Raw genomic sequence first — 271,403 nt, 5'->3', positions numbered from 1 at the left:
GAAGAGAAAGGGAGAAGGAGGAAGGGAGAGGAAAGGGAAGGAAGGAAGGAAGGAAGGAAGGAAGGAACGAAGGAACGAAGGAACGAAGGAAGGAAAGAGAGAGAGAAGGAAAGAAGGAAGGAAGGAAAATTATTACTTGATTATCTTAAACTTAAAATAAAATAACAAAGGTATTTCTGGTGGTGATCTCACCCTTCTGCTGTTGGGTCAGAGGTCAACCAGGCTCCACTGGTGTCAGGGGCTGGCCCTGGTGTCTTCAGGTGAAGGATGTTTCTCCACCTGCATGCTTTCTCCCACGTGGCTTTTGGCGTTCTCCTGGAACCTCTCCCCACCCCAATTCTGCTGTTTGAATCTCCCCTCCTTTAAACCTCTTAGACTTTGATAGCCTCTCCTCTGGTTCTCGCTCACAACACTCTCATTCACACCTACACCCATCAGCCGTCAACCAGAACTCAGGTTCACTGAAGACTCTTAATGCCCTCTTTTCCTCTTGTATTAAGCTTCCCTGGCTCCTACTAGCTTTTGTAAGTGAGCACAAAGGACAATGTGTTCAGTTAAATTAAATGTGCAGGTGTGCCCTGCTTTAAGCATCATATGGACCAGAGATGGGATACATGGGATGACTCCCTCTCCCCAGTTTCTCTGATTTTGCCTCTTAGTCTGTCTCAGACCACATCTCTCCATGGGGTGGAAAAGCCTGCTCCCACACCCCAGTCCATATTGCTTTCATAATTCATTCATGTCAAAGAAAATGTCATCCTTCCTCCTAGCATACATTTATCAGATTTACCAAGGGATTCTTACTGGCCCAGTTGGGTCATGTGGCTAGCTGTAAACCAATCACAGTTGGTCAGAGGATAGAATATTTTGATTGGCCGTGTCTCTGTCACATTCCCATTCTTGTTCCGGGTGAGTTTCACCCAAGTCACGTGGATCCCCATAGAATAGTGGCTGAGCAAAGAAGCACAAGCTCTTATCTTGAGCAAACCTTACTTGAACTCGGTATGACCCACTCAGTTGGGAGACCTCCCAAGTCTCTGCGTTCCTCACCTCCTCTGACTTTTACCCTCATTCCTCCCAAGGCTTTCCTGGAATGTGCAACACTTCCCAGCCCTTCTCCTTCCCCTCTTTTTGCTCCCCTCCTCCCTTGTGCTTGACCCACTCTGAGCCTCTCTGCCTTTTAGCCTCCCCTGGACATCGGCCCTCCTCCTTGGCTTCTTACTACTCTAGGCCCAATGTCTAAACACTTCAGCTATTCTCTCAATCCCTCCTACCCTTCAGCCCTCACAACTCCGGATCACACAAATGGGAGACTCTGTCTCCCTGCTAGTGTCCTCACCAGCCGCTCTGGGGACAGTCATAACGGTACCAGTTACTTATTCTGGCAAGGGCAACGACAGCATATGGCTTTTCAAACTTTGATATGGCTCAAACCTGAAATGCAGGTTCTCATCTGGTAGATGAGGAGAGAGATGTGCGGTTCTAACCAGCCAGTGAGGTCAAAGCTGCAGTCCTCAGAGATTCTTAGAGCAACTAGGGTGTGTCATTTCTTCTGCTTGGTGCTCTTTGGGCAATTCTAAAGGTACTGCCTGTTAGCAGTACAATTTGATGCAAAGACTGTCCGTGTTCTTCCATGAGGTTTCTGATCAGTAGGGATATTGGAGCCTAATTGACTACGTGGTTTTTTTAGAGCTCTTTTTTTATTGATTTTATTGAGCTAGACATTTTTCTCTGCTCCCCTCCCTTCCTCTCCCCTCCCCTTCAACCCTCTCCCATGGTCCCCATGCTCCCAATTTACTCAGGAGATCTTGTCTTTTTCTACTTCCCATGTAGATTAGATCCATGTATGTCTCTCTTAGGGTCTTCATGTTGTCTAGGTTTTCTGGGATTGTGATTTGTAGGCTGGTTTTCTTTGCTTTATGTTTAAAAAACACTTATGAGTGAGTACATATGATATTTGTCTTTCTGGGTCTGGTTACCTCACTCAATATGATGTTTTCTAGCTCCACCCATTTGCCTGCAAATTTCAAGATGTCCTTATTTTTTTCTGCTGGGTAGTACTCCATTGTGTAAATGTACCGCATTTTCCTTATCCATTTGTTGGTCGAGAGGCATTTAGGTTGTGTCCAGGTTCTGGCTATGACTTGACTATGTGATTTTAACAAGTTCAAAGTGATTCTTATTTTGGGGATGGTTGGGAAACAGTACTTCCTCATGCCATTTGGTTCAAGTGACTCGCCAGCACCCAGACTTCTCTGTTTCCCATAGACCCACCGCTTCCCAGTCTCCTTAACTTCTAGGAGGTGAGTTGACCTCCCTCCCCCACCTCGTAGAGCCAACTCAGAGTGGTTGACATGAAAGTGCTAAGCCTGCCTGTAACCTTACTTGTAAGCCCTCTTGCCTTTGTTCATGGCTTTCCAATACTGGAGAGAGGGACTTCTGGTCGACCTGGCCTCGTCCTTCACATCTCTCAGTGCCCTTGCTCTATGGCAGCTCTACTTCTATGGGGTCTTCAGCTCTTCCATAGCTGGCCTATCTTCTGCCTGTGAGGATTCTCCTAAAACTTCTCCCATCTTGTGCCTCTTCTTCCCTCTTCCTTCACCACCAAACTTACACTTTCTCCTCATATCTCTCCATACCCTATAATACCAGCACTGAAAGGGGATACCACACTATCAGTAAAAGCACTTTTTAGACATTTTTAAAGTCTTTCAGGGAACTGGGGTGACAACCCAGTGAGCAAGAAAGCTTGCTCCATAAGCATGATGACCTAACTTACAAATTCCTAGACCCACGTAAAAAGTCAGACATGGCTGCACTGTGACCGTGCACAGTCACACACTTGTAATGCCAGTACCGGGAGAGGGAGGGGAGTGGTAGAAACAGAACGCTGGGAATCTCTAGCTAGCCAGCCACCCAAAACAGCAGTCATGGACTCCAAGTTCAGTGAGAGACCCTGTCTCAAGGAAATACAGTGGAGTGTACTAGAGCAAGACACCCCGTGTGCTCCTCTGGCCTCTGCTCATGTTCCAGACACACACCCGCAAAACACACATCCCCCACACACAGTTTTGTTCTCAAATCATTTGAGGTTTTGGATGAGTGGCAAAAACAGTATAGAGGGGGCTGGCGAGATGGCTCAGGGGTTAAGAGCATTGCCTGCTCTTCCAAAGGTCCTGAGTTCAATTCCCAGCAACCACATGGTGGCTCACAACCATCTGTAATGAGATCTGGCCCTCTTCTGGCCTGCAGGCATATATGCAGACAGAATATTGTATACATAATAAATAAATATTTAAAAAAAAAAAAACAGTATAGAGGATTCCCGTTCACATTGCAGCCAGTTCCTGCTACTATTACTATCTCCTGAAACGATGAATTGTGTGTTAGAATTAAGAAATGCGTGCTGATAAAATTCTATGTACTGAACTACAGAAATGAACATTGATACAGTGCTATATGCTGAACATTTTACTGTTTTCCCCGCTAATGTCTTAAAAGTGTATGTTTTTAATTCTACAATGATTGCATTCACTAATTTAATAATTAGAAAATATAAATATAAAAAGAAAAAATCATGGGCATCAAAACACATCTAAGGCTGCAAGATGGATTAGCTGATGAAGTTGCTGGCTGCCAAGGCTGAGTTCCAGCCCTAGGACCTATATGATAGAAGGAGAGAATTGACTGTCCCGAGTTATCTTCTGACTTTCATATATACATAGTGGCATGGGTGTGTGTGTGTGTGTGTGTGTGTGTGCATACACATAAATAAACAGATAAATCTAATAAAAATTTAATAAATCTGATAAAAATTTAAAAGATCAGCATACAACTGTTTGCTTCTCTTATAACACTGGGTAAACTACATGCACACACATAGAGCGAAAATACATTCACTGTGCCCTGCAATTCATTTTTCCCACTAAATGTTATACTCTATTGCTGTTCATAATAGCAATTATACTTCTAGATCAATTTCATTTGATTATTTTTATTTTATTAAAAACTAAATATTTTTAATTATTAAATTTTTTCATTTTATTAAAAGTTAAACCTTGTGGCTAAATGGTGGTTGAGAGGTTAGGAGTGCCTACTGAGACCCTGAATTTGGTTCCTGGCACCCCTAGGACATGAACAACCACCTTTAACTCCAAATCTAGAAGACCCGAAGCTTTCCTGTAGACTGAGGGCGAACATGCACACGGGTGCACACACACTCATACACACAAACTCACAAACATATACACACAAAAACACACAAACAGAGACACACAGACACAAACACACAGACACATACAAACATGTACACAGACACACTCACACACAAACACTCATCCTCACACACGCAAACACAGATGTATACAAACACACAGATACACATACACACACAAATAAACCAGTCTCTAAAAAATTTAACCTTTGAACAGATAATAGAGTCCGTTTTAGGGTTCAGTATTCAAAAGGCAGAGAAGGGAATTTAGCAAAATTTTCTTCCTATCCCTATTTTCCACTCAACTAATCCTTTTCTACATGATTACAAAGACCAGAAATTGTTGATGGTGGCTCCTCTCTATGTTCCCCAGTACTCAGGAGGTAGAAATAGGAGTTTCCTTGAGTTCAAAACCAGTAAGATACTATCTTTAAAAAAATTTTAAAAAATTGGCAAATGTGGGAATAAACGGCTATTCTACGCAGCCAGCCCTTGATTTCTGAATCCTCGGGCTGTTTAAACAGGACTGGACTAGCACACAGTGTGCATCCGCCCGTGCCCTGCACTGGTTGGAGTCCGTCAGAGAGTCCACTTCCTCTGCCGAGGGCGTTCGCATTCAAACTTCTCTCCACAAAGACTGCACATTCCTTCCGTGCACCCAGACCCACTCGGGTTATCAGATCATAGCAAGCACATGAACCATGGCATTAGCAATCTCATCTGCATTTCTTGAGAGGCTGGAGCATGTTTGTTCCATGGGCATCACAGACAGGTTTCTTGGGAAATGACCACATAGCCTTTCCCCCTCTTTCTCACTCTCCACTGACTTTTTGGCTCTTTATGGGCAGTCTTTTCCCAGTCACACACCGAGACTCTGCAGCAAGAGCTACTTACTTCATAAGCACACATGAGCCCTTTCCAGCCACACCCTGTTGAATATCCCCTCTCTGAGCATCACTAACCAGGACGTGCCCCTCTCCTTAGCATTTCAGACCAGGTCAACCTGTTTAAAAGCTTTTTATGGCTGTTTTATTGAATATGGTTTTTGTTAAATCCAGCTCTGCTTACAGAATTAATCTTGTTTAAAAACAGCACCAAGAAAAAGAACAAAACAAACAAACAAAAAAACAGATTTCTGCTGTGTAGCCCTGGCTGACCTGGAACTCACTATATAGATAAACTAGCTTTGAACACACACTGACAGAAATCCATCCCCCTGCCTCTGCCTTCCAAATGCTAAAAATAATGGCATGTGCCACCATGCTCTGCCCAAAATGTAAAATGCATTATAAAATGGAATTATCTTTATTAGTCCTCTCCTTCCCTACCCACCCAATAGTATGTCATTTAAAAAATATCCTTCAAGGCAGACTGTTCAAGTATTCTTGGATATATGGTCGTCTTCTGGAAGATGTTCAACTGACAAAGACAGTCATGGCAAAGAGCGGAGGGGACAGAAGAGAGAGTTATGGGGAAAAGTAAGAAAACTAGAGTATATCTTCTCTCATATGTGAGATCTAGATTTAAATTTTAGGGACAAGAATGATGAAGAACTAAGTTTGACTCCTCAGCATTCACAGAAAAGCAGAGTAGGGTGACCCATGTCAGTAACTTCAGTGCTGAAGGCGGAGACAAGTAGACCCTCGGGGCTTGCTGTCCAGCCGGTCTTAGCTGGATGGCTAAATCAAGATTTGGCAGAAGACCCTGTCTCAAAAAATAAGGGTGGAGGGAGATAGAGGAAGACTCTCAAAGTTGACATTTGACCTTTACACACATGCATGGGCACAAACACATGCATAGGCACCTACACCTCCACAGATACATGTGTACACACTATACACACACAAAAGTTATAAACTTAAGTTATATGATTAAATTATACACACATAATGTCTTAGTCAGTGTTCTATTGCTGCGAAGAGACACCATGACATGGCAACTCTTATAAAGGAAAACATTTAGTTGAGGCTGGCTTACAGTTTCAGAGGTTTCGTGCATTATATCATCATGATGAGAAATCACAGTGACACGCAGGCAGATGTGGTGCTGGAGAAGCAGTTTGAGAGTTCTGCATCTGTATCCTCAGGCAGCCGCACGAGAGAAACAACTGGGCTTGGCTTGAGCTTCTGAAACCGCAAAGCCCACTGCTAGTGAAATGCTTCTTCCAACAAGGCCACACCTATTCCAAAAAGGCCACCCCTCCCAATCCCTGTCAAGTAGCACCACTCTCTCTAACGGCCAGCATTCAAATATGAGCCTTTGGGATCCATTCCTATTCAAACCACCACATATATTTTATATATCACTTGAAAACTAAAGATTATTTGGAGGAGGAAGAGGAACAGAAGAAGAGAAAGGGACACAAGAGGAAGAAATTGAGGTAAACATTCATGATCTGCATCTATGAAGATGTTATGAAACCCATTATTCTGAATGCTAACTAAAATGCAATCAAAGGAAACAGGTGTCAGTCGCTTCCTCTGTCATGGAGGAAGCCTCTTCTCCCTGGAGCTCCCTGAGTCTCTGATATTTCTTCCCACCCCTCATCCTGGGAAAGCACTCATTTTATTCTATTCCTGTAATTCTGCCCTGTCTAACCTGTTTATAAATGAAATTATGTGGTAATTCTAAATCTCTGAGTTCTTTCACTCAGTATATTTGGAAGGGCCTCGTTGAGTTGCACAGACCAGGCTTAAACTAACGGCAGCCCAGGCAGGCCTTCAGCTTGAAATCCTCCTGCTGCTACCTTCCGGGTAGCTGAAATGAGAGACCTTTAACCATGCAAGTCCCTCTTGGAGGACATTTGTGTCCAGTCTTTGTCCATGACAATATCCTTGAACAAACTCTTAATATACATGTGTAAAAATCTCTGGTCAATAGATTCCTAGAAGGGAAGTGCCAGGACCAAGGGGCATGTGCCTTTACCCTTGTAGAAGGCCCATTTCCTCACCCACATCCTCTCTACACAATGTTAAACCTTCCCACTCTTGTCAGCCTGGAGGTCTTTCCAAAATAAGTGGCCTGAATGGGCCGAGAGCTTACATCTGCACAAAAATCTACACAAGGGTATTTATGATAACTTTTTTCATAATTGCCAAACTGGAAGAAAAACTGAAAGCAATTGAGATACCTTTCCCTAGTTGAGAGGCTAAAGAAGCTACACAATGGAGCAGTGTTCAGTGCTGAGCAGGAACAAGATATCAAGCCAGGAAAGGAGCTGGAGGAGACTCAGACACATCCAGCTGAGTGGAAGAGGCAGCCTTCCAACACCGAGACTGTGTGGCTTGCGAGAGAAGGCGAAGCTATGTCGACAGGAAAAGATAAATGTTGCCAGGGAATTTGGGGAGGGATGGGAAGGATGCCAGAGCACGGATGGTCTCAACAGTAGTGAGAGACTCTGAATGCTGCCCTGTCTGTGGTTAAAGCCACTGCATACTTGTCCCAGTCCCCAAGTGTCTAATGAGGCTTTAGGTGATAATGATGGCACCCCAGCAGGATTCACCGGCTGCAGCAACTGCACTGTTGGAGGAGGCACTGGAGTGAAGGAGTTTGTGCATGTTTGGGGGACAGAATACGTGTGGCAAACCCATGTCTCTTCCTCTTACTTCTCTGTGAACCCAAAGCTACTCTATAAAAGTTATATTTAAAAAAAAAAAAAACCTGACACTTCTTATGCTGTGCATGGTAGCACACGCCTTTAATCCCAGCACGCAGGAGGCAGAGGCAGGTGGATCTCTGAGTTTGAGGTTAGCCTGGTATATAGACTGAGTTACAGGATAGCCAGGGCTACACAGAGAAACACCCCCCCTCTCTGAGAGAGAGAGAGAGAGAGAGAGAGAGAGAGAGAGAGAGAGAGAGAGAGAGAGAGAGAGAGAGAGCAAAAAAACCTGGAACCTCTTATTTTTGTTTGTTTGCTTCTGTTCTCTGGTATTTTATTTTTATTCTTTTATTTTTCTGCACTAAAATTATTAGAAGGAAAATACTGAAAATATTCTTATTTTCCCCTTTTATTTAAGGCATATTTTATGTATTTTAAAGTGCATTTGCTGGGTTACATTGGGACATTTTCATACAAGTATATAGTGTATTTTGGACCCATTTCCCCTGAAGTCACAGCACCTCTTTATTTATTCTAATAATTTCTCCATTATGAATGAGGCTGTGTGCACTTTTGGTATTTAAAATCCAATAACATTTCAAGAAATTAAATTTCCCCTTGGCATGACCGAAGGAAGCACACACCTCCCTTGATCTTACCATCTTTTCCTGATTGTTTTTCCTTCTCCACCATCTTTCCTGGTGCCCCGGCCCCTGCCCCGTTCATTTCTCCTCTCCAAAGGGCAGTTAGTTCTCTCTGGTTTGATCTTTAGTGCCCCCCACTCTAGTTTGCATTCCTGACTCACTTCTTATTTGGCATCTTTAAGTAACTCTTGGGGTGCCTCAGATCCTCATCTCCCCTCAACGCACTACAGATGTCTTAAACTAGTCTCTATTCTTGGCTTGATAAATCCTGTCGAACTTGCCCAGCCTCCCTAAGTATCAACTGGAACCTACCCCTCATTTATGCAATTAGTAGAACAGACAACCTGGGAATCATTCTAGCTTCCCGCAACCCAGTGACTGTGGTAATTTAGATCTCATTGCTTCCCCAAAGGTCAATGTGTTTAAAGCTTGATCCCCATGAGGATGTTCCTGGTTGGTGACTGAGCCTTTGGGAGAGGCTTTGGGGAGATCCTTGAGGCCAAATCATTGAAAGGCATTGTGGAACCCCACTCCATTCTGTTTTCTCCTGGTCATGTAGTGAGTGGCTTTGCTTGGACTGTCTTACTGCAAACCAAAAGCACGGGGGCCATGAGAGCATGGAGCGGTGTGTCGAAAACCATGAGCCAAAATAATCCTTTCCTCTTTATAAGCTGATGCTTCACGTATTGTGATCTAGTGACAGAAAGCTGAGCCACGTAATCACCAACCCCTAAAAGCTGAGCAGCTTCGAAAAGAGTTGGCCCAACGGATAGAACAATGGCCCTATCTAGACACCTAGGTTTGGGGAAAGACATCTCAAAGTGCCTGTAAGTGGTTCTTTCAAACTCCTTTTGGGCTATATTCTGCTCAACTTGGTCACCCAAGATAGCCACTTACTAGCTATGCCTAGAGTTACGCTTAAAAGGACATCCAAAAGATGTCTTCTCCCACTTAAATGAAAGGAAATTGGATTTTTGTTAGTAAACTAAGCCTTGGGAAATATGTCTTTCTTACTGTCAGACGGAGAATTCCCTGTCTATGTTTCCCACAGCATTCAGTTCTGGAGATTGAGATTGATTGCCTTGAGAAAACAACAGAAGTGAACAAAAAAGAACTCAAAACCAATTTGGAAGTGGTTGTTGTTTTGGAGGGTAAACAGCCCTGAAATTCTTCAGCATATGTTGCGGTTACAGCACTCAAGAATCAGATGCAGGCAGCTCTCCATCCTTTCTAGAAAGCCTGGTCTACACAGAGAGAGAGGTCCAGGCCAGCCAAAGTTACATGGTGTGATCATATCTCAGAAACAAAAACAAGTACCAGACAGTCTGGCCATTACTTAGCCCTGACTCACCCCCTTGCCCTTGCATTCTAGGGTGACTTCCCAGAGGCTCCTGTTGACCAACTGCAGGACACCAGCTCTGATTAGGAAAGCACAGTTCCATGTGACCTCTTATCATGCTCCCTGGGCCTGTGGCAATGTCCCACCCCCTGGGGTTCCGACATTCTTTTCTCTTCATCAACCACCTCTGCAGGCGTGGTTTCCGGAAGTTGACTGTAAAATTCATTCACTAAATAATCCATGACGGGACTGGAGTTGGAGCTTCGCTGCAGAGTGCTTGCCTAGCACGTGTAAAGCCCTGGGTTCAATTGCCAGCACATCATTAACCAGGGGGAGGGGTGCATACCTGTAATCCTGGCCCTGGGGAGGTGGAAGCAAGAGAATCAGAAGTCAGGTGGTCCTTGGCTACATAGTGAGTTCAAGTCCAGCCTGGGCTACATTTGACCTCATCTCAAAATAGTAACAGCAAACTGTGACAGACACCAGAAAGGAGATAAAAACACTCAGCACTGTGCTTCACATATGCTTGACTCTCTATACCTATACTGTGATAGAATGGGTGAATGGACGGATGGATGGTTGGATGGACGGATATTGGCCTTGTTCTTTGTCTGATTGTCTAGAAGGCAAGTGGATAGAATTTCAAATGATGAGTTCCAACAACAGCAGAGAACATTTTCTAAGAGGACACCGTTGGACTTTATGAGAGGAATCTTCCTGGAACTCTTTCTGGAGGAAGCAGTGTTTGAGCTGAAGCCTGAGGCCAAGAAAGGGAAAATGAGGACAAAGAGACAGCAGGTTTCTAAAGAGAGGAAGGCCTCCACCTTGCCACAGAGAAGGAACAAACAGGGCTTACAACAGTCTAGAAACATGGAGTCCCTGCCAAGTTCATGGAACTTAGGTCAGACTGTGAAGAGTGAGTGCCAAGTCATGGCTTACTTTAGGTGAGAGATAAGGTGGTCAAAAAGAGGAGGCTGGACATAGGACTTCACACTTGGAATCCCAGCACTGGGTCAATGGAGGCAGGAGATGGGAGTCCAAGGTGAGCCTGGGTTACATAGTGAGACTGTAACAAGAAAAAAAAAAGGAAAAAGTTAAAAGAGAAAGGGAAAGAGAAATGAGAGTCTGGGGACATGGTTCAGTCAGGAAGTGGTGTGCAAGATAAAGACCTAAGTTCAAATCCTCAGCACCCACATAAAAAGCTGGGTGTGGTGTGAGCAACCCCAACTCAGGAAGAAGATAAGAGGATCCCTGGGGCTTGCTGGTCTGCTGACTTAGCAGAATCAGTGAGTTTCAGGATTAGCAAGTGTTCCTGTCTCACAAACAGCAAGACAGAGAGTGAGGGAGCAAGATATTTGATGTCCTCCTCCAGTATCTATACACATGGGCTCATGCACCTACACCTGACTGTGAGCATACACTGTATACACAGACACACACACACACACACACACACACACACACACACAGACACACAGAGAGAGAGAGAGAGAGAGAGAGAGAGAGAGAGAGAGAGGTGGAAAGCCACAGAGGAAGACACCAAGGTTAATATTGTGAGAGTACACACACACACACTAAGAAGCAATGACCAAAATATCTCTGTGATCTCTCCCAGGGATACAGACTGCTGGTGCAGTTTATGGAGAAGTAAGGCTTAAGTGTTTTCAAGTCAGGATCCATGATAGACAAAATAGGGCCCCTGAAGCCTGGCCCCCAATAGGCCAAGTGGCTGTGTTAAGGAAGGTACCGTTGCTCCAACTAAATCTGAGTCTTTCAACAATCACGAAGGTAAAATAGAGCATTTGGCACAAAGGTAAAGGCCTTGCCGTATCTGCCTGGTTGTGAAGCTCCCTCCCTTCATAGCCTGCCGAGTCTTTAATAGGGCAAAGTGAAAGTACAGTAAATATAAACCTTTCCCTCATTCCTTCACAGGGCAAAAATTATTTAAACAGAGTTTAACCCATCTTAACAGCCAGCATTGAACAAACACGGGCCTCCTTCTGTAAAGACGAGCAAACAGAGAAGGAGGACCAGGTAATTTATAAAGCAGGGCAAAGGACAGACAGTGAATGGAAGAATCAGATCAGATCTACCTGATACATCGTGCTCCTGCCCGGGTGACAGCATTTAAGTGAGATGATCTAAATTGTAGTCTTCGTGGATTTGAGACTACTGAATCCCTAAAACAATTCTTAACAAGAAAATTTCCCACTAGATGTGGTGGTACACACCTTTAACCCCAGCAATGAGTAGACAGTAGTTGATGGATCTCTGTGAATTTGAGGCCAACATGGTCTCCAGATGAAGTTTTAGGCCAGCCAGGGCCATGCAGAGAGACTCTGTCTCAAAAACAACCCTTAGAACATTAAAGCATTCTGGAGATGGGGCTCTTGGAGCTCCAGAAGCAGGAGCTTTAGTTAGTAGATGAGTCAATGCGGTCAAGATGGTGAAACTAATGAATGGGTTTAAATATTCCCTAAAATCCCAAGGAAAAATGTAAGGGGGAGAAGAAGAGAAACATTAGAGGGATAAATGTTCTATGCTTGGTCCCCAAAAGAGCAGAACAGGAGCCTAGCAATGGCTCCCACGATTCCACATGACTGTGCCGCTGTCAGCTTGGACTGAAGCGATAGCCTTAGTTTTCCCACAGTGCCAGGTCCATTAGCCCTGTGAGTCCCGTCTGAGAAAAAGAGAAGAGCATCTCATCTCTAATAAAGAAAGAAACTAAAGTCTCCCTTTCCCTCCTCTTACCTTTCTGTATCAAGGTCTTCAGCAGAGTAGATTGCAGCTACTCAGGTAATGGAGACCACTCTACTCTATAGGCCCACCATTTCCAGTGTTAACCTCATCTGGAACATAGACATATCCAGAAATAATGTTTCAGCTATATCTGAGCACCCCACAGCCCAGCCAAGTTGACGCATGAAGGAAACATGGTGCATGTGCCAGCATTTTCAGTCTCTGATTGGCTGTCTAGATTGGACCTAGCCATATGGAAGGACACAGCAGAATTACACAAGAGCATCAACGCCAGGCAACAATACTCTTTGGGGACCATCTTTGAGTCTAATTGTCACAGACCCAAACCTACCCTTAACCATAGCCCAGGCCTGCGTGTGAACCTTTTAACTATAGAAATGGTATTAATCCATGCATATGCACATTCTAAAACAGGTCCACCAGTTCTTCAATCTTCCTTCCTTTGAAAGCAGGGTGCCTGTTCCTCGTACCTAAATGTGGACCAAACTGACAAACTCACTCGTCATCAATTGGATGTGGATGAAAACAGAGGTGCAGCTTCTAAGCCTACGCCATAAAAGACATTGCCACTTCTGCTCTGCACTCTTGGGGCATGCTCACTCTGGGAGTGATGGGCCACCACGTCCTGACGACCTTCAAGCAGATCTGAGAAGGTTGATCCAGGGATGAATTCAGAGCTCCAATGTGGCAGCACATGAACAAGACTCCTTGGAAATGACTCCCCAGCCTCAGGCCAGTCTTCAATGGCTACAGCCAACATCTATCTCCATTGTTACTTCATGAGCCTGAACCTCCCAACTGGGCTGCTCCTGATCTCCCAGCTCACACAGACAATGACAACGATAAATACTTACTGATGCCGCTAAGTTTGAGGTTGCTTTGTTATGTGACCTAAAAGCATGTATTCTATATCTTGCTTTTCCCCTTCAGTGTTATGGCTCTTACTTCTCTCATATTGATATAATAAGTGAAGTCATTTGTCCTAACTTCCACAATAAGTCTATCTATTTATTCTTATTGCTAGGTAACTAGGTGGTTTCTATACGATGATGTCTGCCATAAACAAAAGGCGATGTACTTTTCAGAAGCGTGTCCTCAGTCACCTGCTTCCTATAGCGAGACCCCACTACCAGCTTCCACCACATCCTAGTAACACCAGTGAATTAATAAGCCATCCATTGATTAGGTCAGAGGCCTCATGATTTGAAGTCTCTGAGTAATATCACCAGTCTAGAGACCAAGCCTTCCAAACATGAGTCTTCTCAGGTGACACTTCATATCCAAACCATAGCTCTCCAGTTCTGCTTTGGTTCTAAGCCATGAGCAAGGATGTAAATGTCCTTATGTGCACATGCATACAAGATTTTTAGGCAGCACACAATAATGTTTTTCTAGATGATGCCACGTTATCTTTTAGTGTAAACACTGGAAGACAGCCCATTGGCTGTGCTTGGCAGGGTCTCCCACATCTCTGAGAGCACCCACGCTGTAAGATTTCCATTCTGGATTTCTAAAGCATGAAGAATGTCTCACGTGCATCTTGTGACAAGTCATAAGTATCCTCCTGTCACCAGACATCCAGGGCCCTCAGCAATGCTGGGCACAGACACTCTTGGCTCACTACCAGGTCTTTTATCTCCTAAGGGGTTTCCCATGATCCTCCACCTCTAAGCAAATTCAGTTTTTCATCACCGGCCACACGGAATACCTAGAAATGCCTCTGTCCACCAGGTGGTTCCTGGAAGAATGTGGGCTCTGGAGAGCAAGCTGCCTTCTCCCTCTCTCCCTCCTCTTGCCCTCGGGAAGTGTGCTCGTCAGCAAATAGAAAGCTTAACCAGGGTACAGAATCTTCTACAAGGGCATCTAAGAACTCAACGCTCTGGAGAAAGGCCCAGTGGGACAAAGGGGAGCAAGGAGGAAGGGATGTACCCAGCCTCAGGCCCTGGGCAAGACCTATAAACCCTATTCATGCATTGAGGATACAGTGGAGACAGGAACAGGGACTAGCCATGGGTTGCCCTCAGCCAGGCTTCCCTCAAAGGCCCTGGCACCATCTGAGGCCTAAGCAGGGACCATCTGCTGTCAGCCTAAACTACACAGAACTCTGCCATCATGCAGCATTGTGGCCTAGAAATGAAAGGTCCCCAAAGAATCAAGTGTTGAAGACTTTTTCCTTCAACAGTGTCTATAGGTGACTGGGTCACAGAAACACTAAACAATGGGTTACTCCATAGCTGAATGGGCTCCTAGCATGTGAGGCCTGATTAGAAGAAGTAGGTGGCCTGGGGGAGGAAGGACACGTCCCAAAGAGGCCTATCCTGACCCTGATCCTTCCTCTTTCTCTGCTTCTTGGCTCCCACCATAGAGTTCTTCCTCACCACAGATCTAAAAGCACCAGAGCCAGCTGACTACCACGTGAAACCTCTGAAACCATGAGCCGAAAAGAATTTTTCCTCTTCTAAGCTAATGTTCTCAGTGTTTTGTCACAGTTAAAAGAAGCGACAAGAACGCCTGGGGATGGGGCCTAATACCTTGTAGTGTGGTGCCGTGTCTATCACCAGCCTTTCAAGTGCAAGGAACATTCCCACATGATTGTCATATCCACAGGACACTCCTTCAGTGCCGGAGACAGCTACTGATGAATATGTTTCCTTTCAATGCATTTATAAAGTTATAAAAGCAAAACATGCTCATCGCCACCCAGCATCAGTTGTGGACGTAGACTAGGATAAGAAGGGACCATGTTGGTAAGCAGTGCTCAGTGCTGCCATCTTTATATGGAAGTGGGGGTGGTGGGGGGAAGAAGGAGGGTAGGAGGAGGGAAAGAGTAGGGGAAGAAGGGAGGAGGAGGGGAGGAGGAGGTACAGCAGTCAGAGTAAAGAAGAGTTAAAGGCCCCTTCAGCACCAAATCTAGACTTATTCCGTGGGTCAACATTGTACAGTGTTGATAACGTTGTCTACGAACAAAGTCAGTAGCTTTTCTCCAAAATACATTCTCAGTTTCCATGGTTATAACAATGGCTGTTCCCAAGCAGGACCCCATTCTCAGCCCCCGTGGTGGTCTAGTGTGGCTTAGGTGAGTGGTTGGCACTGCATGCTAAGACTTCCAAACCGCAGGTTCCTCTTTCCCTTCGAGCTCACTGGGCAGTGTTCTCTTGAGATTCACACGCTGAAGAGGCAGAATGTCCCATGTTCTGATGGGCAAGCACGGGAGAGAGCTGCCCCCATCCCCAAACAACCACGGAGAACTAATGTACAAGACATGCACTCCCACTTCCCCTGCGCCGCTTCATGTCTGGGTCTGTTTGTTACAGCTGCTCAGCCTGCTGTGACACTTTCCTCCCAGTGACATTCGCTTCTGCTCAGAGATTACAACAGCAGGGATCAGGTCAGCAGGTCTGGCTGTGAGCCCTGGCAGTGCCACCTGCTATGAGGATAAGCTTGGGGTATAGTGGGCCTTTCTGAGCCTTGCTGCAGTGGGCCTCACTCCCGTAGCCTCACAGAAAGGCTCTGAAAGTTAAACGAGAAAACGTGCTGTTTAACTCATTTCTCAGGCAAGTATTTGTGCGGTTTTGGTTTAGCTTGTGATTCTGTGAGTGTTGTATGTGAATGTTAGTGTGTATACATGTGTGTGGGCATGTTAGTGTGTGCAGGCATGTGTGTATATACATGTATGTATGAAGGTGCATGTATGTTTGCGCGTGTGTTTTTAGGTGCCTATGTGTATGTCCCATATGACAATCAAATGATAACCTCAGGTGTACTTCCTCAAATACCATCCTGGTTTTTGTTGTTGTTTATTTGAGATAAAGTCTCTCATTGGCTTGGAGCTTGCCAATTCATCTAAGCTGACTGGCCAGGGCACAAAAGGAATTCACTGTCTCCACCTCCCTAGCATTGGGCTTATAGGCACAGCACTATGCCTGGCCTATGTATACGGCTTCTGGGATCAAATTCAGGTTTCCTGTTTACATGACATGCATTTTACAGACTGAGCCACCTCCCAGCCTTAGCTTTACATTTTAACATTCCTGAAATCCTTCTGTTTAACTGATGGATGCATCAAGTGTGATGATCTCTTTACTTTTTTCTCCTCTTTCTGGAAGCTCTTGTACACAAGTGGATGGCATCTTGTAGCTGAGAAATGTCCATTAGATAATAGTCATAGTCAGGACGCAGGAATGAGCAGCTACAACCAACTAAGCTAGAATTTGCAAAGAAGAGGCTTGTCGACCAACTGCGGCCTCCACACATGCTTCTGTTAGCTGGATCATTGTTTATGTGGGGATTTTTTTTTTTAGATGTTTTTAAAATCTTGTGCGCCTGTGTGCGGAAATGTGCACATGAGTGCAGGCGCTTCCAAGGCCAGGAGAGGGCGCTATGGAGATCCCCTGGAGCTGAATTAGCTGGTTGTCAGTCACTGGATATGGATACTGAAATCTGTCCTCAGCCAAAGCCATGCATACTCTGAACCACTGTGCCTTCTCTTCAGGCCTCACCCAGCTCATCTGAGCAAACTGCCGAAACAGAAAGCCAAACCTATCACCTTTAAAAAAGAAAAAAGTTAACCTTCATCCCCCTGTGGCAGTTACCAGCCAAAACAGCACATGGTTGCCTTCAGTGGAAGCCACTATCCCACCGCTTCCTACCCACCCACCCTCACAGCCTCTGCGGGCGTTCCACTATGAGATCGCCCGACGAATAATAAGGATGGAGCGACTGTCGTGTGTGTCTGCTCTTTTCACCAAATCGTGAAGCAGTCTGGAGCGGAGCTCTTCGGATGGCGCTCTGACTGCCTGCACGGAAGAGTGCACCCGAAGGGAACAAGTGGGCGTGCCTACAGCGCGGGAAGCCATGACAAAGACCCCTCTTTCTAAGCGCAGACCCGGCGTGGCTGTCACCCTCTTTGTGATGTTGCTTAGTGGATAAACAGCAGTCTTTAGTTTTAAGATATCCCAATGTGTCACATGCTTGTGTTTTATGCCGCTGGGTATGTCTGTTTGCTGGTGTTGCTTCCGGTTACCTCTAAAAATCCATTTTCCCTTTGAAATGTGCCGTCTAAATAACTTGCCTTCCCCACCCACTCTTCTTGGGGGTAATGCAGCCCTGTGCCAGAGCTCAGTCTTTTGAGATGTCTAGTGGGAAGAAAGGGACATTGGGGACATTGTTAACTTCCTGCTAAAATGTTTGGCTTATTGGTCCTTCTCTTCCTTCTTTTGGTGCCTTGACACCACTTGGATACATAGAGCTGCAAGCATCTGCAATCACTCCTCAACACTAGTACCCAGCATGTTACTGTGTGACAGAATGACTTCCTATGTAAAGCTTTCTATGACTTGGAGTCATTCCCCTCTGCCCTTCTGTGACTCTCCCCACTCTATTTGCTGGGCTAATCTTCCTGTGACTTAGCTAAGCACATGTTCCCCTCATCAGAGGCTTACAACGCCTTCATCCTGGCTTTTGAACAAAGCATTTCTTTCTTAGCTTTACAGATTTTATTTTATGCGTATGGGTGTTTTGCTTGCATTCATGTCTATGCAGCACATGTGTGCCTGGTGGCTAAAGATGACAGAAAAGAGCATCAGAGACCCTAGAATTGGAGTTGCAGCTGCTTGGGAGCCTCTATGTGGGTGCTGGTAACTGAACCTGACTTTTCCGTAAGAGCAACAAGTGCCCAGCCAGTGAGCTGTCTCCTTAGGCCCTCTATCCTAGCTTGTAGAGCCTCCAAAACCCTAAGATAGCTTCTGTCTCCACTCATTTTTTCTAAAAAGCTTGCATTAATACATAACCCCACACTTACTGTATGTAATATGATGTTTCAAGTATATGTGAAATATACTGTGTGTGTGTGTATATGTATATATATATATAGCGTAATGGTTGTACATAAGCTTCTTTTCCTTTTTCCACTTGTATGCATGTGTGCATGTTCATACACGTGTGCATGTGTGTGGGCATACGTGTATGGATGTGTGCATGTGGAGCGCCAAGGTTGGTATCCGGAATCATTGTACACCTTACTCAATGAGCCACTCATGCAACCCAACCCAGAGCTCACCAATAAGGCCGGTTTAGAGAGTCAGCTTGCTCTGAGGATGAGACTGGACATCCGGGTGAACCTCCACACCCGGCCAGCATTTACTGGGTTCGGGGGATCTGAATTCTGGTCCTCATGTTCATACTGGCGAGTGCTCTATGCACGGATCCGTCTCTCCAACCCCATGAGCTGTTTACTCATAGCAACTGATCTATTTTGTTTGGCACGTGCCGGCAGTGGCACTGCCAGGAGTCAGGGTAATTAGCACATCCATTACCTCAAACATCTAACCGTTTCTGTCAGAAGAACATTCAGAATCTGCTCTCACATTCTGGACATTGAAAATTCCATTCACAGAGGCAGAGACAGCCCCTGCTCATACTGTTAGAAGCCCCATAAGAAGGCCAATCTACACATGTGTAACATTTGTGCAGAGGGCCTAGGTCAGTCCCATGCAAGCTCTCTGGTTGTCAGTTCAGTCTCTGTGAGCCCTGTGAGCCCAGGTTAGTTGATTCGGTGGGTTTTCTTGTGGTGGCCTTGACTGCTCTGGGTCCAATAATCCTTCCTCCTCCTATTCCACAGGATTTCCTCAGATCCACCTAATGTTTGGCTGTGGATCTCTGCATCTGTTTCCATCAGTTGCTGGGTAAAGCCTCCCTGGTGACAATCGGGCTAGGCAATGACCTATGAGTTCAGCAGAATATCATCTGGCTCTGTGACCAGCTTTTGGGACCCTTTCCTCCAACCAGATTGGCTCGTCTAGCCCTAATAGAAGAGGAGGTGCCTAGTCATGACATGCCATGCAACTTGACATGCCATGGCAGGCTAATATATGGGAGGCCTGCCATTTTCTGAAGAAAAAGGAGGAGGGATGGATGAAGGGAGGCCAGGGGGAGGGACTGGGAGGATAAGAGGGAGGGAGGAGAAAATGTGACTGGGCTGGGGAAATTTAAATAATTTAAAATAAAATAAAATTCCATTCACCTCCAAGACACACAATTCACCCTTCTGGTCCTCGCTACCCTGCTTAGCTCCCTGCCTGGCATGCCAGGAGATGTGCCCATCTGTTGCTGAATTCTACATGCACTGGAATATCTCAGATGCGGAAAGGACTCAAGTTACTACAGCCCTGCCGCTCATTCTGGGAAAACACACTTCTGGACGTAATGCGGCCATCTTCAAGAGAACCCACGTGAAGAGCCAGTATATGGAGAACAGCTAAGATGGCAGAACAACTGGACCCCAGCAAACAGAACCAAGTCTAAAGAAAGGAGGCAAGAACTTGATAACTCCAGAGGCCAAAAGAAGGATAAGGGAACAAATTATAACAAAAGCTGAAAGAAGCATTCTCAAAGCACTTTCTCCTGGGAATACCACTTAAGGGCGGGACCAAACACAACTGGCAAATCACCTCCACCCAGACAGCAAGTGGTCACTGTGATGGGAAGTCACAGGGGAGAAAGGCTGCAGAGGTATGGTCAGCCCAGAAGAAGCAAAGATGACCAAGGAATGGCCAGAACACAGATGTTCAACCTTACTAACAATTAAATGGATTTAACTAACACATGCACATATATTTACCAAACACATTTAATTAACATATTATTTAACAATAATGTCAAATATCAATTTAATAAAATAAATCATTTATTTTATAATTATATATTCATGTATATATTTTATAATTATATATTCATATATAATTATAAAATAATTAATAAATGATGTTATTATTTAATAACAATATATTTTATATACAATATGTTTGATATATGGCACATGTATAATTTAGCTGACATGGCCTACACTGGAATAAAGAAGATGATCTAATAATATCTGGGCTTTGAGAGGATGGAAGGGGTCACAACTCTCTGATGAGTTGTTGATGGCTCTATAAACAGGTAGGACCTGTGTGGTGTGGTCCTCACAGTCTCTATTTTAGAATATGACACAGACAAAAAGGAGCTCCCCAGACATTCCCAGGGACTGTCTACTTTCTGACAGGTCTCCACAGGATGGTGAAAGCCCAGCCCACTTAAGACGTGACTGACCTGAGCGGAAGAAACATCTTACCAGGGTGCACAGTCCAATGTTTGCATCTTTGTGATGACGTTGCTTTGTCTCATGATAAGAAAAATGACTTACACACATGATAAAATTATTTGTGGGGGGAATCTATCCAATAATATTAGGTGGATCCAACAAGCAGCCTGGGTCTGGTGGCCATAACAAGCAGGCCAGTGAAGGAACACCCTTCCTGGAGTACATCTTGTTCCTGTCTGGGTGTGCCACATCTTATAGGCACACATTAAATGTTTGTTGAATGAATAAATTAATGTTGATCCCCCATTGCCTTGAGAGATAAAGTCCAAGAGCATTTGAATGGACTCCAGGTGTCCCTGTCTAGTGTTAGAGTCGTCAATCCCGGTAGTCAAGTTGACATACTCACTGGGTCTTCATCTTCACCATCTCTTCCTGCCCTTGTCCTTTAGCCCAGGTCCATTTTCACCTGGGAGAGGAGGAACCAGCCTCTAACATTCCCAGGACCATACTGGCCCCTTCTCTGGGTCTTCTCCATGCTCACTCTTTATCCCATCTCATTCTGTACCATAGTTCTTTTATTTAAAAAAAAAAAAATTAGAGGTGGTGGTTCTGGTGGTGGTGTGTGGTGTGTGTGAGGGTCCAGGGTCAATACTGGATGTCTTTCCTCAATTGCTCTCCACCTTACATTTTGAGTCAGGTCCTCGTACTGAGTTTCAAACCCACTTATTTGGACAGCCTGGCTCGTGAGCTTCAGGGGCTGCCTGTCTTCACCTCCTAACGCTATAGTTACAGGTACATACTGCTATCGTGCCAGGCTTTTTACATGGGTCCTAGGATTCTGAACCCAGCAGGCACTTTGCTGGCTGAGCCATCTTCCCAGACCTAGTTACTTTTCTGTCCATGCAAATCTTGTGTCCTTAAGAAGATCCATCTGGTCATGGTAGAACATTCTTATACCCCAGTGTTCTAGAGGCTAAGGCAAGAGGACAGAAAGCTTAAGGTTGGCATGGGCTACATAGCAAGACTCTGTCCCTAAAAAATTAAAATAGAAATTACATACAAAACATAGACACACATATGTGTTTATATATGCATAAAAATATATGTGCATATACACATATATGTATATATTTAAGTACATGTGTATATATATCTATATATCAGAAAGGGCTCATCTCCAGCTCTTATCTCTTCCATGTAGCTCGCAATCTATAAACATTTATTGGTTTCTAATTTCACTCTTTCCCTTCTGTTCAGGAATCATTGACTTGACTCTGTTTTAAACTTGGTTCTCCAGATACATATCTAGGGAGACAGACTTGTGTGAAAGTGATAAGAAGATGTTCCCCTAGGAAAACTGTCAAGAGAGTTGGCCAGTGGGGTGTGGAAGGGACGAAGACAAAGCCAGATGTGCCATCAAGCGATGGTGTAAATTACACAAAGCAATTGATTTCTTGTTGTATCCACTAGAGTCAGACATTGACTGGGGGCTGCCCTTAGGGCACAGGAACCTCTAGGTATTGTTGTATTTCTGGGACAAGCAGAAAAAGCAGGTCCTAGCAGCCTGAGGACAGCCCTTCAAGGGAAAGAAAGGCATACTGGCTTCAGGCTAAGGAACACACAGGAGCCCACACTAAATAAAAGGGCAAAATAATCAAGGGGCTAAGTGGGGTGGAACTGAAGAATCCAGACCTAACATCTCACTAACATTCACTCAGCGTCAGCAGACACTCCGTGAAACTTGCTGAGATGCAGGCTTAGCCTTCAGGGGTCTAGTCCCTACGCCCTGAGAGAGACACGAGTGCATGTGATTATGTCGTATCCAAGGTGAGAGATCTGGCAGCAGAGGTGGTGGGTGGGAGCCCAGAGGACACACGTGCTTCCTGAGTGTGACTTGGGATTTTAGAGGATGAGTAAGGGGGAGTGGGAATTCCCAGCCAAAGGAACAGGATGTACATGGGCAGAGAAACAGAAGTACACGTTTGTTTGGAATTGGGGAGTAGCTTGCTCTAACGAGAACACAGGGTGTGGGAGAGAGGAGCTGAGCTGGAAGCTGAGGTCATAAAGGCAGGCTGAGATGGGGAAGAGCCTTTGACACCTGCTAAGAGGTAGCAACACTTTAAAATGAATCTAGCTATGATTAAAGAGCTATTTTAGGAACAGGGTGACATATAAACCAGGTGCTGGGTACCAGATGTTCTGAAAGCCCAGCATCCATGACCCAGCCAGAGAGTTCTGTTTCTCTAGCAACAGTGATCAGTTCAGGGGTAAGCAGGTAGCCATGGCAGATGGAGAAAAGTTGGGTCTGGGGCTGTTGGAGTTTCTGGAGGTTTGCTAAATTTGCACAAATAAGTTGGAGGAAGGCCTGAAACAATATGAAAAATAGTGAGTGGGGGCTAGGGACATGGCTCAATTAATAGAGTACTTGCCTAGCATGTAAGAAGCCCTGGGTTCTATCCCCAGCACTGCCCAAAATCAGATAAGGTGGCATATTACTGTAACCCCAGCACTTAGGAGGTAGAGGATCAGAAATTCAAAGTCATCCTCAACTATATAACACCCTGTCTGGGTTACATGAGGCTTTAAGAAAGAAAGAGAGAAAGTGAGACAGACAAACTGACAAACAGACAGACACGGAGAGAGACACAGATTGAGAATATAAAGACATAAAGTGTGGCCTCCTGGGATATTGGTTGAGACTCAGTCAGCTGGACACAGCAGGATCAGGGCTCTCTGTGTGGCTATGACTAGGAATTAATTCCACTAGAGTATTTTGCTCTAAGACACCACTTTAACTCACATTTTATCATCTTAAAGAGAACAAGTCCCATGTTAATGCTGAGTGTAAGTCTTGCTCAGTGTGGTGGCTTATGATTATAATCTTAGCACTCAGTGGGCGGTGGTGGAGTAGTGCCAGCCCGGGCTACGTGAGGAGATGCTATCTCAAAAAACAAAGCAACAACAAAAAGCTGAAAATATGTTTCTAAACCAAAAATTCAAAGGACCCTTCCAGATATGCAACTAAAGCACTTCAAAGTACAGGATAAATTGCATCTGTGTGGAAAGACCTCAACAGTGCCGTCCACATGAGATTTTGAAGACTAATGGGCAATTCGGAGCAATATGAAAAGGAATGCCCATCGCCACAATTATCTCGTTTCTCAGCTCCACGTAAATCACCCTGTGAAGAGCAGATCATTTCTCTCTCCGGGAAGCACAACTAGGCTTTGGGAGAAAGAAAAAGGTTTTGATGATCGTTCCCATTGAAGCCCATCATAAATGTTTGGAGAAGAGAAGTTCCCAGCAAAGCTGTCCTGAAACCCCCCATACCTCTGTCAATGGGTGTCTGGAACCCTGAAGACTTCAGGGACATGAGTCAGCAAAGCCTAAAGAGTATGAGCTGCCCTTCGAGTTAGCATGACACAGCTAACTCTCTGGGTAAGAACATGTGCCAAGAAAGCCAAAAGTCAGGGAGGGGTGCATAAAAAAATGCTTACCCTTGAACAACATTGTTAAACAAACAAGCAGTTCGGAAAGAAATGGACTATCCGTTCAACTCAAGGGAAAGACAACGCAAAGACAAATCTCACTGCACAAGCTTGAGAGCCCGAATTCAGATCCCCAGCTCGGATGGGAGATGGGAGGTAGGAAGATGGCTGGGACTTGATGGCCAGTCATCCTAGCCTAAAATCCACATTCCAGGTCTCCAGATTCAGTGAGAAGCCATCTTAAGAGGACACGGTGGAGAGTGATAGAGCAGGACACTGGAAGTTTCTCCTCCTCTGGGGTCTAGGCCTGTACTGGCATTCATACCCATACATGCATGTGCATATAAGTTTATATAGCACACACAATACCAGTAAGCAGAAGGAGAAAAACCTAAAAGTACAAACACATTGAGGGAAAAAAAAAGTGAGAAATGAAAGAATCTTAAATAAGAGATGGTTATTAAAAGGACTAGTTAATACAGTCCATGCATGCAAATGTGTGCATATGTGCATGCATGCATGTGTGTGTGTGTGTAATATATGTGTGCATGTAGTATGTGGATGCGTTGTGTATTTATGTGTGTGCGATTATGAAAATAAAATCCTATCTTCTTCCTAATCTACTTCTAAAATCCCCTATTTGTATATTTTCCATCCAGATCCTTCTCCTCCCCCCGTAACTATTACAGAAATCTGAAAGTCACTGTGTTATTCTAGTCGATCTAATAATGGAATACTGAAGGGGGAGTGGTAAGGCTGGGTGTCTTGGTTTCATTTCCTGTTGTTTTAATAAAAAGCCCCAACACAGGTAACTTAGAAGAGAAAGGGTTTTATTTGACTCATAGGTCAAGGTACAGCAGGGACATCGCTGAGGCAGGAACTTGAAAATCTGGTCTCATCAGATCCACAATCAGGAAGCAAGGACAAAGGTACACGGGCACTCAGCTCACTTTCACCCAGAGATGTCCTGTTTCTGGAACTGTCCCTATGGTTAAGGTCTGCCCATGAACTAACATCGTCAAGACAATGCCCACAGAGGCTGACCTCAACCTAGACAACCCCTCATAGTTGTGCCTGGAAGCTTGCCCACACCAACCATCACACTGAGGATGACAATTCATGTGGAGCAAGGGGATGACTTGGTCCGGGGATGGAGGGAGGAATGGGGCCACTCCATGTGGAGATGATCCAGATTTAAAAAAAAAAAAAAAAAAAAAAAAAGGCAACATGATTAAAATCCCCTCTGGGGCCCAGCAAGAGAGCTCAGCGAGTCAAAGCTTGCTGACAAATAAGAACCTAAGTTCCACCCCCGGAACCCAGGTAACTGTAGAGGAAGAGACCTCTCTCCTCAAAGCCGCCCTCGGGTCTGTGTGCAGTGGTAGAATAGAATACACCTTTCATCCCAATACTCAGGACGTTGAGGCAGGAAGATCAAGAGTTCAAGGCCTGCTTGGGTAACATAGTAGACCCTGTATCAGAGGCTGGAGAGATGGCTCCGCCGTCAAGAATACTTACTGCTCCTGTGGAAAACCAGAGTCAGTTTCCAGCACCCACGCTAGGCAGCTCACAAACACCCGCAACTCCAGTTCCAGGGGATCCAGCACCCTCTTCTGGCCGCCACAAGCACCTTCACACACAGAGTGCACACCTACGTAAAGTCAGGCACACTGACCTACACACAAAAGAAAGAGGTGACTTCACTAATTAATTAAAAGTTATACATTAAAAAGACTAAAAATCAATTAAATCCATGAAATATCTCAATTAATTTGGAAGGTATAGCCTCTTTGTTTTATTGGATCTTCTCATCTAAACTCTATCTCGTGCCTGAATGACCTTCCTCAGACCCTTCTGTGTTGCTTTATATTGTTTCAGGCGTATCTCACATAGATTTTTTTTTATTAAGTTGTCCTGGAACATCTTTACATTTGCTGACATAGAAAATTGAACTGGTGAAAAGAATCACTCATAGCAATCAGAGCTGATAAAAGCATGGAGATATTTTACTTTGGGGCTGGGAAAAAAAAAGTAAAATTCTGCTCTCAAAAATTCTCAAAAGACCGCCTCAATTTAAATAAGAAAAATAAGAACACAGGAGCTTGTGAGATAGCTCAGTGGTTAGGTGCTTGCCATGCAAGGGTGAAGACCAAGGTTTGGAACCCCAGAACCCATATAAATGCCAGGTGGGCATAATGGCCTGCCTATAATTCCAGACTCAGAAGGCAGAAACAGGATACCCAGGGCACGTGTGAATCAAGACTAGCCATCTTGACAAACTCGGTGTTTGATTGAGAGACCCTTATTGAATAAGGAGCAAGAGATATGGTGGATGTTTCCCAACATCAACCTTGGACCTCCATGAGCATGGGCACCTGCAAACACATGTGCCCATATACATGCAAACATGTATACACACATGCACCCACCACACACGCTGGAAAAGAAAACAAATAGAAGTAGGAAGGCGACTTCTGGTCTTTTTATAGCACTCAGTAACGACACGTAACAGGCTCCACTGTGCCATTTTCATAGAATGTACTTGATTTTCCCACCATTCTCGAGTTTCACACTACCACTATGTTCTTGTTCTTTCCAACTAGTTCCCTTCTGCCTTCATGTCTTCCCTTTTCTTCCTGAATACCTGAGATTAAGTGATCTTCCTGCCTCAGTTTCCCAACTAGCCATGATGGTAAGTGTGCACCACCGTGCCCAGCTCAGGAGGATGGATCTCACAAGCCTTGAGTGTGCACCGCTGTGCCCAGCTTCAGGAAGTTGGATCTCACAAGCCTCGAGTGTGCACCACCGTGCCCAGCTCAGGAGGATGGATCTCACAAGCCTTGAGTGTGCACTGCTGTGCCCAGCTTCAGGAAGTTGGATCTCACAAGCCTGTCAAAGGCCTACAAGAAACCCAGATTTAATAAATGGAAATGAGTAGAGATTTGAAGGCGTAAAAATTCAGACTTTAGAATAATAAAAGCAGCAAAGTGATTAAAAACTAAGTTATTATCTGGGGGAAACAACACTCTGCTCCAGGAACCCTTCGTCTTCAAGGAGCCTATCTGGCCCCTGGAGGTCTCAGTCAGCAGTTGGTTATATAATCTTCCTTTCAAGTCTTTCTCTTTTAAAAGTTTACTTTTATTCTTTTAAGTCGTGTAAATGTGTGTAGGGTGCATGTGGCATGTGCAAGAGTGCAACAGTGTGTGTGTGTATACATGGAGACCTGCGCATGAGTGCAGAGGGGTGTGTGTGTGCAAGCACACGTGCACATGGGAATAAGCACTTGACGAGTGCAGCAATATATGTGCATGCACACAGGGACATGCATGAGTGCAGAGGCACGTGTGTGTGTATGTGTGTGCACACAGGGACATGCATGAGTGCAGAGGTGTGTGTGCGTGTGTGTGCACACAGGGACATGCATGAGTGCAGAGGTGTGTGTGTGTTCACACAGGGACAAGCACATGAGTGCAGAAGTGTATATGTGTGCGTATGCACACAGGGACATGCACATGAGTGCAGAGATGATGTGTGTGTGTTCACACAGGGACATGTACATGAGTGCAGAGGGGTGTGTGTGCACACAGGGGCAAGCACATGAGTGCAGAGGGTGTGTGTGTATACACGCACAGAGACATGCCCACGAGTGCAGAGGTGTGGGGGAGAAGTGCTCATGAGAGCAGGTGCTGGCAGAGCCATGAGATCCTCTGAAGCTGGAGTTACAGGTGGCTGTGAGTCTCTTGACATAGGCGCTGGGTATAGAACTCAAGTCCTCTGAAGAGCAGCATGTGCTCTTAAGTGCTCAGTCATCTCTCCAGTCACAGGTCTGACTTTCTTGGTTTTTAGCTCCAAGCTTCTGATTGGAGAAGAACTGGTAATAATCAAGGACAGGCAAGTTCAGATGTGGCTCAGGAATAAGAAGCATCTCAGATACCAAGGTGACACCTGTGTCACATCCTCCTTGCTCCTGTGGATGGCTTACTGTGGATTTTGAAAGCCACTAATTGTGAGGTCACAGAGCTGTGGGACAGTTGTTGGCTTCCCACTGACTTTTCTACAAAAGACACCTCTGAGTGAAATCGCTTGACTGGTTAAAGATGCTCTTGATCAGACATTTCCCTCATCCTCTGGAGGAGGCAGCCGTTCCCTCTCTGCCTTCCCTTATTCTCCGGGGAAAACACAAGTGACTGTTACATCCAACAACTAACTGTTCTGTGGAAAACAACAACAAACTATAATTCTCAAGTCGACTTTCTAACCAGTGACTTGCAAAGCATTTTGAAGACAGAATCTCATCATGTACGTGTGTGTGCATGCAGAGAACTCCTGATCCTCCTGTCTCAGCCTTCAGAATCCTGAGACTGCAGGTGTGTCCAGCATGCCCAGCTTTAATCAACTAACTTTTCTTTAGAATTATAGAACCCAGTCCACTCAGTGACCCACAGATAACAGCTGCCCCCATCAGAGAAACAGGCCAGTCCAACTCCTAACTACCCCGGTGTCTGCTCATGTGTGCATTGCCTCACAGCGCCCTTCATAATCCTTGCACCTGCTCCCCTAGGTGAGGCAGTGTTTGTTCACAGTGGCTGCTGTCTTCTTTGGCCTGCTAGCTTTTTAAGTAAATCTTTTTCTTGACTAAACAGTTTGTCCTTGAGTCACTGGCTTCTTCAAGAACAGGTTCACAGTTAGATCCTCAAGGCCTGTTAATGACTTTAGATTTAGTCCCCAGAGAATTCAAGTATATAGACTAGGGCTCTCCTGTCTAGACTGAACCTCATCCTTCATTTGTTCATGGGGTTTCTGATGGATCACCCCAACACAGAGTGTAGCCAGTGCTTGGCACACAGTCACAACTAAAGAAAGGCTAGCTAGCTCAGTGAGTGACAGTTGACAGATGATCTCTTCTGGATAGGTTTCTCTGCCCCCACATGCGGCACAATGGTGGTGCATTACTGTCATCATCAAGAAAAAAAATGTTTATATTTTTGTCCTTTTTTAAAAAAAAGAAATGACTCAGAAGTTTAATGTCTCGAGAGAGATACCAGCAGGGAGAATGAAAGGAAAACACCTGGGTTGTCGGTTGTTGGGCTGGTGCGTGCGTGCATGTGTGTGTGTGTGTGTGTTTGCACATGTGTGGAAGTATATTGCACATGTGTGTGCATGCATATTAAATCCAGAGGTCAACTAGGTGTCTTTCTTCAGGAACTAGTCATTTTGTTTTTGAACTAAGGCCTCTCCCTGGATGCTGGATCTCACCGATTAGGGCTGGACTCTCAGGCCAATGAGCCCAGGGATCCCCCTGTCGTTACTCCCCAGCACGGGGGTGGGGGGTTCACAAGCATGCACCGCCACACACAGCTTTTTCGCATAGGTTCTAAGGACCGAACTTGGGTCTTTACACTATCCAAGAAGCATTTTACCCACAGAATCACCTCCACAGCTCTAGTTCACCATTTCTGAGAGTAGTGTTTACTCCCCAAGGTTCTTCATCTCAAGCAGTTACAGGAGAACTAAGACTGAACGAATGTGAGAGGCTTCTGTCTCAGCATGGCGCTGGAGGCAGACAAGCAGGAAACTGCGTACAGCATAGGCTTATCAATGTCAGAATTTAGGTGACCACAAACAGCGGGTGCTCCTTCTGACCTGAGACCTCAGGAAAGTGTTCCACATGGGACATTTGAACTGAATCTTGAATGGTAAAGGCACAATTCACCATTGCTAGGGAGCAAAAGGGTTCAGTAAGAGAAAACAGCATAGGAACACCCACCCACAGAAGGGCACAGTCATCAGAAGTGAAGGAAGGTGTCCACTCTGACTCTTCTCTGAGTGGGCACACAGAACGCGGGAAGGCAGATCTGAGAACTGTGAGCATTTTGAAACAGTGCTGACTCATCTAGCCCATGGGAACTGATTAAAGGTCCAGGGTCTGGGAGAAGGTGACATGTGTCTGCATGTGGGTATGTGTAGGCGGAGACTGTGTGTTCATTTCCCAGCTGCTCAGACCCAAATAATCACATACAAACTATATTAATTACAGCATTGTTTGGCCTATTAGCTCAGGCTTCTTATTAACTAACTCTTACACCTTAAATTAACCCATTTCTATTAATCTGTGTATTGGCATGAAGCTGTGGCTTACTGGTAAGGATCTGGCGTCTGTCTCCTTCTATAGCTACATGGCATCTCTCTTGACTCTGCCCTCTCTCTCTCTCTTTCTCTCTATCTCTGTTCTGATTTCCTGCCTGGCTTTTCTCTGCTAAGCCATTGGCTGAAACAGCTTTATTCATCAACCAATAAAAACAACACATATACAGAAGGACATCCCACATCAGATATGTGCCCATGACTCCAGATGTCCACAGAGCCTAAAGGCATTGGATCCCCTGGAGCTGGAGTTACAGATAATTGTGAGATGGCTTACATGGGTGCTGGGAATTGAACTCTGGTCCTCTGAAAGAAAAGCAAGTGCCCTTCACCCCTGGGCCACCTCTCCAATCCCTGGTTGTTCTTTTTAATGGTGCCATTCCTTAGGTTCTAGCTCCTCTCCCTCTCTCTTCCTCACCAAGGATACTTGTGAAGCATTGAACCCACCTAGATAACTCGGGATAATTCTCCATCTCAAGGTCAATTGATTGATTCCCCTCTGTAGCCTTCATTCCTTTTACTTGTAATGTGACATATTCCTAAACCCCAGGGATTAAGACCTGGATATATTTGGGTGCTGTTTCTCTGCCTACCACACAAACCAGTTGCTGTATAGAGAACCACATGAATACCACTCAGTGGGTCACGAACAACTCCTCCTTCATTTCTACCCTGAGCTCTTTGGTTGAGAATAACTGTATATCCTGAGAGGCACACAACACCACAGCCTGGGCTCCAGCCTAGGTAGGATTTCCTGCCATTTGCATAGTCTGGTCATAATGATCTAGTACCATCTTCTGGTTCTGTATCTGGGCCAGAGGGAGAGTCTCACAGAGTGGGGGTGGTGTTGGGGGAGGAGTAAACCACCTGGTGCCCTCTCCCCACACCTGCCTTCTTAAAAGCAAGGACAACGAACAAAATCCTAATGTGACCTTCCTCTTCCCATCATCCCTTGTCCCCTCCCCCACCAGTAAATCCATCCTTTGTCTGACACAGTGGACAAAACACAACACAACACAACACAAAAAGCAGGTGTGAACTTAAGAAACATCCTGTGTTTGGGACAACGAAGTCCCGGGGGTTGAAAGCATCAGTTTCACGGTGATGGATTTCAGGAGCGTGACTTCTCAATCCCCTGCTCTCCGGGTCTCACCGTGATGCTGGGAGGTTGGAGTGTTTTCCACCGTTACCCTCCACTGACTCTATCTCCCAGCTGTATTTTCAACAGGAGGCTTCTGATTATGCAATAAGCATCCCAGAATGTGGAAACAGATCAGGCACCAGTCAAGGTCATGCTGAGGTCATCTTCATGGTCAGACTGGCTGTGGGCAACTTTCCGGGCCCTCTGGTCCACACCGGAGCTCCTGAAATTTAAAAATGGGGATTTTTTTTGTTTATTTGTTTGTCCATTTTCTTTTTCAAGAGTTATTCATTTCTAACCATGTGTGTATGTGAATGTATGCCCACGTGGGGATGAGGTGCCCGTGGAGCCCAGAGGTGTCAACTCTCCTGGAACTGGAGTAGCAGGCAGCTGTGAGCCACCCGAGGTGGGTGCTGGAACTCAACCTTGGGTGCTCTGGAAGAGCAGTGCATCTTCTTAACAGTTGTTTTGTCTCTCCAGACCCTTTAAGAATTTTTTATTTTATTGTCTTATTTTATTTGTATGCGTGTGTTATGTATAGTGTGCAAGTTTACAGAAAAAAGTGCATGTGTGTATGTACAGATACTTGAAACCAATGCCCATTATCCTTCTCCATCACTCTCCTTATTTTTTGAGACCGGGTTTCTCCCTGAACCTATAGCTCTACATTTCTGCCTGACTGTCTGGCCAGGAAATCCCCAGGATCCATTGCCTCCACACCCCAACACTGGGGTTACACACATACCCCACCACACCCGGCTGGGTGCCCTACAGCCAGTAAGTCAGATCAACAACCAAGATCTGTTGCTCTGGTGTCCTAAACATCCCAAGCATCTGCTTTGCCCCTGTTCTCCCCAGCAGGGCCATCTGCAACTTGAACCTGCCATAAACAGTCCCATATCCTTTCTAGCTTGACCCAACACACTCTTTAAGCACATGGAGCTGACCACCATGGCCTCTGGACCCTCAGGTTTTGAATCTGGGAACCAACACAACTTTAAATGGAAAGCTAAGATGGTGTCTGGATACATGACAACTTCGTTTTCTTATCTGTGGTCCCTAAACAACTATTTATACTGTAGGAAGTATTGCAAGCATGATGGAATGGTCTAAGTACATAGAAGAATGTCTGTAGGTTAGATGCAAATACCACACCATTTTGTAATGGAGCTCAAGCAACCCCAGGAATTTGGTACCTGTGCTGGGGTACCGGAATCTATCCCTCTTCAGATACTGCAAAACGACTATAGTACCATTTCACTATTCTCAGTGCAGAGACTCAAACCCTCACACAACCTACAAGGTCCTTTATCTCTCGGCCTCTTTCCAGCCCTCTCTCTGCCCTTCATTCACAGAGGCCTCCTGCAGCAAAACTTTGCCCTTCCTTCATCCCAACTGCTCTAGGCCCTCGCCTGCCTTCTTCTAACTACCAGAACTTGCTTTATTTAGTTGAATTGATTCTGCTAGCCTTTTAACTTGCTTATATAGCCCACCTCCTGTCCCTAGCCCTGAAACAGGGACTAAGAAAGATGGATGTCTTATACCCCAGCTCCATCACCTCACATGGGTGAATCATTCCAATGTACGTTCCAGGCTCCCACGGCATTGAAACCCAGTGGCCCACAGTGGTCATTACTTTGGCAACTGTGACAGTTAATCTTATGTGTCTGCTGGGCTAGGTTGTGTCACCCACTTGTCCAATCAGACACAATCCTGGGTGTGACCTTGATGAGGGGATATGATGGATGTCACCACATCTCTAGTCCACTGACTTTGATGAGAAGAGATTGTTCCTCTCAGCTCAGGTGAGCTTCGGTCCACTAGAAATGAAAACTGAGGTGCCTCTAAGGAGAAATACAGCCTGGGGATTGCCTGTCCTCCTGCCTCGGCTTCCAGTCTTTCTAGGTTGCTCTACAGAAGTGGACTTGCCCATCTCCAGAATCAAACCATATGAGCTAACTCCTTAATATAAGTAAACATGTCTATATCCATCAAGCCTTTCTTCTACAGGCAGATAACCATAGGTGATGGATTCTTCCATGCATGCAAAGATACAGATGGAATATAAACAACTAACTAAACCATAGAATGTTGTCAGTCTCATCATTTTGAGCTTTGTAGAATGCACCTACCCAATCAATATGCTACAATATTGCTAGGCAATATGATCTTAAAAGACCGCTGTCCATAAGCATTGACAGAGCATTGTAAGATCCTGTATGACTGCATACAATGTATCCTTCTGCTTCTGTTTCCCACATACAAGATGGTGTTCTTTATCAACTCCCTTCTCTTCTCTGTATCACTTTTCACCCCCTACTCTTTAACTCCCAGATAAATAACCCACACAGAAGTCCTCTTCTTAGGATCTTCCGCTGAAGAACTCGTGCTAGGCACCTTTAGGGTCTCTAGTGTGCCACAAACAGTGCCAGCTTGTAATAGGGTAGGCAGGGATTGGGTAATTTCAGTGGACTGGAAATGATGGTCCCTACATGCCAGGTGCCTGACCTGGGATGCTTAAGGCCAAGGAGTTTCACATCCTGAGGTCAAGGCCAGAGGGAAGTGTATGGCTCTGAATTGGATGGCTTACAAGTCAAAGATGCTTTCGCAGCTGTGCTCTTTCCATCTTTAAGAACCCACCCAGGACCCACCCATCTCCTGCAGCCTCACAGGAACTCTGAATCACAGGCTGCAGCTGCACAGAGCGGACCAAGAGGTGAGTGATCAGCCAGCCAGCTGGACACACCACTCTCTAGGCCCTCCAAACTGGGGTCAAAAATCCCGGGCCCCTCCCCCACCTGCCTCAGCTTCACTAGGCAGTCAGCAGGCAAGCTTCCTACAGGTAGGCTGTTCCAACACCCCCCATTGATTGGACCATGGAACCTATAAGCTACAAAGCCCACTCTGACTCCAAACCCACCCATCCCCTGCCACCTCAGAGGAACTCTAAAGCACAAGCTATAACGGCACAGAGCAAACCAAGAGAGCAGGGCAAGAGAGACCTCAATGGCTCCCTGAGACACAGACATCAACTGCAAGGATTGGACCAAGAGGTAAAGACACTGCAGGCACCAATTGGAGGAAGGGAAAAGATGGGTAGGCGCCAATGCAAAAATTCACTCAACAACCTAAAATGCAACATGGTAATGCCAAAACCCAGTGGTCATACAGCAGGAGACCTAATCATCTTAACCCAGAAGAAGCAGAAGAAAATGATCTTAAATATAACTTTATGAATATGATAGAGATCCTTAAAGAGGAAATGAAAAAATCCCTTAAAGAATTGGAAGAAAAGACAAACAAAAATTGGAAGAAATCAATAAATCTCTTAAAGAAACTCAAGAAAAAGCAATCAAACAGGTGAAGGAAACAGTTCAAGACTTGAAAACTGAAATAGAGGCAATAAAGAAAACACAAACCAAGAAAATTCTGGAAATGGAAAATCTGGGGAAATGAACAGGAACAAGTGGTGCAAGCATAACCAACAGAATACAAGGGATAGAAAGAATCTCAATTGTTGAAGATACTATAGAGGAAATAGATTCGTTTGTCAAAGAAAATGATAAATCTAACAAATTCTTAACACAAAATATCTAGGAAATCTGGGACACCATGAAAAGACCAAACCTAAGAACAGTAGGGGTAGAAGAAGAACTCCAACTCAAAGGGACAGAAAATATATTCAACAAAATCATATAAGAAAACTTTCCCAACCTAAAGAAGGACATGCCTATGAAGATACAATAAGCTTACAAAACACCAAATAGATTGGACCAAAAATAAAGTCCCCTTACTATATAGGAATCAAAATGCAAAACTAGCAGAATAAAGAAAGAATATTAAGCTCTGCAAAGGAAAAAGGCCAAGTAACATAAAGGCAGACCTGTCAGAATTACTTCTCAGTGGAAACCATGAAAGCCAGAAGAGCCTAGACAGATGTGCTGCAGACACAGATGCAAGCCCAGACTACTACACCCAGCAAAACCTTCAATTGCCTCGATGGAGAAAACAAGATATTCCATGACAAAACCAAATTTAAACAATACCTATTCACAGACCCAGCCTTACAGAAAGTACTAGAAGAAAAACTCCAACCCAAGGAAGCTAACTGCACCCCCCCCCCCAAAAAAAAAACAGGAATTAACAATCACTGGTCATTAATATCTCTTAGTATTAAGGGACTCAATTAACCTATAAAAAAACACAGACTAATTGAATGTGAAAGCAGGGTCCATCCTTCTGTTGTATGCAAGAAACACACCTCAACATCAAAGACAGACATCAATCACCTCAGAGTAAAGGGATGAAAAAATAATTTCCAATCAAATAGACCCAAGAAACAAGTGGGTGTAGCTATCCTAATATCTAACAAAATAGACTTCAAACTAAAATCAATCAGAAGAGATGGAGAACACTTCACACTTATCACAGGAAAAATCCATCAAGATGAAGTCTCAGTCCTGAACATCTATGCCCCAAATACAAGAGTACCCACATATGTAAAAGAAACATTGCTAAAGCTTAAATCACACTAATAGTAGGAGACTTCAACACCCAACTTTCCCCAATGGACAGGTCAACCAGACAGAAAGTTAACAGAGAAATAAAAGAACTAACAGATGTCATGACTCGAATGGACTTAACAGATATCTATAGAACATTTCATCCAAACACAAAATAATTATACCTTCTTCTCAGCACCTCATGGAACCTTCTCTAAGACTGACCACATTCTTGGTAACAAAGCAAACCTCAATATATTTTTAAAAAATGGAATAACTGCCTATATCTTATCAGATCACCATGGTTTAAAGTTAGAATTCAACAGCAACACTAATTGCAGAAAACCTACAAACTCATGGAAATTGAACAGTGGTCAATTATATCACCCCTGGGTCAAGGAAGAAATAAAGAAAGAACTTAAAGACTTCCTAGAATTCAATGAAAATAAAGGCATAACATACCCAAACCTATGGGACACTATGAAAGCAGTGTTAAGAGGAAACTTCATAGCACTAAATGCATACATAGAGAAAGTGAAGAAATCTCACACTAGCAACTTAACAGCACACTTAAAAGCTCTAGAATAAAAAGAAGCAGACTCACCCAGGAAGAGTAGATGACAGGAAATAATCAAATTGAGGGCTGAAATCAATAAGATAGAAACAAAGAAAACAAGACAAAGAATCAATGAAACAAAGAGCTGGTTCTTTGAGAAAATCAATAAGACACACAAATCCTTATCCAAACTAATCAAAAGGCAGAGAGAGAACATTCAAATTAACAAAATCAGAAATGAAAAGGGGGGCATAACAACAGACACTGAGGAAATCCAGAGAATCTTTAGGTCATACTATGAAAACCTGTTGTCCACAAAATTGGAAAATGTAAAAGAAATGAACAATTTTCTGGGTAAGTATCACATACCAAAACTAAATCAAGACTGGTTAACAATTTAAGTAGACCTTTAACCTACAAAGAAATAGACGTTGTCATCAAAATCCTCCCAACCAAAAAAAAAAAAAAAAAAGAAAGGAAAGAAAGAAAGAAAGAAAGAAAGAAAGAAAGAAAGAAAGAAAGAAAAAACACCCAGGGCCCAATGGTTTTAGTGCAGAATTTTATTAGAACTTCAAAGAAGAACTAATATCTATACTCCTCAAATTGTTCCACATAATAGAAACAGAAGGAACATTGTCAAACTCTTTCTGTGAGGCTACAGTTACCCTGATACCATTACCACACAAAGACTCAAACAAGAAAGAGAATTACAGACCAATCTCCCTCAAGAACATTGATTCAAAAATACTCAATAAAATCCTGGCAAATCAAATCCAAGAACACATAAAAAAAATCATTCACCATGATCAAGTCGGCTTCATTCCAGAGATACAGGGATGGTTCAGCATATGAAAATTTATCAATGTAATCCACTATATAAATAAACTGAAATAAAAAACCATATGATCATCTCATTAGATGCTGAAAAAACATTTGACAAAATCCAACACCCCTTCATGATAAAGGTCTTGGAGAGATCAGGGGTACAAGGAACATATCTAAACATAATAAAAGCAATATCAAGCAAGTTGACAGCCAACATCAAATTAAATGGAGAGAAACTCAAAGCAATGCCACTAAAATCAGGAACAAAGCAAGGCTGTACACTCTCTCCATATCTATTCAACATAGCTCTTGAAGTTGTAGCTACAGCAATAAGAAAACAAAAGGAGATCACGGGGATATAAATTGGAAAAGAAGAAGTCAAACTTTCACTATTCACAGATGATATGATAGTACACAAAAGTGTGACCCCCCCAGAATTCTACCAGGGAGCTCCTACAGCTGATAAATACATTCAGTAATGTGGCAAGATACAAGATCAACTCAAAAAAATCAGTATCTCTCCTATATACAAATGAGAAAGAAAATGAGAAAGAAATCAGAAAAACATTACCATTCACAATAGCCACAAATAACATAAAATATCTTAGGGTAACACTAACTAAAAAAGTAAAAGACATGTTCAACAAAAACTTCAAGTCTTTGAAGAAAGAAATTGAAGAAGATATCAGAAAATGGAAAGATCTCCCGTGCTCTTGGACTGGTAGGATCAACATAATAAAAATGGCAATGCTACCAAAAGCAATCTATAAATTCAATGCAATCTCCATCAAAATTCCAAAACAATTCTTCACAGACCTTGAAAAAACAATAATCAATTTCATATAGAAAAAACCCAGGATAGCCAAAACAATCCTGTATAAAAAAGGAACTTCCAGATGAATCACCATTCCTGACATCAAGCTCTTATTACAGAGCTATAGTAATGAAAACAGCTTGGTATTGGCATGAAAACAGACAGGTTGACCAATTGAATCAAACCAAAGACCCTGATATTAATCTACACACCTATGAACACCTGATTTTTGACAAAGAAGCTAAAATTATACAATGGAAAAAAGAAAGCATCTTCAACAAATGGTGCTGGCATAACTGGATGTGAGCATGTAGAAGAATGAAAATAGATTCATACCTATCCCCATGCACAACACTCAAGTCCAAATGGATTAAAGATCTTAATATAAATCTGACCACACTGAACCTGATAGAGGAGAAAGTGGGAAGTAGCCTTCAATACATGGGCACAGGAGACCACTTCCTAAATATAACCCAGTAACACAAACACTGAGAGCAACAATAAATAAATGGGACCTCCTGAAACTGAAAAGCTTCTGTAAAGCAAAGGACACAGTCAACAAGACAAAAAGGTCACCTACTGAGTGGGAAAATATCTTTGCCAACCCCACATCTGACAGAGGACTGATCTTCAAAACATATAAAGAACTCAAGAAATTAGACGTCAAACCGGGTGGTAGTGGCCTTTAATCCCAGCACTCAGGAAGGCAGAGGCAGGCGGATCTCTGTGAGTTCAAGGCCAGCCTGGTCTACAAGAGCTAGTACCAGGACAGGTTCCAAAGCTACAGAGAAACCCTGTCTCGAAAAACAAAAAACAACAACAAAAAAAGAAATTAGACATCAAAATATCAACTAATCCAATAAAAATGGGATACAGATCTAAACTGAGAATTCTCAATAGAAGAATTTCAAATGGCTGAAAGACACTTAAGGAAATGTTCAACATCCTTAGCCATCAGGAAAATGAAATCAAAATGACTCTGAGATATCATCTTATACCTGCCAGAATGGCTAAGATCAAAAATACCAATAATAGCTTATGCTGGAGAGGATGTAGAGTAAGGGGAACACTCCTCTATTGCTGGTGGGAATACAAACTTGTACAATCACTCAGGAAATCAGTATGGTGGTTTCTTGGAAAATTGGGAATCAACCTATTGCAAGACCCAGCAATACCACTCTTGTGCATATACCCAAAGGATGCTCAGCCATACTACAAGGACATTTGTTCAACTATGTTTATAGCAGCATTATTTGTAATAGCCAGGACCTGGAAACAACCTAGATGTCCCTTAACTGAAGAATGGATAAAAAAAAACGTGGTAAATTTACACAATGGAGTACTACTCAGTGGTAAAAAAGAGTGACATCTTGAAATTTGCATGCAAATGGATGGAACTAGAAAAAAACATCCTGAGTGAGGTAACCCAGACCCAGAAAGATGAGCATGGTATGTACCCATTCATAGGTGACTACTAGCTGTAAAGCAAAGGATAAGGAGCCTATAGTCCACAACCCCAGAGACGTTAAGTAACAAGAACTCTAAGAAAGCCATATATAGATCCCCCTGGGAAAGAGAAATGGACAAGATCTCCTGAGAAAATTGGGAGTATGGGGGTTGGGGGGGAGAAGGGAAGGTGGAAGGGAAGGAGGAGGAAAGAAGGGGAGGAGAAGGAGAACTAGAGGGAAGGGGGTGTTCGAGGTGGGGAAAGGACGAAGATGGAGAACAAGGAAAGAGATATCTTGATTGAGGGAGCTGTTATGGGACTAACAAGAAACCTGGCACTAGAGAAATTCCCAGGAATCCACAAGGATGACCCCAGCTAAGACCGTAAGCAATAGTGGAGATGGGGGCCTGACCTGACTTTGCCCTGTAGTGAGATTGATGACTATATTAAATGTCATTATAGAACCTACATCCAGCAACTGATGGAAGCAGATGTAGGGAACCACAGTGGGAGCATTGGGCTGAGCTCCCAAAGTCCAGTCAAAGAGAGGGAGGAGTGAGAATATGAACAAAGAGGTCAAGACTATGATGGGGATACCCACTGAAACAGCTTACCTGAGCTAGTGGAAGCCTAGCATCCTGACAGTAAGGGAACCAGCATAGGTCCAAGTTAGACCCTCTAAATGTGGATGACAGTTGTATGGCTAGGGAAGACTGTGGGGCCACTGGCAGTGAGACCAGGATTTATCCCTACTACATGTTCTGGCTTTTTGAAACCCATTCTCTCTGGGAGGATACCTTACTCAGCCTAGATATAGTGGGAAGGGCCTTGCTCCTGCCTCAAAACAGTGTGCTAGACTTTGTTGACTCCCCATGGGAAGCCTTACTCTCTCTGAGTAGTGGATGAGGGTGGGATGGGAGGTGGGAGGGGGAAGCTAGAGGGATCAGAGGGAGGAGAGAGAGGAGAGGGAGTGGGAACTGGATTTGGCATGTAAAATGTGAAAAGATAGTTTTTTAAAAATATAAATTAAAAATAAAAAAGAACCTACCCAGGAGAGGGATTCTTGAGTCAATGTCTAAGAGGTCAAAACAACAGAACATGCAGAAAGTGAAATACACACCCTGTGCCATGTTGCACAAGGATTTGGCCTCCATTGGGGTGTGCAAAAACTGTGCTGCACTAATGAATTTTGAGGACAATTAAAGACTGTTCAGTGTTCCTGCCTTTCAGTGACTTCCCTATGGAGGTGCTCATAATGTGGGTGGGGCTGTAAAGCCAAAAATAAGAAATGAGGAGAGAATTCATGGGCACTAATAAAGAAGGAGCCAAACAGTAAAAATATTTTGTTGTTACCAGAGGAAAAAATGGCTTGTAACATAAAAACTGATGTGACCTGAGTGTCAGCATTTGAATGAACAATGCTGTGTGAGATGTCATGGGGCATGCTGGGGAGGGTGCTTGGGGAGTTTTCCCCTACTTTCCAACTTCTCCTGAGCCCTATTCTGTTGTAATAAGGCTGCTTGGTTGTTCTGGCTGCACTGCAACTCAGACCCGAAATAACCACAAAGAAACTGTATTAATTAAATCACTGCCTGGACTATTAGCTCTAGCTTCTTTTTTTAAAAAAAATATTTATTATTATGCATGCAATATTCTGTTTGTGTGTATTTCTGCAGCCCAGAAGAGGGCACCAGACCTCATTACAGATGATTGTGAGCCACCATGTAGTTGCTGGGAATTGAACTCAGGACCTTTGGAAGAGCAGGCAATGCTCTTAACCACTGAGCCATCTCTCCAGCCCCCTAGCTCTAGCTTCTTATTGACTATCTCTTATATATAAATTTAGCCCATCTCCATTAATTTGTATATCACCACATGTCTGTGGCTTACCAGGTAAAATTTTGTCCATTGTCTGTCTCTGGTGGGGCTATATGGCTTCTCCTGACTCCATCTCCTTTCTCCCAGCATTCAGTTTAGTTTTCCCAAGCTAGCTCTACTCTACCCTAAAACAGGCCTAAGACACTTTCTTTATTAACCAACAGTATTCACAGCATACAGAGGGGAATCCCACATCACTATTTCACAGTAGTAATTTATAATAAAAATGTTATGCACTCTAGTAGTTACTTGTCTCATTGCTTTGATAAAACAACTGAAGCTTCAAAGGGAAGCTTTACTTTGGCTCACAGTTTGAAGTGACACAGTCCATCACTGTGGGAAATGCACCACAGCAGGATCTGAGGGCAGCTTGTCCCAGTGTATCCACTCATGAAACAGAGAGAAGTGAATGCTTAGCTCTGCTTCTTTCCCCCTTTTTATTCAGTCTAGGACCCCAGTCCATAAAATGGTACCATCCATATTTAAGGTGATGGTCCATCTTGGTTAACCTAACCTAGCCTTACAGACTCCTCCAGAGATTTGTTTCTATGGTGATTATAAATCCCATCAAGTTGGCAATCAAGGTTAACAAACACATAAGCTGTCACCCCAGGAATTCTTAATTCATACACACACACACACACACACACACACACACACACATTAGATCCATATATGGTGGTAACTTTTACTTCCCAAAAAAATGGAGGGCAAATCTCCTCTACTTCTTCCAAATTTGAGACATTGTGTATAAAACAGCTCTGGTTTGCTGCCTGTGTTGCTGTGGTAAACACCATGACTAAAAGCAACCTGGGGAGGAATGGGTTTGTTTGGCTCACAGTCCATCATCAAGGGAAGCCAAGGCAAGAACTCCAGGCAGGAACAGAAGCAAACATCACAGAGAATGCTATGAAATAAATAACAACAGATTTATCCCAACAAAATGTTATGAACTAACCTATCTCACTCCATAAAAGCCCAAGAAATAAAGTAAGACCACCTCTGTCACACAAGGAGTTCTATTGGAAAAGTGGGTTTTACCTTTACTGGGTGGAAACAAAATTATTTGTTTCTGATATCAGTAGAGACCATGTGGAGAGCCAGAGCTCGCCCTTCACATCCATCAGAGCAACCAAGCAGCAGTGAAGCCTCCTCGGCCTCCCTTAAGCATCACGGGAGTTCACATCAGGTCTTCTACCAGAATTTATACCCTCACCTGGCAAAAGCAAGATAGGGCATGTAGCCTCTACCTACTGGATCACTGCCAAGGACCCAGAAGTTTAAATAAGATCCAGCTGGGCGTGGTGGTGTCCACCTATAATCCCAGCATCCAGAGACTAAGACAGGAGGATTATAAATTTGAAGCAAGGCTGGGCAGCATAATGAGGCCCTATCTCAAAATTAAATAGCTAGGATTCAGTCTTATAATGTAATATGTGCAAATATGAATATAGTGGAGCTCACCCTCCATCCATAACCAAGAATGTCTCAAAGGAGTAATCAGCAGATTGATGAGACATTGTCTGAGTTAGAGTTCTCTATTGCTGTGAAGAGACTCTTATAAGCAACTTTATAAGCGACTCTTATAAAGAAAACATTTAATTGAGTGTGGCTCGCTTACAGTTTCAGAGGGCTATCTAGTTTTAGGTCAACTTGACACAGTTAAAGTCATTTAAGAGGAAGAAACCTCAATTGAGAAAACACTGTCATAAGATCTGGCTATAGGCAAGCCTGTGAGGTATTTTCTTAATTAGTGATTGAATGCCTAGCCTGTGGTAGGTGGGGCCACCCTGGGCTGGTGGTCCTGGGCTCTATAAGAAAGCAGGCTGAGCAAGCCAGAGGAGTAAGCCAGCAAACAGCACTCCTCCCATGGCCTCTGAGGCACCAGCTTCTGTCCCCTCATTCCCACAAAGTTTGAGTTCCTCCTGCCTTGGCTTCCCTTAAGGGATTGTGATCAGGGCACTTAAACCAAACAAACCCTTTTATCGTCCCCAGGCTGCTTTTGGTCATGGCGTTTTATCACAGCAATAGTAAGCCAAACTAAGACAGTAGTGTGTGTGTGTGTGTGTGTGTGTGTGTGTGTGTGTGTGTTTGTGTGTGAAATGATGAGCCCAGCAGCAGCGGGAAGGGACAGAGGAGAGTGTCACTGAAATGGAAGACAGGACAAACATCCTCTCTGAGAGATGAGAATGGAGCTCAGAAGTCGAGAACCTGTCCCGTATGCGTGAGAACCTGTGTCCCGTCTTCAGCGCCACAAAACAGAGCAAAAACCCTACAGAGGGCAGAAGATCATAGTTCAGTACATTTCAAGAACATTTGAGTGATAAATGAGAATAAGTTAGTGGTCCCCTGGGGTAAATAACAGGAGTTGTGGCATTGGCTTGTGATGGAACAGGTGCTGGAAGGGTAACAGGAGGGACCTTCTGCATGGTGCTCGAGTTTTTCATCATGACTGACAATACCCTGCTTGAGTTACTGTGTTACAGTTTTGCAAGATGTTACTATTGGGGAAAATGAGTTTGTCTGTGTAATGGTTAGCTTTGGCTGTCGATTTGACAGGACCCTGAATCACCTAGGAAACCAGGCACAGCTGTGAGAGAATCTTATTAGTTAACTCAGGTGGGAAGACCCACCCTAAATGCGGGCAGCATCGTTCTCTGGGCAGGAGTTTTGAACTGCGTCTTTAATTCAGGCAGGAAGCAGGGTGAACACAAGCATCCATCTCTCTCTGCTTCCCGACTGTGGACGCAATGTGACTAGCCACCTCAAGCTCATGCTGGGGTACAGGGCACCCTGGAACTCTGAGCTGATGTAGAGCCTTTTGTCGTGGGAATGAGAAGATTTCTTGCAACTGCGTGTGGATCTATAATAGTCTCCAAGCCAAAGCTTCAAGCACCTGGGTCCCACATTACACTAATAAAATTAGAACCTTTGGCCTTGGATCCTAGACTTCGGTATTGCAAAAGTTTCCCCAGCAGATTCTCATATACTGAGAATCACTGCCTTAACACATGATCAATATTTTCCCAGGTCAAATAATTCTGCACCACGGCTTTCAGTGGCGGTGTCGCATTTCAACATTTGAGTGTGCCAGGATCCGTTAAACAATGCCCTACTATTTGACAAGTTGTTTTCGGTGTTCTGTAGTCATAAATAAATATACTTCAAGATTAATGTTTGGACACATCTATCATTATATCCTTTATTAGAGCATGAATATGTTTGAGGTTCTCAATCCATCGTGCCAAACTGGCACCGGGGAAGGTTGGGCAACCCCAGCAGTTCCTGTGTATTGTTTCCCCAACACAGGATACTGGATGCCAGCATCATCCCTAACGTCCATGCCAGTTTCATGGTGGAAAGTTTCTCTTTCATACTTTAGCTTACATTTTTGAGAAAGGGTTATTCCCATGTGTTCATTACCTACTTGTATTTACTTCTCTGTGAATTCACATAGCATTCCCGTCTTCCGAACAGTGTGGGGTTTTCCTCTGTCTAAGAGCTCTTATAAAGGCTCAGTAAAGGAGGACCACACTTTTCTGTCATGGATGCGGCAAGGATTTCCCACGGGTTTTCTTTTTCCATTCTTTTCTTTTTGAGATAGAATCTCAAGGCTAGCCTCCTACTCAATATATAGCCAAGGATGGCCTTGAACTCCTGACCCTCCTGCTTGCTGGAATTATGTGTCTCTGCCACCATGCCTGGAGCCCTTGCAGTGCTGGAGATTTAACCTAGAGTTTTGTGCATGAGCCAGGAAATCTCACATAGCTTTGGTGGTAGTATTTTCTAGCACGTATTTGGAAAAATTAATCAAGTTTTAATGTTTTTTTTATATTTTTTCACCCAGATATTCTATTACAGTAATGAGAAAATTTCTACAACTTAGAAATCATATTGATACAATTATCATAGAAGGGGATTTAAGGCTGTATATTAGTAAATGCATTGTAACAATGATGGGAATGTATTCTGAGGAAACGATGTGAACAATAAAATCTAGATACTTTAGCATGTAGTCTTTAGACATCATAAGGCAGGAGGATCATGGATTTGAGGCAAGTCTGGGCTACAGAGCAAGGCCCTGTCTCAAAAAGACAAACTAACTTTTGGAACAGCCACCAACTCAGGAAACATTTACTAAACACTGTTGTTAAATTTTGGGCACTTTACATACACATTTGTAAAGAAAAAGGTAGATACAGAAAAAGAAAAGCTTGGAATGCATGCCAACCTGTTTACAGTTCTCGAAGTGGAGAAGGCAGATGGAAAACTTCCATGCAGTTTTCTATATCTGTAGCTGTCTACGATAAACATCAGTTTATCATAAAAACGCTTCTTATTTAAGGGCTCAATAGTCGCAGACGAAGACTAGGAATATCCTCGACGTGACTGGTATGGTTTTCTATAATTACCAACTTTCAAGTGCTTCTACATACTGTAATTATGCAACAACATGTATCTGTCACAGCAGAAAATGCAAATGTCATTTAAACAAATACAGAATTTCTGGGCTGGTACCAGGATGTGGCATCTTGTATGTGGGTTTTGGCTGATCTAGACTCCTCCCAGTTTAGAACACTGGAGAGTCTAAGGGAACCTGTGTGATCGTGGCTATCTGAGCTTGGGATACAGTGAGCATCTTAGCTCCTGAATCTGTAGCTGGGGGTTGATCCACCAATACAGAGGAATGCAAAGGAGAAACTGAGGCACAGCTGAAGTGTCTATGATGACCAGAGGACAATAGGCAGAACTCCTGGAGTGAACTCTTTCCATCAGAATAGATCCTGACAAAAGAGCAAGTCTGACCCTGGATCCATGTGGTACCTGCTCTAATAAAATAGTAGTAATAAAATAAAGTAGTTGTTAGTAGTTAGTAATTATCAGGCATTGTGCTAAGCGCTATATGCTTTTGACGCTCGTATGAGGTCATGGGTCTGATTATTTGCTTTTATAATTGAAGAACCTGGGACTCAGAGAGGTCTAGGACCCATCTCACGTTCCCACAGCTAGTGTCGGGTGGTATAGCCTTGTGCGCTGAGCATTCCTGCGTACCTGGTAGAGCTGATCTCTGTGCATTTGGTCAGATTTCCTACAGCAAGAACCCTTGTATAAGGTTTTCCTGGGCGCAGGGAGGGGGGGCAGTCTGGGCCACAAAGAACTAAAGAACCGGTAGAGAGTAAGACTGAAGTCAAGCTAGAGTGGAGATGAGAGCTGGCTTCAGGCGAGAGGTGGTGTGGATTCATGTGCAGAGATCTGAAAATCCCATAATACTATCGTGGAGTCTTGGCGTCAGTATAGAACTGCAGAGGGCACAACCGGGTGGCTCCATGAGGGTCAGTCTTCATCAACAACTTGAATGGATTGAGAGCCCCCGTGGCAACACCTGCGGGCGCTTCTGTGAGAGTCTGAAGACCATCCCAAGGGCAAGTGGCACATTCCTTGGACTGGGGCCCTTGAGATCAAAGGGGAGAAAGTGAGCCGAGCACCAGTGTTCATCTCTCTGCTCCCTGACTACGGATGTAGTGGACCAGCCCCACACTCTGCCATGCCTTCCCTGCCATGACAGCCTGCATCCCCTAGACCTTGGACCAGAACAATCCCCTGCTCCCAGAGTTGCTTCTTGTCAGGGTTACGGGACATCGAGGGTAAAAGTAACTAAACACAGCTATGTTTGTGGGCCATGGAACCAAACTACCTGGATTCAGAGTCTGGCTCTACATACATTCTGTGACATCCTTCCATGCCACTAACTCTTCCAAGCCTCAGTGGGGCAACAATAGCACCTACTTCTTTGGTTCACTGTAGAAAATAAGTGCATGATGGAAGGTAATGTAAAGTGACTGGTACATAATAATTTCTTAGTTAATTTGAGCTCAAACAGTTAAAGGCTGATGGTAACATTCAATGATAGATTACCTGCCTAACTTGTGTAAAGACTGTGTTTGCTCCTTAGCATTGAAAAAAAAATCTTAACAATTTCAATTACATTGTAGTGGGGGCTGGGTACATACATTTTGTGGCGGCCCAAAGACAACTTTGGAAAGTCAGTTCTCTCCTTCCATGGTATGAATCTTGGGGGTTGAGCTCAGGTCATCAGTTCTGGTCGCAAGTACCTTTACCCACTGAGTCAGGTTACCATCCCCAAGATTCATTGCAGTTTTAAGGTCAGCTAGGCCTGGTGGCATGAACTTGCAATCCTGTTTGGGAAGCTGAGGCAGGAAGGTCATTCCATGCACTCAAAGCTTGCCTTGGCTTCATAGTAAGCTTAGGATCAACCTGTCAGCCTAGTGAGAACCTATCCCAAAATAGAAACTAAAGAGGATTAGAGATGTGGCCTAACGATGGGGCATTTGCATAGTACAGGTCCCACGCCTGCAAAATGGATGGATGGATGGATGGATGGATGGATGGATGGATGGATGGACAGATGGATAGATGGATGGGTGGGTAGATGGATAAAATAATACCATTACTATTATGATTCATGGCTATTACTAGTAAAGTTTAAATGTAGATTGGAACTTTCAGATCAGTAGAGATGGGGAAGTCAGGAGGTAGGCAAGACCATCTAGTTCATGAGGAACACAAGACTAGTGCAAGCCGAGACCCTCTCTTGCTCACTAAGGACTCCTGACTCCAGGTACAGAGCTAAACTCTTCGCAGTCTGGGCCTCGTTCCTCTTCCCTCCTCACAGCGAGCTCTGAGGAAGACAACACTATCCACCTTGCACAGAAGAGGAAGAGTGGGTGCAGGGGGTTACCCCACAGTAGAGCGATAACCATCTGGGTCAGCCTTCTGGAGCCTGACTTTCCAAATTGCTGTGGTCGCTTGTGTTTTTCCTCATCCTCCACCCAAGGTAAACACTTTCATGAAGGCTGTGGCCCAGCCTTGTTTGGTAGGCTCTCTGGCATGTGAACTCTGGCTGATATGTAGACATCCGTGGGTGATTAGACTTAGACTTAGAAGTGGAATCGCCTGTGTGCTCTTTAGAGCCAGTCTCTCATTGGCTTGGTGTACCTCCCTCTACCATTCCTGTCTTCCAGGAACCCACACAAATCCAATGAGCGACCTTTGACTATTTTTCTTCATTTTACATAATCTTATTATTACCCACTCCTCAAAACATATCTCTTTCTCTGTGTCTCTCTCTGTGTGTCTCTATCTATCTCTTCCATCACTTATACATATACAGCTTATTTGTAATTTTGTCTTTTTATTTTAAAATATTTTTCATTTTAAATTATGTGTGTGGGTGGATGTGAGTCTATGCATGTGGATGTGAGTATAGCCCTTGCAAAGGCCAGAAGAGGACCTCGGATGCCCTGGAACTGGGTTTACAGGCGTTCGTGAGCTATCTGATGTCAGTGCAAGTGACCGAATTTAAATCCTCTGGGAGAGCAGGAAGCCCTCTTAACCACTGAACCATCTCTGCAGCCCCAACTTGTCTTTTTCAACCACAACAAAATATGGTCACCATCTTTGCTTTCCATGCTGGGCTTGGTGCTAATGCCACACACAGCTAGGTAAATGTTCTATCAATACTGTATCTATCAATAATATGTCTATCAATACTATATCCCCAACCCAGAGTTTTTCCTTTCCTTGGTCAATGAAACCTTTGAAAAGCATTTGGATCATCTTCTGTGGCATTAGCTTACTACTGTGCACCAAAGTCCCGGTCCCCTCTGTAGATGCTGCCATCCTGCCCATGACTTCCCTGGACACACGCCCCTGCACCCCGCTGCTTTTCTATCCAAGGGATGGAGTCTAAGGGGTGGAGTGTCTCTGCTACTTACAGGCTTTAGTTAGCATTTTCTAATGTGGACATGAAAAAGAGATCCAGGCGTGACATCTGTAATCTCAGTTCCAACTTTTAGCTTCTTACCTCTACTGGGACAAATCTCCAGGAGCCCTCTAGGCCTGTGTGGCCTGAACCAGCACAGACTTCTCCCCTCGGGGATATTGAAGATCAGAAGTCCTGCAAGGGAGCTCTGCGAAGGGCTGTGTGCTTTCCAGAGTCTCTAGAGGAAACTCTGTTTCCTTCCTTTTGTAGTTTCTATGGCTGCCTGAGGTCCTTAGCCTACAGCCCGCATCTCCTTCCATATTCAGTGGAGCAGCAATCCTGTCCTGCTTCCAACGCAGCATCCCTCCTTCTGGTCCTCTGCCTCTTTGCTACTCAGACCCTTGCGATCCCCTCAACTGACCTAGATAATCCAGACTAATCTCATTCCTGGGTCCTTAGTTTACTCATATCTTCAAAGTCCCTTCAGCCAGGTATGGTGACACACTCACAGGATTTTGAAATTAAAAGTAGGTGTCTTGAGGAGAGGAACATTATTCAGTGGCTATGGCATTCAAACGTGCTAGAAAGACGCCGCTCACCTCAGCTGCCCCAGAAATCTATGCCCGAACTCCTACCTCCGGTTTCTGACATGTCTGACATGTTCTGCTAAAGATGGATTCGGCCTGGAAAGAGGTTCAGTCAATAGCACTTGCTGTGCAAGCGTGGAGGCTTAAGTTTGGAACCCCAGAATGCACATAAAAGTTAGGCACATGCATCTGTTGCCACAGTAGTTGGGGTCAAGGTGGACAGTGGGCAAATCCCTGGAGCCCAGGCAGCCAGTCTAGCCAAAGCCATGAATGTCCGGGTTCAGTGGGAGACCCTATAGGAAAAACAAAGTAGAGGGCAAGCGAGGAAGACACCCAACATCGACCTCTGGCCTCCACTGCACACACTTGCATGAACACCCATACACATGTGTGCGTGCGCACAAACACACACACACATATATCACTCACACAAACACACAGGTAAATAAATAAATGGTCAAGCTCCAATGTCTGTTTGTTAATTTTTTTCTCACATGAATATATAACATACTCAATCTTCTGATCTGACTTCTTTTTATTTAACAGCATGTCTTGGTGACTGTCTCAGGGTCAGAGGTGAGCCTCTGAACCTGTTGGGGCTCCTCAGGCAGAAATGCAACTTACAAACAGCAGACAGCACAGCCAGATGTTGGAGAGCATCTGGGATTCTGACAGGTGGGTGGAGGCCCAGTCTGGGAATTCCAGCAGGTGGATCAGCAGCCAGAGCTGTGTTGTCAGCTCCCAGGCTTCACAGGCAGAACCGGGTATTCAGAGAGAAAGGGATCATTGCTGAGAGGTAGGAGGAATTCAGTCCTGGGCAGGTTACCAAAACAGGCACTCATAACCAGAGAGTACGGCAACCACAAAAACAATTCCACAAATATTTGTTCAGCGGCTGCTCCAGGCCAGGTGTGAGCTGAGTGCTGCTGGGACGAAGCGGCCCCGAGGCTTGTCCTCCCACAGCTCAGCCAGGCGAGTTGACAACTAGAGAGGCTGTCGATGCAGTCTCCGCGCGGTGATGAGGGGAAAGGACTTCCTTCCGAGAACAAGGGTGATGATGCCAGTAATGGCGGCACATGCCTTTAATCTCAGTACTCAAGAGGCAGAGGCAGGGGGACCTCTGTGAGTTCAAAGTCAGCCTGATCTTCATAGAAAGTTCCAGGTCAGCCAAGGCTATGTAGAAAAAACTCTGTCTTAAAAAAAAAAAACAAAAACAAAAACAAAGCAACAACAACAAAATACACACAACTAAATACAAGCAGGAAAAGAATGGAGGTAAGAAGGAGAGGGAATGAGTCCAGGTGTATTTTTTTTCAAGGACCAAGGTAAGCCAATTGTGGTAACAACCTTCAGATCTCCAAATATTTAATACGAAAAAGTGTATTTTTTTACATTAAAATCTCATGCTGTACTGGGCATTGTGGTACACACATGTAATCTCATCACTCTAGAGGCTGAGGCAGGAGAACTGTAGCAAGTTTGAAGGGTTATGCAGCAAGCTTCAGTCTTTAAAAAATAAAAGAAAGAGTTGGAGGAGGAAGAGTCGGGGGAATCACCATAGTCTTCTGGGCTTGTGAGAAGGCTCAGCAGGGGAAGGCACATGCTGACAAGCCTGCAGGTCACCTTCTGACCCCCACCCATGTGCTATGGCATGCCCTCTAGCTGGGAAAAGAATAATCTCATACTGCTTATTGAAAACAGGTAGATGAGCCGTGGCTTCATAACATCATACAAGGGATCCTGAAATATTCTATTTGTCACTTGGCTGCACCGCCCTTCCCAAGAATAACAGTTCCCCCATGGGATCCTCTGCACCATTTTGGCAAAAAGAGAGAATGTGAAGGACAGAGGAGAGGATCCCATGAAACAGGGTTTGACCTTGAGTTAGAGTCTTTTGGCTTCCTATCAGCCAGAACTCGGCTGTATGTACTGACTGCGCTGGAACCCAAGAAATGTATTCCAGCTATGCACCCAAAACATCAGAGAAGCCAGAACTGGTAAATTCATAGCAGCCTGGGCTGCCTGAGACCTGGGAAGAAAGAAAAGTCTCTACACTCACACCAGAGGTGACACAGGAGTTTCTTTGCAGGATGGGAGGGGGTCAGGAAGAGCTGAGTTACAGACAGGCCCACAGGAGGAGGGTCGAGAAACATCCACAGTCTAGGTAAGCTGAAAGGAAGAGGTCCCACCTTTCTCTAGAGAGCAGAGGCAAACCAGGACAGCAGCGTGACCACAGGGCTGCACCAGGAGGTCGATTGTCAACTGGGCTAAGAATTTATCTTAGCAGGATGTAATACCAGCCATTAGGAGGCTGAGGCAGGAGAATTACCACGATTTCACAGTCAGTATGAGCTACACAGTGAGTTCTAGGTTGACCTGAGCCACACAGTGGGACTCTGTCTCAAAAAATATATATATATAAATAGTTTCCAATGTGTTAGAAACTTTAAAAGTAGGGCTGATTTAGTCTTTTAAAGTTCTGAGGCAAGTGTCGTATGGTAGCTGACACGGGCCTTTAGTCCTTTAGTCCCAGCACTAGGAAGGCAGAGGCAGGCGGAACTCTGTGAGTTCAAGGACAACTAGGGCTCTGTAGAGGACCCATATCTGAGAGGGAGAGAGAGGGAGAGAGAGGGAAGGAGAGAGAGACAGAGAGAGAGAGAGAGAGAGAGAGAGAGAGAGAGAGAGAGAGAGATTCTGTCTGCTGCATAGTGAACAGATGAAGGGATCTGGAGAAGATGTTAGAAGACTAGCTATTAAGTTAAAAAAAAAAATATGGTCTGAGCTATAGGAGTGGCAGACACCAGGAAAGAGGATGTACAGGAATCCAGCTCACTGGATACCCAGCAAATGGAGATAACCTGCAGGAGCCACCTGAGTCCTTGGTAGTTTGTACAGGACAAGCTGAGGCTTAGGGACAGCTTAAGGTTCCCTTTGCACGGGCTCAGTTTGCACGACCACCTGAACAGTTAGAGAGAGTCACAGACTGCAGTCAGTTACCAGCGAGTCTAGAGTCTAATGGAGGTTTAGGCTGCTCACATTCATGAGAGTCTATGAACTAAGTGTAAGAAGAGGAGGAAAGATGGAAGAGGGTCCAGAAGAGACCTCCATGGAAAGCCCACGTGGTGAGCATTGAGGTGGGCAATCAGGGTAGATGACAGGTGCAGAACACACACAGTCCCCGCACTGAAAGAAAAAGCAAATAAGACTGTGATGTCATGGGATCATGAGCCCCGATCCACTTTCTGTTGTTATAACAAAATGCCAGACACTGGTTAATGTGTAAAGAACAGAAGTTTATCCGCTTCTTGGTTCTGGAGACTTGGAAGTTCCAAAGTCATGGCCCTGGCATCTGCGGACAGCTGGTGGGGGGCTCATGCTGAATTAGCACCTGGCAGAAGCATTGCATAGTAAAAGAACTCCAACTCAGGCCTCTCTTCCTCTTCATCCGTACCACCACTGCCCCACCCCCATGGCCTCATCTAATCCTAATTGCCTCCCCAAGCCCCACCTCTAAATACCACTGACATACGATCTGGGGGTTCCGTTTCCAATACATGATCTCTGAGGGTTGAACATTCCAACCACACAGCATCACGGAAGTTCAACAGTGTAAACCAGAGAGGTAAAGAAAATGAAAGACTATAAATCACCTACCACTTTTGGCATCAAGGAAGTCCAGAGCTGACCTCAAAGACAAGACGGGGAGATGGAGGCAGAAGTGTGGGCAGCCCAATTGAGGCAAGTGGAGCCATTCTGGACGTTGTCATGGAAGACTGGGTACACCAAATGAAGACTGTGATTTTGAGGAGCTCTTCCAGGTTTTGCTTTGTTTGATGTGTGTGGGAGGAAACATCTATGCGTGTGTATCCATGTAGGTGTGCATCTGAGTGTACAAGTGTGTGCACACAAGTGTGGAGACCAGATGTCAGAAGTCTTCCTCAACCCGCTTCTTTTTTGAGACAGGGTCCTCACTGACCCTTGAGCTCACTGTTTTGGCAAGATTGGCTGCCAACAAGCCATATGGATCCTCCCGTCTCTTCCTCCCCAGCACGACCAGGATTGCAGGTGCCTGTCACCACACCCAGCTTCTCATGTGGGTGCCAGGGATTCAGACTCAGGTCCTCGTGATTACACAACAGCCACTTCACCCACTGAGCCAGCTCCCAAGTTTCTGATTAGGGGGTTCGGAGACAGGCTCTTTCTATGCAGCCCAAACTCATGATCCCCTCATCTTAGCCTCTCAAATGGTTAAGTGATTTCCAAACCCCCACCACCACACACACTAGTGAACCTTTCCTCTATATCTTGGCCTGCTATAACCCGCCTGGATACCTAGAGAAAAGACTTTATCAAATGTTTATCAAGCGCTTCCTACGCAGCGGGCAAATTCCTGCCCTGGTTTCAGCAAGTGAGGACACAGCACTGCCTCCAAACATGATGGAGTTCTCACTCCTGGTGACTTGGATTCCAAGAGCAGAGGCAGCAGAGAAATGCACAGTAACTGTGTGGAATGGAGGTAACAGTGTTGGGAAGAAAATCTATTGTAGAGTAGACGAATGTGCTGGGGGATGCAACTTAAGACGTTCACCTGGCTGGGGGCATTTGGACAAAGACCTGATGCAAATTAAGCAAACAGCTTAGCTATCTCTGTGGAAGAATGTTTCAGAAAGAACACAAGAACAAAAAGTTAAAGGAAGTGTGGGCTGGAGAGATGGCTCAGCAGTTGAGAGTAGTCGCTGCTCTTCCAAAGGGCCAGGATTTGGCTTCCAGCACACACATAATGTTCATGACTCCCAATCCCAGGGGATCCAGTGAGCGCTTCTGACCTGCACTTACAGTATCTGGCCTGCACATGTTGTACATACACACATGCAGTCAAAACATTAACACTCATAAAGTAGAAATATCTTTAAAAATTGAAATAAAAAGACATATTCACATGTATTGATATTAAGGATACTGGTCCAAATGGCCATATGACACAGGGAGGGAACCATGAAAGGTTCCCAGAGCACTGAGGAATCACGGGACATGTTTGATGATAAATGAGATGGGGGTGGACACTGGAGAGGTTCCTGAAGAGATGGACAGGGTGTGTCTTAGGTTCTTCTAGAATCTGTCTGGATTCTGAATGGAGACAGAATTAATGTAGAAGGTCTCGAAGGCAGAGAAAGAGAAGAAGGTGCTGATGCATGAATTCTAATTGGTCTTAATAATAAAAACCCAGAGTCAGATACTGGGGTAAATGCTGAAAGATCAGAGAAGTAGAGCAGCCAGCCACTAGTTCTTACCTCTACGGAGTCCTCAGACCAAAGAGGTGATCCTGTCCCTATGAATCCTCAGACTGAATGTGCTCAACTCCTGTCTCCTCCCACCTTATATTCCTCTCTCTGCCCAGCATATCACCCTGTCTCCACCTCCCTAGTCTGGGATTAAAGGCCTGTGATCCCAAGTGCTGGGATCAAAGGTGTGAGCTCTGTTTCTCTTTTAGACTGATTCAATCTCTCATAGCCCAGAGTAGCCTTGAACTCACAGAGATTCATCTGCCTCTGTTTCCTGACTGCTGGGGTTAAAGGTGTGTGCCACCACTGTCCAGACTTTATGGCTAACTAGTGTGGCTAACTCTTCACTCTGTTCTTCAGGCAAGCTTTATTTGTTACAGCACAAACAAAATATCACCACAAGGAGCAGAGTGTGCTAATCCAAGGCTGAGGGAGAACTCTGCAGGCAGATTGTTGTCGTGCAAGCATGGGGACCTGGATTCCATCAGCAGGACCCATGTCACAAGCTGTGTGTGACAGCACACACCTGTTGTCCCAGCCCTGGGAGATGGAGACAGGGGGACTCCCAGGAGCATGATGGCCAGTCAGTCTAGCTAACTAGTGAGCTCCAGGTTCAATGAGAGACCTTGTCTTTAAAAATAGACAAAAGGGCCAACAAGATGGCTCATCAGGCAAAGGTGTCTGCTGCCAAGACAGACTGAGTTCAGGCCCCCAAGATCCCATATCATAGAAGGAGAAACAAATTGACCTCCACATGCACATCATGGTACATGCACATCACAAGTGGATGTACACACATAACTCACATATACACATATACACACATGCACACACAGATACACACACACACAAATGTAATAATCCAGATGAGCGTCGATGAGTAGGGACAAGGCACTAGCAGCAGAGGGGGTGGGAAGTGACTCCGTTCTAAAAATATCTTGAAGACAGAGCCAGCTGGACTAGCTGGCTATTGGCTGCAAGAAATAAAAGACTAACATCCAGCTTGCCCCCAGAATGATTCAACTATAAAAGAGAACAAAGTGCCAGACGTGCCACAGCATGCTCAAACCTCAAGATACCTCGCCAAGTAGAAGTCAGATACAGTAGGCCACATAGCAAGAGCTTCTATTTAAGGAAATCCACAGCCTGGGTAAGTCACACAGAGAATGCAGAGCTGTGGGTCACCAGAAGCCTATGGGTTAGACAGAGCAGTGTTTCACGTGACATGAAAATGTAAAGGTCACGGTTATGCAACACAGTGGCTGCATGAAGTGCCACTGGACTGTCACCTGTTAGTGGCTGAGGGCTGGGGAGATGGCTCACCAGGTACAGCGCTTGTCATGTAAACATGGGGCTCGAGTGTGATCCCAAGTGCCCATGTAGAAGCCAGGCATCTGTAATCCAGGGCTGGAGGAAGAGGGAGGCAGACACTGGAGGATCCCTAGAGCTGGGTGGCCAGCCTTAGCAAACCAGCAAACTTCGGGTTCAAAGAGAAACCCTGCCATAAAAAAAGAAAAGACAGGAAGGAAGGAAGGAAGGAAGGAAGGAAGGAAGGAAGGAAGGAAGGAAGGAAGGAAGGAAGGAAGGAAGGAAGAAGGCAGGCAGGCAGACAGGCTAAAGTATTGGCTCTGTTATTAAAGCATTTGTTGTTCTTGCAGAGGACCTGTGTTCCATTCCCAGCAACCACATGGCAGCTCAAAACCATTTATAACTTCAGTCCCAGGGGATCTGAAGCCCTCTTCTGACCTCCTCAGGAACCAGGCATGCACATGTTACACAGACATACAAGCTTGGAAAATACTCATGGGCATAAAATAATAAATTAAAATAATCTAAATTTTTAAAAATATAAGGTGGAGAGTGATTGAGGAAGACATCTGAAGTCAGTGTCTTACCTATACACATACATGCATACACATACATGTGCACACACAAACACATACACATCACACACACAAACACATGCACACACCAAAAAATGATTGGTTTTATATTCTTTCACTTGTTTTATTTTTATTTTTTTGAAGCAGGGTCTCACTATTTGCCTAGTCTGGTCTCAAGCTGAGCGAGATCCTCTTGCCTCAGGCTCTCTAGTGCTGGGACCACAACTTTCCAGTACCACACTAACTTTTTACACTAAAAATATAAAGACTGCACTATTTGAACAGTAAGAGTGAAATCGATTATTTCATGTGATGCGAAGGGAAAGACGATAGGTGTAGCTAGCTTGGGAGATAATTCTGGAGATATGTTGGGTCATCAACACTTATTGCTATGAGCATCCCAGCAAACCATCCACCCACAGATGGGCTGGGATTTCAAGGAAAACATTGGGGCTCCCCAGGAGCTCATCTTTACACTGGGGGGGGCAGGAGGGGAACGAGCAGAAACAGGATGACATCATCAGAGAAGAGCAAACAGTTTTACGTGTGGATTGACAGATCACACCTTCTATGTTAGAAAGTGCTGCGGTTCTTTAAAACTATCCAGGCGTGACAGACCTGGAGCCAGGCAGGGCTGGGCATGTCAGGAGGGCAGAGGGTTGGCAGGAGCCAGGGAACCAGGGCTCCTTCACAGCCCCCGGGGCACGAGGGCTGTCTTTGGTCTTCTGACAGATCTGTTTTCTGGGCCCCTTCTGCACTGATTGGATCTGCTGAGACTTGTTGGTTTGAAAAGCCACATCTGGTTTGGTGAGCAGAGCAAGACTTTGCCAGAGGAGGAGCACTGTTTAGAACAACAGTCCTGTGCTGCTGGTGTTCATGGACAATTAGTACAGACCACCAACAAACAACCGTAAAGCTGGTTATTCAGCTCTTGCCTTCTGCCAGGGCGTTTACATTGCTCATCCGGTTCTGCTCTCGTATGAAGACCCTAGGTAGGCATCATAGTTCCAAACCCCAGTTTGAACAAGCACTGAGGGGTTCAGTGATCTGCCAAAGGACACACAGCAAGAAAATAACAAAGCAAATAGCGAACGTGAATGTGTCCTACTCTAAAGCCTTCTGCTTTAAACACAGAAAGTTCTGGAAATTTCCTTTGACACCACTCTATAGCTTGGGGGGGAGGGGTCTAGGACCCTGCAAACAACCATGAGTCTCCTGATCAGCCCTTCCTGCTGGGATTGGTATAAAACTGTTGCGTAATTGTTTCCTTGAGTTTGTTGAATGAATGAGCTGAATGAACGAAAAAGCACACAAAGAAATGATTAGCATATGCCACATGGGACTGTGCTTAGTGATTAGTGTCAGCCCTCTCCCTGCTAAGCCATGAGCTAATGGAAGATAAAGGCATTTATAGACATACTCTTTGACAATGAAGTTCACCATGAAAACATTCAGAATTCTGTTTAAAATACATGGAACCCAGGGATTCAAATCACACCTCCTCTTCTCTACCAGACTTAGAGCAAATGACTCAACCTCTCTGTGCTTTGATATTTTATCTGAAAACTGAAAGAATAAACACATACACATAAACTCATTAAGAATATTTATCAAGATTAGACTATGTAAAATAAGACCCAACCACACTGTAGGTGATCGATAACATTAGCTTTGTTTCTATGGAGGAACAGAGTCTCAAAGTCTCTGCTGTCCCTGGTGGAATCAGGGACAGTTTACCCTAGCAACTAGAATAATAAACAGCCTATCTGAACTAAGATCCTAACATACACACTGCATTTGATCCTAACATCGCTAATAAGACGATGTCATTATTACCCAATTTTCCTCATGGGGAAACTGAAGCAAAAAGGTCAGAGTTCAAGGTTATCTTCAGTCACAAAGCAAGTTCAAACACCAATCTGGGCTACACGAAACCTTGCTTCAAAACACCAAGATAAATTTAAAAGGGGAGGTTACCAAATTAAGAAAAGCAACCCGGGCATGGTCTATGCGGTCAGGGTCACGACTGTTATGTCAGAAAGTGCTCTAGGCATTTCAAACAGGAGACATTTAATAAAAAATAAAATAAATAAGTGAATTGAGTATACAAAGTATATGACAACTTGGAAGCCAACAAGAGACAGAGAAGCAGCCCAGGGCTAGCCTCAGCCAGAAGCTGCTCCTGCTGGTGGAGCTCAGGGGCCCAGGGCAGGATACCTGTGCCTTCCAGCCAGCCTCTTGTGGGTGCCTCTTTGGAGCTCAGTTTGACTAAAAGCCTGCTGGCCAGGTTGCAGGAGCACATGGGACTTGCAGTCTGCTGAGGAAGAGCAGAGAATGGAGCTAAGACCGGCAGGCGAGGCAGGGAAGTTCCTGCATTGTTGGGAAGGAAAGATGGAAGGAGAGGACAGGGCAGACACACACTGAGGTTCTTAGCCCAGAGATAAGGGGACCGGGAGCCTTCAAAATCCAGGCAGTTCCTACCAAGGCCTAGAGCAAACTGGTTATAAGGAGGAACAAGGAACTGCATCTGTCTAACTGGGGTAGCCCTGCTAAGAGTAGCAATGAGAGTCAGTCAGAAGGCACAGGGTTCAAAGCTATCTGGTTGCCCTCACGAAAGTTGTTTGAAGTCCCAGCACTGGGGTGGCACAGGTAGGAGGGTTATAAGTTCAAGGCCAGCCTGGTCTATACAGAGAGACCTTGCCTCAAAAATAAAATAAAGTTTCTATCAAGAATGCTTCTCAGGAGAGATGAAAAACCTTGTCAGGGGCTGGGGAGTTGGTTCAGTCAGTGAAATGCTTGCCTGAGGACCTGAGTTCGGATCCCCAGCACCCACAAAAGAGTCTGAGTACAGTGCACAAGCCTATAGTCCTGGAGCTGTGGAGGAAGCAACAGGAGGATCCCCGGGGATCCAGTTTCAGTTAGGGATTCTGTTACCTCAAAAACTAAGGTGGTGGACTTGTGGGGTGGCTCAGAGGGTAAAGGTGCTCGCTGCCAACCCTGATAATCTGAGTTCAATCCCAATATGGTGGGAGGAAGGAATTGAATTCCAAAAGTTCTCCTCCAACTTCCACACTCTGGCATGCATGCATATACAGAGAGCGAGAGCGAGAGAGAGAGAGAGAGAGAGAGAGAGAGAGAGAGAGAGAGAGAAACTGAGGAACTCTGTCCTCCACATCATGTACATACATGTGTATACACCCCCACAAACATGTACATAAACACACACATGAGAAAGAAAATCCTGATTGTCAAATTATTCCACCACTTTTCAAAAATAGGTAAAGTGGTAGATCTACCTGGGAACATTTGGGAGTAAAATCTAGATGGGTATAAGACATCTCATTGGGTCCTAAAGTGGAGACACTTGCCAGAGATGACTTGGGGTCACAGCTATGTCAACAGCACACAGCTAGCCTGACGGTCCCACTTGCTGAAGCTGGACCACATTTGAGTATCAAAAGTAAAGAGATGGGTATAGCTGTGGGTATAGCGCTGTTGGTAGAGCTGATTTCCAAGCATGCAACAGGCTCTGGGTATGATCCTCAGCACCCCAGAAAAGATCAGTGAGGGCTGATAGTAATGGGCCCATACTGGTCTCTCAGTCTTGTCTTGGTACCGGAAGACATGAACATGAGATCAATTAGATAAAGACAGGAAAACTCTTCTTTTGCCTGTCTGTCTGTTGGAATATCTTAAGATTTGCATTTTGCTTTAAGATTGTTTTTACTTTGAACTGTATATGTGTGTGCGCGTGCATGTGTGTGTGCATGTATCTATGTGTGTGTGTGTATTTGTGAGTGCAAGGGTCCATGGAGTTCAGAAGAAGGCAATGGATCCCCAGGAGCTGGAGTTACAGACAGTTGTGAGCAGCCTGATGTGGGTGCTGGGAACCAAACTCTGGTCTTCCGCAAAAGCATTTAAGACTCAAGCACTGAGCAACCTCTCTGGCCTTCAAATCTGTTTTTAAAGATTAGTAGATAGTCATAATGATACCTAAGAGATAAAAAAAAATAAACTTGTCACTGGTATTGTCAGCCATTGCAGCAAATCCTCACTCTGAAAACAGTAGGAGCTAAGCGGAAAGAATCTTCTCTACCCCAGTCAGTGAAGGGAAAAGCTCTCTCCTGAACCGTTCATTGCTCATCATGGCCCACACTCAGATTTTGCAACCAGGAACGAAACAATTGAATCAGGCAAGGGTCACAGACGGCTGTCGAGCCACAGGCGATAGGTTCAGGAAAGTCTGGCTACACCGTCACCACTGCCAAATTGTCATCTCACAGAGGACTGACTGGTTATAAGAGAAGCAATAGCTTGACCATGAAGGGATCAGGTTGTCACCGCGTGAACCCACGGATTAATCTCCGCTGTGCTGATGCAACAACCCGTCACTCGGCACTGTGCAGGACGCGAGTCACAGCACTCCCTGGGGAGAATTATGACCAGCAGCGCTTAGTTAGGTGTGATCAAGCTGTGGAATGAGTCTCATTTACAAGAAGCATGGGTCAGAGGGGGACTGGTGAGGGAGGCCCTGAGGAGGCAGTAAGAGAAGTGGGGAAAATGTCAAGACAATGACTCCGGTAGTTTCAACAAGTCAACGACCTAGGAAAAGGGGAGAAAATAGAGAAAGCTGAGACTCGACGAGAATCAGTTTATGAACTCTGGATCCTGGTTTGACTCAACTGTGAACAAGATGCTTTGGCAGGTTGAGGAGCTTGCCACTAAGTCTGACATCCTAAATTTAATCCCCAGGACCCATAGGGTGGAAGGGGAGGACCTGTCCCTGAGAGCCACTTTCAGACCCGTACGATTATGACCATACACAACCCACCAAGCAGTCAATCAACCAATAAGTCCTTAAGACATTCTAGAGGCTGTTGGAGAAATGTGACTATGGAGGGGTTAGAAATCAATAAAGACTTGGGTTCTGCATAGCTAGGGGTCACAGTGATAGAGTGAGTTAAGGACGTGTCTTTAGGGATGGCACGTACTGTTAACTACAGACACAAGAGAAATAACTGAACCAGGACAAAGGTAGATGAAGCTAAAATAGCAAAATGTACCAGTGGTTACAGAGGAGAAAGGGGCACTGTAATGGTTAACCCCCACTGACTACCTGGAATCACCCAGGAGATGCCCCTCTGGCTGTGAGCCTGAGGTTGTTTTCAGAGAGATTGAACTGAGGCAGAAGACCCACCGTGAATGTGGGCGGCTCCATCCCATGGGCAGGGGTCTCACACTGAATGAAAAGGGAAAAGGAGAAAGCAAGTTGAGCACCAGTGCTCATCCCCCTCTCCTGATTTTGGATGCGATGCAATGTGACCAGCCACCTCATGTTCCTGCCACAATGCCTCCCTCACCATGAGATACAAACAATATCCTCAAGCCAAGAGGTGAAATTAATGCTTTCTTCTCTTTAAGTTGCTTTTGCCAGATCATAGAAACAAGAAAGATAGGGGTGCTAAGAACATCCATACCAGTAACACGACTCACTCTGCTTTGCTGTATCTTTGAAATTATCCACAAGAAAGTATAAAGTAGTATAGACAAACAAGCATTTGCCTATTGTAAGAATATTTAACTGATACCTGCCATGTTCCTGACACTGAGCTGAGTCTCGGGCTGTAACAACTGAAGGTGGAGCTGGACAAATGGCTTAGTCAGTAAAGTGATTAGCATGCAAGAATGAGGAGTTTGATCCCCAGTACCCGTGTTTAAAGGCCAGGCATGAGAGAGTGAGGGATATCGGAACATTCAGTCCTAAATGGGATGTCTTCATCAAACCTCTCCCCTCAAGGCTCAGGTATCTATGTGGACGAGGCGGCAGAAAGATTGTGAAACTCACACTGTGGGGTGGGAATGAACACGGGCTCCCACCCCTAACCAAGAAGCTGTCTGCAATTGATACCCACTAGGGAAGGGAAAATCAGTTTCTCCAATGGAGCATCACAGGGTTTATCAACTATGCTCCACAGCAGGCGTTCCTAGGAGGAACTGACCAACACAAAATGAACTCCATGGTCTTTTGATTTGTTTTTGTTTTATTTGACCCTTTTTCTTTTCATCTTATTGGTCTTTTGCTCATTTTGATTGTCGTTTTTGTGGAGATTTCGTGTGTGTGTGTTTCTTGGGGGTTTTGTTTGTTTTTGAAAAACAGAGAGAGAGAGAGAAAGCAGGGCAGTGAGGAGGATCTTGGAGGAATTGAAGAGAACAGGCTGAAAATATATTATTTTAGCCGGGGATGGTGATGCTCTCCCTTTAATCCTAGCACTTGGAGCCAGAGGCAGAAAGATCTTCATGGGTTTGAGGCCAGCCTCATCTACATGGTGAGTTTCAGGCCAGCCAGGGCTGCATAATGAGAACCTGACTAAAACCTCTCTCTCTCTCTCTCTCTCTCTCTCTCTCTCTCTCTCTCTCTCTCTCTCTCTCTGTGTGTGTGTGTGTGTGTGTGTGTGTGTGTGTGTGTGTGCATGCAAGCGCGTGTTATGAAAATGTTTTACACAAACATAAAAAAAAATGCTAGGGGAAACAAGCCAGACGTAGGTTTGGAGAGATAGCTCAGCAGTTGCTCCCAGCTCAGTTCCCGGTACCCACATTAGTCAGCTCACAATCACCTACTACTCAAGCTCCAAGGAATCCAATGCCCACTTCTGCTTCCTCAGGCACTCAGGACCACACCCATATATAGAAAATAAGTCTTTTTTTTTTTTAAAAAAAAAAAACCAGCCTGTGTCTGTAACCCTAGCACTTAGGGGAAGGAGACGGGAGGATCCCCAGAGCTTCCTGGCCAGTCAGTTTAGTCAACCAGTGAGGGCTGGCTTCAGTGAGAGAGCCTGTCTCATGAAACAAGATGGAGGCTGATAAAAGAGGAAACGAGATGTCAACCTCTGGCTCCAGACACATGTTCACATGCCTGCACCACATGGGTACACACATGTCACACACTTGCCCCACATGTGTATACATACATCCACACACACATACACACGTATCCCCCCCAGAAAAGGAAAGGAAATGGGGAGAGAGGAAGTGGGGAGGAAGGAAGGGAGGGAGAATAGGAGAGATTTCGTTTTGCTATTTACATTCCCATGATGTCATTTAGCATGTCCCTCTGTCCCTGCACTTACAGTTACATCTAGACACCTCATCAGATTCAGGTAGATATTGTGCTTGGGGGGGGGGGTTGTTTGGGTTGTGGTTTTTCTTCTGCCAAGGACACTCAGATGATGCGAGACAGTCTCCAGGAGATCGCCATTTCTGCTCCATCTTCAGAGCACAATGTTAAAGACGCAGGATTGTCACCTAGGTCCATCAAGCTACTGGAAGCTGCACAGGACTGAGATTTGAGATTGTCTTCTTGTATTAGCTGGGCTGTGTCTATGAAAGAAAGCTTCCCCAAAGCAGTGGTACCTTTTCCCTGATTGCTATAATACTTCCCCAACTCAGGCTTCCCAAGGTCCTGACCAGGGGTTGATGGTGGTGGTCAATCTTCAATTAAAGAGTGATTAAACTTAGGGTCTCAGTTTCTCTGCTTGATGCCTGGAAACCACTGTCTGTTCCTGGCCATACGAGCCTCCCAACTTGGCAACTTGATCCATCAAAGCTAGAGAAGGACCAGAGCAAACCACAAAAACAGCCTGCCTCGGGGGAGGGGACACACAGGGCTGTTAACAGTGGGGGGCAGAATCCCTGGCAGGCTCATGAGGGTCTGCCCTACACTCAGGTGCCTCCAAAGATGATTAATAAGACTTGTTTGGGGAGAGTTTTGACATTATTTCTTAGGACAATAAAAATTGTCCTTGAGCTCATCATGATGGTTCAGCCTGTAACCATGGTTACAGATGGTTCAGTCTTGATGGCCTGAGTTCAACTCCCCTGGAGCCACATGGTGGGAAGAGAAAACAAAACTCTCAAAAGTTCTCCTCTGATGGCCATAGACAAGCCATGACACACACACATATGAACACACACACATGTGCACAGAGAATAAATAAACAAGCATTTAAAAATATTTTTAAGTTGTTCCTGCTGTTCCATGGTGACTACAGGCCAAAGAGCAAGGTTAAAACCAAGCCAAGCTGTACAGTCATCATTCCACCTTGATCATTTCAGCATGACCCGGTCCTCACTAATGAAGCACTAAGCCTGCCTGGAAGACAAGAAACAACTCACTGACCCCCGTCTCCGTTTTCTCCCCTGTGGAATTAGAAGGCTCATATCTAGCGCACTAGGCTATGGAGCCATTACACAGAGCACACTCAGAATGCCTAGATTAGTGGCTGGTGCAGCAAGTGCTCTGTCCTCTGTTGCTATGAGCAGTCAAAGCAACTCTTACGCTGTTGAAATTGTGGCAACGGCGCTTTTGTGACTCTGGTCTAAAGGCACATGACTGTGGATTTTACTGGGACTGCCTGGCTCAACACGGAGCTCAGTCCTCACCCTGCTAGAAATTTTCTCTCTTGCAGCAGCCCAAGCAAAACTGGTGATTTAGACATAGACATGAAGCAGCTTCCAAAGGGAATCGAACTCTTTAGGGAACATGGTCCTAAATCAAATCAAGTCTTCTTAGTCTTTTAAAAACCATGAGTACTGAGCCAGCAAGATGGTCTCCACAGGTAAAGGGCGCTTGCTGCCAAACCTAAGGACCTGAGTCCAATCCTCTGGACCCACACCATAGGAAAGAGCCGCTTCCTGCAAATTATCCCATCTTCCCCGGGAGCACAATGGCACAAGTGTGCTCACACATAAACACATGGGATTGTAACCGAAAAGTTAAACCATAAGTACTGTTCACTAGGAGCTTTAGATTTTTAATTACACAAGAGGTTTCTAAAATACACTTTACACGAAGCTTCACAGCTAACAATGAAATCCTCCATCAAGCCACAGGTCCATGGCAGCAGTCTCTCTTTCTCAAAGTAACTCCTGTTTGAGTCAAAATGTGTCTTGATAGAGTTCTGTCTCTGCTTTTATATAAATGTGTACATATAATACATCAAAATACAATCTAGTGGTTTAAAAGGAGTTTTGTTGTCTTTTTCTTTTCTTTTTGTTTTTCTTTTTAATTTTTTGTTGATGGGTTTTCTCTCTGTGTGTCTCTGTGTATGTGTTATGTACATGTGTGTGAGGGCATGTATTCATGGCTCATGTGTTTATGAATGTGCCTGTGAAGGTCCGAGGAGGATACTGTGTGTCTTTCTTTATTGCTCTCTACCTTGTGTTTTGATATGGGGTGGTTCACTGAAACTGAGTCTCATCATTTCAGCCTGGCTGCCCGGTGAGCCCCCAGATCTGCCTGTCTCCACTTTCAGCTAGCCTGGCTGCCCAGTGAGCCCCCGGATCTGCCTGTCTCCACCTTCACCCAGCCTAGCTGTCCAGTGAGCCCCCAAATCTGCCTGTCTCCACCTTCATCCAGCCTGGCTGCCCAATGAGCCCCCAGATCTGCCTGTCTCCACCTTTACCCCGAGGCTGAGGTTGTAGGCACACACAGACATCCCCAACTTTCATGTAGATGTTGGGGAAGGATGGACAAATCACAGCCTAGAATAGGAACAACCCAACCCCGCTGACAGAGGAGTGGGAAAACGAGTGTGGTGTGTCCGCATAGCGGAAGGCTGCCCAGCTTTCAGAAAGAGGGAAGTTCTAAGGTGCACACCTGTAACCTCAGCACCAGGGAGGCTGAAGCAGGAACGTTGTGGGTTCAAGGCCAGTCTGGTGACAAGTAAGACTTGGAAGAGGCAAAAGAAGAAGGAGAAGAGGAGGAGGGGGAGAGGAGGAGGAGGAGGAAGAGGAGGAGGAGAAGGAGAAGAAGAGGAGGAGGAGGAGGAGGAGGAGGAGGAGGAGAAGAAGAAGAAGAAGAAGAAGAAGAAGAAGAAGAAGAAGAAGAAGAAGAAGAAGAAGAAGAAGAAGAAGAAGAAGAAGAAGAAGAAGAAAAGGGGGAGTCTGGTGTGAGGCTTTGTGCTGAATGGAAGCAGTCAGACTGAAAGCTAGAGCTCACTTCCGTGAGGTGGCTGAATACCCATTCCTCAGAAAGCCAGATGGTAGGGTGGTGGCTGCCGGGGCTTGTTGGGAGAGGACCATGGGGAGCTGCTGATCAGCTGACGTCTCGGTTTGGGAAGATGAAAAGGTCCTGGGGATACCTGGTGGTGACAACTGACTACATAAATGTCTCTAATGACACTGAACTATCCCAGCAAAGCAGTTAAAATGGTACAGTCATTTCCAGTCAGTTTACACGGCCTCAAATCCTCTACGTGCCCCACCTCACTCCAGTCACCAAATACTGGGCCTTGTCCCCAGGCTCTATCGGCTCCTGTTATCTCATGAGAACTTCCCTCTTTGCCCTTTCTTACATTCCTCTGGCTCTCTCCAAACTCTAGTCCGCTTGCTGCTGCTCAAGCTCACCAAGCATAGCCCCACCTCAGGGGCCTTTCTGCTTGCTGGTCTCAGCCTGAGCCATTCCCCTCCCAGAGGTCTGCAGGGTCTCCCTCCATCAGCACCTTTCCCCCAGAGTCTCCTCTGAATTAAAATTTTGATGTGGGATTTCCCTCTGTGTTCTGTGAATATCGTTGGTTAATAAAAGAACTGCTTTGGGCCTATAGTAGAGCTGTAGGGGAACAGAGCTGGGCAGGGAAAACTAAACAGAATGCTGGGAGAAAGGAGGCAGAGTCAGAGAGAAACCATGTAGCCCAGCCAGAGATGGACACCGGAACTTTATTCAGTAAGCCACAGCCTCGTGGTGATACACAGATTACTAGAAATGGGTTAAATTAGGATATAAAAACTAGCCAATAAGAAGCTAGAGCTAATGGGTCAAATCATGATTTAATTAACACAATTTCTGTATGATTGTTTCGGGGCTAAGTGGCTGGGAACCAACAAGCGGCCTCCTGCAACAATTCCCGCTCTCTCCATCTCTTTTGGCCTGTACTCGTTTTTCTCCTTATCAGTTTCTACTTTCTGGAAGATTCTTTATTTTACATACTTGTGTACACCTAATGAACCCTCAACAACATTCTCCGTATCAATCAGCACAGAGTCACTTGGCTTTTCCAACACAACTAAACTGTGACTCCGTCTCCTTTTATTTCCCACACAGGGTTCATCAGCTGGAAAAAGCACAGAACGGGGCAAGCAAGATGGCTCAGCTACAAAAGGCGCCTGCTACCAACTCTTGACAGTTTCACAGTCCAGATTGCCCGAGGCAGAAAGAGAGAGAAAGTTCCTACTTCTGACCTCCAAACAAGTGCTGTGGCTCATGTGGGCCTCAAATAAATAAATAAATAAATAAATAGTAGAAAGAAAACCATATCATTCTTTTTGCTTCAGCCCCCCCCCACCCCCCCCCCCCGCTTCCTCCATGCCACGCCCCCTCACGTAAGTGAGGCACAACCTTTTCAAGGTCTCCAAGGCGCAGCCTGGTCTTTGTCAAGGTTCCCAGATGCAACCGAAAACTTCCAGAGTGATAGTGCTGTCTGTTCTCAGAGAGCCCTCTTTCCCAGGCTAAGAAGGCCTGGGAGTCCCGCCAGGGAGAGGAGAGAAAGGGGAAGCTATGTGCTCAGTGGCCAGGTAAACGCCAGCGCCAGTCTGGCTATGCCCTGTGTGATCTTGGGGCTTCTGGTTGCATTTCTGGGAACCAGGGGTGGGGGAGGACTGTCACACTTGGCAGGGACTGGAGGCCTTCGAGGCCATTGCTAGGAAAGAGGAAAGAAATCAGCTGGAGAAGGCTGAGCACTCAAACGCCCCCAGGGTACTGACAAGAGATTATCCTGGGTTAAGAGGGCACTGCCTGCACTCAGGCCAGGCCGAGGCTTTGAATCGCATTTCCTGATTTAACAGCGGTTCTAAAACAACATCGACGACAGGTGACCTGACAAAATGTCTGAAACCTGGGCCTCTTCCAACCCCACAGTCTTCGCTTCAGGCCTGCAGACAGTGTCCCCACGCAGCACCAAACTCTCGGACTTCAGTTCTGTTCCGAAGACTTTGCCATTGTGTGGGGGAAGTCCTTGACACTTCCGGGTTCATTTCTTCAACTACAACCAGAACCAAAATATAACGCGATCTCGGAAGATTCTTTGGATAAAGGAGATTTAGCACACAGCACTGCACTTCAACGATTTTGGGAAGAGGACATGAGCAGAGGGCCTAGGAAATGTTGGGGGATAAGTGAGAGATAATAAAGGAATATGGGTATAGCATCTGTTGCTGTGGTACGGTCAGAGGAGGGGAATTGAAGATTGCCATGGCATTGCCTACGGGCCAGGCCTTAATCTTTGGTCTGAGATTGCAGAGCCAGAGAGCCTATGCTGGGGCCTCCAGCCCTGCAGGTGGCGCTGCATCTCTGGGAGTCCCTTCTCCAAAATCAGGGCTTGCAATTCCATACTCTTACCTTCACCAGGACCACTGTAGTTGTAGATTATCTTAGAGTGGAGCCAAACATTCAGGTCTGTCACGATGCTATAAATAAGTGTCTCAGAAAAAAAAAATCTTAGCTGTCCCTCTGACTTCCTTCTTATGTAGCTGGGGGAAGAGGGGAATCATAATTGGGAATTTTTTAGTTGCAAGCCAATAGAAACTCCAAGGTAGCCCAGCCCAAAGGAAATGTATAGCCCCGTGGGTTTGGAATGTCCAGAGGGCAGGCTAATTTGTGGTATGGCTGTGGATGGGTCCCACGATAACACTCTTTGTGCATATCTCCAGGCAGGATCCCTGTGTTTTCTGGGGTTTTGTTTTGAGATGCTGGGCTTGAACCCCTGGCCTTATGCTTGCTAGACAAATGTTCTAGTCACACCCAGACCCCAGCAATTATTCTTAAATAATGTCTATTTATTTATTTGGGGTGGGGCACACATGTCACAGCATGTGTGAGGAGGTCCCTTCAGTTCTCTCTTCCATCACGTAGGTTTCAGGGATTGAGATTAGGTCATCCGGCTCAGCAGCTAGTGCCTTTACCTGCTAAATCATCCTGTGGGCCCCGCATCTATTCTTACACAGTATCTTCAACACCCTAGCCAAGGAGACTCCCTGAGAGCTCAAGGGGGGAAAAAATCTTGGTATAGAATGTCACTAACCTGAGTTCTACCCCATCTATTAGGGGAAACAAGGAGCTTATTGTAAGACCTCCACAGATTGCCCCTGCAGGGGCATGACAAATGGAAGCAGTATTTTCAAATTCAAAACACAGATCAGAACAGAGAGATGCAGAGTGCCCAGAGCTAAATTGGGTGCTGTTACCTGAAGCTGAACGAGTGGACGCTTAGTGACACCTCCTCCCACAGAAAGAATATTTATCTCGTCTCCTATGCAAAACACTCTTCACATTGTCGAGGGACCAGGGCTTCAGCATCGAGCACTGCATTGCTTACCAGGGCTGGCTTAGTTAGCCTTGGATCCCCTTTCCCATTGCCACCATCTCCTTGTATTACGCTATTTTTTAAAAAGCACGACAGTTAACCCTTCTACAATAGCATTAAATGTTCCATTGAACTTCTGTTGGCAGAAATCCATGCCCCAGGACCTGTCATGGATCCATCCAAAAATGAAGTCACTCCGTAATTCAGCCCACATACATTCCTCTAGAGGGAAAAAAGATATTCTAAACAAACAAAAACTGGCCAATAGAAATATAGACATACAGACGTGGCCACAATCTATGTGGGTGTTCTCTGTCCTTGGAGCAACATCTCTATCAAATAAAGAAAAAATGGAGGGAAGCAGGTTTGCCTAAGCTGCCTTTGAGAACACAGCGCTCTTTGTTCACAGTGGTTAAATCACAGCCTTAAAATTGATCAGGCTTGCTGGGCACTGGAGAAGTGGAGGTAAGAGGATCAGTAGTTCAAAGGCAGCCTCGATGCTAATAGTGTTGAGGTCAGCCTGGGCTGCAAGAGACCCTGTCTCAAAAAAAAAAAAAAAAAAGCAATACCAACAATAACAAATGTCAGTCTAGGTGACTAGGGAGAGGGCCAAGTTAGCAAAGTGGCCATCATGGGAGCGTGAAGACTTGAGTTTGGGTCCCCAGCATCTACGTAAGATGCACGCGTGACAGTCTGCATCTGTAGCTCCAGCACTGAGGATGTGGACACAGGTAGGTATCCTCGCCTGCTTTCTGGTGGTTAACACCATAATAAGAACTGACTTGGAGAACCAAAGGGTTTATTACACCTTACAAGTTAGGGTCCATCATGGCAGGAAGCCAGACAGGAGCTCCAGTACAACCTGGATGCAGGAATGGAAACAGAGAACAATGTTTATTGTCTTGCTCTCCAGGGTCACATTCAGCCTGTTTCCTTATCCTACCCAAACCCCTTGCTTAGGGATGCACTGCCTACAGTGGATGGGCCCTCTCAGATCGATGACAAAACAAGAAAATGTCTTTTGTGGTTAAAAGAAAATGGTTCCCATAAGCTTAGAGGGAATGGCACTATTAGGAGGTGTGGCCTTGTTGGAGGAAGTGTATCACTTAGGGCCAGCTTTGAGGTCTCATGAAGCTCAAGACAGGCTTAGTGGCTCAGTCTCTTCCTAATGCCTGTGGATCAAGATGTTGAACTCTCAGATCCTTCTAGAAAACCATGTCTGCCTGCATGCCACCATGCTTCCCACCATAAAGGACTAAACCTCTAAACTGTAGCCACCCTCAAATGTTTTCTTATATAAGAGTTAACAAGGCCAAGATGTCTCTTCACATCAATAAAACCCAAACTAAGACACCTCCATAGGCTTGCCTACAGGCCAATTGGATGAAGTCATTTTCTCAATCGAGGTTCCCACTTCTTCAAATGACCCTAGCTTGCATCAGATCAACAATAAATCTATCTTAGCATAGATAGATAGATAGATAGATAGATAGATAGATAGATAGATAGATAGATAGATAGATAGCAGCACAGTGGGGAATCCACAGAGGTTTCTGTAGCCAGCAAGTCCAATCAGTAGACTCCCAGGTTCAGTGAGAGACCTGTTTCAAAAACTAGGGTGAAGACTGACAGAAGACACCTCATGTCAATCTCTGGCTTCCATCCATATGTGTACACGTGTGCACCTGCATGATCATACACAGACAAACACACATGCAACCGTCAACCTGCCATCAGCAATCTGGAGTTGTTTGACACCTCCAAACTCCATCTCCCCTCATTAGAAACCATGTCACAAAAGGAAATGCCAGTTGTACAAAGATGATCCCAGCAGCCCAGGCCCACAGGGAGCTGGTTCTGTTAACATCTACAGCCCGGCCAGGGGGAAAGTCCTCTCCATTAACACACATTGGGTTGACCCATATGAATTAGCCATATCTGCAGGTAGATAATTGCTAACTATCGACCATTTTCACCTGAAGGGGCTAGAGCAGCAGTTTTTGAAGATCCTTTCAAAAGGAATAAAAAGTCCAAATTCACTTTCATAGCAATACCAGGACATTATCTTTTCCACCAAGCCAATGGTTATATTCAACGTGCAAAAGCAGAGCTGGCAAATGGTTCAGTCAGTGAAAGTGCCTGACACCCAGGCTAATGACAAGAGTTTGATACCAAGGACCCTCGTGGTGAAAGGAGAGAACAGGTCCTGCAAGTTGTCCCCTGACCTCTACGTGTGCATGCTTGCATATACACTCAATACATACACACACAAAATAAATCAATGAAAGAATACATAAATGTATAAATGCATAAATAAATACAATTTTAATTCCAAGTGCGAAAGCAATGGTAAGGGTCTTAATCTGTTTTCTGTCACTATTACACAATTCTAGACCAGGCTCAAGGAGCTGCAACTGGCCTGCTTGCTTGGCAGAGTCCCAAGGTGATCCAAGATGTCACAGCAAAGAAATGGGCAGTCTCTGTGTGTCTAGATATTCAGGTTTGTTTTCTTGCTTTTAAGACAGGATCTCACTTTTGCCCAGGCAGACCTCAAACTCATGCTCTTGTTTCCTCAACTCTGGGATGTCAGGATTACAGGTCTGCACCACCAAGACCAGCCCTTTCTCCCTATAAAGCCACCGGCACTCAATCATGGGCCTCCACCCTGATGACTTAGAGCTAATCACCTCCCAAAGGCCCCACCTCTAAATGCCATGGTTGGGTTAAGATGTTGGAGCAGCATCCTGTCCACACCTCACAATGAGGCTTCATATCCAGTGTCAGTTTCAGATAGGGACAGGCCATCTTTTGGGGGAGGACATGTGAGTTGAGACAGGTTTCACTCTGTCTTGGCTGTCCTGAAACTAATTCTGTAGACCAAGCCGGCCTGGAACTCACAGAGTTTGGCCTCCAGAGTGCTAGGATTAAAGGCATGTGCCACCATGTCCGTGAGGACAGGGCATCTTTACAGCATGCCAAGGGGTGATATTATTTGAAACTAGGATTCCTTCATTGCCTTCCACTGGAAGAGCATGGGGCAACAGACAGGATGCAGAAGCACACAGGACGGTCCAGGGGCCTATTAGGAAGCCAGGCATCAAGGAGATACAAAGAAGTGTTAACAATACCCTCCTAAAAGTTTTCATCCCAGAGAGATAGGTTTTGTCAAAGCATTTTACTTACGTTGGGGCTTAAGGGATTTGTGTCTGTGTGGTGAATTTGGAAATATTTTATTTTATTCTGTTGGGGAGAAAGGTTTCGTGTGTGTGTGTGTGTGTGTGTGTGTGTACAGAAACGAGCATGCTAGTGTGCTTGACTGGGCATGCAAGTCTGAAAAACAGAGGTAGACTTCAGGTGTCCATTTCATGTAACTCCCCCATCATTCACCACCTTTTTTGAGACAGAGTCTCTCGCTGAATCAGGAACTTGCTGTTTCGGTTGGCCTGGCTAGCCACGGAGCCCCCAGGATCCACCTGTGCTGAGATTACAGGCACATACCACCATACCGCTTACAGGGGTGCTGGGGATCTGAACTCAGCTCCTCCTGATTGCACAGCAAGCGCTTCACCCCCAGAGCCACGCCACCGTTGTTGCTTGCTTGCTTGTTTTCACAAGGTCTCACTGCAGCCCAAGCAGGCCTCATCCTCACCATGTAGCCCAGACTAACCTCAGACTCAGGGTCTCCCTGCCTCTCTTTCCAAGTGCTAAGATTGAAGGAGTGTGCCATCAGCCCCGCTGTGTGTTCCTTTCTCATCTAGAAAGCAGCAGTAGCTTAGTTCTGCTTGGACACAAGCTCGGGTCTTCTAGGAAGAGGGAACCTCAACAGAGAAAATGTCTCCATCAGATTGGCCTGTAGGCAGTCTGTGGGCACCCTTGAGTAGTAATTGAGTGGGAGGGCCCAGCCCACTGTGGGAGCTACTAGCCCACGGGCAGGTGGTTCTGGGTTGTATAAGAAAGCAGGCTGAGCAAGCCTTGGAACACAAGTCAGTAAACATTGCTCCGCCATGGTCTCTGCTTCAGTTCTTGCTTCCAGATTCCTGCCCTGAAACCCTACTTTGGCTTCCTTTGCAATGAACTGGAATGTGTAAAATGAAATAAACGTTTCATTGCCCAAGTTGGATTTAGTCATGGTTTTATCATAGCAATAGAAAGCAAACTCAGGCCAGGCAGTGGTGGCGCACGCCTTTAATCCCAGCACTCAGGAGGCAGAGGCAGGCAGAGCTCTGTGAATTCGAGGCCAGCCTGGTCTACAAGAGCTAGTTCCAGGACAGGCTCCAAAGCTATAGAGAAACCCTGTCTCAAAAAAAAAAAAAAAAATGGCCGGGCGGTGGTGGCGCACGCCTTTAATCCCAGCACTTGGGAGGCAGAGGCAGGCGGATCTCTGTGAGTTCGAGACCAGCCTGGTCTACAAGAGCTAGTTCCAGGAGAGGCTCCAAAGCCACAGAGAAACCCTATCTCGAAAAAACAAAAAACAAAAACAAAAACAAAAAAAAATGGAAAAAGAGAAAGAAAGAAAGAAAGAAAGAAAGAAAGAAAGAAAGAAAGAAAGAAAGAAAGAAAGAAAGAAAGCAAACTAAGACCCCCAAGTAAATAAAAAGCCTGGGGTCTTAATTGTTTTTAGAAGTATAATAATAAATGCTTGTAATGCAAGAGCTCCTATATCAGGAGCATCCATGGAAAGATACCTCAGAAATGAAACAGTATGGTTACTGAAGCGAAAGGAGTTGAACAGACACAAGGGTGACTTTGACCTGGGGGGAGGAGGCCTAGTGAAGGGAAGGCACTGAGGAGTCCCTGAGGCAGGTGTCCTTACTCCGCTCTCTGTTGTAAATGCCACAGTGCTGGGGAAGTCTAAAAGAAGTTTGTTTTGGCTTCCAGCTCTAGACCAAGGTCACTAGGCCCTGCCCCTGGTGATGCCCTCCTTGTTGGCAGAGTCCCAGAACAGTGCTGTAAGTTGGGTGCTCCTGGGAGACCTAGTCAAACTGGCTACAAAGGCACACCCAGTCCAGAGATGACCATTAATCCGCTGACCAAATGGATGAGTTCATCTGTTAACCGAGTAGATGGGCTATCCCACTCCTCATAGGGGACTCCTAATCTCGTCCTGAAATGCCACCTCTTTTCCTCTCCAAATGAAAGTTCAACTTCAACTTAGAAGGAGCAAACCATGTTTCAGCCACTAGTACAGGAGCAACAGGGATTCCTTGAAGCTACACCACAAGTGTGGTGGCTGGGCTCCCTGGGACCAAGCCAGCAGCCATCCAGACCTCTAGAGGGCCAGACCTTATCTACTGCAGAGATAGAAGTTATATCCCAAGACCAGCCAGGTGCAAGAGTGCTCTGGGAAGACCAAGAGCAGGAGCTTTCCTGAAGCCCCCAATTTGTGCCAGAAAATCTCAGCACCATTAGAATAAGGCTACAGCAAGTGACTTGTCATGGTGCTCCAGCGAGGTGAGGAGTAGGGCAGGATGGAGAGTTTGTGTATGTGGTGTGTGATGGTTACAGAATGGGGGCACACGGAGGAAGGGATTTCTGCACCTCGGTAGGGTATGGAGTCCCCGCGGTGTGTAGAGAACGGGACGAAAAGGTGAGAAGTGTCCTGTGGGGAATACAGAGGATGCGAGCCTGCAGCCCGTGAAATGGGACCAGGCGGCTAGGGAGCTTGGCGATGCAACTGGCCAGGCTAACTCACCTAGGCAGGCAGGCTCCACCCGCGGGCGCTCCCCGTCGGTCCCCGCCCTCTGCACTCGCTCCCTCCGCCTACAGAGCCCAGGCTCTACAGGTGACCCAGCGCCACAGCCACTCCGACGCCACCACCTTAGCTGCCATCATCGCAGACTCGAGTCCCAGCCTAAGCAGGTATGACAGCGACCCTCGCGCGCGCTCGCACCCGGGCAGTGACCTCAGTCCGGCCCCTGACAACTGCCGAGAGTCTCGGCCACCCAGCCTCAGTTTCCCACGGGAGGGCGTTGGGGTGTCCGGCCGCCACCAAACTCGACACTGAGGAGAGAGTGGGACTGGACCCGCTGGGGACGCGGGGAGAACAGGGGGAAGATTCTCTCAGCGAATCGGGAAGAGACCCAGAGAGGGTCACACTCGTGTCGCAGCTGGAGAGAAGGGCTGTGGTCAAGTCCTCACGCGGAATGGGCGGGGCGAGCTGTAGTTCAAGAGGTGACAACAGCGCATCCCAGGTCGCCAAGCAAACCCTCCAGGAGGGCTCTCCTAAGGATGGGGGGAGGGGCGCGCACTCCTGCAAGGATCCCAGAGACAAGGTGCTGCGTGCACATCTGAGTCCAGGCATCTGACCCTAGAGCCTGATTGTGGTCTCCTCTGCCAGGCCAGCCAACTCTGGGGTACACAGATGTAAGAGGCAGTACTGGGAAGGAACCCAGATCCAGGTCCCAACCTACACTGTCACCATTCCGGGATTTTGAGCAAAAGTTAGTGTCTAGAGAATGTCACATGGCATAGATGTGCTGAACACAGGACATGAGGGACAGAGAACAGACCATAGAGAGGGAAACTGAGGCACAGAGTTTAGCGAGGAAGCTGCCGGTTTTCCCACTCACAAGAAATCTCCATCAGCGAGGGTCTTGGAGCACCTCAGTCTGGTGTGATCCCTGGGTGAGAATCTGGAGAGTTCCGTGATGAAACATCTTGCAGCAAGCCAGTACAAAGGGTTGTCCTCCTTCCTCTCAAACTTATTCCAAGTCCTGCTCTCCCTGCTCCCTAAAGATAATCACCATCTACAAACGGAGTATTTCTTCTCGACCTTTCTCCACATCTATGCTGTAGTCATATATACAAGCCCATAGGAAATATGTAAAATAGGAAGGTGGTGGGCAGATATGTAAAGTTAATTGTATAATCCATCCCCACCATTGGGCAATGGTGACTTACATTCAACATTCTAGAATCATCCATGTTACTGCGTAGACATGGAGCTAACATAAATTACTATTTTGGGGTCAAGTTCGAAGTCTTGTTCTTTTTCTCAGTTTCACAGGATATAAATTTGGGGGACAAGGTCTCTTTTCTTCTTGCATACACAGAAGCCTTGTATGCATACATGTACAGACAGCCATGTGACTACAATTACACACCAACATAAGACAGACTCCAAAGCACACAGACATACGGACAGGCGAGCCCATCTCTACGCTCGCTATCCATGGTCAAGGACAAATCCGTTTCCCTCTGCCTGCAGCTTCCACTGAGCCCAAGGGCCAGCAAGAGACAGTCCTCAAGCTCTGCCTGTCTGTGCCCAGTGGACAGAGATGACACCAAAGACCCCATTGAGGGGCTCTCTACACTGCCACCACTGTCGTTCTCACTCTCCAATAGGAGAGAGTGATTAAGAACTGGGAGCCAGGGACTCAGCAGTTGGCAGTGCTTGCTGCTCTTCCAGAAGAGCTAAGTTTAGTTCCCAGCCCCCAGGTCGAGCAGCTCACAACCACCTGGAACTAGCTTCAGGGGATCTGCCACCCTCTTCCTGCCCCTGAGAATACTCACACGCGGGGTGCAAACACAAGGAGACACATAAATGTAAGAACCACAGGTTCTTAAGCCAAGTGCCCAGTCACCTGGTCATGTGCCCCATACTTTCTGGGTGTAAGATCATGTCCTTCCTCAAAGATATGATAGGACCATCAAAAGTTTGCTGGAGTTGGCATGGTGGTACATGCAGATAATCCTAGTACTTAAGAGGCAGAGATGAAGCCGGATGGTGGTGCATGCCTTTAATCCCAGCATTCGGGAGGCAGAGGCAGGCAGATCTCTGTGAGTTTGAGGCCAGCCTGGTCTACAAGAGCTAGTTCCAGAACAGACTCCAAAGTTACAGAGAAACCCTGTCTTGAAAAACAAACAAAAATAGCAAACAAGCAAAAAAAGAGACACAGATGAACTACAGGTTCGAGGCCAGCGTTGGCTGCATAGCATGCTAATGCTAAGGCAGCTAGAGTTCATAGCAAGATATGGTCTTCAAAAGACCTAAATAAATAAACAGCAAACAGTTTGTTGGAATGTTTGATAACTGTCAGGTTATCAAAATTCTAAAAGCAGAGATACTTCAGTCTCAATTACAGTTTTGCTTTTCTCAGGTTGGGCAAACGCACCACTATTTTCACATCTGTCAAATGGGCTTAATGATAATAGTTTCTCCAAACTGTTGAGTGTTCAGTAGGATGATGCAAGTAAAATTCAGAATGTCTTCTTCTGGCCAGGGGAGACCCTAAGATGGCCCTGTGGTATAGGTAATGTTGAGCTATCACTTGGGACCTCTCTTCCACACCTCAAGGGCAACCAGAGGCCTGAACACTAGATAGGAGCCAAGGGAACCATCTGTAACTCCAGTTCCGGGGGCTTCCATGCCCTCTTCTGGTCTCTGTGAACACCAAGCACGCATCTGCTGCACACATGCAGGCAGACATTCACACACATAAAATTAAAAGAATAAGACTTTTATTTTAAAAAAAAACTTTTAAAAAGAAAGCCTTTGGGCAGCCTTTATGAGGGTGTGTGTGTGTGTGCGCGTGCGCACCTGTTCACATTCTCCTGTGAGATAATGCGTGCCTATATGTTTGTACATAGAGGCAGAGAGTCATATCTGGTGTCTTCATCCAGCCTGTCCACTTTTCTTACTGAGGCGGGGTCTCTCACTGAACCTGGAGCTCTCTGGCTAGCCTACATAGTGAGCTTCCCCCAGGATTCTGCCCCTTACCCTGACCACACACCCTCAAGTACTTTATCCACTTTATCCACCGAGCCATCTCCCCAGCCCCATGCGCTCCTTTTAAAGGTGTAGGTTAGCTGTTCTGGAGTCATAGCTGGGCTCTATTAAGAGAATGTATTGCTCTGGCAGAGGGTCTGATTTTGGTTGCCAGCACCATGTCAGATGGCTCACACCACTGTTAGCTCCATCCCCAGGGGACCTGACACCTCTGGTCTCCCTGGGCACCAGTGTCCACATGCCCTTACCCACACACAGACACATACACACATAATTTTAAAAAGCAAATCTTCAAAGGTATAGGTTAGCCCTGAGATTTTAAGCAGTGAGAGCTCGTCAGTTTCCCTTTAGTCCGGGTGGGAACCTCCAAGATCCCACAGTCCCCTGGAGGCCACCCCTTCGTCTCTAAGAATAGCACACTGCCGGGCGGTGGTGGCGCACGCCTTTAATCCCAGCACTTGGGAGGCAGAGGCAGGTGAATCTCTGTGAGTTCGAGACCAGCCTGGTCTACAAGAGCTAGTTCCAGGACAGGCTCCAAAGCCACAGAGAAACCCTGTCTCGAAAAACCAAAAAAAAAAAAAAAAAAAAGAATAGCACACTGCAGAGCGAGAACAGGACTCCAAAGCCACTTCTGTCTCCCGGGTGATTTAGATAAACTGTGTCGTTTCAGCTCTCTAATTTGGCTCTTTCCTGACCATTTCCTTGTGGGGAAAGCAGAACTGATGCACAGTGGCTGCCTTGAAAGGTTGTTTTGGGTATTAAGTAAGTCAATACGCTTAAACCACTCCGTTACTGCCTGGATTACAGTAAATACGGCCTCAGCATTCTGATAACAGCAGTGTTAACTGGCCAGACCTGGTGATAGCGTTTCAAGGAAGGGCACAAAGAAGGAAATCTCTGGGGTAGGTTTTGAAGGAAGTTCTTCTGGGATCAGAGAGAGAAAGGAAATACATACAGAGGAAGCAGCCTTAGGCAGCGGTGGCGCGCACCTTTAATCCCAGCACTCAGGAAGCAGAGGCAGGAGGATCTCTGTGAGTCTGAGGCCAGCCTGGTCTAGTTAGCCAGCTCCAGGCCAAATTTTCTTCATGGATGCTGGGGATGTGAACTCGGATTCCCCATGCTTGTGCAGGAAGCATTTAGTCCACTGAGCCGCCTCTCCAGGCCCATGTGTTGGTGTTGAAATGAGAATTTGATTTTTTAAAGCAGAGCCTGTGATAGCAAAAGAGCAGACACTGTGCGAGCCCACATACAGGAGGAGGCCCTCAAGGAGAGGGCTGGGGAGGGAGGGGCTGTGCTTCATGGTGCAGACTCCCTTGTGTTAGTGGGGGCGAAAGACTCTGGAAATGGACAGCAGTGTAAGCGGCACAGTGACAGAAGTGTGCTTGGGCACACTAAACTGTGCCTTTGAAAACAGCTTGTGGTTTATAATTTGAAAGAAGAGAGAGAGAGAGAAAGAGCTAGAAATTCACTTAGGGAACTCGGTATATGTAGCTCCATGGTAAAACACTTGCCTAGCATGTGCAAGACCCTAGGTTTGATCCTCAGCGCGCACGCGCGCACACACACACATACACACACACGCACGGCAACAACAAAATAGGAGCTTCAACTTCAGCTGTCCTGAGTCCCAGCCTTGCTTGGTCCTGATGCTTCTCGACGCTGTGGACCCAGCTGAGTGACTCTTTCTCCACACTTCATTTTCCCACCTGCAGAACGGGGCGGGCAAAGTGCTGGCCGCATAGGCCCTGTACAAACATTAAGTCATTTTGTGCGTACACATAGTTCTGCTGCCTGAAGCCATCACAGGTCAGGCTCAGGGAAGTGGGGTAACTGAAACCAGCAACTGGAATCAGATCCTAAGACCTCAGGTTTAAGTTCTGCACAAGGATGAGAGCCCATTGGATCCCTAGAGCCCGTGTGAAAAAGATGAGCGTAGCAGCACACACTTGTAATCCAGTCCTGGGGAGGTGGAGACAGAACAATCCCTGGAGCTCGCTGGCCAGTGTGTCAGCCTAGTTAGCAAGTCCCAGCCGCGGCTAGAAACCCCATCTCAAAACAACAAAGTGGTCCACTCCTAAGGAATGCCACCCAAAGTTGACTCAGGCATAAACACACACACACACGTGCGCACACAAATACACACACACATACATACACACAGTGGGTGGAGGGGTCAAGTCTGTATTTTCTATTATCATTGACTTTGAACAAATTAAAAATTATGATTTTATAATGCAAAGTACAAAGTGTTGAGCCAGATAAACTCTTGTCAGCTGGGAAGAAACACAAGATGCTGGGATCCTCGGCCTTGGCTTGTTATCTGACAGATCACAGAGATTCAAATCCGGTCCTGCCAATTTAAGGATGGTGAGACCCAGGCTAATCCCATAACCCCTCTCTGCCTCGGGTTTCTCATCACAAACTGGAAATAAAGATTCTGACCACAAGATGGACACTTTGAGGGTTAAAGGGCAAAGCACTTACCGCAGTGCTTGGCCCCCAGTAAGTCCTGAGTAATGTGGATGTTAGGTAACTTGTTTTGAAATGAACCGAAAGCCTTAGAAGTTGTGTTTTGAGAGACGTTATTGTTTGTTTTCATCTGTTACAGTTATATATTTATTTTATCAGTGCGTGGGGGGTGTGAACATGCCACCGTAAGTGTTTGGAGGTCAGAGGACAACTTGTGAATCCCTGTGTGAATCCTAGGGATAGAACTCAGGGCTTGGCAGCAAGCCCCTTACCCACTGAGCCATCTTGCAGGCCCCTGTTTGTTTCAGTTGTGAAGTAGGCTCTGTGTTATTCAAGTTAGCCTGAGCACTGGGTTTAGAGGTGAAAGCTACCTCCGAGAGGTTATTTATTTATTTATTTTGACACTAAAGATTCTTATCCTAGCCATGACGAAGGTCATTTGTGACCAGACAGTGTGACGGATTCTGGAGGCTCTGAAAGGTTCCTAACTTCCCAAGGCCACACAGTAAAAACAACCCGGGGCTCAACTTTCTTCCTTCCTTGCCCCAGCACCCCAGGACTGAGGGAGTCTTAGGAGAGTGGCAGTGGATTTGGAAACACCTGGGAAAGCCTGGCTCTTCCCTTCCCTGCTGTCCTTGGGGTGCAGACCTCAGGGACAAAGTCGGGAAAACATACTGGTTTCTCTGTGTGTGGGGAAGGCGCTCATTCACAGGTGAAGGCTGTGGTCTCTCTGGAACTGCTGATCAGGCTCCTCTTAGCATTTCCGGCAGAGATGGATGCTCTGCCAACAAGATCCCATTGCTTGAAATTGCTGGCATTCCTAGACTAGTGAGTGTGTTTACACATATTTGTGTGTGTGTGTGTGTGTGTGTGTGTGTGTAGGTTGTTTCTTCCCCCCTTTGAAGCCTGGTGACAACACACAGGGCGGAATCACCTCTGCCCTCTGCTCATACCACAGTGAGAAGCGGTTGGTCTTGGCCTTGGTGGATTGTTAGAGAAAAAAACTGGGGTCTGAGGCTGTGAATTTAAGGGCAGCCTTTGAAGGACTGCCTACAGATTAGGGGGTGGCAAGTGTCAGATATGAAGAACAAGCCTGGCACCTGACGAGTAGTAAAGGCTCGTTAAATGGAGGCAAGAGAGGAAAGGACAGAAAAGGCAACGCGATGAGAGGAGGGGGAGGAGGCAGAGAGGAGGCCAGATGTGCTAGACACAGCCATCGGCCTGCTGGAACAGAGAACCCTGATGGCACCACCCATCCCTCTGCATTGGAGGGAGAAGAGCAGGGGCTGGCACTGAGGGCAGTTGACTCTAGGGAGAGCTTCAGTAAGGAGTTCACTCTCTTGGAGGAGGGCCTCCATCTGCTGGGGAGGAAGGTTTGGGGGGCATCCCTGAACCTGTTCCTACCTCCCCGCCACCCCCCAACCTCCCCACCCCGACCCAGACATCAGGGCTTGCCCAGCTCCTTACTTCAGCCTCCTCCAGACAATTTGTGTAACTTACCGTCCCAAAGGCACCACTAGGGTTTCCCACCCTGGAAACCAGAGTGCCTGTGTGAGCAGGCTTGTGCAGAGTGTGCTCCAAGGGCTGCCCCAGGGCTGACATTTGGCTCCTCAGGGAGAGCATGAGGGCGGGGCAAAGTCAGAAACACTGTCACTTATGCCTGGCACGCTAAAAGATCGCATTAGGACTAGGTATGCTGGGGGTGGTGCCAATCCCCCATCCCACCCTAACTTGGCTCTGGCCCATTGACTGGCTAGGGGTTACTGGGTTGTTTAGCGCGTGGCAGAACCTGGGACTCCCCGGGAAGAGGCACTCAGAAGTTGGAGGCATCCCAGGCAGGAATGGGGGTGCCTCACAAGCTGGCTACTATAACCTGCTTTGTAGGGATTTAAACAAGGGACAAAGTGAGGGTGTTTGGTTGCCGTGGGAGTTGAGGCTCCAAGCTGATGCTCATCGAACATCTGCAAAGTAAGAGTGATGGGAGGGTGGGAAGGAAGCATAGCAGAAGATGGGTGCATGCCAGCATTAAAATGGACTCTGAAAACATCTCTGGAATGCCAAGCCATGGCTCAGTTCCCCCGAGCCTCCTCGGCCTCTCGCCTGGAGAGCCCCTTCCCACCCTCATCTCAATCCTGCAACTCCCAAGAGGACCTTCCCAGTAGGGCTGGCCTTAGGTGGGCAGGGTTGCTCCTGGTGGAGCTGACTATTTAATAGGCCAAAGCTCTTCCCTGGAGACCCTCCGAAAGGTATCTCAGCTCCTCCCCCAAAGGTTCCCACACTGCCCTGGAAACAGCTGTTCTGCCTACTTTCTCTTTCTAGAATGGTATGAATACAGATGAGGCCACAGGGCTGTCTCCCCATCAATATAATAGCAAGGGGATCAGATCCTGGGTTTTGCACCAAAACTGTGGTGATGGTGGTGGTGGTGGCTTCTTGTTGTTGTTGTTGTTGTTTCGAGACAGGGTTTCTCTGTAGCCTTTGAGCCTGTCCTGGAACTAGCTCTGTAGACCATGCTGGCCTCGAACTCACAGAGATCCACCTGCCTCTGCCTCCCAAATGCTGGGATTTAAAGGCGTGCGCCACCACTGCCCAGCCCCAAAACTGTGTTTTGCTAAGCATGTGCCGTACCCCCAGCCCAGGGCAGTGCTGTATACCAATGCAAGCACTTGCATTATGTCACTGAATTCTTTCAGCAGCCACAAAAGTGGGCAGTGTAACTATCTCCACTTTACACATGGGGAAACTGAGTTTTCTCTCTGTGCGAATGTGTTACTGGCTCATGGAAGTCCTGTAAAACAGGTGACAATTTTGAATGGAACCCGAGAGGCTAAGTCACTTGCTTTAGGTCACTAAGAGCTGGTGAATGGTGAAGCTGGGATTGTAACCTGGGCACTTTGACTGCAGAGTGCACTATTTGCCTGGCCGTGTGTCCTCTCAGATGCTGGGTGTCACCTGAGCAACCCGGGGTAGATGGGAAGTGGAATTTTTCCCTCTGAGACGTGGCTCTCGATATCTTTGGGCCACCTGCAGTCAAATATAAGGTTTCAGCTTTCGGATCAACTGGGACTCACTCTGTGTCATTGTGTGGGTTGAGCTCTTGGTCGCCCCTAACCAAGAGGCTGGCAAGTGTTAGCATGTGACTACCACTCTAGGGCCCCTCTAATCCGGGGCACCAGCTCAACCTCCAAACTGCTCAACAATCACAACTTCCTCTGACCCGATTGATGGTTCCAAAGGAGAGGCAGGCAAAAAGACTAGCAACTGACTTCAGTCCCTGGGCCAGCCTGCCCCTGGAACAAGGTGGAGAATGTATTACCTGGACTCCATGCAGGGAAAAGAGAAGCTAGACTTCAGTAGGAAGCTCCGAAGGCCCCTGAGGGGGCAACAGTACTGTCCTTTCTGCTTTTTCTGCAATGCTAGGGCAGAACCCATGACTGTGTACCTGCTAGGCAAGCTCACTGACCCTGAGTCGCGCCCCCAGCCCTTCGTTCTTCCTCCTTGTCTCTGATCTCAGGTTGGAGTTGGGATGGTATCTAGTTAGCCCGGGTGCCGTGAGACCTGCTCTGGAGGTCTTTACGGAGGAGCCTTTACACTTACAAAGCAATGACTGCGAAACTGTCGGAGCTGGCAGACAGTATAGGCTATCTGTATTTCCTTAGTCAGTCTGCTCCCAGTAACACTACCAGGGAGATGTGAGCCCTCAGCACCCCAGCCCCCACCATCATGATCATTACCCCTTAGCACCGTTCCCACAGCCATTATCATCTTTATCGTGTCCTTCATCACCACCATCACCCCCATCCACAACAGCCACAGGACCCACATGGTTTTTGAGACCCAAGGTCAAGGCCCAGTCTGAAGACAGACATACTCAGAGGACATGATGCATCTCATTCCCTAGAAAGATAAGGAAGAATGTGGACCTCAACAGTTCAAAAAACACCAATTCAGTTCCTAGTTCTTCCACTTTCTAGCTGCGTGGCTTCGGGGAATTGACCCAATCTCTCTGAAAAGAGATCTGATCTATAAAATGGAATGATTGCAATTCCTCCCTCTTAGACTCATGGGAAGGGACACATACGCTCATTCAGGTACAGCCTGGCACAGGGCCTGGCTTGGATTGTAAAAGCAAAACAAATACAGGAAAACACACAGGCCAGGGGAACAGTAGTTAAGGGCATAGCTCGAGGCTCTGGCTCTGAGTCAGTTCCCATCAGCTCTGGATTTCAGAGGCAGGTGGAGCCCAGTGTGAGAACGGGCCTGGAATAGCGTGGCTTGCAGGCTGCCCAGCAGAGTCCACCTAAGCACTGAGCATGGAGGAAAGTGAGAGTTCCTGCCCAGATGGAGGCTGAGATGCCCACTGAAGTTGTGAACTGCGCAGTTTGAGACAAGTCAGGAAGGACGCTTGTCCAGCTGAAGGCAGAAGTCCAGGAAGAACCAACTCCTTCCTCTCTCATTCCAAGCCGTTCCCCCAGCACCAGCACAGACGGCTCCCTCTTCATACATGGAGACATTCCGTTCTAAGACTGTTCTCTTCTTGATGATTGTTTATGAACAGCTATAAAGACAGCCCAGGGCAGCTCCTGCAGTGGTGTATTCTGAAATTCTTACCTCCAGCCTCCAGGGCTGCTGTGAACAGCTATGGAGTGTGTGCTACATGTCATCCAACCAACTACGTTATGAATGGTAGCCCATGGAGTTGTGAGGTACACAAATGCATGAACAAACAGGGCGGGTCTGCCAGGCTCCTTCTCCTGAGCAGGATAGAATGATTTTATCAGTTCCCAATGCCAGCTCAAAGCAGAGAGTGGTTGGATGGCGTCTAGATGTCAATCAAGACCCAAATAGCCCAGGCTTTCTGCCTAAGCAGACCAAGCAGGTTTGTAGCTGACCTTGAGAAGCTTGTGTGTGGGCCTTGTGGTGACTGGGGATGACAGCGGGTTATAGACGGTCATTAAGAGAGATGATGAGGACGCAGGGAGGCAGAGTGATCACACAAGCAGGCTCTGCAGTTAGCTGTGGGCTCAAGTCCCTGGGTTCAGTCCCCAGCACTGCCTAGCAAAACACAGATTCCTAGGTTCAATCCCAAGCATCATATACATACATAATAATAATATAATAACAAAATCTTACTGTCTAGACCTTCACCAAAAGTGTATCATCCTTATTTTAGCTTATTTTCCCAAACCCTGGTCCAGGCACTTGCTTTCTGAGGAATTTTGTGAGCTCCAGGCTCACACCACACCCCAGACCAAGCAAATCAGCACTCTGAGGGCAGAGTCAGATGTCAGTGTCTTTTCAGAACCTGTAAGTGACCCTTCCAGGAAGACTTATTAAGAGCTCTTTCCCTGGTTCTTCTCCAGTTCTTTCTGTGACCTTCTGCCCAGAAGTAATTCCTGTTTCCACGGTCAGAAAGTCATCCCAGCGGCTAGGAAGACAGCGTAACCAGTGAAACCCTTGCTGTCTAAGTGTGGGACCTGAGTTCAATCCCCAGAACCCCTGTAAGAATGCCAAAAAAAAAAAAGGAAAGCGCCTGTTTATAGTCCCAACATGGGGGAAGCAAAGATAGGAGGATTCCTGGAGCAGACTGGTCACCAAGCCTAGCTTCCTGAGTAAAGTCTGCGCCAATGAGAGACCCCGTCTCAAAGCACGTGGACTGCATCCCTGAGGATGACAGGCCAGGTTGACCCCCTCACACACACACTTGCCTGTGCACCCCCCCACACACCTGTACACCCCACACACACACACGTACAAAGCACACTGACACACCCACGGAGGGAGGAGAGAGAGAGAGAACAGACCACAGTGTTCTTGTCTCTTAAGGCCTACGCCACTGTATCCAGATTTGGCACCATCCTTGTGGACAGGATCTCAAGCTGGTGTTCCAGATGCCTGACTGTGTGACTCACTTAGCATTCTTCTCTGGGATGGAGGATGTTGGGGAAGGAACTCAAGACCTTGCAGCATGCTGTGCGAGCGCTCTGCCACTGAGCTGTGCCCCCAGCGACAGTCATTTTGGTTTTCGTCAAATTTCACTTGCATCTGGTTTTCAGGTTTTCTCTAAACATCTCATCCCAATTTCCCATGGTCTCCTGAGTCTGACTCATCTTTCTTTGGTGACATCACCTTCCATGAGAGCTTGAAGCCCAGGAGAGAAGAAAAAGCTTATGCTACAGTGACCCCAATTCCGATGAGCACACAGATTCCTTGGAATCTGGCTACAGTACAGCTTCTGGCTGGGGTGTCTCTTACTGGAAGAACACATGCTTTGCATGCTTGAAGTCATGGATGTCCCCAGCATGGCAGAGTTAAAGGAGAAAGATTCTATACCGATGGGTCACACCAGGTTTGAATTTTGTCTCTGGGTGGAGCTGTCATTCATTGGCCAGGCACCATCTCTGCTGTCCCTCTCATTTCTTGGGGGTTTTTTTGGTTTGGTTTGGTTGTGGTTTACGACATGGAGTCTCACTAGAATGACTTCCAACTTACTTGAGGCCCAGGCTGGTCTTGAATTCTCCATCTTCCTGCCTCACACTCTGGAGAAGCTGGGGTTCATAGGCTCATACTACTACACCCTACTCTGGTGCCATCCTTTAAGTGGAGAGACAATAAGGCAGTGGTTCTTAAACTAGAGCGTGACCCGGAACTCCAGAAGGTGGTTGAACTGGAGTTTCTGACTTAGGAGAACTGGGTAGGGCCTTGCCAACAGCGCTCCCAGGGGCTGCAGCTATGGTCAGGACGACAACCAAACTTTTCAAACCACCTCTCTCAGTCATGCTCTGGGCATTTAGCCCAGGGACTCTCGCCGAGCTGGGTTCTCCAGAGGCCCCCCACAAGACAGTTTTATTTGGTCTAAGGCACACAGGTCACATAGGAAAATCAGATTTTGGTTTGCTTCTATGGCCAAACTATGTCTTTGACCAGACCTGAGCGGTTTCCTCAAGCTCAAACCCACAATTTAAAGATATAATTGCTACCCAGAAGACAGAGTTTCTGTGGTCATGCAGAGCTCTTCCCCATTCCACGGCTTCTGCTGTGTGTAGCTCACCACAGAGGGGTCTTGGGGGTGACACAGGGGAGCCCGTCAAGTGTACTTTAGCCTCACTTATGGGGGCTTCAGCCTCAGGCCTGGAGCCATGGGAGGGAGGGGACAGATGCCACCCCCTCAGAAAGCTGGAGCCACCACAGCTTTGGAGACAGACTGGGCTGAGTGCCACCTTCCACAACTGCCCTGATCAAGAATGACCACCCAGCCCCCAAATGCTTCCCTAAGGCCTTGAACTTGAGAGGGCTGGCAGGTAGGTCTGAATGGGGCGGGGGAGGGGAGGGGAGCTAATGGAGGTCAGGGAGTAAAACTGCTCTCAGGACTTTTCTTCCTGGACTGGCGCGCTGACGACTTTGGCGTGGGGGTTGGAGAACTTCTTCACCTTTCACTGGAGAAGGCAGGTGCGTTGGTACCTTTCACTCGGTTTCTTTTGTCACAGCCGGGTGACCCTGAGCGGCCTTCTGTGCTGGAGAGGTGACAATTCTTTGCAGGCTCAGCTCGAGGATTAAGTGAGGCATGTGATAGTTCCTGGTGCGTACTAGGCGCTCAGCAAGCGTTGTTGCCGCCACCATGGAAGTACAGATAGGAACTATAATTTCATTCTGCAAACAGCCTGAACACCACTTCCCTACTCTGCCTCCCTGCACCCAGACCTCACACCCCCACTCCAAACCCCCACCCCGGCCCTCTTCAGGCCTCTGTGGCCTTCTGCTCATGAGAGTTGGCTTATAATCAAAAAGCACCTATTTGGCCCCAAAAATATTCATTGCAATAGTCAACTTAACTCATTGTTCACGCTCTATGCTGTCTTATATTAACGTAATGCTATGCACAAGCATGAACCACAGAAGCAATTAAACATTCTGTGATACTGAGGATGGAGCTCAAGACCTGGCACGAGCTAACCAAGTGCACTTGCAATGTCAGGCCTGGATTTTTAAGACATGGTCTAGCTGTGGAATCCTGGCTGGCTATGAACTCATGGTCCTCCTGCCTCAGCCTCCCCAGTGCTGGAGTTAAAGGTATATATCACCACACCCAGAAATGTATTTTATTTTCAGTCATGATTTTTTAAAAAAAATGAAACAAAAAATAAATTAAAAAAAAAAACCTTGCAACATACAAATGGTCACATCTTTGTTTTTATTGCTGGGGACGGAACCCAGGGACTCTGGCATGCAGAACAAGATTCCATATAACTCTAACCTGTCACCTTAAATCACCATATCTTTAAAAAAATGTTTTTGAGACAGGGTCTCACTATGTAGCCCTGGCTGGCCTCAAACTCACAGAAATCTAACTGCCTCTGTCTCCCAAGTACTAGAATTAAAGGCATTTTGACCACACCCAGAAAACCACTTCTAAAAATTAATTTCCAAATTACTTTATTTATTTTGAGGTGGGCACACATATGCCATAGTGTGTATCAGAGGACAGCTCTAGGGGAGTCAGCTCTTTCCTTCTACCAACAGGCTCCAAAAGGTTGCAGGGCTAGACAGCAAGTGTGCTTACCTGCCGAGCCATCTTGCCTGCCCACTTGAGTTTTGAGCATACAGTTCCGTAGCGTGAAGGATGCTCACACCGCTGTGCAGAACTCTCAGAGTCTGGTCTTTCATCCTCGCGTCGTATCTATGGAGACCAGATTGTGTCCTATACCTGTGGCATATCTCAGTTTCACAAGGGACATCTCCCACGCCCAGTAGCTGCTGTGCGATTGGGGCTACCCAAATGGCTTGAAGGCCTTGTTCATGGAGTGGACCTGGGAAGGAGCTGGATGCTGTCTGCTGACCACCTTGGGGAGGTAGGCTCCAGTGGATTGATACAGGCAGTAAGGGAGCAGATCAGAGTCAGGGAGACTTGCCTGAGAGGAAGCCTTGGCACAGAGCCCTGGAGTACTGTAGGGAGATAGGCCCTTCCTCTGTCCAGTACTGCTGGTGACTTTGGTAAAATCCCATTACCTCTTTGAGCCTCGGTAGACCCTTCTGCAAACGGGGCAGTGATAGGCTCTCTCTGTTTTCCTGCCTTGGTTTTCACGAGGTCATGCTGGCAGAGAGCCCATGGCACTGTGCTGAGCAAATGCTGGCTTTTGTAATTACTGGAGGGAAAGGAGGACGGAAACATGCAGTGACCACTGGGTTTACAGTGTTATCTGCACGGTTGAATTAGAAAGGACGGCTGCTGGAGACAACTTCTCCCAAGTCTAGAAAAGAACCGTTAGACGCTGGGTCCACTTCCCTGAGGCTGGACTGGTAATGAATGTGCCCCTTGCTCCGCATACACCCTAGAGAGCTTCCTACAGCTCCCATTGGCTGTGGAGCAAAGGCCAAACCCTCACTGGTTTTCTGGCAAACACACATCTTCTGTTCCCTTCACTGCTCTTCAGAACCCGGGTTCAAATTCCAGCTCACCACTTGCTGGTCACCACCTTGTGTGGTTTTTTATCCTCTCTGTGCCCTGGTTCTCCTACCCATAAAATGAGGTAAAAATAGCACCTATGCCATTGAGTTGGCAGGAAAATTGGCTTCTACGTATGATGGATCACAGCACGGTGTGTTGCGGAGAGAGAGGGAGAGAGGGCCAGAGTACATTCGAGGGGGCTCTCAACCTCCTTTCTAGAAGCTTCTTTCCTGGAGTCCCTCCCCTGACGAATTCTTGATATCTGCCCAGATCCATCTGTTCGTGCCAGCTCTTCCAAGAAGTCCCTTACAAATGGCAGTCACCATTCCCTCTTTGGTGCCCATGACCTTTCTGAGGACTAGCCTCTCCTCTTGTCACATTAGCAAGCTGTCTCACAGCATGGCTTTCTGGCTGCCCCATACTCTCCTGCCAGGAGAGAAGAACTGGGTTGTGTACAGTAGGTATTCAGTACGTGGGGGGTCAGGGCTGGGGGAGAGGTTGGCACAGCGGTTTGAAGACTGTTTAGAGGTAGAGAGGTGTGTGTGTGTATGTGTGCGCATGCGCGTGCTCGTGTACATGCCGTGCATGTGCGTGCATGTGTGCGTGCATGCGTGCGTGCGTGTGTGTACATGTGTGTGCATGTGTGTGCGCTGTGTGTACTTGTGCTTATGTCATATGTGAAGGTCAGAAGACAACTCGTGGGAGTTGGTTCTCTCCTGTCATTGTGTGAGTCCCAGAGACCATACTAGATCATCAGGTTTGGTGACAAATGCTTTTAACTGCTGAGCCATCTTGTTGCTCTTGCTCTCTCGCTCTCCCTCTCTCTTTTCCTTCCCCCCTCCCATCCCTCCTATCTTTTCTGGATCTCATGTAGCACAGGTTAGTTTCAAACTCACTATGTACCTGAGGTTGACTTTGAACTTCTGATCTTCATGCTTCTTCCTCCGGAGGGCTGGGGTTACAGGTGTGCAACACAGCTTGGAAGATGCCTTTCCTCTCCACGTTCTGTAAACTCCCCATCCTATGGGTGTAGGACAACAAAGGGCAGGTGACACTGACCTATTCTCCCTCCAACCCCCTGCCTCTTGCAGTTGTACTAGGGGTGAATTGTGTCCCTCCAAAAGCCCAGGTTGACCCTCTAGCCCCTAGGATGTCTATATCCGCAATGGGGGCCTTTAGAATGGCAATTCGGTTTTAAAACAAAGCCGTTAGAGAGCTTGCGTCTGCGTGAATGGTGTCAGTGTAAGAGGAGGAAGCCCGGATACAGAGCAGGGCCATCCTGCACACAGGCAAGGGACAGGTGGGCCGAGCACAACAGTCACATGCTGGCCAAGGAGTACCCTCCGCAGAACCAACCCAATACCGCCACCTTGACCTGACACTTCAAGCCTCCAGATGATGAGAAAATGCATTCTGCTGTCTGAGCCATGCAGCTTGATGTCTTATTAGGGCAGCCCTGGCTGACTGGAGGAGATGAGGGAGAGAGGAGCAGGCAGAGGGGTGAAGGAGAGGGGGGCGGAGAGAGCTGAAGAGCCCTCCTGACTCGATTGGGAAGAGGAGAGTGGAGACTCACCCTTCACACCCAGTGGGAATGCCTTCTGTATTATTCCAAACAAAGACTTCCAGAACTTTTTATGGATGCAACTCTCATATTAAACTATCCACTTTAGAAGTCCTTTCCCATTTCTTATTTAAAGGCAAAATGGGAGTGGCCAGTTAGCTCAGTAGTGCTTGTGACCAAGACTGACGACCTGAGGTTCATCACTGAAACCTACGCGGTGGAAGGAGAGAACCACTTCCTGCAAGCTGTCCTATTGTGGCATGTGTGCACTCCATACAGTAGTTAATCAATTAATCGTAAGGAAAAAATAGAGGCAAAAGTGTATCTGGGAGTGGCAGTGCACACCTTTGAAACCAGCACTTGGGAGAAAGCAGAAGGAGAAAAATTGCCAAGAGTTTGAAATCCAGTCTGTGCTACCTAGTGAGCCCGGGGCCAGGTAGGGCTAAATAGTGAATCCTGATCTCGAGAAACCCATCGGGGCTGCTAGGATGCCTCAGTGAGAAAGGCACTAGCTGCTAAGCCTGCGGACCTGAGCTCAATCCCCTGGGCCCACAGGAAAGAACCGACTCCTGCAAGCCATCCTCTGGCCTCCACAGGCAGGTTGTAGCACATTCACACATGCACACACACACACACCACACCCCCCCACACACACACCACACACGCCTTTTCTAAAGACAGATGAACACAGATTCCACCTAAGAACATCTGACTCTAGTTGAGACAGGATCTCACTATGGAGATCAGATTGGCTTTGAACTTACCATCCCCTTGCCTCAGTCTCTCCATGTCAGGATCACAGGAATGAGTCTCCATTTTAATAATAACACAATATTCATGAGTGTCAACGGGGACAAATAAAGGCTGCAAAGCTGGGCCTACCACCATGGAGCCTCGAGCTATTAACAAATCAGCTTGACTTTTCCAACTCTATTTCATGGATTAGTCAACCCCCTCCCTCTGCTTCACACATGCGTGCGCGTGCGTGCGCACACACACATACACACACACACACACACACACCTTTTCCGGGCTTAGCTGATCTTATCCTCTGCACTTGCCTCCAGCCTGGACAGGGAGGGGAGGAAGCAAGCAGATAAAAGCAGCCACATTCTTCTTTCCAGCCTGCCCCGAGCACATGACACTCCACCCACCGTGGGCAGGTGGCCACTTGAATGAGTGAGGGTAGGGCCAAGGGCTTGGGCGCTTGCCATTGGTGTCCCCAAGTCATCCGTTCCCTGGGACCAGATGACAGGGCTCCTGACTCTGGGCCTGGTGGAGGAGGTGCTCTCCCACTGACTGGGGATCACACAGGATAAGAAGGGCAAAGAGCACAGAGATGGAGGACATCAGCATGGAGGGGTACGCCACAGTCATGTCGCCTCCTCTGCAATCTTTAGTTCAACCTGTCCTCAAGAGATAAGGCTAGGGTCACCTCCAGAGATTGAGGAACAAGGCTGGAGGTCCTGATGTTTGTTAGTTGACCAAACATCACTTCCGGTTGGTTTCTTTTTGAACTGAAAATAAATTATAAAGTCACAAAAACTGGAGTAAACCGGGACAAATATTAGATTATAAATTGAAGTGTAGGCCCAGTCTTATGTTCTTTTGTAAACCCGTTTGGCCAAGTAATAGAAACTTGATCCCAAGCAACCCAGGTGCTCACTAGACCACTCCCCGAGCCTCACAATTCTAGGAAGCCCATAGAGTTTTCTGGGCTTGGTGACGCATTCCCGGAATTCCAGCGGCATTCAGAAAGCTCTGAAGGATCACCATGAGGTTGAGGCAAGCCTGGGCTACATAGTGAGTCCCAGATCAGCCTAGACTATATAACTAGATTTTTTTTAATTTAAAACACCATCAGCAACTATCAAACTGTATTTCCTGCTGTCCTCCACCATTTTCCCCCAACAGCCAAGTTTTTCAGGAACAGTTTTCCTTTCAGATCCACAGGGGACTCCATCCAGGACCTAAACCCTCACTCTTCAGTCCCTCAGCGTTCACTACTACCCATGGACTTGACTTGAGACTTTGCATCTCTAGATTACCTATCATGCCTACTACAATGTAGGTGTTGACTATATTGTTTGGGGCATAATGGTGAGAAAGGTATCTATACATGTTCAGGACAGATATACTACTTAAAAAAATCTGATCTGAGATTGCTTGAGTCCACAGATGAATACAAGAAACCAATTGTATTTTGATTTATATTGGAGAGAGGAGGGGAAGGAGAACGGGAGAGAATGAGGGTTATAACAAGCCCATGACGGTCAGAGGGCAGTCTCTGGAAGCCTCCTCTCTCCTCTGTTTTCTCTGAGAAAGACCTAGCTGTGCTGTATATTTTAGGCTAGCTAGACCAAGAGTCCAGGGAATTTTTTTTTGTCTCTCTGCCTTCCACCTTGCAGTAGGGGTGCTGGGCTTTTGGGCCCATGACACTACATCTGACTATTTTTACATAGGTTTTGATCACCAGGATTTTGTGACAAGGGTTTGAACTCCTGAGCCATCTCGCTGGCCCTAACTTTCATAATCCCCAATTTTCCAGGTAGTAAAGCTGCCTGGAATCTTTTCCCAGACACTGCTGCAAAGCTAAGAACATGCTTGCTTATTATGTTTTTGTGGTATAAACAATATATGTTCATCATGGGAAAGTGGTAACACAGAGATAAACTAAAATATTATCCTTAGTAACCCAAGCTCTTGCTTCTAGAAGGTAATCACAATAAACACCCTGATTAATACCATCCCAGATGATTTTTTTCCTATGTACATAGATATACATAATCCTACATGTTGTGTTAATCTGGCGATGGATGGGACTAGCTAGCCTAGAACTCTCCATCAGACTCCTGAGAACTGGGATTACAAGTTGTCTGTCACATGGTCAACCCTACAGGTATGAGTGAGTGTCTGTATGTACATCTCGGTGTGCTTGCATGCGTAGCACATACATGTTTCGATAAGAGGACCACCTGGACTATCATTCCTCAGGTTCCTCTACCTTTCGGGTTGAGATGGAGTCTCTCATTGGCCTGGAACTTTGCCAAGTAGACTTGACTAACTGGCCATAGAGCTTCTAGAGAACCACCTCCCATTGCAACATCTCAACTGGGGTGACCAGCTTCCACCTCCCTGCCTGGCTTTTTATGTGAGTCTGGGGAGCAAGTCTGAGTCCTTAAACTTACAAGGAAAGTGCTTCACCAACTAAGCCATCTTCCCAGACCCCACAGATTATTTTCAACAGTAGCACTTAATCACTTTCCCTAATGGCCTCCCGCACTCCTCTGTGGGTCTGGACTGCATATAGCATGCCCGGCTCCCCCATCCCAGCCCACATTTAAGTTTTCTCTCCATGAGCATTTGCACTGTTGTAGAAAGTCTTGACAGAAAGGATGGTACTGTCCTGGGTGTGTTACCTTTCTAGATCCAATTGCAGAACTTAATCACCAGGTGCCCTAGGAAATGACAGATATTTCCTTCAAAGGTCATTCAAGGAAGGGCTGGGATGTCACTCAGGGATGGAGGACTTCCACAGCATGCTGAAGTCCTTGGGTTGCATCGCAGCACCTCCGGAAAACTAAATGTTTTCTAAGCTTGATGTGATGGCATATGACCATAATCCTAGACTTCAGAATCTTGACGCATACATAGAAAGATGGCATACGCTAGGCCAGTGTGGGGGCAGGGAGGGAATTCAAGGGCTAGGAATATGGCTCAGTGGTATATTGTGTCTTGCCTGACACAGGACCCTGGGTTCAAGCTCCAGCCCTGGTGGGGGCAGGGCAGCCAGTTAAGTCCTTCTGGCAGCTGTGGCCATCTGAGGTCTTAGAGACTGGGAACCTCGGACTGGGTTGACTGAGCACATGTCAAGCTGTTCCTGGAATTGAGGCCTATGTAATATAGATGTACACTTGGTGGTAGAGAAACCTACAAAACAGGTCAGGCTAAAATCCACCAGGCATGACCACTGGGGGCAGGGTCAGCATGTCAGGCAGCAAGGCATCTTATCAAGTCTAGTGAGTTGGAGAATGCTGCCTGCTGAATGCGTCTGCCTGAGAGAGGGTACCAGAGGCTTTCAGATAGCACTCGTGGCACTGTTTCTCATCTCGTTCATAATTATTTATGTTGAGGTGGATTAGAACACATATATAATTAGTGACATCCAACCTGTGATTTAGTGGATATTGTTGCTCGGGATGAAGCTGAAGTGGGTATTTAAGCAAAACCAGGAGTGAGTCAACTGAAAGAAAGATATTAAGTAAATGACAGCATAATTGGTTCCCAAAGGCAGCCCATGTTGTATCATGATGACCGGGCCCAAAGACGTCCTTGTACAGGAAGCAGTCGGTCTCCAGGAACAGAAAGACAGGAAGCTGTCTTTGTTAGTGACACTCTGAACCACGTCGGTCTACAGAGATAACCTTACAGGATTCTTCAACCATCTGTGCACTGAACTACAGAAGTCAGAAGATTCTAGAAGTGAGCAGACAGCACAAATGTGCTGCCCACGCTAGTCTAGTTTTGTGAAAGCAGAACTCCTGCCTCACAACTTGGGGCAAAGGCCTCTGAGCTGTGAGCCGAGCTTCCCCATCCCACACTCTGGTCTTTATTTGGTTGGGCTCAGGGGGTTGGTTTGTTTTGTTAGATAAAGTCTTGCTATGTAGCCCAGGCTGGCTTCGGAGTCAATCTCCTGCCTCAGCCTCCTGAGTGATAGACTTGTAGCTGTCTGCTGGCCCCATATCCGTGTTTGAAGTTAGGATTTTTGTTTGGTTCGCTTGAACTCACTAAATAGCCAAGGCCATTCCTTTCTGCACCTCCACAAGGGCTGGAATCACAAGTCTTCACCTCCATGTCTGTCCTTGAGGTGAGATCTCCAAGTGGACCTGTAGATTTAAAATTTTCTTTAGAATTGGACTGTCACATTGGCCTGTGAAGGGGTCCAAGTCACACCCAACTGTTGCTGGTGACATTGATCTCCAACTATTCTAATGCTCCTGGGCTTTTTGTTCTAAGCTTTTGGCTAGAGCTGGTAAAGGTGATGCAGAAAACAGATGGTACATGGTCACCATGAATGTGGGCCCCCAGGATGTCCTTCCATCTACAGAAAGGGCAGCCTGTTGTAGTAGGAGCTGTGGGCTGCGTTCCCACCCGGCTCCCACACGCTCGCTTAACACCCGAAATAACAACACACAAATTGTATTCTTTTAAACGCTGCTTGGCCCATTCGTTCTAGCCTCTTATTGGCTAATTCTCACATCTTAATTAACCCATTTCTAATAATCTGTGTAGCACCACGAGGTGGTGGCTTACCGGGAAGGATCTTAACCTATGTCCATCTTGGAGAGGAGAGCTATAGCGTCTGCCTCATTGCCTTCTTCCCAGCATTCAGTTCTGTCTACTCCACCTACCTAATTTTCTGTCCTATCAAAGGGCCAAGGCAGTTTCTTTATTAACCACTGAAAGTAACACATAGACAGATGACCCTCCTCCATCAGCTTGTCACTCCTGGCCACTTCTCTTACCATAACTTTCACTGGCAAGCAAAGTGAGCTCCCATTATAATTAATGTTACTCTCCAATGACACTGCAATTAGAAAGACAGCTGTCTGGCACTTTTAGCGATGACCAGGGAAGGACATGGTGAAATGACACCATGGGAGGAGGGAAGGAGGACGAGGGCAGAGAAAGAGGAAAAAGGATAAACAGAAAGGTGGAGAATGAAAGCGAGAGAAAGGGCCGGATTTGGGGTCCAGACATAGGTGTGCAGTTGCCTATGAGTTGGGAATGCTTTCCCAAGAAAAGCTTAAGAGATTTTAAATTTTAAGAGTCAAAACTTTAGTTTCAATCTGGTCGTTGGATGGAAATATTTATAAGAGACTGCACCAAACTTTGAAATCAGAAGAAAGCCATGAGTACCCCTGCAGTGACTGGGACCCTGGCACAGAGGGCCGCTCCACGGCTCTCTTGGACCTGGGCTGTGTCCCTCTGCCTCTTCATTCACGGCCATTTACCTGTCACCACTACAGAGCTGCAGTCCATCGTCTCGCTGGCATGACGCCAGCACCCCGCCTTTGCCCATCTTTAGAATAGGTCTCTCTAGTTTGGTCTGTTTTTATTGTGTTTGTTGAGCTATACTTTTCTCTGCACCCTCCATTTCTTCCCCCTCGCCTTCTACCCTCTCCCATGGTCCCCATGCTTCCAATTTACTCAGGAGATCTTGTCTTTTTCTACTTCCCATGTAGATTACATCCATGTATGTCTCTCTTAGGGTCTTCTTTGTTGTCTAGGTTCTCTGGGATTGTGATTTGTAGGCTGGTTTTCTTTGCTTTATGTTTAAAAACCACTTATGAGTGAGTACATGTGATATTTGTCTTTCCGGGTCTAGGTTATCTCACTCAAAATTATATTTTCTAGATCCATCCATTTGCCTGAAAATTGCAAGATGTCATTTTTTTTTTTGCTGTGTAGTACTCCATTGTGTAAATGTACCACATTTTCCTTATCCATTCTTGGTTTGAGGGTCATTTAGGTTGTTACCACATTCTAACTATGACAAGCAATGCTGCTATGAACATAGTTGAGCACATGACCTTGTGGCACGATTAAGCATCCTTTGGATATATACCCAAAAGTGGTATTGCTGGGTCTTGAGGTAGGTTGTTTCCTAATTTTCTAAGAAATCACCATACTATTTCCAAAGCAGTTATACCAGTTTGTACTCCCACCAGCAATGCAGAAGTGTTTCATTTACCCCACAACCTCTTCAGCATAAGTTATCATCAGTGTTTTTGATCTTGGCCATTCTTACAGGTGTAAGATAGAATCTCAGAGTTGTTTTGATTTGCATTTCTCTAATGACTAAGGATGTTGAGCATTTCCTTAAGTGTCTTTCAGCCATTTTAGAGTCCTCTGTTGAGAGTTCTCTGTTTAGGTCTGTACTTCATTTTTTTATTGGATTATGTGATCTTTTGGTGTCTAATTTCTTGAGTTCTTTGTATATTTTGGAGACCATTTTTATTAAATTATTTGTTTTTTTGATGGCCAGGTTTTGTATATTTTAGAGATCAGACCTCTGTCTGATGTGTGGTTGGTGAAGATCTTTTCCCATTCTGTAGGCTGTCATTTTGTATTGTTGACCATGTCCTTTGCTTTACAGAAGCTTTTCAGTTTTAGGAGGCCCCATTTATTAATTGTTTCTCTCAGTGTCTGTGCTACTGGGGTTTATATTTAGACAGTAGTCTACTGTGCCAATGCATTTATGTGTACGTACCACTTTCTCTTCTATGAAGTTCAGTGTGGTTGGTTTTATGTTGAGGTCTTTGATCCATTTGGACTTGAGTTTTGTGCATGTCAATAAATAGGAATCTATTTTCATTTTTTTACATGTTGATATCCAGTTATGCCAGCACCATTTGTTGAATATGCTTCCTTTTTTCCATTTTATAATTTTTGCTTCTTTGCCAAAAATCAGGTATTTGTAGATATATGGATTGGTGCCCAGGTCTTTGGGCTTTGCTTTTGATTTTGTTTTTGTTTTTAGGCAAAACCTGAGTAGATCAGGCTTGTCTTTACATTGTCATCTAGATGAGGATGATCTTGGACTCCTGATCCTCTGGCTTCCACCCAAGTGGTGGGATTACAGGCACAAGCCATTACACCTAGCTCCTGTGTCCACTTTAAACACTGCCCTGGTCTTTTTGTGTTTGGAAGGCAGCATGGCCTTTCACTTGCCTGGGTCCTTGAGAGGATAAAAGCCAGTAGGAGCCAGGGAAAGTGTGAAGCCCTGAATCATCTGCAGGAACTCGTGGGGCTTTGAGGGGTTGCAGGGGGAGAGTGAGCAGGGTGCCGTTCACGGACCCTCTACACATTGCAACCAGCCTTTTACCAGAAACTGCTGCTTTGCCTGCTGTCCTATTCTGCACAGGTTGCTGAAATAAAGGCCACCATATTGGTGGCATATGAACAACAAGTCTAAGATAAACGTGCTGGCACGTCCTATCTGGTAAGGGTCTGCTCCATGGTTTCCAAGAGCCTTCTTTCCCACCTACCATCCTCCCATGAATGCCTCCCTCAACACCCCAGGGTGAACAGCAGCCATCATTCTGAATAATTCTGTCCCTAGTGTGACATGATGAGGACAATATCAATTACCACCCTTGATATCTACCTGTTGAAGACACCTTGTACATGAGTTTCCAAATAGCAGTTCACTGAAAACTGACAACCCAGAAGGCAAAGACCATCATCCTCACTTGGAAAGAAAATGAAGATCCGAAGAGTCTGTGTTAGTGCCCAGCCACTGATGAAATCCCTGAGACAATTAACTGGACAAAGGAAGGGTCTTGTTGGGCTCACTGTTTCAGAGTGTTGGGTCACGGTGGCTAGACCCTGCTGCTTTCTGCCCGGTATAGTCCAGTGTGTCAGTAAGGCATGATGTGGTCAGGAACAAAGAGAGGAAAAAGGAGGGCCTGGAGTCCTGGTATCTCTTTAATGTGACCCCAATGGCCTAACACTGAGCCCCATGTCCTCCAGGTGCTACCATTTCTCAATAGCACCACGAACTAGAAAGCAAACCTTCAATGTGTGACTTTGCAGGGGGGCACTCAATATCTAAACCCATCTTTATCATGGACTGAGTCCTTCTCTAAGGATACTGCAGAATCACCCACAAATGTACCACCTGCCTCTGGATAGGAACAGCGGTCACAACGTGGGATATGTATACGCTGTGGATGGAAGTCTGTGATGGTGAGGGTGTCCCCTGTCATGAAGAATGCGAGGGTGACTCCACCATCATCCCATTGCTGCATGAGAACATAGAGTACCAATGACATGTTCCTCAGGCTCAATGCCACCCAGAGGCCACCCCAAAATGTGGACTGCAAGCCCAAAGGACATTCCCGTACCATTCCTGAGTGGGACCATTGCTTCAGTATTTCCAGAGAGGAGAGTAACCTGTCCATGACCTGCCACAGAGGACAGAGACATGACATCAGTGTGGCATTGCCACATGTTAGCATTCCATAGCCAGGATAAATGTCACTTACAATGTCCTTGTGCCAAGCCTTGCAGAGTTTCTCCTCCATCAGAGCACAGAGAATATGAGGTAGCAACATGGTGAGCCACAGTAACTGCACAGGGCAGGCTAGGAGCAGGGCTCAGAGCTATCTAGCTTGCCTAGCATGCCCAAGGCTCAGGGTTCCATGCCCTGTACCACAGAGAGACAGAGGGGGAGAAAAAGTGAGAGTGGGAACCAAAAGGGGCAATGTATGTTGTCGGATTCAGTCCTGGGCAAAAATATAAACAATGAGAAACATAAAACAAAAATAAATAAATCAGCACAAGCCAACTGATGCCAGTAGAGGCAGGGGTCATCCTTGACTTACCTGAAGCCCAGAGGCACATTCAGAGCCCAGATAGGTGCTTCCTTTCTCTTGCTTTGCTTCAAGGACCCCTTATTCTCCCCTCTGCCCCTTCAGGGATCATCTCGGGTGGCATGCTAGTTAATTTTAACTGTCACCTAGTATCACCAGGGAAGAGAATCTTAATGAAGCACTATCTAGGTCAGGTTGGTCTGTGGGCATGTCTTTGGGGGTTGTCTTGACTGTGAAGGTAAGAAGACCCAGTCCATTGTGGGCAGCACCATCCCCTAGGCAGGGTGTCCTGAGCAGTGTCAGAGAAGAGAAAGCTAGCTAAGGGCAATCAAGCAAGTACCCATGCCTTTATCCTCTCTCTGCTTTTGACTGAAGTAGCGGGTGATAACTTGGAGCTGTGAACCAGATAAGCCCCTTTCTCCCCTAAGCTGCTTTCCATCAGGGTATTTTACCACAGCAGCAGAAATGACAATAAGACAGGTGGATCCAGTCAGAGGGCATCCCGTGTCACAGCCAGCAATCACACTCTATGAGCGCCTGCACCTATTCATGCACAGATCCGCCTGTGCACACAAGAAGTGCAAATACCTTGGTATGTGTCGCCAGAAATGTTAGGAGACTCCAGATTGTGTCAGTGTAAATCCCATGGGTATATAAAGACATTCTTTTCCCTAGGGCTCACCCAATTGTTGGTGTTATGAAACATTCTCATGACTGAGGCATAGTTTCTCTGACCTAACTCTAATGAGTGTAAGTTTTAAACTTTAATTACTCTTTTTCATACTCTTTGTCTCCTGTGGGCATGCATGTGACTCAAAGACAGAGATCTGTTACTTGGTTTGAGCCCTAAGGAGTGCCAGGGCCTAGAATAATACTTAAGAAATAGTTGACGAACAAAGAAGTACAAGGATTGGGCTGATATGTCTGAACTACAAGGAAAGCAAAAAGAGTGGCTTGGCCCAGCTGTGGTGGCGCACGCCTTTAATTCCAGCACTCGGGAGGCAGAGGCAGGCGGATCTCTGTGAGTTCGAGGCCAGCCTGGTCTACATGAGCTAGTTCCAGGACAGGCTCCAAAGCTACAGTGAAACCCTGTCTCGAAAAACCAAAAAAAAAAAAAAAAAAGTGACTTGTTTTTTAAGTCTTTTTTCCAAGCAGTTCCCTTCCTGGAAGGTGAGTCATATTACCACTTTCTTAAGGAACCCCTTAGAGGTCACTTTAACATGCCCCCTGCCTCCTCTCCCTTCTGTCTGTCGTCTGTCTGTCTGTCTTCCTATCTCTGTCTCTCTCCATCTATGTCACTGTCTCTCTGCACCCCCACTTCCCTCTCTCCTGCTAATAATCAAATCCAAGGCTTCATCCATGCTAGGCAAGTACTCTGCAGCCAGCCTCAAACTGGCAATCCTCCTGCCTCTGCTTAGGGAACACTGGGATAACAGGAGTGGCTCTGCTGGCCGACTGTGTCACTCTGTCCCTTCTTCCTCTCACTTGAGTGCACACTATACATCAGCTCAACTGCGTCCAGTGAGTCTCCCCCTTCCAGAAGGCAGTTCAGGAAGCCACCGTGGCTACCATTTCCATCTGTCAGTGCTGAGCTTGGCACTCTGGGAGAACACCTAGACATTGGCACGCCACAGCCTTGGGTGAAAGAGGCACGGAGGTGCATGCGGAGGCAGCTGCCCCATTGCTACATTTGTGACTTTCCCAACGCCCACAGAAACAGGTGCAGAATGTCAGGTGTCCTTTGAGTGTATCAGTGAGCGATGGCTATAGTTTCTATTTCCAGATCTGCTCTGACTCACTGGGACTGCCCACACACCCCTCTGCCTTCTCATTACCTTCTCCGAGAAATGGGCATAATTATGTCTGTGCCAGCATTCTTAAAAGGATGGCATGCGAACACACACAGAGAGACACGTGAGAATGATGCCTTGGATCAGCAGGTTCTTCAACCAATGGCAAACACCAAGGGCTGCTGGGAAGATGAGATTCTCCTAGGGTCCTGGGAATTAAACCCAGAGCCCCACACATACTGGGCAAGTATTCCACCACCAATCTACATGCCTGGGCCCTGTCTTTTTACTTTTTTTATTTTGAGACATGTTCTCACTAAGTTGCACCACCTGCCCCGAACATTGCTAGGTAGACCTGGAACTCACAGAGACTCACCTGCCTCTGCCCCCCTAGTGCAGAGATTAAAAACGTACGTAGCCATGCCTAGCCAAAAGGATCTGGAGGGGCTCACAGAATGACCTATTTTTGAATGGTTTGTAAAGATACTTTTGGGAGAGGGGTCTCGGTGCTTCCGGATTGTTATTTCACACACATACTATCCACTTAGTGCTCACCGCGCCTCTCAGGCTGAGGCTGCATTGATCTCAGTGGCAAAAGCCAGTGGATATACTGTTAACTGTTCCACAAATAATGTCACAAATGCTTCAGACATTCAGCAGGTGTCATGGTGACCTATGGGTGACAAGTGACTCAGATGCCATTGAACTGTTTGGGGGAACACAGGGAACCCTCCTTTTAATGTGAGCACATACATGTGACACAGTGTTGTGGTGGACTCTGAAAGGTCCCAGAGGCTCGTGCTCTGAACTCTTGCCTCCCTGCTGGTGACACTATTCTGGCAGGGTGTGGAACCTTGATGAGGTGGGACCTAGTAGCACAGGCAGCTCTCTGAGGTGTGTTCCAGTCAGCTACCCCTGGTCCCAGCCTCTGTGTGTGTGTGTGTGTGTGTGTGTGTGTGTGTGTGTGTGTGTCTTGGTCCACCATGATGTGAAGAGCCTGTGCTACACACTCCAGCTGCCCTGTCTTCACCACCATGTTGGACTGGAACCCTCTGAAACCGTGAGCTCTAATAAATCTTTCTCTCCAAAGGTTTAACTGTTGAGTAACTAAAACACACAGTAAGGCAATAGCAAACTTTTTCACGTAAAGTATGAAATAGTTAAATTTTTAGTTTTCTGGACTACATATACCTCTATCACATGTTCTTCTCCTTGTAAGACCAGAAAATTAAGATCATGCTGGGCACTGTGGAGCACATACCTTTAAATCCCAGCATTGGGGGCGGGGCAGAGGCAGGTGCATCTCTGTGTGTTCCAGGCCAGCCAGGGTTACACAGGGAGCTCTTGCCTCAAAACAAACAAGCAAACAAACAAATAAATAAATAAATAATAGAATTTGGTAAGCAAAGTGCTGGCCAAGAAAGCATGAGAACCTGAATTTGGATTCCCAGTTACCCATGGAAAAGCTGACCAGGGTGGTCCATAGCTATAAACCCAACTCTTAGGGGTGCATAGACAAGTCAGGAGGCTCTGGGGGACCTGTTGGCCAGCCAGTCTAGCCCCAAACAGCGAGCTCTGAGTTCAGTAAAAGACCCTGTCTTCAAAAGCATGACGGAGAAGAGTAATGGAAGATGTAGGATGTCGACTTCCGGCCTCCACTGGCACACCCACGGGTGGGTGCTTGGACTCAGACACATACACCACACACACATACAGGAGTGTAGAGTTTGCTCTTGGCTTAAGGACATCACAAATACAGGCCACAGACATAGGTTCCGAGCTGAAATTTACAGACTCTTGCTATAAGTGGGGAGTTTGTGGGGTGCACTGTTTCCAGGGGCCCACTTATCGATGGCATTTATTTACTACTGACTTTCCTGGTTTACCCACCCTCCCATTTTTGGTGTCCCCTAAAGTCCCTAGCATTTTAATACACAATGTGTCTTGCTTGATATAGTTCTAGTCTTGTTTTACATTGCAAAGGTGTCTAAAGTGCCCTGCTGCTGCCGGTGAGAACCTTTCCCAGGTGTCTTCCTGACGAACCCCAACACTTTGATATTTCCCTTTCTCTCTAGTGTGATGGTAGCTCGAGTCCGCCTTCTTACAACAAAGCCAGTATCAGTAGTTTGTCCAGGAAGCCCTGGTTGCTTCTGTCAACTGTGACACAGAAACATGAAGATGCAGAGGATGGGGCGCACACAATCCTAGGAATGAAAAGTCCAAGTGGCATGTCCACAGAGCCCTCGGCACACCTGTAACCAGAGCGCTTAGATGACTGAGGTGGGAAGGTCCCTTGAGCCCTGGGGTTCCAGACCCACCCGAGGAGCATAGTGAGACTTCCCCTATTAAGAACAAAGGCTCGCCTTCAGCTTAGCTTGCCTAGCACAGCCAGCCCCACCTCTGGCCCTGACACTGGCTGGTGCTTGAGAACAAAGCCTCAGTCATGGGCTGTGGCTCCCCAGCACAGACAAGACAGTGGAAACTTTCTCAACAACCAGAGCCTCGTCTGCGCTCAGATTAACCTGCAATTAAGTATCAAACTCCGGCTGCTCATACCTAGCTCCTCGGATCTTCCGAGGTTTTGCTACAAAAGTAAATACAGGGAATTTAGATGAAAGAATCTCTGCACTTTGCAGTGATCACAAAGTCAGACATCAACAAAATAAAACAGCTAGTAGGGAAGCTGGTACAATGGGCTGGGTATAAAACATCCGTGTGAATGGCCGAGTTAAAAAGGATGGGAGACACTTCCCACAGCTATTGCCATGCTGGGACAATTGCTGATTTTTTTTTCAAAGTTGAAAAACAATCTAGATATTTATTTAATGCAGAATCTCATACATGCAAAATGACAATGAGTACATTTTATCCACAGTTTACGTAAAATAAAAATACTCTTTAGGGGCTGGAGAGATGGCTCAGGGATTAAGAGCACTTGTTGCTCTTCCAGAGAACCTGGGTCCATTCCCAGTACCCACATGGTGGCTCACAACTGTCAGTAGTTCCAGTTCCAGGGAATCCAATACCTATACTCACACAGACATTCACACACACACACACAAATTAAGTATTTTAAATTAAAAAAAATAATCCTTATAAATATGTAGATTAATTCATCCAAATTAACCACCATCCCAGGACCATCTAAAATGAGTCCATCATCTCCAGAATGTTCTGTGAATCTTTTTAGCCAGCGCTCTCATTGAGACACAGCAGTCTCTAATCTGCTATCTCAATGAGTTAGTTCAGCATGACTGGGACTTCCTAAGAGGGAATCTTACAGGGTGTTCTTTTTTGTGCCTGGCTCGTTTTCCTCAGCATAACCGTCCATGTTGATCTGTGTATTAATTATTGACTCCTGTTTATTGCTGGATAGTATTCCATGGATGTGCATGGATAGGAATTTGAGCAGTCTCTCCTTTGAAACTATTGTGACTAAGGCTGCCATGAGGAAGCATGGGTACCTTTACTAATGCACACACTTTAGGTTCTCTCGGATAAATAAAAGTGGACTTAATGAATCGTGTGAGATGTCATTCAACTTAATTTTTAAGAGAGAACTGCTTAATTTAATTTTATTGCACTTTTAATTTTTGTTTTGGGAGTACCATGGTGTATATGTGGGGGTCACAGGACAACTTGAAAGAGTCAGATCTCTCCTTTCACCATGTGGGTTCTGGGGAGCAAACTCAGGTTTTCTGGTTTCACGAAGGGCACTGTTACCCACAGAGCCACCTTGCCAGCTCATTCACATTTATAGGACTCTGTGCTGGATAATTTTATGTCAACTTGACACAAGCTAGAGACCTCTGAGATGAAGAAAACCCGAATATGATAATGCCTCTATAAGATCTGCTATAGGCAAGCCTATAGGACATTTTCTTAGTGACTGATGTGGAAAGATGTAGTCCATTGTGGGTGGTGTCATCCCTGGGCTGGGGGTCCTGTAAGAAATCAGGCTGAGCAAGCCATGAAAGTAAGCCGGTAAGCAGCACCCCTCCATGGCCTCTGCATCGGCTCCTGCCTCCAGGTTCCTGGTTGAATTCCTGTCCTGACTTCCTTCAGTGATGAGCAAACAGTGATGTGGAAGTGCAAGCCAAATAAACCCTTTCCTGCCCAACTTACTTTGGTCACGGTGTTTCATCAGAGCAATAGAAACCCTGACTAAGACAGTCTCCCAACTGTTTTCCAAAGTCACTCCACCACAGCTCCCAGCATGTGTGTTGCTTCACATCCTTACCAGCCCAGAGCGATTGGCCCTCCCATGGGTGGGACGTGGTACTCTACGGCAGTTTGATTTGGTTTTCCCAGTGAATAAAGACCCTGAGATATTTTTATTGTGTTCATAATCTTCTTTTATGATGTGTTTTTCAAGTCTTTTGACATTTATGCTATCTTATTATTGTGTGTGTGTGTGTGTATGTTTCTAGTATGCATATGTGTGCAGTATGTCCCTTTGTGGTCACCCATGAGGAGGCCAAGGGAATATGTCAGTTGTCCCCCTCTATGACCACTTGCCTTACCTTATTCCCCTAAGCAAGGATCTCTCGCTAGCTCTGGAGCTGAGGCTGGCAGCCAGCGAGTCCATAGGACCTCCTGGTTACAAGCATATATGTGGTCACATCCAGTTTTTCACGTGGGTTCAGGGAATTCCAACAGAGGTCCTCAAGCACAGCAAGTGCGCTTACACACTGAACCATGGCCAGCCTCCTTTGCCCATTTTGAAGAGCAACATTTATGTGTGAGGACACAGGTTCAACCACCAGGCAAAGTGAGGTGAGCTGCCTCTGAGGATGGTTTTTACTCTCTTCAAATAATAAAGTGGAGTTGGCAATGTTAGTTGTGATAACTTAGGGGTACCGACCTCAGACAGGTGAATTTGGTGTTTTGGTGTTTCTGGATGTTAACTGGTACAGTCACAGGCATTCTGGCAGTGTGTGTATGGGATCTTCATCCATGAACACAACAGGCAACGATCAGGGCGACTGATGCGTTTGTCACCTCAAATGTTTTATCATTTCTTTCTGCTGTAGCAGTCACAATCCTCTCTACCCCTTTCTGAATATTCGATTGTTAACAACTAGTAGCTACTGTACTAGAAAAGGAAAGTCATTCCTCCTGCCCCCTGCTAGCAGTCCTTCCTCCTTCCTCCCTCCCTCATCGCTGCCCTTCCCAGTCCTGGCTACGGGTCTGGGTGCTTTGTCTGCTTGTCTGCATGAACATGTGTGCCTTGTGCATGCAGTGCCCATGGAGGCCAGGAGAGGGCATCAAATCCCTTGAAACTGGAGTTGCAGGTGCTTGTGAGCCACCATGTGGGTGCTGGGAACCAAACCTAGGTCCCCTGAGAAGGAGCAAGTGCCCTTAACCCCTGAGCCAGCTCTCTAGCCCGGTTTACTTTCTTTTTTATGGATGAATAATGTTCCATTGCTTTTTCTTTTTCTGTTTTGGTTCGAGTTTTGTTAACTTGTTTATATTTTGCTCCATCTTGTTTTGAGGTACTCTCTTACTGTGTTAGCCTTGAATTTGCAACCCTTCTGCCTTGGCCTCTCTCACCACCATGGCTGGCTATCACATTTTCTTTTTCCATTCACCTGCGGTTGGTTACCTAAACTGACTCCGTGTTCTTGCTTACCTTCTGATTTGTAAGAGTCCCTATATATCTAGCGTTCGAGTTCTGTGTCACACTTGTATGTCACAAGTGTCTTCCCTGCTTGCTTGTTCCTTCATTTTCTTAAAGGTGCCATTTTTCTAAGGTGGCAAATACTAGGCAAGCAATATAGTAGTGAGTGACATCTCCAACCATTGGTTGACTGTTTGTTCATTGATGGAGATGGGGGTCTTACTAAGTTTCCCCAGAGAGCTGTGAGCTAAGCACATAGCCAAGACTGGCCCCAAGCTTCAGAGCCTCCTCCTTCAGCCTCCAGAGAAGCTGGGGTTACAGATGTGAGCCCAACACACAAAAGCAAAGGTGGTGCTCAGTTGGTAAAGTGCTTACCGCACAGGAATCAGAGTTCAGTCCCAAGAAACCACATGAAAAACTAGGTACGGTGACTCACAATTGTAATCCCAGCACCAGGGAGGCGGAGACTGCCCTGCTTGGGGACAGAGAGAACAGCCTTCTTAGCCTGCTCCGAGAGTGCTAGGTCAGAGGAAGCGCCTGTCTCAAAAACCAGGGTGGATGGTGCTGGAGGAACAATAGCCAAGGTTGCCACACACACACACATACATACACACATAAAATAATAAATAATGTGATTTAAAAACTAACAGCAAGTCCAGTGAGCAGTGTGTTGTCTGCATGCCTGTTAATAATAAATAATAATAACAACAATAATAATAAAGAGATGAGGATTCAGCTCAGTGACAAAACACTTGCCTAGCATGCCCTAGGTTTGATTCCCCAGCTCCATAAAAAAATTATAATAAATTAAACATAAATTATAAGACAGGTATGGTAGCATACACTTGAAATCCCAGCACTCCAAGAGGTTGAATACTTAGGAGTTTAAGGCCCTTCTCAGGTAACTAGGGAGCTCGAGGTCGACAAGGTGGTCTCGGAACATAAATAAACAAATCAGCTCAGTGAAAACGCAAATGTTGCATATTCTAACCGGATGCTGTATCTGACTGTATTCTGAGCCCGAGGCCCCACGGCTGAGCTGGGAGATTATCAAGGATCAGAGCTTCGACTTTCTCCTTGACTGAACCAGAAGGATTAAATGAGAATGGAAAAGATTAGGACCCAAGAGGTGCCCTTTGTTTCTTTCTTCCTGCCACGGACAATTCAGTGGAACCTAACGCCCTGGTTCCTAGGAGGCCTTGGAGTGCTGGAGTGTTCCAGACAGGCCAGCCTCATTCTCTTTGCACTTACCAGCCATGAGAATAATGGGTTAGGGGAAAGTGACATCCGAAGCAGCTGCAAATGGCCGGAAACAGTCAGTGTGTTGACACTAGTACGAGCTGCTGTACCCGCGAGCTGCTGTATGCACGCACGAGCTGCTGTACGCACGCACGAGCTGCTGTACGGTTTAGGAGAACAGAGGACAGACCCGCTGAGGGACGCTGGAGTTGGAGAAGTCTGTAAATGCTCACCTTAGAGCCACAACGGCTTGGGAGGCTGTGAAATTTGATTCGCACAGAGAATGAAGGTCATAGAAATGGCAAGGTCCCTGGTACTCTGGTTGCGGGAGGAAAGATAAGGGTGCCACTGTATCCAGATTAGGGATGGACACACTTGGACAGTGCAGAAAGGGGTGCCTGGCATGTTCTATGTGGCTGTTCCGTGGAGAGCCGGGTGTAAGGCTGAAGGAAAGCTGCCTCCTTTCCCCCTCCCACAGCAAGCTTGAGAGTTTAAGGAAGGAGCCATCTCAGTGAGTAACTGCAACACAGGGTAAAGAGATGAGCTCCTCTTAACCTTCTAACAGTAGCAAAGGACAGACCCGATTTGAATCAGCATGCATAAGAAAAAAACATCTTGGGCCCCACAGCCCTCAAAGGAATGGCTTCGGGCACAGCTAGGTCCAGCTGCTGATCTGGCATCTTAGTGGCTTGAGGCTCTGCCGTGCCCATATTGATTTTGTTCTATTGTGTGGTGACAGCAACTACTATGTCAAAAATCTCACCTAAAGGGGAGGTCTCTTCCTCTGTTGTTCTAGCTTGAAGTGGCCGGATTGAGTTTCTGAGGTCTACATGACAATGACTAAGGAAGACATACATTCCCTAGGGTTAACGGTAGAGGCCGGCCTGGTCACTCATGGAGAGGCCAGGGTTCCCCTGAACTGTTGGGGAAGGAGGATGGGATCAGCAAGCACCAAATGGCCCACCACAGTGTCCCAGCAGGAAGAGACTCTCACGAGAGAGAGAGCGTGAGTGTCCTGCCAGCACAGAGTCAGGATAGCTTCCAAGAGGAATAGCCTCTGCTGCCCTTAGAGGTGGACTAAGCTGGGACAGCAGGAACCCAGGGCTAGGGTGACTGCTGGGGGGGAGGACGGACTCCCTGAGGCTCACTCGTGCGATGCGGTGGTATCTATTAGCAATCTCTGCATGAGCTCTGCCTCCTGTATCCCTGGAAGACAGCGCTAGAAAAGTCTAAGACTCTTCCCTGACCACGGCTATCACCCAATGGTCCAAGACCACCACCCCATTCCAACCTGACCTACGGAGCTGCTGGAGCATTCTTTTCAAGTTCAAGACTTAATACCCACCTCCCTATGATTAACAAAATGAACCGTCTTTCTTGCCCCCCTCAGAATCTCCAACTTACGGGCAAGTTACATACATATAGAATCGGTATGACGGTCAAGTCTCGCTACTTTCGGTTTTTTAGACAGGGTTTCATATAGTCAAGCTGACTTGAACTCACTATGTAGCTGGAAAGGACCTTGATCCTTGTGTATCTCACACCCACTTTGTGTGGTGCTGGGTCTCAAACCCAGGGCTTTGTGGTACATGTTAGGCAAGGACTCTACCAACTGAGCTACATTCCCAGTCCTAATGCTTTTCTTTTTTTATTTTCATGTTTTGTAGTTTTGGGATGGGAACTCAAGATCTCTCTCTCTCTCTCTCTCTCTCTCTCTCTCTCTCTCTCTCTCCCCCTCTCTCCCTCCTTCCTTTCCTTCCTCCTTCCTTCCGTCTCTCTTTCCCTGCAGTCCTCTCTCGCCCTCTGTCTTCTCCCCCTCCCCAGGCCCTTGCTTTTCATGAAGCAGGGTCTTACTCTGTAGCTCAAGTTGGCCTGTAACTTATGGCAATCCTTCTGCCTCAGCTTCCCAAATGATGAGATTACAAAAAGGCACCACCGTGCCTACTCAGAGACCTCATGTTTAACCATCACCCTCTCAGGGTGCAGAGCCCCAGCCCTTGTGCTGGTCCCACTCGGAAGCTCAGCATTTCTGCTGGGTTATTTTAGCGGCACCAGGTTCCACTTGGTTGAGTCCGAAGGCTGTCAGTTCATGCCTCAAGAGCTCTGGACTTTGCATGCTTTTTTTTTTCCCCACCGTCTCAGCAATTCCATAAATTAGCTGTGGCCAGACTTGGGGTGGAGGTCGGTGACAGAGCATTTGCCTAGCATGCATAGGGCTCCAGCCTCAGCTCCTCTAAAGAAAGGGATAGGGGGTGAGGTTCAGGCACTTGCTACTGAGCCTGATGGCCTGGCTTCAGTCTCCAAGACTCACGTGGTAGGAGAGAGCAGACTCCTGGAGGTTGTCCACAAGCATGCACTGGCACACTTGCACACACTAAATTCAATAAATAAAACGAAAATTTTAAGATAGGGTAATTTTTTAATGAAATGAAAGAAACAGATATGTCAACATGTTATACGTGGGAAACCTGAGCTGAGAAATTTAGCAACTGGTCCATCATGATGGGCATTCCCTGGGGGCAAAAAAAAAATCTCAGTCACTAGGATGGGCATGGGGAGTGCTTGCCTGTAATCCCACAGTGAGCAGGAGGCAGAGACAGGGGGGTAGAGGTAAATCCAAGGCCAGCATGGGCTGGGGGGAAGGAGCAGAGGGTCAGGCGGGGCATAGACACCTTGTCTGATTTGTTCATCACTGAGTCCAGAGACCCTAGTTCATTTATGCTGTGGTCACTCGATAAGGGCTTTTCTGTTGGGTGGACAGAGAGGTGGAAGGGTAGATGGCAGGTGGCAAAAGGAGGGAGGGAGAAAGGCCTGAACCATGTAACCAGTCTCCTGGCCTGTGATTTCCTCAACAGTGTCCTGTCTGATGGCATCCCATGTCCCAGCAGGTGCCACCATGCCAGTGAAGAAGTACTTGCTGAAGTGCCTGCACCGGCTGCAGAAGGGCCCGGGCTACACCTACAAGGAGCTTCTCGTGTGGTACTGTAACAACACCAACACACACGGCCCCAAACGCATCATCTGCGAGGGCCCCAAGAAGAAGGCCATGTGGTTCCTGCTCACGCTGCTCTTCGCCTGCCTGGTGTGCTGGCAGTGGGGCCTCTTCATCCAGACCTATCTGAGCTGGGAGGTCAGCGTCTCCCTCTCCATGGGCTTTAAGACCATGAACTTCCCGGCGGTCACAGTCTGCAATTCCAGCCCCTTCCAGTAGGTGGTCCCCGGAGCAGAGCCGGCTCGACTCTTCCCTTTTTTTCTTTCCTCCTTTCTTTCCCATTTCTCCTTTCTCTCCATGGTCTGCTTTGTTGCTTCTCTTTTCTTTCCCTTCTTTCTTCCACTTTTTGCAACATATAAGATTTTTTTTTAATATTTATTTATTTATTATGCATACAATATTCTGTCTGTGTGTATGCCTGCAGGCCAGAAGAGGGCACCAGACCTCATTACAGATGGTTGTGAGCCACCATGTGGTTGCTGGGGATTGAACTCAGGACCTTTGGAAGAACAGGCAATGCTCTTAACCTCTGAGCCATCTCTCCAGCCCCCAACATATAAGATTTTTTAAAAATCCTAAGCGTTCTCCACTTAAAGAGAGTCACAGTGTATCTAGATCTAAGTAACTTTGGAGTGGGATAAAGGTCAACCTCTGGTGTGTGCCTAAGACACTGTCCATCTCCTATTTAAAATAGTTTATTTAGCCACCCCCCAATACTTCCTCTCCAATCTCTCTGGTTCCTCCCTTATCTCCCACCTCTTTTTCATGTGTGCGCTCTCTCTCCTCTCTCTCCTCTCCCTCTCCCTCTCTCTCTCTGTTTTACTTAGTGCTGCCTGGGTGTACATGGGTGTAGAACCATCTACTGGAGCACAGGCCACCTCTTAGGGTCCAAACCTCTGAAGGAAACTGACCTACCCTCCCCAGCGGCCATCAGTTTCTGATAGTTACTCAGCTAGCCGTGGGATCTCACGACCCCCTCTCCCTTTCATGCTGGGATCTTGGCTTGATCTCGTGCAGCTCTTGCTGTGAGTTCACAGGCACAATTGTGCGGTCACATCCAGCAAATGTTTCCTTACAGACATTGACTCCCCCGCCCCCTCTCCGTGCTGATACCTGAGCCCCGGGTGAGAGGAGGTTCAGGGTTTATCTTTATGACCAAGGCTAATTAGCATAGCCTGGCTGACTTCCAAGCCCCAGGGATCCACGTCTCTCCAGAACACGGGTCCTGGGATTTCAAATTTGTTCTGCCACACCTTTCCACATAGGTGCTGGGGACCAAACGCGGGTCCTCATACTCGTAGATCAGACAGTTTACCAACTAAGCCAACTCCCCAGCCCTTCATGTCTGCAGCTACATACATGTCTATAAGCCAGGTATGGTGGCACACACCTATAACCTCAGCATTCAGAGGCTGAAGCAGGATGATGAATTCCAGGCCAGCCTGGGCTGTACAGCCAGAACCAGTCTCAAAAACAAGACCACATACAGTGTAAATGGCGCTTCCTGTTTTCTGCAATGCTGCAGCTAGATCCTGCATTTGTGTTTATTGAGCATCTACTGTGTGCCACTGTTCGCATGCTGCAAACGTTAGCACCAAACAGAACCAAGCCCCGCCCTCCCCAGAGGAAACCTGTCAGAGGAAACAACCATTAGATTTTTTCCATACTGGAGTTGGAGAGATGGCTCAGCAGTTAAGAGCACCAGCTACTCTTCCAGAGGACCCAGGTTCAAATCCCAGCACCCACATGACAACTCACAACGGCCTGCAACTCCAGCCCCAGGGGATACAATGCCCTCTTCTGGACTCTTTGGACAGGCATGCACATGGTGCACAGACATATATACAGGCAAAACGCCCATAAATATAAAACAATTTAAAAAAAGAAAAGATATGTTGGAGGCTGGAGAGACAGTGCAGGGGCTAAAACACTTGCTGTTTTTCCAGAGGACTGGGTTCAGTTCCCAGTACCCACATGCAGCTCACATCCATCTATATCTCCAGGTTCAGAGAACCTGAAACCTTCTTCTGACTTCCATGGGCACTTGAAAGTGTGTAGTGTACATACACACATGCTGGAAAAATACTCATGAACATAAACTAAAGTAACATTTTTTTAAATTTTTAAGCCCTAAACTTTAAAAGACTTTTCCAAAAATACTGAGTTATTACTTTGATGATCAAGAAACTCATCCCCACTTCCCCCAGTGCTTGGCCTGATCATACCTAGGGGAACTGGTACAATTCTTTCATGTACAGCTCTCCTGGAGGCGGGCATTCCTGTAGAAACCCCAGTTTACAGGTAAGGGAATCCAGCTGCAGAGGGATGAGCACATCTGTTCAACCACTCAGGGTGAGAAACCTGGTCTAACTCCAGAAGGGCCACTTTGTAACCATTCCGCTATGCTGTCTCTTACACAATGAGAAGGCTTCGGGGTGTGACGACAAATAGACATCTAACCAAGACTGGGGGCACAGGTAGGCAGCCAGTCAGTAAAAAACTGTCTAAGGCTAGCCAGGAGGGATAGAAGCACTGTTCAGGTTGTGGTGTGTGCAAAGGCCCGGGGGTAAAACAGTCTGGAAAATTCAAGAATGGAATGACAGAGGATATTCTTGTTCAAAGGAAAGTTCTAAAAGGGAGTTCACACTTTGTGGTTACCTTCCCGGTCCTCCAAAGTTTCTTAGACTTTTGTATTTGTGTGTGGAGATCAGGGGTCAGCCTTGGGGTCATTTCTCGGGGAGCAGCACATGTTGCGTTTGGAGACAGCCTTTCTCTGTGGGACTGGGCTCTCCGTGGGAAGCTGCCTGTCTCCTTGTTCCCAGCACTGGGTCTAAAGTGCAGTCCACCATGCGTATCTGTTTACATGGATGCTGGGGACCTAACTCAGTCCTCCCGCTAAGCACTTTAACCACGAAGCCACTGCCCCAGGCCTTAGAAGGTCCATCTTTTTCAGAAGGTTTCCTCTGCTTGAGTAGCCCTTGGGAACCTAAGAGAGCCCATGGCATTAACCACCTGGACTGAGCAGCACAGCCTGCAATCCCAACACCTAGGAGGCTGAGGCAGGAAGATCTTGAGGTCGGGCAAGCTCGGACTACAAGTGAGACCTAGTCTAAGAAACAGCAGACTGTGCTCGCTTCGGCAGAACATATGGAACAACACAGAGAAGATTAGCGTGGCCCTGTGCAAGAATGACACGCCATTCGTGAAGGCTCCATGTTTCTGCTATCAGGAAGTGTGTCAGGGTGTAGCTCATCAAGAATGGCAGATCACAGTTTTCGTGCCCAATGACGGCTGCTTGAACATCCTTGCGGAAAACGATGAAGTTCTGGTTGCTGGGTTTGGTTGAAAGGGTCATGCTGTAGGTGAGATTCCTAGAGTCCGCTTTAAAGTTGTTGAAGTAGCCGATGGCTTCCTTTTGGCTCTGTACAAAGGCAAGAAGGAAAAACCAAGATCATAAAATTTGACAATGCAAACAGTTATCAATTTTCATATTCTGAAAAAAAAAATACAGCCGAGGCTGGCGAGATGGCCCAATGGTTAAGAAAGTTTGCAGTGGACCCAAGTTTGTTCCCAGCAACCACAGTGGGTGCTCACAACTGAGGATAATTCCAGCCCCAGGGGTCAAATACCCTCTTCTGACCTCCATGGGGGCACCATGCATGTAGTACACACACACTCAGAGAGAGAGAGAGAGAGAGAGAGAGAGAGAGAGAGAGAGAGAGAGAGAGAGAGATTATTAATATTAGTAACCACAGCAATTCTCTCCGAGGGACACTTTTTTAAATTGTTTTTAATTGAGCTATATATTTTTCTCTATTCCCCTCCCTTCCTATCCCCTCCCCTTCTTCCCTCTCTCAAGGTCCCCATGCTCCCAATTTACTCAGGAGATTTTGTCTTTTTCTACTTCCCATGTAGATCAGATCCATGTATGTCTCTCTTAGGGTCCTCGTTGTTGTCTAGGTTCTCTGGGGTTGTAAACTGTAGACTGGTTTTCTTCGCTTTATGTCTAAAAGCCACTTATGTGTGAGTACATATTATATTTGTCTTTCTGGGTCTGGGTTACCTCACTCAATATGATGTTTTCTAGTTACATCCATTTGTCTGTCGTTATTTTTTCTGTTATGTGTAAATGTACCACATTTTCCTTATCCATTCTTTGGTTGAGGGGCATTTAGGTTGTTTCCAGATTCTGGTTATGGCAAATCATGCTGCTATGAACATAGTTGAGCACATGTGTTTGTGGTATGATTTTTAACATCCTTTGGGTATATACCCAAAAGAGGTATTGCTGGGTCTTGAAATAGGTTGTTTTCTAATTTTCTGAGAAATCACCATACTGATTTCTAAAGTGGCTGTACCAGCTTACATTCCCACCAGCAATGCAGGAGTGTTCCCTTTACCCCACATCCTCTCCAGCATAAGCTGTCATCATTGTTTTTGATCTTGGCCATTCTTACAGGTATAAGATGGAATCTCAGAGTTGTTTTGATTTGCATTTCTCTGATGACTAAGGATGTTGGGCATTTCCTTAAGTGTCTTTCAACCATTTTAGATTCCTCTGTTGAGACTTCTCTGTTTAGACCTGTACCCCTTCTTATTAAATTATTTGTTTTTTGATGGCCAGTTTTTTGTATATTTTAGAGATCAGACCTCTGTCTGTGTGGTTGGTGAAGATCTTTTCCCATTCTGTAGGCTGCCATTTTGTCTTGTTGACCATGTTCTTTGCTTTACAGAAGCTTCTCAGTTTCCGGAGGTCCCATTTATTAACTGTTTCTCTCAATGTCTGTGCTACTGGGGTTATATCTAGGAAGTGGTCTCCTGTGTCAATGCACTCAAGGAGGGACACTTTCTTACCCTTTCCACAGGGCCTGGTCACACTTCCAACGCCTTGGGGGGAGGAGGAAAAACAGAAGCCACCCTCACAGTCTCACCACCTCTCCATCCTGTGATTGATCCTGGTCCTCAGGTCACAGACCTGCCCCCTCTCCACCCTCTACCTCTACTGAGAGGAGGCTTTGAGGGGGACCCCTGAGCATAACTGCTGCTGGAGCCCGGGGTCATCCAAGAAATCAAAGTGGCTTCCAAGAGCCAGTCTCCCTGTCTGTGAGTGGGGATGGTGACAAATTGTGACAAAGAGCGAAGGAAAGAAAGGGCCCCGCACATCTGACCCATGACACGCCATCAACAGGGGCATTCCGCGGCCATGTCACCTCGCACGTAGACGATGTTGAATATGTATTTGGTGAATGAGAGAACTGAGTGGACAAAAGAGAGACACGTGGGTGCCATGGGAGAGAGGTGGTGTCTGAGCTGAACCCAGGGTATCACACATGCTGGCAAGGACGCTATCCCTAGGACATATCTCTAGCCCTTTAAGAAATACAGAGCGAGGCAGGATCTCACTACACTGCCCAGATAGGGCTTGAATTTATGCTCCTCCTTCCTCCGCCTCCAGCATAACTGGGATTACAGGTGTGCATCACCAGGTCCTGCTGTGGCAGCAAGTTCTTACACACTGGTGTGCAAGAAGACCCCAAGCTCTGCGTGCTCTTTCTATGGTGGTCCCTTGCCCACTTGATGCAACCTCTCCCCACTTAGGTACTCCAAAGTCAAACACCTGCTGAAGGACCTGGATGAGCTGATGGAGGCGGTCTTGGACAAGATTCTGGCTCCGGGCACTGGTCACACCAACACCACCAGTGCCCTGAACTTCACCATCTGGGACCACACACCCCTGGTCTTCATTGATGAACGGAACCCTGACCACCCACTGGTCCTCGACTTGTTTGGGGACAGCCACAACAGCAGCAGTCCAGCCCCAGGAAGCGCTTGCAATGCCCAGGGGTGCAAGGTGGCCATGAAGCTGGTAAGTTCCCCAAGCACAGGCCACAGCCCTCCAGAGAGGTTGGTGACAATCTATTTTCATTAATAATCTAAGATTTGCTGAGAGGATCCAAACCTGTTTTGTACATATGCAAAGGATTAAAGGGGTGTGTGTACCTATTGTGGGGGGGGCAGGGGCCAGAGGACAACCTCAGGTGTCATTTCTCCTTAGGCGAGGCTAACTGACCAGCAACCCTGAGGAATCTGCCTGTCTCTACCTCCCCAGCTCTGAGTTTACAAACAAACCCCATTTCACCGTATTTTTAATTATTTTTCAATTTATTTTATTTTATGTATATGAGTGTTTTTGCTTGCGTGAATGTCTATGCATCATGTATGTGCCTGGTGCTTATGGAGGTCTGAAGAGGGTGCTGGATCCCCTGGAACTGGGGGTATAGATGGTTGTGAGCCACCGTAGGGTACCTGGAATCAATCCTGGGTCTTCTGGAGGAACAAGTGCTCTTAGCCTCTGAGCCAGCTCTTCAGCCCCTGTCTGGGTTTCTCACGTGACTTCTGAGGATCCAACTCAGGTTCTCCTGCTAGTGCTACCAGCACTTTACCAACCGGAAGACTCCCTGAGCCTTGCAAGCACTTATTAAAAAGTAAAAATGGCTGGTGTGTTGACTGAGACCCTGGGACAAAAGTGATGCAGCTCAAACGAGTTTCTGCATGAGTTTGTGCAAAGCAGGGAGCCATTGGCACACATCACAAAGATGTCCAGAACGCATCTGGGTCCAGGCATGCATGGATCCAGGCACTCAGGTGCTTTCATAAGAACTCATTGCCCTCCATCTCAGCTCAGGCCTGTGTCCTCCCTGCTGACATCACAGTGGGCTACAGGACCGCCTCCCGTGATTGGCCAGTCCTGGATCACATGCTCTGGAGTTGGAAGTGATATCAATTTCACAAGGATTGAGTAGGGAGGACGCAGTCAGAGACCAAGAAACCACTGCCTACATTGAGGCTGAGGTGCCACCGGCTTGTACAGCCCCAGGGAGAGAAAGCCTCATCTGGCATCTCCCAGAGCTCTGTCACAAGCCAGACCATGATCCAGATGTCACCCCTGGAGAGCCCATGGATGCAGTTCGGGGCCCCGAGGCCTGCATTGTCGGCAGCGTCCCTGGTTACCCTGAGGGTCAGCCTTGGCATTAACAAGGGTCAGGTGTGCAGCCTCCAGAGGGGCAACTGTTTGCCTTGCACTAGCACCTGCTCACAGCCTCCAAAGCCCCCACTCAAACCAGCAAATGGCCCAGAGCCCAGGAGTGGATGCCACACTTTAGAGTGTGGTCACAGGTTACCTGTCTGAGAATTCAGTCTAAGCCTATATGTTCACTACCTCTTAGGGCGAGCGCAATGTCCATGTTTGTCCCTGTGTGTGTATGTACATGTGTGTGTGAGTGTATGTGTATGTGTGTGAGTGTGTATGTGTGCCTGTGTGTGAGAGTATATCTGTGTGTGACCATGTGTGTTTGTGTGTCTGTGTAGTCATATGTGTTTGAGTATGTCTGTGTGTGTACCCATATATGTTTGTGTGTCTGTGTACCCAAGTGTGTTTGTGCATCTGAATGTGTGTGCATGTGTGTGTTTGTGCACCTGAGTGTGTGTGCTTGTGTGTCCATATGTGTTTGTACCCATGTGTGTTTGAGTGTGTATGTGTGTTTACCCCTGTGTGTGAGTGTGTGTCTTTGTATGCCTCTGTATGTGTAATGTGTCGGAGAGGAGCCATATTTCTGTACATGTGTCCTGTGTTCATGCCTAAGAGTACCAGTGGTGGCTGTGTATGTCCAGCCTGGAGTTGCCCCTGAGTATGGATGAGTTAGGATTCTAGCACATTTCCCGCCACCAGGGTGAAGCCACGGGGCAGCTGACATGGTGCCGCCCTTCCCTGCTGGGTTCTTCAGAGCAGTGGCCTTGCTGTCTTCAGGAACCCCTCTTCCTTCCACAGTGCAGCGCCAATGGGACTGTGTGCACCTTCCGGAACTTCGCCAGTGCCACCCAGGCCGTGACCGAGTGGTACATCCTGCAGGCCACCGACATCTTCTCACAAGTGCCTCGAAAGGACCTGGTGGGGATGGGCTATGCCCCTGATCGCATAATCCTAGCCTGCCTCTTTGGGACAGAGCCCTGCAGCTATCGGTGAGAGCAACTCCTGTCCCCTGCTCTAACAGAATGAGTTAGGAGCCTGGCCTGCTAGGGGTCAGACCCACCCAGCTCTAGAGTAGCTGTTTACGGCACACAGGCTGATCTGTGCCTCGGTGTCTTGCTGCAGCTTGTTGGAGGCGGGTCTGAGACAGGCTCAAATCAGTAAGGAAGGGCAGATGAGGAAGGCAGATAAGAACAGGCAAGGATGTGATGACTTTGGGGGAAGCCTGGGCTTGGCCTGATTCAGGAGAGGAGCTGCTGTGTGCAGGAATAAAAACACAGAGCTGTTCCATTGGCAGCGGGTCTAGGCCGTTTATAATGTCCCCAGCAGTCAGACTTGGCTGTTGGCCACCCCAGGAACAGGGGCAGCCTTGGGTCATTAGCCTGCAATTCCCAACAGCTGGGGGATGGTACAACCACCTGATGGCATATCTGGGTGGGCACCTGGCTTTTGTTTTCGTTTCTCTAAAACAGGACAATCCTTTTACCCGCCGCTACCAGTCCCTGTGAAGGGGGTATAGCTAGGTCCACACTGGCACACAGAGTAGAGCCTGTGAGGGCTGGAGAGACTCTTTTCCCTATAATGAGCCTTCATGGCGAGAGAGTGGCAGAGTGGCCGGGGGTGACGGCTACCCAGGAAGTCTGGGCTATCTTCCAGCTTGTCCACAGAAGCCTGTCTCCCTCACCTGGACATGGGGACTGTGTCCTCCTGGTCTGAGCTCTCCCTTCAGTTCCCAATTCTGCGACCACACTGGGCCACCTTCCTAAATCTCACGCTTGGGCATATGGCTTGCATCCAGGTTCGTTCTACAGGAACCATAGGCTCGGCCCTGAACCTTCCACAGGCTCAGCCAAGCATCGGCCGAGAGCTGCAGATCCTCTGCCCTCCTCTCTATTCAGGTGTCTGGACAGGCATCTTGCACACAATATCAAGGAGTTGCCAATCAAACCAAAAGTGATGGTACAAGCCTGTGGTCTTGGCCCCCAGGAGGCAGAGACAGGAGGACCAAGAATTCCTTGGCTACACACACACACACACACACACACACCATGCAATATAGAACCAGTGTCCCAAAATGCAAATCAGAAAGATAGTGGCCCCCATGGTTGTAATAATGGCATAGTGATACTCCATTGAAAGGACAGGCCTGTCTTAAGGCAGGTTGGATTTCACCTAGTTATTCTTATTACTAAACCCACATTTGATAATGAATTCAAATTCAGTCATGATGCAATGTTTACTGGACCTCCTATGGGCCAAACTCTATTCTGAACACTTCTCACATACGAAATTATAATTCATCCCGGCAACAAGCCATGAAGGGTACTATTTTCCCCACTTGCCTCAAAGAGGTTAAGTCTCACCACTGGTAAGTGGTAGAATCAGAGGCCTCTACAATTCATACAAGATGGAGCTCAGACACCCAGGCATGGCGGCAGATGCCTGTAGTCCCAGCAGGTGAGACAAGGGAGCAGGAGTTCAAGGCTGTGCTGTGTGAGACCCTGGGAAGAAAGAGAGATGGGGTGGGGATGGGAGGATAGGGGAGGGGAAAGGGAAAGAATGAAAAGAAAGAAAACAAAGCTATCTGAAGTCACCCTCCCCACCCACTTCTTTCAAATCTCCCAAGCCAAGCCTCTGAACAAAAGGGGCCACCCAGTCACCTTGTCACGAAACCATAGCCAACCTGCATCTGGGCTGTCCCTTACTCCCAAGCTTCCTGAGTGGGAACTGAGTGGAACTGTGCCCTTGCCTTCTACTGTCCTGGGCTCCTGATGCTCCTATCCCTGGCCTCTTTGCTCTCTGGTTCTGTGCCCCCTCTTGGCCATATAAATGTTCCTCCGAGGAAAGATTCAGAGTTAGGAGCATGCATCAGAGCTACGCCGAGACATCATGCAGTCTAGATTTGAACATTAGCCAGCACTTGCGTGTTCAGACACTCCCACCCCAATCACTTAGCTTCTCTCTCTCTCTCTCTCTCTCTCTCTCTCTCTCTCTCTCTCTCTCTCTGTCTCTCTCTGTGTATGTCTTTGTCTCTCTCTCTCCCCTATCACTTCCTATTCTTTTATTAATTAATATGCAATTGTCAGTCAGACAACACTTGCCTTAGTAATGTCTGTCCAAGTGACTACCAGGGAAAGCACCAGCCATCTCCACCAAGGTGACAAATTGTGCCACTGTCACTGTACAATGTTTCAGAACAGCCAGCTTAACCTTGTGTCTCTTAAGCTTGTCCTTAGGATCAATAAGACACCTTCCTTTTCTTAACCCCTCCTCAACAGAAGCTAAGTCGGGGGGGGGCTCCTTCTGAATGCTGTAGTCAGACAAAATCCAGCCGCCATTCATTCCTTATCTTGAATTCTGGCCTTAGCATTCTCGTTAGTGTCCGAGGGCTTAGCCTCCAGTGTCATGGTGTTTCCTGTAAAGATCTGCCATGATCTTGCATGGCTTCAAGGACTGACCTCACTGGGGAAGTGAGGGAATGAAGAAAGAGCAGACACAGACTAGAAAAGTTGTCATCGTGTGGTGTGGGCTCTCAAATGGAGAAGCCGCAGCAGCCTGGAGGCTCAGAGTCTTCAGGATGTACAGCTGATCAGGGAGGTGGGATTATGACATCCGACTGAACAAGGAGACGGCTTATTACATACAGCAGAACGAGGCAAGTTATTACATACAGCAGAACATGGAGGTGAGGTTATTACATACAGGTGAACAAGGAGGGAGATTATTACATACAACTGAACAAGGAGGTAGGGTTATTACATACAGATAGACAAGTAGGCCTGGCTTATGACAGCTAGATCAAGGAGATATGTTTAGCTGATCGTGGTAGGAGCAGTCTCTGTCAGGAAGAAGTCTTCAGGCCTGCTCTTCAGGGGGAGAAAGCTATGGTGGGATTTTCTGCACACTGCCAACATTTGCACTCATCCCTGAGGAAGGCTGTCTGTCCTTCTGGGCCTCCCCCAGGGAAGGCTTGGCCACCCCTATGGTTCTGCATCACTGGGGTGCTTGACAAGGCTGTGCCCATGTCAACAACATGCATTCCCTCAAGACTTCACCCACTTCCTACAAGGGCCTTTGCAAAAAAATGTCTGCATCTGAGCAGTGACTGCACCACAAACGACGGATCGGAAAGTCACTTAGCTTCTCTATGTGTCCGTTTCCTTATCTAAACCTGAGCAGCTCCCATGAGGACTGAACGAGTGGACCGGCGGTGAAGGCTTAGAGCTGTGCCTGGGACCCAGGACGCGCTCCCAGCTCATTGTAAAAAGCAAGCTGATTATGGAATTCCTTCGTATTTGTTGAAAAGAGGCAGACAGGGCACTGAGGAGATGGCTCAGAGGATAATATCACGTCTCTGCAAGCAAGAGGACCTGAATTTGAATCCCTGGAACCCGTGTGAAAAGTAGGGCATGACTGCACATTCCTGCAGCCTCAGCACTAGGGACGGAGGCAGGAAGATCCCTGGGGCTTGCGAGCTGACGGTCTGACTCCAGACACACAACACACACATGCACATGTGCACACATGCACCATACACATATACACACACAACACACATACAAACCCCATGCACACACATATAAACCACACACACCCTGCCAAAACCAGCACATAGGACTCTGACCCCTTGGCCAGTGATCTCTTTCCTTAGCATTCTGCCTCTCAATTGTAATCTGTCAAAACTAAGAAGATGAATGTGATATAGGTCAGCAGTAGAGGTTCAAAGTCCGTAGCACATAAGGGTCCTGGGTCAGATCCCCAGCACGGCAAAAGCAAACAGCTAAGAATGCAAACTTGCATCTCTAGGGAGGAAGCAACCTGCTTTGTTCTGATTTCATCCATTTTCCTATGTGACATTTTCCTGCTAAGGACTCCATCCAGGAGAACAGGTGGCATTGAACACAGAACCTCTTTGGTAGGACCATTTCTCCAACTTCTTTGAGGGGGTGACCTTGAGTGCTTTAGAGCACTGGTTGGATGTCTCAGGGGAAGCCCTTGATGTGGGTGGACCTGTTTGATCTTAGCAGGAGTGACAGGCTGGGAGAAGCCTGCCCGAGGACACCTGATGCCTGTAAGAAATCACAACCGGTGGAGCATGGTAGCCGGGTTATAGTACACACGGCACCATCTTCCTCACTTGGGTATTGCCTTCCCTTATTCTGGAAGTGAGTCATATGATTTGACAGAGTAAGCGAATGGTCACATGATGTGGGGAGTGGGCAAGTAGACTCATGGATGCTAGGAGTCCAGTCTCGGGTCCTCACACTTTGGCAGTTAATATTTTACCAGTGGAGCTATTTTTCCTACCTCTTCCTCCCTTCCCTTCCCTCTCCTCTTCTAGATATGATGTCCAGTCTGGCGTGGAACTCCTAAGTTCAAGTCTCCAGAGCACCTGACACCACAGTGGCCATGAGTGTCCCTAGCTGTCTCCCAGTCATTTCCGAAGGCTTGCTTGCAGGCCTCTGCATTCATGACCCCTATCCCAGAAAATGTTTATAGAGGGGATGCTTGCTCTGGAACTAGAGGTTACTAAAGTTGTCCACAGTCTTTCTAGGTGACAGGCATCACCAACAAATGAAGTGGACAGAGATGACAGCCCAGAGTTCAATTTGCAGTGGGGAACTGGCCACACCCTAGCAGTCTCCTGATCCCTTCTGGGCTGCATCTGCCCGAGACAGTCACTTGGAAACACAATGTCCTCACAGTCTGGGGTGAGGCCTCTCCCTTCAGAACAGGGCCTGGCTGCAGTCTGTTTGTTCAGCTCTGACCCACACCATATGAGACCCTATGGTGTCTGCTCAGAGCCCCTGTTCCCCTCCAAGTCTTTGCTGGTGCTATGCTCCCGACAGGATATACCCTTCCCTTTCCCACTAGACTCTGCCACCTCTTCCTCAGCCTTTGAGTCTCCTCAGGCCCTGTCTTGGCTGAGACACCTTCCCTGACTCACCTCTACCCCAGTTTTATCTCTTCCCGATGTCCTCATCACATACCACAGTTTATTCAACAAATATTTACCAAATGTCTGTGTGCTGCTGCATTATGGGCTGGACCCTGGAAGCAGAGGTGTGAACAGAACCAGCCATGGTGCTTTGCATGTCACAGTTTGTGAGGTATCTCTCCCTCAGCTCGGTCCTGGAAGGCAGTAGCTGTTGCTATTATTCCTGGGATATACACATAGAAGGTGTCCATGAAGCTCAGAGACATTAAATACATCATCAAGTTCACTGGACTAGGAAAGAGTGAAGTCAGAAGTCAGTTCAAGGCAGCTGAGCCAGTCAGTACCTCTGAGCTAGCATCCTGCAGCTCCAAAGTCATGGCTCTCCTTAGGCTCAGGGTCCATAGCTGGAGCAGCAGATAGGTAAGCAAATAAATGGGTGTGTTTCCCAGTCCTGTGTTAAATTGAAGGCAGTAAAGAGGTGGAAATGTGTGTTGGGGGGAGGGGGTATCAATTCCTAACTCCTAGTCATAGTCTGCCAAGTTCTATTACTTTGCGGGGGAGGGGGGGCAGGCAGGAATACTCAGGAGTCTCGGAGGAGCTGAAACAGAAGGAAATGAAGAAACCAACTATTTGATGGGCTGGTCAGATAATGTTCTAGCTGCCAGGAATAGCAGGTGTGCAGAGGGCTGTGTTTACAAACATCTGGAGTGTGGCTGAAGTGCGGTGAATGACAGGGACGAAGCCAAGGGGTCTGAGGGGTGTGCCTTGCCTCAGTCACTACCAGGGACAATAGCCCTGATGTTCCACGGCAGGATGAAGCAAAGGTGGGACAGGGTTTCTGCAGGGAGTCTAGCATGAGAGCTGTTGGGGAACAAGGGGAACAGGAGTTCTGGGGAGCTTGGACCAGAGACTGAGCCTTAGATAGAATTGGACAAGCTAGGGCCAGTGAGTGTGTGTGTGTGTGTGTGCACGCACGCATATGTGCATGACTGCCACGGTGTATCCGTGGAGGTCAGAGGATGACTCTTTGTTTGTTTGTTTGTTTGTTTGTTTTGTTTTTTTGGTTTTTCGAGACAGGGTTTCTTTGTAGCTTTGAAGCCTGTCCTGGAACTAGCTCGTGTAGACCAGGCTGACCTCTTAATGCTCGGTTTCCTCCTCTCCCCTCTGGGTCTTGGGAATCAGTCTCAGGCTGTCAGGCTTGTGTGGTTTGGGCTTTTCCTCTCAGCCCAAGAGACACAGTCAAAAGAGATTAACAGGGCTTATTAACCAATTACAATTAAACCACCCATTAAAATTATTTAGGTCTTGATTTAAATAAACAAATTTAATCTTTGCAAGACAAACGGAAATTGGAGCTGTATATCTAATCAATAGCATCGAGAGACTTTGCTGATTGCTTTGAAGATGGCAACAGCATCGTTTTAGAGAGCCCTAGCCTGGAGAGAGATGCAAGAAGCTGCCACAAAGCCAGGCAGAGTGGCACACATCTCGAATCCCAACCCTGGAGAGACAGGGCTGAGGTTCCCCATGCCCAGGCTAGCGTGGCCTGTACAGTGAGATGGATCTCGAAGGTAAAAGCAGAAGGGGACAGGACAAGGCCGCGTCCTTTGGAAGGTGCAGTAACTGAGACAAGGCTCTGAGAGCATTTCTCCTTCACAAGCCACAAAGGCAAAACCAGCCCCAGCCAGGAGAGACTTGCTCCCTTCCCCCTTGCAGCCTTCCAGGAGTCTCCCTGCTGTGATCCACAAGGAGCAGACTACTCTAGCTCTCCCTCCTGCCCCTCTCTGGAGTGTTTGCAAGGCAGGCAGCAGCGCCCCACTTCCTTCTTCAGCAGATGGAGCAGTGCCCTTGGGGGAGCCCTCTGCCCAGGCAAAGCTCCCTGCCCTCCAACCTCTGCTATTCATTTCAGGAACTTCACATCTATCTTCTACCCAGATTACGGCAACTGCTACATCTTCAACTGGGGCATGACAGAGATGGCGCTTCCTTCTGCCAACCCTGGGACTGAATTTGGTGAGTTTTGGTTTGCAAGGAGACACTATGAGATGTGGCTTCTCTGAAGGGTTTGAAAGGTGGGCAGCAGTGGCCTACCCCTTCTTCAGCAGACCAGGGCAGCACCCCCTTGGGGGAGCCCTCTGCCCAGGGTAAGGGTTAGGGTAAGGGTTAGAGTTAGGTTAGGTTAGGCGTTAGGGTTAGGGTTGGGTTAGGGGTTAGGGATATAGTTATGGTTAGGGTAAGGTTAAGGTTATGGTTAGGTTAGGTTAGGGTTAGTTTAGGGGTTAGGATAAATATTAGGGTTATGGTTAGGTTAGTGCTATGATTAGGTTAAGGTTAGAATTAAGTTAGGATTAGTGTTAGGGGTTAGATTAGGGTTAGGGTAAATGTTAGGGTTAGGGTTAGATTAGGTTTATGGTTACGTTAATGTTAGAATTAGGTTAGGGTTAGTGTTAGGGGTTAGGTAAAACATTAGGGTAAGTGTTAGGGTTAGCTTACGGTTAAGGTTATGGTTAGGTTAATGTTAAGATTAGGGTAAGGGTTAGGTGAAGGTTAGGGTTAGGTTAGGGTTAAGGTTAGGTTATGGCGAGGCTGGGGTCCAGGCTGGTATTCCTGGGGTCCAGGCTGGGGTCCAGGCTAGTATTCCTAATTTGTTGTCACAGCTCATGGCTGTGATAGGTTCTCAAAGCATCAATGTCTTCCTTGAGAACACAGTACATGGTAGCTAAGAAGGGCCCGCAACAATTTCAACTTCTGAGTCACACACCTTGTGTTAAGAAGAGGCCACCTCATCTGGTTGGGAAATCATGCGTGTCCAGCCTGTTTTGGGCACTCTGTAAAGGTTTTACACAATGGGTCCAAGGTCACTGACTGTTGACAGAGCAAAGAGCAGCCTAACAGCAGGAAAGAGCAAGGAGTGGAGAGGCAGTGGAACATGGCTGGTGACAGGTCCCCATTCCACTGTCCTGTGTTCTAGAGGAAGGCTGGGGGATGCTGACTGTTGTGGGGTACACCTGTAATCCCAACCCTTGAGTGGCTGAAGTGAGATAGAAGGCCACAAGTCTCAGCCCACACCCCAACACCCACTTTGGGGGCATAGCACAGTTTCAGGCTGTGACACTCCTAACCATCAAAAGGCAAGATGGCCTTCCTTGAACATCAGAGTTACTGGCCAAGAGGAGGCCACGGAGCTGACCGCCTTAACCCAGCCCTTGTCAGCAAAAGCAGTCAACAGATGGCTGGACTATTCTCTTGAGAGAGACGTAATTACAATAAGGAGCCAGTGGGCCCCCTTAGAACCTAGAAAATTCTTTTCCTCCCAGTGTGGCCTTGGAGAAGTCCCTTTACCTCTTTGTGTATCGGTTTGCTTACCTGTAAAACCAGGATAATTATAGTAGCTCATGGGTTTTTTGGTGAGCATTCAATAATAGGGATATTTTGTAATAAAGCACCTTATAGCCAGGCATAATAACAATCAGGCATATAGCAATCAAGAGGCTGAGATAAGAAGATCACCAGTTTGAGGCCAGCCTGAGCTACCTAGCCAGATCTGTCCTAAATGAGCACCTCACTAGCACATACTGTGTAGCAAGTGCTAAGCCAGTGGCAGCTCTGGTTGTCTCAGGCAGAGATGGCTACCCTAGCGGCCCAAGCTCAGGGCTGGGAACAAGTCTGCCTCAAAACCAGGCAGCCCAGCTGGGAAGAAGACAGACAAAGAGAAGGCGAGGAAGGCGGGTCCTGGGAAGGAACGTTCCAGAGCTAGGAGGGGGCACACTCTGAACAAGCAGGAAGGCTGTTGGAGGAAGTGATACTGACTGCAGCCCAGAGAAAGAATGGGACGTTCCAGAAGAAAGGAGAGGGCGGGAACGGCATTCCAGAGCCAGGGAAAAGCATCTTCAGGGGTGTAGCAGGAAGGAGCAAACGCCACTGGGAAGGACTGAACGGGGGAGAATGAGGTCACATGTCGTCGTGGAGGGAATGAGCTGGGCACCACGGGTGGGCAGGGCGTGCTGTGGAGACGGGAGACTACAGGTGGAGCACATGAGCCCAGGAGAAGCCCCTTGGCTGAACACTTGGGTGGCGGGTCTCCCTTCCGTCTGGGGGATGTCCAAGTTCAACTGCCCTCCCTATCCTTCCCTCACAGGTCTCAAGTTGATCCTGGACATCGGCCCAGAGGACTACGTCCCCTTCCTTGCGTCCACAGCAGGGGCCAGACTGATGCTCCATGAACAGCGGACATACCCCTTCATCAAAGAAGAGGGCATCTACGCTTTGACGGGAACTGAGACGTCCATCGGGGTGCTGGTGGTACAACAGGGGTCCCCAGGGCAGCCTGAGTGGAGAGGGCTGAGGGGAGAAGCTCCCCTGTCCTACCATGGCCTGGAAGTAGCATTCTTCTGCCTCAGTGCAGACCTCAGTATCTGGCAATGCTCTAGACACGCTGAGTCCTTCGGCCCTTTGGGACCTACAACTCCCCACCCCTTTGAAGCATCCCATCGGTTCCGCGGGAAACACATATGGCCAGGGGTCTCCATGAGCCACCTCTCTCCACAGGACAAGCTGCAACGCAAGGGGGAGCCCTACAGTCCTTGCACCATGAACGGCTCCGACGTCGCCATTCAGAACCTGTACAGTGATTACAACACAACATACTCTATCCAGGTAGGAAGGCTCCGCAGGCTTGGTGACCGTCGGGGCTCAGTCCCCTTTACCTCAGCTCTCTGTGAGAGCTGGGCCGGCTCTGCCAGATCTTTTATTTCTTATTTACTTACTTATTTGAGATAGGGTTACCCTATGTAGCCCAGGCAGGCCTGAAAATCACAATCCCCCTTTCTCAGCCTTTTCAGTAATGGGGTTACAGGCATGAGCTCCAGGCAGACCTGGCTGGATCTTTGTAAGTAGCACAAGGGACCACGGTACTACAAAGACAAGGGTTCTGGGTTCTCACCCAGGGCCCAGGGCTAGCCACTCTTCCATCCCTTTGGCAGACTTCCCTGGTGGAACCACCCAGGATGGAACTCTCACAGTGTGTGAGATTCAGTGCTGGGGATGGATCTGCATGCATTTCCCCATCTGATCTCTTCAGCCGCTCTCTGATATCAGGATGCCAACAACAGCAGCTTTTATGAATGTATAAACTGCCCAGGTTGGCCATGCACTTGGCAATTCACATGCTACATCCTTGAGGCACCCCTAGGTTGCACATGTCCTGAACTGAATGCCTCACCAATTAACAGGAGAAAGCCCCTCTTAGGCAGCTGTCCTCAAGCTTCAGTGCTGTAGCTGGGAGCTTTCCTCTGTCTCCGAGGTCAGCCTGTATGTAACCTTCCCTCTACAGGCTTGGGAGGAGAGAACAAATCTTGAGCACAGGACCAAATGGATGGCTTGTTGACTCCCCCCCCCCAGTCCAGCCTGCCTGGGGAGATGAGAAAACAAAGGCAAGCAAAGGGTGTTTGCCTCCATGTCTAGGAGCCCTGAATTTGGCATGACAGCCCCCAACATCAGTTGGCATGGCCGCTTCCTATCTTATGGGCTTCTGTCTGCCATGGAGAACTCTGGGCATCTCTGGAGCTTCCAGAGGAAAGGACAAACAGACAGAGAAGCCCAGGGAGGCAGGGGATATGGAAAAGGAAGACTAGCTACATTCCTGGGAAACTTCAGAGCCTGCTGCTTCCAGGGCAAGAACAGAAATCTAGACCCTGTCAGAAGCTCTGCCTACTGCCCACTTTCTACCAGGAGCTGTCTGGGCTACCCCAGCCTCAGCCACAGCATGGGGATGGCACCTCTTTTCCAAAAGAGGGACTGAAGTCTATGTGGTCTCTTCTTGACCACACCTCTGAATGGGCTGGCCAGCCCCACCTCCTGCCAATGGGAACCTCAGTGGTTCCTCTGGAAGAAGTCAGATGCAATGTTCTGGAGGAGAGGGAGCAGGGAAGAAGGGAACAATGGGGTAGGCAGAGGCATGAGGAGTGGGCATGGGTTGGAAGTCATAGTCGTCAACACATAGGACAGGCACAGCAGAGAAGCAGAGAGCACAGCAATCACATACTAAGCGCCTTTCGCTGTGCTGAGTCCGCCAACCTTGGAAAGCAGGTGTGACTAGCGTCCTGTTTCTCCATGAGTAAACTGAGGCTCACAAGTTAATCCCTTGCTTCGAGACACATAACTGGTCTGTGAGTGGACTGGAACCGGGTCAGAATGACCTAAACACCATGGGCAATGGGCCTTGAAAGTGTCCTCACTACATACAGTTCTCAGGGCTGGGGACTCTTATCTCCCCTCTGCTTTACCTCCTCTCAGCTCTACCCCTCCACCTCCCTTGGGTATCCCACCCTCACCCTCCAAAAGAAAGCAGGTTTGAGTCATCTTGCCTGCTGTCTTTCCAGGTCTCTGTGTGGACAGACCTCAGAAGGGTGCTGGCCCTTCACTGGAGGTTTATTTGAGGAAGGCCATCCCTGCCCATACCAGCTGCAGGACCCAGCTTTAGGTGGAGAGACTGGGGCTGCTGGGATCTGACCCAAGCCCCTGTGCAGAGTCCAAGAAGCTGCTGTGGGGTCCAATGTACAAGAACAACAGTGACCTAACCCCAGAGACTGTAGCTGCAGCTTTGCCTGCTTGTCACAGGTTCTAGAACAAAAGGCCACACCCCCTAGTCCCCAGTAGTGCCTAGTTCCCTGGCAGTAACTCCTCTGGGCTCTTTCTTCTCGGTACTGGAGTGGGACCATCCCACCCTGCCTGAGATCTGTTCTGCACCCCCCAGGCCTGTCTCCATTCCTGTTTCCAAGACCTCATGATCCGCAACTGCAGCTGCGGCCACTACTTGTACCCGCTGCCCGCTGGGGAGAGGTACTGCAACAGCAGGGACTTCCCAGACTGGGGTGAGTGTAGCACCGGGAGACTGGCAATGGTGAGGGGAGGCCCCTCACTAACGGGGTCTCTCCCCAGCCCACAACCCCACCCGGGCCCCCTTCCAAAAGAGCCTTCCTTCTCCCCATTTTGATTCTGTGACATGCATGCTTGAGACACAGATGTGAGCATGTGTGTGTGTGTGTGTGTGTGTTGTGTATGTCCCTGCACACACGAGCCAGGGGTTAGGCATGTATGTATATATTCATTTTCACATGGGAAAGGTACAGCTGCGTCTTTGTGCACAGAACACTGTATCACTGCACTACCAGTGTGTGCTCCTGAACAGGCGCCTTGCTTCCAGGATTTGCATGTGTGTATGTACATGCATGTGCATCCATGCATGGAGGGAACTGGGCTGCAGGAGGGGGGCACTGAAGAAGTTGCTGTTGTGATGGTGGCTTCCACGGGGTCAGAAGCCAGCATCATAGGACAAATCCCAAATGGGTTCCCACAGAGATGGAGCCTGAGACTGAGGACCCTGGGGGACTGGAGTCAGTCTAGGGATACAATTAGTAGTCGTGGGTCCTACCGCCATTACAATATGCAAGCAAGGAAAACATACATGTATTTGTTTTTGTTTTTGGTTGCTCATCCTTCTGTGCACGACCCCAGAAGCTATCTTCTGGGTACTGATAAGGAGAGACAAAGAAGACACTCTGCCCTCTGAGCGGCATCTACGACATTTAGGGACAGGACCCCAAACTGGGTGGGGGCAAGATGAGGCAGGGGGAGGGGTGGGGTGCAGGGCAATGGTATTAGTGACTGGAGACTTGGGTTAGGTCTCCCTTAGGGGACTTAGGAAGACAGCAGACACTGGCTGGGGAGAGAGGACTCCCAGAAGCAGCCCTCCTTGTTCCTGACCACCTCCATCTCACCCACGCAGCCTACTGCTACCTAAGCCTGCAGATGAGCGTGGCCCAGAGAGAGACCTGCCTCAGCATGTGCAAGGATTCCTGCAAGTGAGTGTTGCACAGGGGGTGAGCCGGGGCTGGTGAGGAGGAGGACACAGGGCCATCAGGACAGCAACAGGGCTGGCTTCTCTCTTCCAGCGACACCCAGTACAAGATGACCATCTCCATGGCTGACTGGCCTTCCGAGGCCTCTGAGGTGAGATGGCAGAAGGCCAAGCTCCTGGTCTCCTCTGTCTTTGGGTTGAGAACAAGTCTGGGAATTAAGAGTCGTTTCCCTCTCTCCCCCTCCATCTTTCTTTCCCTGTCCCTCTGCATCCATTTCTACATCCTTTCCTCCCTCCCACTCTCCCTTTCTTTCCACTCCTCCCTCCCCTCCTTTCCACTCTCCCCATACTCTCCCAGGCACCATGCCCGGGACAGGTATAGCTTCCATTAACCAAGTCTAGAGCCCAGTCAGTGAGAGACATATACACAGAAACAACAGGAGAGAACAGTGAGGGAAGGTGCTTAGACGGCAATCAAGGAGGTCTCTCTACAGAGGTGCCAGGGAGCCATAGCCAGAGGCAGAGCTGGCCCAGGCAGGCTGGGGAGGATTCTGAGCAGAAAGAACAGCAAGTGCTATGGCCAGAGATGGGAATGAGACTGGCAATACTCGCCTGGGGACAAGACATCTAGAGAGCCAAGCTCCTCGAGCTCCTTCCTCCCTCTGACGACAGACAGGCTTCTGTGAGCTCCTCTATTCTCAACTCAAGGCTCAGACTTCTGGAAGGTGTGGGGCTTCTCTGTGCACAGATCCTAGGCAACAGGGGCTATGGTGTGTGTGTGTGTGCGTGCATGCGTGCATGCATGCATGCCTCTGTGTGTGTGTGTGTGTGTGCTCGCACGCGCGCGCGTGCATGTCCCTTTCTTTCAGCAGCCTTCTTGGGTTCTAGGATTGGATCTTCCATGTCCTGTCTCAGGAGCGGGACCAGAGTGCAAACATCACCCTGAGCAGGTGAGGATGGATTGTGACCAGGGCTGGCGAAGGCAGGAAAGGGAGGAACCAGTGCCTGGGGCAGGGTTTGCATGCAGAATCGCTGCCCAAATTCCTTTTACTGTTAAAATTCAGTGCAAGATTTTCCATATCCAGCTGGTTGAAGTCACTTGCTCACACTTCCTGCTTACTCAGCTAATTTTATTTCCTTCGTGGGTCTCTGAGGGAGTTCAAGACTAGAGAGTTATAGTTTTCCTTGTTTACCAGACACGGGAAGTAAGTTATGATAGAAAGTAAATCACAAGATAGGATAGATATGGAGAATTTTCTCTGAATTTGTCAAATGCAAATAAACTAGACATTGTTGATATAAAAAAAAATTCAGTGCAAGACTAGAGGAGGGAGAGGGGAAGAAAAGCAGCTGGGGTCGGTGTCTAATGGATGAAGGGCCGATGTTCCACATATCAGCGCTACTCCATAGCCCCATCACCACATCTGCCATTATTTAAAAACAATTACGCCAAGTGTGGTATGTATGTATGCAGCACACACATGCCACGGTGTGCATGAGAAGGTCATAAGACAACTTTGTGGAGTCACTTCCCTCCTCATGTGGGTTTCTGAGGTTGACCAGGCCATCGGGCTTGTGTGGCGAGCAGTTTACATGCTGAGCTGTCTCACCAACTTCTGTTTTTTCCTCACCTATCCACCCACCTACCTTCCCTCCATCCATTCAACACACTGAGCGTAGGAAAGGCAAAGTCTACACCCCCAGGAACCTTGAGCTGAGATGCAAGAAGGCCTTCCAGCCAAGATTATCTTGCACAAGTCCCGTCTTCTTTAGGAACAGGGAGAAACCCCAGTGTGTCTGAGAAACGGGAAGGTCTGTGAACAGGTGACATTTGAGAAGTAGGAGCTGATCCCAGTCAAGAAGATGGCAACAGGGAACGTGGAGTTTGGGAAAGATCTGCAGAAATAAGACAGCTCCGTCTTTCCAGGGACTCCCCCAATGTAGTGGGGAACCACTCCTGTCCACCCTCTCAGCCCCTGGTCACCCTGCTTGGATGTGTGGCATTTGGGTTGGGTTACCCTAGGCTCCAGAGAGGAGCTTCAGAGTAACCTTTTGGGACCTCTCAGGCCAGAAGGCCCTTCAGGAAAATGGCGGTCATGGGAATGAAAACGACATCCACAGGACAGGTGCTGGGCACAAATCTCCTTAGTGGCTCTGAGACCCAGAGCCAGTGGAAAGGGGCAGTTCTTCCAGGTCTGAGAGCAACTCAGGCTGGAGGTGGGCAGGGTGCCTTGGAGTGCCCTTCCCATGGGACACATGATTGTTCCCATCTTGGGAGGGAAGGCAAGCCATGGTCTCAGCCTGCCTTGCTGCCTCCTGTAGGAAGGGTGTTGTCAAGCTCAATATCTACTTCCAAGAGTTCAACTACCGCACCATTGAGGAATCACCAGCAAATAATGTAAGTGTGTGGGTGCCTGTCTCGTGGATCCCCGAGACCCTGGGTGGGTGTTAGGACCCCCAAAGCTGGCTAGATCTGGGCCCTCACCTCCCTGTTTCCTACAGATCGTGTGGTTGCTCTCTAACCTGGGGGGCCAGTTTGGCTTCTGGATGGGGGGCTCAGTGCTGTGCCTCATTGAGTTTGGGGAGATCATTATCGACTTCGTTTGGATCACCATCATCAAGCTGGTGGTCTTCTGCAAAGGCCTGCGCAAGAGACGGCCACAGGCGTCGTACACTGGCCCGCCACCCACTGTGGCTGAGCTGGTGGAGGCCCACACCAACTTTGGCTTCCAGCCTGATACAACCAGCCATAGTCTCTATGCTGAGGTCTACCCTGACCAGCAGACTCTGCCCATTCCAGGCACCCCACCCCCCAACTATGACTCCCTGAGGCTGCAGCCTTTGGACACTGTGGAGTCAGACAGTGAAGTCGAGGCCATTTAGACCCCACCCCGCTGAGCTGTCGGTGAACTCAAAAGCTGGAAAGTTATAACCATCACCAGTGCTTCATTTTATTAGGCTCATCCAAAGAGCCAGCAGCACAGGTGCCCACACCAGAGCCCGTGTCTCTCTAGAGAAGCCAGCAGTAACTGGTCAGCCCCAAGCTGAAGGATTCATAGGGTCAAGATGCCAGTACCAGTTAATACTGAAGTTGTAACCTTGCCTGGCTCCTGCCCACACTTCCCAGTCTTTCCTCTTTGTCTTTTGGCCTAGTAGACAGGCTCCAGAGGCCCCTGAATTCCCTCTCCGGGTGGCAGGCCACTAACCTCTGTGTGTGTTACCACCTCAGTCCTCCAGAGTCAGTGATCCTGCCCTAGTCGGCCTTGGTTGACCTAGTACCAGACTGGGAGTGGGGTGGGGTGCTGCAGATAATGGGGAGGGAGCATCGGTTAAGAAGTCTTTTCTGGGGAGCACACGCTTTGTCTGGAAAATAAAGAGAGAAAACACTGAGTGGAGACTTGTTCTTTATCCCCGAGGTAGTGCGAGTGTCCTGGAGAGTGTCGGGGGTGTGGAAAGGGCAAGCATGCTGCCTAGGGAGCCAAGAGCTCTTAGGCAGGCCAGCGGCCTGGGCCTGCTGCTCGAGCTTAGGAACTGTGCACTTCCTTCCACAGAATCCCAAAGCACTCGCCCGGGGGCCTCTGCAGTGGCACCCAGTCTGCTTCATTTGTTGCACACACAGAAAAAACTCAAACCGACTTACGCAAAATCAGTCATGCGGATGGAAGGCAGATAGATGCCTGTCATCCTGAACTTTGAAGCCTAAGGCAGAAGGATCTGAGTTCAAGACCAGTTTGGATTACATAGTGAGACTGTGTCAGGAAACCAAAACAAACAAACCATGTAAAACAAATAAACGCTCTCTAGTACCCCAAATGATTCCATCTCTGCTTCTGGGGACCTCTGGAGGTCTCTCTTAATGCCTGCTCCAGGCTGATACTCATTGGTCCCTGACTGGGCCATATGCCTATCTCTGAGCCAATCAGCATGGTCAATGAGCTGGATAAACTGCTCAGATTGGCAAACCCAATTTTATATGACCAGACCTGAAACCACCATTGCACCCAGTAAATCAGAGTCTGAGGGGAGTGGGGCCTGGTGCCTAGGGGTGCCAGACAAAACTCAGGTCACTCTGTTAAACTACAATTTCAGGGAGACAACAAATTGGTTTTGTAGGGTAATTATACCCATGCATTGGTTGGAATGTATTATATGAATAAGTCATTTGTTTCTTATTCAAGGAGCTCAGGCTACAGAGCCTGCTGTCTGAGGGTCTAGCCTGGTGGATAGAGATCAGCTGGGCTCCTGGGTCTGCCATCAAGGCCCCATTGCCACATCTGTGGAGGACACTGCCCACCTGTGTCAAGCTAGAAGCCCAGGGCCCAGCTAGATGCAGATGAAGTCACCTGGCATGCCCTAAGCAACAGCCATAGTACACCGGGCGCTTACACCATGTGCCAGATCCCACGCTGAGTACTTTATCATTTTAATAGTCATATTGTGTATGTGGTGTGGGCACGTCTGTGTGGTGTGCACACATGTGCATGTGAGTGCACATACATATGGAAGCCCAGAGTCGATGCCAGGCTTCTCCGTTGATTGCACTCTATCTTAGCTTTTTGAGATAGAGCATCTCACTGAGCCTGACGCTCATAGACTGGCTAGGCTGGCCAGCCAGAGTTCCAGGGATCTGCAACCTGGTTCCCTATCTCCAACCTACTATACAGGTACAGACCCAGGCCACTGTGCCCAGGTTTTGTTGTTTTTACGTGAGTTCTGGAGATCTGAACTCACACTCATGTGGCAAACACTTGACTGAGCGAAGTGTCTCCCTGGCCCTCCTGCCGGGTACTGTAGAATTCCCCTTTCATCCCATCCTCATAGCCTGGGAGCAGTAATACGCCATCTTAATTATTATTTGGGGTTTTTTTTTTTTTTTTTGAGATAGGGGTCTTACTATGTAGCCTTGGCTGGCCTAAAACTCCCTATGTAGACCAGGCTGGCCTTGAACTCAGAGATCTGCCTTTCTCTGCCTCCTGAGTTTTGGGACTAAGGGCATGCACCACCACACTTTGCTCATAACATCCTATTAAACAGGTAAGTAAATTGGGGCTTGAGGCAAAGACACCCACAATCACTACTCTAGTAAGTGACTGCATGGCTTGAAAAGCTCCTCTGAAACTCATAATGAAAATTAATATGCCTATCATATGCTGAGCTGGGAATGTAGCTCAGTGGTAGAGTGCCTGCCCAACACACGTTTCCATTCCCAGTACCAAAGCAAGCAAACAAAAAGACCCAGAAAGTACCCTGGGGATGGCATCTGGAGTCGTCACAATTGGGCGTTAAATAGAATTGAAGCTATCAGAGCGTGCATTACTAACTTTTATTTTTTTATTTACATTCCTCGTGTGTGTGTGTGTGTGTGTGTGTGTGTGTGTGTATGCGCGCGCATGTCACATCGAGTATAGCACGGAACTCATGTGCAGTCAGAGGATAACTTGCAGAAGTCAGTTCTCTCCTTCTATGATATGGTTTGCAGCCAGCGTCTCTGCCTCCCAAGCCACCTTGATGAGCTAGCTGCATTAATGGCTTCATAAGGGAGAGGAAGCTAAGTCTCACCACAGGCTGTTTCTGTCATGACATCTGAATGCTGACTCCTCAGTCTTGGATTTACCAACCTCCAGAACCTTGAGCTAAATAAACCTGTTTATTAGGAATTGGGAGTGGGGTTATTTCTTCTTTATGAGTGTTTTGGCTGTGTGTATGCCTGTGTGCCAGGTATGTGTAGTACCTCCAGGCCAGAAGAGGGCATCAGGTCCCTCTGGAACTAGAGGTATGGACAGTTGTGAGCAGCCATATGGGTGCTAGGGATCAAGCCCAGGTCATCTGGAAGAGCATCCAGTGTTTTTTTAACTGCTGAGCCATCTCTCCAGCCCTTGTTTTTTAAAACAGTGTCTCATATACCCCACTCTGTGACTGGGAATGGAAGACACCAACTAGCAGGCCTGGGAGAGTCCATAGAGGGAGAAGCCACTGACCCAGAAAAGGTTCTGCTCACAGACACCTTGGAGCCATCTGCAGATGTCTAAGACAGGAACCACCTCAGAACTGGCTTTCTGACCTCACTCTCAGGGGACGGTGAGGATCAGGTTCCATCATTAAGGTAGCTCTGGCCTGGCAGCCCAGCCACCCTGTGCCTGGTCTAGAAGAGTATTGTTCTATTCCTTCCAGGGAACCCATGGGCCTTTTTAGCACTGGGAACAGGTTGGGTCCACTTAAACCACCCAAGACAATGTATGAGTTCCACTTCATCTACAAAAGGGAAGCTCGGTGAAGAGACTATTAATGGACAATGAGCATGAACTTGCCACTTGTCATTGTCCCTACTGTTTCTCAATGACTCTTCAGGTGGTCTAAGAAAGAGCTGGGAACCAACATGGGGTCCTAGAATCTGGCACAAAGAGGGAGTGACTTTCCCAAGGATACACAGCTGGAGGCAGTAAAGTCTTAAATCCAGTCCCAGACTGTCCTAAACCTAACGCTTCTCACCAGCTCCAGTCACCACAGGTGTGACTACCAGCAGTAGCTGTGACGTCCACGCTTCCAGGTGTGACTCCTGCCAAGGACAGTCTACGATCAACCTTAGGGCAAGGTCGCAGCTGATGCTGTTGTCCAGCCAAACTAGTTCCCAAGGTATAAGGAGAGTCTCAGTGAGACGGCCTGGCCTCATAGGTGTGGTGCACCACTCCGCAGGCTGGCACAAGCAGGCTGACCTGCTGGGATTAAGTGTCCCCACACCGCGTGCCTCCCAGAGCATGTGTCACCTAGGTCACGCACCTCCCACACAGTGCAGTAAGAAAGCAGCCTGGCATTGGATTAACAGTGTAGATACTAGGGCCACCAGGCCTATTCTAAACTCTAGCTTGCCACAAGACAGTTGGTTGGCATGGGAAGACCTCAAACCTCTCTAGATTAGAGATAACAGCCTATGCCTTCCCAAGGCTGTGGTGGGCTTCTTTGAGAGACCCCAGCAAGTAACGCTTCACCCCATGGGACCCTGGCTGAGCTTAACTCTGACAAGCAGCCCTCTCAGAGGCTGTAGCCCCTCCCACTTTCCTTGCTGAGAAACAGCCTACTTCAGCCAGGAGTGGTTGTGTCTGCCCTTAACCCCAGCACTTGGGAAGTCGAGGCAGGAAGATGGCGAGTTTGAGGCTAGCACTGGCTACAGAGTGAACAAGAAGTCAGACTTGGTGGCACAGGCCAGCTCCTTGAGAGGCTGAGCAAGGACAGTCACACATCCAAGGCTTGTCCGGGTTATATAACAAGTTTGGATCAGCCTGGACAACTTTGTAAGACATCACCTCAAACTAAATAAAAAGGGCCGGGACACAGCTCAATGAGAGTGCTTGCCTATTTCTCTCAAGGCTGTGATTAGATCCCGGTGACACTAAATGATAAATAAGCAGCTTTGTTCAGGGCAGCCATCTGCTCAGCCCAGAGGATGAATCCTGGCTGCTCCAATCAGTATTTCCCTATCCGATTTGCCCTTCTGGGAATCCCTGAAGATAGTTTTGTCATCCCAGCGAGAGCTATGCGCCTGGCAGCTAGTGGACAGAGCCAGGCTAATGTAGAGCACGGATTCCCAGCAGAGTTACTTGACTCAAAATGCTGCAAGGACCAAGCCTTAGGAATACTGAAGCAAGTCCTGTTCCCCACTTTCCCAGCACCCCTTGCAGCTGGAGCCATACCTCTGACCAAGAAATAGTCACTAGGGGCTGTGGAGCACCGGTCTAGTAGAAGGGAGAACCACGTCTCTCTAAGCCATCCCATGGGCTCCCCTGAACACAGGTGTGACAGTCACACTGCCAGAGTCACCTATGAGCACTGGCAAAGATCCCTACTCTGTCCAGGCTGCTGGATCCCCCGCCCTCTGGCTTCTCATCGTGGAAAAAATAATTCCTCTTGGCTCAAGTCATTCAGGCAATATTATTTTCTGTTACATATAAGCCAAACAGCCTTGACAAGTACAGATGCAATAGACCAAAAAGGTTTTTAAAGGGGGGTGTGTGTGTAAAATTTGCATCATCCTGTAAATTTAAAAAAAAAAAAAAAGGAAACATGAAACCAAAATTCTCACACAGCCTGGAAGATCCTATGATTTGGCCCCATCCCTCTCTAACCTGAATGCCTGCTGCCCTGCTCTCCAGCCACCCTGGATGGACTTGGCCTCTGCACTTGCTCTGGCCCTTCCTGCTGGGAATCCCCCTTGCTCCCCACTGCAGAGCTGCCCCCAGCCGCTGGATGCCCACCTCCTCCCACCTGGCAGGATCTTCCCAGCACTGCGCCTCTGCCTTCTGGTCTACCACAGTATCAGCTGTGGCCTTGCCCTAAGGTTGATTGTAACTATCCTTGGCCCCTTCAGAGCCCTACCTTCCTCAGTGTTCTCAGGCCCTGCTCAGCATGCAGCACTGCGAGCAATCAGAGGTCACCAGAGAAGATGGAAACAGCCTTTGCCCCACTGCAGTGTTTATTAAAGATAAGTTATTTTTAAAAACCATCTGAAGACTCCTTTCTGATAAATAATACATTACTTCTCATTTACACCCTTCTCCTTGTAAACACTGGGTCTCACACTAGCCCTGAATGACCTCAAACTCACAGCAATCCTCCTGTCTCAGCCTCCCAAGGATTGCAGACATGCACCACCACACCTGCCTTATAAGAAGTGAAAGCATTTTCCACATACAAGGAATGCCCCATCACTGGTAGAGGCCGAGAATGAACCATTCTGAGAGTCACCAAGGCTTCAGTCCCTGTCCTGTCCTGGAGAGGCCCTGCCCTTCAGGCTCTGACCCTGTCCTGGACCGTCTTCTCAGAGTTGTCAGTAATTTACACCACGCATGGTGGCCACCGTGGCTGCAAGGCGACGTGGCAGGCCTTTGCTGATCTGTCTGTATTCCTCAGGCTTGGCCTTCAAAAGTGTCACAATGTTCTGGAGGGTACGCGATGGCTGCAGGCCCAGCGCATCCATCACATTGATTAGGTAGTCTGTGGGCAAAAAAGGGACAGGGTCAGCGGGGCAGTACATGGAGCCCCCAAGGCCTTCCCAAATTCTGGGTGCTTGCTCCCCTCCTTCAGCTGCAGGCAGTGGGTATGATCTGAGCCCTGGAATTCTAGTTTAATGAAGAACCAGCCAGCATTGCCAGCTCCCCCTCCCACATCCCTCCAGCACCAGTGTAAAGGCAGCTGGCCTCCCCCATCTAACCCCCAGCATATTCTCCAGCAGGTGGAGAAGCAAAGGGGGGTGGGGGGGACATGGGCTTGCTGAACACCCAAAGCTGCCCGCTAGGAAGCTCATACTGAACATGAGACTGGTGTCAGAGGTGGTGGCCTGGTATCATGCATCTCACCCCTGAGAACTAGTTAATGCAGATTTATTAGCCCGAACCCAGTTCAAATAGTGCACGATGGTGAAGAAAGACCTCTGGCTGGGCATGGTGGGGACACATCTTTAGCACTCGAAAGGCAGGGGTAGGTGCAGCTCTGAGTTTGAGGACAGCCAGCCTACATAGTGAGTTCTAGGCCAGCCAGGGCCACATAGTAAGACCCTGTCTAGAGACAGACAGACAGACAGACAGACAGAGAAGTCCTAGATTCTAACCATCTGACAGCACTGTCTGAATGGAAAACACCAGCTGCAGCCAGGAGTGCCACTCTTTACCAGCCCTGCCCATGTAGTTGGTACCCACCAGGCAGCAGAGATGGATATGAAATGGGACAGAGACCTTTAAAGTATCTGTCGTGTTGGAGGGATCACTGCATAGGCATGTCATGCCTCCTTCCTCCTCTTTCTACTCAGAAGGCCTAGATGAGGGATTGCTACTTGGGTTCACCCCTTCTCTGTCTAGACCTAAACTCCAGGGCAGCTCAGGCTCTTCCTTGCCAGGCCCAGCTCAATGGCAAAACCAGGAGGCCTCAGTCTGCCATCATAGTCTGGCCAGCAGTATTTTATGTTGTTGTTTGAATGCTTAATTTGAATGCCTCCCACTCAACGTTCAGCATCCTTCCCAGTCCTTAACCTCACTTCCTTATGCTCAGTGGATGAGGAAACACTCTAACCCTGCTGTGTACTATCGTTAGCACTACAGCTGGCACACAGTGGTCAAGCAATTCTGAGTGAGCAGGGAGGGGAGAAGAGGAATCAAGGACCACTGAACTCCAGGCAATCCTAGCATCTCATGGCCCACCACCACCACTGCCCCACTCCAGATGGCTCCTCTGTGCTCTCGCCAGTACCAGTTGGGCATATGACAAAGGGCAACTGAATTTCCTTATCCATCTCTGAAAGACAGGTGGTGCCTCTGGGAAGAGCCACAGACAGACTGAAATGAGCAGGGTGAGGGACTCAGGGCAGCTGGATTATAGGCTGGCCCCATCACTAACCACTGTGGAACCCCAAGGGTTGAACCTTGCTTCTAATTCTTCATCAGCAAACAAACAGAAGTGGGACCTGGCTCAACCCTAGTCACCCAGGTCACAGCTGAGATGGGTCACGGGGGAGCTGATTGTTAAGGTTCCTCCACCCTCTCTCCAGACCACTTAAAACCCCAGGAGAAGGGAGTGAGGAAGCCATGTCCTCTGACCTGGGGCAGGATAGCATTCTGATGGGGACCATAGAGGAACCTAGGATGTGGCCTTGTCATACAATATCACCTACCTACAGGATTGCATAACACAATGAATGCATGCTTGCTTCAGTGCATGCATTCATGGTATGCAGTAAGCACTCCATAAACGTTAGGTACGTTAGTAATTACTATGTCAGTGAGTAGAAGACTAGGTAGGGCTATGCTGTCTCGCTCACTCCAGTGCATCTCACCAAAGCCCCCTTAATGGTTCTCCACCTCCATGGCCTTCCAGAATCCCTTTTATACAGCTCACGGTCAACCCCAGAATTGAAATTAGGAGAAACTTAGGGGTAACGTTCCTGGAGACCAAGAGGGAAGTCAAACTTACTTCTCTTCTCCTGCCCAATCCATGGGCACTTACCAATGTCTGTAGCCAGCTGTTTGGTAGAGTGTGGGGTCACCTCTGGGATCTGGAGAATCACATCACAATAGGTCTGCATGGTGGCTCTGGCAATGGAGCCCAGCCAGTTGTCAGCCATATTGTCCAACTCAGGCAGTTCATCCCCTGAAGTGGAAAGGTCAGAGAAATATAAAATCTGCTCAGAAAAAAATCACCTCTTAGTGCCCTGGCTCCCAGTAAATGGTATATGCCCTAATGTGCAGGGAGCTAATGGGTCAGAAACATGGGGAACAGAACAAGGAACCTATGGGTCCACTGACTGACCAGGGACAAGGAGAGCTCAGAAAAGGAGTCGATCCGGTACGGCTAAACAAGACCCCACAAGCCGAGGAACTAAATCAAGCCATAGAGGTCAGGACTTCTGCAGGCAGAAGAGGACCCTAAAGTGATGAGAGTCTCTAGGCAAAGCTAGAGGTAGGCACTGAGGGTTCAAAGAGGTAATGCATAAGACAGGGACCATGGGGGAACCAAGACTGAGCCTCAGAACAACACCACCCCGGAGAGGTGAGGGCCCTGGGCTCTCTCTCATGTTCCACATGCACAGAGAGAAACAGGAGCCCTGGTTTCATGAAACTGCTGTAGCAGCCACAGTCATAATAATGTACGGAAAAGAGAAGTGGAAGACAAACACCAAAGCTGGAATCTCAGAAGACAGCTGTGCCGGTGGGATGAGGAGGCCAAAGGGAGCACTGCATGAGCACAGGGGACCACAGTGAGCACCGCATGAGCACAGGGGACCACAGTGAGCACCACATGAGTACAGGGGACCACAGTGAGCACTGCATGAGCACAGGGGACCACAGTGAGCACCACATGAGTACAGGGGACCACAGTGAGCACCACATGAGCACAGGGGACCACAGTGAGCACCACATGAGTACAGGGGACCACAGTGAGCACTGCATGAGCACAGGGGACCACAGTGAGCACCACATGAGTACAGGGGACCACAGTGAGCACCACGAGTAGAGGGGACCACAGTGAGCACTGCATGAGCACTGGGGACCAAAGGGAGCACTGCATGAGCACAGGGGACCACAGTGAGCACCGCATGAGCACAGGGGACCACAGTGAGCACCACATGAGTACAGGGGACCACAGTGAGCACTGCATGAGTACAGGGGACCACAGTGAGCACTGCATGAGCACTGGGGACCACAGTGAGCACTGCATGAGCACAGGGGACCACAGTGAGCACTGCATGAGCACAGGGGACCACAGTGAGCACTGCATGAGCACAGGGGACAAGGGGCAGTTTCTCGGGAGTCATACAAGTCCTAATGTACCACTTCCTACTGGGTCTGGGCAGCTCTGATTGCGCTCAGTATACTCCAGGCATGAAGGAAGAGGCTCATAAGCACGGCAAAGCCAGCAAAGGCCATTCAGACATTTGTACCAGAACTGAATCGAGTTCTCTCAGCTCAGACTGCTGCAGAGACAAATGGGCCACATGCCAAATACACAGAAGGGAAGAGTGTTCTGAATGGAGAGCATACAAATTGTTTTAAAGTTAGTGCTCAGGAGAGAGCTAGGATGGTGGCTCAGCAGTCAAGAGCACTTGATGCTCTTACAAGGCACCTACATACATGTGGTGTACAGACACAGAAACAGCTAAAACACTCATATACACAAAGTAAACATTTTTTAAAAAGTGCCCAAAATGACTGGAGACCTAGCTTAGGGTGTTGAGTGATTCAAATGAACCAGGTCCTGAGTGTGATCATGGTGGCACATGCCTGTCATCACAGCACTTGGGAGGATCAAGAGCTGAAGGTCATCAATGGCTACGTGGAGTTTGTGGCCTGCCTAGGCTACACAATGCCCAGTCTCAAATAAATAAGCAAACATATGAGTAAATAAATATCACCCATGAATGAAACTCATTTTCAACAAGAGCTATATAATGATAATAACTTTTAGTAATAATAATAAATAAAAATTTTCAAGCAAAAAGTGGTGTCATGTGTGCAAGACTACCCTACATTTGAGCCAGTCTAAACTACTTTGAGAATACCAGGGCAGTCATGTGACCCTATGCCCAGGTAAGCAGGTCCATTGGTACTGGGTTTTTTTTTTTTTGTTTTGTTATGGTTTGGTTTCTGAGACAGGATCTATATCTTGGAACTTGATAAGTAACCCAGGCAATCTCAAACTTGTGATCCTCCAGCCCCATCTAGTTCCTTAAATCTGCAATGTTAAAATGCTAGACATGAAAGCCAGGCATAATAATGTACACTTCTAATCCTAGTATTCAGGAGGCAGAGGCAAGCAGATCTCTGTGAGTTCGAATCTAGACTAGTCTACATAATAAGTTCTAGGATAGCCAGGGCTATATTATATAGAGAGACCTATTTCAAAAACAAACAAACAAAAGCTAAGAACAGTCAGATTATATATGAATGTGCACTGTACACTTCTTTCCTATTTTCTACATGTTTAATTTTTTAGGGGTGGCAAGATGAATCAGGGCTTGACAAGCCTGAGGACCTAAATTCAACCCCTGGATCCCATAGTGGGAGGAGAGAACTGACTGCTACAAGTTGTCCTCTGACCTCCACATGTGCACTGTGGGACACATGAGTGTGTGCACACATGTACACGCATGTACACATACACACACACACTACTCCCCTCAACAAAACATAAATATTTTGGCTGGGAATGCAGCTCAGTGATAAAAACTTACACATCATGTTCAAGGCCCTAGATTCAATCCCAGCACCATCAAAAAAAAAGGAAGAGAGAGAGAGAGGGAGGGAGGAAGGAAGGAAGGGAGGGAGGGAGGGAGGGAGGGAGGAAGGAAGGGAGGGAGGGAGGGAGGGAGGGAGGAAGGAAGGAAGGAAGGAAGGAAGGAAGGAAGGAAGGAAGGGGAAGGGAAGGGAAGGAAGGAAGGAAGGGAAGGGAAGGAAATGGCAACACATATTGCTGGGCATGGTGGTGCACATCTTTAATCCTAACAGTAGGGAGCTGGAGGCAGGAGGATCAGGAGCTTAAGGCCATCCTTGACTACATAGCAAGTATAAGGCCAGCCTGGGCTACATGAGTCCTGTTTCAAAACAACAAACAAAACCAAAATATCTGGATTAATGTTGATACTGTCACATTGTTAATTGTCATATTGAAATTTCCTCTGGTGAGGCCATCCTAACTGCGCACAAACAGTAAATGGTCAGTAAACATCTGTGATGGGCCTGAGGGAGTGAGTACAGATATCACCAATGTCCTAGAGGAGCAAGACACTGTCTTCCTGCTGCAGTATAGCAGGCAGTCCACACAGCAGTTGTATGAAGGACACAAGGAAGAGAAAGACACCTGAGATTTATGTAGATACTCGAGCAAAGTAGGTAAGTAGAATAGAAAAAAAGCCAGAGCAGCTCTTAAGGCTGGATGCTGAGTTCATCTGTATGAAATTCCTAGGAAAACAAGATTGAGGTTCTAAATTTACAAGGTATATTAAGAGCTGAGGGATGTGGCTCAGTGGCAGAGGAATGCTCAGAAATGCACAGCCCTGAGTTGGATCCTCAGCCTCAAAAAGTTAAACAAAGGGGGCAAAACTAGGTCGGAATGTATTGTATGAGAGAAGAATTTATTTCAAAAGAAAAGCTAGGTAAACATATAAATGAAAAAGCATGTTAGTAAACAAAGATAAAAATGATGCACACGCATCACGGGCCCTCAGAGATTAGCACCACTTTGGGGCATGCCTCGTTTCACACACAACAGAGAAATATATTCTCAGGGCTGCGAGATGGCAGAGGTTAAGAGTACTTACTGCTCTTGCAGAGAACCCAGGTTTAATTCCCAGCATCCATCCAGTGTTTCACAACTATCCATAACCTCAACTGAGGGGATCTGATTGATGCCTTCTTTAAACTTCAAGGGTACCTGCACTCATGAGCACATACTCACACACAGACACACACACAGACACATATCCACACACAGACACACACAAACACACAGACACATACCCACACACAAACACAAACACACAGACACATACCCACACACAGACACACAAAAACACATTAAAAAATAACCTTAAAAGAACTATATTCTAGATTTTAGAAAAATGTGGGCATTTAAAAATACAGTGAAGCCGGGCGGTGGTGGCGCACGCCTTTAATCCCAGCACTCGGGAGGCAGAGGCAGGCGGATCTCTGTGAGTTCGAGACCAGCCCTGGTCTACAAGAGCTAGTTCCAGGACAGACTCCAAAACCACAGAGAAACCCTGTCTCGAAAAACCAAAAAAAAAAAAAAAATACAGTGAAAACAGCTAAATGTCCTTAATACACCTCACCCCCTGTCTAGAGCAGTGATTGCACCCTCCTTAATATGCACTTCCCTAGACCTGTTTTTTTGGAGGGGGTTGTTTTAATAATTTTTTGAGAATTTCATACTGAATGCTGTATTTACACGCCTCCAATTCCTCCCATCTCTCTCCCATTCCTTTTTAAATTCATAATTATTGTCTCTGTCTCTGTCTCCCTCTCTCTCTCTCACACACACACAACTATTAAGTCATTTACTGTTGCTCATATGTGCTTGAGTTACAGGCTGACCACTTGGGATCTAGATTTATTTTGAGTGCTTTCACAGAAAAAGGCATGAGATAGGGAAAAGTAAGTATTAGTTCACACCTCATTTTTTTTCCTTAATGTTTCTGAAGATCTTATCTGTTAAGTGCTAATTCTTTTTAATGAAGAAAATAGACAAGTTATGAAGACATCTCTGGTGGTTTGAATGAGAATAGCCCCCACAGGCTCCTAAATTTGAGTGCTTAGCCCCAGATGGTGGAAGTGTTTGAGAACGAATAGGAGGTGTGGGCTTGCTAGAGGATGGGCTTTGAGGTTTTAAAAGTCTGTGTCATTCTGAGTTAGCTCTCTCTCTCTGACTCATGGTTACTGCCTCAGCATGTAAGCTCTCAGTTACTGCTCCAGCACCATGCCTGCCTGTTGTCATGCTCCTCACTGTGATGGTCATGGACTCTAGCTCTCTGGAAACCATGAGTTCCCGAATTAAATGCTTCTTTTATATGTTGCATTGGCACACATACACACACACACACTCACACACACACTCACATATGGGTTTTGTTTGGTTTTGCTTTCTTTTGATTGTTTTTTGAAATAGGTCTTATTCTATAGTCCAGGTTAGTCTGGGATTTACTATGTAGCCCAAGCTGGCCTCACACTTACAGTGGTCCTCCTGCCTCGTCTCCTACTTGCTAAGATAAAAAGGCATGAACCACCAACTCAGCTTTTCTATTCTATATTTGATGACTACATCCCTGGTTGTTTAGAGAGAGATTTATGGCTGGTGAGGTGTTAAGATGGAGCCATAAGCCCCATATGGCGCCCACTGTTCCCTGGACAGCAGGTGCTATGGCTTCCTAGTTCTCTCACCTTGCTCAGGAGGAAATGGTAGCTTCCCAGCATGCAAGGCCAGCTCTAATGCGGAGTCCTCTTGAGTCACAAATGGCTCGAGATTCAAGGGCAGGGACATGATGTACTGCCCAATCTGAAACGAAAGAAAGCACTTTCAGCTTGACACTGACGCACCTAGCTAATTCCTTGGAAGGTTCGCTTAGGAGACAACTGCTAGCCCTGGGGCGGGTGCCCATGCGAGGTAATACTAGGTATGGCAATCCTCAGGAGCAACCGCTAAGGGCCGGGGAGAGCTCCGCCAGCGAAGCACTGCTGCTCAAGTTCTTCCCGCAGCACCCATGCAAAAAGCCAGGTTTTTTGGGGCATGCCTATAGTCCCTGGGCTGAGAAGACAACAGGCGAATCCCTGGGGCTGGCAGGCTCTAGGTCCCAGTGAGAGACTGTCTCAAAAACAAGCTGGCTAGCTGGCCTCTCCATGCACACTCCTTACACACACACACAAAGAGAGAGAGAGAGAGAGAGAGAGAGAGAGAGAGAGAGAGAGAGAGAGAGAGAGAGAGAGAGGCCTGCTCCACCCTGTAGATACACTCTTCTCAAAAGTGGCTTCAATGTCCTGAGGTGTCCAGCAACACCTACTTCAATGAGGCAGTGGGTACCAAAGAACTTGGTGAGATTAAAAGCAGTGTGTAAAGTTGAGTCTCATTACTGCTCACAGAAAAAGTCCACTAAGGGACTAATGCCAGCAAGTGTCCTGTCACTTGGACTAGCACCTGGTTCTGTTTCTCCCCCTCCAAGATGGCTTAGCCAGGAGAAAGAAGAGGCTATACTTGGAAGTTGCCATTCACAACTACAGTCCAGAGAGAAAATTCCATTGTAATTTCATGCACTAGAAAACAAAGACGGCCGAAGTTAGTGGTGCAGAATCACGAGAGGGAAACTTGTAAGGCATTTGGGCCGAGCCCACAGCCAATATAGTGCTTATCACAAGCACTTCCTTCTATTACAATTCACAGCTGTGTTTTATAGCAGGCATGGAATAGAAAATAATTTGACCACCTGTTCCTTGATTTTCCAAGTCACAATTTCTAAGTGGATTCAATTCTGACACCTGCAGGGGTCACACTGGAAGAGTGGGGCAAGTGTGAGTGTCTTAGCATCTGGAATCACTGATGGCTCGCTGCATTTGCCCAGGATCTGAATGAAGACGATTCCAGACCAGGTCCACACAGCACAAACTGTGTGACGACTGCCCTGAGGGAATCAGAAGTGGGTTGTGAAAGGCAAAGGCCACCTTGGAGTGCACCCGAGAAGCTCTTACATTACTGATGTACTCGAGAGGCGTGAGGCTGAAGGCAGGCAGATCATCGGTCAGGGTTTCGCCAATGCCCGCTGTGTTCCAGCTCTGGAAGAAGAGAGGAAGCAATTAGTACATGCTACCAGGCAGCCTCAGAAGGTACACTGTGACGGTACATAGAGAGCTCATGGCCTTCTGGAAGTCATCCATGGTCAGAGCTGACCTGGAGGCCTGATGCCACTCAGCAAGACAGGGACACCTCTTCAACCTTCTGGAAGACCTCATAAGATGAAACTCTCCAGCTCCCAGCCTACGTAGGCACACTTATCTTCTCAGCACAGCCACCTGATGAAGACTGGTCACTTCTGTATATCTTGCTAGCAACACGAAATGAGTTAGGTGGCCCTGAGTCTGCGCTTATATGATGGGGTCACCATGCAAAAAATAAGGGACTGAATACAGGTGGCTCCACTAACCTTGGCCTTTGGAACTCAAAAGAAGATGGGAACCCCAGAGACTGTATGAGAACTGTCCCTCCTGGGAGGGAGGCCCAGTAAGCCCTGTGCTGCACAGAACACCCCAACCTCACTCACCAAGGCCACTCTGCCTCGAGTGAGGATGCACTGCCTCCTCCGTGTAGCTCTGGACTGACCCAGAGCTGACGAAATCTTCCATCTCTGGGGTCTCCCTCTGTAGAGGGAGGGCCTCAGCCCCCATGCAGCTATTTCAAGCGGAAACATCTCTGTCATTGCTGCATGAGTTTCCTGGCAACCCGTGAGCCGCTCCGTCAGCACACACGTGCCCACAGCCTTATCTTGGCACATCTTTCAAGGAAGCCCAGCTTCTTGATTCCAGCCTGGAGAACAAGGCCCTTCCTGGCTGACCTCCAGGAGTAACCCTCGAGGTCACAGGGAAGCTGCTCTCAGCAGCCACCTGGTGCCCAATTCTTTAAGCAGCGTTCTGGGAACGGAATGACCAAGCTAGCCCAGGGCTCCTGACCCAAGCTGAGTGTCAACAGGCCTCTGAGTACCACTGCCAACTCCATCCAGTCTCTGTTTCTCTTCCTGCCAGGGCCTCAGCCCTTTCTGTTTTCTAGGCTCCTTGTTCTTGTTTGAGAATCTTTTTACTCAACTATCCCACCTGCCCCCCAATTAACTCCCCATACACTATTTTATTTATTTATTTATTTACTTGAGATGGGGTCTTATAAATCCCAGGTTGGACTTAAATTTACTACATAGCCAAGGCTGGCCCTGATCTCCTGATCCTCCCAAGTATTTGGTTTATAAATACATCACTATGTGGTGTTGGATTAAACCCCAAACTCCACGAATGCTAGGAAAGCACTCTGTCAATATTCCTATATCCTTTGCTCCAAACCCACTTTAAAGAGCCAGCCCGCCGGGCGGTGGTGGCACAGCCGGGCGGTGGTGGTGCACACCTTTAATCCCAGCACTTGGGAGGCAGAGGCAGGCAGATCTGTTTGAGTTCGAGGCCAGCCTGGTCTACAAGAGCTAGTTCCGGGACAGGAACCAAAAGCTACGGAGAAACCCTGTCTCGAAAATTAAAAAAAAAAAAAAAGAGCCAGCCCACCCACCCACACTTACTGTAGTGGTTCAAGTAGAAATGGCCTGTATGTTTAGTCCCCAACTGATAAACTATTTGAGAGGAATTAAAGAGATTAAAGAAGAATGAAATTGTTAAAGAAAGTGTGTCATTGGGGGGTTAGATTTTGAGGTTACAAAAGCCCATGCCAGGTCAGTTCTTCACCTGATGCTTGTGGATTAGGCAATGTTCTCAGCTAATGCTCCAGAACTAAGCCTGCTTGCATGCCCCATGCTCCTTGCCATGACGGACTAACCCTCCTAAACTACAAGCAAGCCCCCATTAAATATTTTCTTTTAGAAGAGTTGCCTTGGTCATGGTGTCACTTCATAGCAATAGAACAGTGACTAAAGTCAGGCGGTGGTGGCACGCCTTTAATCCCAGCACTCAGGAGGCAGGCGGATCTCTGTGAGTTCAAGGCCAGCCTGCTCTACAGACTGAGTTCCAGGATAGGCTCCAAAGGCACAGAGAAACCCTATCTCAAAAAACAAAACAAACAAAAGAGAACAGTGACTAAGACACTTACCTAGTACCCGTAATGTTCAGTCCCACGCTAGTCTTTGCCCTTGTTCTCAGAAGCTACTGAGGTAGCAAGACAGCTGAATGCCCCAGCCCTCCCTACCTCATCCCCTCAGCCTGTTCCCTGCTCTGTCTTGTATATGCACAGAGATAGGCTGGCACTGAGGGTTCGGTGTGAGATACCAGAGTTCAGAGATACGAGAGGCCAGGGAAGGATCAGCCACAGGATGCAGGCGAGCGTGGAGTTACAGAAGTGAGGATGGAAAGAGAATGAACAGCTCTGCACACCAGCCTAGGAACAGGGGCCATATTCAACAAATAGCTTTCTAGGGGTGAGCTGGGCAGGAAGAGGACAGCAAGGAAAGAAGGGAGAAAAAAGAGAGAGGGAGGAGGAGAAAGGGAAGCCAGTGTCACTGTGCAGGACTCTGGCTTCCAATCCAAATAGTGACATTTATAAGACAACTGAAAGTCAGAACACAGACGAGTAATGTTGAGAAACTATTCCAGGGGCTGGAGAGACAGCTCAGCAGGAAGAATGCTCTCCGTCCACGCCTGAGTTTGATCCCTGGAACTCAATAAAGGTGGAAGAAGAGAAATGACTCCACCAAGTTGTTCTGTGGCCTCAACATACTGAGTTTAGCACACTTGTCTGCATTACACAGGTATCACACACACATACATACACATATACATACATACACAGTAATAACAATAATAACAATAATAATAATATCCTTCCTAGACCCCTTATTTGAGATGAAGCAGGGTGCTCCAGAGCTGGTCATTGTGAAAACAGGATGAGTGTCCCATCCTCCTCTCTCTACTCTGCATGTGTAAGAATTCCTATAATAAAAAGCCTTTAAACCTGGACATGGTAGCATACGCCTTGAATCCCAGCACTCTGGAGGTGAAAGCACACAAGTCTCTTTAAGTCTAAGGCTAGCCTGGTCTACATAGTGAGTTCTGGGCCAGTCAGAGCTACATAGTGAGACTTTGTCTTAAAAAGTAAATAAATAGGGGCTGGAGAGATGGCTCAGAGGTTAAGAGCATTGACTGTTCTTCCAAAGGTCCTGAGATCAATTCCCAGCAACCACATGATGGCTCACAACCATCTGTAATGAGATCCGGTCCCCTCTTCTGGCCTGCAGGTGTACATGCAGTCAGAAAACTGTATACATAATAAAGTCTTTTTTAAAAAGTAAATAAATAGTTATATGAAATAAAATAAAGGAGATTCTCAGATTGGCCCTGGGGAGCCACGGGAAGGCTAGGAGATGGTAGCAGAGCAGTGCTCTGTGAGGCTGCACGCGGCAACCTCTCTGAGGGAAACTGGGAGTGAGCAGTGTTAAGAAGATGGTGGAAACATGAACGGGCAGTAGCCATGAAGCAGACAGTCCCAGAGTGACAGTATGGAGGAGGACAGGGTGAGAAATGACACAGAACAAAGAGCAGCACCGCCACCACCCCTCAGGTGCTCAAGTGCTCTGAGGTGGAGAAAGCCTTCTGAGAGGAAGCAAGAAAAGCCTCAGGAAAATGGGGGGGTGGGGGGCAAAAGGGGGTGTGTCCAGAAAAGGGTCAGGATGGAGAGGAAGCAAGAAGAGCCTCAGGAGAATGCGGGCGGGCGGGCGGGCGGGGGAGGGGCATGCTTAGAAAAGGCTCAGGATGGAATGGCCTGAACTGGGACACTCTCAGAAAGCAGGCAAGTAAGGCTCACTTGAAGAGGGCAACGCGGAAATGGTGTAGATTATTTCTTAATCATTCAAGATTTATTTAAGCTGCCCTTCAAAAGGGCTTTTCTACTCATCTGTCAGCAGGTAATACAGATAAACGTCAATAACCTATTATGAATTGAACATAGTGTTGGTTAATAGTCTTAAAATACAAAGGGGCAATATGATTTACCAACCAACGCTCAATACAAACATCAGTGACCAGGGTTTTCTTTTCAAATCCTCCAGGCCCAAGTGTTTGCCTTTGTATTGTGTGCTGGATGCTGGCTCCCACACAAGTCTTTCTAATCTCCAAAGCTACCCTGGTCTATCCCAGTGTCCCAGCAGTGTGGGAAAGCCTGAACCAAAAGTGGGGATTCCAGCAACTGGGCTATGAATCAGTTAGGAACTCGAAAGCAGAGGTGGAGACGAGAGACAGGTGGGAGCCTTTTTCAGTCTGGAACTAAGACCGACAGCTTAAACTATGACAAAATAAAACAGTAAGAGCACAGGCCAGCCAGACGCTCAGGGGTGAAACGCTTGCTGTGAGAGCCTGGAGTCTCCCTGCTGCACTTAGTTCCCTTCCATTTTAGTTAAGTCCGAATAAGACTTAATCTGTTAATCTATACTCAAACCTTTGTATTTGGCTTGGTTTAGTTTTTGAGCTAAAGTCTCACTACATAGCCTATGGCTGTCGTGGAGCTCACTTTGTAGCCCAGGTTAGCCTTGAATTCATAGAGATCCACCCCCCTGCCACCGCCTTCTGAGTGCTGGGATCAAAGGAGTATGACGCACTTTTAAAGATAACATACTATAACTGCATGTGCCATTTAGATCCTTTTCTATGACATTTGCCCAGCCTGAGACACACTTGAGTAAGCAGGTCATAGGGTTGCATGCGATCAAATGTTTACACTCAGATTTTAGATGTGACATTTTAAAGGGATTTGCTGTACTTTTCACTCTGCATTTTCCAGTATTAAGTGTTTCTGAAAAATGAATATGCCTATGACTTTTATTTTAAAGACTTTCTCTTAGGAAATGAGAAGCACAGCTAAGGGGAGGTGCATGCCTGAAACCCAGCTTTAGGAAGCTGACAGGAGGCTCATGAGTGTGTGATTAGCTTTGGGTGACCTTGTCTCAAAAAGCAAATGTGGGGGGGTGGGTGCCTGGAGAGATGTCTCAGCAGTCAAGAGCACTTGCTGCTCTTGCAGAGGACTCAGGTTCAGTTCCCAACACCCAAATGATGGTGCAAACGATCTGCAACTCCAGTTCCATGGGATCCAGTACCATCTTCTGACCTCTGTGACTACTGCACACTCATAGCACTTGCATATAAACACACTTATACACATAAAATAAAAGTAAATTTCAAATATATATATAAACATAAATATATGTGTTTATTTTATTATATATATACATGTATATATGTTTTCTGATATATATCAGATGTATATATTACACATATATATTTATAATATATATACCAAAATACAGACTCACAGAAAGGAAGAAAACTATCATTTACTAAACATCCACTCTGTGGTGATGCTATGCTCAAATCTGCCATACACTATCCATAGGACGGTAACTACTGTGTCCACATAGCTCACAGAAGGCTGAGGAAGCAGCCCCTGAGCACCTGGCCTCCAGCGTCTCTGTTGCCGCTCTCTGCAGTGCTGCTCAGTGCTGGAAGCTCAAACTCCACCTAGAGTTGACACCCCCAAATCTCACAGAGTGAAAATCAGAGTCCCAGCATGGAATCAAAACCATGCATTTAAACAGAGTCATTTTATGGACAGAGATTTTAGACCCACAGAGGGGCTGAGACTTGACCAAGGCTATACAGGGGCTCTTCACGCAATTTCTAGAGGGCAGCAGACAGCCACAGCCTTGTAACTATGCCATGCAAGTTCTTGCCGTTTCCTAAAGTATCTGTATAACTGGCGCTTTCCCAAACAACTATCTCCCACAAAAGTAGAACCTGGACAGACTGGGGGAGGGGGTGCTGGAGAGACAATTGACCAGGGTCCTGTCCTGCCTAGTAACCCAAAAGAAAGCAATGGGATCTGAACTAGGGAGAGACAGAACAAGTAGAGAGATGTGACTACTGGGCAGCTCCTCCTAAAGCAACTGGGACAAGCAGAGAAGGGAAAGAGGGCATGGGGCAGTGAGACGTCTCTGAAACAGGCACACAGGACGTTTCGCGGAAAGAAAGCAGCAGCTCAGAGCTGGGTGCGTGTCTGCCAACCCAGCACCACCCAACTAAGGAGAAGGGTCAAGGTCAGTCAGGGCAACAGAGCCAGTGAGAAAGCAAAAAAGGCAGAAACAGGATGGAGGCAGATAAGGCATTCTCCTGCCCAAGAGCCAGAACTGCTCCCCTGGCAGGACCGTCCAACATCAGAAGGCAGGAGCTCTTGACCTGCGCGTCACAGCAGCACACAACCTCCCTTATGCCGGAGAGGGCAGAAAAGGCCTGCCAGCGGGAAAGGCAGACAAGCAATACTGACATTCTTCAGAAAGTTGGCATGACAGCATACACTTGCAGTCACAGCACTTGGAGGCTGAGGCAGATGGATGTTGAGTTTCAGGCCAGCCTGAGCTCCATGGTGAGACTCTGTCTCAAATAATGACAACTCATCATCATCATCATCACCACCACTGCCATCACATGAAATGGCCTCTTGATATAGTGTCTCAGTAACTGCAATTAAGATGAGGAGCTCGTGCCAAGAAGACTGAAATGACAAAGTAACTGCCATCCTCAACAGCACCTGTTGGCTCCTGCACCTCACAGCAGGGAGGGAAGAGATCCTGGCACAGGCTGAGCATACGCACGACCTGGGAGCACAGACACTGCAGTCGGGGGGAACTCACATCCATCCTGGAAACGAGCAGTAGCTGCTGTTTGATGCGCAGGAAAACCGAGTCGAAAGCCAGCTGGTGGGCCTGCTGGTTCAGCCGGGTCAGGGCTGTGCGGGATGCAGATAGCAGGTTGTGATTACTGGACCCCTTCTCCTGAGAGGAAAAGGCAAAGACAGTTAAGCCCCCAAACGAGGTCGTCAGCTGGTCGGAAGTGCTGAAGAGTAACTGAGTGGGGCATAGTGAACAGTTTCTAAAACAGTGGTCCCAATCCTGACCATGCCCCTCTTCCTGCAAAAAGGCTGACTGGAAGACTCACAAGCTCCAAAACACCAAACCCATGAGGACTGATTTCCCAGGTGACTCTGATGCATTTGTCCCAACATAAGTTATGTTTTTACAGTTTAGTAAAACCTAACTTGTAACCATCCCTTGGGGACTAAGGACGAGCAAGAGAGGTCATGGCCTCACATATAAGGAAGAGTGATGGGCAAAACTCTGATTCCCAGAGAGGTCAGGTCAGTTACTCTTGGCTGAAAGCCAGAGCATGAACAACCTGTGTGAGTCTGGGAATCCATACAGCCTGAGAAAATACAGGGATGGAAAATGTAACCTTAGTTCTTGTGATTATAAATGGACCGATTACAACAGACATAAATCAGATTAGCAATAAAGATAAACAGAGTTGGCTTAACTTAATCTCAGAAGCATGGATGAATGAGCTTACAGAATTGCTTTAAGAAGTGTGTTTGTCAAGCTCAAAAGCAGCCAGTGGTGGGCCAAGGTGGAGAGATGGGGAGACTTTGGGGAAACAACAGCAGGGCCTCAACGCACAATTCACCCCAGCACTGCACCCGTCAGGAGAGGCGCAGACTGCATCTGGTGGAATGAGACCACATCTCTCGAGGAGGAGTGTTCTGACCACATGCCCAAGGTCCTCTTACAACCCTGTGGGCGCGCCTGGAGCTAGCTGACTCACTTACAACCCTGTGGGGCATGCCTGGAGCTGGCTGACTCACTCCATTTGCTGGGAAGCCCTTTTGTCACTGGATCCAAGGGACCTAAAGCTCAAAGCCAAGGTCAACTTCCTGCAGACAGACTAAGGCTTCGAAGACTATCCAGATCCACCCCCAAAATGCTCCTCTTTCCATGTCTACTCTAACTGCAGACAGTATACATCTGAGCCTCTGGCTGCTGCTCAGGACGGGGGACTGTCGCTACCAGGGGGACCAAGGGCTCCCACTTCCACAGTCTCATAGACAAGTTCATCTCTGAACTGAGCAACAGTAAGCTTCCTGGACAATCCTCAAGCCTGGCTTTCATCCATAAAAAGACCCATCCACCCAACTCCTACAGCTTTATCTCAGCAAGTTCCACCCCAGTGGCCGTTACTAGCTCCTTAAAACCTCACACACAGGAGACAGAGAGGTGAAGGGAGGGCCTGCAAACGGAGCCAGAAAACCTGTCACCAGGGGACAGTGAGTGACAAGGAAAGGTTTCATTTGTGAGAATGCTGCTGCTCTGATCTCATACCTTGAGGGTATAAAGTATTTCCATTAAACTGGCATATTCAGCAGGGTTATCTTTCTGGAGGTAATTATATTCCTGCCATGGGTTCTTGGCAGGGCTCTTCTTTTCTGTCAAGATGCTGTCTTGAAAACCTGTCAGGCTCCGAGGGCTGTAGGAGTCAGACAGATACTTCCCCGCTGTGGACAGGATCCTGAAAGGAAAGGGGTAAGCATTGTACCCTGAGTCGGCTGTACCGAGCTTCCATCACAACACTCCTATGGCTCTTCCTAAATGTCGAACACCCTCATGAAGTAGACAGAATTAAGGTCTGTTTTATAAGGAAATGAAGACACCCTTCTTCATTTAAGAATGAGCTTGGCCTCAGGTGCAGAAAAGAAGCCAGGGTTAACACTAAAAATCAACTTTAATCAGATTTAACACTCAGGCCACCTCAAGATCCCATCTTGTTGCTATGACAGAGAGCCTGCTCACGGGCAGCACTTAGCTTGCTGCCATCTGGAACACTGTTCACTTCCTCACTCCATGGGCATCATGGAGTGGAAGAGTCAAATGCCTGCAGGAGCCATGGGCTAACTGCATACGTTCCCCATACACCGAACTACAATGTTGGTATTCATTGGCACACCACAAAGTTTAGTTATGTGGCTTGGATGCTCCTGGGAGACCTAAAGAGAGAAGCTGGCACTTTCCAGAGTCTTCAAGAAAGATGCCTCAGGGAGCGTCTCTGTGATAATCCACCTGCAGTACTTCTGTGGAGTTGAGTCTTTACGAACAAGGACTGGCGCTGGAAACACTCTTCCCCCTTCGCCCAAGCTTGCCTTTCGGCCTCCACAGTTGAATGTGCACAGAATTGTGGGAAAAGAAAAGGTACTGTGACAACCCGAAATGCAGCTAACTTCCTGACCCTGCCCCCCCTTTCAAATATTTCTTATGAAAGCAATTGCTTTGGACATGCCAAGTTTTAGACTACACTTATTTATTAAAAAACAGGCCCCTGAGCTGGGCAGGGTAGCATATACCTGAAATTCCAGTCAGTACTCAGGAGGTTGAGGCAGGAGAATTACAAGTTTGAAGCAAGCCTATACCCTATCTCAAGAAAATAAAACAAATGCAGGCATGGCGACATATGCCTTTAATCCCAGCAACTAGAGGCAGACAGTGGTGGGTCTCTGTGACTTCCAGGTCAGCCAGGGATATACAGTGAGACCCTGTCTTAAAAATAAAAAGGAAAGAAAAGAAATGAAGAATACGGCAGTCTCCCACACTTGCTGAACACTGTAGACAGGGGCTTCCTCGGAAACCCCTGTACACTCAAGCTGCTCCCCACCTCCTCCCTGAGGCACAAGCTGTTGTTCCCATTTCTTAAGCCCATCAGCAATTTGGTTGCCTCCTTTGTCTGTCTGGGAAACTGTGGCCTATCCCTGACCACCTCCCTTCAATGTCCCCATCAGGTCTGGATTGAAGAAGGACTCTGCTTCCCTACCCCTTCCCTTCTTTGCGCCACCTCATCCATCCCAGCTAACAGAGCAATCCTTCTAAAAGGCAAGTCTGATTCTGTCTTTTTTCCAGAAGCAACCTCAAATCTCCAGGATAAAAGGACAACATGCAGAAGCCGATCCCTCACAGCCTCGCACTGTCTCTCCGCACTCACACACCTGCCTTACAGGCTCACTATGCAATGCTCTCCCCCTGAGTGTGTCCCTCAGGAAGTCCCCAAGCACTGGGCCTTTGCTGCTAGCAATCTCTTGCCTCTGCTGTGCACCTACCAGAGGTTTTCCTCACATCTCCTACAGAATAGTAACAACAGAATAAAGTGGCTTCATTGCCCAACCATCGCACCCAGCACAGTGCCTGGCACATGACAGGGGTCCAACAGCTGTGTGTGAGGTATCTGCGGCTACACGTGTGTAACCAGACCCTCCTCTCTTCCTTGGAATTACAGTATTATATATTTCCATCTCAGGTAGCCCATGGAAATCCAGCCTCCCTGGTTTAGCTTGCCATGCAAGCCAAAGAAAACAAGGCATGCTAGAAACGTTTTCTGTAGCAAAGACTATAGTTTAAAGTGTCCATGAGCTTAATTTCAACTTCAGAGAACTAATGGCATCTGCTCTTCGCCTCATCTCCACACAGACATCACTAGATGCTCATCACTAGTGATGACTGCTCTTTGCCTCATCTCCACACAGACATCACTAGATGCTCATTACTAGTGATGACTGCTCTTTGCCTCATCTCCATAGGGACATCACTAGTTGTTCGTCACTAATGATGACTTGAGCCCAGAGAAATGAGTACTTAATTTCCCCTCACTGCAGTGGCCTCTACGGCTCAGCTGGGAATACTGAAGAGGTGAACAGTCTTAACTCTCAAGCTCAAAGACTAATGGAGGCCAGCTGTGCCAATGTGCCTGAAGAACACAGCAAGTGCACACCTGGAAGGAAGGTTATAATTTCACCTATTTCCTCAACTCATTCCCCTTCAAGACAAGCTATTTCTCTCTTAGCCCTAGAAGCCTGTACATTTACACTGAATTCCTAAAACCCAACTGTTCATTTGAACTACCCTACAAGAACCTTAAAAATGTAGATACTCTTCCAGCCACAAGAAGTTGGGGGGAAAAATGAGATACTCCTAGACTTACAATCAGACTGAGATCCAATAATCCTCACAAGTTAAAAACATCCTAAAGTCCTCAACTTCCTAGGCTCCTAGCTTACCAACACTAGAGACAGAGAGCTGTAGGGTGGCAGACACTGCCCTGCACTGTAAGAAAGGATCATGTCCCAAACAGTGCTAGTCTAGAAAAGACCAAAATTTGAAACACATTTTTCTCCTGAATGTACCAGGGTGTAGCCAAAGCATCATAAACAGAAGCATTATATGTCAGGGATGTTTGCTTCTGTGTTCTAAAGGAAAGTGGTGAGCACCAGGAAGGTACAGAGAAGTCACAGTAATCTCCCCGTATCTCACCCAAGTCATCCAAGAAAAAAGTGTTACCCAGTTCCGTTTTACACAACCCATAACCCTTTGCAAAGAGACCTTAAAAGTGACAGTCAATGTCACCAGTGTCTGCTCTGCCTTGTCGTGTGCCCGCTCTTGGGGAGTGGCTCTGCTGGAGTCTGGGTTCTAAGGTGAGATAGATGGGAGATCAGATAAGCTTTACAGGGCGGCTGCCACACACCAATCAGTGCCCCAGATGGGAACACAGATGGTGACTGTCCCCAGGCTCAGTGCTTCCAGGATGACATTGCCTCTTTCGGAGGCTGTGTGGTCTCTCACTGAAGCAGAGCTAGCCTTTTAGCTTCCCTCTGGCTGCAGCCTGCAACATAAGTTCATCCCCATAGCCACCAGTCCTCACTCACCTTCCTAACCAAGGCCGTCCTGACCCTTTGGAAGGCAAAAGAGTAAGGAAAGTTACCATGTCCTGAAGAGGAGTGATGTCTAACACATATTCAAAGCAATGCCAGTGTAAGGACAGACAAACAGAAGTGTAGGAACAATACTTAAACATTCTGATGACAACAGAGTTAAAATCAACGCCTCTCTCAACTAGGTATGGTGGTGCGTGACTTTAATCCCAACCCCAGAACTTGGGAGGTACAGGCAAATGGACCTCTGAGTTCAAGGTCAGTTGGTCTACACAGTGAGTTTCAGGATAGCTTGGGCTATATAGTAAAGACTTTTCTAAACACATACACACACATACTCATTAAATAACAGTTAAACAACAACCACCCCCCACACCAGGCTCTTTAACTCCCACAGAATAAAGGAACAAGGAAGCTGGGAAGCTTGGTAGGGAAATGTCTGGATGGAGCAATGATGGATCACATATAAAGCCCTGGCAATATACGAGGAGAAACAGGAGGATAATATGTATTTTTCTTAGAGTAGACTCTAAAATTCTCCTTTGATTCTTACCTCTTGAAGCCTAGATTTCTACCCCAGAACTTGGACTGCAGGCTACGTGGGTTAATTTCTATACTCTGGGCTTGTCTGGGGGCCTTAGTCACCACTTGTAACATGGTCTCTGAGGAAATTTATTTCGAGCCCAATAACTGACTGTAAGTAGAAGCCTAACCCACATATAATTGGAAAAGAATGTCTACTACTTCCTCCTCTGGACCGGTGCCTCCATATCTAAGCAGATTTATGTGACTACTGCCAACTAGGATGAGCCTTGCCCTTTTAGGTGTTCAATAAATGTTTAATGATGACAGTAATGATACCTTGTCCTCCAGCCCTGTGGCTTTCAGATTCTGTCCCTGTACTGGATCAAACACCACCCACCAAGAACCCCAGGGAATGAAGGGCGAGGAGATCAAGGATGTCCCCCTCCTACCTGTTTGCAAGCTGCTGCTCGAAGTCCCCACACTGGCGCAAGAGCTCTCCACAGGTGGCTATGATCCTAAACAGAACAGAAAGTACTTGAGCCCCAGTGCTACCAGGCATGCCAGCGCTTACAGGACAAACAGTCTCATTCATAAAATCTCCAGCTATTTGCTCCTTCTGATGGCACTGAGTTTCCAGAAAAGTGTAAACCCGTCACTGCCTCCCTGAAATGTTTCATCAAATATAATGAATGTCAGTGGCGAGGGCAGGGTCCTCCTGATGTACTCCATGCTAATAGCACTTCTGCTATGAATCACAATTCTACCCAATGCTGCCTCAAACAGCTTTATGGTTCCAAACTACTGGGTTTTAACTTTAAGAAAATTGGCTGGAAGTACTCAGTACTTAAAATTTGAAAGTGAATGTAAATACTTACTAGACAGCTACTATTTGCTGTCTCCCTCTCACACATGAAACGCAGATGCTGATCCATCCATTTGCTTCTCAGAAATAAGACTGGGTGACTGCGTTTCATAATCTTTTCATTTTGAAGAAATATCATGCCAGCCCGCAGGTTCTGGTTACTGGTCCTTCCATAGCAAACTCATAATGTTGGGACAAACTCAAAGATTGAAAACACCCCCAGCCTAGTTAACTTTTAACTCTCTCCGAAAGTGCCTGTCATCACCAGGGTATCTGGGCATTCCATCTCGAGAAAGGTTTATGAGAAAGTAAAATATTCCACTCGTGCAGGAGCACCAGAGCAGCCTCGTGCAGAATACTTCCTGCTGTGCCAAGACCCCCATGGGGGAACAGATGCAGTCAGCACCCAAAACATCCCCGTCCATAAACATAAACAGAACAGAGGCCATAAGGTGGAACCCAAGATGATCTGCAGTAGTCCTGGTTCACCCTGGCCCCCTTCAGTGGCTGTCTGAGCTCTGGCATTCACAGCATGTACCATGATGTTGCCATGTGACACACCCAAGCCAGGGGACAGGCAAGACGCGTAACCGGATGAAGTGGGTCAGCTGAAGAGCAGCTTCCTCTGGAACACAATCCTTAAAAAGCAGTTTTTCTGAACACAGCGGTCGGCGACTTCAGCCGCCAGCCCCATTGTCTCTGTGACAATGTAGACCACTCTGTGCCACAGCCTCAAATTTTGTAGGCAATTCCAGAGATCTGGATTGTATTCAATTTGTTTTACTTGTTGGCGATGAATCCAAAATTCTTTTAAATGCTATGATGGTAAGGGTGTCTGTGAGTCAGAGACTTTTCAGCTGAACACACCAGGGCCAAACCTCCCAACCCACTGCTGATCACACTCCCTAATGGCCCAAAAGTCACATGAGCTCTTCAGAGAGTAGCTGTGAACAACATGAGAGGGTTAGTTCAATGCCTGCTACTCAACTCCTGAAGGACCCTTTCCAAAGGCTTCTCATACGAGGAAGTGCTGTGGTTCTTAGACCCAAAACAGGACAGACCAGCTCATCTGTGCTCTCCAAAATACAGCTGTACACTTTAGCTTTGGGAAAAAGACAAAAACAAAAACAAAACAAAAAACCATAGGCTACAGGGAAAGAGATCTCATACCAAATGTAGAAGTTTGTCATTAAAGAAGACAAGGCATTTGTAAAGAATTTTTTTTTAAATACTTCACAGGGGCTAGAGAGATGGTTCAGAGATTAAAAGGCCTTGTTCTTGCAGAGGAGAAAAGTTCAGTTTCCAGTACCCATGTGGTGGTTATCCTAACTCTGGTTCCAGTGGATTTGATGCCCTCTTCTGGCCTCCTCTAGTACTGCATGCACATAGTGCACAGACATAGATGCAGGCAAAACACTCATTATGCATAAATTAAAACTATATAAATATTTTTTAAAAATAAGCAAATATTTTACAAACTATAGAGATATTTTTTGTATTTTGTTGTGGGTAGTTGTTTCGGTTTTTTATTTATTTGGCTGTTTAAATTTAGCTATTAGTTTTTTAAAAGCCAATGAGCCAGGATCACATACACCTTTGAGGCAGTGGCACTCGGGAGGCGGTGGCAGGCCAAAGCCTGATCTACATAGTAAGTTCCAGACCCATCAGGACTACACAAAGGGACCCTATCTCAAGACAAACAAAGGCAGTGAGAGAGAAAAAAGGAGCACCTCATAAATGCACATATTTTATAGAGCATTTCATGGCCAAGCTTTCTGGTTCCACTTGGCACACACACCACAGCATCCACATTACCTGACAGAGTTCTGAAAAGCGGTCCAATCCTCCTGGAAAAGGGAGTTGGGAGGAATATCATCCAGTCTGCACTTTTTCCGAATCGACAGGAGAGCATTGGTGAAATGAGACACATACCTAGGGAGGAGTAGGGAATGACAGCTCTAAGGACAGCTCAAGCCCCACAGTTGTGGACAAACTGTCAGCCCTGCAAATGTCCTTCAAGGCTTCTGTCACAGAGTAACAACACTTAGGAACCTCTGACTACAGAAACATCTCCAGGCCATTTAATAAAAGACCGGACGGCCTTAAGGGATGCTCTGGATGAGGAGGGAGGGGATGGCCACCAAATGGAATCCAAGGACCAACAAGGCGAGATGCTGCTGCTCCATAATGGCCCGTCCGAGCACATGCACTGCTCTGGGATAGGTTCTAGAAATGTTGCACAACACACAGCCCACTGCTATGCAGTTGCTGATATTCTGGGTACTTTTGCAATCTAGACCAGCCAGGGCAGGAAGACGAAAGCCCAGTGGCAGGAAAGAGGAACAAAGTTAGACTCAAGGTGGAGACCCTCACAGGCTGCTCTGATGGCACTCAGCACACCTCGGCTTTAGGCAGGTGTCTTGGTACCTTCGGACCTCAGTTCTCTCATCTCTAAAACAGATTTAATGGTGTCTTCTGTATTATCTTATGAATAAATGAAGCAGCATACAATCTCCGAAAGCATGAATGAAAGGTCTTTGGTAAGGCATTCTTTTAAGGATGTAATATCCTCCATGTGCCCTCGGGAGGGGGAGAAGGATGGGGAGGGAGGTTGTGTCCTTATAACATCTGTGAATCACAAGAAGCCTAACCTCCCTCGACAGAGCAGAACGTCAGAACATCATGCCTGGGCCTGAGAGGAAAGTTGTGTAGTGAAGGAAAAGGCCATTCCCTTTAAGTGGAGGAACTGACCTCGGACACTCCACAACCTGCAGACACTGCACAACCACTCTGTTCCCTTTACAAAGACCTTCCAGGCAGAGGCCTCAAGAACAAACGGGCAGGATAACGGCTTCAGTTTGAGAATTAAGCAACTGGAGCGGCCAGCAACGATGACAAATGCGCCAAGGACAGGCTGCTCCTGGGCCGCTGAGCAGACAGGGGTTTCACCGTCCCTCAGTCCAGCATGCAGAACACAGCGTAGCTTTGATCCCATTACTTATACAATATATTATACTCCGGTTTGGGTGTCCACCACCAGAGAGCTACTCACTGGTAGAGACATCAGTCATAATCTTTTCCTTAATATCCACTGCCCTCAGTTTACGTGAAGCAAAAACTCTGAAACTCAGAGAGGAGCAGTAACCCATACATAATCCTGGATCCTAAGGTGCCAGGACCAGGCTGAGCCCAGGCTGATGGATTTCCAGCACCCCATGCCTGCGACAACTGTGAAGTCACCTTTCTATAGCCACGTTATGGGCTAACTTAGTGTGCAGGGCCAGAGTGCACGTCAGGCCATTCGTTCTGCCCCATCTGCCCCACCCAGCCCCAAGACTTTCTCCCCCGTGACAAGAGTTCACTCACTTGAACCCTGATAAAATTAGCTTCAACCCAGAGGGGTGGTGGTTTTATTCCCAACACTTGGGAGGCAGAGGTAGGCGGATCTCTGTAAATTCAAGGCTAGCCTAGTCTACAGAGCTAATTCCAAGACAGCTAGGGCTCTTACACAGAGAAACCCTGTCTCAAAAAAAAAAAAAAAAAAAACAAGCAAACAAAAAAATTAGCTTCAACTCCATTTATAAACTCAGTGATATTAGTAATATTCAAATTCTAGAGACAGTGACCTCACTGCCCCATATACTTTGGTATACGGTAAATTTTAATGCAAACATTAATTATTTTCCAATCATAAAAACAACAAACAAAAGAAACGTCAAGCTGGTAAGTGCTCAGAGGAGTAAGAGCTAGAGAAAGAATATGCCTGAAAAGGTCGGGACCTCATTCTCATAGCAGAAGTGACGGATAAGATTTTAAAAGTTGATAAAGTCTTACTTATTTGCAAAGAAGAATCAGAAAACCAAAAGCAAAGCATCCCAACATGCTACCTTTGTGGAAAGGACTGAAAGCCGACAGAAGGGGAGCATATTTTACATTTTGTGTTTTATATTGGAGGGCTATGTCTAGAAGCATTGTTTCTACTACCGTAGAGAATAGTTTTTAGATCTCAAGAGAAAAGCTCTCCACTCACAAAACCCTGATGATGGCAGGACAAGAAGAGGTTTTAAAAAATGAGGCAGGGACTGGAATGAGGTGGCACACATCTTTAATCCCAGCACTTGGGAGGCAGAAGCAAGTGATCTTAGTGAGTTCAAGGCCAGTGTGGTCTACAAAGTGAGTCTAGGACAGTTAAGGCTGTTATACAGAGAAATCCTGTCTTGAAAAAAACAAAAATAACAAAGCGAAAGAAAAAAAACAAGCAAACAAAACAACAACAACAAAAAGAGGCAGGGTGTGAGTCACCTGGAAACTTAGCTCAGTGATTAAGAACACTGAATGATCTTGCAGAAACCTGGGTTCAGTTCCCAGCACCCACATGGCAGTTCACAATAATCTGTAACTCCAGTTTCAGGGGATCAATGCTGCCTTCGGACCTCCATGGATACCAAACAAGCACATGGTACACAAACAGGCATGCAGGCAAAACATTCATGCATACAAAACAAACTTAAAAGAAAAAAATAGTAATAAGGAAACACTAGACTCACTACTAATGCTTCTCTCTTTCCAGAAACACACATGGGTTCATCTGGACAAACCTCTAACCCATAAGGTCTCAGCAGGGCTGCCTGGGGTGGGGCTGATGGCCACAGCCAAGAACACTGGGCTCACAGGGGCAAGCCTGGTATTTCTGGAATGACAAGAGCTCCCTCCCTAACATCCTAAGCAAAGTAGCATTCAGCTCAGTAAAGGAGTCTGGAAATGCAGTTACCTCAGGAGGCCCTTGGAGAGTGTAACAATGTATGTGCAGCTCCAGTTCACAGCTGGCCGGCCTGTGACTGTGTCTCCCCACAGCCCGAGGTAATGTGCATAGCCCTCGGCCAGCACCATGAAAGCTACCCAGCAGGCTCAAGTTTTTCGAGCTAGAGCCAGCTTGGTTTCCCCATGTCCTGAGACTCAAATTTATGTAGTGTTTTCAGAAGTAGGGTCTTACTGTAAGTTCTGAAGGGTGACCAAAAGCCACGGCAATAATTCACGTTGTTTGAAGAAGGCTATGGAACTCCACTGACAACTAAAAAAGACACAATCCATATCTAACACTATTGTTTTGTTTTGTTTTAATTTGCTAGTGTATGGTAACTAGGGCAAGATATGCCCACTAGTGTAATAGCTTCATAAACATTATGGGAACAATCAAGCACTTTCTAAGTGGATTTAAGACCTGATCCACAAAATGAAACTTGTACTGTTTGCACGAGCAAAAACCTGTGGTTGGCTATGCCGCAGGTTGTAGAGAAAACTTAATACTATCACTCAACTAGATGGGCAGAGTAATAAACTGTCCTCTAACCTGTCGCCTCTACACCCACGGGTCAGTGCATAGACGGATATCAGTACAGTGACTCACAGCCAATCAGCGTGCACAGAGCACAAGACTCGAGTGCTCAGCTCTAAAGGAGACAGCTATGTCACTCCAACCCCAGAGCCAGGAGTCATCACAGAGAGGTGGAAAGACTGTAAGAGCCAGAGGTGCTGGATGTCTGCAAAGAAACAGCATGTGCTGGACATGACAGCCCCATCGCCCACGAACTCACAGAAGCTGTGACTGTGTGTAAGACATCTACACAAGACCACGCCTGCCAAAATCCAAGCACAGGTGGAAGAAGAGTCATGGAGTTCTACCCCTAGCCGAGGAGCTGTTGGCAACTGATGGCTGCTGGGGAAAGAGAGTCTTAGAGTCAGTTTTCTTCAAAGACGCAGTCCCCAAGAGGCTACCCATGTGCCTAACACACATGCACATACTGGCAGTACTAAGTAGACCCTGGGTGTAGAAAAGAAAGAGCACATGAGGTTGAGAAGGAAAGTGGTAGAGGAGAGAAGGAAGAAACTGGAGAGAACAGAAATGGGGGGCATATTTGACCAAAAAACATTACATAAATCCTGGAGGATGTCCACTCCCAAGGACCCTCAGGCCTCTGTTACATGGCCAGAGGGCCCAGTCTCCTTCCCTTTCTTTCTTTCTTCCTTTCTTTCTTTCTTTTTTTTTTTTTTTAAAGATTTTATTTATTGCTGGGCGGTGGTGGCGCACGCCTTTAATCCCAGCACTTGGGAGGCAGAGGCAGGTAGATCTCTGTGGGTTTGAGGCCAACCTGGTCTACAAGAGCAGGTTGTGAGCAGTCAGTGCTCTTAACCACTGAGCTACTTCTCCAGTTCTCTTTTCCTTTCTTTCAGTGACAAGTTTCAGGTTTTACTTTTTGGGTACTAGGTGGTTCCCCAGTGTCCTCATGTATGCAAACACTCTGCCTCTGGTGACCCCAACCCCTTAACAGTCACCTCTATCTCCTCCATATTTTCCCAGGCAAGCAGGGACCTGTTCTGGTTTTCTCTACAAACTTGCCTGTTCTGGGCATTTCAAATGGATGATGTTCTGTAAGTAGCTTATTTCACCTCTAGGCTATTTATAACACATTTTTATTTTACTTTAAAATTTTTATTATTTGTGTGTGTGTGTGTGTGTGTGTGTGTGTGCACTCATGCGCGCATGTGTGTTTGTTTTGGTTTTTCCGAGACAGGGTCTCTCTACATAGCCCTGGTTAGCCTTGAACTATATAGATCCCACTGGCTTCAAACTCACAGGTATCTGCCTGCCTCTGCCTCTGTGCTGGGATTAAAGGTGTGTGACACCACGCCCGGCTCACTTGACATTTTAAATTATGTATTTAGTCTTATGCCACTGGATGAACGTGTTGATAACTTCCAGTGCTCCACCTAAGCAAATGGTGTTCCTCTGAGCACCCTTTGGAACATCCTCTTGGGCTCAGGGACAGGTGTGTTCACAGCAGAAACACAGAATACACTCTCAATTGGAACAGACACAACCCTCCAAGATGACCAGCCCTGCCCCCGGCTTCCTCAGCTTACTTGGCAAAGAGGGATTTCAGAGCTGTCAGCAATCCACAGGTCCCCAGGCCATTGGTGAACTTAGCACATCTGTCAACAGCTGCAGATGCCAGGCCAAAGAGCTTGTGCACAGAGTGGCTCAGCTCCTGAACGCAGTCAATCACTTCCCCGTGCTCCTGGGCAGTAGACAGAGATAAACAAAAGCCTCATCAGACTTGAGAATGCTGATGTACATACCACTAATACAGAACCCACCAGCATTTACATGGGATGGCTGGCAAGCCCACTCACCTGTGGCTAAATCACCTAAGAAACCAAAATACCATCCCTAACTGTAATGGTTCAAAAACCCGAGCTGTGCACACACAAACACACATATGCAAACATGGATGGTCAGTAGTTTTATGTGGCTGGTGACAGCAAAAAAATTAACTCCTGGCAGAAAAATACAACCAAAATTTAGCTATCTTGTCCTCACATTCTTCATTTCTTTCCTCTTTTACTGTGATTATTAAAATAGTTCTTCACCTTCCATCCCTCTAGCTAGGATGAACTTCCCTGATTAGACACTCGAAGGAGTGCGACCGGGGAAGCGCCTCCTGCATGACCAGAACAGAACTGAGGCAGCAGACTTCAACTACTGTTCAGTCAAGGCTTCTCGAGCAGCTCACCTCACGCTGGACTTCTCAAAGGACCCAAAAACAGATACTGTCTGACACAGAGATGGCCTTGACCCCTTGAGAACGTACCTGCTCTGAAACCCTTGAGACAAAAGGCAAAAGACCAACTCAAGACAGAATCCCTAAGTTGAAGAAATAGAGAGTTAGGATTTAAGTCTCTCTGTTTTACTTTGTTTGCTTTACCTTTTAACTGGTGGTCTGAAATGAAAATAGAAGCACATTGATAGCTTTATTTATTTTATATTTGGACTGCAAGAGTACTCGAGGCATTTAAAGCCAACCAATTTGCCTTCCTCCTCTTCCTTTCCTCCTCTCTTTCACTTGATCCCACCCCACCCCTCTGCCACACAGAGCCAAGCGCCTAGCACACAGAATGTTTGATAAACTGCAGCATTGTCAGACATTACCAGAGGCACAGCACTGATCTGTATAAGAAGGTTGTTCTCCTCCATGTCGCCGTACTTTAGCTGATAGGGTTTATATGGACCATACACAGCATCCACCAGCTCCACAACTTTCACCAGGTTGTGGTCCTCTGTAGGGAACAAGAAATTAGAATAGGCAAATAATCTGAAACTGGTTGCTGGAAAAACAATAGGAAAAAGGCACTCTCCTGGAACATTCCCTGATCTGTATACACTGCATTAATCTGCTTTCTCAGTCATGAAAGCGCCTGTGGTTCCCAAAGCAAAGATCTGGGCTTCACGTGTTGTTTGCTTCAAGTAGTATTGCATACACCATGCCCCTAAAGAGTTGAGAGCCATCACAGTGAAGACCTGGGAGCGGTGATGCACGTCCACAATGTCAGGGAGAGGTGACAGGAGGTATTCCAGGTCATCCTCAGCTACACAATAAGCTTGAGGTCGACCTAGGCAACATGAGACTTCTCTCAAAAAGCCAAACCAGGGGCTAGAAAGATGGTTCAGCAGTTAAGAGCATATTCTGCTCTTAAGGACTTGAGTTTGGTCCCCAGCATCCAAATGAGGCTGCTCACAGTCACCTTTAATGCCAGCTCCAAAGCCTCTGGTCATCTATACTCATGTGCACATAATCATATACATACACATAATTTAAAATAATGAAAATAAATTTTAAAAACAAACAAACAGCATTTATCGGGGGCAGTGAGATGAATCACAGCAGGGAAAGAAACTAAGGCCTAATGACCTGAGTTTGGTTCCGGGGACTCACATGGTAAGGGAGAATCAACTTCTACAATTGCTCTCTGACCTCCATATGTGTGCCATAGCACGTCCATGCTCACACGCATACATACTAAATAAACAGTGAGAAATAAAACCACATTTGACAGGGTCAGGAACTGACTAGGGAGAAGCGGCCCTGTGGGCGATCCTCTCCCCTACCCCACCATCTGCAGTGATCCGGAGAAGGCGTTCTGCACAGGGCTGGGAAAACTGCATCTCCACATGTAAAAATATCAGATTAGACATGAATCTATTGCGCTGAACAAAAATTAGATCCAAGAGAATCAAATGCTAAAACATCTAGAAGAAAACACATCCAGTGTAGGCAAGGGCTTTCTGAGTAGACCACATTCACCTAGGGATTCATGAGGGAAACAGTCAGCAAGTAAACTCACAAAAGCAAAAGCTCCTGAACAGCTAAGGAATTGTTAATCAGTCAAGTGAAGAAGAAACCCACAGCATGGGAGAGAATTTCTGTCAGCTATGCATCTGACAGAAGATTCATATCCAGAATACATAAAAATTCAAAAAACGAAGAGTCAAGGAAACAAATGACCCAATTAAAAAATGGGCTAGGGATCTAAAAGGAGAGTTCTCAATAGAGGAAATAAAAATGACTAATAATTACCTCAAAAATATTTAGCATTCTTAGAAGATAGGGGAAAGTAAATTAAAATACTTGAGATTGCATCTCACCCCAGTCAGAATGTAGAATGGCTAACATCAACAAGACAACTGACAAGAAATCCTGGTGAGGTTGTAGAAAAGGAGGACCCTCCTTCACTACGGGAAGTCAAACTGATGCAGCCACTCTGGATATCAGTGTGGAGAATCCTCAAAAAACTAACACTAAATCTATGCCATGACTCAGACACACACATTCCTTGGCATCTGCCAGAGGACTCGGCACTCTGCTCTACAGACTTTTGGTCAGCCATGTTCATTGTTCCTCTACTCACAACAGCCAAAAAATGGAAACAACCCAAATGTCCTTCAGCTGATGAATAGATAATGAAAATGTGGTGCAGTAAAGCAGTGCTGGCGCACACCTTTAGTCCCGGCACTCGGGAGGCAGAGACAGGCGGATCTCTGATGCTGAGGCCAGCCTGGTCTACAGAAGGAGTTCCAGGACAGCCAGGGCTACACAGAGAAACCCTGTCTCAAAAAACCCAAAATAAATAAATAAATAAATAAATAAATAAATAAATTTTAGGGTGTGGTGCAATACTATGCAGCTGTGAAGAAAAATGAAATCATGAAATATTCAGATGGATGATGGGTGGACATAAAATATTATATCGAGTGAGGTAACCCAGAAAAGACAAACACTGCATGTAAGAAAGAGGGATCAGGAAGGATAAAGGAAACAAGAGAAGGAGAGAAGAAGAAGGGAGGAAAGGCAAGCAGGCTGCTGTTGCTGCTTTGTTTGTTTAAGCAGGGTCTCATATATTTCCATGCTGGCCTCAAACATGCTTTGTAGCTGAAGACGACATCGAACTCCTGACCCTCTTGCCTCTACCTCCAAAGTCATGGATGACAGGACACGCCCAGTTTATGTGGTGCTGGGGTTCAAACTCAAGGCTTCATGCATGCTAAGAAAGCACTCTTGTCACCTGCACTCCCATCCTCTGCCCTATTCCCATCACTTCTTTACAGCAAAATGCCAGTCAGGAAATGTAGGAAGAAAGACAGAATTAGGAAATCATTTCTTAGCCAGGCGGTGGTGGCGCACGCCTTTAATCCCAGCACTTGGGAGGCAGAGGCAGGCGGATCTCTGTGAGTTCGAGACCAGCCTGGTCTACAAAGGGAGTTCCAGGACAGGCTCCAAAGCTACAAAGAAACCCTGTCTCGAAAAACCAAAAAAAAAAAAAAAAAAAAAAAAAAAAGGAAATCATTTCTTTTTTTGGTGGGGAGAGGAGGTTGGTTTTTCAATACAGGGTTTCTCTGTGTAACAGCCCCAGCTGTACTAGAACTAGCTCTGTAGACCAGGCTGGCCTCGAATTCACTAAGATCCGCCTGCCTCTGCCTCCTGAGTGCTAGAATTAAAGGCAGGCACATCATTGCCCAGTTTGGAAATCATTTCTTTGTAATCAGCAATATAAGAGTTTATTCAGATAGGCTGTATCAATGGATGTTAAGGTTACTGAATAAATATATATAGCTTATTGAAGAGAAAAGACAGCATTCTAGGGCATGGAAAATTCTACAAGAAAGCTATTTTCTTCAAAGATGTCACTGTCACAAAAAAAAGAAGGTAAAATGACTGTTAGATTAAGAAAGTAAAGAGAGGTCACCAAAGGTAATGTACATACACTAAACTGGCTCTCAGAGGGAGACAGAGGAGGAAGCAGTTAGAAAGATCTCTCCAGAGCTGGCAAAATCTGAATACAAGCGATAAACTACATATTAAATGCTTGGATATAATAATGACAACAATCTATTATATACACATTATAAAAGCTGGGCATGGTGGTGCATTTTGTAATCCCAGTAACTAAGGAGATCAGGAGCTCATGGTCACCCTCAGCTACCTAGTGAATTAAAAGCCAGCCTGGACTAAATGAGATCATTTCTCAAAAAGCCAAAAACAATATAAATTTAGTATATATACATATACACACACACACAAAAATGCTATTCCTAGATGGCAAGCTGAGGATGACTATTTTCTTTTATTGTCAAGATTTTGTACAATAAATATATATAGCTTATTGAGGTAAACTTAAGAGCTGGAGAGGTGGCTCAGTGGTGATTATCACCACCACTCTTACAAAGGACCTAGGTTCGGTTCCCAACACCCACACGGTGGCTCACAACCATCTATAATTCTAGTTCTCAGGGCCCCAACACCATCTTCTGTCCACTATTGCACCAGACACATATATGATGCATGTGTGTGTGTGTGTCACAGTCAGTCAACATACCCGTACATAACAAAAACTAAAAATAAAAAAATGAACCTAAATTTTCATATTGCTTTCTATTGTACAGCCTTTCATATATTTTACATTGTATCATGTATATGTATTAACTATTAAATAACAAAAAGTTAAAGATAAAAGTTAAAAATATGTCTGTAACATAACATAAATAATGGGAGAAAGTCCACTATATAAAAATCTTTTAAGAACATAGGCTAAGCCGAGTGCCATGCCTTTAATCCCAGCACTCGGGAGGCAGAGGCAGGCGGATCTCTATGAGTTCGAGGCCAGCCTGGTCTACAAGAGCTAGTTCCAGGACAGGCACCAAGCTCCAGAAAAATCCTTTCTCGAAAAACAAAACAAAACAAAAAAAAAAACAAAAAAAAAGCAAACAAACAAAAAAGAACATGGGTTAAATTTTTAAGAGTGGCATTAGGGGAAATTTTCATTTGTATTACAGATTCTTTGTCAGAAAATTTTGCAACACATATTTTTATTGCTTTTTATACATGTACTCAATAATGCATTGCTTTAAAAGAATTGCTCTAAAAAAATTAATGAAAACTAGATTAAATCTCCAAACAGATAATTTTAAAACATTAAAAACCAAAGTGATAGGTCATTAATTTTCTAAGAACTAAGAAATGATGGAAGAAAGAAAGAACGCAATGCTGGGGAGGGTGGCTAGGTGGGTGGTGGGGGCACCACTAACCCAAGGGACAGGAGAAGGCACAAGTGTGATGGGTACCTTTAAATTGCCCTGGGCATAGCAGCTGCAGCTCTACACTTCTAAAACCTCAAGGCTGGGTCAGAAACTCTCCCCAGACAGTTAGTAAAGATTTTACTTAAACAGTAACTATTTAAGTAAAAAAGTATGCCATAGGGTCAGGCATGCCACTATCTGCCATTAATCCCAGCACTCAGGAGGCAGAAACAGGAGGATCTCAGTGAGTTCAAGGCCAGCCTGGTCTATGTAGAGAGTTCCAGGACAGCCAGGGCTATGTAGACCCTGTCTCAAAACAAGCAAACCAAAATGCGTGCCACAGTCATGAAGCAGCCATTAGAAGCCAGGTTTTAGGATAACAATAACCTAAGAAAATACTCATTCTATTATCCTTCTTTAAATGTTTGTGTGTACAGCACGTGAGGAATCCAGAGAACAATGCTGGGTGTCATCCTCAGGAATGTCATCCACCTCCTTCGAGACATGGTCTCTCTCTGGCCTGGAGCTCATCGATTAGGCTAGACAAGCTGCCCAGTGAGCCCAGGAAGACTCCCGTTTCCGTCGTCCCAGTACTAGAGTTACAAGCATGAGATGCTATACCTAGCTTTTTTCATATGGATGCTAGGGCTGAATTCAGGTCCTCATGCTCAGAGGCAGGCACTTTGCCAGCTGAGTACCTCCTGGCTCCCAGTATATATTATTTGAAACCAAAAAGAATGTAAGATTATACACCACCAATATTTTAAAATATTTTGCCAGGAATGGTGGTTCATGCCTTTAATCCTAACATTTGTGAAACAGAGTCAAGTAGATCATTGTGAGTTTGAAGCCAGCCTGGTCTACATAGTGAACTCTTAACAAGTCAGCCAGAGCTACATATTGGAACCTTGCATAAATAAATAAATAAATAAATAAATAAATAAATAAATAAATAAATAAATTTTTATGGGTTATGTACATTATTGTAGTATAGCATATATGCATATAATATCAATATACAATGCATTAAACAGGTTTTTCGCAATAACATAGTAGTTATACATTATATAGTATATGTTAAATATTTATGAAGTATGCTAAACATATTTTATATATTAAATATTTATATTAATGCTTGTAAATAGTATGCACTTATTTAATTGTTGAGGCAAATTGGAATTTTGAGACAGGATTTCACTACATAGCTCAGACTGGTCCTCCTTCCTCAGTCTCCCAAGGACCAGGGTTGCAGGGCATGCCAGCAAGTCCAGCTTCAATGTGCATTTACATATGAACTGCTGGGAGGAATAGAAAAGAATGCAACTGCTATCTCTTTCTTAATGATTAAATTACAGATCATTTTCATGCTCCCTGTTTTGCTACTGGGGTTATTTTGTTCTGTTTTGTTTTTTTGAAACAGGATTTTTCTGTGTAGCTCAGGCTGTCCTGGAACTCACTCTGTAGACCAAGCTAGCCTCAAACTCAGAAAGCCACCTACCTCTGACTCCAGAGTGTTCGGATTAAAGTGGTGGCTCTGTTATTGTTTTGGGATGGGGTCAAACTATGTAACCCAGGCTGGATTTGAATCCAATACATCTGAGTACTGAGATACATGCATACACCACCACATCCATCTTTCCAAAAGTATTTTTGACTTAAATCAATTTAAAAAAAAAAAAAAAAAAAAAAACAGTTGGAAGGCCTCAGCTGGAATTACTAGAAATCTAAGCTTTCATGCTGACTTCAGAGGGTGGTTCTCAAGTCTTTAAGAAAGTCCATCCTTAGGGAGGAATGGATATAACCTGTTCTCTGCCCTACCTCGGCCAGCCTGCTCTAGCAGGGTACCCAGGCTAAGCATTCTCTAGTCACTTGGGCCAGGGCATCACAGTCCTCTGGAAACCACCCACATGACTGTGCATCTCCCACAAGTGAGGCCACAACACCTATGAATCATCAGGAACCTGAACAATAAGCACACTCCCTGGAATGTACAGGCAATTAAACACAATGTAATTAAAGAGAATAACTATTAAATAAACGAAGTCTGTGACACCCCGCAGCCACATGGCAGAATGAGGCCTTCTTGAAGCAATTTCCTGACTTGACAGCAGCATGTGTCACAGGTCTATGTTGCTTTCCTACAGGTGGAAAACAGCTGGGGAGCTCGGCGTCCCGGCGTCCCGCACACTCTGCTCACAGCTGGCCACTGGGAATAGCCACTTTCCCCACAGTCGCTTCAGGCCGGTCAAGGCTGCTGTGCCCTTCACAACCTCCCCTCTAGCCTGTGTTCCCGCAAACTTAATGTTTAGGTCCAACTGTCTAAGGCTTTGACTTAAAACAAAGAGGCTCCTCCCACTGAAACCTGCTGCCAGCTCACTGCCACTCCTACCTCCCTCTTTCACACTCTCAGGCATAGCAGAAGTGTCTGTCCCTGCCTTGGACACTGAGCCAGGCGAGTACGCTGAACTCCACTTCCATGCAGGCACTGTTTTCACGGGAAAGCTCTCCACATGAGTCGAGAAACACTGACCCCTTTCCCTTCCATACAGCTACCTGAGACAGTAAACAAGCCCGGCCCCAAAGCCAGTAAAGACGAGCCAGACAGGAGGTAGGAATGCTTACGGAGGTGGGGGAGCAGTGCCATCTCCAGCCCCTTGGCAAAGTGGGCGGTGGTGTCATAAAACTCCAGCAGTCTGGTGAGCTCCAGCTCGGGTCCCGCTCTCTCCACGCCTGCACTGAGGCACATGGGCAGGGAGGGCACCAAGGCCCCCAGGGTCTGAATCAGCAGTACCGTCACCACCTCGTGGGGGTTCTTGAAAACCTGCAATGGGAGGGAGGCACGTGCGTCAGTGCACAGGAGCCAGCTGTCTCCCGATGGCTCCAAGGCCCCTTAGGACTGCTCAAGATGGGCCATCAGGGAGTCCCAAGTTTCCCTCACCGGGAAAACTGGACAGACAGAATGGAAAGTGGCAGGAGCCGCAATTTGGCCAGAAAAGCGCGTCTATCAACGGCCAGCATGCCGACTTACTCAAGCTTCCCAAACGCCTGGTACAGCACTGAGACAGTCATCAGCGAAGACTCAGGTGACAACCGAGAGACTGAAGGATGAAAGGTCGAGCAGGGGCGAACGCAGGAGAGGGCTACACTGACTAGAGCTGGAGGCCACGCACAGCCAGAGCCTGGCCTGAAGTCACTTCTCTCTGCGCACATCTCTTGAGAAAATTAAATAACATACAAATTCCGTTTGGAAAATACTCTCAACCTCCCTGTGCTGATTATTACCTTTCTACTATGACCCAGATAGGTGCAAACATGAACTCAGATATAAGAATTAGTCTTAGAAAAGCTGAATGCCATGTGGGTGGGTGGTGGTGGCGCACGCCTTTAGCCCCAGCACTCAGGAGGCAGGGGCAGGTGATCTCTGAGTTTGAAGCCAGCCTGGTCTACAAAGTGAGTTCCAAGGCAGCCAGAGCTGTTACACAGAAAAAATAAAATAAACAAAAAAAAGCCAAACACCAAAATAGATACAAATGAAAACTATAGCCAACAAAATTCAAACTTTATTCAAAGTTACCTTAATAGAAATGAAACTAAAATTGAGCATAACAAAACTTACAGGATGCAGCAAAAACAGATCAAGGAGGAGAATTCACAGCTATAAATGCATACAGTAAAGATCTCACATCAGTCACCTAACTGCATGCATTAAAGAACTAAGGATAGGGATGCAGGTCGGTGGGGCAGTTCTTGCCTGTCAATCATGCATGGCTCCAGTTCCCAAAACCACAAAAAACTAGGTGTGGTGGCACCCGCCTGGAGTCACAGCACTTGGGAAGTAGAAGCAAGCAAATCAGAAGTTCAAAGTCATCCTTAGCTAAACAGCGAAAACAAGGCCAGCCTGGGCTATATGAACTCTGCCTGAAAAAACAAGAACCAGAACTAGAAATATAAGAACCTAAATTTAAAGTCAGAAAAAGATTACTGAGGTTTGGAGCAGAGATAAGGAAAAAACAGATACATAGAATCAATGCCAGAAACTGTTTTTGTTTTTTTGCAAAGAGCTCTAAAATTGATAACCTGTACCTGAACTAAGGAAACAGGACAGAGTATTCAACTTGCTAAAATCAGATACGCAAGTAGGAACACCAGCACCAATTCTATAAAAGCAGAAAGCTCCTAAGGGAGGACTGTGAACCAGCAGCCTGAACATGTGGACATAGTACTAGCTGCAGTCTACCAAAACTGGCTCCAGAGGAAAAAGAAACTCCAAATAGACCTAAGGTTGGCCAGGATCATGAATCAGCTGTCAAAAATGCCCAGACAGCTGGTATGGTGCTCCATGCCTGCAATCCCAGTACAGGACTAGAGGCAGAAAGACCAAGAGATCAGCAATAGCCTAGAATACATGAGACCTTGTCTCAAAAACGAGGTCCAAAAAAAGATCAAAACTGATGGCACTTCATCGGTGAACATACAAATAATCTATTCCAATCCTTCAGAGACACTGAAACATTGAAGGAGCATTTCCTAGTCCAAACTGTGTCTCCCTGAGATGCTATGCTAAAGCCTTAGCCACCAAATACCTTAAATATGACTCTATTTGGAGACAGCCTTTTGAAGAGGTAATGAAGGTACCATAAGAGCATGTTCTCATTCTACATGATGGTATCCTCATGAGAAGACATCAGGGCAACCAGCACATTTGAAGGGAAACTCGGAGAGAAGACTCCAGCCCTGCGCATAACTTGATCTCGAACTTCTAGCATACAGAATTTTGAGACTATTACTGCTGTTTAACTATCCAGTCTAGGAATGGAGAGATGGCTCAGCAGTTAAGGCACTGGTTGCTCTTCCAGAGGACTTGGGTTCAATTCCCAGAACTGACATGGATGCTCACAACCCTCTGTAACTCCAGTCCTAGAACATCTAGCATCCTCTGCTGGCTTCTGCAGGCACTATATGCATATGGGGCACATACACACATACATGCAGATAAAATACTCATACACAAAAGACAAAAAAAAATCTCAAAAATGTAAACTATCCAATGTAAGGCCTTTTGCTGTAACATCAGCTAGCAGACTAACAGAACACTTCCTAGCTCGTTCTGTTCAGCCAGCATTACAGCAAGAACGCCAAGACCATTTAACAGGGAAAGTGTCATCCCGATAACAAATGGTGCTCAGAAACTGTTTCCTCTTTTGAGAAGAAAGTGGGAGGGAGAGAAGAAAAAAAGAAAAGAAATCACAAGCCAGCTCAGAATGAATCAAAGACAACTAGCAAATGGTCATAAGGTCATACATATAACCCAAAATATGTTCATACTTTTTTCCTAGACACTCCAAGAATTTATATAACTTCAATGGACTTTTGTTTCATTTCACGAATCATATTCTATATTCTGCTTAGAGTCACCCTGCTGGAGTCTTAGAGGAAGAGAGGGGAGAACCCCACAAATCCAACAAATAATGAAATGACTGGATGGGGATCTCACTCCACCTTGGATGTCCTGAGTGAGCCTTCCAACCATCTATTTTGCTAACCACTCTCCTTTGGAACATTAAAGCATCCCAGGATTAATGGCATGGTTCAGTGGGTGAAGGCACTCATCTTGAAGCCTGATGACCTAAGTTCAATCCTCAAGACCCACATAAAGGTGAAAGGAGAGAACTGACTCCAAGAAGCCACCCTCTGACCTCAACACAAAAATAAATAAATATTTTGAAGTATTACAAACTGAAATTCATTATTTCCAACTGACTTCAAGACTCAATGCCCTTACTGTCTCTGTTTTGGTCAATAATTTCCCCACTAACCCATAATGAAATCTCTCTTTTGATTTTCCTTTCTTCTGGTTACTAACAGCTGCTACAGCACTCCTTGGAACAGATCCTAACGGCTGCTCATTCTTTCTTAACATTTTTATTTCCAGGCTGGTCTGAGACTCACTATGTAGCCCAGGTGTGAGTCTCCTGCCTCAGCCTCTCAATAAACTGTCATGTTCAGCTCTTCTTGGCTGTTATCACCAGCTTGTACCAGGCTGGTATTTACCTTTCTCAGATCCCCAATCACCAAGTCACTGCCCACATCCCTACTAAATTCATTAACTTTAGGTGTTACTTTAAAACTTTACTTAAGGAGCTGTGGAATTATCTTCCTTTGTGATGGGTCTAGTCAAGTCCTGGGTACACTTTGAAAAACTGGTTTATCTGCCTTTTTTTACTAAGCAGTTACTAGAGTTTATACCTATTTCAAATATAAGCCCTTTATCAGCTCTTTTATAGACATCTTCTTCCAACCTGTGGCTGTAGGAGAGCTTCTGTATCAATGAAACATAATCTAACCATGCTTCTCTGCCTGTCTGTGTCATGGTTACTACATCCATGACTAAGAAATCAGTATCAAGCCGGGCAATGGTGGCGCACGCCTTTAATCCCAGCACTCGGGAGGCAGAGGCAGGCGGATCTCTGTGAGTTTGAGACCAGCCTGGTCTACAAGAGCTAGTTCCAAGACAGTCTCAAAAAAAAAAAAAAAAAAAAAAAAAAGAAAGAAAGAAATCAGTATCAATTCCAAAATCATACTTGAATTTTTGTTGTTCTGTGGCAAATGGCCAGAGAATCCTTCTGTCCAGGCACTCAAAGGAAAAAGAAAACTGAACAGAATGGACCCAGTATGTTTTAACTGAAGCATACTTTTACAAAATGCCAGTGGAGATCCAGGAAATGTCTCTGTACACAGGTAACAAATAAGAGTCCACTGGACTAGAGCTGGACTACAGCAGCTTCTTCTGCCTCCTCCCCTGTGCTCCAGTCATTTCTGTAAGAAGAAAGAGCACAGCGGGAATAAGGCCTAAGAGACCAGACTGAGGAACGAGGGCTGCAGAGTTAGACTGACCAATCCGTGGTGAGACCTTGTGACCTGCCCTTCACTGTGCACAAACACTCATTTGGACGGGCCCCAGAGCTCAAGGAGAAGCTAATTAGCTTCTAGATGAAACCATCAAGAATGCTTTTGCTGACAGGCAGTGGTTGCACAGGCCTTTAATCCCAGCACTCGGGAGGCAGAGACAGGACAGCCTGGTCTACAAAGCAAGTTCCAGGACAGCTAGGGCTGTTAGTAGAGAAACCCTATCTTAAAAACAACAACAAAAAACAAAACAAACAAACAAAAAAAGAATGCCTTTGCAACTTGCAGGCTAGTGACAGTGTTTTAGGGTATGAAAAACAATACCCATAAGAGAAAAAAAAATGATAAACTTGGCTTCCCCAAAATCAGAACTTCTAAGGGCTGAAGAGATGACTAAGGAGTTAACAGCACGTGCTGCTCTTCCAGAGTGCAGTTCCCAGCATCATGCTAACTGCCTCTAACCCTAACTCTAAGAGATCTGACACTCTTTGACCTCCTCAGGAACCCGCCCACATGAGGCACACCCAAACACACAAATAAAAATAAAATCAATAAAAAAGAATCATCTGCAAGATGGCTCAGTGGAGAAAGGCACCTGCTGCCAAGCCTGACATCCCGAGTTCAATTCCTGAGTCCCACCTGGGGAAGGAAGAACTGACTCCCACAAGCTGTCCTCCGACCTTCACATGTGCACAATGGCATGTGCACACACACCCCTGCCCCATAAATATATTGATTCATAAATAAATAAATGAAACTTCTGCTCAGAGCTGGGGATGCAGACCAGAGGTGGCACACTTGACTGACACGTGCAAACTCTGGGTTCATTCTCTGGCATTCCCAAAGCAGACAAAAACCCTCTGCTCACGCTACAGACTGGAAGACAGTGTCTACAAAACATATTTGAGAAAGGACTTCTATCCAAAAAGACGAACTCCCTTTAGGAGTTTAGGCAAATAACCCAATTTTTAAAAACAAGCAAGAGGCTTGAGTAGGCATGTCACAAAGGAATGCATACAAACAGCCAATCGCACATGAGTGGGTGTTCAATACCTTTAGTCATCATGGAAATGCAAATTAAAATCACAATGAGATGCTACTACACACCCACCAGAAGAGCTAAAATTAAACAGAATGACAACATCAGCATCAGCGCAGATGCACAGCAAGCAGGGCCCTCAAACACTGGTGTGAACGCAGAAAATGTGACGACTTTGGAAAAGGCCTGGCAATTTCTCCTACACCAAAACATACCCTGCCCACAGAACTCACAAGTCTACTCTCAGGTATAAAGACCCTTGTGGAGTGCTACTCAGAGTGGCTTTAACAACAGCCTTGGACAGGATCAGATCAAGTGTCTATCAAAAAAAGAGTGAGCCACATTTAATCCCAGCACTCAGGAGGCAGAGTCAGGGGGATCTCTGTGAGTTCGAGGCCAGACTGGTCTACAGAATGAGTTCTAGAACAGCCAGGGCTACACAGAGAAACCCTGTCTTGAAAAACAAAAAAATAGTGGAGAGGAGTGAAGATATAGTTCCATTAATAGAGTGCTTGCACAAAGTCTGGGGTTCCATCCCCAGCAACACATAAAAAAGGCATGACAGGATATCCACTCAGAGGATCAGAAGGACATGGGACTATCCCCCAGGCCCCCAAACAAACAAACAAAACAGCACAACAAAAATAGGTTTGGTGATGCCTGACTATAATCCTAGCAATGGGGAGGCTGAGGCAGGAGGATTGCTATGAATTAGAGGTCAGAGTGGGCTGCTCAGTGACTTCCTTCCTTCCTTCCTTCCTTTTTTGTTAAGACAGGGTCTCATTATATAGCCCTGGCTGGCTTGGAACTTGCCATGTAGACCAAGCTGGCTTCAAACATACAGAAATCTGCCTCTCCTCTGCCCTCTGCCTCTGCTTCCTGAGTACTAGGATTAAAGGTGTAAACTACCATGCCCATCTACACAGTGAATTTCAAGTCAGCCTGGACCATAGAGTAAGACCTTGTCTCAAACAATAACAAAATAAAATTTAAAATCAATTTTTAAAAAGAAAATGGAAGCTGGGTCTAGTGGCACAGGCCTCTAATCTCCTCAGCTACTTAAGATGGCCACGTCAGAAAGATCAAAGTTCAAAGCCAAAGCCAGCCTGAGCAACTTAAGAAAACCTTTCTCAAAAAAAAAAAAAAAAAAAAAAAAAAAAAAAAAGAAAAGAAAGCCCTGGAATACAGCTCAATGGAAATGTTCTGTTCTAGCATGTGTAAAACTGTAGATTTGATCCATAAAACCCACTAAAATAAAATGAAACACTGGGGGAAATTAAGGGTCATGACATTTTACCCTTGCCTTAGATTTCCCTAGCCCAAGCTTCAGCAAGTTGGCTGCCTGTCACGCCTGCCTCCAGTAAAGAAAATGGGCCACAAGCCAAAGGTACAAAGGAACATGCCTTCAAAAATCAAGGCTGAGAATACAGGATCTTCTTAGATGGCACAGGGCATTTTCTTTTTTCTTTTTTTTTTTTTTTTTTTGGTTTTTCGAGACAGGGTTTCTCTGTGGTTTTGGAGCCTGTCCTGGAACTAGCTCCTATAGACCAGGCTGGTCTCGAACTCACAGAGATCCGCCTGCCTCTGCCTCCCAAGTGCTGGGATTAAAGGCGTGCGCCACCACGGCCCGGCCACAGGGCATTTTCATGTACAGAAATGGGCTGTTTTTATCCTAGTGATATGAGAAGTGTACAAGAGGCAAGGATGTGTAAATGAGTGTAGACAGACAGGCACACTGTAAACTGGTAGCTACATAAAACTGTGGGAACTTAGAACCTAAGTCTGAATTAGATAGTTCAAGCAACAATAAACAAGGACAGAGAAACTAGAGGCTAACAAAGGAGAATCACAATGAGTCCAAGGCCAAACTTGCCTACACAGCAAAGAATTTATCTCATGAGAATCAGGGAGGATAAAAAGAAACAAAACAAAATGCTTTGTCCAATTTGAATGACATAACCCTGAATAAGAAATTCTCCCCAAATAAAATTGAGCTCATTCCAGCAAGTGACTGATCAGGAGTCGTGACAATCTATGAAATAAGTTACACAGCCATCAGACCTGACCCATAAGCACTCTCAAGCAAGATGGGCTTTTCCCCTCCCAGAAGAGTTGCTGTGCCTCTGACATCAGACAAGGAAGGGTGGCTCATCCCTATGGTTACAGATGCCGTGGACTCAGAGAGGAAGTGATGGGAGGCTCCCACTCCAAACACAGGCCTCACCTCACCCTGTTCAGAGTACCTTTAAGATGAGACTTTTCCTCTAGCTCTGGGTGAGAACAAGGGGACTTGACCTGAACCTAGGATAAAAAACAGTCTGCTCTTTCCATCACCTGACTTTCAGGAAGGCCAGAGGCCCAGTTGAACACCAGGGACACTGCCTCCTTAGATCCTATTTAAGATACAGAGCAAGCGATAAGACTTTCCTTGGTGGGTTCAGAAGCGTATGTTTTAACCCCTTTAGTGACAACAGGGCTTGGTCCAGAGCTGTCACCCATTCTCATGCCACCATGGGCTTTGTTCTCCATCTCTGAGGTGTTACCTGTGTGGCCCACTGGGTTTGCATGTGCCAAGCCCCAAGCAAGGCGTCGTAGAGGCCAGTGAGCTGCCGGTCCAGTGGAAGGTCACTCTGGCACAGTTCTTGCCAGGTTGCTAAAAGCTGTACCTGCAGAAGCAGAGCAAAGGGGATATCTTACTAGGTAACCCAAAACATGCTGGGAAACTGCCCCATGCCACTACAGAACTTAGTGAGCACACAAATACCCAATGAGATTTATCCACTTGAGAAAAGGCAGAAAACCAGCAGGTTAGACACAGGCTCCTGTTCCAAACATCATCTACTGCCTGAGCTCGTCAACCCCCAAGTAACACTGTCTCCTCTGACCTCACCCCAGAGCACATCACTGCACTCCTCTAAAGCACTCCCGGAAGAGCTCTTAGGGTGGTCATACTGTGCGCTGATGATTCAAGCCCTCCACCATACTTTTTATTATTATGGTCCGATCCCCTCCCTCCCTGAGACAGGGTTTCTTTATATAGTCTTGGCTGTCTTAGAACTCACTCTGTAGACCAGGCAGGCCTCATACTCACAGAGATCCGCCTGCCTCTGCCTCCCAAGTGCTGAGATTAAAGGTGTGCACCACCACCACCCAGTCCCACCATACATTTTAAACACACACAGGAGCTAACGAGATGAATCCCAGTATAAAGACATTCTCTGCAAACCTGGTGACCTGAGTTCAATCCCTGAAACCCACATAAAGGTAGAAGGAAAGCAGACTCCATAATGCTGTCTTCTTACCCACACGTATACCATGGCATGCTTGTGCCGGCACACATGCATTGCACACACGATAACAATAAGGAAAACTAAAACAAACATCAAATAAAACAGGATTCAGGCTCAGGAAGCTGCAGGTTGGTAGCCTAGCCCTTGAAACCATAAAATTCTTATGACTTCCTAAAAGCATAATGAAGCATGAGACATGAATATTCTTTAAAAAACAAAAATAGGAACAAATTAAAACAATGTTTTAAGTCTGTAAGTGAATCCAGGCTGAAAACCCACTGATTTGTTCCAAGTGACAAAGGCATCCATCGAGTGGATCAAGAGCACCCTCTGCTGGCTTTAAGTAAAAGAAAAAAGACCAAAAGACAAGGAATGTCAGACTTTGCCTTTACCTATGAAAGATGTCAGCCAATAGTGGAAGAGGCCCTCCACGGTCACAATCACTCACAGCTGCTTACCTTGTGACATTTGTAGTAGTATGCAAGGAGCTGGGGCATCCGGTCAATTTCAGTAAACACCTTCACAAATACTTTGGACTGATCTAAAGAACACAAAATGAATATAAAGTGTTACCAGGTTTCCCAGGGCAGCCAAGGCAAGCAACTCACTCTGGTAAATTCAGATAGATGTTAACTAGATTCAAAAGTTTCTACTGAAATAATTGCTTTAATTCAAATATGAGAATCATAAGCATAATAAATAACGGCAGAACATTAGACTCAGTTACCAGACACTGCAAGTCTAAGCATATTAAAATAATGCATCAAGCACCATTAATATAGCTATCATTCGCTGGGCATGGTAGCACATGCCTGGAATCCTAACACTCAGGATGCTGAAACAGGAGGATGTCAGCCTGGACTACATAGCAAGTCCCTGTTTTCAAATGCAACACACACAGGAACTGGAGAGATGGTTTAGCAGGTAAGAGTTCTCTTTCAAAGAACTTGAGTTTGATTCTTAGAACCTACAAGGCACCTTGCAACGACCTGTGCAACCACCTGTAACTCCAGTTCTAGAGGGTGCAATGCCCTCTTCTGACCTCTGTGAGCACTGGCACACATGGTACCCAGAGCAGGCAAAGGCCCATGCACGTAAAGTAATAAAGCTGTTTTATTGTAAAGAGCAATGGGAGGAGTGCAATAACGAGTGAGTGTGACTGCTGGTGCTAAAACAGATGAGCACAAGGCTTGTGCCAAAGCTGGAGCCTAAAACCTAGGGAGGTTCTGAGCCTCAGTAGTCAGAGATACACTCACTTCCCTTTACCTAGTCCTGGCCCTGCACCAGATCACGGACTGTCACTGACAAGTATATAATAACCCATCTCATCCATCAGCCTCATTTTGTAGGTGAGAAACTGCACCTCCAGCTCAAGGTAGTGGTTGGACAGGAAACCATGGTGAGCAACATGCAGCGCTGACTTTCAATTGCTCTGATTCACACAAACAGCCACTTTATCTGACTCTATTAGTGATTATATGGACTGAAAAACTGCGAGCAAACAAGCCTTCTGTCAGATGCCAAGAACAAATCGCACTCCCAGTACCTCGGGGCCTTGGTGCTTGCTATAATCTAGGGTGGTCTCCTAATTAGTCAACCTAAATTAGACTCCCCTGCTAGCCCTGTCACAACTCCCTTTCACAGAACAAATCACACTGCACTTATTGTGTCAAGCTCTTTAGATAAGCGTCTTGTTCTCTTTCCCATGCATAGACAGAGAAGCTACATGAGCGCTGTGGCATCCCTTGTCTTGTTTCAGTTTCTGGCTACACTGGCACGAAGCACAGTTGCTGGAAGTACACCGAACTGTACTAAAAGGATTATTGAAGTAACACCAGGGATAGTGGTAGAGGCAGGAGGACTGAGAATTCAAGGCCACTCGGGGTTGCATAGTGATACAGTAAGACTCTACCGCACAATAAACCACAAGAGGGATAAACTAAATTAGCTAACAGAAGGAAGATGAGATAAGTAAAGAAAAAGGAAATAAAAAAGGAGATCAATGAAGCCAGATCTGAACAAAGCAGCAAACTGAAAAAAAAATCTACCTAGATCCACTTAGTAAAAAGAAAGAAAGGAAAGAAGGAAGGAAGGAAGGAAGGAAGGAAGGAAGGAAGGAAGGAAGGAAGGAAGGAAGGAAGGAAGGGAGAGAGGGAGGGAGGGAAGGAAGGAGGGAGGGAGGGAAGAAGAAAAGAAGAAAGAAAAGAAGGAAGGGTGTTTAAAAAAGAATGCTTAAAAGCAGATAATAAGAAATGAAAAACAAAACAATAAAAGAATAACAGAAAAGTATTTTGGATGATTATAAGACAACACATCAGGGACTGGAGAGATGGCTCAGTGGTTAAGAACACTGACTGCTCTTCAAGAGGATCCAGGTTCAATTCCCCATGCCCACATGGCACCTAACAATTGTCTGTAACTCCAAGATCTGACACCCTCACAGACATACATGCAAGCAAAACACCAACGCACATAAAATAAAAATAAATAATTTTTTTTTTTTTTTTGGTTTTTCGAGACAGGGTTTCTCTGTGGCTTTGGAGCCTGTCCTGGAACTAGCTCTGTAGACCAGGCTGGTCTCGAACTCACAGAGATCCGCCTGCCTCTGCCTCCCGAGTGCTGGGATTAAAGGCGTGCGCCACCATCGCCCAGCTTTTTTTTTTTTTTGGTTTAAATAAATTATTAACAAGATAACACATCAGATATCCTTGAAAATGATAAATTCCTCAAAAACACAAACTACCAACTACCAATATTGAATCTCAAATCTAAGCTGGATACATTAGCATACACCTATAATTCCAATACTCAGGCAGAAGCTCCGAGTGTGAGACCATCCTTGTCTACACAGAAAGTTTCTGGCCAGACAGGGTTATATAGCAAGACCCTGTTTCAAACAGAAAAGGATGAAGGAAGGGGCTTGGTCCTAAGCACCACATAAACCACGTGTAGTAGTGTACACTTGAAGTCACAGCACTCCACATACCTTTAACCCCAGCACTTGGGGAGACAGAGACAGATGGATCTGTGTGTTTGAGGCCAGTCTGGTCTACAAAATGAGTTCCAGGACAGGCTCCAAAGTTACAGAGAAATTCTGTAGAAGGAAGGAGGGAGAGAGGGAGAGAGGGAAAGAAGGAGGGAAAGAGGGAGAGGGGGGGGGAGGGAGGGAGGGAGGGAGGGAGGGAGGGAGGGAGGGAGGAAGGAAGGAAGGAAGGAAGGAAGGAAGGAAGGAAGGAAGGAAGGAAGGAAGGAAGGAAGACATTAAAAGGATAATACCCCATTACTAGTGGGGTTTATCCTTGAGAGCAAAGATGGTTTAACACATTGAGTCAATCAATGTAAAGGTATTTAATCTCAGCACTTGGGAGGCAGAGGCAGGCAAAGCTCTGTGGGTTCAAGGCCAGCCTATTCTACATAATGAGTTTCAAGCCAGTCAGAGCTATATAGTAAGATACTGTCTCAAAAAAAAGAAAAAAAAAAAAAAGAAAAAAAAGAAAAATAATTAAGAATTAACGGAATGGAATGAATGCAGGGTGCAGGGTACTACATTAACAAACAAGGGGAGATAATGATTATCTCAACTATGAATAAAAGTATTTTTTAAGAAATACTTACTTTATTTTTATTTATGCATGTCTGTGAACATGTATGTCCATGTAGGACAAAAGAGAGCAACAGATCCTTTAGAGCTAAAGCTGCAGTTCCCTTGAGTGGCCTGAGAAGGATTCTGGGAACTGAATTCCTGTCCTCTGTAAAACAGCAAGCTCTCTTAACCTCAAGCCTCAAAACACAACACTCTCTCAAGATAAAAATACTCAGTTATCTAGGAATAGAAGGAAACTGCCTTACCATAATAAAAGACACAGCTAACGCAATACTCGGTTATCTAGGAAAAGAAGGAAACTGCCTTACCATAATAAAAGACACAGCTAACAGAGGGAAAGAAGCAAGGGGACTGGAGAGATGACTTAGCAGTTAAAAATATTTTTTGCTCTTCGTAGAGGACTGGCTGGGGTTTGGCCACAACCATTCATAATTACAGTTCCAGGGGATTCGATGCCTTCTTCCTATCTCTGTGGGCATCAAGCACATGGTGCACATAAATACATGCAAATGAAACACTCATACACATAAAATAAAATAAAAATTTTAAGTCTACAATCTCTAGTTATATCCAACATGATCTTGAAAGTCTTTATCAGAAAAGCTAGGCAAGAAAAATAAAAGACATTCAGATGGGAAAAGGAGTACAATAATCTGTACAGACATGTTCCTGTATGTAAAAACCCCTCAGATTACACACACACACACACACACGCACACATAGGGAAAGAAAGAGAGAGAGACAGACACATACAAATCCTACTAAAACTAAAAAATTAAGCAATTTATTTTGGTTTGTTTTTTAGTAGTGCTAGGCACTAAGCCCAAGGCATTGTATACACTAGGTATATACCATGACTTATACACCCAAGTGTGGAACCCCAAATTTGATGTGACTTCAACACTAGACTAAGGGAGACCCAGCTTTCTGGGGCTCTGACTGTGGAAATGAGCAGGAAGAAAGCATCTCATGGGGACAGCACTGTCACTGAGGCGGGAAAGGCTGAGCTGGTTTGCACACACTGAGCACACAGCTACCACAGAGATGCTCTGCAGTCCAGGTTTACACCTCTTGTTCCAGCTTAATTACTCAAAGCACTGTCCCAGACACAGAGTAGTCCAGTGATAGAGTGCCTGCCTGGCATGCACAAGGCCCTGGGTTCAATCCCCATAAATTCAGAGGCATGGGGAGGGCAACCTGCAGGGTGAAAGGGAAAACTGGAGCAGGAAACCAACCAATCACTGAGCACCCTGACTCTGAGCCCAGAGCCAGTGAAAGAAACACCCTGGATCTGAGACCTGAGCCAGGGAAAGAAACATCTCTTTATCCCTGAACCCAGGAACAAAGAAACATGCCCTGACTTTGAAACCAGTGCCAAAGAAACACACTTTGTCCCTAGAATCAGAGCCAGTGAAAGAAACACAGTCTGGCCACGAAATCAGAGCCATCTCTTCCCCTGACCAACTAAACTAGCCAATCCCTGAGCAGGGATAAACTAACCAATCCCTCTTCTCCCTGGGAAAACTCCGCCCCTAAAAAGCTCTATATAAACCTCTCTGCCTGTTCAGTTAGAGGCTCCCATTTATCCCTCCCTGGCAGAGGCAGCCACTCTCCTGAATTCCTCCTTCCCAAATAAATCTCTTTCCCAAAAGAGTCTTGGGTGACGATTTTCATTCACCTACACAGAATAGAAGAACCTGGCTGGGACGTCCCTTAGGGGACTGAGCCGAAAATCCTTGCTGGGATGCTCCCTAAGGGAGCAAGGCAGAGCAGAAAAAGTAACTTTTCACGGGAGCCTGAGGAGATTGCCACATTTCTGCAGGGGCTTTCCCCATTAGCAGAGTGTTAGCAAAGGAAGTAACATCGTGGGTCCAAGAAGAAGCAGATAGCTCTGTTGGGACTTTCCCTTAAGGGAATAGAGCAGAGCTCAGCGGTCCTCCAAGAGAAGGGGAGGATTGCTATATCCTGCAGGGAGACCATCCCCCACTGCACCCCAGCTTCAGGTAGCCTGGCCTCCTGATAGTCAGGACACCTCCAGGGCTGAGCTGTTCTATTGCGGCTCCAGCCTCCAGAGCTGTCCTGCCGTGGCTCTAAGCATAGCCGGGCTTAGTCAGGATGTCTCTGCAACTCCACAGCTGCAACACATCCCCTACACAACCTCTCTCTTGGGAGCGAACACAAGAAAGCCTGCCATTTGCAACTACACAGAAGAACCTGGAAAGCACCATGCCAGGGTGTGAGAGAGAGACATCAGTATGATCACATTTATACATGGAACCTCAAAAGCTGAGCTAAGAGAAACAAAGGAAAATGGGAGCCACCAGGAGGAAAGATGGGAAATAAGAAACATCGGTCAAAGGGCACCAACTCTCAGTTATGAGTAGCAGTGTAGTGATTACAGCTAATAATGAATTATTACAGACTTGAAATTCGCCCAGAGTACATCATTATTATTCTTACTACTACAAAAAGAAAGGGACACTGGCCAGGCGGTGGTGGCGCACGCCTTTAATTCCAGCATTCAGGAGGCAGACACAGGTGGATCTCTGTGAATTCAAGGCCAGCCTGGTCAACAGAGCAAGTTCCAGGACAGTCATGGCTACATAGAAAGACCCTGTCTCAAAAAAAAAGAAAAGAAAGGGACAACGTGTGTGATGGATGTGCTCCCTTGATCACTGATTACTGTAATTATAGTATGTATCCAATTAGCATGTTATACACTTTAAGTACACACAAATTCCTTTTAAGAGCTGGAAAAGTTTTCTTTTGCTCTCAATAATGCCCATTTAATAAAATTATATAGTCATATTGAATTAGACTGAAAACTTATGACACTTATTCATGTGACAATGGTTCATGTGTACACATCTGTATGTTCATATTTATAATTGTGTAGCTTATTAATTTTCAAAGAAAAAAATGCTGAAAGCTGATGTCAGTGTGCCCACATGACCTAAAACAAACTGAAGAATTGGAGTTCTTAAACCACCCTAAATTCGACATTAGAAAAGTACCATTGCCGGGCGGTGGTGGCGCACGCCTTTAATCCCAGCACTCAAAAGGCAGAGACAGGTGGATGTCTGTGAGTTCAAGGCCAGCCTGGTCTACAGAGCTAGTTCCAGGACAGGCTCCAAAGCCACAGAGAAACCCTGTCTCGAAAAAAAAAAAAAAAAATTGCCAGGCGGTGGTGGCGCATGCCTTTAATCCCAGCACTTGGGAGGCAGAGGTGAGTTTCAGGCAGGCTCCAAACCTACAGAAAAACTCTGTCTCGAAAAACCAAAAACAGAAAAAGAAAGAAAAAAGAAAGAAAAACATCATCATTAAGCAACTAATGCTGCATCTCTGAAGCCAAGAGGAGAAGGTGTTTTCAGAACAGGAGAGAGCATGCATCAACACCACAATCAACCATCTATGGTTCAAAGATAAAAAAATGCAGGCTGATGCCAGGCTCTCAAGTTAGCTGACAAAATATCTGCTGAGAACTTCTATAGATTAAGTTCAGGAGGACAGGGAACTCAGAAGAGAAGGGCTCACATGACACATGAGCAGTAGCAGCAAACACAGACCAGAAACAGCTGTGAAGATCAGAAATCAGTATCAGTTCCCTGTGTGTTGCACACACCTTTAGTCTCAGCACTCGGGAAGCAGAGGCAGTTAGATCACTATTAGTTGGAGGCCAGCCTGGTCTATATAACAAGTTCCAGTCTAGCCATGACTCAAGGAAGAAAGGAAGGAAGGAAGGAAGGAAGGAAGGAAGGAAGGAAGGAAGGAAAGAAGGAAGGAAGGAAGGAAGGAAGGAAGGAAGGAAGGAAGGAAGGAAGGAAGGAGAGGAACAGTTTCACTATTGCCACTTTTTTTGTTTTGTTTTGTTTCTCAAGACAGGGTTTCTCTGTGTAACTGCCGTGGCTGTCCTGGAACTCACTCTGTAGACCAGGCTGGCCTTGAAAACATAGAGATCCACCTGCTCTGCCTCCCAAGAGCTGGGATTAAAGATGTCCACCACCACTGCCTGGTATTACTGCCACTTTTTGAATGGCTGATATTGTTGTGGATGAGGATGCAGGAGTGAAGTCTGCTGATGTCTGCAATTTACTCTGAAAAGAGTCAGATATGGGCTCCAAGTGCAGTTTAGAGGTAAAGTGGATGCTTAGCAAGACAAAGCCCTGGTTTTCACCAAAACACCAGAACTCCCCACCCAAAAGACAGTCAGTGGCAGAGCTGCCAAATAGCAACAACAATAAAAGAAAAGAAGCTGTGAGATGGAGCAACAACAGACCTGTGATGAAGCAAATGTAAGGCTAGCAAGGAGCTGAGAGGCAGAGCACTTGCAAGGCCTGGGTTCCACCCACAGCGTGGGGAGGTGGTGCAGGAAAATGACCACGCTGAGATCTAGAGGCTATCTCCACAGTACCTGTTTCGACTATTCTGTACGTCAGGAAACTCTGTATAAAATGCTAAAAATATGGAGCAGTATGAAGTTATATTTTTCTACAATCTACATAATTCAATCAACACAAAGTTATTTAAAGACTCTTTTTTTTCTTTTTTTTGTTTTTGGTTTTGGTTTTTTTGCTTTTTGGTTTTTTTAGACAGGGCTTCTCTCTTTAGTCCTGGCTGTCCTGGTCTCGGTTTATAGACAAGGCTGGCTCTGAACTCACAGAGACCTACCTGTCTCTGCTGGGATGAAAGTCATGAGCCAACACCGACTGACAACCAAGTTTTATGTCTATGTAGAAAGGTACCCACCGTTGAAACTTGCCACACTCACCTACAGACTGCGAGGTGAACGCTGCCACGATCTGGGGGCTGGCCAGGGCCTCCAGCCTGTTCTTCAGAGCCTCCAGGTGCACACACTTTTCTGAGTAGTCTGGAGTATCCACAAGCATCACCAAGCTGTTCTGCATCCCAGTCAGCTTTGCAGAAATTACAGCTACGTCCTATAAAAAGACCAAACAGAAGATGCTCATCTTGAAAGATTTCCACTACTGCTGATGGAGGCTATTCGTTCATTCCCGGCTTCCCAGACCTGAAATAATCACACAGAAGCAATATTATTATTATTATTACTTTTTTTTTTTTTTGGTTTTTCGAGACAAGGTTTCTCTGTGGTTTTGGAGCCTGTCCTGGAACTAGCTCTTGTAGACCAGGCTGGTCTCGAACTCACAGAGATCCGCCTGCCTCTGCCTCCTGAGTGCTGGGATTAAAGGCGTGCGCCACCACCGCCCAGCAGAAGCAATATTATTTAAAACACTGCTTGGACAATCACTTAAGCATATTGCTAGCTAGCTTTTATATCTTAAATTAACCCATTTCTATTATTTTATATTTTACAACAGGCTCGTAGTTTACCGGCAAGATTCCAACCGGCGGTTACACAGCTTTTTCCTGACTCTGCCTTTTTTCCTCCTCTATCTGCTTGGAATTCCCGCCTTGCCTTAGTCTGCTAAGCCACTGGCCTAAAAGTTTTATTCATTAACCAATAAAAGCAACACATATAAGGAAGAACTTCCCACACCACACTACTGCAACTGGAATTAGATAAAACACATTAGAAGGCAGCTCTTTGGGGCTGGAAAGATGGCTCAGCAGGTAAAGGTGCTTGCCATCTCTTCCTGAGTTCCCATGGCCTTCCCAGGGTCCACATAATGGAGGGAAAGAACTGACTCTTACCATTTGTCACCTGACCACCACATGTATACCATGGCACAAGTGTTTGTATATACATACATACACACAAAAGTTAATTTAAATTTTTTTTTCAGGGGCTGGAGAGAGGGCTCAGCAGTTAAGAGCACTGGCTGCCCTTTCCAAATGGAGACAGAGGAGTGGATGGAGGGGAGGGTAGAAGGAATGTGGGGCCTGGGAATGGGAGGAGAGGAGGGAAGAAAAACTGTGGTCAGTATGTAAAATAAATAAAAAAGGAAATTAAAAAGGGCACTGGCTGCTCTTCCAGAGGTCCAGAGTTCTATTCCCAACAACTACATGGTAGCTCACAACCATCTACAGTGGAATCTGATGCCCTCTTCTGGCATAAAGTCATACATGCAGATAGAGTGCTCATACATAAAATAAATAAATAAATAAATAAATCTTGAAAAATTCAGTTAAAGAAATAATTTATAAAAGTAAAAAGGCACATAAAAATTATGTTTAATGTTATTAGTACCAAAATAAATACAAATTAAAGGAAGTATCATTTTCCTTTTTTTTAAAAATTTATTTATTATGTATACAATATTCCTTTCATGTATGCTTGCAGGCCAGAAGAAGGCACCAGATCTCATTATAGATGGCTATGAGCCACCATGTGGTTGCTGGGAATTGAACTCAGGACCTCTGGAAGAACAGTCAGTGCTCTTAACCTCTGAGCCATCTCTCCAGCCCAGGAAGTATCATTTTCTTCTAATTGAGAAAGCTTTTGAAAAATTATAATGGTTATTTTTGGTAAGGATGCAAAAAAAATCTGGTATCAGAAATGCATAGTGTCTGGGGCTAAGGAGATGACTCGGTGGTTAGGAGGGCTTATTGCTCACTAGAGGAGCTGAGCTCAGATCCCAGGCGGCACCCATTCCAGGAGGCTCACAACAGCCTGTAACTCAGCTCCAGGTTTCCAACCCACTCTTCTGACCTCCACACCCATAGTATGTCCACTCAGAGACACACAGAGATATGTAAATAAAATTAAAGTATTTTAAAATGTATACTGTCTTACTGGAAGGCAATTTAACAATGGGTTAAGAATCTTAAAAATACAAGATTGGGGAAACGGTTGGCAGGAGCACTTGCTGTGCAAGCCTGCTACCCTGAGTTTGATCCCTGAAACCCACGATGGAAAGAAAGAACAGATAGCCCTCTGACCTCCAGATATGAGTGCTGTGGAACGGACATACCAACACTTACACACATATCATACATGTGCGCGCACACACAGACCACACAAAAGTAAATAAGAAAGTATTTCCAGGACTAGGAATGTGACTATGCGAAAGTACTTGCCTAGCATGGCCTAGAGCTTGGTTTCATCGCCAGCACTAACAAAAACAAGAAATCACATCTTTTAACTTGGTATTTTCTTTTCTACAAATTTGTGTTAAAGAAATAATCTGAGGCTGGGCATGATAGCATACACCTTTAACATCAGCATTCAGGAGACAGAGGCAGGAGGATCTGTGAGTTAGAGACCAGTCCGGTCTATATAATGAATTACAGACCAACTAGGGTTACACAGTGAGACCCTATGTAGTAGTTTGAATGTAATTGGTCCCCCATAATCTCATATGGAGTGGCACCATTAGAATGTATGGCACTGTTGGAGTGGGAACAGCCTTGATGGAGGATGTGTGCCATTGCGGGGACAGGCTTGAGGTTTCCTATGCTCAGGATACTGTAGCCCAGTGTCTCAGCTGACTTTCTGTATCTTCAAAATGCAGGACTCTCAGCTACACATCTGCCTGCCTGCTGCCATGCTCTTTGTCATGATAATGGACTGAACCTCTGAAACTGTAAGCTGCCACCCCAATTAAATATTTTTCTTTATAAGAATTTCCATGGTCATGGTGTCTTTTCACAGCAATAGAAACCCTAACTAAGACAAAATTAAACTAAACTAAAAGTAAAAGAATCTAAGGAATTCTGGTGTGTGGTGGTGCATAAACATAATGCAAGCACTTGGGAAGTAGATGCAGAAGGACTAAGGCTAGTCTAGGCTACATGAGATCTTGTCTGAAAGGAAAAACAAAAAGCAAAACAAAACAACAACAACAACAAAACCCTGGGACCTGAACAGAGACAGAAAGTTCTCAAAAGAAAGAGGAATGGCTAAGAAATATCTCTCTCAAAAATGTTCATCATCCCTAGTAATTGGAAATGCAAACCAAACGAACTTTGAGATTTCATCTCCCCCCAATCAGAATGACAACAAATGCTAGGGAGGATGTGAGGGAGAGGGACCCTCACTGAACTGCAAACTGCTACAACCACTATGGAAATCAGGGTGAGAATTCTCAGAAAGCTAAAACCAAATCAGCCGCACAACTTAGCTACCCGACATAATGCCCAAAAGACTAGATACCCTATTCCACAGATATGTGCTCAGTCAAGTTCACTGTGGCTGCAGTCACAGTAGCAAGGAAAGGGAAACAGCCTGAATGTCCTTCAGTCTATCAGTGCATAATGAAGATGCAGTGCATATACACCACGGAATACTACTCAGTGTAAAGAAAATGAAGTCATGAACTTTGCAGGCAAATGGATGGACCTAGAAAAGATCATCATGAGTGAGGCACCCACACCCTCACTCTGGTGACAAATACCGCATGTTTCTCTTTGAAAGTTCCCAGCACCATATCTTCATATTTGAATACAATCCTGGAGTGAGTGCAGAAACCAGGAAAGTAAAGAGTGACCACTGGGAGTGGGAGGGGATGGAGCAGTAGAGAGGAAAACAGCAGGGCACATGTGATCTGAAGAGGGAAATGGGGAAGGCCGCCTCTAGTTAAGGAGGGGGAAGAAAATAAGTACAGGAGGAAAGAGAAGGGTAAAGTAACAGTAAGGATGTCTGAAAAGTCCAACCATCTACCTAAAAATACCTATAATATACATAAGTAGGTGTGTAAATATGTGTGTATGTGCAATGGAGAGAAAGGCTAAATGAAATTTTCCCATCTGGGCTAACAATGCTCCCTCTCAGACCATAGATAATCTAACAAAACCCCCAACACCAAGCATGAAAAGCCGTCTTTTTAGTTATTGGTCAGGGTTATTGTCCAAGAGACTGTCAGAACGTTACAGGTTACTGCTGTTGCTCTTGGCTTTCTCCTAGTGTAAGTCCTTATTTCAGAAGACACCATCCACTTCAGACATAGGGCCCAGAGAGAGGGCCCTGACTGAACTGGAATGGACCTGAATGCCTCCTCCCTGAGAACTAGCTTCCATGGTACTAGAAAGCACCATGCAAGTTTCTGGGAGAGGAAGCAAATAACACCTATGAACCATAACAACCAGCTTGGCATGATAACCCTAAGGGGGGCAGAAGCAGCAAGAATACATTGGTAACCGGCACCTCAACCTCAAGACCCACTCAACAGGAGGGATGTCATGCCTGGTACTGGATGCCTAGACAACCACCCAGGGTTAGAAAGTCATGAATCTTGGAAGAGAACCTACAACCACCACTTTACTAAACCAGCATAACCCTAACTACACTCTAAATATTGATACCCACAGATCAGTGTACGTAGAGGGCAAAAATGCCTTGTGCACACAGATAAAAACTGGAGAAGTCAGGAAAAGTTAAAAATACAGCTGACCTCTCCAAAGGTTTCTCTGTGCAGCCCTGACTGTCCTGGAACTTGTCTGTAGACCAGGCTGGACTTGAACTCACAGAGAGCTGCCTGCCTCTGCCTCCCAAGCACTGGGATTAAAGGCATGAGCCACCATCACCTGTCTAAAATAATTTTTTTAAATTAAACAAAACTGTCTATATTAAGAAAATCCTGCCAGGTGGTAATGGCACTTGCTTTTAATTTCTACACTCTGTAAGTTCAAGAAAGGCCTGATCTACACAAAGAAACCCTGTCTCGAAAAACCAAAAGTAAAAAATAAAAAAATTTTTAAAAAATTAAAGAAAATCCCAGAGCTAGAGAGATTATTAAGAGTACTGGCTGCTCTTCCAGAGGACCAATGCTCTCTTTTGGCCTCTGAGGGCACTAGACAAGCACACAGTGCACAGATATACATTCAGAAAAAAAAAAAAAAAAAAGAAACATATGAAATAAATAAATACTTTCTTTTTTAAAAAAAAACAAAATCCCAACACTTGGAAGACTTCAGTGCTAGGGAGTTTCAGTCTGGGTTACTTGAGACTTTTCTGGGGTAGGGAAGACTGTCGAATGAAAAACAAAGTGCACAGCAGCGCCCACAGCACGGTGCTGGGGGGTGGGGGGACATCTGGAGGAGCAGCCTAAAGCTGGCAAGTGTCTACAGGCAAGAAATTAGGGGCCTGGAGAGTTGGGTTACACTATGCTTTGCTTTATAAGGATTCTTCACACCACACCATTTTACTGCCTGTGCAAACAGGTTTCAAAGTTCTCCTGTTTGTCACGTCTGCAGCCTCTGAGGAGTGAAGTCACTTGCCAGAGCTGCACTCACCCCACCTCTGCCTGTGTATGTCCCCTGGGCTTCAGTCAAGCAGAGGAGGCAAAATTAAGAGGTGGAAGTGCTTGGGAAGCTTCTTCTGGCCTCCCCCAAGATGGCCAATTATTCTGTCTGCTGCTATTGATGTCCTTAAGGCAAGTAAGATAGCTTTCTCCAGGGGCTGGAGAGATGGCTCAGCGGTTAAGAGCATTGCTTGCTCTTCCAAAGGTCCCAAGTTCAATTCCCAGCTACCCACATGGTGGCTCACAACCATCTGTAATGGGGTCTGGTACCCTCTTCTGGCCTGCAGGCATACACATAGAAAGAATATTGTATCCATAATAAATAAATAAATATTTAAAAAAAAAAGATAGCTTTCTCCAAGCCCCAAGTTCTCCCCTAAACGCCTTGAACAGTGTGCCCATAAATGAGCATACCTGAGTTTTGAAGGTCTCCTCAATATCAGCACTTAATGTGCTCCACTTATCAGCTTCCTGGAGAGATTCTGCAGCAAGCTGCATTCTGGACTTCACCTGGTCAATTTCCACCAATACCTGAAAGAGAAACAGTGTACACAATTCAGTGGCAGTCCCCTTTGGTGACCTAAAACTGTTTTATAAGTGTTCTTACCCTTCCCCTAATTTTTTATTATGATGATGATGATGATTATGATTATTATTATTATTATTATTAAAACCCTCCTGTGTCTGCATGCATGCCTGCATGCCAGAAGAGGGTACCAGATCCCATTATAGACAGTTGTGAGTCATCATGTGGTTGCTGGGAATTGAACTCAGGACCTCTGGAAGAGCAGCCACTGCTCATAACCTCTGAGCCATCTCTCCAGCCTCACCTAGATAATTTGACTGAGAAGACAAGTTAGGTGGAAAGGCAGCCTGGGAGCCAGATAGCGTTCTGAGTTCTAAATCTCCTGTGAGCGAGAGCATCTGCTGAACAGTAGAAACCACATCAAAGACAGAAGCCAAAGTACCTGCATCGATTGTGAAGTGTCCTGCTCAAATTTTCTAATGTCCTCTTTGACAAGAATCATTTGTTCTTTCAGAAAAGATGCCTCCTGCTTCAGGGCTTCCACATCACGGAGCACTTTGGGCATGTTCTGAAGGGCCTGGAGACTTGTTTCTGCAGCAAAAATTCAAGAATGGCACTGTGCACCAGAGGTAGAAACTGGAGCTGGTAGGGTGGGAAATTATCACATGTGTGGTGACATAAAGGAAACTTTCCCTGTAACATTACCAATCAGCTTTGAGAATCTGCAGGGAATGTGTGGCAAAACTGGGATCAGAGAGGTGACCTCAGCCAGGACAGTGTCCTCAGCAGAATGAAACCCTGTGCCTCAGAAAAAATCACTATCAACCTGATCCAAGACCAACAGAAAGAATGAAAGACATAGGTATGGTAGTGTGGGCCTGTAGGATTACTGTGAAAAGTGATGCCAGCTTAGGCTACATAGGGAGTTCCAGGTCTGCCTGGATTACAATAGTGAGACATTGTCTCAAACAAACAAAGAAGTGGGGGATGATGGCTCCATGACTAAGAACAATTACTGCTCTACCAGAGGATGGAACATGGATGGGGTCTCTAACTCTAGCTCACGGGATCTCAGGGCACCTGCACATGTGCACACATGCACATAATAAATCTTAAACACAACCCAAGAGCTGGGGCTGTAGCTCACTGGCAAGGCACTTGTTAAGTATTATGTGAGTTTAGTGCCCATCTGCTTGCCATGGACTTTTTTCTTGTTCTCGTATTTTTATTTTGTTGGACTTTTTCTGGGATATTTTTCTTCTAATTCCAACCCTTTCAGGAATACACTCAGTTTTCCTAATTACAAAAAGCAATAAAAAGCTTCCTGGGGGTTGGGATTGCAGGCTCACACTACCACACCTTGTCCTTCATTCTGTCTTGTCGTCTGCTGGTCTTGGGTCAGGTTGCTTGCTCCTCAAGCACAGTTTTATTCATCACTCTACGGAGGCCATGACCCCAGCTGAGGTCATCTCACTGACCACTGTTTTCTCACATAGTCCCTGAAACTTTAAAGGACAACCTGGCTTCAACACAGCGGGGGGGGGTGGTATTTATCAAGTGACCTTCAAATATGGTTTCGTTTTTATTTGCCAATGAACCAGGTTGAGGACACCTTTAAGAGGTGTTCGTCCAAAATGAGTAGCTGCTATGAGTCTCTACCAACTAGAGACCCTCAGTGATGCTGCAAATAGATACTTTAACTACCCGACAGCATCTGAAATGAGAGACTAGGAATTCTAACCACTAGAGCTTCTAGGTGTCTAGTGTGCTCAGAATCTGGGAAGAGCCTTCAAAGTGGAATGAAGGGCTGGGGACAGGGACATGCCTGAGCTACCAATGAAAGCCAGTCTGTATCATGTTTTCCCTTCATATACATGTAATCTTTTGGAAATTCATAAGGTGAATGCCAGCTCCGTGAGCTGGGGCCACCATCCTGATGAACATGAAAACGGAATCGTAAACCAAACCCAGGTGCTTTTACTTTTTGGGACCCATGAGGATGGATGCATACGAAATGGCCATGGCTGCAACAGCCTAGAGGCAGGAACGCCACTGCCTCCAGTCAGTCCTATGTCCTTAGGGCTGAGTACCGTTCCACAGCATCTATTCTCTCGTCTGGTTGGTGTGAGGCAGGGCCCAAGATCTGTGTTTCTAACACTTCTGAACACAAGCATGTGGGTCCCGGGAGCCACTGCTCCCACCCTCAGACCGAGGGAAATAGACCCTGGAAGCTGAGCTGCAGCACCATAACTCAGGCTACGCGGCACTGTGTGGTCAGCACAGTGAAACAGCAAGGAGGAGCACCGAGTCATGCCCCTATTTCTCTCTCTCTCTCTCATGCATATCCACGCATATTCACTCACTCTCTTTATCACACACCAATAAATAGATGCAATTTTTAAGTTAAAAAATTGCTATAAGCCAGGCGGTGGTGGCGCACGCCTTTAATCCCAGCACTCGGGAGGCAGAGACAAGCGGATCTCTGTGAGTTCGAGACCAGCCTGGTCTACAAGAGCTAGTTCCAGGACAGGCTCCAAAACCACAGAGAAACCCTGTCTCAAAAAAAAAAATGCTATAAATCTGCAGGACATAGCATCACAGGCCTGTAATCCCAGGCACTCCAGATGCTGAGGCAAGACTGCAAATTCTTCCTTGGTACATAGAATGAGTTCAAAGCCAGCCTGGGCACCTTAGTAAGACTGTCACAAAATAAGAGTATGCAAGGACCTGGGTTTAATCCACAGCGTGTACACACACACACACACACACACACACACACACACACACACAGTAAAGGTTTTCATTCAGGATGATCCATCCTCCTCATATTACAATGGATTTGTGCCGGTCCCATATACTAATAACTACTAGGATCAGTTAACTATTTAATGCTCTTAAGTGCTTCCTTATACCAGACTTGACAGAATGTATCTATAATCCTAGGGCTTGGGAGTCAAAGGTCACCCACCCTTCACTGTACAGCAAGTTCAAAGCCAGTAGAGGCCACAGGAGACTCCCCAAAGAACTTCTTTCAAGATTTATTTTTTTAAATTACGTTTGCTCTGTACATAACTACAGGTGTGTCTGTGTGTCGGTTCATACAGGCCCAAGAAGGTCTTTGAAGCCCCTGGAACTGGAGCCCCCTGATGTGCGTGCTGGGAATTAAACTCGGGTCCTCTACAAGTGTAGTGTGTGTTCTTAACAACTGAACCATCACTCCAACACCAAAAGAGGTTTTTTGTTTGTTTTTTTTCAGTTTTCCAAGACAGGGTTTTCTCTGTAGCTTTGGAGCCTGTCCTGGAAACTGGCTCTTGTAGACCAAACTGGTCTCAATCTCATAGAGATCCACCGGCCTCTGCCTTCCGAGTTTTGTTATTAAAGGCGTGCGCCAACACCACCCGGCCTTTTTTTTTCTTTAAGATGGGTGGGGGACACATATTTGTAATCCCAGAATTAGGGAAGCTGAGGCAGAAGGAGAATCACTGGAGTTTAAGGTTAGCCTAGACAACACAGACTGTCTCATAAGAAAACAAAGTGTGTGTGTCTGTCTGTCTGTCAGTCTGTGTCTGTGTGTGCCTGTTCTCGTATAGCCTTGGATGGCCTCAAACTGACTCTGCAACCGAAGGAATTCATTCCTGATTCTCCACCACCACCACCACCACCTCGACAGTGCAAAAATTGCAGGCGGCCACCACCAAGCCCAATTGTTTTTTTTTTTTTTGTTTTTTTAGATTTCAAAGGAAATGTTATGGCTTCGCCAAAGGTGAAACCTGACGTCCATAACTCAGACTACTTCACAACTCGCTTTCCCACCAAGGAAGAGGCTTGGCCCTGGGCCGGGTCGAGCAGTCGGGCGCTCAGGGTCGGGGAGGTGGGCGTCTACGCGGCTCACCCTCCACGGCGTGGTTCACCTCCTGGATGAACAGCTGTAGCTTCATCACCAAGTTGGCTGCGTGGCCGTCCGCCTTGCCCGCCGCCCCGTCTTTGGGGCCGGCTCTGAAGGCCGCATTGATCCAGTCCTTCACGTCGAAGTCGTCAGCCAGGAACTTGGAGAAGTCCATGGCGCCTCCGAGCTGGCGCCGAGCGACACTGCCTACGGGGCGGCCGCCAAAACCCGCCGCACCGCAACTTGTCGCCCCGTCAGCGCGCACTCGAGGAGGCCGATGTCCCTCATCGGGAGCCGTACTCCTTCCGGAAGTCAGTGCCCGTTACCATAGCGACTGCTGCGCTGGCGGCTGTGGGCCCGGCACTGTCCTAGCAGGTAGAACAGTTCTTTTTCTGTTAATATTTTCCAAGCAGTAAACCAAGTACTTCCTAGAAAACCGTCCCGTGCGTCTGCACGTATAAACCCCGACTTCTCCTGAGAACTATTACTGTCCTAGCGTGTGACGAAGGACTGAAGCGGTTGGCAACGGGCTCAGCCGCCCAGCTAGGAAGTGGCTATGTTGGGCGGGCTGTGAAAAGATACTTAACCACCATGCCTAGTTTCGGAGTTCGACCCCCAGCACCCACAAACGGAAGGCGAGAACTGACACCCACAAGTTGTGCTCCGACCTCATGACCCTCAACACATGCACACAGGCATCTAAATAAAATGAAATTTTAAAAAAGAAATTGGCAGCCCGGCATTCTAGCCATATTTGCTCCCTGTTCGTTCCTGAAATATCCTAAAGTGTCGCGGCCCCCCTTGTCCAGCAAGGATGACGCGACCACCAGAGCTCTTCTCACTGCAGTTTATTCCAGGACTTTATTCACAGCTTCCTTCTCTTTCCTTATCTCTCTCTTCCTCTCTTCCCCGGGCCAACCTCTCCCAGCCCTTAAGTAGGCCTGGGCCGCCAACCTCAGATTGCCAGGTGGGCACTGCCCATAGGTTCACGCATATGCAAGCAGCTGACAGTCATTGCATGATAATAGCATAAGTCAGGCTTTAGCCATAGGAGTTGATTATCACAGAGAGCACTCGCTTTCGGGATCGCGGAGGGCGGGAGCCAGCACCATCAGGTGTGACTCCACACAGCTCTCTACATTGCCATCAGGTGTGGCTTCACGCAGCTCGCTACAGTTCCCCCTTTTTGTTTTGTAAGGCTACAGGCAAGAGTAGAGGTCTGATCTCTGTTAAAAATGGAACATGTGCTAGTGTCTGTCCAGGTGTCATTCACCCAGAGAACACTAGACCTGTCCGGTGTCTTTTTACAGAGGTGGGAGTTAGACACCAACCCACATGCAATCAGACTTGCTCTTCTTGAGGTTGATGTATGCTTACCTCAAGTGCAGTGCGCAAGCCTCGCATCCTGTGCTTGCTTCTATCTCTTCTAAGATAGATAGCCAAACTTGGGGAAACTGTCCTGCTTCAATGGCCGTGAAGGCCTGAATGATCATAACTGCATTGCAATGCTGTGAAACCCTTATGTGACAGACGCACCACAGGCATACCAGGGAGGCAAGCACCATTAAGCCTGCTAGGGCTCCTACTCCCACCCACTCCTTCAGATGATCCATGGAGTGATCCAGGATAGTCCTTCTGCCAGGCTGGTATCCATGCGTGTGGAGTTCACAGTCGCAATCGTCATCCGAAGCTTTTCCAGTTGTTTTCGAATTCACCAGACCAATTACCTAAAAGATATCTAGACAATTCTTTACAGATTAGCTGCATGGGTTAATCTTTCATACTGAATGCTGGTCACACACAGCCCTGGATGGATAGAAATGTCTGACAGACTAGGGTATGGACTTGCCTCTCTTAACATACCCCAGCTGCCATACCCCCGTGGCACATTCATTCTTGTCAGCTGAGTGCATGGAAGACACCTTCTCCCTCGTGCACCTCTTTGGCTTCCCTAGCAGCTCAGCTGATCCTGCTTCTGCTAAGTGACCATATGTTGCATTCTCATGAGTTGTCTGATCTTACACAGGATTTAAAGATAAATGCCCATGACAACAGGTGTTGAGATTGCCAGCAGTAGGGTTCCTAATCACCATTAGACCCAACCTCCCATTTGGGCTATGGTATTCTACCAACCCTTTGGCTAAAACAGTACACACAGGTACCTGCTCTTACAATAGGGCAGTCTCTTGATTTAAATTCGTTCTGTCGCAGACTCTTCAGCAGCGTGCAGAGCCTAAAACTGCCATTGCCTTTTTCTTGCCCCGCAGCTGTGCTGCGTTCTCGGGCAGCCCTGTGGGGTCTGTGCTCCAGCTTGTCTCAGCTCCAGCACTTGTTGCATTTGCTGATACTCTTAGCACTGCTGTGGCATCCGCCAGGCTAGGCACCGACTGCTGAGGCAATGTGCCTTCCACCACAGCCACCTAGCAAAGCTCTGCTCCAGCTGCCTTTCTGCCCCAGCTGCATTCGTTCTGGGTCCAGACTGGTGCACGGAGTGGAGCAGAACTCAGGAAAGCAGGCTTGCTGCTCTGCCACCATTGAAGGGTCCCCACTTACACGTTTTAGGGGATTTGGGCGTTGTCAATCTGTCTGGCTACTTCCTGCTGAGCGGGGACGTTGCATTCTTACTGCCATTTTCAGCTGCGCTCAGACACAGGTCGCAGCAGTGACTGGGGAGAGGCGGAGACTCTACCTCCCCACCGAGCTGGAAGGTGGAGGCGAGGGAGCACAGAACAGCCCTGGTTGTGCTGCGCTTCTATGCCCTGAGGCACACGCTGGGAGTGGCCTAGCGTTCTGGCCTTGTTGGTCCTCAAGGCAGGTCCTGGGTGTTTGCAGCTTCACAGACCCTCAACACTGCTTGGCCTTGGAGCCGCAGCTGCTCACACTCCACTGCAAACTCAGGAGGTCTCGGTAATTCAAACCACATGAATCTAACTTCTTTCCTTAGCGTACCTTGTTCCGTGGCAAAATTCAGATCTCTACCAAGCTTGTCCCAGGATGACACATTAAGATTGCCAGAGACGGCAAACCAAGGAGCAATTGTGTCACATTTAGTCAAAAACCTTTCCAATGTGCTCCTTAACAGCTCGTTAAGAGCCAGAAAAATCAGGTGTGATGTTGAAGCGCCCATTCTAAAATCCCATTCTTTTATTTTTACTTTAAACCGTCCACTTTGGTCGTGGCTCTCACTTCGATCCGTCTGCTATAGTCGCAGCTCTCATTACCCCCACTCTCCCTTCTACCGGCGAGAGTGGAAAACCCGCTTTTTTCGCGGATCCCCAGTCTTTACCTGAGGATTATCCGGTGCACCCCCTGACTGCAGCAAGTTCTGGGCTCCACGGAGAGAGGTTTGGAGGATCCCCGTACGCGGCACCACTTGTCTCGTCCCCGTACGGGCCACCAACTGTCACGGTCCCCCTTGTCCAGCAAGGATGACGCGACCACCGGAGCTCTTGTCACTGCAGTTTATTCCAGGACTTTATTCACAGCTTCCTTCTCTTTCTCTCCTTATCTCTCTCTTCCTCTCTTCCCCGGGCCAACCTCTCCCAGCCCTTAAGTAGGCCTGGGCTGCCAACCTCAGATTGCCAGGTGGGCACTGCCCATAGGTTCACGCATATGCAAGCAGCTGACAGTCATTGCATGATAATAGCATAAGTCAGGCTTTAGACATAGGAGTTGATTATCACAGAGAGCACTCGCTTTCGGGATCGCAGAGGGCGGGAGCCAGCACCATCAGGTGTGACTCCATCAGGTGTGGCTTCACGCAGCTCGCTACACTAAAGTGTCTGTCTTTAGACTCCTGAGTAGCTGAGATAAACTCAGTGTGTAGCTACGAGTAATGTTGCTACTTTTCCATTCTCACTAAATGCACGCAGCACTTCCCTTTTATTTTATGTGCATGAATGTTTTGCCTGCATGTATGTCTGAACCACCTGCGTGCCTGGTGCCAGCAGAGGCCAGACGAAGAATCTGAAGAATCTCCTGGAAGTGGAGTTTTACAGGTGGTTATGGGTGCTGGGGATAAACGGAGGTCCTCTGGAGGAGCAGCCGGAACTCTTAACTGGGTCATGTCTCCAGCCCTTCATAATCCTTTTAAATTTCTATAGAATTGATAATGGTACCCCCTCTTTATTTCTGATTTAATTTTAATCTTCAAAAAGCCAGCTCTTCCTTTAATTTTCCATTTTCCCATCAATTTCTCCACTAATTAGTTTTCTTTTTTTCTTCTTTCTCTGAGTCTGTTTGCTTTTGTCTAGTATACCAAAGTAGAATTTTGGTTTTTTTTTTCAATAGAATTTTTTTTTTTGAAGACACGGTCTTATTATGTAGTCCTTCTAGCCTGGAACTCCATGGCAGTCCTGACTGAGTCTCCCAAGTGTTGGGATTCCTACCTTGAGCCACCACACCATGGTCTAGTGTTGATTTCTAATTTAATTCCATGTATTTTGAAAGCATACTTGATATGACTTAAACTGTTCTAGACGTGCAGAGATTTGTTATGGCCTGTGTTAACACTGGTCTGTCATGGAGAGGGTTCTAAGTGCATTTGAAAGCACAAAGGAGGAGAATGGGATGTTGTGGAAAAAAGGATACAGCTAAAGATAATAATCAAAAGAAGCCAGAAGCAGGACAAAAGTCTGTGTTTTCTCTCACTTTTGGATCTATATTTTACATAAATGCCTAAAATCACATCTGACCTGAGAGCAGAGGGGGTATGGAACAAAAAGGGGGGGATGTTCAGAAGGGAATATACTTAAAGTACTGTTGAAATAAACTGTCTTTATGAAACCCAGCACCATGTATAAGGATCATTCACTATGAAGAGGAGGAAGAAGAACAAATGTACAATGGATGTGGTGGTACATGCCTGTAATCCCAGCGCTTGAGAGGCAGAAACAGGATTGCTTGGAATTTGAGGCCACTCAGGCCTATACAGCAAGGCCCTGTCTCCTAAAAACCAACTAAAAACTGTAGAGAGCCGTGTGGAGTCACACCTGATGGTGCTGGCTCCCGCCCTCCACGATCCCGAAAGCGAGTGCTATCTGTGATAATCAACCAATATCAACTAGGCCTGACTTATCACGCAATGATTGTCAGCTGCTTGCATATGTGTGGACCTATGGGCAGTGCCCACCTGGCAATCCGGGGTTGGTTGCCCATGCCGACTTAAGGGCTGGGAGGTTTTGCCTGAGGAGAGAGGGAGAGAGTGAGTGAATGAATGAGAGAGAGAAAGGGAGAGAGAGATATAATTGTAAAAAAGTCCTGAATAAAATGCTTAGCAAGAAGAGCTCCGGTCGAGACCAGCCTGGTCTACAAGAGCTAGTTCCAGGACAGGCCCCAAAACCACAGAGAAACCCTGTCTCGAAAAACCAAAAAAAAAAAAAAAAGAAGAGCTCCGGTGTTGCGCATCTTCCTTGCTGGACGAGGGGGTCCATGACAAGTGGTGGCCCGTACGGTGAACCTCCAAACCTCTCTCCATGGAGCCCAGAACTTGCTGCAGTCAGGGGGTGCACCGTATAATCCTCAGGTAAAGACTGGGGATCCTCGAAAAAAGCGGGTTTTCCGCTCTCGCCGGTAGAAGGGAGAGTGGGGGTAATAGGGCCGTGACTATAGCGGACGGATTAAAGTGAGGGCCACGACCAAAGTGGATGGTTTAAAATGAAAATAAAAGAATGGGATTTTAGAATGGGCGCTTCAACATCACACCTGATTTTTCTGGCTCTTAACGAGCTGTTAAGGAGCACATTGGAAAGGTTTTTGACTGAATGTGACACAATTGCTCCTTGGTTTGCCGTCTCTGGCAATCTTAATGTGTCATCCTGGGACAAGCTTGGTAGAGATCTGAATTTTGCCACGGAACAAGGTACGCTAAGGAAAGAAGTTAGATTCATGTGGTTTGAATTACCGAGACCTCCTGAGTTTGCAGTGGAGTGTGAGCAGCTGCGGCTCCAAGGCCAAGGAGCTCCAGGCGGCTCCAAGGCCAAGCAGAGCTGAGGGTCGGCGAAGCTGCAAACACCCAGGACCTGCCTTGGAGAGACAAGGCCAGAACGCTAGGCCACTCCCAGCGTGTGCCTCAGGGCATAGAAGCGCAGCCAACCAGGGCTGTTCTGCGCTGCCACGCCTCCACCTTCCAGCTCGGTGGGGAGGTAGAGTCTCAGCCTCTCCCCAGTCGCTGCTGTGACCTGCGTCCAAGCAAGGCTGAAAATGGCAGTAAGAATGCAACGTCCCTGCTCAGCAGGAAGTAGCCAGAGAGATTGACAACGTCCAAATTCCCTGTAAGATAATTTAAGCGGGGCTCCTTCAGAGCAGCAAGCCTGCTTCCCTGAGTTCCGCTCCACTCCGTGCACCAGTCTGGACCCAGAACGAATGCAGCTGGGACAGAAAGGCAGCTGGAGCAGAGCTGGAGCAGAGCTTTGCTAGGTGGCTGTGGTGGAAGGCACATTGCCTCAGCAGTCGGTGCCTAGCCTGGCGGATGCCACAGCAGTGCTAAGAGTATCAGCAAACGCAACAAGTGCTGGAGCTGAGACAAGCTGGAGCACAGACCCCACAGGGCTGCCCGAGAACGCAGCACAGCTGCGGGGCAAGAAAAAGGCAATGGCAGTTTCAGGCTCTGCACGCCGCTGAAGAGTCTGCGACAGAGCGAGTTTAAATCAAAAGACTGCCCTATTGTAGGAGCAGGTACCTGTGTGTACTGTTTTAGCCAAAGGGTTGGTAGAATACCATAGCCCAAATGGGAGGTTGGGTCTAGTGGTGATTGGGAACCCTACTGCTGGCAATCTCAACACCTGTTGTCATGGGCATTTATCTTTAAATCCTGTGTAAGATCAGACAACCCATGAGAATCCAGCATATGCTCACTTAGCAGAAGCAGGATCAGCTGGGCTGCTAGGGAAGCCAAAGAGGTGCACGAGGGAGAAGGTGTCTTCCATGCACTCAGCTGATAAGAATGAATGTGCCACGGGGGTATGGCAGCTGGGGTATGTTAAGAGAGGCAAGTCCATACCCTAGTCTGTCAGACATTTCTATCCATCCGGGGCTGTGCGTTACCAGCATTCAATATGACTCATGCAGCTAATCTGTCTAAAGAATTGTCTAGATATCTTTTAGGTAATTGGTCTGGTGAATTCGAAAACAACTGGAAAAGCTGCGAGTGGTGACTGCAGATTCCACATGCATGGATACCAGCCTGGAAGAAGGACTATCCTCCTGGATCATCTGAAGGAGTGGGCGGGAATAGGAGCCCTGGCAGGCTTAATGGTGCTTGCCTCCCTGGTATGCCTATGGTGCACATAAGGGTTTCACAGCATCGCAATGCAGTTATGATCATTCAGGCCTTCACAGTCATTGAAGCAGGACAGTCCCCTCAAGCTTGGTTATCTATATTTGAGCACAGGATGCAAGGCTTGCGCACTGCACTTGAGGTCTAGTGTTCTCTGGGTGGATGACACCTGGACAGACACTAGTACATGTCCCATTTTTAACAGAGATCAGACCTCTACTCTTGCCTGTTGCTTTGCAAAACAAAAAGGGGGAACTGTAGAGAGCCTTGACCTGTCCGGTGTCCTTTTACAGAGGTGGGAGCTAGACACCAACCCACATGCAATCAGACTTGCTCTTCTTGAGGTTGATGTATGCTTACCTCAAGTGCAGTGCCCTTAAGTAGGCTATGTGTAGAAAGCTGTGTGGAGCTGCACCTGATGGTGCTGGCTCCTGCCCTCCGCGATCCCGAAAGTGAGTGCTCTCTGTGATAATCAACTCCTAATATCAACTAGGCCTGACTTATCACGCAATGATTGTCAGCTGCTTGCATATGCGTGGACCTATGGGCAGTGTCCACCTGACAATCCGGGGTTGGTTGCCCATGCCTACTTAAGGGCTGGGAGGTTTTGCCCGAGGAGAGAGAGAGTGAGTGAATGAGGGAGAGAGAGATATAATTGTCAAAAGATCCTGAATAAACTGCTTAGCAAGAAGAGCTCCAGTGTTGTGCATCTTCCTTGCTGGACGAGGGGGACCACGACAAAAAACTGAACAGCAAAATAAATAAAAAATCTGCAGACATTGGGTAAGTGTTCTGTATATCTTAGTAAGATGGGGTAGTTAGTGTTCTTCTAAACTTATGTCCTTGCTCATCTTCTGAGTTGTCCCACCAATTATTGCAAGGTTTTAAATCTCCAACTCATTATTGTTAGCCAGGTGTAGTGGCACGCACCTTTGATTCCCACACCCGGGAGAGGCAAGTCAATCTCTGAGTTTGAGGCCAGCCTGGTCCACACTGTAAGTTCCACAGTCAGCGTTATGTAGACCCAACCCCATCTCAAAACCAAACAGAATGAAATATGTATTGTACTGCCCATTTTTCTGTTCCAGCTACATTTATTTTTGCTTCAGGTTCCTCAGGGCTGTGATATTGGGTGATATTGCTTCTACCTTTATTGGACCCTAGAGTCCAATCACTGAGGAGTCGCCCCCCCCAGACACCGTCTCTCACCACCACAGCTGATGTAAAAGCATTAATTCTGTCATGACAGGGTCTTCCAGCGTTTGGGAGGCTAGAAAGACCCCGAATGGCTGGTACAGGCTGTTTTTAAGGGGAAAAACCATAGAAGGAAGGGGTCTCTGGGGGTTGTTCTTTAACTGTTATGATTGGCTTATTCAAAAGGGCTATTACCAATAATTGGCTGGAGAGTGGTTGCCAGATCAGACGAGGTAAGGGAAAACATCTGAGGGTCACTTTGTCCCTTTCCCAGAGCCTAAGTCAAAACATCTGTAACTGAGTCAACACCTAAGGGTTATCTTGCCCCTATTCAATAACTGAGTTCTATTTGGAGAACATTCACAAGGACTCAGGATGATGGAAAGTTCCCAACATTTCAGTATGTGTGCCGGCAATTGTTAGGTCCTTGGTTCCCAGGGGGGAAGCGGAGAGCGTTACTGCTGAGACTGAGAGGGCTCAGAATTGTCTTAAAGTTTTACACCTTGAGATGGGATCTCTGTTGTACTCCACTTTGTACGCTAGGCTAGCACTGTATATATAAAATGAATAGAATTGTTTACTAGATCTTAAAAAGTAGATTTAAAAGAAACCATTCTATTTATAGTGTGTATATATGTGCCACAGCATGGTATGGAAGTCAGAAGACAAGTTGAAGTCACTTCTCTCCTTCCTCATATACCTGGAATCAAACTCAGGTAGCCAGTGCCTGTCCTTCATTTGCTGACATCTGGTGGCCCCTAATTAGATCTTAAACAATATTAACAATTAAGACTATAAGGAAGCCGGGCAGTGGTGGCGCATGCCTTTAATCTCAGCACTCGGGAGGCAGAGGCAGGCGGATCTCTGAGTTCGAGACCAACCTGGTCTACAAGAGCTAGTTCCAGGACAGGCTCCAAAACCACAGAGAGACCCTGTCTCGAAAAAACAAAAACAACAACAAAAAAGACTAAGGAGCTAGTTGTGGTGGCGCACACCTATAATCCCAGCACTCAGGAGGCAGAAGCAGGAGGATCTGAGTTCGAGGCCAGCCTGGTCTACAAGAGCTAGTTCCAGGACAGGCTCCAAAAACTACAGAGAAACCCTGTCTCGAAAACAAAAGAACCGAATGTGATTCTAAAGGCCTACAAACAAGGTGGTGTGGAGGGGAGTGGGGAGTTGTCAGGAATGAGGGGATAGCGATGCAAGAAAGCAACTGGGAGCTCTTTCTGCGTCACATGCCTGATTTACAGTTCAGGTGAAGGGAAAGAATGGTCTTGGTGGCCAAAACTGTACCAGCACTCTCTCCTAGCTATCTAGTCAAACATGCTCCAGTACTCCTGGTGTGTCTCTGAAAAGGATGAGGGAACTTCTGTCCCGTGTGTGGGTGTGCACGTGTGCCTGTGGAGGCCAGAGACCAACTTCCTGTGCCATCCACCTTTTTCAGGCAAGATCTCGCAAGGATTACATTAGGCTAGCTAAGAAGTCCAAGGATGGCCTCTCTGCCAGTGTTTATATACAGGCTCTAGGAATCGAACTCAGGGCCTCACTTCTGCAAAGCAAGCACTGTAGCAAGCCATCTTCCCAGGCCAGAATTTTCACCTCTTGTATTTTAATTTTTAATCATATTTAATACTTATCTAAACAGTGACACTGAACATAAGAGACAAGGCTTTATTTGGTTTAGAAATTTCAGTAAATGGAAACAAACTTGAAAAGAAACCTACCTGGAATTCCAAGACCATGGCCAGTTATCTGTATATGCAACTACCTGAGGGAATTGCTTGGTTTAAAGCTGGAGCCAGGGGATGGGATGTAGCTTGGTTAGTCTTTATGACTACCTGACACAGCTAAAGTCATCGGTGAGGTGATGGCCCCGTAAGATTAGGGTGTCTGCACATCTGTAGGCATTTTCCTGATTGGTGATTAATAGGGAAGGACCCAACCTACTATGGGTGGTGCCATCCCTGGGACAGTGGTCTTGGCTTCTACAAGAAAGCAGGCAGAGCAAGCCATGAGAAGCAAGCCAGTAGGTGGGTCCTGTCTGCATTTCCTGTCCTGATTTCCTATTTCCTTGGACAATGAAGAGTGCTATGGAATCATAAGAGAATAAGCAAACAAAAATTGCTTTTCCAAGTTTTTTTAGTGTGTTCTTTTGGTGGCGCACGCCTTTAATCCCAGCACTTGGGAGGCAGAGGCAGGCGGATCTCTGAGTTCAAGACCAGCCTGGTCTACAAGAGCTAGTTCCAGGACAGGCTCCAAAACCACAGAGAAACCCTGTCTCGAAAAACAAAAAATTTATATTTTTAGATATGGGTACTGTCTGCATCTATGCCTGCATGCCAGAAGAGGGCATCAGATCCCATTATAGATGATTGTGATGTGGTTCGTGGGAATTAAGCTCAGTCTCTGGAAGAGCAGTCAGTGCCCTTAACCACTGAGCCATCTCTCCAGTCCCTCCCCATAAATTTGATGGCCAACACTACAAAGAAAAATAACCTGCACTTTCTGGCTTTGGTTTTTCAAGACAAGGTTTCTCTGTGTAGCTTTGGCTATCCTTGAACTCGCTCCGTAGACCAGGCTAGTCTTTTTTTGTTTGTTTTTTTGAGACAGGGTTTCTCTGTGGTTTTGGAGCCTGTCCTGGAACTAGCTCTTGTAGACCAGGCTGGTCTCGAACTCACAGAGATCCGCCTGCCTCTGCCTCCTGAGTGCTGGGATTAAAGGCGTGCGCCACCACCACCCAGCTGACCAGGCTAGTCTTGAACTCACAGATATCTGACTGCCTCTGCCTCCCAAGTGCTGGGATTAAAGGCGTGCGCCACCACTGCCTGGCCCCGCATTTTCATTTAGCAATAGCTTGAAAGCAGTTTTCTCTCACAACAGAGGGAAGATTGCTAACTTCCTACTACACTATCCGATCTCTCCTTCCTTGGCGATCTCTCCTTCCTTGGTAACTAGACCCCAATCTTATATTGTGCTGTACTGCATACAAAATTCCTATTTTCAGAGCTGGAGAGCAGTTAAGAGCACTGACTGCTCTTCAAGAGGACCTGGGTTCAATTCCCAGAACCCACATGGCAGAGCTGACAACCATCTGTAACTCCGTTCCTGGGGATTCACACCAATGCACATAAAGTTAAATAAATTATAAGAAAAATATTTTCCAGTGTGCTTTGCAGCTAGGTGTGGCCAAAATCTAAATGGGACGTGAAGGCAGGCATCATGTGACACTTCCCGGAAGCCTTAGCATACATTTCCCTGTTCTTCCTGTGACTGACAGTGCAGAGGCAACCGTGGCACTGAAGCAGCATCTGGGGACATGAGCATACAGAGCATGCTCCTGGCGGCATGGTAATATAAATGCAGAAGAAAAGCGCGTATAGCCCTCTTTGCTGCTGGATTCGGTTCCAGTTCCTAGTACATGCAGAGGTCTGCAGGTTGCTACCCTTACTGTGAGTTTATCCCCAAATAAACCTTTGTTATACTCCATGCTGGGCTATTATGGAACTCTTTGGTAAAACTTCAGGCCAGCCTGGTCTACATGGTGAATTCCAGACCAGCCCAGGCTACACAGTGAGATCCTGTCTCAAAAACAAAACGGCACCCACAAGCCATCCTAAATCTACTGAAATGATCAAACGTTTTGTGCCATTAATACACACCCAAATAAAATTATTGTTGGTAGATTTCCAATTAGATGAACACAAAAAGACTAGAAAGAATGCATTTCAATAGTCATGACTGAAAAAAAGCCTTCCAGTTTGAGGCAGAATCTCACAAGACTGGCCCTCACCAGCCATTTCAGTAGAGTTCAGGGTTCCTCTTCATACAGATCCAGCCAAGCAGAACTTGCTGAAGCGTGCATGCCAAAGAACCCAGCACACAGTAGGTACTCTCAAAGTATTGGTGGACTGTTAGCTTGAGTTACCAACCCTCTGCTCCAGCACCTCAGCTTGTCAGAATGCTGTTCTTCGTCATGTCCTCGCGTGTCAACAGAAGGCAGTTGCCTTCCAACCTATCACTTTGAAATGTACCCCAATGGACTCAACACCAGGCAAATTTGTACACAGTATTTATTCAATGATGCTTTGTATGGAGTCATCACATGGCTCTCTACCTGCATCACAGTTCCCCACCTTGGATTGTGAGGGTCAAGGGACTGGCCAGCTAGCTGTGATTTACAACAAGAAACACAGGGTCACAATGAAAGAGCTTTGAGATGTTTATGAACAGAAAGAGTGAGGATGACATCATGGGTCCTGAGTAAGGGCCCAGACAGGCTGCCCAGCCCACAGAACCCAAAGCCCAAGCAAGGCCTCAGAGGGTCCATCTAAGGGAGAATCTAAGGCACTGTAGTGAAGGACATGATTGGCCCACCGAGTGTGGTCTCCTGGTCTCATGGCAGCCCCTTGCCTGGAACCAGTGCAATAAGCATTCCATTTGGGTTTTACTGAACATCTGCAAGCAGCATCCCCTAATGATAATGAAGACAAGGCCATTCTTGGAAGAGTGTGCCCCAGAAGACACACTCCGTCACAAGACCAACCAGGTCCCTTTCTAAGGTCCCTGAGAATAGCAGCCTGGGAGCAACTAAGACTTTCAAAGGCTGACAAGGCACAAAGTGGATGAATGAAAAGATAACAATACATGGAAAAAACTTTGGCTTATAAAACTCCAACCCGAGGCAGGGACAACAGTGTCAACCAACATGCAGAAGCAGGTATGAGTGCAGCAGAGATGATCTCAGAAGTCGTCAGCATCCCCCACACTGCCCAAATCCCAAGCCCAGCTCTCCCTCCACCCCCGGCACCCCAATAACACACACGCACACATGCACACACATGATCTACAGAGATTGGCAATCAAGGCCTGACATCAGGAAAGAATGCTTGGCACTCTGCACTACTTCACAATGAGTCCTGACCAGACGGCGAAAGGAATGCTGGCCTAAGCTTGACTGAAGCATCTCGAGGGAGAAGTTAGGCCGCGCTCAAGACAGCCAGGTCTGGAAAGTCTTTCACTTCTCCGACTTCGCTGAACGGCTGCCCACCCTGGTTGAAAGTCAGCTTATACCGCAACCGGATGGGTTCCTGGGACAGAAGAGAGGCTAAGACGTTAGAGATTCAAGCCCACAGTAAAAGCCTCCACCCAACCTAGGAGTCTCCAAGGCACAGCTTACAGCTTTTTTATTTATTTATTTTAACTCTTTTTTTTTTTTTTGGTTTTTCGAGACAGGGTTTCTCTGTGGCTTTGGAGCCTGTCCTGGAACTAGCTCTGTAGACCAGGCTGGTCTCGAACTCACAGAGATCCATCTGCCTCTGCCTCCCAAGTGCTGGGATTAAAGGCGTGCGCCACCACCACCCCTTATTTATTTATTTTTGAGACAGGGTCTCACTGTGTAGCCTTGGCTGGCCTGGAACTTGCTGTGTAGATCAGGCTTGCCTCTGCCTCTGGAGTGCTGGGATTACAGGTGTGCACCACCACATGCTTAGTTTATTTACATAACTCCCCCAAATGAAGTCTTCAAGTAACGGATGGCCTGGCTACCCTGGCTTAGTCTCTTTGGAGCTGCAAACTCACGGGGAGCCAGGCATGTATCCTGGAAGCCCTGCCTACTTCTGCAGGCCCAAAGGGAAATCCAGAGACCCACAGGAAGACAGGATGCTTCCTTCAGAGGAGTCTAGGTATGAGTTCACATGTTTACCCCTTGGTTCACAGCTGTGACAGCCCTTTACAGATCTTCTAACAAACCCCAAAGCAAAGGAGGTCCCAGTAAGGGCTGGTTCCACCCCTAAACCCAACTTGGAACCACTGACACTTGACAGAAAAGCCTCAATGTACTATTCAGGGCCCTGTTTCCCTGGAACATACTTTGTGTGGGTTGTCAAGCAGCAGCATCTGAGATATCACGGCTGGAGGCATCAAGGGACTGAACGCAGGGAGCCTGGAACTGGATGCCGGCTGCAGCTTCACTCGCATTGACTACGGGTGGAAGAGTCAACATGTTAATCCAGACAGCCACAGCTTCAGGAAGGGCACTCAGGCCAAGAGCAACTTGATCTCAAAAGGAGCACCTCAAGACACCCTTGTGGTCCTACACAGACATTTCTTATGAGGGGAAAGAGGATCCAAAAGTACCTTTCCTTCTGCCCACAGGAATGTGTTTGAAGGTGTGTGGTCAACAGTTGGCATCCCAGACAAAGCATAAAACACTAGAGAAAATCTTGGGCTGGGTTCTCAATCTGCCTCTTACCAGCTCTACGTCCTTGGGTACAACACTTAGTTCTGAGCCTTGCCTTGCCAGTGTGTAAAGAGTGACAGGCCCTCACATGGCCGTTACAGGCTACCGTACGAATGAGAGCACACACATCATCTATTTCTATCTTGTTTGCTTTGTAGCCTAAAGAGGGTCAGACGAGCCGGGCGGTGGTGGCCATGTTCATGCTTTATAAAGTCCAGAACAACCCAAAGAGTAAATAGGACCAGCTCTCTTTATCTGAGTGGCACATCCCTATACAACCAGCGCTCAGGCTGCAGAGTCAGGAAGAAGCTGAGTTTAAGGCCAAGCTTGGCTAAAAGCAAGTTCTAGGCTAGCTTGACCTACACAGTGTGACCCTGTATCAAAAAACAAAACACAAAGCCGGGCGGTGGTGGCGCACGCCTTTAATCCCAGCACTCGGGAGGCAGAGGCAGGTGGATCTCTGTGAGTTCGAGACCAGCCTGGTCTACAAGAGCTAGTTCCAGGACAGGCTCCAAAACCACAGAGAAACCCTGTCTCGAAAAACCAAAAAAAAAAAAAAAAAACCACACACACACACACACACACATCAGGTCATGGTGGTACACACCTTTAATACTAGCAGTTGGGAGACAGAGGCAGGAAGATCTTTGTGAATCGGGGTCAGCCTGGTCTATATAATGAGTTCCAGACTAGCTACACAGGGAGACCCTGTCTTAAAAAAAACAAAAGAAACAACAACAACAAAAAAAAAAAAACGCAGAAAGAAAATTTTGTTGTTTTGTTTGTTGTTTTTAAGACAGGATTTCTCTGTTGTAGTCCTGGTTGCTTTATAGACCAAGCTGGCCTTGAACTCAGAGACCCACTTGCCTCTGCCTCCAGAGTGCTAGGATTAAAGGTGCATGCCACCATCACCTGGTAGTATTCTTAAGGAATTAACCTAAAAATTTACCTGGATAGAACCTTATCTGAAGTCAAATATACAGGAATACCCAGCTACGAAGGCCATTAAAATCCCCATTTTATATGAAGAGTATCTCCCTTATACCTAACTAACAATGTCTCAGCGAGTGTCCAGAAATGAGTCACTAGTGAAAAGGTCGAAGCTGGACAGCAGCAGATGACTCACCTTTGGGACAGCCACCTGAAACATGATGTCCCAGACAGGCTGGGTGGCAGTGCTCATCATGGTCAACAGCAGCACCCGCACATCTGGATGGCCAGGGGCCCCAGTCTGGGAGAAGTGCAGCAGGATTCTGAAGCCATTGCGGTCATACACGATGATGGGCGGCAAGCGGCCTGGTAGACAGGGATCCCCCAGGGGTCAGCATTCGTGCTTGACACCTGCTGCCTCCCATCTCTTCACCTCACCACCTGTATCCCAAAGCCTCACAGACTCCTCTAATCAAAATGGTCTCTTACCACCTGCCCACCCTCATCACCACACCCAGCTTCAAAAAGGAATCTTTTCTTTTTCCATTAAACTCGATCACAACTAAAATCATGTATGTAGGAACACTAGAGAGAGCATGGAGTGTCACAAAGACTGAAATTCAAAACAAACCAAAACACTCAGTAAATACAGTCAGCTGTGGTGGACACCACCTTTAATCCCAGCACTCAGGAGACAAAGGCAGGTAGATCTCTGTGAGTTCTAGAACAACCAGAGCTACACAGCGAGACCCTGCATTAACACCCCCCGCCACACACACACACACACAACAGGCTGGATGTGGTGGCACACACAATCCCAGCACTGTGAAGATTCTCTAAGAAGGCAGACAGAGACAGGTGAGTTCTTCGAGTTCAAAGACAACTAGCTTTACATAGTAAATTCCAGACTTCCAGAACTACATAGTGAGACTCTGTCTCAAAACAAAACAGGAAAAAGAGGGCTAGAGATGAATCTCCGTAGGTTCCTGGCCAGCATGCAGGAGGTGTTAGGTTGAATCCCCAAAACCCTGAAAACTGGGTACAGTGGCCTACACCTGTAATCCCATAGGAAGATTCAAAGGTTAAGACCACTTTTGGTTATGTAGTTAGTTCTATGCCAAAATGGAATATATGAGACTATCACAAAATAAAAAGGAAAGGATGGAGAGAAGAAAGGGGGGGATACAATTCAATAGTAGAGTGCTTACTTAGGAAGTGCAGGATCTTGGGTTTGATACCCAGTACCACACACACAGAGACTTCAATAGAATGCCTGCCTCTGGCCATGCTGAACGTTACCTTTCTGATTTAATTTTTCTATGCTTCTGTACACTAAGTATGTTACTCTTGCTTTACTACACCCATTTTTAAACTTTGTGTTGTAATTATTTTAGATTTATGAAGTTACAACAGCAAACCAAATGATTCTCATAAATTCATTACCCGTTAATACCTTACTTACACAATTATCACAACTAAGAAGTTAACACTGGACATGCAATACCGTTCCAATGAAAACTTAATAAAACAAAAGCACAAAGAGTGCCTGCTATCGCCAAGTCCAGTTAAAGAACTCCACCTGGCAGCCGGGGCCCCCTGCACGCCAACCTCCCCACACCTTGCTACCACACAGGACTCTGGGCTGTAGAAGATCAGAGCCCTGGTCGGGTCTGGTTTCTGCTGTCCATACCACCATGCAGGCCACAGTGTGCAGCCTTAGCTGACAGAGCCTCTGGCTTCCTTTCCCCTGTAACAGGCAAGACCCACTTTTCTGACTAAGCATCCACAGAGAAGTAGCGTCCTTAGCCAAATTCTTCCTTTCCATTCCCACCTTTCCCGGCACTTTAGTCATACTAAACCCTTCCCTCCTGAGCTCCAGATGAACAAGCATCACGTCCTAACAGACTTCAACCTCCTCATTAACCCCACCTGCCAATCCCTTCATAGCTGACATCCCAGACAGAGAAGACTAAGAAAAATGTCCGCTCCAAAGACTGAAATGCTCTCTTCACCTCTCTCTCCCCCAGCTTCAGACTCAATTTCCCAGTTTAAGGACGATGCCTATCAGTGTGGAGTGGTTTGTCATAGTTGTTGGGATCCAGCAGAGAAAGCAGCAACACAAACTACTTACTGGGTTTCACAGACTCCAAAGGGACAAACACTTGAGCCAGAGGTGTATTTTGTGAGGCCGGGGAAGAAGCCAATGGCCCAGCCTCCCAGGACCAACCTGGTGAGGCCTTGGTACCTGGAGGTACTTCCTTGGGGATGCTCTTTTGTGGAACATAATTCCTGCAAAGAAAGAAAAATAATCAAGGACTAACAAAAACTCGAAGAAAACTTAAGGAATCTGTCATTTCTTTTCTTCTTCTGTTTATTTCCCCTTGAATAAAACTCGAAGAAAACTTCAGGAATCTGTCATTTCTTTTCTTCTTCTGTTTATTTCCCCTTGAATAACAAGAAAACATGCATGCACTGGGTGCTGGTGGCACACACCCTTAATCCCAACACTCAGGAGGTAGAGGCAGGTGGATCTACAGAGGTCGAGGCCAGCCTGGTCTACAGAGCAAATTCCAGGACAGGCTCCAAAAGCTACAGAGAAACCCTGTCTCGAAAAACAAAACAAACAAAAGAAAAAATTTTTAAGAGGCTGGAAAGATGGCTCAGTAGTTCAAAGTGCTGCTCTTACAGAGGATGTGATTTTCCCAGCAGCTCACAGTCACCTATATAATTCCAGCATGGGATTTGATCCCCTCTTTTGGAACCAGAATACAAACACAGACTGGGCATGATAGCACACACCTTTAACTACAGCACTCGGAAAGCATGGGTAGGGAGCTAGGTAAATTCAGGGACAACCAGGGTTAAACAGTGAGACCCAGGGGATGGGGAGGGCAGTGCTGAAGGGTTGAGTCAGTAATTAGGACCAACCACTAAGGGCCTAGATTTGGTTCCCAGTAACTACATTAAGGAGAACCTGACCACTTTTAACTCTAGCTTCAGAGGGTCTAACTCCCTCCAAGGCACTCAAATGCACGTGGCATACATATACAAAGAAATACATATAAATAAACCTTAAAAGAGAGGGGAAAAAAAAGTCATGCTGGAACACAGTTTCATAAAAATAAGCTACAATAAGGGCTGGAGAGATGATTCAGAGGTTAAGAGCACTGGCTGCTCTTCCAAAGATCCTGAGTTCAATTCCTAGCAACCACATGGTGGCTCACAGTCATCTGTAATGAGATCTGGTGCCCTCTTCTGGCCTGCAGGCACACACACTGCATACATAATAAATAAATAAATCTTAAAAAAAAAAAGCTATAATAATGCATTATCACATATACATCAAAAGCAAAGGCATGTATGATGTTATGTGCCTGTTATCATAGCACAGGATGATTTTCAGGCTAGTCTACTATAGTGAGACTTATCTGGAGGTGGGGGAGCTAACAAAGAAAGAATTGGAATCAGGAGCCAAAATAAATCCTCTTTGAAAAGAAGAAAAAAGAACTTGCTGCCGTTTTTAAGAAATGGTATTTAGGACCTACTGTTATTTCTCTAGTTTCATTTAACTTCAAACATAGCAGTCAGGAAAGAAATAGGCATCAAAATTATCAGTCAGACAGTCACAGGGCATATGGAACCTGGCTGGAAGCATTGTACTTGGGAGGCAGAGGTGCAGAAGCTCAAGGTCATCCTAGCCTAGACCTAAAACTGTCTCTCAAAACAAAAACAGGCCAGCAAGATGGCTGCAAAACCTGGAGAGCTAGGTTCAATCCCTGGAACCCACATAAAGGCAAGAAGGAACAACCTCACAAAACTATCCTCTGACTCCGCAGGCTTACCACGGCATGCGTGTCCCTACACACCCATTGCGCACACATCTGTGCAAATTAAAATTAAACAAAAATGTCTGTCATCGATTTCTTTCTTTCAGACTTTAATCTCTTTCTAGAGCTGTCCAAGCTAGCATGGGGTAAGACAGCAAAGGGGAAGCAGCACCCTGCACTGGCAGTACACAGAGCATGCCCTTCAGCAGGAGGGGGCCGCGGGAGCTGCAGCACCCTGTACTGGCAGTACACAGAGCATGCCCTTCAGCAGGAGGGGCCGCGGGAGCTGCAGCACCCTGCACTTGCAGTACACAGAGCATGCATGCCCTTCAGCAGGAGGGGGCCATGGGAGCTGCAGGCAGAAGCCACTGGCCCTGAACACTCACAGTGGTCCTGGAGATGGCTGTGGCGAGAAGAGATCCATCAAATTCCTCTCCGCAGAAAGGCTCTCGACGGCACCCCCCAGGAGCGTGATGGCAGCAGGCTGCTTCTTGTCTTTACAGCAACTTGGAATGACAACCTGTCAAACCAAGAATGGCTAAAATAAATCTCTATGGGGGCAAGAGGAGAAAGAAATGGCTGAACAGAGAAGACTCCTGCACAGACCTTCAGGAAGCAGAAGCCAGTACAAGGAAAGAGTTAGGGTGGGAGAGGGAAAGATTCCCTGCCAGGGAGGTGAGAGGTAAAGCAAACCGTACAGATGAAGGGCTCTGGAGCCAACCCCACAAGATGATCTGAGAAGCCCAAAGCATGGTGCAGTAGTGACCACTCTCCTGCAGGCAGCACTGTGGCCAGGGTGACCCTTCCCAGAACTCCCCACAAGGGGAACAGCTTTCCTACCTTGGTCCTAGTGGGAATATCGCTGAGCCCTGTGAGAAAGAAGTAGACTGAGATACATCACTGCAACAATACCTGACGGGTGATGAGGTCGGATTGTACGCCCACCCTTTCCAGGGTATCTAGAAAACCTAAACAAGGGACCTGCCCAAAGCCAATCCACCTACCCAAAGAGACTTTTCCATGCTACCTCCGCCCCCAGAGCAGGCCCATGCTGCTTGAAGGAAACAAACCCACCCATCCCTCCACTCAGTGCCATTCTGTGCCTGTATAATGTCCTCTCTTACCTAAGGCTGCCAGGTCCTGATGAAGCAGAGATGGCGCCTCTAGGTCAATGAGGGGGCAGTTCTTCCCACAGGGTTCTTGATTCGGAAAGACTAAAACAGATGGGGTGGAAAGACTCAAACAAGGTCGGGTGATGGCGACACACACCTTTAATCCCCGCACTGGGGAGGCAGAGACAGGTAGATCTCTGTGAGTCTGAGGACAGCAAGGGATACACAAGGAAACTCTGTCTCAAAAAAAAGAAAACAAACAAAAAGAAAAAAACCTCAAACATGAAAACAATGTCTCCATTTAAAGCCTACTGGTGCCCTCCTGCAAAACATGCCTCTTACCCACCAGTTTCTGCCTCAGCTGGGTGCTGGGAAGCAGCCTGTCATAGGCATTTGCATGTTAGGAGGCCAAAGGACTCAGCCCTCCAGGCATCGGGGTCTTTCTTTTTCCTTGGCCCCTCTCACCACCCAGGGCAGCAGCTTAGACCACTTCTTCAGTTTAGACACCTTTGGCAGGTTTCTGATCAAATTCATCTACAGTACACAAAGATACTGAGGCCCAGCTCCAAGCAATCCCGACTTAGAAGGTATAGGTCAGAGACTGAAGAGCATTAAAAAACAAACCTTGGGGGGGGGGGCAGTGCTGAGATGCAATCTTGGGCCTTGTGAGTGCAAGGCAAACCCCTACTACTGAACCGCTAACCATTTCCTTGGTCTCAGGCTTCAGGAGCACTGGAAAGGGATTAAAACCTGCCACAACACAGCCTTCTCTACAGAGGAGGGGACAGAAGCAGCTCTTGCATTCTTGTGACTTGCACACTGCCCTAAGGCAGGAGGATCCCAGCACGCACCTCTGGGGACAGAAACTTCTCCCACGGCAGCTTTCCCAGCATTGACTCGTCCCTCTACCACCTGTTTGTACAGCAGAACCCCCTGAGTGAGAAGGTCATTTGCTTGAAGAATCTCCGCTGAGGAAAGAACACATTCAGAACTCCTCAGTATAGCAGCCAACCATCTATCTCTTGTCTTTTCTTGAATACTCAGCCAGGACCCCTGACCCTGGTCGTATCCCACTATCCACACACTGGCAGCAGTTAACACTCCAAACACTGTTCTTTCCATGAGGAACTGTTTTTTGGTTTTTTTTTTTTTTTTTTTTAAGTTTAGGCAGGTTGATGTGGGTGTCGTGATTTAAGAAGTTCCCTGCTACCTGACTCAGTTACTATGTGGAGAATGGGTACACGAATCAGCTTTGTAGCCTGGACACGTTACCAGTCTGCAAATAAAGATTGGGCATTTCCACTGAAAATCTGGCATCCTAACTGAAGCCTACTTAATAACAAATAACCACACCTGGCTATAATATATTCTCAGTCTCTCAATTACATCTGAATTCAGCAAAGCTCCTGAATTATCGATCAATTGCAATCTCAGGAACAGAAAAACATCAGCTCAGGAGGACATGACCTGCAAAGCATATTCTGAGAAGCTTACAAGTCAAGGACCTGTGTTTCATAGAAGGAGGAGGAGGAGGGGAAGAAGGAAGAGGAGATGTAAGAGGAGGAGGAGGGAGAGGAGAAGGAGGGGAAGAAGGAAGAGGAGAAGAAGATGTAAGAGGAGGAGGAGGAGGGAGAGGAGGAGGGAGAGGAGGAGAGAGAGGAGGAGGAGGAGAAGGGGGAGGAGGAGGAGGAGGAAGAGGAGGAGAAGGGGGGAGGAGGAGGAGAAGGAAGAGGAGAAGATGTAAGAGGAGGAGGAGGAGGGAGAGGAGGAGGACGAGGAGGAGGAGGAGGAGGGGAAGAAGGAAGAGGAGGAGGAGGAGGAGAAAAGAAGAGGAAAAGGAGGAGGAGGAGGAGAAGGGGGAGGAGGGGGAGGAGGAGAAGGAAGAGGAGAAGGGGGAGGAGGAGGAGAAGGGAGAGGAGGAGGAGGAGGAGGAGGAGGAGGAGGAGGAGGAGGAGGAGGAGGAGAAAAAGGAAAAAGAGGAAGAGAAAGAGGAGGAGAAGGGAGGAGAAGGAGAAAGAGAAGAAGAAAGAAAGGCAGGACACCGCTTCCTAGTCATCTAGGGGAAGGGCTATACAATGTCTCTAGTAGATTTCTACTCTCTTCTGGGTTTCTGATCTTCACATTTCTTATTCAAGCCCAGAGTCTTCTGAAGTCAGACCTGAGCCACCAGCCCACACCAAACTCAAAGCTCTCTGTCTTGCTCTGGCCTCACAGCAGCCCGGCCTGAAGAACCACACCTATTTTGCTACACCAGAAAAAACAGAGCTGTTACCCAGGGCATCGTCGTCATCGGTGGTGTCACTTGCTAGCCGGAACAGGGTCGGCCGCAGCTTCTCACATCTTTCATACACAACCTAGAGAAACAGAGCCTCGTTCACACCCTCACACCCAGGGCCCCGCAAGTCCTCCTGTGTCTCCTTCGGCTGCCTCAGACTGAAAGCCTCTTACTTAGGCGTGTCAGACTCGTGACTACAGTTCTGAGGTAACAAGACAGCATCAGAAGGCATCAGAGAGCTGGGACTGTAGCTCAGTAGAGCAGTTGCTCCTCACGCCTGACTCCAGTTCAATCCCCCACGTGGGGTAGAGAGAGAGGGAGAGAGGGAGGGAGGGGGAGAGGGAGGGAGGGAGGGAGGGAGGGAGGGAGGGAGGGAGGGAGGGAGGGAGGGAGAGAACATTTGGGTTAGTTGGGAGTGGTGATGCATGCCTGTATCAGCATTAGGGAGGTGGAAGAGGAGGATCAGGAGGGCAAGGCCAACCCAAACTACAAAAAGAATGACTAGCTATCAAATGCCTCTTCTGGGACTTTGCTTCCCTGGTTGGAGAAGGAGCTCAGTGAGTCAAGGTGCTTATTGCCAAGCTTGACAGTCCTGTTTCTCCCTAGAACGTCCTGTGTGGCTGAAGGAGAAAACCAACTCACATGGAATAGCCCTTAGACCTCCACTGGTGCATCATGGCATGTGACTCCCCAATCCGTAATAAATAAACGAGGGGGGAGGGAAGGAAAAGAAAATATAAGGGGCCCCACACATATAACTTTTTCAAATAAAGGAAAATTGAAAAAAATAATCTTGCTCAAGAGAGACCCCACTGTTCCCAGGCACACACTGGCAGCTCCTTCTCAGGTCTTCCTGGCTGAGCTGCAACAGCTCTAGCAACGGAAGAACCTCCCTGCTTTGTCACCAACACGCTGTAGAGAATTTCCCGTTCCAACGGTTCTGATGGCGCAATCCCTTTACAACACTTGCCTAATATTCTCCACAGGGTCCCCCAAAGCCATTTTCTTCTCACTAGAGAAAGGAGTGAGCTCTGGACAGCCCAGCAGCTTCACATCCTCTCTCTCAGTTCCCTCTCTCCACAGGCCCCGCCCTGGTCTCTCTGCCTGCTACCTGCGTCTCTGTCCTAGGCTTGGACTTAAGAGCTAGCTGGTAACTGGTGGTGTCATCTACAGGACAAGAGACACACTAGACTTCACTGACACTAGAAAGCAAACAAACAAACCAAACAACAACAAAACCCACAAAATGTTTATCCCTCACAACTGGAAGATAGTCCAGGCAATAAAGTGTCTCACAAGACCTGAGATTGGGGGGCTGGAGAGATTGCATAGTGGTTAAGTGCACTGCCTGCCCTTCTGAAGGTCCTGAGTTCAATTCCCAGCAACCACATGGTGGCTCACAACCATCTGTAATGAGATCTGGTGCCCGCTTCTGGCCTGCAGGCATACATGCAAACAGAATACCGAGAATACTGTATACATAATAGATTGAAAAGGAAAAAAGAAAAAAAAAAAAAAAGACCTGAGATTGGTCCCCAGAACCCATGTAAAAAAGGCAGGTGTGGTGGCCCTTGTCTCTCTCAGTCTAGGGGAGGTGGAGGCAGGAGGACCTCTAGAGCACTGGCTAGTCAACCTGGAGTACCTGCTCAGCTCCAGGTCACCCTGTCTCAAAAATCAAGGCAGATGGCAACTGAGGACTGACACCGAAGGCTGACCCCTGAGCCCCACAAACATGAACACATGTGTACGTGCACACACAAAAACACACGTCCACAAGCACACGAATCCTGTCCCTCAAAAGAAGTTTATCAAGCCAGGGGAAGGACAGCCTAGATTGAAGGGAATAGTCTGAGAAGGAACTTGGGTCTGGACATACTCAAAAAAATCATTAAGGCAGGGTTTCTCCACCTATGGGTCACGACCCTTCAGGGGGGGTCGAATGACCTTTTCTCAGGGGTCTTCTAAGACCATCATGAATATCAGATGTTTACAATCTGTAACAGTAGCAAAATTATAATTATGAAGTAGCAACGAAAACAATGTTATGGTTGGAGGTCACCATAGCATGAAGAACTATATTAAAGGGTCACAGCAATAGAAAGGCTGAGAACCACTGTTCTAAGCCCAAGTGTGGCGGCTTGCACCTTAATACCAATACGCAGGAGGTAGGGGGAGGTGAGCATGAGGCCAGCCTGGTTTATACACTAAGTTCCAGGCCAGCCGGTCTATCTCAAAAACAAAACAAATAACCATCTTTGTAATTTAAGACAAGCCAGTTAGGGAACGGGCAAAGATTTGAGCAGACACTCTATAAAAGCAACACACGTGGAGAGCACATGAAAGAATGTGAAACACAGAAACAAAGTCTCAAGGAGATGGAGAGCAGCCACCAAAGAAGATGGGTGACAGCGAATGCTGGCATCATGTACAGACCTAGAATCCTTGCAAGTTGCTGAGGAGGCTGTACACCAGTGCAGCTACTTTAAACCCACGTCAGGCAGCTCACAAACTGTCTGTAACTGCAGGGCCAAGGAATTCAACACCCTCTCCGGGCCTCCATGGGCACCCACACACATGACAGGCACCCATGCACATGACAGGCACCCACAATAAATCCTTAGAAGAAAAAAATCTCTGAATTTGTACTGGACACTGTTGGCACACACCTTCAATCTCAGCACTTGGGAGGAAGGCAGGTGGATCTCTGTGAGTTCGAGACCAGACTGGACTAAAAAGTGAGTTCCAGGACAGGCTCCAAAATTATATAGAGAAAGCCTGTTCCAAAAATTAGACAGACAGACAGGCAGGCAGGCAGATAGACAGATAGACTGACAGACAGACAGACAGATACTAAAACTTGCTTAATACAACAAACACAGGATTTTCAGTAGGGGAGATGAGTGATCTAAAATCAGATACTGGTAATAATTACCATTACGATGTGTTAATTATCTCAAGGGTGTTATCAAAAAGAAATATTGCTTTGAGAGGAAACAAGATAAGGGGGAACTGGAGCTATCTACTGCTGTAAGAACTGTAATACAGTGCAAACACTTAGGAATATACTCTGACAGCTTTGTAAAAAGTTCACTAACTGATCATTTACTTGGCAATCCCACACCTAGACACCTCAGGAAAAATGTAGGTTCATGTAGGATTATGTACACTGTTTACATAGCAGGTTAATTTGTAATCATTATGGTCTGCAAACACCCAAACATCAAGTGATGGCACACATACGTACTGTGGTGCATGCACGCTAAAGACTACCTGGCACTCTGTTCGCTAAACTAAAACATTAGTTAAAACTAAGGGGGTAGACAGTGCCATTCGACTTACAGAATAAAAGATAAACAATAAATCAGTGGCCAGTGGGAATGGGGAAAGGGAGGAATGGAGGAGAGGGATGACAAAGGACAGAGGAGATTTCACTCTCTTGACCATGACAGCAGACATAGGAATGAATCCATTGTGCTTATAACAACAGCCGCAGCCTTAGGTCACAGCTAGTGACTACCTGCAGGGCCTCCTGGTCAGGCAGGGCCTGGCCTGGCCTACGGTACATGCTCAGCATCTCCCGCAGCACCTTCACGTGGCTCCGCACTTCCTCCACCGCGCTAATTCGCTTGGAAACCTTCTCAGATTTTTCTTGTTCCTTTGAGGGAAACGAAAAGGACAGAAGGAAGAAGTCACCTGGGTAACTCCTAAACACCAGAAAGGGAAAGGCACTGCATGCTAGGACTTCAGGAAGTCATGGACACTAAGTGAGTGGGAGCTGCTGCATAGAATTCCTGCAGATGACACCCAGTCTGGGGACCGGGTTCTGTCCAATGGTCCATGAATTCTCAATTCTGGAGAAAAGACTGCTGAAACTAACTCCGTCAACACCAACATTTGTCACAAGGACAGAAATTCCCAAATGCTTTGTGCATGGACAAAAGAAGCTGGGAAACTTGGCAAGGGGTCACGTCGCTAGTCACCATCCTGCTGGTCCCATTCAGAACGAGGAGAACATCTCTTCTCCAAGCCAGCTTTTCCTCACATCCTTACACACATTCATAGACATGACCCATCAGCTCAGTCCTCTACAGAGCCAACTGCAAACATGCTTACCTCCTTGACCAAGTTCTTGATCAGCCGGTTTGCAGCCTGAAGATCCTCAGGGTGGTTGCTCTTGAGAAGTCTTGTCAGAAGCTGAAGAGCAAACAGGAGCAGGTGAAGCTGCGATTCTCCCCGGCCAAGCGGGAGCACAGCAACAGAAGAATTAGCAGGACTATGGCCCACACACAGTATACATTATCCTACCAAGCCATACAGTGACACTGGAATGTGGGTACTGGGACTGTCGAGAAAGACTACTGGGTTTCTCACTGTGTGGAGGATGGGAGGACTATATCCCCTAGAGGACATCTGGGGATAATATTTGTAATCATCATGGTCTGATATCACCCAAATAGTCATTGGTCAATGGCATGCACACATTGTGGTGCATCCGTGAAAAAGACTACCCATCACTTTGTATGCTAAAACTAAAAAGTTAAAACCAAACTAAGGGAGTCGACAGTATCGTTCTACTTATAGAACAACAGGCAAACAGTAAAGCCCTGGCTTGTGGGAATGGGGGAAGGGAAGGAAGAGGAGGAAGACATCTTCAAATGCCACAAGTGAAAGACAGTATTACTTGCACACAGTGGATAGAAGCCAGGGACGTTGAGATTGTTTGGAGTACAAGAAGGCTTCAGAACAGAGAATTATCAACTCAAAAGACCAGAGTGGGGCTAGGAGTGCACCTTAGTTATACAGCACTTGTCTAGCATACACACAGTCCTGGGTTCCATAGCCCAGCAGCATAAGAAAAAATATAAACAAATAAATGTTCGGAGTACTGAGGTCACACGCCTGAAGCTGGGATAGACTTCCACCAAAGTCTTGTTTCCCACTTAATTCCACGCTGAGCAGGACAACTGGCACCCAGAGTCACTCAGTGTAAGCTGGACAGGGTGATGGTGTCCTAGTTAGGGTTCCTATTGCTGTGATGAGACACCATGGCCGAAGAAACATGGGGAGCAAAGGGTTTACTCAGCTTATGCTTCAACATCACAATTCATCATCAAAGGCAGTCAGGACAGGAACTTAAGCAGGGTAAGGACCTGGAGGCAGGAGCTGACGCAGAAGCCATGGAGGATGCAGCTTACTGGCTTGTTCAATGCTTTTTTTTTTTAATAGGACTCAGGACCACCAGTCCAGGGATGGCACCACCAACAATGGGCTGGACCCTCTCCCATCAACCACCAATTAAGAAAATGCTCTATAAGTTCACATACAGCCCAATCTTATGGAGGCATTTTCTTCCTCCACCTCAGATGACTTTAGTGTGTATAAAGTTGACATAAAACTATCCCACAGATGGCTACTCTCTGCCAGCTTTACTGTATTGGAAGCCACCTAGGAAACATGCCTTGGGTGAGTCTTTGATGATGTTAGCTGAGAAGTTTAACCAAGAAGGGGAGGAGACCCCACCTGGGTGTAGCTAGTACCAGGCCAAGGGCTAGAGTCCCAGACAGAATGCAAAGGGAAAAAGGAGAATTCCATATGGGAACCAGCGTTTATCTCTCTTTGTTTCCTGAGTGCACACACAACGTGACCAGCTGCCTCACGCGCCTGCTGCTATGCCATCCCCTCTGGAACGGACTGCACCTCCAAACCATGAGCCAAAAGCCACCCTCTTCCTTAAGGTGTTTCTGCTGGGTACTTAGTCACAGCAACGAGAAGCGTAACTAACATGTCCGCCTACAAGAAGAAGGTTCCATCTCTTTTGGTAGCTGTACTGCCATCTCTCCCTAGCTCCTCCCACACTCTGCAACACGAGGCACCAGCAGGGGAGGAACCACAGATGAATGCAGTCCACCCTGCCCACTCAGTCAACACCGACCAGAACAGCACTCAGGAGCCAAAAAAAGGAAACTGGGCAGAGCAGCACACTTGTAACCAGCAACTCAGAATACAAGGCATGGCACAGGATCGAGAGCCTAAGGTCAGCCCCAGCTATATGAGACCTTGTCTCAAGAAAAGAAAAAAAAAGCTAGGACTAGTGGAGATCAAGAATTCAAAGACAGTTTAGACTACAGAGATCCTATTTCCAATTTTTTTAAAAAAAGAGTGGATTAAGGGAGCTGGAGAGATGGCTCAGTGGTTAAAGCATTTAGACATAAAATAAAAAGTAACACCCAGGCTTAGTGGCACACATCTTTAATCCCAGCAGCAGGGAAGAAAGACAGGCAGATCTCTGTGAGTTCAAGGCCATTCTGGTCTACATAGTAAGTTCCAGAACAGCCAGAGCTACAGAATGAGACCCTGTCCCAAAACACTATGAAAGGTATAGCTGAGAGGGAACACATGTATGCAGCCTCCAAACCCTGCTAACCAAAAGGCAGGGACAGACCAATGTCGAGCTGGAGAGTTGTCTCAGCAGTTAAGAGCACTGAATCCTTGCAGAGGATTCAGTTTGGATTCTGAGCAGCCACATGGTAGCTAGAAATCATCTGTAATTCCAGTCCCAGTCTTCTGTGCCTTGTGGGCACCAAGCATACACATCGTGCACAGACATACATGCAGGCAACACATTCATACACATAAAATAATAACATTTAAAGAAAACTTAACTAAGACGAGTGCTATGCTCATGCAAAGGACTCCCCTGAGTCCTAGAGCCTCTCTAGTTCTTGTCTTAGTTTGGGTTTCTACTGCTGTGAAGACACACTGTAACCATGGCAACTCTTATCAGGAAAACACTTAATTGGGGCCGGCTTACATCTTCAGAGGTTTAGTCCATTATCATCACAGTGGGACCTGGCGGCACTCAAGCAGACACAGTGCTGGAGAGGTAGCTGAGAGCTCTACATCTCAGACATAGGAAGCAGTCCATCTCACTGGGCATATATGAGACCTCAGAGCCCTCCGACAGTGACACGTTTCCTCCAACAAGGCCACACTTCCTAATAGTGCCACTCTCTGTGGGGCCATTTTCTTTTAAACCATCATTGCATTAATTACCTGCCTTCCATCTGATGTATGAGGACTACCAAACCTAGAAGTTTCCAGGGAATGGACGACGGGTTGGGTCAGGCTTATGGGAACCAAAAAGGATCCATGCCAACATGTACCCCTTTCCTATCTGCTACTCCTCCCCACCCCCAATTCCACACATTACTGAAACAGAGCCATCAGCCTCAGACTCTCCCACCCCAACAGGAATCGTCGTTATACAGATGAAGGATGGCGCATAGCGTGACATTTATTATGTGGCCCGCCCATAGGACTAGCCAAACTTCCTGCTACCTCATGTCTGGACACGGAAGCCATTATTCTGCCCGACACACTCTCAGGACGGTCAGGGAGGGAATTTTACCTTTGACTTTTCCTCATCGGCATCAAAGATGGAGCTCTTTGGCCAGGGAGAAGGTGGGGGTAAGATTTTATCCATCGGTAGTTTAGGATCTTGCTTTATTATTCCTAAAATGTGAAATTCATGAGTTAAGATGCTGACATTGGGGTACAGAACTACAAGTCCCTGATTCCTAACAACTCCACACCCTATTAAGCAGCAGGTTAGGCATGAGCAGCACTGCAGCTCCCTGAAGATGGGCCCTGCCCATCAATAACTTTGGTCCATCCCCAATTTTCCTGGTGACACTGTTGTGATTTTTTTGTTTTGTTTTGTTTCTGAGACATGGTTTCTCTGGCTGTCCTGGAACTCATCTGTAGACCAGGCTGCCCCCACATGCAGAGATCCACCTGCTTCTGCCTCTCCAGTGTTGGGATGAAAGGCGTGCGCCACCACTACCCAGGCTTTTCTTTTTCTCCTAAATAACCTTCATTATGGCAGGGATACATGCAATCCACAGCACACATGTAGAGACCAGAAGACAATTTGTGGGGCTCAGTTCTCTCTTTCCACCATATGGGTTCCAGGAGTTGAACTCAGGCCATCAACCTTGGCAACAAGTGCACTTCCCTATCTCACCAGCCCAACACCTTAATTTGGAGGAAAAACAACCAAACCAAACCGCCACTGTGGCCCTCCTTAGAATGTGAAATGCCGGGTGAAAGCGAGGGAGGTAGAGATAACAAGGCTTTGCTGGAGTTTGTTAAAAAGGAAGCTATCTCCTCCCGGGTAAACAAGGCTATTTTATATATCTGCTTTCCTTTAATTCTTTTAATCCATCACATAAATTTTTGGTCAAAAGAACAGAATCTGAGTCGCACTAAGGGCCCTGGTGGAGTTTTGACATTTGAAACTGTCCAAAACATTGTTAGGTCACAAAGACAATCTATTGTTCCCTCCTTTAAGCGTTAATCCTGGACTAGGATGGCTCACTGGTTAAGAGCAATGGCTGCTCTCCCAGAGGACCCAGGTTGAGTTCCTAGCACCCACATGGCAGCTCACAACTGTCTGTAACTCCAGTTCCAGGGAACCTGACACCCATGACAAAACACCAATGCACATAAAATAAAAATAAATTAAAAAAATTAATCCAAATAGTAACTGTCATCACCTGGAGAGGAAACTACCTCTCAAAGTTATAATCTCAAGAAACATGATACACCTGATGGCAAGTTAAAACAATGGGAAGCGTCTCGGCCTCGCTCGACGGCCAGCCGTCTGGCCAAGCCAGCTAGCCAGCCAGCTAGCTCGGCCGGGCGGTGGTGGCGCACGCCTTTAATCCCAGCACTCGGGAGGCAGAGGCAGGCGGATCTCTGTGAGTTCGAGACCAGCCTGGTCTACAAGAGCTAGTTCCAGGACAGGCTCCAAAGCCACAGAGAAACCCTGTCTCGAAAAACAAAACAACAAAAAAAAAAAAAAACAAAACAAAAAAACAATGGGAAGAACGCAATTCTCTTCATGAGCTTTGTCCTGACATACCCCAGAGAATCATCCTCCATGCAGATCCTCACTGCTAAGCTTGCATACTTTCCTAAGTTCTAACTTGTTTGATTTTTAACTATTTTGTGTTTGCGTAGTGTGTGTGAATGTTCACGTGTGTGTGGGCACGTTTGTGTGCATTGTGCAGAAGCATGAAGCTGATGTCAGCTCACTCAACACGGCTAGTCTAGCTAGACTGCTTGTCTAGGAATTCCTGTCACTTTGTCTTGAGTGCTGGGTTTACAGGTAGTCACCATGCCTATCCGACTTCTATGTGAGTTTTGGAGATTTGAACTCTGGTCCTTAGACTTGCACAGCAAGTTCTTTATCCACTAAGCTATCTTCACAGCCATGAATTCTAACTTTTTGTTTTGTTTTGTTTTTCAAAACAAGGTTTCTCTGTGTAGCCCTGGCTGGCCTGGAACTCACTCTGTAGACCAGGCTGACCTTGACGTCTCAAGAGATCTGCCTACCTCTGCCTCTTGAGTGCTAGGATTAAAGGCATGTGCGGCCACTGCCCTGCCTGAGTTTTAACTTTAAAAGCCTTTGTGTACACTCTCAAAAATCAAAGAGAGATATTATGTATTGTGATCAATTGTGTTTCAGCATATTCTCGCTGTTTTTAAAATTTTTTAAAGATCTATTTTTACTTTATGTGCACCGCTGTTCTGCACGCATGTATGTCTATGTGAGGGCATTGGATCCTCTAGAACTGGAGTTACAAACAGTTATGAGCTGCCGTGTAGGTGCTGGGAATTGAACCAGGGTCCTCCAAAGAGCAGCCAATGCTCTTAACCACTGAGCCATCTCTCCAGCCCTTTTGAAAATGTGTAGCATATTGTGGCCTTGACCTTTTGATTCTCCTGTCTCTACCTCCTTCAGCAAATCCTATGAGAGTGTGCCATCACAATTGGCCCTTGTTCTCTTCAGATAGGGTCTGTACAAAATTGAGTACTCTGGCAGCCAGCAATTCTCCTATCTCTCCCCTCCGCGGGACTGTGCACAAGTCATACCCATTTTGTACCTGGGCACCGAGGATTCAAACTCACATCCTCATGCTTGTACACAAGCAATTACCCAGTAGGCCACCTTTCAGACATCATCCTAAGGCCCTCACCCCTTCTCCACGGCTGCAGGGCCTGTCTGCTGCTTCCTCACTTTATAACTCAGAATACACAGCTTTCTGTCTTCCTTTCTTCATGTCCCTCCTCCCCGCTGCAGATGCCGAGATTCATAGCTTGCTCACAACCTGTTCGTCTTTTTCTCTCAAATTCCATTAAAATGTCTTTGGTTTCCTTTTGAGTCTATTTTATCTACAAGACTAAGAACTCGTTAAAGGGACCCTGCTTCCCCAGTAACAATTTCACTAAACATTACCAGCCCTCAACAAACTCCCAGACATAGCTTACTGGTAGGGAGCTTGACTAGCTTATGCAAGTACCACCTAAATAAAAATACCCAGCTAAAATAAAACACTTCTTCAGATAGAAACAAAACCACAACACACAGCATATACACAGGGCCTGATTAAGGTTTTATATCACCTCAGGAATTCAAGAACTGCACAAAATCAGTCCTAAGGCATGGACTATTTGGTAATATGCAGTTCCATGACTCCCCAGGACTCAGAGATGACTGCAAGACCTCTGACGCAGCTCCCAAAAGGCTGAGCACATGCAGCAGGGGAAAAGAGTAAGTGATGAGCTCAGCCTTCTTCCAGAGAGCCTGACATGAAAGAAATCCAAGAACCAGACAGAGCATGCAAAGATATAATTCCCATAACAACAGCAATCCCAAGATACTCGACAACTTGCAATTTAACAACTGTTCTTAAAGCTACAAGTTGGGATCATAGGCCAACAACAGCCAACAACCATTTAACCCAAAATCTAAGGAAAGATGGTGCTGAGGAGGAGCAATGGGAGGCAGACAAGTAAACACAGCCTGGCTACCATGCATCATCCCAGTCCTGGGAAGCTGAGGCAGGAGAATCAGGAGTTGAAGGCCAGCCTGAGCTATGTACACGTGATCTTTTTACATTTATTTTTTAATTTATTTATTGAGAGGAGAGTGCAAAAGAGAAAGTCAGAAAACAACTTGGGAGAATCGGTTCTCTCCTGGGCCATGTGTGCTCCAGAAATCGCAAGAACCTTTACCTGCTGAGCCACGCTGCCAGCTTCAACCTGAGCAATAAAGGGAATCTTAGGTAGCACAGTGCTGGCCTCCTATGCATGAAACCCTGGATTTAATCCCCAGTACTGTATAAAAAAGCAAAAGAAGGGGGCTGGAGAGATGGCTCAGAGGTTAAGAGCATTGCCTGCTCTTCCAAAGGTCCTGAGTTCAATTCCCAGCAACCACATGGTGGCTCACAACCATCTGTAGTGGGGTCTGGTGCCCTCTTCTGGCCTGCAGGCATACACACAGACAGAATATTGTATACATAATAAATAAATAAATAAATAAATAAATAAATAAATAAATAAATAAATAGCAAAAGAAGTCGGGCAGTGGGGATGCACGCCTTTAACCCCAGCACTCAGGAGGCAGAGGCAGGCGGATCTCTGTGAATTTGAGGCCAGCCTGGTCTACAGAGCTAGTTCCAGAACAGCTAGAGCCATTAAAGAGAGAAACCCTGTCTTGAAAAACAAACAAAACAGGCATAGTGGCAGCACATGGCAGAAGGCAAGAGGAGGAGGAGTAAGGTCTCCCTCACACACAGTGAGCTTTAGACCAGCCGAGGCTGTGGAGACCCCCTGTACCCAGAAACAAAGCACTACGGTGAAGATAGGTGACATGAACGCTGAGGTCAAACCTTGCTTCTTCAGCATCTGATAGGCATCTCGGATCTTGATGTCTTCTGGAAACCAGACCGTCCAGCTGAAGAGGATTTCAATAACTCTTCCTTTAACCTTCTCTGTGGCCCAGGCCCCTAGATACTGAAGTAAATAGGAGCGTTAGAGAACTGGAAGGGACTTGGGTTAACTGGCCAGCATTTCCCCCAAAGAGATACTTGCAAGTACAGATGTGAGCTGGATTGGAAAGGAGACACACTCGGAGGACAAGCTCCCTGGCACCAGACCCCAAAGCCTCTTCTGGATTCAAGACAATCCAGTCCCCACCATTAATACCAAAGCTCATCATGGATCTGAGCACATTGCTCTCCAACAGCTGGGAGAATTATCACAAATTTGAAGCCAGCCTGAGGTATATGGGAAAATCCTGTCTTAAAAAAATAGGCCAGGCCTGGTCTATAAGAGCTAGTTCCGGGACAGGCACCAAAGCTACAGAGAAACCCTGTCTCGAAAAACCAAAAAAAAAAAAAAAGGCCGGGTGGTGGTGGTGCCTTTAATCCCAGCACTCGGGAGGCAGAAGCAAGAGGATCTCTGTGAGTTCGAGGCCAGCCTGGTCTATAAGAGCTAGTTCCAGGGTGGGCTCCAAAGTTACAAAGAGACCCTGTCTCAAAAAACAAAAAACAATAATAATAATAGCAACAACAACAACCCTCACAACAATAAAAACCTCAGAAACAAAGTATACAGGCTTTTTCCCACATCAAGCTCCCCCCACGGGTTATTCTCATTTATATTATACAGTGCTTTCCTATGTTCTATGGGGGTTCTAATGAATTTTGGAACCTGGAAAGAAGGAGTCCTGAAAACTGCCAACTGACATAGTGCAATGTTTAGTACCTCGAAGACACCCGAAGCTTGTGATTGGCTCTTGAGACAGGTGGTGTAGGTAGGACTCAGCCCTTTATTTATATGAAGGATGTGGGGAGTGTCTAAAACCAGACAGAGGCCAGGAGTGGAGGCTTATGCCTTAATCACAGCACTTTGAGTTTGAGGCCAGCCTGGTCAAGAACAGCCAGAGATAGGGGAGACCCTGTCTCAAAACAAAACAAAAGACCAGACAGGGTCAGAACTCAACTAAACTGTAGGATGCACAGTAGGTGTGAGAGAACTGTGGCTGGTTCCCGTTGTGAGATACTTGTACACCGTGAAGGTGTATTGTTGTGACTGATGTAGCAAGAAGCTGAATGACCAACAGGTAGGCAGGAGAGATAGGGGTATTTCTGGACAGAGAGATCTCTGGGAAAAAGAAAGACAGAGCTGCCAGTCAGAAACGGAAGAAGCAGGATAGGCAGTACAGAGTAAAGGTAACCCAGCCACATAAAAAAGCGTAGACTAAAAAGATATGGGTTAATTTAAGTTATAAGAACTAGTTAGGGGCTGGAGAGATGGCTCAGTGGTTAAGAGCATTGCCTGCTCTACCAAAGGTCATGAGTTCAATTCCCAGCAACCACATGATGGCTCACAACCATCTGTAATGAGGTCTGGTGCCCTCTTCTGGCCTGCAGACATACATACAGACAATTGTATACATAATAAATAAATAAAGAAATATATTAAAAAAAAAAAAAAGAACTAGTTAGGAACAAGCCTCAGGTAAGGCCACGCTTCATAATTAATAAGTCTCCATGTTGTTATTTGTGAGCTGGTGGCCCAAAGGAAACTCCGTCTACAGGTGCCATACAAGAAAGAGCTCATATGCTAATGACATGAGTGACATAGCTTAATACAAGGGCTAGGAATAGAGGAGCAGCGGACAAGGCAAGAGCAAGTCAAACAGTCACACCCGCTATCACTCCGTCATCTCTACCAGGAGACCTGGGCCTCATGATAGTCTCTCACCTCCTGTAGGCCACACAGCTCACAAACGGGTGACGCCATTTTGGGGGTTTTATCTGTTTGTGTTTTTGCTTGTTTGGTTGGTTTTTGGTTTTTCAAGACAGGGTTTCTCTGTGTAGCCCTGACTATCCTGGAACTCACGATGTATACCAGGCTAGCCTCGAACTCACAGAGATTCACCTGCCTGTCTCCTGAGTGCTGGAATTAAAGGCATGCACCACCACTGCCTGGCTAGGTGATGCCATTTTCAAGGAAAAACAGAAATGCTAACTCTGGAGGGACAGAGATCAGCTATGTGCCTGACTGCCCTTCCAGATGTTGTCTAGGAAACAGCTTTAGCACGAATAGCCTCTGCTCCCGACACACAGGCAGGTTCTATGGAAGAACCAGCCTGCCTCTCATCTGCAGGGTGACAGAGACTGAAGGTGGGGTACAGGGGCAACACAGTGAGCATACCAAGCCCAGGCACTTACCTTTGGGGACAATACTTTGATCAACTCATTCAGGAAGCGGAACTTGGCCACCTCATTGTGGAACTTCTCCCCGCAGTGGTTCATGCACATTTCCAAAACCTGCAGGGTCCCCAGAAGGGAAAGTCAGCACTGGAGGCTTATCTCAAAGCATTACGGGAGCAACCCAAGGCTAACAAACCTCAGCTGCTGATGGGTAGAATCAGAGCTAACTTTCCCTCAAGCCTTCCTCAAAGCCCACGGCCTTTAGGAGAAGGCAAACATCTTCTGATCAAGCAAACTACGCTGGGCTTAGGCTGTGGTTCAGCTGGCAGTCTTTGCTAACATGCCTGAAGCTCTCAGTCCCAGCACCAGCAGCACAGCTGGGTGTGCACACCTGTAATCCCAGCGCTGGGGAAATAGGCGGAGGGTACATTTTTGAAATTCATCCTTAGCTACATTGCTGACTTCAAAGTCAGTTTGGGCTACATGAGTTCCTGTACCAAAAACAAACAGCCTGGTCTACAAAGCAAGTCCCAGGATAGCCAGAGCTACACAGAGAAACCCTATGGGGGGAGGGGGAAATGATGGGGCTGGAGAGATGGCTCAGCAGTTAAGAGCATTGGCTGCTCCTCTGGAGAACCCAGATTCAATTCCCAGCACCCACATAGCAGCTCACAACTGCCTGTAATTCCAGTTCCAGGGGACCCATGGCCCCAGGAATGCATGTGGTGCACATATCTGTGCATGCAAGCAAAATATACATTTGCATAAAATAAAACAAATAAATCGAAGAAAGAAAGAAAGAAAAGAAAGAAAGAAAGAAAGACGAACACAGCACACAGCCAGGCGATGGTGGCGCACGCCTTTAATCCCAGCACTCGGGAGGCAGAGGCAGGTGGATCTCTGTGAGTTCGAGACCAGCCTGGTCTACAGAGCTAGTTCCAGGACAGGCTCCAGAGCCACAGAGAAACCCTGTCTCGAAAAACCAAAAAAAAAAAAAAAAGAGAGAGAGAGAGAGAGAGAGAGAGAAAGAAAGAAAGAAAGAAAGACGAACACTAACTGCCCTTCCAAAGGACCTGAGTTCAATTCCTAGCTCAATTTCCAGCACCTACATGGTGCTGAATACTGTCTGTAACTTCAGTTCTAGGAGATCTGATACCCTCTTCTGGCCTCCCCAGGCACCAGGCACACGTGTGACACATGTGATGTACAAACATGCATGATGCAGACAAAATACCAATACACATAAAATAAGTATTTTAAAAAGCCAAAACCAAACAGTGGTCACTTGTGACACACAACTTTAACCCCAGCAGAAGCAGCTGAATCTCTAGCCAGGAGGGGCTACACAAGAAATTCTGTCTTAAAACAAAGTCCTCTGTCTAGAAGAGCCATGTAGGTGTGCAGAAGAAGCTCAGCGGGATGTTAAGATGACTCTGTGGGCAAGTGAAACTGGCCTAGGGTCTCCCCCTCCTCAGCAGTAGAAACCCGGCTCACAGTGTATTCCTAAGCCCAGACTAGTTTTTGCTTTTTCTTTCATTTCTTCTAACTAGTCTGGGCTTAGGAATACACTGTGAGCCGGGTTTCTTCTTGGAGATAGGTCTCCCTATTACGTATCCCTAACTGTTCTGAAACTTGATATGCAGACCAGGTTAGCCTAAAACTCAAAGATCTGCCTGCCTCTGTCTCCCAAAGGCTGAGATTAAAGGCATAAACCACCATGCCCTGCCCACAATGATTTAATAACAAATAAGTCTCTGTTTGTATCTCAGACAAAGCCTCAGGTCACAGCCCTGGGCTACCTAGAACTATCTAGCCCAGACTAGTCTCCCTTTCCCTGTCTCCAGAATGCTGAAATTACAGGTCTGTACCACCACAATTTTCCCCCAGGCTGCTCTCTAGCTGGGATTCTGCTGCTGTAACCTCCCAAGTGCTGGAATTACACAGCCAGTCTCTGACTTTCTTTTACAGATAGCAACTCCGTATTTTCAATTCTAGAAATAAAAAATACTTCATTTAAGCCGGGCGGTGGTGGCGCATGCCTTTAATCCCAGCACTCGGGAGGCAGAGGCAGGCAGATCTCTGTGAGTTCGAGACCAGCCTGGTCTACAGAGCTAGGTCCAGGACAGGCTCCAAAACCACAGAGAAACCCTGTCTCGAAAAAGAAAAAAAAAAAAAAAAAAAAAACTTCATTTAAAGGGGGGAAGGCTGGAGAGATGGCTCAGCAGTTAAAACCTGTTCCTCTTGCTGAGGAGCCAGGTTCAATTCCCAGCACCCACACGAGGGTTTACAACTTCAGGTCCAGGGGAACATGTATGATCTTGTGCCTCCATGGGCACCCAGGCATGGATATAGTGCACATACTTATACGTAGGCAAAACACGCATGCACATAAAGGTAAACCCTCTTTTTTAAGTGTTTCCATCAATATCTACATATTCAGAGAATTCATATTAAAATCTGGACTTGTGGTTTCTTTTGGGAACACGAAAATTCCAATAACACTGCCAAAACTTGGGCACAGCAACCATGAGCGAGGCCTACATAGCAGCTGCCCCGTACACAGGACAGCACGCACCAACTCCATCTTTCGTCTATGTTCACTCTGTTGTTTGCCAGCCCTGAGCCAAGCTGGGGAGGCAAATGAAAGTGAACCCCTCCTTTCCTTTTCCCAAAGTGGGCTCAGTGTTGTCTTAGTAAACACCTGGGAATTCCCCTAGCCTGTTGTCAACACCTAGAAAGGAGAACCAGTCTGGTGACTTCAGTGCTTTTTCTAGAGTTGGGACAGGAATGTGTGGGCTGAGTGGCCAGCCAACTCACCGTCAGGGCGTAAAGGGCTTCCTTCTCTTGTGGAGATTGGATCTTGTGGGCCAGCAGCCAGGGCGCATGTGTCGGCCTGAAGAAAAATCAAAACAGACCTGGACTCTGGGTGGGGTGGGCCACCTGAGCAACCTAGCAGCACCCACTCACTTCAAGCGGCCCCCCATTTCAGAACGGGGTCCCCCTGGCAGGGCTTAGGCACGAACTTCTCTCCCACCCTAGCTATGTGTGTAATACTGGAGTCAGTATCTGCTTGGCCATCCCAGAACAGCCGGCCAGGCAGTCAGAGGTCACAGCAACGAAGACCCCATCCATCCCGTGACAGCTACTCAGTGAACACCAGAGCAGGAGGACAAGCCCTGGGCTACTCCAGTCAGCTGACTATGCAGCCCATGCAGGTCAACATCTGCATAAACTACTACTTCCCAGTTCCTCTGCAGGGGAATAACTTCAAAGAATCTCGAAGGGAGACTGTGATTCAATGGTAGAGTGTATGCCTAGCATGCAGAAGGCCCCGAGTCCAATGCTCATCGCTGCAAATAAAAAATAAAGCTTTGGGGCTGGAGAGATGGCTCAGAGGTTAAGAGCACTGACTGCTCTTCCAAAGGTCCTGAGTTCAATTCCCAGCAACCACATGGTGGCTCACAACCATCTGTAAGGAGGTCTGGTGCCCTCTTCTGGCCTGCAGGCATACACACAGAATATTGTATACATAATAAATAAATAAATATATATATAAAAAAAAAGAAAAAGAAAAAATAAAGCTTTGCCATTCCTTCTCCTACATAAAACAGGGTTTTTGGTTTTCAAATCATAATAGAAAGATGCTAGGAGATGGCTCAGCAGTTAGAAGCACTTGGGGTGCATGCAGAGGGCCTGGGTTCAGTTCCCAGCACCCACATAGCAGCCCACGACCATTTCTAGAACTCCAGTCCAGGGAATCTGACCTCTTCTAGTCTCTGGGCCCCAGGTATGCATGTGCCGCATTTACATACATTCAGGCAAAACACACATACATTTAAATAAATCTTCCTTAATTTTTTTGTTTGTTTTGTTTTGTTTTGAGATGGGGTTTCTCTGTGTAACAACACTGGCTGTCCTGGAACTCTCTTTGTAGACCAGGCTGGCTTTGAACTCACAGAGATTTGCCTGTCTCTGCCTCTTGAGTGCTGGGACTAAATAAAGGCATGTGCCACCACTGCCCAGCATTCTTAAATTTTTCAATCATAACTAATTCATCAATGTTTCCCATTATTGGGAAACCTAATCCAATGTGTATTTTATAACATAACACAATTTAGTTAAAAAAGTAGCCAGTCATGGTATGGTGAACCTTTAATCCCAGTATTCAGGAGACAGACAGGCAGAGCTCTGTGAGTTCAAGGCCAGCATGGTTTACACATAGAATTAACTCTAGGGCAGCCAGGGATTCATAGAGAGACCCTGACTCAAAAAACAAAACAAAACAAACAAAAAAACAAAAAACAACAGCCGCAAAACAAATTGGTTTAAAAAAATACCAATTATTAGATTGTGGAAGAAAAAAAAGAATGAAAGCATCCCAGCTGCAGGCCCCAGAGCCAAGGGTCTGAGCTCTGCGTCAGGCTCCCAAAGTCGAGAGCATCTCTGCAGGAACTTACCCATTGGGGTCGGTGTTCACCTGCTCACAGAAATTCTGGATAGCTGACCAATCCTGCTCCACCGTGCTTGGGTCTGTGGCTTTATCTGTCAAGGAATCAACAATCAAGTTAAAGAAAGCATAACAAAAATCTGTACCTTCTGCAGAGGCTGTCACATCACAGCTCTAGAGTCAGACCAGTGGGCAGGTAGCTGAGAGGGGCAGGGCCAATGTCTGTGTTGTTCACCGCAGGCAGTGCCTGCCAAAAATGCCATGCCCTTTCTGAAGCTATGCTGGATGCATGACTGAGAAAAGTAACTAGTAAACGAGCAGCTATTTCTAGGGCCAAAGTTGGTCTGTGTGTGTCTCCTTCACGCCAGTGTCAGCGGCCCCCATCCTGGCTGAGGTGGCGCCTGGGAGCTGTCAGCTTCTTAGCCCATAACAGAGAGGCCGTAGCCTGCCACAAGGAAGCCTGTAGCTTTTCCTACAACATTCTCGAGGCTCTGGGTTGTTCACCCTTGTTCTGGCCGAGATCTTATTCTCGGGGGTGAAGTTTGATGTTATGATTTCTCTCCCCCAGCGGTCTTTTCCTCCTCTCAGACACCTACCCTCTCTTTAAGACTCCCCGGGAGACCAATGAGATGGGTCCATGGGTAAAGGCGCTTGTCACCAAGCTCAGTGACTTGAGTTGATCCCACATGGTGGAAGGAAAGAACTGACTCCAAAAAGGCGCATGTGCACACATACACACACACACACACGTACGGGTGGGAGGGGGTGCACACACGCACCCTAAAATATAATTTAGAAAAATTTTAAAGACTTACCAGAATTCCTTCTGCTAGAAAAAACTCCCCTCCCCATGCCTCTTCCAGGACCACATCTCCTCCATCCTGATCACCCAGGACTCCATCCTCAACCTAAGTCAGCCTAAACTGCTTCTCTCTGCAGTGACATCCTTGTCCCGTGGAGGTCATGTGAGAATCAAAGGACTGTATCCTAAACACAAAGCTCCCCCACCCCAACATACACACACACACACACACACACACACACACACACACAGGGCCTTATCTTACAGACCCCTATCTGCCAATCAGATCACAATCCAAACACTACCCTTTCCGAATGGCTGCCTTGGGAGCTGGAGTGGAACTCAGGTGTACAGCACTTGCTGAGGATGTGAAGCTCCCGTATCACAAAAGTAAAAAGATAAATAAGAAAAATTTAAAAATTCCTTAATCTTTAATTCCCACCATACAAAAGAGATGATGCCTCTCTCCCCCAATTATTTTTTCACAGGGTTTCGCTACTTTGTCTAGGCTGGTCCCCAACTCCAGGGTCTCAGCTTCCCAACAGCAGGTGCAGACTGGTATTTTAACCCATTTCTCTCCAACCACCACTTGATGCTCTAACCTAAATAATCACAAGCATCAATTAATGTCCTTGAACTCTCTTACTCTGTTTCAATCATAAAATAAGGAATATAACTTTGTTTTTGGTTTTTTCAAGACAGGGTTTCTCTGAGTAGACCCATCTGCCCAGGAACTAGCTCTGTAGACCAGGCTGGCCTTGAACGCTGAGATCTACCTGCCTCCCAAGTACTGGGATTAAAGATGTGCTCGCTACCATGCCCAGCTAGGAATATAGTATTTTCAACTGTCATGTGATTTAGGGAAAGTGTGTCTAAAGTGCCAGCACAGAGGAAATAATCAATAATTATTTAATTCTAAGTAGTCTCTGCCTTTTCCTATAAAAATCATACATATGCCTTATTGTACCTATAGGGATTAAAATCCTTGAAGCCAGATGTCACATTTCTCCTATAGTGCTTAGCACAAGGCTTTCCAAAGATATACAAAATACAGATGTTCCCTGACTAAGCATGAAGTAACTTCCCATAAAGATTACTCCAATAAGTCAGGCGGTAGTGGCTCACACCTTTAACCCCAGCACCCAGGAGACAGAGGCAGGCAGATCTCTATAAATTCGAGGCCAGCCTGGTCTGCAGAGTGAGTTCCAGGACAACCAGTGTGGCACAGAGAAACCCTATCTCAAAAAGCAAAACAAACCAAAAGATTACCCCAATAAACGTTAAAACAAAAGATTACCCTCCAAAGTCTGTTCATAGTTGGTGAGATGGCTCAGCTGGCCAAGCAACTGCTACCAAGCCTGACAACCTCAGTTTGAGCCCTGGGGCCCACACAGTGAAGAGATAACTGACGTCAGCACACACTTGAACATAACAAAATAAATAACATGTGGCTGGAGAGACAGGTCAGGGTTTAGGGGTGTGTACTGCTCTTGCCGAGGACCCGAGTTTCAGTTCCCAGCATCCATGTTGAGTGGCTCATAACTATCTGAAACGCCAGTTTCACGGGGATCCAATACCATCTTCTGGCTTCCTGGGGTACCTACACAGTGGTACACAGACACATAATTTAAAAATAAACAAAATAAAATGTAACAACTGTTTTAATTGTAAACCTTGGGGCTGAGTGATGGCTCAGTGGTTAAGAGCACGTAGTGAACTCAAGGACCCGGATTCAGTTCCCCGTACCCATGCTGGGCCACTCAGAACTGCCTGCAAGTCCAGCTTTAGGGGTCAGGAACCCTCTTTTGACTTCCTCGAACACCTGCACTAATGTGTACAAACACACATACACAAAATTAAAAAAAAAAATCTTAAAAAAAAACCAAGTTGCCTAGTTATTCTAAGAACCATCTGTAGATCTTTATGCAGATTTTTTAGCAGTGATTCTCAAGCTTTGTGCCTGAATCACCTGAAAGTGATTCACCAAGCAAGCTTCAGCTTCAAAACACAAGGTCAGGGTTGACACCTCAAAGAAATTTAGATCTGGAGACAAAGGAAAGGAGCAGCAGAGCCCAGCATGAAGAATCCAGCCTTGTTCATTCCCTTCTGCAGGATTCCTAGAGGAAGGACCCAGCACAGACAGGGTCCACTGTGGGAAAGGAAGTTAGAGAGCTCCCAAACCCTTAGCCACGGGAAGCAGCCAAAAACTCCACTGGCATAAGATGTTTCTTCTTTATCTGATAGATTTTGGGGCGAGGATCCACTCAAGGGTTACTAAGGCCCCAAAGTTATGGCTGTCACCTTCATTTTTCTCTAGCTGCCTGGTAAGCAGGACACCATGACAAAGTACTCAGAAGGGCTGGCACTGATGTTATCACCTCACCCTTTACTGCTGAGGAGACTCAGTTCCAGGCACAGAGCGAGAAAACCACACAAACAAAAGTTAGGTCCCAGGTCACCCTGGCTCCAAGTCCTCATGGGATGGCTTGGATCCCTGACAAAGGCAGGGCCGGGTCTTGGGAGAAGTTCGACTCCCTCCAGGCAGGAACAAGGGGATTTCTCACCGATACCTGCTCCGGCACCAGAACATGGCTACTACAGATAATCACTTAAAGAAGGAATGAATGTGTCTGCTGCGCGGGGCTAGGATAGCTGGCTGGGCCATAGCTGCCGCCACAGAGTGGCTATTTCAGTTCTGAAATGCCTCTGAACACCTAATCCCTGACTGCTCAAGCTATTTCGGAGGGCTCAGGCAGCCACAGAGAAAATGGCCCCCAGAGGACCCAGCAACTGGGTCTAACAGGCAACACAGCTGCTGGGATCTGTCTGACACAAACCTAAACCAAAGACAGAAGGGAACAGTCGGCAAAACCATGACAGGACCCCTTCTTTGTTGTGTGACTGTTACAGTCCTCGGGGCCCTGAGAAGGGACCTCCAGGCTCCTCACTGAGGCTGTCCTTGGAAACACTGTGGTCATGCATTTGGTTAATAAGAAGTGTTCCTAAGATTTGCTACAAGCCTGCTCCTGCTCAGCTCTGGGTCAAAGGTATTAGCCGTGGAAATCCTAGCTGTGAGTGAAATGGCTCCTAGAGTGACCATCTGAGAAGCCAAATGATCTCAGCCAGCTGCCAACCCATCACCAGGGTCATGACTCCTTCGCTAGGCGCAGAGTGCGCCTGAAAGAGGAGCCTGGAGGCTAGAAGCTGCCACCTCCAGGAACCCAACTAAACCTCCCAGCAGTGCCCACTGCCTAAGGAGTTCTTCCCCAGGGCAACAAACCTGGGCCCTACAGCCCATCAATCAATCATTCAGCCTTACAGGGAAACTGCCAGGACCAGCAGGAATGCTGTGATCTGGACTCCAGGCTAGGAGAGCCGCTCAGCTCTGGATTCTGAAACAAGTCGACTGCAATCCAGAGCCCCAGGGGTGGAATTAAAGTAGAGCAGGAAGGAAGACAGGCGGTGCTTGGGAGCAAGTCCAGGCGGAAGTAAGAACAAGGGGTCCACTTTACACTTCATTTTTACGAGACCAGAGTTAGAATCCACAGTCAGAGACCGAGATGACCACGTGTCCTGAAAAACAGCACAGTACTGGTAACACTTGAGACCCCACTAGGAGCCTGCTAACTGGATTACACTGCGCTCATAGAGGCTCTCAGAGCTTTCCATTAGGGGCAATGCTACATATATGCAGTTATATGGAATAATGATAAATGAACTAGCTAGCGTGGTGTGGTAATCAGCAACTCCAGCTCTCAGGAGGCTGAGACAAGAGGATTGCCATAAGTTCAAGACCACCTTGAGTTAAATATCAGTCCAGCCCAGGCTACATAGCAAGACTATGTTGAAAAAAGAAAAAAAGCAAAACAAAATAAAAAACAAACAAAAGAAAATCCCTGGGCAGGAGAGATGGTTCGATGTATAAAGGCCCCTGACACCAACCCTGGTCACCTGAGTTCCGTCCCCAGGTCCTGCATGGTGGAGAGAGGAAACTAAAGTGGACCTGTGTGTGTGTGTGTGTGTGTATGTGTGTGTGTATGTGTGTGTGTATGTGTGTGTGTGTGTGTGTGTATATATATATATATATAAAATAAAAAAATAATTTTTTGTTTTGTTTTTTTTCGAGACAGGGTTTCTCTGTGTTACAGTCCTGGCTGTCCTGGAACTCACTCTGTAGACCAGGCTGGCCTCAAACTCACAGAGATCCGCCTGCCTCTGCCTCCTGAGTGCTGGGATTAAAGACATGCGACACCACCGCCAGCTTTTTATATTTTTTAGAGCATAGTTTCAGAAGCAGCTGCTTCGTGTTCCTTTGGTGAACTATCCTTTCTCCAATCCGAAGTTCAGCGGGGTCTCCTCTCTATCCTCTCCCGTTCTACTGATCTGGTATTCTTCCTAGTTCATCTTCTTGGTCACCCAGATTCCAAGATAGACGCAAGCCAAGCCAAAAGGCCCACGAGCAGAACGGCGACTTTTGAAAATCATGGTGAAATGACTCCTGACTCGTTCCTGTCCCGAGTGTGCAGGGAGCAGAGAAATGAACACATCCAAGAAAAGAAACAAAATCTCAGGGACAGCATGGAGCTTTGGGGTTGGGACCACACCTATTCGAAACCTTTCTTTCCATAACCCAGTTTATTGGGTACTTTTGAAAGACCTGGATAAATCCAGACCCCTCCCAGCAGGAAAAAAATAGAGCCAAAATTCTAAGCAGGGAGGGAAGAATCAGAAATCTAGGATTAGCCGGTTCAGTTTCAGGAACTAGCTGAAGATAAAGTTAGATTGTAATCTTGAGAATAATCTTGAGAAACAGGGAGTTGCCCCCTTGTGATTATTATTGGTATTTTTGGAATTTTCTATGATGCCCTCCCTACCCCTTTGGATTACTGGACTGTGGTTTCTTGGTACCTGTCAATAAACCTCGTGTGATTGCAGCAAGGACGGTCTTTTGTGAGTTACTGGGGGGGTCATCCCGAGGCTTGAGTGAGTCTCCCCACTCCGGGGGTCTTTCACTTAATACACTATATTAAGGCACTATTTAAGAACTTTATAAAAACGTGAAGCCAGATAGTGGTCTTTAATCCCCAACTCAGGAGGCAGAGGCAAGCAGCTCTCTGGGCTACAGATCCAGTTCCTGGACAGCCAGGACTACACAGTGAGAACCTGCCTCAGAAAGAAAAGAAAACAAACTTCATGAAAATTTACTAACGTTTTTTGATACTCCAGCAACTCTAAGGAGAAGATAAAGGGAAGATCCACCAATGGTTTTCTTTCCCCTCTTGTCAAAACAGGTGGGGCGCCGGGAGATGGTGGCACACGCCTTTAATCCCAGCACTTGGGAGGCAGAGGCAGGCGGATCTCTTTGAGTTCGAGACCAGCCTGGTCTACAGAGCTAGTTCCAGGACAGGCTCCAAAGCCACAGAGAAACCCTGTCTCGAAAAACCAAAAAAAAAAAAAAAAAAAAAAAAAAGACAGGTGGGGCTTCCTCCGCAACACCTGTCCTGACCATACCCCGCCCTCCTCCAGCTCTTGTCTCTACATCATTCCACCGGTCCTCCATCCTCAGCACTCCTGCGTTAGACAGCAGCACTGTCTCCACGCGTACATGCTCTCTCTCTCTCTGTAAATACTTGTGGAAGACAGAGGTTAATGCTGCGGTATCTTCTCCATCGCCTTCCTACGTTTACTCTTTATTTTCTGAGATAAAGTCTCTCTTTGAAACTGGAGCTCTCTGGTTTGCCTAGCCTGGCTGGGCAGCAAGGCCCTGAGATCTACCTGTCTCTGCCCTCTACAGCTACGTGCAGAGACATGTCGTCATGCCTGACTTTTTATGTGGTTCCCGGGGATCTCAGCTCAGGTAGTGACACTTGTGTACTAATCACTAGCCCTGTCCCCAGCTCCTGCTGTACACGTTTCTGACGAGCACTCAACATCCCAACTGAGAGGGGAAATGGAGGTGGGCAGACAGGCGGCCCCTGATCCAACCCTCTCCACGCTGAAAAACTTGACATGTCTGGAGACACCTTGGGGTGTCCAGACTGGCAAGGTCAGGTGTGTAATTGGCATCTAGTGGAGGTCAAGATGAATTTAAATGTTCAGTACTGCACATGACGGTCTACCATGCTCGGAATTTAGGCGCAAGATCACAATCACAGAAGTTAATAGCCCGTCCCCAACACCGTGCAGGCCAGCTGTGCACCTTCACGTTGTGGTTTTCTCCTCTGACTTCTGAACTTCCGCACCTTCCTCAAGTCCGCAGCTGTGACAAGGACTGGCGCACGAGTGACTAGTTTGCATGTGCAACCACCTTTATCTCCTTCCCCAGACCTCCCCAAGACAAGCTGTTCTTCCTCTCTACAGCCACACCCTGGCCCCACACTTCCCATTCAGGTTCCCAAGGGCTCCAACACCTTAAAGCCCCTCCACAGTGACCGAACATGGTCTTAGAAGCCAAGGAGAGCTACCAAAAGGAACACCACAGAAAGAGGGGCTCATGGGCCCTCTCTATTATTCTTAAATTCCCACTGGATGTCTCCTCCCCTTCCTTTCACAGCCAAACACCATAAAAAGAAAACATTTGCACACCCACCCTACAGATTATCCCACTGCCCTTCAACACGTTTCTTTTAAAGTAGTTGCCAACTTTTGAAGAAACTCAAGGAATTCCTCATAAAAAAGTTGAGTCTAGCCCTCTCAGAAAAAGCAGAGGATCTAGGAACATTGTGATTCGCTGCTACCTGGCTAGAGCTGGAGAGCCGAGTCCTCAGACAGCCTTCCTGAAATATCCACTAGCAGCTGGCTCTTACCCTACCCGGCGTACATGTTTTCCTCCAACTCGAATCTAAGCCTGCTGTTCCCACCACTTCACAAACCTGTTCCCACCATGTTACTCAATGCTCTCTCAATAACCTTTTACCAGACTCAAAGTTCCCCTCCCTCCAGTCTCCATTTTGAAGCAACTATGGGCCACACCCCTCATTCTGTGGCTCACTCCAGCCCAGCTTTCCTGGTTTGCTTCTGTGCCTTCAGGCTACTAGTCTTGTCTGCTTGAGAAATGTGGAGGCTGCCCAAGCTCCAGCTCTGTTCTACACACACACACACACACACACACACACACACACAACAGCCTGGCTCCAAACCACATCTCCCGCTCTTACCCTCCCTGAAGCCCACTGAAGGCTCACAGAGCCTCTTCCTGACTACCTTGCAAACTTCATAATACATAATCCCTCCTCCTCATGGTAGGGCATCCATAATTACTTCTGACTCCTGGAAACCAGAGATCCTTCCCATTCTTCATCTCCTGAGTCCATCTACCCTACAGGAAGGCTGTCTATGCTGTTGGCTAATCCATTCTGGGTTTTGTTTACTGGGTTTTTTTTTTTTTGAGTCTTCTGTTGTTTATTTTGTTTTATTTTTTCCTAGAGAGGGCCACACTATGTACTGCTGGCTGTCCTGGGACTCACTTTATTTATTTATTTATTTATTTATTTATTTTGGTTTTTCGAGACAGGGTTTCTCTGTGGTTTTGGAGCCTGGGACTCACTTTATTTATTTGTTTATTTATTTATTTATTTATTTTGGTTTTTCGAGACAGGGTTTCTCTGTGGTTTTGGAGCCTGTCCTCGAACTAGCTCTTGTAGACCAGGCTGGTCTCGAACTCAGAGATCCACCTGCCTCTGCCTCCCGAGTGCTGGGATTAAAGGTGTGCGCCACCATCGCCCGGCTGGAACTCACTTTATAGACCAAGCTGGCCTCGAACTTACAGAGATCCACTGGCTTCTGCCTTGAAAGTGCTGGGATTAAAGACTTGCGCCACTATGGTGCGGCTCCAAGCTTTTTTTAAATCAAAGCAATGCACATGCATCTGTGTTTACATTAAACCCTTCTGGTAGGCTCAGCTGATCCCTATCCTCTTGATCCCCACTGTCAATCAGCCCTATTGCACCACCATCACCCTCAACCAATTCATCCTGTAGGACCGCATGTGGGGCCTTTATTGTGCCAACTGGATCAGATTCTCTCCAACAGCTTCCCCCATCCGTTAAAATATAAAATTCTGGGCCTGCAACAACTCTGAAGATAAAAATTCCTGCAACCAAGTCTTCTGACCTGAGTTCAAGTCCTAGGACCCACAAAAGAGTCTAAGGCGATAAACGCTCCCCCTCCTCAGTTCTCTGACCTTCACAATCCAGGAACAGCATGCCCCACCCCAAATACACAAAATGTAATAAAAATATTGTTTAAAATACGGTTCCTTCTACAGCACACAAAGCCACCCACGCTCTTCTTACTCCCATTAGCAAATTAGCCTGGGGTATCTTTTCTGGATTCCTTGCTCTTGAAGCTCTGCACTCCCAGCCAACAGGCCTGCTCGCTCCCAGAATGTTCTACATTCTCCTCCTGAGTTTTTGCAGTTTCCTGTCTGGAATATGGCCTCCTCCACTGTCCACACAATCACTGTATACCAGCTATGACCCAGGTAGACAAAACATCCCCTACTAGCTCCCCTCCTCCAGCTTCTGTTAACGAGGTACGGTTCTGGTACCCAATGAAAATGTCTTTGTGAGCACTGCCCCAGTGTTACCAGAATGCAGCGGAGCCCACACAAGGGGTGAATTCTTTATCCTTTCTGAACCTCAATTCCTCATATTAAGCGAGAATCTTAAGAACCCCATCTCTAGGGACCACCATGAAGCTAGGACAAGGAACAATTAAGTCTGGCCAGAGTAAACACGTACCGAGGCATAAAGGCTGGTTTTGCTCTTAAAGGCAGCAGCCACAAGAGCTCTTAGACTCAAGGATATGCAAAGAAGCTGCGCAGTCTGCACACTCGAGTCTGGGGTTAGTAAATGCAGATTCCCCCAGGGTCTGCGACCAGACTAACAATGGCTGAAACGCCTTCTGCACAGTGCTTGGCACGAGAGACCACTAGACATTCGTGCTCCAGCTGTTAGGTGGAGCCGCTGGGCCTCTGAGCCGTGGGGTAGTCTGCGGTCCCCGGAATTCCCTGGACGCTCCTAGAGGCCCCTTCCACACCGAGGAGGACAACTAGGGCGGCGGGAAGCGGGATCACGTGCGGCGCGATGCTACTCACTAAGCCACAGCTCCAGCGCCGCCGCCGGCCCCGGGGCACCCTCCGCCGACTCGGTCCCCGCCGGGGCTCCAGTCCCCGCTGCCACTGCCGTCGCTGCCATCTGCCCAGCCCAGTGCTGCAGCCACAGACACGGCTGCCCAAAACCTGCAGCTGCAGCCGCCGCCGCCTAGCCTAGCCTTCTCTCCAGCTGCCGACGCGGCAGGCACAGAGAGGCACGTGACGGGGGCGGGACCCTACTGGACACGCCCATTTCTAGCCCCAGCCCCGCCCCCATACCGCTCCTCCGCGCCGCCTCCAACTCACGAGGTCTTTTTGTGCAAGACCACTTGAAAGGTCAAAAACCAAGCTAACAAGGTACGGTTCCCCTCTTCGTTCAAGCGTAGGTTCCCAGATAAGATACTCCTGGCTAATCTGAATTTCAGATAAAGAATGAGCCTTTCAGCACTTTTATTTTTTCCACATTTGTTTTATTTCAGCATTTTATACATTAGTCTTCCCAGAGCACCTTCCATTTGGCTTCCACACTTTTATTTTCTACATGACACATTATACCATAACTTATAAAACTCATATTTAAGAGAGAATACTTTTCTCAAAAGCAGGTCGTGATTCTCATACCCTAAGAAGAGCACGTTAAATACATATAAACATACCCTTTTCTGATTGTTTTGGGTTAAGGTTTCCTATAACCAGTTGACTTTGACCACTACACTAGGACCCAGAACTCTTGATCTTCTTGCCACCACATTCCAAGCATGATTAAAGCAAGTGCAGCCACCACAGCTTTGTTGTGGTTTAGGTTTTGTTTGTTTGTATTATGTATTCTCTCTGCTTGTATGCCTACAGTCAAGGAGAGGGCACCAGATCTCATTACAGGTGGTTGTGAGCCACCATGTGGTTGCTGGGAATTGAACTCAGGACTTCTGGAAGAACAGCCAGTGCTCTTAACCTCTGAGCCATCTCTCCAGCCCTAGGTTTTGTTTTTGAGAAAGGGTCTCTCAGTAGTCTGAGATGCTCTTGAACTATGTAGGCCAAGATATCCTAAAAACCCTGCAGTAATTCTGCCTCAGCCTCCCAAGAGCTGGAACGGCAGGTATGAACTGCCATGCCAACTTACACATGAATTATTTTATTTAACTCTTGAATTAAAGAAATCAATAAGATCTTGTATTAATATGTCCACAAGAAAAGCCAAAGGGCAAATCTGTATAGAAAATGGATTATTGAAACAAACATGCAAATAGGTACAATACTGGCTCCAGCCAGTGGAGAAAGCTGTCTGTCCAGTGGATTAATGTGCATGTCTAGAAGCCAGAATAATTTTGCATTGCTGTCAATGATCTACTGCCCACAGCACTGTTAAGATTGGAAGGCAAGGAGACTGTGCAAGGTTCCCCTGAAGTACCAGTTCCTCCCTACTATCCCTCACCTGTCATTCCCCAAGCTCAATGCCACCCCCCAAAACACACACGCATAAGGAAAGATTTTAATTTGTACAGAGCTGTGTCTCCAGCACATGAAAAAGTACTTGACATACCAGTGCCAATAAGTATCTGTTGAACAGACACCTGAATAGTGGAAGCAGTAAGAGGAGACCTAGGACTTTAGGCATATCTGATGGAGGTAGGTCTTGTATTTATCTGTTGCTTTCATTGGTTAATTAATAAAGAAAACTGCTTGGCCCTGATAGCACAAAAATTTAGGTAGGTGGAGTAGACAGAACAGAATGCTGGGAGAAAGAAGCAGATTCAGGAGTCGCCATGATTTGCCCACCAGACACAGACGCAGGTTAAGATCTCCCTGGTAAGCCACCAGATCGTGGTGCTACACAGATTATTAGAAATGGGTTAATCTAGATATGAGAGCTAGCCAGTAAGAGGCTAGAGCTAATGGGCCAAGCAGTGTTTAAAAGAATACAGTTTCCGCCGGGCGATGGTGGCGCACGCCTTTAATCCCAGCACTCGGGAGGCAGAGGCAGGCGGATCTCTGTGAGTTCGAGACCAGCCTGGTCTACAAGAGCTAGTTCCAGAACAGGCTCCAAAGCCACAGAGAAACCCTGTCTCGAACCACCCCCCCCCCAAAAAAAAGAATACAGTTTCCGTGTAATTATTTCGGGTAAAACTAGCCTGGTGGTGGGAAGCAGCCCAGCCGCCGCTCCCACTTCAACACATATCACAATCCCAAATACATGTTTTATGATTTTTTAAAAAATGCTGACGAGATTCCTGCAGCTGGCAGCAGAAAATGCTGGTGATTCCCTGGCACAGGCAGGCCCACAGAGCAGCCAGTCCCAGGCAAGAGACTTGCGGGTCCCGGGAGAGCCACCCAAGTGGGTCAGTGTGAGCAGGCGGCAAGCTCACAGATATCTATTTTAATTTTTTTTTTTTTTTTTTTTTGGTTTTTTGAGACAGGGTTTCTCTGTGGCTTTGGAGCCTGTCCTGGAACTAGCTCTTGTAGACCAGGCTGGTCTCGAACTCACAGAGATCCACCTGCCTCTGCCTCCCAAGTGCTGGGATTAAAGGCGTGCGCCACCACCGCCCGGCTCTATTTTAATTTTTATGTGTATGGGTATTTTGCTTGCATGCCCATCTATGCACCACATACATGCCTGGTGCCTAAAGAGACCAGAAAGGGTGTCTGTCAGATTCCCTGAGACTGGAATTATAGACATATGGGTGCTGGGAATTGAACCTGGGTCCTCTGGAAGAGTAGTACACACTCTTGATCACTGAGCCATCTTTCCAGCCCTATTTTTAATTTTTTAAAAAATATTTATTTATGGGGGCTGGAGAGATGGCTCAGCGGCTAAGAGCACTGCCTGCTCTTCCAAAGGTCCTGAGTTCAATTCCCGGCAACCACATGGTGGCTCACAACCATCTGGAATGAGGTCTGGTGCCCTCTTCTGGCCTGCAGACACACACACAGACAGAATATATTCTTTCTAATTTTTTAAACATCATACGTGTATGTGTGATGTGTATGTGTTGCTACACATGCCACCATGCCTGTGGAGGACAACTCTGTGGAATTGGTTCTCTCCTTCCACCCAGACGTGCATTCTAGGGCTAGAACTCATATCATTAAGTTTGTGTGGCAATCACTTTTACCTGCTGAGAAAGTGAGATGGTTCCAAATATTTATGCTCAAAGGGACATTTTCATGTTGGCCATGGTGGTACACACTTATAAACTGGGCATTTGGGAGATAGAAGCAAGATTATGAGTCAGAGTACACAATGAGACTCTGTATCAAATGAATAAATAAATAACAAAGTAGTTCATAGCAATAATCACAGCACAGGGAAGCATGAGGCAGGAGGACCCTGAGTTTGAGGTTAACCTGACCTACATCAGTGAGACCCCCAAATCAAGAAAAACAAGGGCATTTGATGTGTTCTACCTGGTTCAAACCAGTTCTCCTATAACCAACTCAGCCTGACAGGCTGCCATCCCTAACACCCTTCAACACTAGCAGTAAGGAAACTACACACGTATCCAAGTGACAAGAGACCACGCACCTTGTGCCAGCATCTATGCTAACCTATCTAGTTGTTTCTCTTAGACAGCTCAGGCTGCTGCAATAATATGCCATGTATTGTTGTATGTAAAAATGGATTTAGTGGGGCTGGAGAGATGGCACAGTGGTTGAGAGCACTGCTTGCTCATCCAGAGGTCCTGAGTTCAATTCCCAGCAACCACATGGTGGCTCACAACCATCTGTAGTAAGATCTGGCACCCTCTCCTGACCTGCAGGCATTTATGCAGACAGAACATTGTATACATAATAAATGAATCTTTAAAAAAACAAAACAACAACAACAACAATGGACTTAGCTTTCTCTGCTGACTGAAGGGAGAAGATCGAGATGCCAGGACCCTGAGCCCCTAGAGAAGGCTCCCTTCTGTTGCAGATGTTCTGGATTCTGTGTTCTGGATTCCTGTGTTGTGTTCTTGCTTGTGGAGAAGAGGCAGAAAGCAGCTCTCTCATCTCGTTTGTTTGGTTTTTTGTTTTCAGGGCCATCGTCTAGTTTCACCTCCCAAATGCAGGGATTACAGGCTCACACCACACAGCAGCAGCAGACCAAATGCAGGGATTACAGGCTCACACCACACAGCAGCAGCAGACCAAATGCAGGGATTACAGGCTCACACCACACAGCAGCAGCAGAGCCCTCTTGTTCTAAGGGCATCAGTTTCATGGCACCTCAAATCCCCAGGACCTCATGCAAACCTGATCGCCTTACCAAGGCCTTGCCTCTAAGATCACACTGGAGGTTAGGGCTTCAGTTTAGGAATGGGGGGGAGGGGCATAGTTCAGTCTACATTAGCCAGGTAGGGAAAATTCTAGACTTTAATGAAAACAGTGTTGTCTTCAGCACATCCATCTATGTTACTTGATTTGGCTCTTTTGAGAATTATTTCACATCTCTTTAAACTGTTGATAATTAAAAACAGTGGGTACTTATTCTTACCCATAGACATGCAAATGAATACTGCCAGGCAACACACAACCCCCTTCCCCGGGAAAAACCAGTTCTGTGGCTATTTGCATATTTATTGCAATATTTCTACAGACTGTTCTTTGGATTCTCCTTTGAAGCAGTTTTAACATATCACCAGTTTCTTTATCATCTCTCTCTTTTTTTCCCCCCAGACAGGATTCCTGTAGTCCAAGCTAGCTTCACACTTGACCTGTAATGGAGGATGGGATTATAGGGGTACACTGATTACAGGGGTACACTATTGTGCCTGGTTTATGTAGAGCAGGGGGTTGGACACAACTTTGGACATCGTGGTCAAGCACTATGTCAAGTGAGCCCTAGCCCCCTTCATTACTCGTTTGTTTGTTTGTTTGTTTCTCTGTGTAGCTCTGGCTGTCCTGGAACTTTCTCTATAGACCAGGCTGGCTTTGAACTCACACAGATCTGCCTGTCTCCGACAGCAGAGTGCTGGGATTAAAGGTATGCACCACCACCTCCTGGCCTCTTCAGTACTTCTTACAGTTCTCTTGAAAATTCTACGGCTGATCCCAGCACTTGGAGGCAGAAGCAGGTCAATCTTTGTGAGTTCAAGACCGATCTGGTCTACATAGTGAGTTCTAGGACAGCCAGGGCTACTAGAGAGATCCTGTCTCAAAAAAAGTGTGTGTGTGTGTGGGGGGGGGGGGGCTGGGCTGGAGAGATGCTCAGCAGTTAAGAGCACTGACTGTTCTTCCAGAGGGCCTGACTTACAACCATCTATAATGGGATCTGATGATCTGATGCCCTCTTCTGGCATACATGCAGACAGAGCATTTATACCAAATAAATAAATAAATAAATAAATAAATAAATAAATAAATAAAATAAAACCTTGTAATGCTAGGACTGGGAATTTACTAGGGATGGAATTTAACTCGGGAGTGTAGTATATTGCTTAGCATGCATAACTGGCCAAGTGCCAATACACACAAAAAAAGTAACAGTGTGTGTGTGTGTGTGTGTGTAAAGATCTCAGGAAAAAAAACCTTTAATGCCCAAGGCTAGAACAATTTGAGCAGCAAGATAAAAGACAGACTCAGTGGCACACAAGGTTACAAAGAGAGACCCTATCTCAAAGGGGAAAAAGTAGCATTGGATTACAACCTTTAGCATAAGATACATATGCACAAATCCATAGTGGGGGCAGATGACACATTTCTCACGCAGAGACTTTCATGTAATGCATGTGATTTCTGCAACTACATGCCACCCCACAAGGAGGTAAATAGCAGCTAACTTCCAAAGAGTACAGCCGAAAGGTGAAGGGACAGGGGACAGTCACTCTACAGTAGAGAAACCTGACTAATGTTTCATCAGCTAAAGGGGTCAGGCTGGGCACTATTAGATTATTTTTAAAAGCAGCTATATATAGAGAGAAAGCAGGAAAAAAAGAGAGGTCTGAAAAAAAAAAAAGAGAGAGGTCTGGCCTAAACTAACCTTAGCTGGGACATTAATTCACAGCAAAAGAGCATTTTATCACCTATGTGTGGATGACCAAAATGTTTACAGGCAAATATCTCTTCTATGCGCAAAAATGGGTGGAAATGACTTCCTTAGCCTGCAAGGGAAGCTGGGAAGTGTAGTCCTTCAGCAGGAAACTATCATTCCTAACTCTGAGAGGATATAAAACAATGCAAGACAGGAATGTTATAGCTGTTTTCTGCTGAGAAGAGTCTGGGGGTGGGAAGTTCTGGGTCCATTGAAAATGAGGGTCCCTTGGTCATGTAGCAGGGGGAGTCTTAACTTGGTCACCTATGCTGGATCAGGTGATTGCCATCCTGTATTCCTGAAGGGACCTGAAAGTAACTATTAGAAGGCTGTAAGCAGATAATCTAGTTGCAGAGTAAAACTAGGATTTTCTGGGAAGGTTAGGGGATAAGTGAGGAACAGAGGTGGGAGAAAGTGGCCATAGAGTTGATTAAGGGTGACTTTGACTGGTCCCATTGTCAAGACTATTGCACTAGGGCTGGGGAGATGACTCAGTGGTTAAGAGCACTGGCTGCTCTTCCAGAGGATCAGAGTTCAATTCCCAGCAACCACATGGTGGCTCACCACCATCTGTAATGAGATCTGGTGCCCTCTTCTGGCCCACAGGCATACATGCAGGCAAACACTATATACATAATAAATAAATAAATAAATAAATAATTAAATAAATAAATAAATAAATAATTTTTTTTAAAGGCTGTTGCACTAAAATGAGATAGCAGAAGTAGCAGGGAGCTACAGAGCATCAAAGGAGGGGAATGGAAGAACATAGAGGTCTAATGTAAAGAAGTTTGTTTGTTTGGGGTGAAACAGAAGAAGGTCCAATTTAGCCAGAGTTCCACTACAGCAACTCAAAGGTCTTTTTGCAGATGTCTAAGGAACAAGTGGGACTGTTGTAGGGTGAAAGCAATTGGGAGAGCTTACATGGAACATTTTGTTGGGCATAGGAGGAAGTAAGTAAAGCTGGTTGTTTTTGTTTTGTTTTGTTTTTGAGACAGGGGTTCTCTGTGTAGCTCTGGCTATACCGGAACTCGCTTTGTAGATCAGGCTGGCCTCAAATCCAAAAAGATCCACCAGCCTCTGCCTCCTGAGTGCTGAAATTAAAGGCATGCACCACCATGTCCGGTTACTAAGTAAAACATTTTTTAAAAACATAAATGGATAAAAACATAAGTATGGCCAAGCAATGGTGGCGCACGCCTTTAATCCCAGCACCCAGGAGGCAGAGTCAGGCGAATCTCTGTGGGCTCGAGGCCAGCCTGGTCTACAAGAGCTAGTTCCAGGACAGGCTCCAAAGCTACAAAGAAACCCTGTCTCGAAACACCACAAAATAAATAAATAAATAAATAAACAAACAAACCATAAGTAATATGTAGATAATAAGAAGGAAAGACGTAATCTGGGGAGGAACCAGAGTGGAGGGAACCAGAAGGAATTTTTGTCTAGTCCTATTTCAAATCAGTTAGACTCTATTGGCCTGGAAGCAGCATTGTCCGAGGAGGGCAAAGATCCCATCCTCTGATCTTGTCCATTTTAACTTTGGAGCACTGCAGCAGGCAAGGAGTTGAGCTGGTCCTGAAGCATGTGAAGCTGGTGTAATCTGGTGAGACAGAGAGGTTAACTGATACCAAAGAATCCCAAAAGCCATGTCCAGAGTGGGGAGACAAAAGACAAATTGGATGGTCCATGGTCCATTAGTTCCTTTATAGGTCACCCAAACTGCTTTTAGGGGGTTGGTGACACCGTTTTCTCAGTGACTGCTTCAAGGCTGGCAGAAGGGCAATGAGAGGAGTAGCAGTTAGAGTGTCTCAGAAGAGGGTCCAGTCAAGGGCCATGAGAAAACTTAACAGTTGGCAAAGATCCAAAACAAAAGCTACATGATTACGATATAGTCTATACTATTGACTCTGAAATTAGTTTTTGCTAAGAGGAAGAATTGAATGCCAGGGAAGAGAGCATGACCAATTGAACTTGCCTGCAGGAAACGACCAAGCAGCAACAATGATGGGTCTTGATGTATGTGCCCTCACTGCAGTTAAAACGACTGTACTTTACCTCTGGCCTTCCAGAACCCATAGTCCCACAGTAATCATGAGAGAAACTTAAAATAGGCACCAGTGAATGGACCTCCTACAAAACACCTGGCTGGCATTCCTCAGAACTGCCTAGTCTGTAAAACAAACAAACAAGCAAAAACAAGAGCAGTCTGAGACTGACACAGACAGGACAAGACAGGCCGGGGCATTACCATTATGTGAAGTCACGGGGGAGGACCTAGGAAGAGAGGATACTGTAAGGAAAAACCTCGGAGCTGAGTGACGACACAGGCCTTCAACCCAGCACTGAAGCATCTGGACTGGGGGTTCCAGGCTAGCCTGAGTGACAGGGCCTTACTCTTATAAAACAAAAAAGAAGTAAAACCAAGGGATTCTAAATAAATAGACCAGCTAATAAAATGTACAGCACTGGCTCATTCACTTTGACAAATGTGCCACAGAGTGCTGTAAAAACGAGGAGAAACGGGACCGGGGGTGGCTGAAAGTGGTTGCCAGGCATGCGCGAGGCCCTCCGTTTTATTCCCAACACAGGTGCTAATTATAATAATGGGGAAAAAACAATAGGGAAGCCATATGTGTGGCACAGTGGTTATTCCAGCGCTCTGGAAGCTGAGGCAGGAGAATCATCAAGGGAAGCTGAACTGCACAGAAGGACCTTGTCTTAAAATAACAAAAGGGCAAAGTGGTGATAGAAATATAGGAAATCTGTCTCATCTTGATAGAAATAATATAGGAAATCTATATCATCTTGATAGAAATAATATAGGAAATCTGTCCCATCTTTTCAACTCACTCCCATTTGTTTTGGTTTTGTAAGGCAGGATCTTTTTTTTTTTTTTTTTTTTTTTTTTTTTTTTTTTTTGGTTTTTCGAGACAGGGTTTCTCTGTGGCTTTGGAGCCTGTCCTGGAACTAGCTCTGTAGACCAGGCTGGTCTCGAACTCACAGAGATCCGTCTGCCTCTGCCTCCCAAGTGCTGGGATTAAAGGCGTGCGCCACCATCGCCCGGCTAAGGCAGGATCTTCACCTCCTCACACAATCTTCCTTCCTCAGCTTCCTGGAATTACAAACAGGTGTTACCAGACTGACTTTTTTTTTCTTTTCCTCCTGAGACAGTGTCTGAAATCTGTAGCCCAGGCTGGCCCCAACTTCAAGGTGACCCATCTCAGTTGCTGGGGTTACAGACCTGTCCCACTATGCACAGCTCAGGCCTATATTTCCTTTTAAATCATTACTGCTATGTGTGTGCATGCACACCTGATGCCCAAGTTGGTCAGAAGAGGCCACCAGATCCTCTGGAACTGGCATTACACAGAGTTGTGAGCCACCATGTGGGTGCTGAGAAACAAACACAGGTCCTCTGCAAGAACAGCTAGGCTCATAATTGTCGAGCCGTCTTTCCAGTCCTAGTTTTTTCGTTTTTAAAAGCTTAATAGCTGAGTGTGTTAGTGCACGCCTTTAATCCTAGCACTCATCCAGAGGTAGAGGCAGGAGGATCTCTGTAAGTTTGAACCCAGCCTGGTCTATAAAGCCAGCTCCAAGATAGGCAAGACTACAGAGAGAGACCCTGTTTCAAAATAAACAACCAAAAAAAGCATAACAATATCAGTCATTAAGGATAACAGCTGGATGTGGTAGCATGCATGTGCCTACAATTCCAGCACTTGCAAGGAGGTAGGAAAAGCGGTGGTAGTATATGCCTTCAGTCCTAGGACTCAGGAGGCAATGGCAGGTAATCTCTGTGAGTTCGAGGCCTGTCTCAGAAATGAATAAAGGTAGCAAGCCAATGTGGGTGGCACATGCATACTTAAGGTCCTGCCTTATTTTCCCTCAGCATCCTCAGGCCTAAAAGAACCTGGCACCCACTGTTTGCTCCATAAATGAATGAGGACAAAATTAGACAGACCCAACCAAGAGACGTGAGGTGTTCTCTAGACAGAAAGATCCTTTGTCAGGGATATGATACAGCGGCCAGCTGGGGGAACAGAGGTAGGGGGTGGAGCTCATCTTCTGGGGTTAGAATGAATGCTTGGGACCCCAACAATTCGCCCAGATCTGAAGGTAAAGTTGGAAATCCCCAAATCATCATAAAACACTTAATGAGTTCTGCTTTTTTTTTTTTTTTCAACATCCAAAGCTTTTTAATAACAGTAAGATCCAGGGTTAGTTTTTGTAGCCACGGCTGGCCCTTCTGCCTCTGGCACGTTCAAACTTCCGGCCCTTGGAGAGGACATAGGGTTTGGTATGGCTGTGTGGGGTTCCTGGGGCCTTGCCAAAATGCCGGTACACCTCTCGGCCCTTCCGAGGTCCAGACAGGAGCACAGTGCCACGACCCTTGGGAGACTCCAAGGCCAGCTGGTCAAAGGTGAGGATCTTACCCCTAGCCTTGAGGATGCGACTTCGGGCCCCACTGCTCACCTGCAGTGCACACACCTTCAGTTTGGGCACATCGAGAATCCTCACGTCATCTGTGACCGTCCCCACAACCACAGCCGTCTTGTTTTCTCGGCCAGGAAGCTTCATCTTTCGGATCATTCGGGACAGGGACAGAGGTGGTCGGTTGGTGCGACTCATGAATAACCTTTTCAGCACAACCTGATTGAAGGTGGAGTTGGTTCGCCTGGCCAGAAACCTGTACAGCTTGACCAGCAGCCGCAGGTAGATGTCCTGGCTCTTGGGCTCCTTGCGCCGAACCTTTCGGTCCTTGTTGTGGCGGATGTCAACACCCATGATGGCGCCTCCTGCACAGCCTGGTCCGGAAAGATGAGTTCTGCTTTTTAAATTTAAAAACCTGTCAGTGGTGTTGTCACGTGCACTATTAACCACAAATGTGTGAAACTCCCCGGGCACCGCATGCCGGATTCTAACTGAATAGAATGGCTGACATTGATCGCCACTCTTGACACCTGATCCAATTAGATGATGTATTTGGGTTTTTTTCATTCCTTTTAAATTTTTTTTAAATATTTATTTATTACGTATACAATATTCTGTCTGTGTGTATGCCTGAAGGCCAGAAGAGGGCACCAGACCTCATTACAGATGGCTGTGAGCCACCATGTGGTTGCTGGGAATTGAACTCAGGACCTTTGGCAGAGCAGGCAGTGCTCTTAACCGCTGAGCCATCTCTCCAACCCCCTTCCTTTTAAATTTTATTTGCTTTTCGAGACAGGGTTTCTCTGTGTAACAGCTCTAGCTGTCCTGTAACTCACTCTGTAGCCCAGACTGGCCTCGAACTCAGATTCCCCTGCCTCGGCCTCCCGAATGGTGGGATTAAAGGTGTGCACCACCACTGCCCAGCTCTTTTCTTTTTTAATTTTTATGTGTATGGGTGTTTTGCCTGCATGTACATCTGTGTTTGTTCACCACATGTGTGGGATGCCCACAGAGGACAGAAGAGAGCATTGGATCCTCTGGAACTAGTTACAGATGGTTGTGAGCTGGGAATTGAACCAAAGCCCTCTGTTAAGATCGGTCAGTGCTCCTAGCTGCTGAGCCATCTCTCCAGCCCCTTTCTTTTTTATCCCAGACCCATTTTTTTCTTTTTTTCTTTTTCTTTTTTTTTTTTTTTTTGGTTTTTCGAGCCAGGGTTTCTCTGTGGCTTTGGAGCCTGTCCTGGAACTAGCTCTGTAGACCAGGCTGGTCTCGAACTCACAGAGATCCGCCTGCCTCTGCCTCCCGAGTGCTGGGATTAAAGACGTGTGCCACCACGCCCGGCCCATTTTTTTCTTTTCTTCACTCCCCAGGCATGTGCCACCAAGGCCTAGCGAGAAAGTGTGCTTACTGCCAAATGTGGGCATGGTGCGGATCAAACAGATGCTTTTTTGCATGCTAGACAAGCATCCCCAGCCTTGTGTCTGAGGTTGCAGATACCTATGGATGACCTGTGTCTCTGAGTGTGTGCTTACTGATCACCTACTGTGTGAACATGCCATTGTCAACACTGGGGATGCACACGTGAACCTCACAATCTGACTCTAACAAGTGGCTGCAGAACTAATTACTCAGTCATTTCTATAATCAATTCCAACTGCGTGCTGCAGAGAAACAGTAGGATTTATGACGGAGGAAGAGACTCGAAACGTCAGGGACTTCCTGTTGACAATGGAGCTAAGATCCAAAGGTTGAGAATGAGGAGACAAGCCGGGCGGTGGTGGCGCACGCCTTTAATCCCAGCACTCGGGAGGCAGAGGCAGGCGGATCTCTGGGAGTTCGAGCCAGCCTGGTCTACAAGAGCTAGTTCCAGGACAGGCTCCAAAGCCACAGAGAAACCCTGTCTCGAAAAACCAAAAAAAAAAAAAAAAAAGAGAGAGAATGAGGAGACAAGGTGGGGGTAGACAGCATGAGCAAAAAGCAGGGATGCCCAAGAATCTAAGGAAGGTGATGTGGCCAAAGACCAGTAAGAGGCTGGGACATGACAGGAATAAATGAAGAAGTCAGGAAAGCTAACAGGCGGATCTATCAGACCATTGAATGGCTAGATTATTGTTTTCAGTTTAAGTGTGTGGTTTATTCAATTAAGACTCTGAGGGTTAATTTTATGTGTGTGTGTGTGTTTTTTTTTTTTTGTTTTGTTTTTTTTTTTCGAGACAGGGTTTCTCTGTGGTTTTGGAGCCTGTCCTGGAACTAGCTCTTGTAGACCAGGCTGGCTTGAACTCCCAGAGATCCGCCTGCCTCTGCCTCCCGAGTGCTGGGATTAAAGGCATGCACCACCATTGCCCGGCTCTCAAACATTTTTTATTGATTTTATTTATTTATTTGTTTGTTTTGTATACAACATTCCTTCCATGTATGCTAGCATGCCAGAAGAGAGCGTCAGATCTCATTACAGATGGTTGTGAGCCACCATGTGGTTGCTGGGAATTGAACTCAGGACCTCTGGAAGAGCAGTCAGTGCTCTTAACCTCTGAGCCATCTCTCCAGCCCTTAACTTGGTTCTTTACTGTGTATCAAGCAACATACCAATTACTGTGTTTATAACCAAGAACAACAGACTTTCTGGCTGCCTCAATCTCAAAATTTTAAAATAATGTAAATTTCACATGAGAGTAAAAACTAGGAAAAAAATTTTGTTTTATCGGTGCTGGAAATTGAACTCAGAACTCTGTGCATTTTAGGCAAAAACCACTCTGCTATCCTGACACATTCCTAGCTCTAAGACAAAAGTTAAATAAAGTCAGTGTCTTAGTATTCCTAGTCTGCTTTA

The 271,403-nt window shown here is 46.7% G+C and overlaps 4 protein-coding genes and 1 pseudogene across 7 annotated transcripts; 2 read left to right on the top strand and 3 right to left on the bottom strand.

Moving 5' to 3' along the window:
• The first annotated feature begins 76,085 nt into the window (after positions 1 to 76,085).
• Positions 76,086 to 137,734, top strand: Scnn1b (sodium channel epithelial 1 subunit beta). Of its 3 annotated transcripts, none has more exons than XM_057778645.1 (13): positions 76,086 to 76,175; positions 113,434 to 113,752; positions 119,136 to 119,403; positions 121,366 to 121,556; positions 128,412 to 128,515; positions 130,641 to 130,804; positions 131,051 to 131,158; positions 133,257 to 133,374; positions 134,289 to 134,364; positions 134,455 to 134,512; positions 135,249 to 135,310; positions 136,683 to 136,758; positions 136,863 to 137,734. In XM_057778645.1, the coding sequence occupies exons 2-13, from the start codon at positions 113,442 to 113,444 to the stop codon at positions 137,241 to 137,243; spliced, it is 1,917 nt and encodes a 638-aa protein (XP_057634628.1). In that variant the 5' UTR covers positions 76,086 to 76,175; positions 113,434 to 113,441; the 3' UTR covers positions 137,244 to 137,734. The 3 variants fall into 3 exon arrangements, with proteins under 3 accessions (XP_057634628.1, XP_057634630.1, XP_057634627.1); XM_057778647.1 differs by having other exon boundaries at positions 113,431 to 113,752; XM_057778644.1 differs by having other exon boundaries at positions 113,401 to 113,752.
• Positions 116,664 to 116,758, top strand: LOC130880890 (U6 spliceosomal RNA; annotated as a pseudogene).
• A 2,075-nt stretch (positions 137,735 to 139,809) lies between the features above and the next one.
• On the bottom strand, positions 139,810 to 207,149 carry Cog7 (component of oligomeric golgi complex 7). Of its 2 annotated transcripts, XR_009057614.1 has the most exons (18): positions 206,878 to 207,149; positions 203,428 to 203,576; positions 202,874 to 202,990; positions 197,071 to 197,239; positions 189,157 to 189,239; positions 187,952 to 188,074; positions 180,086 to 180,284; positions 173,042 to 173,169; positions 171,976 to 172,130; positions 166,870 to 166,986; positions 164,642 to 164,707; positions 160,300 to 160,486; positions 158,782 to 158,922; positions 152,093 to 152,176; positions 150,794 to 150,908; positions 145,350 to 145,493; positions 143,132 to 143,348; positions 139,810 to 143,071 (listed from the first exon to the last, which is right to left on the bottom strand). XR_009057614.1 is itself a non-coding variant. In XM_057779735.1 (17 exons), the coding sequence occupies exons 1-17, from the start codon at positions 207,044 to 207,046 to the stop codon at positions 143,182 to 143,184; spliced, it is 2,313 nt and encodes a 770-aa protein (XP_057635718.1). In that variant the 5' UTR covers positions 207,047 to 207,149; the 3' UTR covers positions 139,810 to 143,181. The 2 variants fall into 2 exon arrangements, 1 of the variants encoding a protein (XP_057635718.1); XM_057779735.1 differs by having other exon boundaries at positions 139,810 to 143,348.
• A 12,257-nt stretch (positions 207,150 to 219,406) lies between these two features.
• Positions 219,407 to 258,346, bottom strand: Gga2 (golgi associated, gamma adaptin ear containing, ARF binding protein 2). The gene is made up of 17 exons (XM_057779593.1): positions 258,136 to 258,346; positions 248,247 to 248,331; positions 246,607 to 246,682; positions 243,808 to 243,906; positions 241,459 to 241,582; positions 237,132 to 237,235; positions 233,837 to 233,917; positions 233,241 to 233,378; positions 229,721 to 229,802; positions 228,300 to 228,416; positions 227,461 to 227,550; positions 227,177 to 227,205; positions 226,723 to 226,856; positions 224,641 to 224,798; positions 222,706 to 222,875; positions 221,210 to 221,320; positions 219,407 to 220,428 (listed from the first exon to the last, which is right to left on the bottom strand). The coding sequence occupies exons 1-17, from the start codon at positions 258,233 to 258,235 to the stop codon at positions 220,318 to 220,320; spliced, it is 1,809 nt and encodes a 602-aa protein (XP_057635576.1). The 5' UTR covers positions 258,236 to 258,346; the 3' UTR covers positions 219,407 to 220,317.
• A 9,978-nt stretch (positions 258,347 to 268,324) lies between these two features.
• LOC130880356 (60S ribosomal protein L18-like) lies at positions 268,325 to 268,977 on the bottom strand. Its single transcript, XM_057779345.1, has one exon. It carries the CDS (start codon positions 268,925 to 268,927, stop codon positions 268,361 to 268,363), a length of 567 nt encoding a protein of 188 aa, XP_057635328.1. The 5' UTR covers positions 268,928 to 268,977; the 3' UTR covers positions 268,325 to 268,360.
• Positions 268,978 to 271,403: the final 2,426 nt, after the last annotated feature.

This window comes from Chionomys nivalis, chromosome 8 (genome assembly GCF_950005125.1).
Source record: "Chionomys nivalis chromosome 8, mChiNiv1.1, whole genome shotgun sequence".
In the NCBI taxonomy this organism is placed as follows: domain Eukaryota; kingdom Metazoa; phylum Chordata; class Mammalia; order Rodentia; family Cricetidae; genus Chionomys; species Chionomys nivalis.
Note: the sequence above shows the minus strand (reverse complement) of the source record. Positions and strands in the feature narration are given on the sequence as shown.

Excerpts from the sequence above, each read along its gene's own strand:
- Cog7 (XM_057779735.1), bottom strand. The coding sequence starts at position 207,046 with ATGGACTTCTCCAAGTTCCTGGCTGACGACTTCGACGTGAAGGACTGG. Across the intron at positions 172,131-173,041 it reads AGATCAGTGCTGTGCCTCTG|GAGCACGGGGAAGTGATTGA; the intron begins GTAATGTCTGAC and ends TCTACTGCCCAG. Across the intron at positions 164,708-166,869 it reads GCTTTTCAGAACTCTGTCAG|GATCATAGCCACCTGTGGAG; the intron begins GTAATGTGGATG and ends TGTTCTGTTTAG.
- LOC130880356 (XM_057779345.1), bottom strand. The coding sequence starts at position 268,927 with ATGGGTGTTGACATCCGCCACAACAAGGACCGAAAGGTTCGGCGCAAG.
- Gga2 (XM_057779593.1), bottom strand. The coding sequence starts at position 258,235 with ATGGCAGCGACGGCAGTGGCAGCGGGGACTGGAGCCCCGGCGGGGACC. Across the intron at positions 248,332-258,135 it reads GGCGCTGGAGCTGTGGCTTA|ATAAAGCCACAGACCCAAGC; the intron begins GTGAGTAGCATC and ends ATTCCTTGACAG. Across the intron at positions 237,236-241,458 it reads TCAGATGCTGAAGAAGCAAG|GAATAATAAAGCAAGATCCT; the intron begins GTTTGACCTCAG and ends TTCACATTTTAG.
- Scnn1b (XM_057778644.1), top strand. The coding sequence starts at position 113,412 with ATGGCATCCCATGTCCCAGCAGGTGCCACCATGCCAGTGAAGAAGTAC. Across the intron at positions 133,375-134,288 it reads CAGGGACTTCCCAGACTGGG|CCTACTGCTACCTAAGCCTG; the intron begins GTGAGTGTAGCA and ends TCACCCACGCAG. Across the intron at positions 134,365-134,454 it reads ATGTGCAAGGATTCCTGCAA|CGACACCCAGTACAAGATGA; the intron begins GTGAGTGTTGCA and ends TCTCTCTTCCAG.